The sequence below is a fragment of the Rhinolophus sinicus genome, linkage group LG04 (assembly GCF_036562045.2).
Source record: "Rhinolophus sinicus isolate RSC01 linkage group LG04, ASM3656204v1, whole genome shotgun sequence".
NCBI lineage: Eukaryota > Metazoa > Chordata > Mammalia > Chiroptera > Rhinolophidae > Rhinolophus > Rhinolophus sinicus.
In genome coordinates this window covers 57,241,457-57,515,000 of record NC_133754.1, presented here as the reverse complement: position 1 = coordinate 57,515,000, position 273,544 = coordinate 57,241,457, and the positions used below count along the sequence as shown (strand labels likewise).

Here is a 273,544-nt window from a genome sequence, read left to right as displayed (position 1 = left end):
AAAAAAGGATGAAGTAAAACAGGTCTACCGGGAAGAAGGTATTTTTTAAAAATTGTTTCTGGAATTTCACTTTTTTAATTAAATTTAAAAATCTGTTCTTTTGCTTATTTTTCTCTCTGTTGAGTAAACTTTGATACACAAGAATAAAGGTTTCTTCAACTTACAGAAAATTTTTGATGAGGTCAACTGACTTAATCACAAAAAGTTAAGAAGAGCTGAAAACAGTAAAATTTACTTAGGTCGTTAATTACCTTAACTCTGACAAACTAATTTTCATACCAATAATGTATACATACACATTAATGACCTTAATGACCAATTGCTTCATTTGTTAATTATAAAACCTCTCTCTCTCTCTCTCTCTCTCCTTCCCCCCTCACCCCAGCACTGTGCTTAACAGCATTTGGAAAACTCCCTGCTAAAAAGAAGTTTGATGGAGGTTTAAAATAAGGTTAAAACAATTAATGGTTAAGGGATGCTGTAAATTTTCTATAACTTTCTACTACCCATGTTATTCTGCTTTCCTAGATAACTGAAAACAGAATACAGATGAACTAAAAACAGTTCATCCTTCATTTCCATCTAGATATAGTGGAAAACAAAACATTAAACAAGAATATAAAAATAGTAAAGAACAACAACTCTGAAAAATAACCTATGTCAGAAAAGCAATCATACCAAATGTCTATTTATGAAGATATAATTCTTACTTTTACACTGAAAAAATAAGGTCATAAGATATTTAGTCCAAAAAAATTATGCAAAAGGAGACACATAGAGGCTGAGAGTAATCAAGATGAATGTAACGTCAAAGATTGTGACGGCAGCCCATCATTATGAAGTAATTCATCAGCATTCTGCACCTTTAGTAATTATTCAGTGAAAGTCAATTTCTAGGGGTGACATCCTAATGAATTATTCCTACTTCTCCTACTATATCTATTTCTCTGTTCACATAGAAGAATGCTCTGATCATAAGTAGGTCTCAGCTACTGCAGTAGAGGAAAATATTATACACCAAAGCAGATGGATTAAGAAAATGTAAGAAACATCAAAGAAATATGCTAAAGTCTTGTCACTCATATTTTCAGAACTATCTTCTTTCAGCTGCTGAAAAAATCTAAATAGTATTAGGGTCGCTTCTTGAAATTTGCCTTTTCTTCAGTATTTTACCATTCTTCCATGAATATCTTAATCAGTCACTGGGCCATAGTCCATTCACAGGCATCCGACATTATTATTTACTTCTAGAACAGTTGCTGCTCCACAAACTTTAGGAGACGTCTTGAAGAAACAAACCTGGTTCTTTGGTTTCTATTGAGGACATGCTGAGACTAGAATTCTCTCTCATACTCAAAGATGACATGGAAGCCAAATTGTGCTGTTTCCAAGGTAGGATGCCTTGAAAAAAGAAAGTTAAAAATCAACCAGCTTTACAAACACAATACTCTAAAAAACCAGTGCAAATTTTCTTACATTTCTCTCTTACATTTAGGATAAGATTGAAAAATAAGTAATTCAAATAAAAAAATTTAATCTTTCACTTCAGTTTCAAATACACTGCATTTTCTCCAAAATTTAAGAGGGCCTCGCAGGGTATACAAAAGTACTGCAAATAATTGACAGTTCCTGAAATTAATAAGAAACGTCAGTTAAAACTGTAAAGAAATTCTGGTGACTGACTTTTTTTTATCTTTACCATAGCCAGGATAGAAGAGGGGCCGTGAGAAAACACTATTTCTCTGCATTCATATCTTACTTGGCAATGCTATGAACAAGCATGGTTTACATTCAGTTGTAAAATGAGCTACTAGACTGATGACCTGGAAATTTTCTCCCAGCCATAAAATTCTGAAATTACATGACATCTGGTGATAAAATCTTGGTACCACTGAACCAAATGTAGGCAAGTCATCTGACTTTGCGTCAATTTTCTCATCTGTAAATACAGGGTTTGTTCTTCTTACAGGGGAAGGTGGTTTAAAATACAGATGTCCAGGCCATGCTCCTGAGGCTAGGCTAAGACATGTTACTTTTATAATAAAGTGTCATTCTGATGCACACTCCTCCTTAGAGAACCACCACACCAGATTAGGTTAGGATCCAGCTCTACCACGCCAAAATTGGTAAAATGGGGCAGTAGAGATTTCATTCATCAACCAGTTGATAGGCTTAAAATAAATGAATCAGTGTATCACTTTCCTTCCCTAAAACCCTCTACTCTGGAAAGAGCCTGAAATTAAGGCTAACGTGTCAATTGGCTAAAAACTTCAAAATAGATTTTAACTTAAAATTTCCCAATTATTTCCTCAGATTTTAAATTGGACACAATGGTAGGACAATATTCATAGTTTTAACTTGCTTCTCTACAAGACATCTCAAAATAAATGATGTTAAAATACAGCAGCATGTCATTTTTTCACTGACTCAAATTATAAAGTTACCCCCAAGACAAACGACACAACCTCCTAAGCAGCAGAAATCATCTGTAATACAGAATACTATACCTGCAGAGCGTGTGTCCTCCCTGGCTGCTAACCAGGTTTGTGACCCATGCTTCATTCAAGGGCACTTCCTCCTCTGAATCCTGAGCAGTGGGTGTGGTGAGGGATTACTCCCCAATAGGTGGAGTCAATTAGATTCAGTGACTCTGTTGAGCCCCAACACCCCCAAAATAATACTGTCAGCTCCCGACAAAGGGATGCAAAACTGGCTTTCAGAAAATATCATTTTCCTTCATCTTGCTGGATTTTGTTTGTAGGCTCTCTCATTGAATTCCACACGGCTTCAAAATGACTTCACTCCACATTTGTTACCAAATCAATAGCACAATTTTACGGTGTAGTCCATTAAAGAAATATTACTTGGTTTGAAGAGGCCTCCTGGCCCCAATGTGTTCTCTATTGCCCAAGATAAGCTGAAAAAGTGGATTAAGATTTTACATGAGAACAAAGCAAATGGACAGACGTGCACAGGAAACCTTCAATAACACTCACATTCCGGTAAATTACTACCACTAGGAGTTTAAGTCTAGTAAGTGTTTTAAAGAGAAAAGTAGTAAGATATCAAGGGCCATTCAGTATTATTTTATTTCACATTAGTTTTCTGATACTAAATTAGTGTCTCAAACAGTCATTGCCCTATGTCCTGGTGAATCACTGTCCTAGAATTAAATACCTTCGAAGAGTTACATACAATCCTCACTCAGCTTTGAGATCAGAAATTCAGTTTCTCTCCCCTTGCCTTTAGTCATTTCAAAATACAGTATCCCCTTAACCATTTCATTATCAACTTTTATCTGGAAAATCGAGCATTGTTTTTGCAGCTCAGAATCATTGCAATATTTTATGCTACTCTGCAATTTTAAAAAAGAGCACCTTTTACAGCTGAGAAAGTATTGTGAACTTTTCGATCTCCTGTCTTCGATTAAGTAAAACTCCTTGGAGAAAGAAACCACACTGACTCAAGATTCAGACTGCCTGTGTCTCCCTACTTATTACTTGCCGTGTGATTTTGGGCAAGTAACTTAATTACCTTGCTGTACCTTAGTTTTCTCATTTGAAATACAGGATTATAATTGCACCTGCTTCAAAAGATTGTCATGAGCATCAAATAAATTAACATGTAAAGGCACCTGTGACAGTATCTGGCACACTTTAAGCACAACATATAATCGTATGTTGACTATAATATTACTTTGTTTTACTTAGCTCCAAATTCTCATACTGTTTCACGTGTGTACACAATGTTTGCCAGACTACAATACTACCTACCTGAGGACTCAGACCACATTTTGAATATCTCTGATGTTTTCCCCATGGTATCTAATATTCACTCAATACATAAACATTAACCTACTCAGTATATATTACACTGGATGAACAAGGAAATTCTCAAACAGTATTATATAAATATATATTCCCTGCCCCCAGTAGCCTGTATTTTGGGTGGGACGACACACAAAACATAGGGAACAATATACAGCTGTAAAAGATTAAATGCCAAAGTATGTGGTATAAACAGCTAACATTCAAAGGGCTCATCGTGGGCTGCAGACTGTGGAAAGCATTAGGCTGTAGTGGTCCTGCCCCTAAAGTTAAGTGGAAAGAAGCGAGACAATTCCAATGTATTTTTGTTAATTTCACAAATATTCACCAAGCACCTTCCTTACACCAGACTCTCTTCTAGATTCTGAGTATATGGTAATGAGCGACACAGAAAAAGTCCTGGCACTCTGGACATTTTAAAGGGCACTCCATGTGAGAGCGAAGTTTTGAAGTAAGGAATGAGAAGGACTTGTCTTCCAATCTGATGAAGCCCGACATCACTTAAATGCCATACAACAAGCAGGAGCCAGTGTTGGCCTTATGGGTCACCCCCGCTTTCTAAAATTCAACAACTTTCCACGTACTGTACTGTATTCTAAATGTCCCATTGTTTCTAAAGCACATTAATGGGATATTTTCCATATTTCTGGATACAAATAACATATAAGAGATTTACAAACACATACAATGTTATTGGAAGTTTTCATAATAGAAGCTGCAATGGCCCAGTTCATAAATTTTATCCAAATGAAACCTATTAATGCTTTCTGTATACCCATGTGCTTTTTCTCCCTCCCCCTACCCCCCAGCCCCTTCTTTACTTCAACTATTGGCTGCCTACAAAAAGTATGTATCTACTAGGAGAGTGCTTGAAGTGCAGGTGGTGGTAAGGATCAGTCACAAGGTGCAAGTATTAACTCCAAAAGGAAACAAGTGCATCTTTTTCTTCTTACATCCTCCCACTGATGACAATTCTCCACTCATCCCCTCCCCAAAGAGAATGCCCTTAGGTAAAGGAACCCTCTTATAAATACTGATCGGCAAAGCATTCTCAATCTTTTCCTCTCCAACGATGGACCACTAGAATCAGAAGATAGGTTAAGTCCAATATGCTCTAATAACAAATAAGACACATTTCCAAGTAGTTCCCTCATCCTCTCCAGTCCTTTCAAATACTTTTACTCTCCTAAGATGCAAACTTAGATCCCACCATCATTCTCATCATGATTATGCCTATATAATTTAAATTTTATCCGTAGAAACAAAGTCAAAATAAACTTCTTGATTATGGAAGTCAAAACTACTGCATTAAATCCAATCAAAAACAACTTCCTAATGCACAAAGTACTAGACTGGACATTAAATGTTTAAGATATTTACAGGCAAACTGAAAACAGGTAGAACGCCTACAATGTAGATAATCTAACATTCTTGACATTCACATACCCATCAATATTAGATTCATCAATGAATAGCCAACTGACTATTTATTTCCTTGGTTTGGTATTGGAAAATTACACTTCCCTGATTCATTGTCTTTTGTTAACCCTTAATTAGGAATGTCACTTAAAAACTAAATGTGGAAAGAGGGAGCCTTTCAGAAAGGGCTATAAAGGCTTTCCCAAAATTTACCTTTTTCCAAAGTCCAGGCACAGGCGGCTTATTGGGTGAAAACGATATGTAATGGGAACTTAAATAAATAAGAGACACAGGGTTTTGGAAACTATTGAATACCGAAATAAAGGAACTAATTGCAGTTCTATGCAACTTTAAAGCCATTTTCCATCGTGAAAAACACATTAATTTACTTTACAAGTCATTTTATATTGCCAACACCCTTATTTTACAAAAACGGAAACAGAAGTAGTAATGTAATTCCACATTTGGACACATTCAAATCAAACTCATGTATTCAAATATTTTTGAGTAACCTATGCTTATGCAAAAAGTTATCCTGGAATATTAAATGAGATAAAGCATGTAGACCATTTGGCACAAGCCTGGCAAACACCCAGTACTCAACATTGCCCATTAATATTGCTCCTAATTTTCCAACCTTATAGTCAAAGTAAATGACTACAAAATTATATATATATTATGTATATATAATATATAAGCTAATAAGTATTAATACTATAAATAAAGCCAGTATATTACTGTACCAAGTAATTCTCTTTATCTAGACAAAGGTGAATTTAATTGTAATAGAATGATCCACAAAGAGAAAACTTGCTAAGGGGTAGTGTTAAATATTAGCTCTTATCTCTGCTTATCAATTAAGAATACCACCTCTACATAGTCTAGCATGAATTATAATTAGCAGTCAGCTGATCCTGGAGAACTAGCTCAAAAGGAATAGTTAAGACCTCAAGCACGTGTACAGATGGCCGTTTATTTGCAAGGCTGCACCAACCACTCAAATCGTATTACTTCAATACAGATGCATACTGAAATCCTACATAAATTCATTACTTGTCTCAAGCTAGAAAACACATGGCTCAAGTCCCTACACCAATTTTTTTGAAATACCAAAAAATCCCTTCAACTGACAATATTACAGCATCCAGGACACATCCAGTTTTTAAAAACCTTCAGTAGTCTCAGCCAACGCATCCTTTATTGTGATAGGGGAAAATGGAAAGACAGTTTGGAGCGCATATGCCTTCTTCAGTAAATATTAAAGTAACTATTAAAAGTAACCCTCGCCCTCATTGCGAAAAAGAATCTTCGTGTTTCCCAGCTTAAGCTCGATTGGTGGGACAATGCACATTCCCCCTCCCAAGCTGAGTCACGCCTGGGGCGCACGAAGCGGGGCGGGAAGAGGCACGGAACTCCGGGTAATGACCTGTCCCCGCTACTTCCCGCCAGGTTTTAGCACACAACTAGATCCACGTGGACTTCTCGGCGGGGGCGACGAGACCTACCGCTACTAGAAGCCCCCGCCAGCCCTAACCCGCCCCGCCTTCCCGCGGGGGCGCAGGGACCGGCGCCAGGGGATCGCGGAGGGCGGCGCGCGCGGCCCGGGCGGGGGGCGGAGCGCGGCGGTGACGCCCCACGGGGGAGGGGAAGGGAGCCCGGCTCCACTCACGCGCCCGGGGGCGGCACCGGGGCCGTCGCTGCGTCTCTGCCGTTCAAAAAGTGAAAGGGGGGTGAAAGGGGGAAGGGAAAGACCTGGCTCCTTGTCTCATCCGGAAACCGACGGGCCGGCAGGAAATGACGAAGGGAGAGGTCGTCCAGGTCCGTGCGGTAACCGGTTCCCGCGAGTCCGGCCCCGACTCCGGGGGGAAAGGGCCCCGAGCGGAGCAGCCTGGTCGCCCGCCGCCTCCGGAGCGAGCAGCGTGAGTGGACCCGCGTCCCAGCGCCTCTCGGGCCCCGATCTCGCGTCACCCGGCCCCGCCCTCCGCCCTCCGCCCTCGCCCCGCCCCGGCCCGGACTCTCGGGGAGGGGAGAGGACGCGAGGGGGGTCGCCGCCCGCCCCACGTCCCCAGCCCGGGCCCTGGAGGCTCCTTCTGCCTTCCTCGCCCTTGCGCGGAGCTTCTCAGGCTCGTAGGGAATAATGGGGCTCTGAGGTCCACAAACGCAGACAAAAAGTGGAAGCAGCTGCATCTGCCGCGCGAACATAGGGCGGGCGCGACGGTCCCCAACCGGGGTGGTTGGGGTCTAGCAGGAGTGTTTTAAGATGGAATCACAGGCCGCCTACGAGCGGCGAAACGCGTAAGATCTCCCGGCCCCTCTGCAGGCTGCCCCTGCCTGCGGCCACTTCCTGAAAAAGGATTACGTTCCATACCCGCTCGACTGCATTTCTTTCCGGGAGGAGCAGGTCTTACAAGATTGGGGTCAGGGCCGGAAGAGTTAAGGTTTGGGAGTCAAATGCATGTGACAGACCTCCCCCTCCACTCCCTAGATTGTGACTTTGGACAAGTTAAACTGTATAACCACCACCACCACCATCTCAGTTTCTTCTGTAAAATGGAGCGTTAGTGCCTCACAGCAGCGTGATTGTCAAGTTTAAGTGAATAAGTGGACTGCCCAGCACTTTTAAGCCCTCAAACGTTAATTGCCTGCCTCCTATTGGTTCCTTCCTCCTCGAGGCCTGTTAGCTTCTACCCTGCTGCGACAGGGACCCAACCGTTAGTACTTCAGAGGACTGAGAAAGAAAATCACATTTATGCAGTGGATTGTGTTATAAGGAACTTGAAACTAAGCGATTCTGATCTGAATTTGTATAAAAATAACAGCTCTAAGAGACAACAGTGATAACATGACACAGACAAGTGATACTCAATTTTAGAACCACCGAGACATGGTATCAGGAACCCCCCAATCAGGAAACTAATTTTAAAACTTATGATGTAGTCACTTGATTCCTAGAAAAGTTCTAGTTCTCAACCTAAAAGTTTATCAAACTAAAACCAAACCTTAGTTGTCATATTTTGGCAACTTTATCTCCGGATACTAATATTTACCTGGAACTTCATTCAGCTCGTCCCACTATCTCCTTACTTGAAGTTGTTCAAGCATTACTGTGCAGGAAAAATATGTGAAAAAAAGTTCAGTTTTCTCAAATGACAAATTTGAGAAATCGATGAATCACGATCCAAACACGTGGCTAACTACATCAGTAGTTAATGAAACATTAACTTGCCAGGAATGAACCATTGTAATGCCCCTGGGCATTTTGCTTTAGACTCAAGAGGAAGGCTGTGGTGTTATGTAGTGACACTGAATAGGTGTATGTGTGTACACGTGATTAGACTGTGGCATGCTGGAAGGGGACGGTCATAGTTCAGACCACATGTGGGCCATGGGTCTGCGCTGTGATTTTTGGATAAGACCATTCCTTATTCCTGGCAGTCTTCCAAAGTCATGCCACTGGTCATGATGGAGGAGTGGGCAGGAAAGGCCTACCCTCAGTGCAAATCTTTCACAATGACACCACTACAAATAACTCCAGTGCATATCCCTGGAACTGGAACAGTAGTGTCATTGCATACCAATGATGTTGTATAATGTATGTTATATAATTCACGTTAAAATTTTACCATCTGGGTCAGCAGTAATTTGAAATTCTCTTTGTTTAAAGGCTGGCATATTTGTAGCAGAGGAAGACAAGCTCTGTAGGATTACACCATTTATTGAGAAGTACAGGAACAGAATTTTGTGAAAAATTGAAGCCAGAAATTAACTTAGCTCACATCCACGTAGGTGTTAGAAAACAGGCAGGAAACACTTTCGTAATTTGTCAGTTAAGTGGCACCTGCAAAATGTTCTAGTGGCCATTGCTGTATGTTTCCTGTTTCTTCCCTAATTTGTTAATAACTCCCAATCCTGAAAGCTACCACCCTTGTTCCATAATTATCCAGGGCCTTCAGCAACATCTCAAATCAGACATCTAAAGTCTTCTCTTTTTGCCAAACACAGTCGTTGGCACCAAGAAAAGTCTAGTTTTTGTAAATCATAAAGACAATTATTAGTCTCTGATCTTCCAAAAGTTTCCATTTCTAAAGTAGGCTGATTATTTACTATAAATCTTGTTATAGTCAGGAAACTCGAGTTCAGTTTTAAGGGATAAGAATTGAAACTTTGAATATGCCAAATTCCCCTGTGCCTCTTACTCTCTTGAAAAGAAAAAAAAAATGACAGCCAGACTTTAATATATAAGAATGGGGTATGGCCTCATATTTAAATAATGTTTAGATCTTGTATCTATAAAGTTTTATAATTTAAAGTAAGTTCTATTTTTATTATTCTCTGGCTAATTTTTACAAGACCAATCTTTATATTCATCAGATACCAATAGATGTTTTCAGAGAAACTATTCTTACCATCAGTTTCTAGACTGTAAGTTAAATGGCCATTCATGATATTCACTTTATTATAAATGAGTTCAGTATGTCCCCAAATGGTCTGACAAAAACTTCAGATATCAGAAAGGGGCAAATATGCCATATGACTTAGGAGCAGGCCTTGGGAAATTTCATTTTATGCAGAGGCAAACTATAAGAAAGAAAACAGGTTTCACCCTTAATACACACTTGGTAACTTACTGAGGCAAATTGACATTAAAGGATATTTTGGAGGCTCATACGACAGATTGCAAGATATTTTAATGGAAGAATTTCTGCAATGCCGTCATTGTAGAATGCCTAAAAAAATTGCAAAATAATTTCTTGGACATTTCAGATACTCTTTTTCTTAGTATTAGAAAATCATTGTCTTCTTCTTAGAAACTATAGTACAGTTATCACCTATCATTTGTTCAGTTTTTCTTTTTTTTAATGGAATGTCTGAAATAACACTTCTGGATTTCTTTCACATATTAGGTCATTTTATTTAGGCTTACCTTTTATGTCCAACACAGGGGAGGAACTTTCTCTCTAAGGAAAAATTCAGTTACCTTCCCAAACAAATCAGAAACCGTTACTCTTTTACTTGCTATTTGATACACTTGCTATGACCACTCTTTAACTTTCTGTGGGAATGTCAAAAGAATGCATTTCCTTGAATGAAGTCACAGCTGTGTAAATAGCAAAAATTAACTTTTTATCCCATAGTTTCTTTCAACCACATTTGGCCAGCTGGCCAAAACTAGATAAAGCTCCCAACGTTTTCCCGTTGCAGAGGGAGGAGGCATATGGGAGAGCATTGTTTTGACTATCACATCTTTTCTAGGCTGCTGTCATGAGTGCAACAGTATTTCTCAGCCAGTTGTTTGAGTCTGTTTCAAGTATTCATGCTTTAAACTGGATAATAGTTACAGTTTAGAAAATGTGCAATGACAATTCAACCTGGATCTTTTTAGTAATGTGATTTTTTAACCCTGAATTTTAACCTTTATGTAGAAGCCTTAATGTTTCAAAGTTGAAAATAAGGGGAAATAAGTTATATACCTAGACCAGGGGTTGGCCAACTTTTTCTTAAAGGACCGGATTATAAATATTTTGGGCTTTGAGGGCTGTGAGGCAAAAGTAAAAAAGATATTATATTGGTATTCATAACCATTTAAAATGCATCCATTTAGAAATGTACAACCCTTCTTGGCTCCTAGACAGACTGGAGTTGGCCAACCCTTCTCCAGACAGTCGTACTGTCATCACTCGCTAAGAGAAACCCTGGGGACAGACGGGTGGCTCAGTTGGTTAGAGCGTGAGCTCTGGATAACAGGGTTGTGGGTTCGATTCCCACATGGGCCAGCGGGCTGCACCCTCCGCAACTAGAATGAAGACAACTTAGAATGAAGACAACGAGCTGCCACTGAGCTCCCTGGTGGCTGGATGGCTCAGTTGGTTGGAGTGCATGCAACCACAAGGTTGCCGGTTCGACTCCTGCAAGGGGTGGTGGGCTGCGCCCCCTGCAACTAAGATTGAACAACGGCAACTGGACCTGGAGCTGAGCTGCCCCCTCCACAACTACACAACTAAGATTGAAAGGACAACAACTTGACTTGGAGCTGATAGGTCCTGGGAAAAGCATACTGTTCCCCAATAAAGTCCTGGAAATACCAAAAAAAAAAAAAAGAAAGAAAGAAACCCTGCTCTCTCTTCTTTCTTACAGCCCCATGCCTGGGGGTTACGGCGTGATGGGTGACGATGACTCTATCGATTACAGCGTCCACGAGGCCTGGAACGAAGCCACCAACGTCTACTTGGTAGTAATCCTTGTTAGCTTCGGCCTCTTCGTGTATGCCAAGAGGTAAATGCTTGAGTATCTCAGGGTACATAAGAACCTGGGTATTTAAAAGCTTTGCAGGTTTGTTTGTTTTATCTGAATTAAATGCACAAAAATAATTTCACCAGCATTTTTTGTTCCTGCTATGAAAGCACTGTTTACTTGTGTCTATCCTCAAGCATAGACACCAAGGTTTGGCTTTGAAAACCCCTTTGCCTTAAGAGAAAGAGATTTGAGTGCAGCTCTTGGCACCCAGACCAGCTGCTCTGCACTCACATTCTGTCATTTCTAATACCGTGTTTCCCCGAAAATAAGACCTAGCCGGATAATCATGCATCTTTTGGAGCAAAAATTATAGTAAACTAAGACCGGGTCTATAATATAATATAATATAGTATAGTATAGTATAGTATAGTATAGTATAATATAATATAATATAATATAATATAATTAATATATAATATAATATAATACCGGGTCTTATATTAATTTTTGCTCTGAAAGACGCAGTAGAGCTGATTGTCCGGCGAGGTTTTATTATTGGGAAACACGGTTCAATTCAGTTTTATCATCTGGCCTGTGTTCACGGTTACCCTCGGATGATCACATTTTTGGGGCCTCATCCCTAAAATGCAGAAACACTAACTCTCATGTGCTCGACAATTCTCTCTTCACACATTTTAAGCTTTCCCTTCTGTTTCTTGTGCATGACTATATCACAGTACTACTTGAACAATATTGATATTATCTGATTACTTGTTTATCTATTCCACAGAAACTTCAGCCCCTTGAGAACAAGAACCTTTAACCTGTGTGTTCTTAGTGTGCTAGATAGTGTAAATAAATATTTCCTACATTAATTCTAGATGTTGTAGCAAAATTTAACTGTTCTTTTCCACACTTGCTGGCTCCTTTAAGTACAGTTAAAAAAAAAAGGTGCTTTAAAGAGGAAAAGCAGTATTAGTTGGACTGACTGGCTTCTGCTTACAGCCACGTGCTTCATACTGTCCTCTACCAAAGTAAAAAAGGCATCAGATAATTGAAAATAATTAGTAATCCCCAAATAATTACTGTTTGGCCTGGGGAATAGTTTCGAGCCTATACTTTCTCTCAGACATGCAGTCTCACCCTTCCCTGCCTTCTGCCCCCTGGAGCAGCCGGCCCATTGGCCCTGGACTCTAGGAAATAGGTGAAAGAAGGCTTCACATATCATCACTGGTCCACTGTAGGAAACAGCTTTCCTCTAAAAATAGCCACCGCCTCCTTCCCAACCCAGTTTTAAAAGCAGAGGCACACTGTTGTTAATTTTAAATAGATGGCCGTGCTGTTGTATTTGAGAAATACATTTATTCATTATTTTCCAAAATTAAGGTCTGCTCACATTCTGTTTATTGTTGAACCCAGAAATTTAGCTTTCTTTGGATGACATGAGAGAGAGGTAAAAAGTCAGATGCTTGCTTGTTTATGCATTTTTCCATACAATATTTGGCTTTTTGGGGGGAGGGAGTAGAGACACAATGGAGGTACAATCACTTTGTTGCATTAAGAGCTACTTTTCTTCCTTATAGCTGTGTTGCTGTACTTGTACAGCTTCATACTATTTAGTGAAAGAAAGAATACTTGAGCCAAAGAAGCATCTCACAGAGACAAAATAAGGATGGATTCCTTGCCATTTAAGTCCTTTTAATGTAGTTTCTGATTACAACGGTCATGAGAATATTACAATCCCATAGATGTTAATACAAATCTCTCTCCTGCATTGGTTTTGTGTTTTAGGAATAAAAGGAAAATTATGAGGATATTCAGTGTGCCACCTACAGCAGAAACATTGTCAGAGCCCAACTTTTATGACACAATAAGCAAAATTCGTTTAAGACAGCAACTGGAAATGTATTCTATTTGTAAGTATATTCTGTGCTGACTTTTGTATATATATATATATATATATATATATATATATATATATATATAATCGATTTTTTTTTTTTTTTGCAGTTGAGTCCAGCTAGCAAAAGGTTATCAGAAATAGTTGGTAATGAAAACTTAGTGCCTTTTTCAGCTGCTCGACACAGTTTCAGCAAAGGCAGATTTGTATGAAGTTAATGCCTCAGGAGCCCGCACTTCTATGGAGCCCTTCCAAGACCCATAGAAGAGCCCTAGCAATGGGTTCATGTAATCATAACTTTTGCAAATTTTGCAAAAATTAGCTATTTTAATCATCAGTTAAGATTGCTATGTTCTCTTACTCTAATTTGCCCTCCTTTGCACTTCTCGTGTGGAATGGCATTGAAGGGGCCAAGAGCATTTTGAGGACCCGTCTAAGGAGAAATTGAGTTAGAGTTACTTTTAGTTGGGGTTTGAATTTTGTATTTGTGGAGTTTACAGTCACTTCTATTACAAATAAACCATGCCAAAGCAGTATAGGAATGGCTTCCAGGAATATGGCATGTGACATCCATGTGCAAGGCCAGAGGTCATGTCTCAATATTAATGTATTCTGTAGTACTGAACACAATGAGTATGTAGGTAGTCGAAAGAAACAAAGTTTAAAATATATACAGCCACAAGGAATTGTACATCTAAGCCACAAGTGTTTATGCCACCATTTAAAAGAATGAGGTATGGACTCCGTGGTGTATCATTAAGAAAAGCAAGATATACCTTACTGTATTTTGCAGTGTATAATGCACTCCAGTATATAATGTGCACCTACTTTTTGGGCCAAACTTTCAATGAAAATAATCTTTCGTTTTTAATTTTTTAATTCAAAATTTTATTTGTTTACATTGCGGTACTTGTTTTTTGTATTATAAAGGAATTTTAGCACTTATTTCTTTTTTTTTTTTTTTAAAGATTTTTCTTTTTTTTTATTGGGGAAGGGGAACAGGACTTTATTGGGGAACAGTGTGTACTTCCAGGACTTTTTTTTTTTTTTTCCCAAGTTAAGTTGTTGTTCTTTCAATCTTAGTTGTGGAGGGTGCTGTTCAGCTTCAAGTTGTTGTCCTTTCAGTCTTAGTTGTGGAGGGCGCAGCTCAGCTCCAGGTCCAGTTGCCGTTGCTAGTTGCAGGGGGCATAGCCCACCATCCCTTGTGGGACTCGAGGAATTGAACTGGCAACCTTGTGGTTGAGAGCCCACTGGCCCATGTGGGAATCGAACCGGCAGCCTTCGGAGTTAGGAGCATGGAGCTCTAACCGCCTGAGCCACCGGGCCGGCCCAGCACTTATTTCTTAATATATTATGGTACAAGAAATTTTATGTAACAAATGACTGCAAAACACAAGAACAAAAGCAAGGTACAATAAATTTTATGTACTGGTAACAAATTTATTATGTTTATGCATCATAGAAAGCCAAGAACTCATCATTGTTGTAAGTTTGTTGTAAGTTCAACAAAACCAATTATCGTATTCCAGGGTATTATTTTGTGGATATCATTATCGATTTCTAGAGTTACACTTTTAACTCATAAGCATAAATAAAAGAAAAACATTTATATAGATATGGAATTAGGACTACCCATGTATAATGAGCATCTTAATATTTCCCTCACAAATCTGGGCAAAAAAGTGCACATTATACACAGCAAAATAAGGTAATAGCATATATACTAGGATGTCACTCTTTTGAAATCAAATTACCAAAACATCTATGTGTAATATAAATGTTCTATTTAATTGTGAAGCATAGAGGAAGGCTTGGAGAGACACACATCAAATTATTAACATGCGTTACCTTGATGGGGACAGGGTGGGATTTAAGCAAAAAAGACTGGACATTCTTAAAAGAAAGATTTCTACAGTAAACTTAAATATGAGAGGTAGAGAGAGAGTATGCACGTGCATGCATACAAAAAGAAGCAAGGAGTGAAATTTTAGGTGAAAAGTAGAAAAATATATATATACATATACATGTATACATATATACTTTACACAAGTAGAACCTCTAAAAAATTCTTCACTGTTTCCTCTTTTGTTCCTTCTGCTTTTTGTACCATATGCATATGTTACCAGTTCAAAGTAAGAAGTAAAACTAATATAGCATTATTCACCATAACCAAAAGGTGGAAACAATCCAAATGTCCTTGACAGATGAATGGATGCACAAAATGTGGTACATAAATACAGTAGAATATTACTCAGCTTTTAAGAGGAAGGAAGTTCTAACACTTGCTATAACACAGATGAACCTTGAAGACGTTATTCTTCATAATGCTTATAATGAAATGAAATAAGCCAGTCACAAAAGAACAAATATTGTATGGCTTCACTTATATGAGGCAAATTTACAGACAGTAAGTAGAACGGTGGTTGCCAGGAACTGGGGGAAGAGAAAATGGGGAGTTATTGTTTAATAGCTAGAGTTCAGTTTGGGATGATCAGAAGAGTTTTGTGAATGGACGGTGGTGATATTTGCACAACAACGTGAATGTAGTTCATGCTACTGAACTGTCTACTTAACAGTGGTTAAGATGGTGAACACAAAGTGGGATTTATAGATGATGTATTACAGAATTGTACCCCTGAAATATATGTAACTTTACTAACAATTGTCACCCCAATAAATTTTAATTAAAAAAATTGTTCAAATGGCAGATTTTATGTATATTTTCCTAACCAAAAAAAAATCCTTAAAATAAACTTCAGTATTAAAATATGGAGCCAGAGATTTGTGTGGGAAATTAGAGGTTACCTCCTAGCAGTGATGTGTTCAGCAGTATAGCATATACTATTATAAACCCAGTGTACAGTTTTTTCTTCTTTGATGGGAAAAGCATATGATAAAATTTATCAGAATTCCTGTGTTTGTAAGGTGTTCTAGTTTTCTATTGCTGCTGTAATAAATTACTACAAATTCAGACTTAAATAACACAAATGAAAAGGTGAAGGGATTAGAAAGTACAAATTGGCAGTCACAGGGATGTGAAATACAGGATGGGGAATATAATCAATAATGTATAGATTATGTTGGGTGCCAGATGGGCACTGGACTTATCGAGGGGATCACTTCATAGACTGTGTAGATGCCTGACCACTGCGCTGTCCACCTGAAGCTGAGTCTGTACATCTGTATAGTCACAGGATGTAAAATACCGCATAGGTAATACAGTTAGTGGTATTTTAACAGCTACATACGATATCAGGGGGGTAGTAGACTTTAGGCGGGTTATCACTTTGTGAGGGGTGTAAATGTCTAATCATTATGTTGTTTTGTACACCTGAAACTAGAATAAATAAATAAAATATATGATGAGAAGGAAAAAATCCACACATGTACTGTCTTACAGTTTTGTAGATTGGAAGTCCTACAACAGTCTGGGATAAAATCAAGGTGTCAGCAGGATTCCATTTCTTTGTGCTCTAGAGGAAATCTGTTGCTGGCATTTGCAGCTTCTAGAGGCTACCCACATTCCTTGCTTTGTGGCTCCATTCCTCCAACTTCAAAGCCAGCAGCATTGTATCTTTCTGATCATTCTCCCAGTTTTATATCTCCCTTTCTCACTGAACTCAGCCAGGAAAGGTTCTCTCATTTTTAAAGGCCCATGTGATTAGGTTGGGCCAGATTGTCGAGGGTCATCTCCCCCTCTCAGCGTCCTTACCTTACTCACACCTGCGAAGTCCCCTTTGCCCTGTAAGGTAACACGTTCACAGATTATGGGGACTATACAGGGATCTCTTTGGAAGCCATTACTTTTATAAACTGAGTATATGTGCGAGTTTGCACATTTAATGAATCCCCTCACATTGGATCATTCTCAGTGTTTGACATACCTAGTCGTGAAACGTCGGGCAGTTCAAGAGGAAATAGCAAACAAAATTATTTTTCTTGAAGAGGACTCCCAAAGCTGTATAAGCTTTAGGCCACAAAAAAATCTGGATTCACCCTGAGTAGCATAAACAAATAATATCCCTTTCTTGCCTAGGAAAAACTTAATGAACAGACTGAAAGTTTTAAAGCTAAGAAGTGAGTGACACTCATGAAGATTTTAGCCCTATACTTGCCCTAGTTTCAGGTTAAGATCATTCTTCAATAAACATTTCTCAGAAGTACAAAGAGAATATAAAATTACATATCTGTCTTTTCTTCTAGTTTATATTGATGACAATATTCAATAATAGGTCTCTGAGGCTTATAAGTTAAAATATAGTCAAATTCCTTGTGATGTGGACAAAAGCATTTTTTTAATATGGAAATGGGGGACAAGAAAGCAGGAAATTACAAAGCAGTATTATAATTTAATTTAATAGCTTAATTTAAAGTTAATTATAAATAAAATAATATAAAGTTAATTATAATTTAAAGCTCTGGATAATCCTGATATACAAATAATAATAGACATATAAAAATGGCCATCAGCAGTGTTGTGAAATGAGAGGATCACAAAGTACACTAAGTTTCCTCATGAAAAAAGAATGTTTAATTTTAAGCTAATTCTTTACTGGGAATCATGACTTGACTGATTTAATGTTAGCTAGTAATTATTTTGGTATTTTATTAATTTTATCTTTTTTTCCTTGTTTTTTGTTTTGTTTGTTTTTAATAGCAAGGAAATATGAGTATCAGCAGCCACAAAACCAAGCCGACAGTGTACAGCTCTCGTTGGAATGAAATCTCAGAAAATGAGCAACATGAGTAATTGTTAAACAGTATGGTAGCAAGTTCCTAATTCTACTAAATCATGAACAGCATTTTTTTAAACTTCTGTCTCCATAAAATCATTTTACTTGTGACTTTTCCCCTATTATTTGTGTTTTATATTGCTTTTTAAAATTGTATCTCCAAGTCATTTGTTACACAAATAAAAATTGGCCCAAAGGCCTGAAAACAGTCTGCATATACCGAGGAAGATATTACAGAATATAACCAAAGATGATGATTTTACATTGTGAAGACCTTTGATTTCTTCAGGATATAATCAGTCAGGAATGAAAACCCATCTTGGGTGTGAGAATCCAGAGCTTATGCCACTTTGATTTAAATATTTTTGCAAAATTAAAAAATGAAAATCCAGTCAATTGGAATAATTTCCTCTCAGATTGTATTCTGTGATGGATAATGGACTAATTTGAGTTCTTACTGCTGTTGTTACCACCCTTTAATTGAATTAACTATTTGCTTTTTCAGAACTTGCACAGTAGACTGTCTTTTCTGCATTTTGAAGCATACCCATCTGCTACTTGTGGAAGCTTTCTGTGACTGGAATTTTTCCCCCTTTAATTGTATTTGTACGAATTTGTTTGCTTTTTATTTTTTTTAATCCCATAGTTTCATTTCTACCACAGGAGTCTTCTGTAGGCCATACTGGGGCCATTCTGCTGAATAAATGGACGCCTCTATTTTGGAATTGGCAACTTGGTTTACGGTCTTTGGACTATCAGTGTTTAATGTAACTGTCTGGTTTCTTGCGCTTTTTTAGCATAAGCTTCCCTGAAGACTCATATCTTGTACCATTTCATACTGTACATTGAAATGTTTTTACCTAACTTTTAATATTTATTTAGATAAAAGCTGGTTGGAGGTGGTGGCAGTGAAGTTTAACTGTCCATGTAAATGGCCAAGAGTTAGTTTTTGAATCAAAGCTATTCTTAATTTTAAGAGTTAGAGTTAATATTTCAGCATTACTTTTTTTCCCCTTTATAATTGTGAAATAAAAGAATATAAATTTAAATGAAAAGGTTTAGACCAAATAAAATCATTCAGGGAAACTGCATTTACTTTTAAAACATAACTATGTCACACTCAAAAATGTATATATTGTATAAGGTGAATTGTTGACCAAGTGGAATAATTCTTTCTTAACTCACAAATGAGTGAATGCACCACCTATACATAGAATGAAAAACCACGTATAGCTAAAAAGATTGTAAACAGTTATAATTACAGGCCGGTGGTAGCAGAGCAGCAAGGAGACAATCTTCTTAAACTTTGCTTTGCTCTTAGGAGAACCACTGTATATTTCCATGAGCAGATAATGTAATCAAGACCAGGAACAGTTTACTTGCTGTCACTGACTTGTGGCACAATCTGGACAAATTACAAAAACTGGCTATCTCAGATGACTTGTAAAAATGGTGTACATAAATAAATATAACTGACTGTGATTATTTTTATTTGCATCCACTAGATAGAGGCAGTCATAGCTAAAATCCGGTAGATCACTTGGTGAGCATCAAATCTTGCCAAATAAGGGAGGATGAATTCCTCATTTTTCTCTAAAGCTACCTGATGGGAATCACTCACCCCCACTGGCAGGAACAACAGAAAGTCTGCCTTTGAAGTTGCTTCTCTGCTTCAACAGCTGAACTGGAAAAGGGGTGGAAGCCTGCACACTTCAAAGCAGCCCCAGCTGATTGTTCTGTTTCTGCCCCCCAAATCCACCAAGGATTCAACGAAATTATTTTCTTTGGAAGAAAAATGGAATGACTAATAAACTGGTAACTAACACTTATGTTCTCCTTTTCGTTGTTCTCTTTTTCAATGCATAAGCGGCTCAGCAATAAGCACCAGTCAGCCTTTATTGATACACAGCTTGAGTGTGTTAAATAATTGATGTTTAGCTGATGCACGAAGGGAAGAAGTTGGACTCAAGGGCACAGATGTTTGCCATCAACCTCACACTGTTTCAGGTGGAGTTATTTATATGATTCATCAGAAACTGAAATGCAGAGCTTATGGTAAAATTGGTGTAATAACCAGTCAGAAATACTTTAAGTATTGAGTAGCAATAACAAAATAGTGGTAATAAAAATAATTTCAGATATGAAGATAACAAATGTGTCTTAGGAAATAAAGAGAAGGAACCAAGTCATTCAAGAAATAGTTATGAAATATAAACTCTGTGGGTACAGAGCCAGGAGTGCAGTTTCCAGGCTCTCGGCCTCACGTGGAAAGGTGCTGGCTCCTTTCCAGTAATGGCCATCAACTGTGATTGGATGGCCATCAGCTGTGGCTAGTTGGCCGTCAGCTGTACCAGTGAGCCATTGGCCACTAATAAAACTGCTGTGGCTACGCTAGCAGCGGATGGTGGCTGGCAAGCGGGGATTGCAGTTAGCAAGGGTTTGGTTGGTTGGTTGGCAGAGAAGTGGACGGCGGATTGCAGATCGTGTGGATCCTACTTCGTGTGTCTTGCCAGGCCGCCAGCGAGACTATAGTGGTATGACTCCCCTATCTATGGCTCCGTTGTTCCTTTTTGGCCTCGCCATGTCCTGTGTTCTTGGGAACAGGAGCTGAGACCCTGCATGACACGGCGCAGCAAGCAGGGTATGGTGTCAGCCGAAACTCCAAAAGGTAATGGAGCAGTTTTTATGTATGAACACTCAGTCTCAGGAAGATCAGGAGGAGCAGCTGCCTGAGAGCTGGACCCCCGTGGAGGGGTGGGAGGACGTGGACGGTTCTCCAACCAGCATAGGCCGGAGAAAGCAAAGGTCATTGTGGCCCTGTGGGCTGGGAAGGGCTTGCTGACGCAGCCTCAATGCAGGACTTGTAGTCCCGGGAGGAAACACTTGCTGAGTCCTCTGTGGGACATGCGGGTGAAGTCAAGGTCATCCCTCACCCCAGGTTGGGGAGGACTTGGAGCCCTTGCCCTGCGGAGAGGGCACACGTTGTAGAGCCGGCGCACGGCCCTGGCGAATGACTGGACTATGGGGAATTGCCTTCCATCCCTGATTTGATGGACCACTTGACTGCTTGGGAACTTACCACCATGTAGTGGAACTGGCAGATGTTTGCTTCCTGGGTCTCACCCCGCCGCCACCAGCAAGACTGGTGCAGGAAGACCCTTTGTTGGGGTGCAGGCGGATGTTTACTTTCTGTGTCTCCACCAGCCACCATCGAGAATATGTAAGCACCTTGGCTGTAAGCCATTATTGTTCCAGCACGGTACCCTGAGAAACCCTGGCTGTGCCCAGAAAGTCTGGTGGTACCCTGAGAAACCCTGGCTGTGCCCAGAAAGTCTGGCTGTGCCCAGAGAGAGTGGCAGTGCCCTGAGAAACCCTGGCTGTGCCCAGAAAGACTGGTGATACCCTGAGAACCCTGGCTGTGCCCAGGAAATCTGGCTGTTGCCCAAAAAGATTGGCTGTGCCCAGAAAGACTGGTGGTACCCTGAGAAACCCTGGCTGTGCTCAGGAAGTCTGGCTGTGCCCAGAAAAACGGGTGGTACCCTGAGAAACCCTGGCTGTGCTCAGGAACTCCAGCTGTGCCCAGAAGGACTGGCGATGCCCTGGGAGCCCTGGCTGTGTCCAGGGAGACTGGTGGTACCTTAAGAAGCCCAGGAAGTCTGGCTGTGCCCAGAAGGACTGGTTGTGCCCTGAGAAACCCTGGCTGTGCCCAGAAAGACTGGCAGTGCCCAGAGAGCTTGGCTGTGTCCAGATAATTGCATTCACCTCCAGGCTACTCGCACAGGGCCCCTCGCGGAAGACGCTTGTCGCGTAGATTGTGAGGCGAGACCCTGGAGGGTGGAGTGTGGGGACAGCCAGGAGAGCAGTTTCCAGACTCTCGGTCTCATGTGGAAAGGTGCTGGCTCCTTTCCAGTAAATGGCCATCAACTGTGATAGGATGGCCATCAGCTGTAACTAGTGAGCCACTGGTCACTAATATAACTGCTGTGGCTACGCTAGCAGCGTTGGTGGCTGGCAAGTGCGGACTGCAGTTAGCAAGGGGTGGGTGGGTTGGTTGGTTGGTTGGTTGGTTGGTTGGTTGGTTGGTTGGCTGGTTGGCAGAGAAGCGGATGGCAGATTGCACCTCATGTGGATCCTGTGTCTCCAACCCAGCCACCAGCGAGAATATAGTGGTATGACTCCCCCATCTATGGCTCCATGGGTGTTCCTTTTTGGCCTCACCATATCCTGCATTCTTGTGTGGGGAGTGGGAGCTGAGACCCTGCATGACACTCTGCTAGCCATTTGTAATCTATAGGATATTTGATTCTTATAACAATTAGAATGAGAATAGGTGTTGGAAAACTAAATGGAAATAATGGCACTTATTTGCATGCCTCTCACTTGTATGCAAAATAGTAAGGATTGTAGAATAGAGACTGGAGCTTAGTCTTAATCTGTTTCCCACTTCATTCCCTAATAAATCAGAGCCAAACTTACACAAAACCATAAAGCAAGAAAGAATTCCCACCTTTTTTTAATCCCTCTTCAGTCTCCTATACGTCTGTTTGGGAGAGACAGGTCTTGAATGAGGATTTAAAAGTAAGGATGAGGAACTATGCTGAGAACTAAGGGTTTTTTGGGGGGTTTTTTTGTTTTTAATTTGTAGATTATAACCACAGTATAAAAGAACATTTGTAAGTAAGAGTCACAGCTTTATAATGGCTAGTGTTGGGGAATCTGCATACCCCTTTGAAAGATAATCTTTTTTTAGATACTGTTTTCCAATAAAGCATGTGTTTTCATGTGGAAACACTGAACAATAATGAATGTCAACTATAATTATATATATGTATATGTATACATGTATATACACACACATATGTGTGTGTGTGTGTGTATATATATATATATATATATATATATATATATTTACAAGAAGTGGAGTACAGAACTAAGGTTTTAAATCCTACGAACTCCTGTAGCACATATGTTTCTCCTCTCTTTGACCTCAACCCAAAATAAATGAGTAGTATTTAGCACTGCATTCTATACTGATATGTTTTCTTTATTTAGATATAGTAAAAAACTAAAGCCGTTTATATCGATTAGTAATATTCCCCATTCTAGGTAGGAAGATGGGATAAGCCCAAGGGGAGACTGTTCACTGTCCAGGTTTACTGGTAGAAGCTCAGCCCCAAATTTCATACTGAAAGAGCACCGTATTGTTCACTTATTTTTGATGTTTCTAGTTCCAGAGTTTCTTGAAAGAGGTATTCCAGCCCAGGGATTTTTATTAAATATTTTGACAAATTTCAAGCTAGCTGAAGAAAGTTGGGGATTTTTTTACTGCAACCAACTGTTGCTGTTGTTATACTTAACTGCAAATGCTTTTGACCTCAACAATACGAATTTTTTGGAAAAAAAAATACATTACATAAATGTATTTATGACAGAAAAAGTAAATGTTTATTGTATTCATTCTGTTGGCGAGGGAGGGGAAAGGAAGGATTGCAGATGTCTGAATAACTTTTTATTCTGAGGTTTAAAATCCAGGCCCATTCAAGTTGACTGAAGTCTAATATAATTCTTATATCTGAAATGCTTTCTAGCACCTAGTATTGGCATAGTAACTAGCCCAAAATAAATCCTTGGTAAATACTTGTTGAATTAATTAATTGTAATAATTTACCGAATCAATGTTTTTTTACTGTTTTTAAAAAGTACTTGTAGGTTCCACTTCTGGTAATGGAAGAGTAACGTATCAGACTAACTCTCTTATAGACGATGATGAGTTCAGAACAAAACATAAAAAGCTATTTGAAAGTAATCAAGCAGACACACCAGAAGGGAGGATGACCCTTGAAAGAGGGAACTCATTGCTTCTCGGCCTTTTGGCTAAGATCAAGTGAAAGAGGGAACTGCTCTGCTTGAGATTTGTGTTTATATGGTTCTTTGAAGGTATTTCCCAGTCTACCAGTTAAGAGTAGCTAGAACTCAAGCAGAAAGCTACAGTGAAATTGGCTTGAGGAGCAGGACAGAGTTCAGGGCTCTGGAAAGACTAGAAAGTGAGGAAGAACATCACAGAAAGAAGTGAACCAGAGGAGGGGGAACCCCAAAATCTGCATATAAATTCTGTGAAGTCCTAGGCTGATCTCTGAACTGCAGAGACTCTTAGGAATCTGGCAGAAAGAAAAGAAAAGAAAAAAAAATAGCTAAAAGGCTGAAAGGGCTAAACAGAGTTTTCAGCTGCTGCCCACCATAGGGGATACAGTTTGAGTCCTGCCAAATTAATTGCCTGCTAGAACAAAAACCAACACTTTCAGAGAAAGATGACAGAATCTAGAATCTCTACGACATATCATCCACATTGTCCAAAATATAATCAGAAATTACAGGAATGAGGAAAACAGGAAAATGGGATTCACAGTCCAGAGAAGAAATGAGGCAATGTGGTCCACAGTCAAGAGAAAAGAAAAAAAAAAATGATATAAACTGACTCCCAGACAACCCAGGTGTTGAATGAGCAGACAAGGACTTTCAAGTATTACAAACATGTTTAGATAAATGAAACACTTTCCGGTAAATGATAAATGTTTTATCAGCAGCAGATCTGTGCAAGGAACATTAAAGGAAATTCTTTGGGCCAAAGAGAAGTGATAGCAGATGGAAACTCACATCTAAGCCAACTCTAGGCATAATGAATGATCAGATGGGGAGAGATAATGATAGAACAAGTAGGGGCTTTTACCAAGTGGGCATAAAGTGTGTATAGGAGTTCCGTGTACTATTATAACTTTTCTATAAACTTGAAATTATGTTTTTAAAGTTACAGAAAAAATATTTGCAAATCAGTTTCTTAGTAAACACGATTCTATTTTTTTGTGTCATACCAATAATTGGCAAAACTAAAAAACAGGCTGGGTGCCCGAAGGTGTCTTAGATAACACTATGCTTCTTTCTTCTGTACTTCATCCCACAGTATCCAATATCATTCTGTTCTCTATCAAAATCTACTTCCAAGAAAGAATTTAAAACACACTTCCACAAAGTATAAATGACTGGTAACAGTTAAAATGTTACTGTACACAGAGTGTTTATTCTGCATTTTAACAGAGGGAGCCTTCAATTGGAAAGATATTAAGTTTTCAGACAAGACAGAGCAGTGGTAATCTGTAGGGATCACAGAGCCTTATGGCCTCTGAAATTATATCACGTAAGCAATGAACTAAAGTTCACCTAATCATTAGGCTGCCACTTCCAACTCTACCTTCTTCCATCATCTGAGTTTAAACGTTAGCAGTCAGAATGTCACCTCTGCCCCACAAAAATTATTAAATGCACTGCAACTCCTAAAAATAAGAGTGATTCTATAATTTTGTATCTGCTTAAAACTGGGTACAGCCAGCTCTGCCTTTATTGTCTCTGTCAGGTAGGAAGATATTAATAGATGATAAGAGATAATAATGGTTACCACTTTATAAATGAGTAAAAGTGAACAGTGTGAATGATACATCCAGTCCTGAATTTTTGCAATGTTGAGAAATATGAATATTAGATGGGAAGAAATGTCTCCAGGGGCAAACAGAGAGAGGTACAAAGGCGGTAATGTATTACATACATTATATAAAAAGGCAATTTCTGAAAAACACATAGTAAATAACATACTCTATTTACTAATGTTTTTTGAACATAGGACTGGTATTTTAAAAACACACACATAATAACTTGATTGATTTCTTTTTCTCTGGTGTCAAGTTTTTCCTTTATTTACTGTACTACCTTGCAAATACTAGTAGGTGTTTAACAAATATTTACTTCATTAAATCAGGTTAAATCCAGTGCTGTGCTATCCCAGAAAGCAGTGAGACCTATGGAATAAAGCTGTTTTAATAGTTTCGGGGTTTGTTTTTCCAGTGCAACAAGGAGCAACTTGTGGAGTCTATATTCTTGCAGCTCTAGCTGGCAGTCCAGTATACTGAAAGTGGTTACCACATGATATTTATTTTTTTTGTGGCTTAAAACAACAAGCATTCATTATCTCACAGTTGAAGAATTCAAGAGCAGTGTAGGTGGGTGGCTCAGGGTCTCTCATAAGATTGCAGTGAGGGTGTCATTTGTCAGCTGGGGCTATATTTCAGCTGGAGGAGCTGCTTCCAAGATGGCTCCCTCACACTGGCTGTTGGCTGGAGACCTCAGTTCCTTGCCTTGCGGACTGTGTCATATTAATACCCTCCAGAAAGCAAAAAAAAAAAAAAAAAAAGGATGGATTTTTTTTTTTCCCAAAAAAAATATTCCAGGGCACAGTATACTCTATATTTTTAAGGTATTACAATTAAATATAGATTTAATTATAATTATTCTTCAAAAAAATTTTAACAATTAAATTTCAATTCATCATATCAATAAAAGTAGTTGCAAGAAAAAAAATCTGAAAAAGCAAACAATCCAAAAATGTTAACTTTTCTTTATGTTGTTATATGCTTGCCTTTCCAAATTCATTTTGCTATACCAGTATTTTAACTGTTTGAAATTTATTAAACTCATTACACCTGATGATTGCCGGCAAATGCAAAGCTACTTGAATTCCAAAGGGAAGAAATCTGGCCTGGGACTGTGACGGGGTTGCAGGTAATCTACAAATTTGCGAGTTGGTATTCAACCCATCTTGAGTGCACCAATTCTATTTTTAAAAAGAGTTGTCATGTTGCAGGTGATTGTTTTCACAAATTAATGTCTCCATTGTTATATTCAGGTTTAGCAAATTACTACAGCATCACATTATGAATTTATTTAACTCGCTATCTTCCATTATTTATAATTCTTAAGCGAAATCTAACGTATCATTACTACTGTCTTATATATCAGCAAAACATCAATTAATAAAATGTTGATTGGCAACCAACTTCAACTGAGGAAATATGTCAACTGTCCAGAGCATGGGAGGGGATGCTGGCCTGGCTAATTGCTGACAAACTATATGTGCTCCCACTTTGGGCTGTCAAGGCTTTTATCAGCAAATCTTTTGGGGAAAGGAGTTGTTCCCTTTCTTCCCTGAGACTTTGGATCATCAGAATTAGCTTTCTCTTTTCATCTTCAATACCCGTGATGTCCTCTGCAGAGAACTGGAGACTGAGTTTTAGAAATGCCAGTTTCAAGGACAGATTTTTTACAAGTTACAAATGAATAAAAGTGGTTGGAAGCTTAATTACTTAAACTTTGCTTATTTAGTTGCATTCTAACCTTACTTAAGGTTCTGGGTGTTTTTGGCTATTTCTTAGATGCCTTACTTAATGGCCTGTGGCCCATTGCCATGGTGAAATAGAATTAATAGCAATTCTTACTTATTCTAACTTAATACTTGTAAAATATACCCTTTCTTTGTTTATTAAAAAAAAAAAAAAAGGACCCTGACAAATCTAGTATGCTTCAAAGGGATTATAAAATTTTTAGAAATGCTAGTCCTTAATTGTAGCTATGGAGAAATTTGAACTGAGTGTATTAACCAACATATGACAAATGTAGACACTTACTGTTCTGCTAGCTGATAACTTTGAAGCTTGAAGCAGTTTTTCAAGCAGTTTGGGAGTAACTTTAGCTTGAAACAATCCTGGAGAGAAGTCACTTCACGGTCCAAATAATCTTTTTTTCTGAACTCTAATGTAACTTGTCATTTTTGGCCAAACAATGTGTCGTTCATCTTTCTCCTAAGAAGTTAAAATAAAATTTGAATTTGATTCAGTTTGTATAAAGTCATTTAATACAATCAAAGATAACTCTACATTTCTGTATGTTTTGGGACAATTTTGAAAGCACCAGTGTAGATAGAAAATGAACTAGTTAACAGTTTAGTTAATAGAATACAGACTTTGAAACCTGAGTTCCAGCCTGTTTCAATCTGTGCGTATCTATTTGAATTTGAGCATATCATTAATCGTACTAGGCCTCAATTTGTTCTTCTGTTAAATGGGAATAAGACTGCCTTTACCCCAGGGATGGTCAGATTCTAAAAGATATACCACCTGAAGGCAACGTAATGCTCCTTGGTGATGTTGTTGTTCAATATTCTTTCACTGTGAAACCAATTTACAAATTTAAGAGCTCTAACGAGCAAAATCAGACATGGATGGAGTCCTAAGACCTCCACATCACCAGCGTATGTATTCTTTAGCTTTCTCTGCAGTCCCAAGAAAAGCAGTGAGCTAATAAAAACTTATAAAGTACATGAATCAAGTCATCTAAACAAAATTGCTATCTATGAACGCATAGCTAGGTATCACTCTGACTACATTTCTAAAAACCTTCAGTCTTCTGTGTCATCCTTCAAGTAATGATTATATCTTCATTTTTCAGATGGAAATATGGGCACAGGGAAATTAGAGAAGAGGCTCAATGTTAAAAACCAGAATCGTGCTATCTCTTGAGATTCTTTCCACTCTTATGTTCCTGTGGCTTCTCATAATAGACAGAACAGTTTGGAGGTTCAAGCTGTTTTCAGTAGAAAATAACACAGACATTATTGCTGGGAAATAATGTAGTATGCCTAATTTATCAGCCTTTTTCAAGTCCCATTGAGATAAAGAAAAATCAAGCAAATGTAAATTTTCCTTATAGTATTTTTAAAGTATCACTGCCAAACATTCAAATGTAGAGGATTCTTTTTTTTTATGTATTCATTTGATTACTCCATAGTTTATAAATCACATGTCTGTTTTGTACACTTTGTACCAGACAAGTCTGGACACGCAAAGACTGTAGCGAGTTCACAAAAGCCACTTAACATATTTGGTTGTCATTTAAGTTATGACTTTGAAATCAAAAGAAGACAAGGCCTTTTACAGTGGTAGGCAGGTATATATAAATTACCACACAAGTTAAATTCAGAATAACTGCAGTTCATATTGAAAGTTATTCTTTTATTGCCACTTTGCCATAATTTTTAAAATGTCCACAGTAATTAGTAAGTATGACACAAAGGTTTCAGTACCTCTTCTCCTGTGTATCCTTTTTGTAAGTCATGTCAAATGTAGCCACCAGAGCTCTCCATTGACAATTGGATGAAGTCTAGCTTTTCCTCCAAAGCACTTCTCCTGACACATTGTAAATCAGACAAAGAAAACCAGGGACAGCCTTAGGAGCACACATAGGACTTGGGGTTTGTTCTTTTCCTTCATCTAGTATCTCTTTTTGCTATAGTTTCAGTTCAGTGACTCAAGAATATCCAAGATAAAAAGAAAAAAATAGACTTCTGCTGTTCAAATGCCATCAGTGGCCCAGTGAACGCGGAAGTAAATAGGTATGTTCTGTCGGCATGTGCCGGAGGGGCAAGCAGTGTGAGCTGTGACCAGAGAAAGATCTGGTTTACACCCCACCTCTTTTTCATACCAGCAGCGCTCTGTGCCCTCGTCTCTAAAATGGAGATGATAACGCCCACCTCAAAGAACTATTTTCAGGGTTAAATGAAATTTCCCATGTTAACTGCTCAACATGGTGTCCAACAGACTATGTACTCCATAAGAGCTGTTTTTGTTGTATGCTCTCTTTGAGCCAATCTATATAATTTATGCTAAAAATAAAGTGAAGCATCACTAAGATGACTCAAGAAAAAAAGGCCTCAGTTCTCAGGAGTGAAATATATATATTATATAATTTTAAAAATAATTTTAAAAATGATATAATTTAAAAATTTGTATATTATATAATTTAAAAAATAAAAGAATTTTAAAAATAATGTTACTCTCAAGAACATACAAAAAGAAAGAACACACAGTAACAGAACTGCATAAATTATGACAAACTTGTTTTAATGAAGAAATAAGAACCACTTAGAATTATCATAGCAGGATATACTGAAAAGGGATGTTGGGAACATCTGCTTGATTTCAATTCTAGCTTTGTCCCTTGAGAAAATTTCTTTATCTTTGACCTTTTGCTTCCTCCTTGGTTAAATTAACACTTTGCAAGGGTACAGTGAGGGCCATATATTAAAACCATATATATGTCTGTCTGTCTACTTTATATTTATCATCTACCTACAGAGAGCACACAATGAACTATATAAAGTAGTGATTATTCCAATATTATAATAATTGTTTTTTTGCAAGTGGGATTTAAAAATTATTTTAAGTGCTAAAAAAGTCAGATATATGTAAATGTTCTCTTTGAAATGATTTGTACTATTGCTTAACCGTTTTGTCATTTATAAAATAAAAAATTAACCTCAGGAGGGTTGTGATTGTGATGGGGCACGTGCAGGGGCTTCTGTGGTGGGTGGCAAAGTCCTAGTTTTTGACCTGGGTGGTAATTACAAGCGTGCATCTGCCTTAAAAATAATCATTAAGCTACATATTTGTTTTGTGTGGGTGTACTATTTAAAAATATTGAATAAAAATTTACTCAACCCAGTTACTGGATGAGCTACTACAAAGGTGAAATCATAGAGGACTAATTTAGTGAGATTTTATTATATTTTTTTAACACATGCAATAGAATTGACAAACAAATAAATGAATAATCTTGATTTCTACCTTTTTATTGGGTCCTCCCTCCAACACTCCAAATTGCTATCTGAGTTCTCCATGTGAAAAATTTTGGATGCCAGCAACTGTAAATATAAAGTAGAATTAATGTCATCTTAAATGATAGCAGAGTTGACATGGCAAATATCATCTTAGGTGATAACAGAGTTTACGTGGCAATGTACATAACCAACTTTGTTAATTCAAAAAGATAACTCAAACTGTAATGAAGCCTCATGATCTCAGTCACAGTAAGCATGGTAGTGCCCACTTAAAAAATAAAACATGTAGACAGTTAAAAAGAGATCAATGGATGACATAGTGAACACGGGTCCACTTTCGTGTGACTATTAAAAGAATAAAAAGATGCCTTAGCTCTAATGAATATTCATTGAACAAGTTACTATTATCACTAGTTAAAAGATGTAAAAATTACAATTATTCTGTTACTATGGAGAAAATATATAAATAGATATCTTTGGGATACGTTGCTTATAAATAAGAGAAACCTACTAGCTTTCTCTAGATAACCGGATATAGAGGTACCTTATGACATCCAGAGCTCTGAGAGAAATAAGAAGCAGAAAACCTGTCAAGAACCAAGGAGAACCCAGGCTCTCTCCCCTTGCCCCCGTGGGCTCTTGCCTGCTTCTTTCTGCAGACCACCTCTCACTCCTTGATGATCAGCATACAGGCCCCTGAATGGCCGTCCTATGCTTCCGAATCTGTTGGGGCCAGCATCTGATGCTAAGGGACTCAGTCTGTCTGAGTCCCAATTCCGAGTAACTGTGGGTAGAAGAGGCCATAGGAACAGAAGGTTCTCTGCCTAATGCATTGTAAGGGTAAGAGGAAATGACTTTCTAGAATTCAACACAGACAAGGACATGCCATTAAAATGGGTCATTGATTCAGTCATTCCACCAACATTGAACTAGCATGAGTCAGACTGTGCTGGGGATTCAAGGATGAATAATGTCCAGTCCCTGCCCTTAAGGACACAAAGCTTCAGAAAATACGACAGAACATCTAAAGAAATTCTTTAAAGAAGATAAAATAAAAGAACTATAAATAAAGCCTGTAGGGATCCTAAAGAAGATGATGACTGATTTCACAGAGGAGATTACACTCGTAGTAGAACAATCGTGAAGCACTAGTATTAAAACTCAAAAAATATGTTAATATACTTACATGAAAATTGGGAATTTCTCTTCAATGAGGGACGCTATAGATGAAGTCTTCATAAGTCCAAGAGAATATTCTTGCAATATCTAAAACTGACAAGGATCTAATGCAAATCAGTAAGAAAAAAATGATGGGTGCTCCAATAGAAGATGGCCAAACATTAAGAACAAACAATTACTAGAGGAGAAAACCAAAAATAATGAAGCATCATTCACCCATAATCATTTTATACCAGTTAGACCAGCAAAATCAGCAAGTTGGATAACACCAAGTGTGGACAAGAGCAGTGGGGCCATAGGCCCTGGGATGGGAGTATTAACTGGTGTGTCCATCCTGGAAAGCACTCTAGCCGTGCTTATCAAAGTGCAAGAGGAGGGGACAAACTGGAGAGACCAGCTTGGAAGGGTTTTCTGTGTCGGGAGTTTGGTTTTGATTCTAAAGACAATAGAGAACCAAGAGAAGATTCTAACCAGGCGAATGACATCGCCAGAACAAAATTGATGGCAGCATGGAGTTTAAAACAGTGAGGGGAATATGGCAGCTTAGAAAATGAGTTCAGGGGCATGTATATATAAAGTGACATACAGCGAGTAAAGCAGAATGCAAAATGGTATGCAGAGACAAGCTACTACTATATAAGAATGGCAGAGTACATTTCAGAAAGATCAGAAGTGAATCTGGAATTAAGCATATAATATTTAACGTTCACAGCTTTCTTTTTCCCATGCAGCAGCTTGTTTATGATTTTTTATTGTACAAAATATTGTTTAGAATTCTGGAGTCTAAATATTAAAAGCATTACTTTAAAATATATATACGTAGAGATTTAAGAATTGAGTCATTATCCTTTGATCCTCACTGGAAGGTGAAGTCTTGGCAGCTTTTGGTGGTTTCAAAGTTTATTTTTATACTATTATGAAAATTTAGCGCATAGTTATACATAAATTACTCTTTAAAGAATGTAACTACACTGAGTTTATGGATGATTTTTCAAAATATGTTTTCTATTTTCTAGGGTTTGTACAATGAAGCTGTACCCCCATAATTTACCATTTTTCCCAACTAAATTTTGATTTTTAATTTAGGTGAATTTAGGGTTTGTTTTAAGTAGAGGTATAATGGAATTTTAAACCTTTAAGCTGAACCTACTTTCTCTTGTGAAATTAATTTGTTGGTCCAGCTGGTAGATGATGTCACTGCTGCCTCACCCAATGAACAAAGCTGCTATCCATCACCCTGAGGGGTATGGGGAAGTCAGGCCTGGGGCCACAGAGTCCAAGAAGTGATGGAACCTACAGAGAACCTGCAGTCTTGACGGCATCTGATGAAACTCACCAGTCCAATGAAGTAGACAGTCAATAAGTGCTTGTTGGCTTCTCTTTTGTATGTGCAGAGTTAATCACCTCTACTTTTAGAAACTTCATTTTGGCTTCTGTAACCTGAATAGTAATTAGCATCCTTTTCTCTTTCTTGTACATCTACCCTTTTTAGGGCGATGCCAATACTAAGAATACACAAAGTCCTTCTTACTTGCTTCTAGTTTCCTAACTTTGCTTTCTCCCTCTGCCTCTCTCCCTGTTTTGTTTAGTTGGGTTTTTTTTCCCTCAGCCCTAGTCTGTTGTGTTTCCTTTTGTACCCCGTGTCCTAGGCTTAATGGCTTGTTTTCTCATTTATCCTCGAGAAGTCTGCATTAAGACCAACACACAATTTAGACAAACAGACTCTCTGGGAAGAATGTCTGTGTGTTCTCCAATAGGGCTTCACAGAGATTTAGTTGGGATGTATTCAGCCATGATGTATTCTAAAGCTGAAAAAGCAATGTAAACATTGTGTTGCTCGCTAGAATGTTAAAAAAGAGAGAGAGAGAAAGAAAAAAAAGACTTAGGATGCAAGCTAGCTCTTTATTTCTTTATTTTATTGGCAATGTCATCCAACTACTAGAAATGGTTAAGCGGTTATGTCAGAGATAATGATATGTGCCATGGTCTGTCAGGCTTAATTTCCTTACTCGTCTTAAACACCTTCAAAGAACGGTTCCATACTTTCGGGCCGCTATGATATCATTTACTATGTTAAAGTAATAAATGAAGAATAAATAATTACCACAGCTGTACTCTACCTAATGCAATAGGTGAGCTCCTAAAAAGTAGTATGTAAATAAAATTATGAATAGAAAGAATAGAATTTTAAATTAATAAGCTCTGTGAATAAATTCTATTGTTAATTGCTTAAAACTTAAGAAGTCTTCTTGCAAATAGGTGGCAGTATTATAAAGTGGGAATATAGTGGAATTTGGAGTTATAAGAGCTAGGTTTCAATTCTGATTCTGTAAAGTATGAGGTGCATTACATCAAACCTCTCTGAGCCACAATTTTCATCTGTAAAATAGGTATTATTTCACAATGTTATTGCACGTTGCAAATTATAAAGGACTATACAGGTGTGAGTTGCAGAGTCTTTTAGTATACAGGTTCTTGTGTGATTCTCCTGCAGCTTGTGGTTGAGACAGAGCTGATTTTATTGTATTTTTCTATATAGATGGGGAAACAAAGCATCAGAAAAATCTAGTGATTGATCTGAGGTAACATCACAAAAGGTGGCAGAGGCAAAACTAAAATTCAAATTTTCTGACTCCTAAATTGGTAGATCTTCTACTATACCACACTACCTCAGACTTTGAGAGTGGGAAAGGGGAGGAGGAGGGAAAGAGGAGGTGAATACGTATACATTAATATGCTCTTCTCCACTACAGTGCAAAGTGGAAAGGTATGAGAAACAGTCTTAGTTGAAATTCTAAATCTACCTCTTATACGCTCTATGAGCTTGGGTATAATACTTAACCTCATTGAGTCTCCATATATAAAATAAAGATAATAATATCTAACGTAAGCGTGGCTAGGATTAAATAAAATGATGTGTATATTACACATGGTATGTAAAAAACATTCATTAAAGAAAATATCAGTATCAAATTCAGGCCTACGTGTGAAAGAAAAGAAACCAAATACATATAAGACGGCTTGGGGAAAGTCAATAGTTTGCCTGCCCTGATCCCTTAAGAGGCCTTTTTGAGGACCAGGAACAGAGAAATATTTTCATTTTCTATAAAATTCCTCCACTCCAGTCATTCTGACCATCAAAATTTCCTGCAAAAAATCCTTTCCATTTCTTTTGAGAAGCAACAATGAAATTATTTCTTGATTACTAAAGGAAATGGAAGATTTTCAGTCTCTGATGGTAGACTAGGTACATAAATTTATAAATTCTGCATTAAAAGGCTAATAAATAATATTTTTAAAACTCCAACAATAAAGAGAATAGGGATGGGCTGTCATCAACAAACAAGGGAGTTCAACAAATTTCTATAAAACAAAAAGTGTGTGGAAGGGGCCCGACCGATGAGGTGGACCCTAAGAAGCCCAGATTGTTGAGTGGGACTGTACTGCAGGCATTGAATGAGGTGAGGCTGAGCACAGGGGGATTTGCTAAAGATCTGTATGTAACTAGTACATTGTTTTGTACACCTGAAACTAATGGGGGAAAAAATCAATCCTGCCCCGTAATTCTTCCCCACTTCTCCATGCAGGGTATCTTGTAGCCAGGAGTTTAACCCTCAAGTAAAGAAAAACTCTATTTTCTAAAGAAATCAAAAGTACTCTCCAGGGAACAGTAAAGTAGTCAGCATGGTTTGGGGGATCCAAATGGGGATCCAAGTGCAACCTCCTCTTTTCAGCACTCTGCATAATGACAGCCTCCTCCTATTTTAAAATAACGGTTAACTGACAAGGGTTGGGATGGAAAAAGCTGAGCCACAAACATAACACAAAATGGGGACTGGAGGAAACAGTGTCAGGGAGCTAAATCCTTAACTGTCAAAGCAGGAAGTGAATAGATAACATTTAAAGTTGATTAATGAATAGTGGTACTAGGGGTAAGCTACTAGACTAGGATGCAAACATGACAAAACTGAAGCTGTCCTACCTCAGCACATCACAAAAAGGCAGGGCTCTTTGGAAAAGACAATCCTGCTGGGAAAAAGAGAAGGCAGCAGGAAAAGAGGAAGAGCAAATATGAGATGGACTGACTCCATAAAGGAAGCCACAGGCATGAGTCTCCAGGAGCTGAGCTGGGCTGGTGAGGACAGGACGTGGTGGACATCATTCATTCACTGGGTCACCAGGAGTCAGAGCTGACTGAACAGCACATAACACACACACTAGAATCAATGAAAATAGAACTTGGCTAGAAGTGGTAACTATGTGGGAGGAGAGGAAATAGAAAGGAGTAGGACAGGGGACTGTTTGCTGCATTATAATTCTTTTACAATTTGTTTTTTCTAATCTGATAAAAATTCTCATATTTTTTTTCAGTTTAAAGTCTAGTAAGCGTTGCACATTATGTTAACGCTTCCCACATGCTTCCATTTTGACATGTTGAGCACTTAGTTAAGTACTATTTTATTCCCATTTTACAGATAGGACACTGAAGTTTAGAGATGTTAAATCATTTTATGCTGCACAGCTCATAAAAGCAGAACCAAAATTCTAGCCCAGATCAAAGGAGCTCTTATTCGTGGTGTGATATCATCATTCAGATGATTTTCAGCCCCATTCTCCCATGCTCAGAGGAAGGGTGCAAATTTACGTAAATTTCTTAAGTGTTTGGTAGAATTTGCTGGTGAGATCATTTGAGCCTGAAGTTTTATGAGGAAATTTTTATTTTATTTTATACAAATTCAATTGATTCAATAGATATAGGGCTATTTCAGATCATGTGTGTGTTTTTTCTTGAGTGAGTTTTTGTTGTAAAAAGTTAATAGATAATGTTTAAAATGAAAAATATTCCAAAAATTGAAATATGTTGTATAATATTTAGAAATACAAGAAATAGAAATACGTGAAGAAATAAGTAAAAGAGTTGAACATGGATGCTTGTAAAAAGATTAGGAATTAGTGTCTTATAATAAGAGAAAGAGACACAGGCCCTTTCTCTGTGAAGTGTGGACATAACCAGGAAGAGAGCCATCACCAAAAACCCAGCCACGCTGGCTCTGGCACCCTGATCTCAGACTTTCAGCCTTCAGAACCTTGAGAAATCAATGTTTGTTGTTGAAGCCAACCAATCTATGGCAATTTGTTAGAGCAGTCAAAACTGACTGAGACAGTGTAACACTTTTCTTCTTTTCTAATATAAGCTTTTCGGGAGGTGAATTTCCCTTAAGCTGCGTTAGGTGCATCCTATAAATTTTGGTATGCTGAGCTCTTATTTTTATTCAGTTCAAAACATTTTCTAATTACCTTTTAGACTTCCTCTTTGACCCCCACACAGGTTACATATGTTTGGTTTAACATTTTGAGATTTTTTTGAGGTATCTTCCTATTATTGACTTTTGTTTTGGTCAAGGAATACATTTAATATGATTTCAATTTTTTTAAATTTGTTAAAGTTTGTCTTACGGTACACAATATAGCATATATTATATGTGCTGCCGAAGCGAGCACAATATAGCATACATTAATGAGATAATAACTTTCCTTGTTGTTTAAGAAAGAATAGGTTACTACGTGCAGGCAAAAGCATCCCAGCTGATGTACCATTTTACTCTTAACTTTGATTTAAAGCAAAAAACAAGGTAATGGAAGTAATTCTGAACAAATTATAGCACATTTGATTCATTGGTTCTCCCTGCTGTGAAATAGTCCACAGTGTACATCTACCACATTTTTCTTATCCATTCCCTCTATGATGGATCCCTAGGTTACCTCCAAATCCCCACTATAACAACTAATCCTGCAACCAACATCCTCGTACATGTCTCCTTGAGGACCAGTGTGAGAATTGCACTTCTGGAAGAGAATACGTACCTGAATGGCTCTCTAGAAGCCACACGATTCACAATCCCATTGCAGTAGCACATTTCCATTGGCTCTCAGCATCATCACCTTCCTACTTTCTGCCAATCTAGCAAGTATAAAGGGATATATTCTTGTTGTTTAGTCTCATTTTTGTCAACTCTACCGAGATTGAGCATATTTTCATATGCTTATTAGCCTTTGGGGCTTCCTTTTCTTGAATTGCCTGTTTTGTTATTGTTGCTGTTATTTGGGTTTGCCCTACGCCTTTGTTTCAATTGAAGTTTCTATCTTTTTTTTTCTACTTCTTTCCCCGTAAACTCTAGATATTAAATGGTGTTTGGTTGAAGATACTGCAAATATCCTCTTTCAATCTGCTTTTGCTGTTATTTTTTCCTGTGGTCTCTCATTTTCCATGTGGGTAGAAAATTCAAATTGCCTGCAGCCAGGGCTGGGGCTACTCAACTGCCCAGTGTTCACATGAGTAGAAACTCTAATGCCACAGACTCTCACCAGCAGAGTACAAGGTGGCAGAGATGCCTGGCCCCTGCCACAGTTGATGCCCTGCCCCAATCTGTGACAACTACTGTACAACTCCTGTGAATACTCCCTCACTCCCAACCACTGTACAAGCAAAGGTAACTTGGACACCCAGTGAGGTAGTGAGGGAGAAGAACCCCTCACTGGCGTGTGTGTGGGCGTGGGGTGGGGAAGAGGCAGACAGCTAAGCCCACAAGAGAGTTTTGAGTTGGTACAGTAGGCACAAACACTGTACTAGGTTTTCAAATACAAAAGACTTTAGTGAAGGTAGAAATTGGTACAGGAAGTAGGTTTATAAGTAAAAGGTCCTCAGGAAAAATGTGAAGTTGGGGGCTACTGCGAATTCCTGCCCCACCTCTGCCCCCTCCTCTGCCCTCTCTCCCAGAAAAGAAAGCTGGTAATCCACTATAAGTCAGCAATGAAGGCCCTTAGGCCTCAGACCGTAGGCCCCCTGGAGTTAAAGCTTAAATCAGGCTCGGAGCCTTGAGTAAAAAGTATCAGCATAGTGACAGATTCCAGACCAGGTTGCTTGCTGGAAACAACAATAAAAAACAAAGCCAAATATTTGAAAATGCTGAGATCCATTCTAAAAATCATGTCGAATTACAATAACTAAATTCTATACTTTGCTCCCTCCTCTATTGCTAAGATTTAAGCCCTAAGATTTGGAGTCTGATGTTTGCAATTGGGGTACATGGTAGGAACCCAAACTACTAGGAACCCCCAAATCCTAGGCCTTGCTGGGCCTCACCATACACCGCTGCTGGGCAAAGGTGGCCAGGCCTCCCTTTTGAAACCTCTTTGGATGATAGGATTGAAATGCAGCACAAGTGGATGTTTCTGCAAACAAAATACCCCTTCTGCAACCTCCCAGTCTATTTTTTCTATCCATAACCCAAGACTAAGAAATTTTAGTGAGAAGCAGAGCTTAGCCTACTCTTTCCATCAAAAACACTAGAAAAGAGGGTGTGGTCTAACTCCAACTGTTTAGCTAACTGGTAAAACTATTCATAGAGCTGCCTGACCCAGCATGACAAGATGACGTCCTCTGCATGGGGTTTGGCAGATAAAATGACCAAAAATAACACTGGCAGGCAGCCTGCCTTAAAGACTCCATGACGTTTTGTCACAAAGAGTCTGTTAAGTGGGGCCTATGGTTAACTTAACACCTGGTAACCAAGTGTACCTATCTGAAAATGAGAACCACACAAGAAGAAGCAGAGCCAAGGGAGAGATCAATTGTTTAAGATATCACATGAATACCCAAATTTAGCCATGATGGGAGCAACTTTGGTCTAATTTGGTATTTTCATTTCTTGCATAAGACAGTTTGAGTTGGGTTTCTACTGTGGGCAACCAAAATGTTCTGACTAAGTGTTATAAGGAGGAAAGAAAGGAGAGTAAAGTTTTCACTAGTTATATTTACTACCTGGAAAACTCCAGGAAATCAGCTGAAAACTTATTCAAACAAATAAGAGAAAAGATTATTTCTTTTTTCAGTAAGTGGTGTTGGGACGTTAGGTCCCTACCTCACACCAAAATAAATTTCAGAAAGATAATAGATTTAATTAAATTGTAAAAGAAATAGAAGAAAATATAGACAATTTTTTATCTGATTTGGGAGTAAGAAAAGCCTTTCTTAGCATTCAAGCAAAAGCAGAAAACAAGCGAACAAAGAAGACAGACTTGTAAAAATTAACTTTTGTGTTTTCATAATAGTAAATAACAATAAAGCACAGAATAAAAAATCCACTAAGATAAGAAATTTGGGAGGATGATTGGGTTTGGGGTTTCCAGGGCCATTTTTGGAAGTGGGGAAGATGATTGATTTAATTTTGGACATGTTGGTACTTGTGGGAACAGGTCTCTCTGTCCAAATGAACTAGAAACAGACATACATGTATAAAACTGAAGCGGTGACCACAGAGTAAAGACATATGTCTGTGACAATTCAGCATATAGATGCTGGTGAAATCTGTTAGAGTACATGGGATTACCCAGGAATGAGTGGTCCCCAGAACTTTGCAAAACACTGATATTTAAGGAACATAGAAGAAGAAAACCCAGAATACTTAGTTCTTTCAAGGAAGGAGATATTCCAAGTCAGATATATCTTGTGGCCTAGCACTGTACCAGGTATGTATTGGATATTCAATACATACCCTTTTGATTGTTGCTATTTGTTTCTTAAATTTAATTAATTTAAAATATTAATAGGTCAATTCATATGATTCAGGGTTCAAAAGGTGGTAAAGGATATTTTCTTTCAGGGTTCAATAGGTGCTAAAGGATATTTTCTTGGTACACTGTCCCCCTATTTTCCCTCCCTGGAATCAATAACTATCAACACTTTCTTGTGTATCCTTTCACAAAAATTTTATGCATATAGAAGCAAATAAGAATATATTTTCTTTATTTAAACCCTTTGGTTTCAACTCCCTTTTTTAATCAACACGATATTTTATTTTATTTTATTTTTATTATTATTATTATTTAATTTTTTATTAGTTTCTGGTGCACAAAACAATGTAATAGTTAGACATTTATCATTTATATCCATCACATAATGACAATCCCCCTCCCCCCCATCCGCTACCCCTCTGACATCGTACACAGCCATTACATTTCCACTGTCTCTATTCCTAATGTCTCTATTCCTAATGCTGTAGTCTGCTTCTTGTAAATATATATATATATATATATATAATTGTAGTTGACATTCATTATTGTTCAGCTTCAGCTTCAGGTGTACAGAATCGACACAATATTTTAAAGATTGTGTCATACTAGTAAATAAAGAGCTTTTTAATACTTTTTATGACTATAGTATTTCAATTTATAGATTGCCAGAATTTGTTTAACGATACTCTTTGTGATAGCAACAATTTTAACTAACAATGATGGAATAGAAAACTTTAATTGCATGTCATTTAATGGTGTTGTTTTTGAAACATGTCAACTTGTTTAGGCTGAACCATGGGCCTTCCCTTCCCTGTATATTTCTTGCTAGAGTGGAACGCAGGAGACATTTTTGTCACATGAGACTGGAGGGCAGAGGTGAAGATGCTGCCATATTGTTTTTACCTTAGAAGGTCAAGATGGGATCATCAGGTGCTTTTGTATCTCATAAGAGTTGTTGCTAGCTGCTGGCTCACTTCCTTAGAGTGGAGCAGTGGGCCATACCCACTCTAAGTTTAGAAAAAAATTCTGCTGTTTTCTCATCCACTTTTACATGTTACTTTTTTATGTTTAAATAAGTACACCCTTTGCAATTTGTCCATGTGTTTACTCAGAAGTTCAAAGACCATTTATTGAATACTCTGTTTTTCCCCCATTGATTTTAATGTCATTTTCATCATATTATACATTCCTATATATATTTGGGTCTGTTTCTGGACTTTCTCATCCTTTTTATTGATTTATGTGTAACACATTATTTTATTTATTGTAATTTATAATATTTAAAAATATCTGATTGGTCCAATCCTTAATTACTCTTCTTTTTCAGAATTTTACTGGCTAATCTTACTTGTTTGTTTTTTATACAAAGTTTAGACTCAACTTCTCTAATTTAAAAATCCACTTAAAATTTTTAGTGGAATTACATTCAATTTATAGATCAACTTAGAGAGACTTGGTATCTTTATGATACTGAGTCTTTCTAGCACATATATGTTCCACTTAGTCAGTTAGTTTGTCTTTTGCTTCCAAAACTAAATTAAAAAAATTTTTTGTAGAAACTACACATTTATTAATAAATTTATTCCTAGATATTTTATCTTTTTGTGAGACAATTGAACTGTGTTTTTTCTTCCATTCTATTTTCAAATTGGCTATAAATTATATATTTTTTCCCTATTGTGCTCTTAACTGGTACACACATGAACTGTTTCAAGCTGATTATTGTTACTCTATTTTTCCCCCTTGGTAAGTTTCCTATGCAGTCTTAAAAACTGTAAATTAAATACTGCACCTCTCTTGCAAATTTCTCTCTTAGCCACTCAGTTCCAAAATTCCTTAGCAAGGTCACAGATGCTGTCCCTCTCTGCTGGTATTTTAGTTAACTCAAGGTTTTTGTTTATGCTTTTTTTCTGTGGGCCAAATAGTGGAGATATTTTTGGTTAAAACTAGAGTTTGATCTCATCAAGTCTACAAACTGAGCGCTCAGGATGCTAGCCAGCAGTGCTGTTATCTGTTCTGAGGACCCCACTGGTGCGAATAATTGTGCAAGTCTGTAGAAATTGCTAACGCTGTATTTTCATACCCTCTTGTGAACTGATACAACTGTGCAGTGCTGAGAGTATAAATATCACTGTGATTTCATCACATGAATTAATTAGAAATTGTTTGAACAGCAAGGGATTTGAGATCACACATCTAAAGTTTTCATTGTACAGATGAAGGGCATGGTGAAGAAACTGTGGTTAAAAAGTGATGAGCTAAAACTGAGGACTTCAGACGCCAGGGCTGGTGTTCTCTCTTCTAACTTAAACTGTCCCCTCTCCTTTAACTTAAAATGTCTCAACATTTCAAAGGAGCTTTCTACAACAGTCATTGTTTTCCATTGTAAGCACCAGAGTGAAAAAATACCTGGTCAACAACAAAATGCACTCACGGGTAAGTCAGGCCAAGTGGCTGTGTTTGACTTCTGTTTGTCTATATCTGGACCTTTTTGCAAATCTAGCAGTTCTCAAAATGTGGTTTGGGGTCCCCTGTGAGATCACAAGACCCTTTCAGGAAGTTTGCAAATTCAAACCTATTTTTATAATAATAGTTAAGCATTATTTGCCTTTTGTACTTTCATTTGCTCAGAAATGTTTTTTAGAATTTTCCAAGAAAGTAGGTTTAGGATACAAATTTGTGCATATTCAGAGATTACCTATGTACCCAGTCCTTTTACTGAGCTCTTACTTCCTTCAGATATTCTTGCTATAATCTCTTTAATCTCATTATTGTCCAATAAATTGTATTTTAAAATCCTGAAGTTTGCCTCAAACCTACTGTGTTTCCCCCAAAATAATACTTAGCTGGACAATCAGCTCTAATGCATCTTTTGGAGCAAAAAATTAATATAAGACCTGGTATTATATTATATTATATTATATTATATTATATTATATTATATTATATTATATTATAGACCCGGTCTTATATTATAGTAAAATAAGACTGGGTCTTATATTAATTTTTGCTCCAAAAGACGCATTAGAGCTGATTGTCTGGCTAGGTCTTATTTTCGGGGAAACACGGTATGTGGAAACACAAAAAGTAAGCACATTTTGTTGTCTTGAATTACAATCATTATTTTTAAATTTTTAAAAACTTTTCCAAAATTGCTCTGAAAATAAATTTTATTAATTAAAAAATTGAAAGTATTATAGTACCAATTAATTTGTGGTATCACTTGGAGACCGATCACTCAGTGTTTATAGCAAAAGGAATTAAATATTTAAATGTAGGTGTGATGAGCTCTTAAAAAGCTAAAAATTATTTGTTACAGTTTTTAATAGTAGAAATGAAAAACCCTCTAAAACACCTGTCAGAGTAAGTTATTTTATTACGTTGGCTGGAGAAGTGCACACAGTAGTTGAAAGAGTTTCAAAACCTTTACAGTTGACATTGCTGAAAGCCTGCTGGATGAAAAGTCAGTAAAGGAAATCATGGTAGTGCCACATTTCAATGACACAGTAACTTGTTGCATTAAATATTTGGCTGCAAATATGATAACTGAGTAATATCTCATCTGCAGAAATTATACTTTTGCTTTTCTAGTGGGACAAATCTATTGATGTGGCTGGGCTTGCTGTTTTGCATGTACAAGTATTCATTCATTATCAGCCCCAACTAACAATCATTCAAAATTTTTGATGAGAACACTTGGCAACAAACACAATAAACCTGTTGCTTGACAAGAAACACAAGGTGTGAATATCCATTTTGAATCTCATGGTTTATCCTGGAACATGTCCGTTGACACTTGCACTGGTGATACAAAAGCCCAGGTGAGTGAAACAGCTGGCGCCTTAGCATGAATCAAGGCAGTAGCGTTAAATTGTACAAACAGCCCTTGCATTTTTCACTGCACAGTTAAAACAACAACCACTCAGTTTCATTTAGGAACGTCCTTGATGAAGCTGTAAAAGTTCTTTTTAATACTTCTGCATGACAAAATGGGAAGCACTTGTGCTACATACTGAAGTAAGATCATTGTCTCAAAGAAAACCACCTGTGCAACTGTTACAGTTGTGAGCTGAAAAAGCTGCTTTTGTCATGGAACATCATTTTTATTTGAAAGAACAGCAAAGAGACAAATTATGATTATTCAGACTTGGGTATTTGTCAGACACTGTGTTGAAAATGAACAGAGTGAACTTTTTGTTTCAAGGTAAATAATTGACAGTTTTTCTTACCAATGATAAAATTAAAATTTTGGGGGGAATTAGAATACTGTAAAACCTGAATTCACCACCATGAGTTCCATGGCTTCCCAATACTTTCCTTATAGGATAGGTAGTGATATTAATGAATCCTTTCATATTGCATAAAGCATTTCAACATTTAGAAGATCTGTATAACTCAGCAAACCAATATTTTCCAAATGAAAAAATGTGTGATGTTATTGAAACATCCAGGAATAAAATATCTATTCGAAGTGTCAAATAGACTAGTGGATTTTAATGTAACAAAGCATGAAAAGTTCATTATTATGGTTTCTGATCCTACATTGCAACTAACCATTAAATACTACTGTCAAGTTTTGGTGTAGTATCAAAGAATATCCACCATTATCTGAAAAAGCTATTAAAATACTCATTCGTTTCCAAAATATCTATCTGTGTGAGGCTGGATCTTCTTCAACTAAAATAATACGTACTAAAATAATCTATCTGCAGAAGCAGATATGAAAGCTCTCTTTTATTAACTCAGACATTAAAAAGATTCGTAAAAATGTAAAACAAGTCTACTCTTCTATCTAAATTTTCTTTCGTTTTGGAAAATACAGTTTGGGAAATGTCACTTGTGTTACCATGTAATGGGTCTATTATTGTTATTCTTTTTGGGGAGGTGGGCAAGAGCTATGTCTTACTAATTTTTGTATATCCCCAGCACCTGCCATTATGTCTGATCCATAACAAGCCTTTAATAAATGAATGAATGAATGAATGACTCCCAACACGAAGACAAATATAAGTGCATAAGGTGACATACTTTGGGAAGGGGTGGGTTACATAAACGGCATAAACATAACACTAGATTTCCATTTGATGGGAATTGGATCTTTACCCCAAGAAGAGAAGCATTCCAGTTCATCATCTGACAGTGGTCCCTCACAACCCACATACCCATGAGAAGCCACTTCTGAGAAAGAACTTAGCGGAGGAGCCGCAAGGTCTTCGTCGCTGCTCCAAATGGCAGAGGGTGATATACTAACACGAACGATTCTGAACAATTTTGGGGAAAAAAATATACCCTGAGGCTGGAGATCCTGAAGATGGGGACAGCAAAAATCTTTCCGGCTATGCACATTAGCCCTTGAAGAGACATCAGCCCCACTGCACAGCCCCTTCCTCATCTACACCCCAAAGTGAGGCCTAGACCCCGCTGCCCTGCCCTCTCTTTCTTCACACCCTCCAATATTTTCTCTCCTGGAACCCCTTCACAATTGTGACATTCTAACCATCAGGACTTCGGGGGCGTTATAGGTCTCCTCAGCCCTGATCCCCGCCACCACTCTGTTGACCCCTTCCCCCCTCCTCCAGCCTGCTCTTACTGTCCAGATAATGTTCCAAATACCTATTGTTATTCTTAAATGAATGAATACATACCAAACATTTCAGAACCGTTGTGCTAATCTAGTTCCCTGTACACCACTTATCACATACCTGCCAAACCAATAAAATCAAGTCATGAATATTTGAGTCTCTTGAATTGCCTAAGCTTTCCTCACTTATGCACTCTAGTTCTCATTCCAGCTCCACGTCTGGCCAGTTCCGAACTTTTGGCTTCATCTTCTGCAGCCCACTCTGAACTTACCTGTGGCAGACATTCCCCACCTTCTTTGATGCTAATAGAATCCCAGTTGTGTTTTCCTCCCCTCTGAATGGCCTTGACCTTCAGAGCAGTTTAGGGCCCCCTCTAGTCCCAAGGAGAAAGCTAGTTTTGTCTAATCCAGTCACGGTGATCTCATTCCCTTTGCCTAGCTGTGAGACCACACTTAAATGAATTCCTGACCCATAAGATGCAAGAAGTCTGTTGAGGAGTCTTAGGAATGTTTTCCTTGATCTTAAAATGCGGCATAAGACAGGGTTAATTACCTCTTTCTGCATGGATATTATTGTTGGCGTAGGAATCCTGGAACTAGTGCAGCCATTTAGGGCCCATGAGAAGAACCAGTCTAGTATAAGCCAATGTGTGGAGGACGGCAGAACATAGAGGCTACTTGGCCCTTGATGACGTTGTTATTCTATAAAACTAGTCCTGCCATGGCCCAATCTCTAGATTCTTATTAGATAGCCAGTATATTTCTTAGGGCTTAAGCCATTTTAAGTGAGGTTTTACCTTTACTTTTAGCTGAAAATATCTAAACCCCTCTGGATATTCATACACATTATTTTTCCTTGCCCCTGCCCCACTCCATCTGGTTCTCCATTCTCTGGTTTCCTTGGGTGAGAAGACAGTGTAGCACAGTAAAAAGCGTAAGTTTTCAACTCAGATTGCCCAGGCCCAAAGCTGGACTCAGTCACATGCCAGCTGGTGAAACAAAGGTGAATTATTGAATCTGTTGGGCCTTGGTTTCCTCATTTGTGAAAGGTGGCTAATAAGGGGCTAAATTTCATAAGGGTATAGTGAGGATTATAAGAGCTAATGCCTTTAAAGCCTTTGGAATGGTTTCCACCTTGTCCACAATCCAGAAAAGGAGGATTCAGACAAGGTGAACTTGCAGTGAATGGTCTCTGGTCACAAACTTTATTTAAACCAAATATTAGGTCAGACCATCTGAAGTTACCAATGACCCAACATTTCTGACTTGCGAAAACGGCATTTTCACTTGGTTCAATCTACTACCCCTGGAAGTTGTACATGAGAGCTGTGAAAGAAAGCTTTCTTTTCTCTCAGAAAAGTAGAGCAGCTCCACAAAGCACGAGACATTGGAGATTAAACAGGGGCCTCCAGGGAGTTAACTTCTGCACAGACTTACACTGAGGCAGCAAGATCCTAAAATCAAAATAAGCAAATGAGATTATGTGTATATGATTTGAAAGGGCTAAAATGCTGCACAAATATTATAAAAATTATTGTTTGTCACACAAGCAGTCTTCGGTGCCTCATCCACAAAAAAGATGCATCTCAATAGCATATATTTGACATTTCAGTTTTCCACTTGAAAATACCAAAATGGTAAAGGAATTAATTGGCAGTGCCATTGACATTGTGAATTTTATTCATCTCATGTCCTGGGTGGGTCACATGGACTGGAATCAAATGTTTCCCTAAGAGTCTGATGACTCCAGTGTCTTTTTCACTAAACTGGTTTTGTTTTAGAGGATAATTCCATAGTAAGAAATGTGGGCTTTTGACACCCTCCCCATTGGATACTAACATACCAGCCACCAGCTAACATGAACTTAATTTTTTCACAACGCCAAGAATTTGGCAAATGCTGGGTTGAACCGCTCACCACCACGCTCGGTGAAGGCCGAGTGTGGGACATCCCCGGTGACCGCTCTGCCCCATTTCATAAGCTGAAGTGTCACAAATGGGAGATACACAAGGTGGCCCAGGAAAAGAATGTGATGGCCTCACATTCACTCACAGTCCATTTCCCCTAAGGACAAGGACAGGCGCCATCAGGTTTCCAGGGGCAATGCCCCCTCCACCCCACCCCCCCATTTGAGCTTACAAGGGAGAGAGCCAGCTCCCAGGGGTGGCCGCTCCTCCAGTGAGCCAACCGGGAGGTGATGAGGGGTTAAGGAGGAGCGGTGTGTGGGCCAGAATGGGGAACAGGGGTTGGAGAAGACGTGTGAACACTGAAAGGGTCACTCTCTGTGCAGAGGGTCATTTTCTGTTTGGAGTCCGCGTCTGTGCCCTGGAATTCTGATGTGGACCTATTCATGCCCATGGAAACCACTCTGCAGAGTCCTGGCTTCAGGCCCCAATGCGAACTACACTTGTACCAGGAATGGAGCCAGCTCAGGAGCTCCCTGGTGGTCCAGAGTACCAACCCAAATCTCCCTTTTGTTTCCCAAATGGTTTTTATCCTAAGTTCTGGGAAGCTAACATAAGCAATATTAAATGAGAAACGCTCATGAGGTCTATAGGGACCCCACACTTGGACTCAAAGCCTGGCCTTCAGGATTGGCACCCTAAGCCCCATGTCAAGGCCCGTTGGCTCCTTCTGAATGAAGCACCCGAGCTGAGCAGCCTGCATTGAGACTGTGCAAAGCTTGGCTTTCTTGGTGGCTGGCTATTGAGGACCTCTGTGCTCACCTTTCTTTGTCCCCCCGCTTGACGTCTCCTCCTCCCATTGATAGCAGTGACCTCTTGCAAGGGAAAGGAACAGGACTGGGGATAGAAAAAAATGGCTGCAGCTTTATTTGCAATCTTCTGTGTCTTCTATAAAATTAAAGGTGTCTGCAAGGATTTTATGACAAATTAATATGATGTTTTGGAGGTGATTTTTTTGTATTTTTCTGAATCTTTAAACTTAATACAGTATTTCAAGTGTAAACTGATGGAATTAGTAGCATAGCTTTTCTCTCCTTTTATGTATTTCTCACATTTTTTCTGTGAGCATACTTTTCTTTCCTGATCACAAAAATAGCTTTTTGGAAGCGTGAATTGAGCAATTGTTTATAAAAGGCGCTGTGAGAGAGGTGCTATGTAGAGAGTTATTTGGACATGGGCTCTGTGCTTTATAAAGAGATGACATTGGAGGGCACAAATTGTATGTACAGAGTTATTTGGGGAGCAGGATAAAAACATGTAACATTATAGCACAAAATGAGAGTATAATGTGATAAACTCCTGACCAGGTCAAAGGTAAGTACATAAGCAGCATGAGGGGAGGGCACAATTTTCAGCTTGATTTCAATCAGAAAGGTAGTCCATCTTTCAAGAGGAGGTTACAATAGCCCCTCCTGTGCTGCAGACCCACGAGGGAGGAAGCAGAGCGATGGTACCGACCTGAGAAAGACAGGCAGTAAGGAGGCACTCAGTATACAGCAGCAGCCCATGGACAGTGCAAGAAGCCGCGAATCAGATCAAAGCAGAGCCAGAGCTCTGCGCTTACTGACTACGTCTCCATTATTCACCCAGTGAGGAGCCTGGAGGGTTGTAGGAAACTTCAGGGTATAGTCTCTTTTCTATGAGACTATCTGAGTTGTGTACAGGAAAAGCCATGTCAGTCATTAGATCTCAGAATTGAAGTTCACTCTTAGCAAATACTTTTCTTACTTTACGATCGTCTCAAGTTAAAAAATCTGGCCAGGTGCTGCTGAAGGTTTTGACTTCCCCTGTCAAAATTCAGCTTCTACAAATGAATAACGCCAGATAATTTGTCCTGCCTTCCTGATTTACAGAATGTTACTTTGATCCATTTTGTATCTTCCAATTGTGGTACATGTAACAAAAGCACCTGGCATACTTTAATTGCACCAGTCCACACATGTAAATTGTATGCCAGGCAGTGGGTTAGACACTAGGGTGCCATAACAGCTAAAACAGATGCAGCCCCTGCCATTTCGGAGGCATTTCCTAAAAGGACGTTGATGATATTCTTGGTTTGCACCAAGAACTCAGAGGAACCTTGACATTGTTGAGAACAAATTCTTTTCTCCATTACAAATTAATTCTAGGTGAAACCAACTCATGTATGTTGTGATGGTTAATTTTATGTGTCAGCTTGGCTAGGTGATGATGCCAAATATTTAGTCAAACATTATTCTGAATGTTTCTGTGGTGTTTTTTGAGTGAGAATAACGTTTAAATCAGTGAGCTTTGAGTAAAGCAGATTACTCTCCATAATGTGGGTGGGCCTTGTCTAATCACTCGAAGGCCTTAATGGCACAAAAACACCTGCCCTGAGCAAGAAGGACTTCTGCCAGCAGATGGCTTTCAGACTTGAACTATAACACTGTTTCTCCCCAGGTTTTCAGTCTGCTGAACCATCCTGCAAATTTTATACTTGTGTGAGCCTATTCCTTAAAATAAGTCTCTCTCTCTCTCTCTCTCTCTCTCTCTCTCTCTCTCTCTCACACACACACACAGACACACATATGTGTGTGTGTATATATATATATATATATACATATATAGTAATATAGACATAGATATAGATATATATTCTGTTGGTTCTGTTTCTCTGGGGAAACTCTGACTAATACGCATGTACACTCGTAAAACCTCACACAGCCACACTAAAGACAGTGAGATGTCAAGGAGAGTGGGGATGGTAGAGGCTCCACAGCTACCAATAATTACCATTGTCAATGAAAATATATGGGTTTTGGTTGCTAACGCTAAAAGGATTCTTAGAAATAATCTAGATCTGTAGTACTCAAACTTCTGTTTTCCAAACATAATCGTATGCAGAATTGCACTATACCAAAATGGGGTAAAGAACACTCATTTTAACTGCCTCATTCCCCTTCTCACTCCTCTTCCCAAGGTGCCCCTGGAGGCATGTCTCATGAACTTGAATGTTCTGGCTCACTGTTTATGAACAGGATTAATGTATATGCTCCCCAGTAACGTATTCTTGCATGCCCCCAGTTTTATTTTTATTGTAGTGCTTGCTACTCAGTACTCAAGTCTGTACCAATATTATTATCAATATAAATTCCTTATTCTCACAACTCTTGAACACCTGTAATAAAATAGTTACAAATTCAGTAAAAACATTACTACCAAAAACAATAAAATTTAACTTAATAACATTAATTTAATTTGCCAAATGATGTTGTTTTGCTCAAACTAAATGGCTATTGGTAATATAAATATGGTAACGACATCTATGGAGAAAATTTTTGTGCGTTTGACATGCCCACTTCTTTCTTTGTTAAAACTACTGGACAAGCTTCATTTCTATGGGGCCCTAGCATATCATTTGGCCTTCACTCGATGTGAATATGGCTGAGACCCTTTAGTTCTTTTCTGGGTATTTCTTGGAAATAAAATCATGATGTCTGATGCCAAAAGGAAGATAAACGCAAACAGACCCCAGGCTCTGGCAATGGGCTGCGGTCCTTGGTTAAAAGGGAACAGCTGTAGAATTCACACAAAAGCTTTTATGAGTTTTCATTAACATGAAAAACTAACAAAAGACAAAAGGCTAATAATTAGTGAGTCTAAATGAAGGGTATGTGGATGTTCTTATCTTATTCTTGTGACTCTTTTGTAGGTTTGACATTTTTAAAATTAAAATGGGAAAAAAAGAAATCCTCACAGAGAACTCGAAGCTCCCAAGAATATGTCTAACTCCCCCAGTGTGAGAAATCCTGATGTACTTCAATCTTTTATTTTATGGATTGGAAAGTGAGGTTGTGAGAGCAGAAATGACTTGTGGGGCTATTACTGGGCTAATTAGTGGAGAATCAAGATTAGAAACTCAATCTCCCTGCCCAGACCCTTCACCAGTCTATGAATTGTAAGGCTTAAAACCTTATGATTCTCCCAAGACTGTACTCTGCTGTAAGAAATTGGTGGGGATTTCACAACAGACTTGTGTTTTGAGAGCATTACTAAGCTGACCTTTCACAAAGATACCAATTTGTATACCCCAAACACATCACAGGCTTAATAGAGCCCAGCTTGCATGAGGAAGGAGCCGAGACTTCACTCTGCTATGAAGCATTTCATTCTTAACAGGGAAAACATATTTTTGTTCTTGTACTCCAGTGACTACTAAATTCTCCTCTAGTCAGTAACACCGAAGGCTGGGTAGGGCCAGGGGACATGACCCGGGGCCACGCTCATGCCTCCACCCATCTGAAGGCACCTTCTAGACTCTAAATTCTGCCTCAAGCCCTGTCCTTTAATTTTTCATCAATAAAGAAAAAGAAATAATATAAAGCTTAGGGAAGGAAGAAAAATTAGTATACATAAAAGCACTTTAAAAATAAGGGTATAAAATAAAATGCAAAATGTTTCAGGAAATGCTCATCATTTAAACCATCATTTTCCCCCCAGGGACAGGAATCTGATTCCAGGATTAAATAGCTGAGTGACTGAAAGATGTGATCACTGCCAAAAGGATTGAAATGTCTAAAAAGTTAAGAAGACTTTGTAAAGGGTTTGAGCAAGTAGTATTGTCTCTAGCATACTAAGAGGGAGGGTCAAGTTCATGGGAAAAAGTCAAAGGGAAAAGTCAAGTCATGTTTAATGGGAAATACAGACACTATAGGTACTCATCAGAAGAAATACACGCAGAGAGGGCTATTCAAAGAAAACCTTATTCCCCCTACTGCAAATAGACAGAACTGCAAATATATGGCTAAAGTAAACTATCTTTTGGTTTTCAATCAACAGTCAACAATTTCTGTAAGCTATAATTTAGTTCTTAAGAGTCTACACTTACGATTAAGTTGTGGATGAACCCATTTGACCACAAACCTTAGAAGTTGCACAATGTTTTCCACAAATGTTAGGTTCACAGTTCATTAGAAGAATCCTGGATCCTGGGCCAGGGTGCCAGCTAGCACTGTGGTGCCTTTGGGAGAGTCTGGTGGTGGGAAATCAAAGTCTGTAAACTGGGCAATTGGAACACAAAAGTTTATAAACCACATGGGCATTTCCACTCATCGTTCTTATTTCACCGCCTTTTGGAGCACAAAGGAAACCAGCCTAGGCTGGAGCAACCAGGGGCTGAAAGTCTTGGAATGACTTTCAGTGGAATGGCTGGACTGGCCAAGAAGGTTTCTGGAGAGAGGGGTTTCTTTTATATCCCTAAAAGTGTTGCCCCACTGTACTCATTCCTTTTACGCATACTCCCCCGATGATGTCACCAAACTCTGTGGTTGCGTCCACCATCCATCTGCTCCTAATGCACATTTTCCAGTTTGGATCTCCAACCCAAATTTCCAACCCTGTACACACACATATTGAATAGGTCCCCTTGGCTCCTGTTCCAAACAGAGTGCAGCAACTTCCCAGCCCCACGCCTTCTCTTCCTTCTGTGGTGGCTGTCTCGTTGGAAGGCACTGCTGAGCACCTGAGAGTCATCCTTGACTCCTCCTGACACCATCATAAACATTCCTTGACTCTCTCCTCTTCTCCATCCATGACTAGCTGTTTCATCCCCTCTTCCCACACTGCTGTACTATCCCAACTTGGTGTCCCTGCCTTGAATTTATTCTCGTTGACTTAATCTTTCAGTGGTTCCCATTGCCCACTGGAAGAAATTAAGTCCTTCAGGACAGCAGTGAAGGCCTTTTTGTCTGATTTCTATTTTTCCTCCACTCAACTCACATTCTACCAACATCAGAATATTGGCTTTCTACACACTCACTGCACCAAGGCCACAGGCTTCTTTCATTATTTCCCCTGTACCTGAAATGTCCATGTCCAGCCTCACTTCCTTACTTTGTCTGGCTAACTACTAACTCAGCCTCTTAGACGTAGTTCGGGGGCTGCTTTTCCTGGAAATGGTCCTTGCCTTCCCGTGTGGGGTAGGGAGTGGCCCCTCTGCACAACCTTAGCACCCACAGTACGCCTCTGTCACTTTGTGGGTGGTCGCGATCTCTTTGTCTCACTTATGCACTCATCTGCGAGCTCCGTCATGGGCAGAGACTTTATATCCTCAGCATTCAACAAAAGCACCTCAAAAATATTTGTTGGGTAAGTAAATAAATGATCTAAGTTTACTTTTCTGCATCTCAAGGAATGATTTCCAAGACAAATATCCACAGTATGATACACCCATCCACAACAAGGGGCCTGCTGGACACCCCTTGAGGGAAGGTGAGCTTGAAGCTCTGCTACCCGCAGCCGGTAAACAACAGCCCTGGGAGGGCCGCATGGCTGACGCCATGGGCCAAAGATCTGAGTGACAGAGTGATGAAGGTCTTGAAGGACTCCAGAAATGGGAATGTAATTGTGGTTTGCTGGTCCTATGAACTGAGCTCCCTTCTGGGCCTTGACCTCTAAAGGAGAGCCTTGACTTAGATCAATTCTAAATTCCCTTCCGATTTCAAGCAATACGGTCAGCGAAAACAAAGTGGCTTTGCCCAGGGACTAAAACATGATGAGTGATGAGAAGGGGACAGACCGCTATGCTGTGGACACTGTCCTGTGGCGCCCTAATGTGGTGTCCCATTCCCTAGAGCAGTGGGAGACACTTGGCAATACGAGAGACATTTTGTTTGTTATGACTGAGGCACGGGGAAGAAGGGGTGCTACTACCACGTAGTGGGCAGAAGCCAGAAGAGGCCCACAAATCCTATAGTGCACAGGAGAGCCTCTCACAGCAAAGAATTATCTGGCCCCAAATGTCAGTGCTGCAGTGAAGAAACCCTGCCTACAGCTTTAGCCATTCACCTTTCTGTCAAAACTTACCAATAGCCCAGGTACAGTGGTTCCATACAAAAGAGATAGGCAAACATATGTCTAGGAAAAGTCACCATCACTGAATCACCAAAGAAAGTTTGAAGGTGTGTGTGTGTGTGTGTGTGTGTGTGTGTGTGTGTGTGTGTGTGTGTGTTTAAGGTACAAAGTTAAGGCTTCACCTAGGCAAATTTGTCCAGACTGCCACATTCCAATGTCTTAACTAAGTTAGGCGGAGGTAGACAAGGTTGATTCTGGACAGAATTGTGCTGTAGTCAAATGTATAGTATCCCAGTGAACTGTCCATTGTCATACTGGTTCCTGCCCTTTGATGTAGTGGGGAATGTGACACTTTACTGGTCACTTTCCCTTCATCTTGGAAACATTTCCATGAAGCCTTCTCAAGATACTGGGAAGCCCTCTTTGATCAATTTCATTTAATTCCATAGTTCTTGTTGTTTCTACTATATAGTCTAGTGCGTAGTTACATGCGGTTTGGTGTTTATCCATCAAAAGTACCTGTAACTATAGCCATATCCCTAACTGGATTGCAAGTCTTTCCGGGGGTTTCTGTGGCCACTCACCACACCACTGAGTCTGTAGCAGAAATTTATTAAAAATTTTTTTTATTGATTTCTACCTTCTAAGGATATAATCAGCTAATTATGATAAAGGAAATCTTGCAAATGAAGAGATTCTGGCTCTATCAAGTTTACTCGTAATGATTTCTTTTCTTTGAACATTCCCCTTCCCTTTGCAACCCTACCATATTTTAGCAGGAGTTACAGACTGGGTAAGAGGAGGTGGCATTGCAAAGAGGGGAAGATGTTTGGGCCACCAAACGTGGGAAGGCTCCTTTCCTTCATGCCTGGCTAACGTGGGAAGTTGACAGAGGGACACTTTCCTAGACCCCTCTCACAGTCCCATGGAAGTGGCTGGAGCTTTGCTCTTTTTGCCTCCTTTCCAAACTTCTAGTTGAAATAGAAGCCAAAATGCGTGTGGACATGGAGAAGTAGTGACAGAACCAACTGATAGGAAAAGGATTTGTGGTGTCTTCTCCTGAGCCCTCTCTCCTTCTTCTCTTTCCAAGCAGATGTTCAAGTTATTACTCAAGTCTGCTAGGTTAAGACTCAGAACTGTAACAACTGGAGATTTTCTTGGTTATAACATATAATGCTCCTACATTTGTGATGATGCAATACCTGTTACTGTCATATACTCTTGCATTAGCAGAATATACAAAATTTTCAGGACCACTACCCACTTTCCAAGTCTGTGAACACAGAATGGGAAATACTTTTAGAAACCACCTGGTTAGAGGTTTAGGTCTACACTAGTCAAAATTTGGACATTAAAATGACTATTTTCTGTAATTGCTTGTATTAGGTAGTCACTTTGGAATACTGGCTCATCAAAGCAAGGTTGAGGAGGTAGCAATTAATGTCAGATCCCTGCCTTCAAATCTTCATTAAATCACATGTGCTAATTAAGATGCTTATACATAATTCTAAGTCTTGATGAAATGAATCCTTGACTAAGAGTCAGGAGACTTGGAACCTGATCTCTGCTTTGCCACTGACCTTTACTAAGTCACAGTAGCTCTCGAGTCCCTTTTTCTGAAATGTGGTTACTCGCACCTGCTCTCCCTCCCTCCCAGGTTTGCTGTGAGGATGAGCAAAGCTCCCTCCCTCCCCACCCCATGTTCAAAAGACCTCTTCAAACCATCTGTCTCTTTTCATCTTGTAAATGGAGCGCCTCACCTTAGTGTGTTCTGCATGGTTGTCACAAGAACAGCTGGAGGGAAGTGCCCAGGTGGGCTCAGCTGGAAGAGAAAGAAGGCCAAAAGCCAGGCTGCACCCCTTCACTCCCCTCTGGACTGACTGCCTTCCATTCGCAGTCTTCCCCTTCTAGTCATGGGTCCCCCAGACTCTCCTAGTTAGTTCATCACAGATGCTGACTGTTAGCAGCCAATGCCCTGTGTTGAGGGGGAGTAATGCCCCTCCTGAGTATCTCCCGCACAGCATCTGCACCTTCCCAGGTGGCTCAGTGCTTCCATTTCACACTGGGCAGCCAGGCCAGCAAACATGGGCTTCCAGGCGCCCGTAGAGGTGGAGTGTTGTCCCAACCCCAGGCTCTCCCACGGCATTGCCCGCCAGCCTGGCTGGGATCCTGCATTGTGCTGAAGAGCAAGGAACTAAGCATTGGTGGGAAATATTGTGCAATTCTGAGGGATTATGGTAATGTGTATTCACCCTTCGTTTAATCATAAGTAGAGACAGTTAAACACTAGATTATAGACATCAGAAGTGGTTGATTGTTTACTAAAACCCAAGAGGGCAGACAGTCCAACGTGATCCAAGAGTACATATTCATTAAGGGAGGAAAAGGAAATGCTTTTAAACGTCCCCACTGCATATAATTTACTCTGATGAATACCCGCAGAGTATGTGTTTCATGTTGAATACAAGTTAATTTTCCCTCTGGCTCTTTCCCATGAACTTGCCACTAGGCCATAACTACTTAATCTCAGTAGCCCTGGAGTTCTAGAAAACCCTCACTAAATTACAGTAATACTTCCCTCTCACCTTATCCCTATCCCTTACCTCATTCTGTCAGAACCTACCTTTGGCTCCTCCACCTTTTATTATGCCTGCCTGGGGTCCCACTCAGGAGACACCGTCAGAGTCACTCCTCTGTGCTGTTACCTCCTCAACAACCTCCTTCCATGAGTCCTCAGTCTGACCTCCAGAGAACCCATTCTTATTTCCACATTATATACATAACCAGCCATAAACCCAGATGTGTTTGCTTAAATGCGTTCACATACAATTTTGGGGGATTACCATCAAACCTGGTCTTCAGCCTTTCCTATTTCATGGGATCCCTCTGATTTACGTCTTCAAGAGGAATCATCACACTTCAACTGGGGATTCCAAGTTTCATTAACAGATCCATGATGTCTGCTCTGAAAGAGTATAGAACTGCTCCTTTTAGGAACAGAAATTAAAATTTGGGGTGTTGAACTGAATGTTAAAATATAATAATGTGGGGGCCGGCCTGGTGGCTCAGGCGGTTAGAGCTCCGTGCTCCTGACTCCGAAGGCTGCCGGTTCGATTCCCACATGGGCCAGTGGGCTCTCAACCACAAGGTTGCCGGTTCAATTCCTCGAGAACTGCAAGGGATGGTGGGCTCTGCCCCCTGCAACTAAGATTGAACACGGCACCTTGAGCTGAGCTCCCGGATGGCTCAGTTGGTTGGAGTGCGTCCTCTCAACCACAAGGTTGCCGGTTCAACTCTCTCAATCTCAACCACAAGGTTGCTGGTTCAACTCTCGCAAGGGATGGTGGGCTGTGCCCCCTGCAACTAGCAACAGCAACTGGACCTGGAGCTGAATGGCACCCTCCACAACTAAGATTGAAAGAACAACTTGACTGGGAAAAAAATCCTGGAAGTACATACTGTTCCCCAATAAAGTCCTGTTCCCTTTCCCCAGTAAAAATCTTAAATATAATCAGGTATTTATGACATTGATGCAGGAAAGACCATCAAACCTGGTCTTCAGCCATATATATATATGACATTGATGCAGGAAAGCTTGTTACCTGATTATACAATTGAGTGGGTCCCTGCTCTATAAAAGGCCACCTCTTCACCTACCACACGTGCTCTGGATCCTTCTTGCCTTCTCAAAACCTTCACTCTTGCAGCTTCCTCTCTCTACTTTACCACATCATTTCCTCTCCCTCTATTGGATTACACATAAACAAACAAGCATGCTCTAGTATCTCTCATCATTAAAAAAGCAAAACTGTGCCTTGACTTCAGGTCCCCCTCTAGCTGTTGCTCCCTATTTCTTCTTGGTGCTTGGTCTTTAGTTCCTGTCTCAGATCCTTCACTTCCCATTCTCTCCTCAACCTGCTCCAGTTGGACATTGGAAAATGGTTGTCCAGCTGGGTAGCCATGTGCCCAGTTAAAGTGTGAGGTGGTGAATTCTGTTACTAGAAAGAATGGGAGGACACATGCTGGGGAACAGTTAGCCGTACTATGCTTCTCCAGAATACTACAGGGAACTCAGAAGGCTTTAACGTGATTTAGGGTAAACTTGCCTTTTTTTAAAAAAACTGAAAATAACGTTTTTGTCCTTATTCTTAAATGAAAGGCTATATTCTTTATCTAGGTTGACAGTTATTTTTTTCATACTTGAAAAATAATATTCCTCTATCTCATATTGCAAATAAGAAGTTGGTTGACTATAATTGCTATCCCTTCATACATAAACTGTGTTTTTCTCCTTGGCTGCTTTTAATATCTCCTTCTTGTCTTTGTTGATCTGCAGTTCTTTTTAAGATTTTTATTAAAATACAGCTAAAATATAACATTATATTAGTTTCAGGTGTTCATCATAGTTATTCAACATTTATGTACGTAGAGAAATGATCACCATGATAAGTCCAGCGACCATCTGACACTGTACCACATTATCACAATATTATTGACTATATTCCCTATGCTGTACATTAAACCCATGACTTATTTGTTTTATATCTGGAAATTTGAATTTTGTATTCCCCTTTACCTTCCTCCCCACCCCCTCTTTTAAATTTTTCAATTACATTTAATATTATTTTATATTCATTTCAGGTATACAGCACAGTGGTTAGATATTTATATAATTTAAGAAGTGATCCCCCTGAGGCTAGTCTAGTACCCACTCGGCACTATACATAATTATTACCATATTATTGACTATATTCCCTATGCTTTACTTTACATCCCCATGACTACTGTGTAACAACAAATTTGTACTTCTTAATCCCTTCCCTTTTTTCACCAACCCCCAATCACCTACCCATCTGGCAACCATCAAAATGTTCTCTGTATCTATGAGTTTGTTTCTGTTCTGTGTGTTTGTTTTGTTCTTTAGATTCCACATATAAGTGAAATCACATTGCATCTGTTTTTCTCTGTCTCACACACTCCACTCAGCACACAGAATGGACCCTCCAGGTCCATTTATGCCACCACAGATGGCAAGAACTCATTCCCTTTCATGGCCAAGCAATGTTCCGTTGTGTATATGTACACCTCCTCTTTATCCTTTCATCCATCGATGATACCAAGGCTGCCTCCACATCTTGGCCATTTTAAACAATGCTTCAGTGAACATATGGATGCACATATCCCCTCAAAGTAGTGTTTTGAGTTTCTTTGGATAAATACCCAGAAGTGGGATTACTGGGTCCTTCTTTGTCTCTTATGTAGTCTTTGTTTTAAAGTCTATTTTCTCTGGTGTAAGTATTGCTACCCCAGCTTCTTTTGTTTGTTTGTTTTTCATTTCCATTTTCATGAAATATCTTTTTCCATCCTTTTACTTTCAGTCTGTGTGTGTCTTTCAATCTGAAGAGAATCTCTTGTAAGTGTCTGGTTTTCTTATCCATTCAGCCACCCTATTTTTTTTGATTGGAGCATTTAATCCATTTACATTTAAAGTAATTGTTGATAGATATGTAGTTATTACTATTGCATTATTCATGTTTTTATCTTTTTTTTTTTTTTCCCATCTGAAAGAAGTCCCTCTGAGATTCCTTGTAATACTGGTTTGGTGGTGATGAACTCCTTCAGTTTGTTTCTTGTCTGGGAAGCTCTTTATCTTTCCTTTAATTCTAAATGATAGCTTTGCAGGGTAGAGTAAAATTCGTTGTAGGTCCTTGCTTCTCATCGCTGTGAATATTTTGTGCCAATCCTTCTGGCATGCAAAGTTTCTGTTGAGAAATCAGTTGACAATGTTATGGGAACTCCTTTGTGGGTAAGTAACTGCTTTTCTCTTGCTGCTTTTAAAATATTTTCTTCGTCTTTAAACTTTGATATTTTAATTATAAGGTATCTTGGTGTGGGCCTCTTTGGGTTCATCTTGTTTGGGACTCTCTGCACTTCCTGGGCTTGTATATCTATTTCCTTCACCAGGTTAGGGAAGTTTTCCATCACTGTTTCATCAAATAAGTTTCGATTCCTTCTGGTACCTCTAGGATGTGAATGTTGGTAGGCTTGATGTTGTCCCAGAGGCCCCTTAAACTACCCTCATTTTTTTGGATTCTTTTTTCTTTCTGCTGTTCTGTTTGAGTGGTTTCTGTTACCTCCTAAATCGCTGATTTGATCTTCTGCTTCATCTAATCTACTGTTGACTCCCTCTAATGTATTCATTTCAGTTATTGTATTTGTTATTTCTGACTGGTCCTTTTTTATGTTTTCTAGGTGATCTGAAGTTTCATGACACTGTGGCTTGGGGTTGATTTCTTGTTATTTAGCTTGTGATTCATTTAATTCCTAAATCTGAAGACTTGTGGGGTTATTGTTGTTTTTTATCAACTCTGGAAAATTCCTTGCTTTCTAATATTTGACAATCTTTTTTTCTTTTTATGGAATTCCAGTTCACTGTGCTTTAAACCTTTTCCTTCTGTCCTTCATCATGTTTCTATCTCTCTCTTCCATTTTTCATTTCCTTGTTTCTCTGTGCTACATTCTGGGTAAGATCTTTAGGTATTTTTATGTTCATAAGTCTTCCTGTCTCTCTTATGTTTACAACAAAATTAAGTATTCTATTAAAGCACAGTAAAGTCTTATTTAAAATTTTACACACACACAAACACACACATCCTTGAGCAGATTTCAGCATTAAACAGTTGCTCACATCAAGATTCTGATATTTACTTGTTAATAAATTAATCCTAAAAGATATACCAAAATGATTGTTGTGCTGTTAGGAAAATATCATATCCTGTCTCAGCAGAAAATTGTGGGAATGGCTTCTGAAAACTTTCAATCTAAGTAGGTTTACAAAAGGAAACTTCATTTAGAAGTCCAAGCCTTCCTTCCTCATTTTGCTGTAATCTATAGGCATTGAGTAGGATTTATATTAGTGAGTGGAAACTCCAAAGTTAAGACTTATTCTGTCTTTCCTACTTGACATTAGACTTGAACATTCCTTCTCTTCCACATGACATACAGGGCTGTTCCAGTGCTCCAGCTCCTAGAGGAAACAGATTCAGTAGGATACTTATTTATGGCCTGAACATACACAAGAACAGAAAACGGAATTTTCCAAGCCCAGGAAAAGATTGTCTCTTCCAATTCTTTCAGCTATGTCTAATCTGTCTTTTAACATATTTATCGAGTTTTAATTTCCATTGTTATTCTTATCATTTTATTTTTAGAAGTACTATTTTTTTTTCCAAATATATCTAGTCTTTTTGGTAGTATCTTATTTCTTTCTTTTGTTTTTGAGTCCTTCTTTTGTTTCTTTAAACCTTATAAAAATGCTCATTGTAGAGTCTAGAGAGGGTGATTCCACTATCTGATATCCTTGGGGGGATCTAACTCTGTTATTGTTCTTTCTGCTGACTCTTGGTCATGGTAGCTTGTTTACTCTTGTTTTTTGTAAGCGGGGTTGTTGGCTCATGTCCTACTGATTGAGCTGTATTTGTGGAACTTTGGGAAACTGATTAAGGGTGCAAACCTCCATAAAGATTATACCTTTAACTCTATCAGGCGCCCTCAACCTAAAACTTCTCCGTTCTTGGATTTTTGGAAAGTCCGGGTAATTTAAATTCATTCCCCAAATCCATGTGAGGAAAGACCATGATTATATACTTTCAGGAGATTTTTTTTCTCTGCCTCTAAAGTCAAGGTCAAAGCAGATAAGTTTCTTTCTTGTGTCTTTGCTGGTGTGCAGAACTTTTTCAGGTCCACTTTGCTGAGAGCGGCACATATATGTGGGGGCCTTATTTCCAACTTCCCAACTTGTATGCAGCCAAAACTGTCTCTTTACTCCATGAGGCCATTAAAACCCACAGTTCTCGGAAACTGAGATTGGTAAACTCCTTCAGGGTGGTCTATGTATAGAAGCTGCCAGAACCTGCTTACCACTGTGGTTTCCTAGCCTCTCTTCATTTTCACGCCTGAGAATTTCCCCTGCTTTCTTGAAAGATCAGTCACTTGCAGCGTTATTCGTAATAGCCAAGATATGGAAACAACCTAAATGTCAATTGATAGATGAATGGATAAAAAGAATGTGATATATATACTATTCGGTCATAAAAAAGAAGGAAATCCTGCTATTTGTGACAATATGGGTGGACACTGAAGGCATTACACTAAGTGAAATGCCAGGTAGAGAAAGACAAATACTGTATAATCTCACTTACATGTGGAATCTAAAGAAAACAAAACAAACTCATATAAAAAGAGATCAGATTTGTGATTACCACCAGAGGTAGGGGGTGGGGGAGGGGAAACTAGATGAAGGTACAAACTTCTAGTTATAAGACTTGTAGTTATAAAAAGTACAAACTTCTAATTATAAGACAAGTACTTGGGTAACTGTTAGAGTTATATCTGTATTAGAGTAGGGTATATTTGAAAGTTGCTAGAAGAGTAAATTTTAAAAGTTCTCATCACAAGGAAGAAACATTTTTTTCTCCTTTTTTTGGTAACTATATGAGGAACTAGATGTTAACTAAACGTATCATGGTAATCTAATTCATAATATATATAAGTCAAATCATTATGCTGTCCACATTAAACGTATATAGTATTGTATGTCAATTATATCTGAATAAAATCAAAAGAAAAAATCTGCAAAAAATGTTTTTAAAAAGAAAGTGCAATCACATATTTAAAAGAACAGTTTTCAAAGTTATTGTAGCCAATATTTTCAGTTGTTTGATTTAGCATAGTTTTTGCAGGATATTTACCCCACCATAATACTGGAAAAGGAAGTTTCCTTCCATATTCAAAATCACTTTTCCCTCAGGAAAAAAAATATATATTTGGTTGAAAACAAAAAAATTACCATAACAAACACACACAAATGCCTAGAAGTCAAAGTACCTAGATATATGACTGTTGTTTACATCTTGGCTTGAGCTACAAACCCAGACACGGTGATAGAGGAATGGCTAAATTAGGCTACCCTCTATTTAGGCAACTTCAACTTACACAATTTCATTTAAAAAAATTATGCATCCTTGCCTTTCTAACATGAGTTCCTTTCTAGCATTAGGATAATCATGTGAGCCAAATGCAAGGCTAGTTAAGAAATATACAGGATCACAGAAGAAAAATGATATTGCTAAGTAAGAGAATGAGTTGCGTTGGATGTCTCAGAAATCGCTGGTGAGTTTAGTGTCACTAATATGTAGGAAATGGGCACCTAACCCACTATTATGTGGGAAATGGATGCTAACCAGATCAGACCCACTCTTACTCAAATTTAATTGTTGCCTGGAAGAATGATTTGCATGGCAGCACTTGCAATTGCTGGTGTATGATTGTCCCATTACAAATAAGGACCTTGTGGTTGCCTGGGCACAGAGAGCCACCTTGGTAAGCATACCTCTCAATTTCCATAGTACACATTTACTTAAACAGCTAGTTCCCAAAACCTGATCCATTGACCTTGCAAAACAGAAACTGCTGCAAGTGTAGAAGCAGCAGTGGGGTTCTTTAGACCAGTTCTAAATTACCTAATGGAAAACTTCTTTACCTTGGTGAAAGCATATGCTTAGATGCTGTAGCAAGGACTTGGAGGAATATTTTCAAGACTCATGGTTCACTGGATTTGCTCCCTTGAGTGCTAAGTGGTTCAGTGTGTGTGTGTGTGTGTGTGTGTGTGTGTGTGATTTTCATACCACCTTTCCTCTGTCGGCATCGGCAATAGTCTTGGGAGGCCGCAGAAAGTAATAGTTGTGCTTTGATGTCACACAGTCTGAGTAAAAATCCCAGGGCTGACATCACCTATGTGAACTTAGAAAATTACTTAACCTCAGCTCTCTCGAATGGAAAACGTGGATAATAATAGTGCATATCTCACATGAGGACTGAATAAGATAAGAAAAAACCTCTTATACATTCCTTGGCACATGTTACGCACTAGAGAAATGTAAGCTCCTCATTTTATGCATGCTGGTGTGATTAAGGGTAGAACAGCTGTGGAAAAAGTGAGCAAGAGAGGAGCCCCAGGCTCTGGTTTCACTTGACCTAGCACTCTGTGTTGTTGTTTCTGCCTCCTAATTAATTCCTCATCCATAGCACAGGAGGTGGAGCTGTCTGCCTCCTGCTTAAATCCTGATCCTACCATTTACTAGTTAAGTGCTCTTAGAGAAACTTATTGCTTAGAGTGAGTCATAAAGTAACACATCTCTTAGCTTGACCCCTGAAAGTTTATTTTGCACTCATGCAAGGTTGGCTGTGGGTCCAAGAAAGGAGTCTTCTCTACAGTCACTAAGCAGTACAGGCTGTTCACATCTCACACCTCCCAACATGAAGTCCCCACAATGGTCCTGGCAGAGGAAGAGCACATCTAGAGAGCCCACCCCCCTCTTCTGTGTGTCTAGACAGTACTTCTTCTGGCAACCCACAGGCCGGAATTAGTCTCATAACCTTTCCTATTGCCAGGACACTGGAATGGAAATGTAGGGTCATTAGACTTAATGAGCATTACTGTTTCTGCCACAGCATGTCTCAGCCTCTCTATGCCTCATTTTCTTTACCTACAAAATGGAAAGACTACCTCCCAGGGATGTTGTGAGAATTAATAGTATGTATAGAAGACTGATAGTACCTTGTCGGGTCCAGACAAGAAACAGGTGGCACACTGACAATAATTATTGTTCCTAAAAGACAATGGGTGATGGGACTAGGTACAGAGATGTGGGCAGAGTTAAGGGAACCATTAAAAGATGGTGTCTGAGGTCCGGTTCCTTAGAAGCAGGTCAAGCCCACTCTAAAGCAGAGGGCAAGGGTATTGCAGCCCCCTGAACACAGAGGAGGGCATATCTGAGAGGGGAGTGTGGGGTGGCAAATAGAGAATAACCAGCACAGTACGTAATAAACATTCATTAAATCTTCAACCAACATCACCATTCAGTGGTGTTTGTAGAGAATTGGTGACTTACCACCACCCAACAATGAACTGACTTCATTCTCTTGTCTTTCTCTCTCCCTTCACTGAAGCATCTAGGAGAAAGCGTTGTGACCACAGACCCCCTGGTTGTAGCACAAATCCAGATGAATGCAGATCTGTGACAGAATTCACAGTCGCCGCACACATGTGTCCCTTGGATGATACTTGGGTCCATGATACTTCTTGGTATGGAACCCTAGGAATTCAGTCCATATAGTTCAGGGCCTCATAGCCTCTCTCCTGGACTCTTGTAATAGCCTCTGAGCTGGCTTTCCCGCTCCATGCTGATTCCATTCTAATAGTATTACTCCTGTTTTAAGAAACCTTCACCACTCCCTCTTTCACAGAGAACTAAGTCCAAACTTCTCAGTCTGTTACCCAGAGTTACTGTTCTTTCTCACCTTCTACGACACCCTCCACTTAAGGACCACGCCAGCCACACCTAAATATTCACAATTTCTTACATTTCTCTTCCTTGGATCTTGGCTCCAGATGGAGTGCCCCTCCCACACCCAGGGTCATTTGCTGAAGTTCTATCCTTCCTCTAAGGGCCAAGTCAATACCAACCTGTGTCAAACTCCCTCTCTTGATCCTCTTAGCAGGAAGAAGTTCTTTTTTTATCTTCCATGTTCTTATATGACTGTTGTCTGCCTGATGCTTGTAATGTATGTATGTGTTTGTCTCCTTTACTAGATTACAAGCATTACTGAAACCATCTTCATTCCTGTATCCTCATGATGCTTGGCACGGCATTTTGCCTGCAGTAGATACCCAGTAAGTGCTGGTGGAATTGGAGTAAATCCATTTTGAATCTTTTTCAAAAGTATCTCCCATAAGAGATAGATACAGAGAAGTCTCCATTGGCAGCCCTTAATTTACATCTCTCTTTTTTTAGAAAAATTAAAAAATCCAAAACCTCAAATGTCTACCCACAGAAGGATATGGAGCCATAGAAGACACAACTTGGGGTGTGGGGCTTGGTTTATGAGGCAGATGGACCCCGAGAGAATTGTTAAAAGAACACAAAGGAGGCTGTGCTGCCTTAGTTTGCACTAGAGTCAGGGTACTGGGAGCTGACCCCCTCCTTTTGCCTTCTGCCTTACACAGCAAAGGCAACAGTCTTGTTCTGTGTTGGCTTGTGACCTTCCGTGTCAAAATCAGCATGGCACAGAGACAGAAGGGCTGGCTTTCCCTAGGGTGCCTGTCAAGATGGACGCATAGATTCTCTTCAGGAAGTTTGCATACACAGGACTCCCAGCAGGAATGCGTGTGCTGCCAGGATCTCTGCTTACCTCCTGCAAGCCTTCTAGCCAATGCTATATTTGCAAAACTGTCTTCATCTTTATGATTGAATTGCCAAGGAGGCTTTGCTTCCCTCCAATACAGTCTAGAAAATGTTTGCATCCTCCTTTACCGAGATGGTTAAAGCCTCAGCCTCCCGCTGCTCTGCTCTCTCAAGTGCTCTGGGAAGTTGCTGGTCATTTCCCGTTCCCCTGACCTGCCCCCTGCTGCTGGCCCAGAACATTGGAAGACCCAGCCTCCCTGTCTCTCCCTTCTTTAAGCAGCAGCTTGGAACGAATACCCTGTGTTTGTATAGTATGTTCCAACCGAGACTTCCAAAGCCCTTTGCAAACATCAGCTCATCATTACTACACCTCTCCCTTTTCTCACCAGGTCATAGCAAGAAAACTGGTGAAAGGTCACAATATATTATGGGATGGGAAAAATCTCATTTGGAATATAAAATAGGAGTTAAAAGATGGGAAAAGTCAGGAAGCCGAAACTCCTGCATAAAATTTAGTCTGGTTCTAAATCAAAATTTTCTATTCTTTGACGTTCCAACAACTTGGCTGTTTTCTTGGTGACATTTCAGGATGGTGCAACTGTTTTATAACACTATTTTGGGGGACAGCTGTCTCACTGTGTTTTGCTAGCCTGATGATATTGAAAACATGAGGAGTTTTTGTAGAACAGATCCATGTACTTATGAAGCCTGTTATAATTCTGACTCAGCTGGTAGGAACTAAGCACCTACCACTTTTATATACTTTGACTTATTCATCTTCCTAATAAATTCTCCATTTTACAAATGAAAAACTGAGGTCTCAAAGATGAGCCAGATCCCTGAGTCCGTACCTCTTTCCCCTGGACCATAGGTCCAGGTTCTGCTAAATTTGGGACCTGTGAAAGGCTTTGCAGATTGTATAAGTTCCCATCTGCCTCTCCACCTCAGTTCCTTGTTTTGGGCCTGGGAACAGTAAAGTGGATTTTGCAGCTTCTAGCTGCTTTGCCTTACTCCTCTGCCTTGGTCTTTGAGTGTCTCTCAACATGAAGTCCAGACTTTCATTCTCTACCCTCAGCCTTTACTGCGTCTGGGCTCATCCTGTCTTAGAACTTAGAAATTCACCTGGCTCTTAGCTCAAGCTCCATCTGTCCTGTCCAGTACAGCCAGATAAAGCCTATTAAGGGTAAGCTCAGATCACCACACAAACCTGCTCAAAACAGGGGCCTGACACCCTCCTATAACCTACCAAAATAAGGAAATTTCACCTTCGGCACCCATAACATAACCGTGGTCTACCCAAAGGTTAATTCCCACTGCACCTCACTACATAGCCTGTGCTCACATTCTAGCCAGGCTTTGTGCTAACACAAGAGATGCTCCAAACCTTGCCGGTTGTTCACTAGGATCCACTTGCACTATTTCCTCTCTCTGGCCTGTTGTTCCCAAACCCTATTTCCACCATCGAAATCCTAGTTTTTCTTCAAAGGCTATTTCGAATGCCACTTCCTTCAAGAAGCCTCCTCTGAGGGCCCATTCCCACATGCGTCCTTTGAATCCCAAAACACTATATTGTCTTACAAATTCATTTTCCGTTATCCTGTAGCATAATTCTTATTGTCTAATCCAAATGCTACTTGTATTGTAAATTTCCGAAACCAAGTCTGTGTGTCCTTTCTTTTTGATTCTTCCACAGCGTGTTGTTTGGTACTCGACACATAATGGACGCTAAATAAATGATTACATGGATGAGTATTTGCACTACTAGATACTCAATAAATAGCTGTCAAAACTGATTTGCCAATGATCCCCAACTCTACCTCTCTTTTGAAGCTCCAGGTTTGTATTCCAGATGCCTTCAAGAATGTATATGGTAACGTCTTACCTTTACCTAGAACATAGCAGGTCAAAAACTTAACTAATGGTTCCCCCCACCATACCCCTCAGCCCAGCTTCACCACTTTTGTCTTTTTGCTTTACAAATCTTCCCAGCTAGTTCTTTTGTAAGAGTGACTTCATATGGGCTGGATGAGCATCAGAAACAACCAGGTAGCCAAGTTCCCAGCACCTAATATCCATGGATTAATTCGCATCACAAAATTATAAGATGTCAGAGCTGGAAGCGACTTTGGTCCAACCCCTTCATTATAGATGAAGAAACCAAACCCCCACGAGGATTTGCAAGCACCAGAGGTATAACTATCACCAGATCCCAGTCTTCTCACTCTTGGCCTAGGTCTCTGTCCTTGTTAGATATGACATGACCTTCTTAAGCTCTTTGGTTTTTACAGGTACTTCAGGTGATTATTTGTCAAGTGACTGCTTGTTTCAGCATCGTTTTTTCCCTGACTCGCACAGAATGACATTTGACAATACAGGCTTGTAGACGCTGTGGCACAGAGCGTGGACAAAGCTGGTGCCTTTCCCAGAGCCATCTGCTAGAGTGTAATGCTTATTAACTCTGCCCCAGTGTCTGATAAGCCTGTTTCTCTAGAAACTTCCTAGCAGTTAGCTGTTAGGAACTTTCCATTTCTAACCCAGCAGTAAACTCAAATTCTCCTCATTTTATCTGGTATCTCTGATACTAGGGTATACAAAGCTAAAGATAACTCAGGATACTTTAGGGCTTTGAATAACCAAAACAGAGTTATTCCAAGCATGATTAGAAATGACCAAAAGTCCATGGAATACAGTTTGAACCAGACAATATGCACTTGAGCTAAATCATCTAAACTCACAGACAGCCTCAGAGTGACACTAATTAGAAATTACTCATGTACATCTGGTCTGCTGAGCTAAATAGAGCCAGAGAGCTCTTCCAGCTGGCTCTTCTCTCTCCCAGGCAGGGAGATGGGAGAGAAATACCACTTTTGTGCACTATTTATGCACTTTACATATGTGCTCTCATTGAATTTGATCTTCTCAATAATGCTGTGTGGTAATATCCTCATTTCACAAATAATAGAAGTGACACATTAAAAATTGTAGTCATTTCCCAGGCTGACGTAACTAGAAGCAGAGCCAGCCTTAAAGTCCAGCTCTGCTTCTGGCTCCAAAGACTGAGCTTTTTCTATTTCACCAATGGGTTCCTTCCTTCCTTCCTTCCTTCCTTCCTTCCTTCCTTCCTTCCTTCCTTCCTTCCTTCCTCCCTTCCTTCCCTTTTCCTCCCCTCCTTCCTTACTTCCTTTCTTTTTTCTTCTTTTTAGAAGCCAAATGCTTTTTTAACTGAAATGATACACAAACCCAAACATATAAAACACGTAAAAGTAAAGCTGCCTTGCTTTATTCATAATTGACAAAAACTGGAAACATCCTAAATGACCATCAACAGGCAAATAAATAAGCCAACTGTGGTACATCCATACAATAGACTATAACTCAGCAATAAAATGAAGTACTGATACACACAGATCGTGGATGAATCTCAAAATACTTAGGCTGAGTGAAAGAAGCCAGACAGAAAAGAATATATACTGTATGATATGTATATACTCGCATAGAAATTGAGAAAAAGCAAAACCAGTCTGTGGTAACAGAAAGCGAATCAGTGGTTGCTCGATGCAGGGGCCCATGTTTAACGGAAGTGGCTGAGAGAAGCTTGGTGCACTTTGGGGCTGATGAAAATGGTTCTGTACGTTGACGTGGTGGTGATATACATATTTGTCAAAACTCATTGAACTTTACACTTCAAATGGGTACAATTTTATTGCGTGTAAATTATACTCCAATAAGATGAGCTTGTTTGTTTTGAGTTTTTAACACATAGCTGCTCTAATTCAGGAGGAGATGCTCAATCCCTCTTAGGCTCCTTAGCGACCCCCAGAGGGATCCGGTTATGCTCAGTGGAAACGTAAGTCTTCAGAAAGCCATGTGACTACCTTAAGCTGCCTCACGCAGCCACAAACATTGCTCAGGCAGTAGAAGCTTTGTAAAGGGCATAAGATCTGTTCATTCTCCAGTAACACTTCAGCCTTCTTACCCAGGGCTGCACAGCTCCAACTAAATCACTGACCAGCTCTATCATCGGCAAGAAGAGGCTTCTGGTCCAGTTTTATTCGCTATACAGAGAAAAGAATGATAATGCAGAATTCCGAGTTAGTAAATGAAATAGGAATTTCATGAATGTGTATGTGTCGTGTGTGTGTGTGTGTGTGTGTGTGTGTGTGTAGGGGTATAAATTTGCTTTGCACAACTTGGACACAGGAAATGTTATGTTTTATTTTCCTAAATCAAATTACATCCGGCTCTCAGTCTGCACTGATCAGAGGAATGAGATGGCAGTGTCAGTTTTTATTGCCTCAGGGCCATGCAGGAATCTGGAGTGTTTATCAGTCCAGGGGATTTAAAGAACTAGCTCTATCCTTGAGTCCACTCTAGTCCCAGCTAGGTGTCCAGTGCACAACCTCTAGTGGTCCATTTCAAAGGTTAGTGGCTTTGATCCTGGGGGGTGGGGGGGGGCAGAGGAACTTTGCATTAGGCCCCCCACATGGACACACCTAGAATTCTGCCTCCCCAGGCCACCTTGAAATCAGGAATGTTGGGTGAGGAGGGCTTGGTCACTGCCACCTCTAGTAGCCCTGACATCCCTCCCTTCCCCTTCACCCTCCTCCAGCCAGGCTGCTTTGATCTCCACCTGTCCTTGGAGGCTTCTCCAGGGCAATCTATCCTAATGCCCCTAATGGGTCTGAAACATAAAAGCTGTCAATAGTGGGGTGGGGTGGGATGTGGAGCAGAAAGGTGGGGGGAGAGGACAGCCCACCCCTGTCTTTCCTTCCTCTGAAGGGAGAAGATAAAGGTTTTTTGCTCTTCCTTGGTGCATCTACAGCAGAAAAAGAAAGCTGAGATGGGAATTAGTTTCTTTATTATAACTCAACTAATTGTGTGTGAGAGTTTGTGTTTGTTCACGATCCATGAAGTAAAGAACCAGGTGGGTCTCATTCACCTTTGTATCCCCTGTACTCAGCTTGAGACAGTACAGGTGATCGATACATATTGGATATTCATGAGTGAATGAATGAATAGGAAATGGCCCAAAGGACACATACCACACAAGAACTGGTTACCTTTGGGAAGTAGAAGTCAGTGGAGGACTATCAATATTATTTATACCCCTGCATTGTTTGTACTGCATAAAATTGTGTTTAGTGATTACATAATGTTTACAGTTTGTATTGAAAAAAACTGTTTAGACTGTAAGTAACAAACCCATGTAAAACTTACTACAATCTTGCAGTAAGAGGGAAGCTGTCTGGAAGCCTTGATTCACATTTGGTAGAGTTATATTATTGGATAATGTAGGGGCAGAAAAATTTTCCTCCTACTCTTCTAGGTTCTTTGGCTGGTCAAATAAGTAAATTGACATAGGACAGATTAACAGGAAAAAAACAAATTAATTTCATATGGACAAGAGCCCCAAAGCTATGAGACTGAAGGATGAATTGGGCAATTGAGGCTTATACATGCCATCCTGAGCTAAGGAATGGGATAAGGGCCTGGGGCTTCAAACAGGAGAGGGTGATTCAAAGGAGGATAGAAGAGCAGATGTTTGGTAATTAGAAGTTCTCCTGCCATACAGATAGGTCTTTTAGATTAAAAGTTATCTCTGGTAATAGCTCTCTTTTGGAGCCAGGCCCCCTATCTAAATTCTTTTAGGTAGTTTAAAGAAGAGATAAAAGTTTTTTCTGAGTCTGTTGGGTCTTGCTTGTCTTTAGCTCAAAATAATCCACATGCGAAACGTGGGCGTATTTAAGGGTGGCATATTCTGCTCCCTTTCAATGAGAAAATGTTAAGATAATCAACATTAAGCCAGATTCAGAAAGGTCAGTGTTTTGTTAAACATCACTAGATATGCCACTGACAGCCGCGTGGGTGACTGGTTTCCCATGACACAACTTAATCTTTCTAAATATAATGAGAAAATTACTTAAATATTTTATCAGGAATAAATTATATTTCCAGGAGGTATTAATTAATATCACTTTGCTTTATACCTTTTCCAGATCAGGTAGAGAATAGTTGTTCTTTTACCTTTCTGAGGTCTTAGCCACCCTACGGAGTTCAGAAGAGAAAGAATATGCAAACTAAAATTCATACAACTCAAAGGAGCCTCCTGGAAGCTATGGGTCCTTCGAATGGCATTGTCATAACAGCATTTTGTTTCCTCTTAACTCATTAGACTACTGTTAGAGGAAGATCTTTGGTTTCTCTGAAAACCCTCAGAGAAAAACTGTGCTGGAGAACCAGGGACACAGATGCCGCTAATCAACATAGACCAGCAGGGAGCAGCAGCCCTCCGCCCTGGTGCTCACTGGAGTTATCCGAGGAATTTGCTCAATGTACCAAGACTCTAACTGAAATTGATGACATCTGAATCTCTGGGGGGGTCCAAGCATTCTATATTTTTTTAAATATTGGCTCTTAAACTCTAGCATGCATCATCTACAGGGCTTTTCAAAACACAGACTGCTGGGCCACTCCCAATGTTTATGAATCTTAGGTCTGGGGCGGGGCCTGAGAACCGGCATTTCTAACAAGTTCCCAGGTGGTGATGATCTAGAATGTTCTAACCCTCATACAATTCTAGTAGATTCTAATACTGGTGTAGAGCAGTAGTTCTCTACTTGGGCTCGCACACCGGAATCACCGGGGCACTTGTTAAACTATACACCTTACCTTATTGCTAAAATCGAAAATGGAACATAACGGTTGTTTACATCATGAGCAATCTTTACTGGAATTGAAGTGGGCTGGTCCAAGAACAAAACAGAAAAGCTTACCCATTGTTGCTTGTGACTGACCATTGCACACAGGATGTTTATTGAAAGACAAAGAAAGGGGCAGGTAGGGGAAGAGAGTGTGGGCTGAGGACAGAATCAGCAGGGTGTCTGGAGCTGGTGGACATATTGTGGAGCGCACTGTCTCTGACAGCCTGGAGGGAAGTTTCTGTAAGTTCACTGAGTCACGTGAGCTTCTTGGTTGCTGTTCCCCGTCACTTTGAGAGCCGTAGTTATGGCAGAATAAGCAGGGCCAGAACCAGGGCAGGCAAGTGAGGCACTTAACTTATGCTCAAAACTGAACCAAAGAATTCAGTGATTTATACAAACGATTATTTTCAAAAATTTTCATTTTAAATTTTAAATAATTATAGACTCAGGAATTTGCAGCAACAGTAGTCCCCCCCATGTTGACATCTTCTATAGCTATAGTACAATATCAAAACCAAAAAAAAACTGACATCAGAACGTGACTGCTAACTAGACTAGAGATGGCCATTTTTTAACCTGTATTCATGTGCATATAGCTGTATAGTTTATGTGTATAGTTGAATGCAACTTAAGATGAGTAATATTTTAATGCAATAACTCTAAAGCTCAAAATTAATGCCAAAAATCCACGATGAGCAAAATATCAAAAATTTAAATAAAGACAGGATCAGGAAAAGCTCTGCTGATCAAATTGGAGCCTAAGGCAAAAGGAAAAATTAGTAACGTTTTGTTAATTGTGGATATTTTCTATTTTTCTATTAATTTTGACAGAGCCAGGAGTGCAGTTTCCAGGCTCTCGGCTTCACGTGGAAAGGTGCTGGCTCGAGTAGTAGATGGCCATCAGCTGTGGCTAGTTGGCCGTCAGCTGTAACCAGTGAGCCATTGGCCACCAATATAACTGCTGTGGCTGAGCTAGCAGCAAATGGTGGCTGGCAAGTGCGGACTGCAGTTAGCAAGGGGTTGGTTGGTTGGTTGTTGGTTGGCAGAGAAGCAGCCAGCGGATTGCGAATCGTGTGGCTCCTGCTTCCTGTGTCTCCAACCCAGCTGCCAGCGAGACTATATAGTGGTATGACTCCCCTATCTATGGCTCTGTTGGGGTTCCTTTTTGGCCTCACCATATCCTGCGTTCTTGTGTGGGGAACGGGAGCAGAGACCCTGCGTGACACATGATGCTGTGAGCAGAGTACTGTGCCGGCCAAGGCTCTCCAAAGGGCGGTGGAGCAGTTTGTGCATATGAACACCCAGTCTCAGAAAGACCAGGAAGAGAAGCTGCCTGAGAGCTGGACCCCCATGGAGGAGTGGGAGGACGTGGATGGTTCTCCAACCAGCATAGGCCGGAGAAAGCAAAGGTCGTTGCGGCCCTGTGGGCTGGGAAGTGCTTGCTGACGCAGCCTGGATGCAGGACTTGTAGTCCCAGGAGGAAACACTTGCTGAGTCTTCTGTGGGAGATGCGGGTGAGGTCAAGGTCGTCCCTCACCCCAGGTTGGGGAGGACTTGGAGCCCTTGCCCTGCGGAGAGGGCACACGTTGTAGAGCCGGTGCACGGCCCTGGCGAATGACTGGACTATGGGGAATTGCCTTCCATCCCTGATTTGATGGACCACTTGACTGCTTGGGAACTTACCACCATGTAGTGGAACTGGCAGAGGTTTGCTTCCTGGGTCTCACCCCGCCGCCACCAGCAAGACTGGTGCAGGAAGACCCCTTGTTGGGGTGCAGGCGGATGTTTACTTTGTGTCTCCACCAGCTGCCATCGAGAATATGTAAGCACCTTGGCTGTAAGCCATTATTGTTCCAGCACGGTACCCTGAGAACCCCTGGCTGTGCCCAGAAAGACTGGCGGTACCCTGAGAAACCCTGGCTGTGCCCAGAAAGACTGGCGGTGCCCTGAGAAACCCTGGCTGTGCCCAGAAAGACTGGCGGTACCCTGAGAACCCCTGGCTGTGCCCAGAAAGACTGGCGGTACCCTGAGAAACCCTGGCTGTGCCCAGAAAGACTGGCGGTACCCTGAGAAACCCTGGCTGTGCCCAGAAAGACTGGCGGTACCCTGAGAACCCCTGGCTGTGCCCAGAAAGACTGGCGGTACCCTGAGAAACCCTGGCTGTGCCCAGAAAGACTGGCGGTACCCTGAGAACCCCTGGCTGTGCCCAGAAAGACTGGCGGTACCCTGAGAACCCCTGGCTGTGCCCAGAAAGACTGGCGGTACCCTGAGAACCCCTGGCTGTGCCCAGAAAGACTGGCGGTACCCTGAGAACCCCTGGCTGTGCCCAGAAAGACTGGCGGTACCGTGAGAAACCCTGGCTGTGCCCAGAAAGACTGGTGGTACCCTGAGAAACCCTGGCTGTGCCCAGAAAGACTGGCGGTACCCTGAGAAACCTGGGCTGTGCCCAGGAAGTCTGGCTGTACTCAGAAAGAGTGGCGGTGCCCTGAGAGCCCTGGCTGTGTCCAGGATATTGCATTCACCTCCAGGTTCCTCGCACAGGGCTCCTTGCGGAAGATGCTTGTCGCGTAGATTGTGAGGCGAGTCCCTGGAGGTGTGAAGTGTGGGGACAGAGCCCCAAAAGCAGTTTCCAGGCTCTCGGCCTCACATAGACAGGTGCTGGCTCAGGTAGTAAATGGCCATCAACTATGATTGGATGGCCATCAGCTGTGGCTAGTTGGCCGTCAGCTGTAACCGGTGAGCCATTGGCCACTAATATAACTGCTGTGGCTACGCTAGCAGCGGATGGTGGCTGGCAAGTGCGGACTGCAGTTAGCAAGGGGTTGGTTGGTTGGTTGTTGGTTGGCAGAGAAGCAGCCAGCGGATTGCGAATCGTGTGGCTCCTGCTTCCTGTGTCTCCAACCCAGCCGCCAGCGAGACTATATATAGTGGTATGACTCCCCTATTCATGGCTCTGTTGGGGTTCCTTTTTGGCCTCGCCATATCCTGCGTTCTGGTGCGGGGAGCGGGAGCAGAGACACTCCATGACAATGCCTCACTCCTCACGCTGCCCCAGCCCGTGGCATCAGGGCTCCGTGGCAGTTAGGGATCTTTGTGGGACCTGCTGAACACAGGAGAGGAGGAAAGGAATCTCTTCCTGCCCCTCTTGTCTGCCGCCATCTGCTCTGTTTTGGGGCCAAGCGGGGTGGTGCTGGCACTGTGATTCAGCCTTAATTATATGCTGCAAGACATAGGGCTTCCTTCTTGAGGCCAGATGGATCACAGCAGTGTCGCTGTCCCTCCTTCTACCCTCCTGGCCTCTTCTGAGAGGAGTGTACCTCTGCACCCAGCTAAGCCAACATTGGCCAACTAAGGCAGCCCAACATATTTACTTTTCCCCCCTTCCTTCTCTTCCCTGATAGTAATTGAAATCACACGCCGTCCGCTAGAAGCAGATTGACTACTTATTTTAGCATGGGGGTGGGAGTGAAAGGTGGAATCCTAACTTTGGAGGCTGAAGCATTTGATTAATCTGTTAGGCTGAACATTGTCGTTTCTGAGAAGTTATAGTGATTGCAGAGCTGTCTTTTATCTCAGAGTGAGCAGAGAAGTCAGGGGTCTGCCCAATTTTCCATCCAAGATCAAGGACAATTACATTCAGTAAATACATTTAAAAGGACAGTGGGAGAGAAAACAAGTTTGTTTGAGCACATCCCATGTGTCAGCAATTAACAAAAGGTTCTAATGTAACGGCATTAAGAGCTAAATGCCAAAACAAGTATAAGTATGATGGAAGTAACTCTTACTCAACATAAGGCATTTTCTGAGCACTTGCTGTGTGCAAAGCAGTGTCCTGGGACTACAGATGTTTATATCAGGTATTTTTTGACCCCTGGGGCTGGCAACCTACAGAAGGAAGACCACGTGGGGAGGAAAAATTTTCCCTTCCTTTCTACAGTAGGTTCTTTAACTGGTCTGATAATTAAATTGACATAAGACAAAAGAATAGGAGAAAAACAAATGTAATCGCATGTGTATGGGAGCCCTATAAAAATATGAGATACAAGAGGCAGCCAGGTAATTGAGGCATATATACCATCCTGAGCTAAGGAAAGGGGCGTGGGTCTGGGGATACAAACGGGAGGAAGGCCTTTCACAGGGAGGCAGAGGAGATGTTTGTAAATCAAAGGTTGCCCTGTTATACAAATAAGTTTCTTAGTTAAAAAGATACATCTGGTAATAGCTCTCTTCCTGGTACAGGCCACCTTTCCAATGTAAATTTAGATCCTTGAAGGGAAGGTAAAGAGCTTTCCTGAATCTCCTGGACTTTGATTGCCTTTAGTTAAAAATAATCTTTATGCCAAGGAGACACATTTTGGGGCAGCACAATCTGTTCCACTTCAACCAACACAAACATGAATAATTCTAACCCTAGGCTGACCAGGGCAGTGCACACCTCTTGCTAAGGAAAGCGTTGGCAGCAAGTGTGTGCTCTGACAAGGGGTGGAAAGCAGCCAGGGAAAGAGATAGCTCATGCTTCGTTCAGCTATTTATTGTCTGTCCTGCTATTTGCAAGTATGCCATACTTGTGTTGATTTTATCACTTGGTGTTGTTTCACAAATAGAAGGCTAAGTTCTTATTCTGACCAACAGGCCTTTGTAAGCTCATGCACAAGAAGAGATTTAAAACTCCTGGAGACTCAGTAATTCTGACAATATCATTGTTAGTTGTCCCCGATATTTTGGGGACACAATTGATTTTTAAATCCAAATAACAATGGAAAGTGAGGAGAGGAATCAGAAGGGAAAGAATAGTAACTGATGGAGTTACTGTCTTCCTACAAGAGTTTAGCTAAGTCTTTTGACCAACATCTATCTAGTAGAGGCAAGAAAGAGGGCTGGCAATCCTCAGTTGTCTTGTCCTTACCAGCGCCCAGGTCACTCTCTCTCCAGGACGCTCCCCCACTTCTGAAGGGCATTCATTATATGCTTATACCATGTGTAACTAGTACAAGAGGATATGGGCACGATACCCCCAGAATTCTGAATGAAATGAAAAATGTAAATGCAATCAGTAGTCATAAGGATGTAAAGCACAGCATGGGCAATATAGTCAATAATATTATAATAACTATGTATAGTGTCAGATGGGTGTTAGATCAATCAGGGTGATCACTTCGTAAGTTACATAAATGTCTAATCACCATGTTATACACTCAAAACTAATATAACATTGTATGTCAACTGTAATTGAAAAAATTAAATGCAACCGGTAAAAGATCCCATCTGAGAAACTCCAGAGACAGTCTGTTCTAGAAATGCGTGACTGGAGATTTAATAAAAGCACATATTGTATAAAGAAAGAGTTAGCAGGAGGGAAGGGTCAGCCTGAAGTTTACAAAAAGGGGGGTGAGGCCCAGCTCTGAGCAGGAAGAAGTGCCATAATCAACCAACAGGAGCAGTGTGGTGGCTTTGATGGGTAGAACCACATAATAAAGCTGACTAGTTGGGCTTCCAGGACAGGAACCGCAGGCCATTCACACTATACAGATTTACCTTGTCCTGTGTATTAGTTTCCCATGAATACTATAACAAATGATCACAAACTGGGTGGCTTAAAACAACAGAAATTTATTTCCTCACAGTTCTGAAGACTAGAAGTCAGAGAAATCAAAGCATCAGCAAGGCTGTGCTTCCAATGAATCCTTCCTTGCTCTTCTAGTTTCTGGTGGTTTGGGGTGTTCTTGGCTTGTCGCTGCATCACCCCCATCTCTGCCTCCATCCTTGTATGACCTTCTTTGTGTCTGTTTCTCTCCTGTTTCTCTGCATGACCTCTCCTCTTCTTATAAAGATTCAAATATTGAATTTAGGTAGGCCCCACCCTAATCTAGTATGACCTCATTTTAACTTAATTACATCTGCAAAGACTTTATTGCCAAATAAGGCCACATTCTGAAGTTCTGGGCAGAGGTGAACTTTGGAGGGACATTATTTACCCCGATTCCACATTCACTGAGCAATGTTCTGATTTTGTTCTGTTGAGCTGACCACATTGACCTATCGCTTGGTAGTTAAGATTCTTGAAGTATCATTCTGGATTTATACAATAGATGTGTTTTACTAAATGTCTGCAGTCACGCCTTCCCAGACCAGACTCTGGAGTTCCTCAGATGGGGATTTTCTCCCGTTGCACTCATTATTTCCTTGGCAGCATTAATAAGAGCTTCATGCAGACAAATATGCCACGTTAGTTCGATTTGCTGATGTACGTCCTCACACTGAGCACAGTGCCTGGTATACAGTAGTTCAATTACTTTGTTGAATAAATAGTAATAACTGACATTGTAGGGGAGCAGCGCTACATTTCTCGATCCTTTCTACTGCCCCCATCAATTATCCCATTTTCTTCCATCTTCAGTTTCTTGCTCCCTTCACTCCATAAACATGCTCAAGTCTTCCCATCCTAAAAGTTCTTTCCTTGATCCTGCTATTCTCCCCAGATGTCATTCCTTCTTTCCTTTTCCTGACAAGAAGAATGTCTGTTGTTGCTGTGAGCAGGAGGCAATTCCCGTCTGGTGTGAGACGTTCTCTGTGTGGTAGGAGGAGTGATTGGGAAGATGGAGCCCAGAGGGCACCCCTGGAGGGCAAGAACACATTTAACACTGTTTTCTGACTCGACTCAAATTTGGCTTTGACCCTGACCCCTGTTTATCATACTCTTCAGTAGGTAGAGAGTATCCTAGCAACTAACATTTACTACCCACACACTCCTTTATTATTTATTTATTTTCCCCACTCACTCCTTTAGTATGGATTCTGCTCACACCAGTCTGTCACTGGTGTCACTATTAGTCTCATAGACAACAACACAGGTCTGTTGGAACCTGGAACCATTATGCTGTACTGCTTCTCCAATTCATGGTTTGGTAGGGAAGAGACACAACGTCAGTTGGGAGTTCATCTCATTGCAAGTAATAGAGTATTCAACTTAACAGTGTCTTCAATACAATAACATTTACTGTTTACTTAACAGAGGTAGGCTATTTGGGGTTTGTTTAGCAGTTTAATAATGTCATCAAGGACCCAGGTACTTTCAAACCACCGTCAGTATGACATTTTGTCCTCATGTTTGTTGATTACTAGTCACAAGATGGCTGCAATTGCGCCAAATATCATGGCCTCAACACTGCATTCAAAAGCAGGAAGCAGCAAGAAAGGAAGCAGGCAGAAAAGGACTGTCTTTTAGCAGGGAGACAAGCATCTTCACACAAATTCCCCAATAGTGTCATGAGCCAGAGCTAAGATATGACTACTGGTCTCAGCTTTATTTTTTCCTCTGGCTTCCTAAACATAGGCATTTCTCTTATTTCTTCAGGCACACTTAAATTTATAATTTATATGATTATAAATTTTATAATCAACTTTACCTCCAGGAGATCAAGATCCCTGTCGATCTAGTCAGTTCCAACATCCCATATCTAGATGCCTCTTGAAGGCAGGCAACTGGGGAGCGGGGATGTGTGGAAACTGAGCATTTGCTCAAGGGATCAAATCATTCAAAAGAGACTGAGATGCCACTGTTTGGCAAGCTTAAAGTTCAGGTGTACTTTCCTGTTACCCAGAGAGTGAGAGCTCATTTGAAAATCCAGATTGGTTATGGAGAAATAAAAAAGATACATTTTCTTTGTATATTAGCTTCGGAGCGTGAGTAAATTTGTGATGCTGCTCCTTTTTCTCTTGATTTTCTTATTTCTCTCAATAGCATAACCATTCTCCTTCTCATCCAGATGGGAAATCTCAGGGTTATCTTCACACATTCTCCTTTAAGCTCCTCCCCCAATCAGCCATTAAGGCTTGTAGGTTCCATCTTCACAACATCTTCATATTTTCTAGGGTAACAAATCAGCAGGACCTCAAAGCTCTAACCATGTGGTCCCACTGGCACCCAGATATAATTTTCAAAAGAAACACATTCTTTCCAGAGCCAACTCCATGTGTATATATGCACACACACACATACTCTTTTAACCAATTAACCGTCAGGGGTAAAATATACCAAAATCCCATCATGATCTCTGTTCACTATGTAGCATAAATATTGATGCTGTTTGTTGTACAATTGTAGAACAAAACAATATGCCTTCTACAGACTTGGGCCAGTCATAGTTAAAAATCCATTTTCTGTGGGCTGCAGATAGAGCTCTCTTTAATAAATATCTGTACACATATTCAGAGTTTAAAAATTAGTGTGTTCTTTCTGGGACCATTTTTAGAATCTAAAAATACTATCAGATTCTACTCCTGGATGTATAGCCAGGGTAATCAGCACACATGTCCACCAAAAGACACGTACGAGTATGTTCATAGCAGCTTTAGTTGTAATAACTCCATCACAACCCAAATGTCCACCAGGGAGACAACGGATAAATAAATTGGAGTGCGTTCATCCGGTGAAATCCTACACAGCAATAAAGAGATCAGACTACAGCTAAATGCATCAATATGGAAGACTCACAGATGTAAGCATGGGCCAGAGGAGGAGACAAAAAAAAAAGAGTACATACTACCTAGTTCCATTTTTATGAAGTTCAAGACAGTTCAGGACACCACGTGTGATGATGAAATCAGAATAATAGTTATGGGAGGGGGCATAGTCTGGGAACCTTCTGGAGGGTTGGAGATATTCTATATCTTCCTCTGGGTGGTGTTTATCTGATTGTACAGCTATGCAAACATTCATTGAGTTATATATTTAAGACTTATACGCTTTATGTACACGTATGCTATACTTAGTAACAAAAAATCTCATAGACTCTCCCTTCTCCAAACCCCAAATATAGCAAACTCCTCTGTAATCCCCTGATTCCCAAATTTCTGGCACAGGAAGAGTCCTGTTCTCACACACCACCAGGAGTCCTAGGCCTTCAAGTATTCTATGCAATGGTGCCCCCTAGAGCACAAAACAGAGCTATATTTTACATTCCAGTTAAAATGGAATTTCTCAGCTTGTTGTTTCCCATCTACCCCCATCACCATGCGAGTGAGGGAAATCTGGCTCAGTTTATGGATCAGGAACATGACAGAGTGAGACTGGAACTCCCGCACGGGAAAACAGAAGCTCTCATGGCAAGCACACAGCTGCTTCACAGACACTGTCATCCTATGAATGACTTTATCCTTCCCGCCCTCAGCACTGTGCCTGAAATCAGAATCAATGAACAAATGAATGGATGGATGGATAAAACCTTACATCCTCAGTCACACAGTTTAATTATCATTCCTAAGTGCATGTTTTCTTTGTGGGAAGTCCTCAGGGCTCATGATTAGAACAAGCCTCTCTTATCTCCTCCCCCTCCAATTCTTTTGTATCTTTGATGAAATATAATTATATCTAAGTGGTATTTTTCTCAGTGTTCTTCCTTGTTGAAATACATCTTGTTCTCATGATTTGTGTCCCATGGTGAAATTTTCCAGTGGTAAGAACTTGCGTATAATCTCCCATGTTCTTCTCACGGCAATTGGAACATTAACAATTAGAGTCAAGTTAGTTTAAAAATACACAAAATATGTGGATATTGGGATTTCTCACCAAAGCTTAATGTAAAACTCAAACTGTCAAGCTTTTCCCTCTGAGAAAAACGAACTTCTCTTTGAGAGCCAGCTGTGCCCAGGCCCTGCCACCGAGGGAAGTGGAGTGGGATAACTAGGATTTTTTTTCCCCGACTGGTGGAGGCTCAGCCTAGGACTGCAGAAGAGAATTGTTTGGTCCAAGGCTGCTGCTGTATCTCTAGAGTTTGTTAGGAATGTTTTTGAAAACATACTTCTATCCCCACATAAATGTTTCTGACGTCCTTCGGCGACAGGCTAAGGAAGGAAGATCAATCTTTGCCACTTCCTAGAACATTCTTTCCACTGTACCTTACCCCTATCCTAACCCTCCAGAGAACTGGACTCCTGCTGTATGTTGGATTAGAACCAGCACTTAACCTCAGCACACTGACATTTTGGGCAGGATAATTCTTTGTTGTGGGGTTTTCTTGTGCACTGCAGGGTGTTCAGTAGCGTCCTGGCCTCTACCCATTGGATGCCAGTTGCACCTCTCTTCCCAGAGTGACAGCCAAAACGTCTCCAGACATTGCCAAATGTCCCGTGGGAGACAAAATGGTCCCCAGTTGAGAAGTACTGGATTAAACTGATCAGATATGAGGGCCAACACTAAAATCCAGGAACCCGACTACCATTCATTTCTGCCCCATACAATTTCCAATACCATTTTACTGATAAGCAACTGGGAGGAGAGCAGTAAAACATCAGCTCTATGGCTCCATGATAGCCCCTGGGGTGGGGAGGGGTGGGGGGGTAGAGGCTAGCAGATACAAGAAAAGAGAGTAACAAAATTCAACGTTGATGACAATATTTTCGTGTCCATAGAGGATCGCTGAGTTGGTGAGATCAAAGAGCATGTTTAGCAAAACTTTCTGAATTTAATCTAAAAGCTTTAACGTCTCCTTTGTGGTCACTCTGATGTAGAATGAAGGGAACCTGGAAGCTCCTTAATTAGACGTTTTCTGTGATTCAGTTTTTGGATGTCAAAGACTACCCAGTGTTTCTGCAATGCCTGCAGAGCCCAAGAGCCCCAGTGGGGTGTGGTAGCAGCGAGCAGGTGCGGCCAGGCTAGGAGATGACCCCTAACCCTGTATGGGCTGCACACTTCCTGGGCCCATGATGCTCTCACTGCTGGTTCATGTCCGCGAGTCTGAGCTTGCCAGAATGACTGTGGTGACCTGACTTTGTCTGACACTACACTAGGATGATGGAAGTGGGGGCAGTTAGAAGGGATAGGTTTTCAGATTCAGTATGTCTTGAAGACAGAAAAAATATGAAGGTGGTGGATTGGATCCAGGGTGGAGAAGAATTAACAGGTAGAGTTTGAATAGATACTTGTTGAATGAATGATTGTCTTTTAAAATTGTTGTGCTCTGAGTTTTTCTTCATTTCACTAGAGTCAGAAAGGAAAAAAACAAAAAAACGAAATCCAAACCCAGCATGCTTTCTCAAAGCATCAGGTTGGAGAACAGGAAACAGGCCAAGGTGGTTGATATATAATCTTTAGAGATCTGTGCAAGGCAGGTTTTACCCAAATGTGTACTTAATAGTAATATGGCACTTACGTACCAGGTGAATGATGAGTCATAAATGTGCTTACTGACAGGCCTGGTGAAGTCACACACAAAACTCACACACATAAACACAGAGTTCTGAGCGTAGCTCCCTTCTTTTTTTCCTCCCCCTCCCCCTCCCTCTCCCCTTCCTCTTTTTTCTCCCTCCCCCTCTCTTTTTCCTTCTTTGTTGTACTGATGTCAGAGTGGGGTGATGTGGAATGTGGCCCAAGACTGAGGAGTATCTGAGTCAGAGGGCTTCAGTTTTAAATTTGGGACAGTGCCGGACAAATTGGGATGGTTGGTCACCCTGGTTATAACAGACTCAGAATTTTCAAACCCAAAAGGAGCATAGAATTCACCTAGTCTGTGGTTCACATTCCGGTGACACGTTAGAATTACCTGGAGAGCTTAAAAAATATATGTGATCCCTGAGCCTTAGAGGAGACCAATTCAAATCAGTAGTTTTTAAAATTTCGCTCCCCAAGGTAGCAGTGAGAACAACTGATCTCATCCAACTCTTTACCTGAGGAATTTGATGCCAAAGAAAGTAGTTTTGTCTAAGGTCATATAATTAATTAGGGGCAAAACTCAGGGTTCCTGACTCGTAGGCCAGTGTTCTTTCTATACATCACAGCCCTTTTGTAGATCATAATTACTGATTAGTTACCTGCGGTCAACTGCCTGCCGGGTACTGTTAGGGCAACTGATCCACATACCACCTGTCTGGCCCTCAATGAAACAGACCCTTGAGCGTCTGGCCATGTGCACTCATGGTTGAAACTCAGTACTCCCTTTTCTTGCTCCCTTTCAACTTTCCTCCCTACCACCTAGTATGTTCCTAAGTCCTCCCAGCTCCTGAGAAATTCAGATTCAGCGCCTGTCCCTTGCCCAGGGATCCCCATTGTCCCTGTTTACAGATTTGGCCTTAACTGCTTTGACTCCAGCACTCTCCCAGGTGAGTGGACACCTGGGATCACTCACCTGGATCCAGGAGCTCACCTCAGCAGCAGCCTGTTGGGCCAGCACCCCCACCAGGAGGGCTAAGACGAAGCTCCTTTTATTACAGAGATTGTTCTACAAAATAATTGTTCTACAATTTTGTAGAACAAGTGAGATTTGCAGCAACTTGTAATATAAGCCCCCTCCTTGTTTTCTATGCCAGGGTAAGCCTGGCTGTCTCACCACTTGCTATAAAGCACTAAATAAGCACCACTACTGAAGATGTAGTGTCTAGAATGAAGTAACACCTCGGAGAGTTTAGGGTTGAAAAGCCAAACCTCAGGCCTGGCAAATCTGACCAGGAGTGGCCCAATGGTTACCCTGACCAGGAAAACGTACTGAAAAATGATGGTGGTGATGATGAAAATAGTGAAGGAAGTTTGTGTCATTCAAATGGAATGAAGTAAAGCCTTAGAAAACCAACAGAAAAAGAACAAGTAAAGAAGGAAATGAAAAGAGTTGAAATAAATTTCTAGGTCCAAGGTGAAGCCATTCCTGCCTGGGCCATATCAGCAACCTGAAACATAAATAACGTTTGTGTCCCTGTAATACTTCACTCAACCAAAAATGCAGTATATTCAGCCAGCGAATCCACAAACACCAAGCCACTTTGGGTCTTGTCACCCCAAACAAGGGCGACTCTGTGGCCCCAGCCAATCAGATATTTTCTGTTTGTCTCTTCCTTATTCTTTATCCTATAAAAGCTTCCTGCCTCTGCCCTGTGCCCCACATTTTGTAGTTCTTGGAAAAGAAAAAGTCCACTTCATGAAGTGTTAAAGTTTGTTTGTACCACCTAAATTGTCTTCTTTAATCATTTTTTAACAGAAGAGCAGTGAGAAAAACCCTCTCAACCAGGGGCCTCCATGCTGGACTCCACACCCCTCTCCCTTCCAATACCAGAGATGGTTGCCAAAGGACACGCGGTTCTAGGGCCTCCTATGGCTTTGGGTCCTTGTGGTCAAGGGCACCATCACGGCCCCTCCTCCTTGTTTGCAGTGGCTTAATGTGGTTCGCTCCACTGCCATCCAGTGTTTTCCCCTGGTCCTTGTGGTTGCTTAACTTGGAAGAGGATACTGGTCAGTGGTCTGTAAACTTGACCACCCTTCAAAACCACGTGGGCCCGGTTCCAGACCCACAGAACCAGGATTCCTGGGGAAGCCATCCAGGAATTCGTGTTGCTCAAAAGCGCCCCACGATGACAGGGAAGCACAGGTAGTTTGGGGAAATGCTGTTGTGTGGTAAGTTTAGAGATGGCTTCTGTCTATTCAAACCCGCCTTCCTGCAATAAACGCCAGGGTCCCAATGGTGGGTGCTTCCACCTCTGTGACGTGTCTGATTCCAACGCTGTCATGGGCATCGATTTACTTACCTTAAGTTCTCCAAGCTGTGAGTTTGGAGCCACTGCCAGTTTGTACTTCCTTCCCTGAGAACTGTGTGCGAATGGGTGGGGCTGTTAGACCAACAACCCACTGCCTTTTATTGCTTAGTTATGGATTTAGGCAGGTTGTTTGCATTTTGAATTTAAAAATTAAGGAACGAATATCTATAGCATACATCCTTTAAAAGGAGCAGGTTGGCATAAGTCTGCAGTGTCATCTCCTATCCACCAGGGGGCTCCCAAGTCCCATACTTAATCTTCAGCATCACTTAGTCCTTGCTCCTGGCCCTAGCCCTCCGCCAATGCCAAACCTGGGGAAATAAATTGCCAAGGACTCCCAGGAGCCCTTGACTTTCCTGGTTTGATCTCAGGAAAGAATCTGACACTTATTTACAAGCCATGATTTTCATCTCTACGGATAGTAAGAAATGTTGCTGTCTGGAGGATGTCATACGTGTGAGCAGTACAGCGGAAGAAAAAGGGTTGAGAGACTTTGGATGAAAGTGCTACCCCTCTCAGGGCCTTTGGATTTAATACATTTTAAACCAAAATAAAGAATTAACTTATTAAAATTCATTTAAATTAACTTATAAAAATAAGTTTTAAACGAAATTAAGAATTATTTTTAGAGTGAAATGTTAGCCATCAAAGGATAGGAGCTTATTTTGGAGGGCAGTGAGAATTTGAAGTTCAGGCACTGAAATTCCAGACCTTCTAACTCATATGAACACCAGCACTCATCACTAATTCGTCCCACTAAGCATCCCCACTGGTGGTAAGAAGAAGATCTGAGTATCTGAAATTCTAGTAATGCTGGCTAGACATAGAGACCAACAAGCTGCAGCGAAAATGACTGAGGTGAAATATAAGGAAGGACCCAGAGAACAGAGAATAAATCCTTGTGGGTGACTGAGGCGAGATAGAGTTGACGAGCCTTCAGAAGGCAGGGTGTGTGTCCTCTCCACTATCATTTCTGTAGAAAATGAAACACTCTGGTTAACGGGGTAACTTATTAAGTGGTATGGTACATGATTCTGCCACCATCTAGCTGTGTGACACCAGACAGAGTGGGTGTCAGATACCAGACTCCACCTCCTGGGGTTCAGTTTCCTCACTTGTAAAATGGTGCTCGAGGGGTTAACTGTCACAGGTAAACTTTTCACAGCAAAAGGACAGTTCCCTAAGACTTAGTTTTTTCTAATCTAAACTCCTTGCTCTTTAATCGTTTCTCAAAAGACTCCTTTCTAGATCCTGGGTCTCTCGACTCCCCCTGGATGGACATATTTAACTTTCTTAAAACATGTTGCCCTAAACAAAGACGGTGTTCCAGATGGCTCTGGCAGCAGAGCTGCTGCCCTGGACGCCATTCTTACACTCTTAATGCTGTGTAATTGTTTTCTTTGTGATAAAGGCAATTAAGTGAATACTCCCAATATAATGTAGTTTTTCTAATTTTGTAAGATTTTTTTTTCTTTTTAGAAATAATAAAATCATACATAAGACAACCCCTTTTCCTGTTTGTTTGATGTCTGCTTTCACCAAAAGTCTAAACTGAAGAGAATTTGTGGTTTCTAGAGTGGGATGGAGACAAGCTGGGTGGATTTGGGGGGACAAAGGGAGCTGTAAAGAGAGACAGGCAAGAGATTCCCAGAGGCTGGCTAGTTCCCTCAACAGCAAGGATTACTCTCCTGAAGTCCTGAAGTGGCACATTCTACAGAGGTGGCCTCTTTAGGGGGCAGCTGCCCCCCCCTTGAGGCGGCTCAGAGAGCTGGGGATGCTATCACCCAGACCCTGAGTCCTGGCAGAGTCCTGAGGTTTCAACCAGGCAAAGGGTAGCAGAACTGCCACTTCCAAGGGACCATGTGGGGTGGCCACTGACTCACGCACTGTGATCAAAATGGACTGGAGGCTATAAGGTCTGCCCTATATTTTGGAATCACAAAAGCCTTCTCAATTCTTTTGCTACCCTAGGCAAGAGGATGGAGCGACTGTAATGACTGAGACTAGATTTCCTGCCAATTTAGTGGAATGGCAAGTTTTATTTTAATTGATTTATTGAAAATAAAGAAAGGTGACACTCTGGCATGCCTGAGTTAATGGCTAATTTATTCCTGAGACAGTTGTGAATTCACAGCAGGCCTGGAACACAATTCGGATGGATAGGAAATCAATGTCTGATCATTTCCTTCCTCCTTTCATTCAAGCAACATTTAAAGCATTTGTATGTGATAGCTAGTGGCGACACAGTAGGTGAGATACGGGGATGAGAGAACACAGCCCCATCCTCAGGAGCCCACAGTCTAGGATGGGAGACAGGCAGGTAAGCAGCCAGGTGGTAGGAGGGGTTCTCTGAGACAGGTGGGGCATGAGCAGGGGACAGAATCCTGCCTCTTAGGCCAGAACTCTTTTCATTACATGTTGGTACCTTACTGAGTACCACCTGGTGTTTGAAAGTTGCTAACGCTACACAGTGGGGGCTTAATGAGATATGCTCAAGAAATTTTAAAATTGGATTAAATCTGTTTCACTCAAGTTGAGTTCATCTGCTCCCAGGAGTTCACTGCTCCAACACTCAATCTCCATCCAGGTAACTGCTCCCACTGGGCCCTCTCCTCTAGCTAGCCCGAACTTTCACATACTCATTCATTAGCTTTGCATTTATGAGGAGCCCTCTGGGTACAGGCAGCACTCAACTGGATGAGACTCTGATCAACTGTGAAGAGGGTGAATCTAGTTAAGGGTGGCATTAATAGTCTCCAAGTCCCATAAGGGAAACAAGACTAAACTCTCCCCATACTTTCTCCTGTAAGAAGGATAAGGTGGAACTACAGGGGATGCTCTGACTCTAAGACACTCGAGAACCATTAGACAAGGGAGCTAAAAGGCATATTCATTATTCCTTTTTTAAATTGAGATATAATTGACATAAAATATTATATTAATGTTCAAACACACACACACACACACACACACACACACACACACACACACACACACACACAAGACAACAGGCCCAATATGGAACCACTTATGCTAAGCCCCATGCCACCAAGCAGAGATTTAACTTAATTACAGTTTCAGCTCTCCCAGAAATGGAATCTTAAACCACTCAATCAGAAATCCCCTAATCAGCACTTGTTAAATAAGCTGCCTTATAGACCTCTGCCATCCCCTAAAGGAAAGTGACCTTGCCACAACCAAATCATTTGTGCTAGGACAACTTCCTGTTCTAGCTCCCTTCTGCTTATAAAAGTATTTCATTTTATAAAGCTCCTTTCTATCTGCTAGATTGGATGCGGCCTGATTTATGAATCATTGAATAAAGCCAATAAGATCTTTAAAATTTACTCAGTTGAATTTTGTTTTTTAACATTAGTATCAGGTGTAAAACATGATCAATCGATATTTGTATATATTGCAAAATGATCACCACAATAAGTACAGTTAACATCCATCACCATACATAGTTACAAACTTTTTTTCTTGTGATGAGAACTTTTAAGATCTATTTTTCAGCAACTTTCATTAACAATATAGTTTTACTAACTATAGTCCCCATCCTGTACATTACATCCACAGGAATTATTTTATGACTGGAAGTTTGGACCTTTTGACCCGCTTGTATTCATGTTCTTAAGCTCCAAGTCTAAAATGAAGAGATAATAGAGGAATAATATGTATAAGAAAATTTTCACTAACTCCTATGATGGAAATTATAAAATGCAGTTTTTCTCTTTACACAAGTCTCCAACCTGTATTTCTGCAAGAAAAATACTGCGAAACATTTAGAAGTTGTCTAGCTTCATCCTTGCTGCGTTGCCCTGCATCTCTTTGCAAGACAGTAAATTAATAAGTCAGGAGTTAGGACCCAGAGATATTTTTTAGGCTTACACGATCTGACAGCTGACTGGAAATCAGTGAAGTGTACTTTAAGAAACACCACACTGATCCGAGATGGTCTGAGACCATTTTATCCCACTTCGGGTGTCTACTTTCCCCTTAGGTTCCACTTTGGACTTTGAACCACTGTATTTTCTTTCCAAAACCTCTTTTCCGATGGAAATACTCTGTTATTAAAAAGGGAGAAATAATCTTTCTAAAACTGACAACATGACACTTGCAGCCTTTATCCTGATGCTCATCGTCCTTGGTGTCAGTCCCTCAGGTAAGCTCAAGTTAAACTAAATTAAAACTTTATAAATGTAGAATTATTTAAGCAAGGAAGGTGAAACTGTGATGTCGATAATGTTAGAATTACAAAATGTAACGTATAGGTATCTCTAGGATGACCTTTAAAATGTGGCTTTGATAAATAATTTTATAAAATCTAAAGAAATCATCTTCATAAATTCCATAATGTTATGCTTTTGTCACTTATTGTGTTATTCCTTTTGAATCATTATGAGTTTGGTAGGAAGATAGAAAAACAGGAAAAATGTTACTAAATGCACTGACTGTTATTCAGAGAATTGTTAAAGTATTTGGCACAGAAATTTATTAGATCGACATTTTAAAATCCTATCTACTAATAATCATTATATCTATGTACAGATGCTTTTGTTCAATATATCCTGTAGACTTTATAAATACTTTAATACATTTGTGTATGTAGATATATTTAGTATGTTGGTACATCACAGTTAAACAAAAATATATGTCAAATGTCTATGAACATGTGAGTTTTCTGTGACTATTATCCACCTGAAAATAGAGGAATTCTTAAAAAAAGAGGGCAAATAAAAGGAGAGAGGTGGAGGGAGAGGGAGAAGAGAAAAGGAAAGAGGAAGAAAGCAAAACTTTAGGGGAGAGTGAACATTTTCCCCTGCCAGTTTTCTGGGTTTTGAAATCATTGCACTTTTCTTGTAACAAGAACAGAAAACTTTCCCTACTGCACCAGAAACTAGTTAGAGCCAGGAGCCAGAGATGGTGAGAAAACTGTCATTCCATTAGCGATTTGTATTTATTTGTTACTAGCATTTTTGCCACATTTGATTATTGCAAATTTCAGGTGGAGAACCACAGGCAGTGAGATAGATTTGCCCAAGTCCTGAAATAAATCCTAGGTTTAAAAACCACAGCGCCATGAGGCACGCACACCTGGACACTATCACGTCTTCAAAAATGTAGCCTTTCCTCATACCAGAGACTCGAAAACAGTAATTTCTCGGTGTAGAAAGCATCAAACCCACTTTCAAATAGCACTAAATTTGGTGTCTGCAAAGTCTTAAATGCAATTTGCCAATCACAAAAATAATACTCAACTTCTGTGTTTTAGCATACAATTAGTGTACATGTATCTAATGTATTTCTGCCTTAACACTAGAGTGTTCTGTTATTTACTGTGAAAAAGATTGATTCCTATCACTCTTTCTCCTGGGAAATCATCTCACCAGTTAGCAAGGCACAAACCCTCCTGGTTCACCTTTGCATCCCCCTCTGCATAGAAAAATTGGAATTTGGGGAGAAGCTGGTCCTCGTTCTCCATTGTGTAGGCTGCAAGAGTTTGGGGAGTGTATACTGAGCTATATACATTTGTCAGAGATCTGTAATAAATCTATGTCATAACCTGTGGTAACTCTCATATTTATAAATATTTCTAGATCCACTGGAGTCTATTTCTATTTGTTAGATCTAAATCACCTTTCCTTAAGTTCTTTCACTTTATGACTCATTATAAAGAAAATAATTTTCTTTTGTCACATAAAACTACCTTTTTCAAACAAGGGGCAACCCCTCATTTATATATTTCTGGCTTTGGTGAAAAGGATAATTGTGTGTGGCCATGTGACATCTCTTGTATTGCTAATTCACACTCTGCGTGTGTCTGCTCCCAGAAATAGGGGCTGTATCTTATTTATCTTCCCATCACTATTACCACATGATAACATCTGCTTACTTATTCAATAAATATTTATTGAGGAGCTCCTGTATCCAAGGAAGGGTTTCCGCAGGTGGGATGCAAGAGGGGATAAAACAAAGGCATTCTAATAACCTCTCGCACTAGCAAGAATCCAATAAATATTCATTATTTTACTCTACAGGCTAGCTCTGTGTGCATGACATTTTTAGACAAGGTGGTGATAATGGAAGGTAAAATCAAAACATACCCAAAAGTGTCAAAACAAAAAATATGCCTCTCCCAACTATACTGAGGTTTAAAATTCTTTAGTTATTTCTTTACTCTCTTAGCTAAGGATAAGCAGTGATGTTGTCTTCAATAAAACCATAAATAATCACGGCAGTTTCATCTATTAAGTCTTATCAGTTATTTATACCTCAGTGTGAGTGACTTTGTCAAAATGTTGGTGAAGGTGGCTGTGGACATGAGGGTGAGAAAGTAGCAGAGGGTCTCAGAGACTGAAGGAAGGAAAGAAAGCATGATGAAGAAGAATAAAGAGACCCAGAAGTTCAAGTCGTAGATCCAAAGAAAAACTTATTTGTCTCAACCTGGTACTGAGCACCTCATGGAAATCTCTTATGATTCCACTTACTGGGGTTCAGGGTCCCTGACCTCCTCACAGGGACGGGGTCCCGTACAGACCCTTGATAGCTTTAGTTACCTTCACCTTGATGTCTTCTCTGTTGCCATAAATGGCAGCCAGAAGTAAAGAACTATTCCCCAATCAATGGTGCATCTTAAACTTTGGCTCTGTTTTGTATCTTTGAAACAGCAAATATTTGATATTAATAGATTACATTTTGTGGCCATGTCATGGACGTAAACATCCTCGAAGCATAAGACATTGGAGTTGTAGGGGCCTTGCCAATCACTCCCTATTCTTATCAGAAGAGGATAAATGCTTTGCTTCGGATCCCACTGCTTAGAATCAGGACCAGAATTCATGTCCCTGAATCTGAGTGGGTGGCTCTCAATGTTAAATAAATATTTGTTGGATTCCCATTCTAATGAATGACAAGTTTGACAACAGACTCAGCATCCTGAGCAAGAACAGTGTGTCCCCTCCTGGGTGCACTTTCTGAGCCTGAGTTCCACACGGAGGAAATAACTAGAATCAGGCAGAGCGCTCTCCATCTCTGTCTGTCTGTCCAAATCTCTTGCACGTGCTCTCTCTCTCTGGTTCTCCCTCTTCTTGCCCTCTGCCTGTGGAATTGCTTGGCTAGTCCCAAGTATTTTGACAAAGAAAAATGAGACAAAGATTAAGCAGGGGCAGAACTGGGGTTTAGGGGAGAAGCAAAATTCCTTTTTTACCAAAAGAAATGGCGAAAAGCTTTAATGGCGGCACACATCCTCTGAAGACATGTGTTAAACTAAGTTTGTGTGTTGGGGGTGGGGGTTGTGTGCAAAGCAGGACACAAAGCAAGGAAATATGGGAAGACCATGGGCAAGTCTGAAGCGGGATTGCTCCCACTGTAAAACATTGGGCGTCCACCTCCAAGGAGAGTGACCACAGAGCAGTCCCCAATCAAAAGCCCCTGAATCCCGTCCCCGGCAAAGCATTCTGCCAGGTGCCAACTGTAGCAGAGTAGGATTACAGAACACTGTCACCAGTGTTGAATGTCTCCTTAAAACCTAACAAATATTATCTGTGACCTGGTTTTTCATTCTTCCCTGCAATAGATTGCTTTAAACAATGCTAAAAACAACACAACAATAAAAATAGCAATAACAACGAACATATGTTCATAGAAGCGAATTGTTGAACTTTGTAAGGAGGCCGTAATGGAGAGAACAGTATTTTTTTTCCTCCTCAATCCTCAGTGAGTCTCATGGGCTAGTGGAAAAACTGTTGACTTGGGAGTCAGAAGACCACACGGGCCGCTTACTAACTGGGTGACCCTGGGCAAGTCACTTCCCATCTTGGGACCCCAGAGTCTTGACCCTCTGACACTGACAGCATGGCTTAGATGATCTTCGAGGTCCTTTCCAGCTCTATTACCTTCACTTCTTTATCATTTTACTTTTCCTTCCCTTTAAATTTATGTTGAAATTATTTATGAATACAAATACTCTCCCATCTCTCCCCTTCAGGAAGCTGACTTTGAGAAATCCAAACACCCACAGCGGGAGTCAGGGTGGGGTGGGGGTGTCACTTATCTTCCAAGTGCAGTTTCTTGACTTGCCAATGAATTGCTGAAATGTTACTTAGAATATTGGTCTTGTCTAATTAATTTAAAATGTAAATCCATTTGCAAAAATTTGGTTTATACACAGCTTTTCAGGAACCCATTTATTCCTTAAGACAGAGACCCCCTGTCCTGGAAATCCTGAGCGCATCTATGATTCTACATCCTCTAAAGCTGTGAGCTGGGTTCACCCTTCTTCCATCCCCTGTGCACCGAAAGTAATGTTAAGGCCTTTTGCACATTTTTTCATTAATTTGTTCATTCATTGTCATCAAATATTTATTGAGGTCCTGGCTCAACGAATCAATGGTGGAGACACTTGCCCTTCCTCACAATGTTCTATTTTACAAAAAGGACAAACCAGAAACACTTTCCGGCCTGTGCGCTACGTCTTCTCCAGTAACGCCAATGACTTCAGCTTCTATTTTGGGAAGGTTCAGGAAGCTTGAAGATATTAGGCAGAAAAATTAAACCTTTGGTTTTTTTTTTGTAAGGTCAAGACAGATTTATAGTAGTCAGCTTTGGCTGCCATAACAAAGTACTATGTACTCCAGACTGGGTAGCTTAACAGAAATTTATTTTTTCACAGTTCTAGAGGCTAGAAATTTATGATCAAAGTGCCAGGAAATCCAGTTTCCGGTGAGAACTCTCTTCTGGGCTTGTAAATAGCTGCCTTTTGGCTGTGTCCTCACAAGGCAATTCCTCAGTGCTGGTGTGGAGAAAGATCCCTGTCTTTCTTCCTCTTCTTGTGAAGACACTAATCCTATCAGATTAGAGCCTCACCCTGATGACCTCACTTAGCCTGAATGACCTCCTTATAGGCCCTATCTCCAAATACAGTCACATTGGGGCTTCAACATGCGAATCTGAAGGGACACAAACATTCCATACAGATTTAGGCTGTTTCTTTCTTGATTCAGCCTCTCACCCCCTGACAGTGACAACATGGATCGATACATACACAGGCCCTAAAAGAGCAGGTCTGCTCATTTTCCTTTGAATACTGGTAAAGAGCATGAACCAACTCTCCTCATAAAGGCTATGGCTTTGGGTGATAAATGCTGGAAATGCCAAGGTCCTAATATTAGAAGCTCCCTCCCACCATGCAACTCCATCTCCCTTCAAAATGACAGTAAAATTTTCCTGCCAGGGGAGGAAGTTCAAAGGTACAATCTCTGTTCTTCTTAGGATCCCTCTCATATGTCCAAAATTATAATGGCTCAGGGCTGTCTGGGCTAAGAAGACTATGTGTCTGTGTGTGTGTTGGTTCCGACATGATTCAGTGTTCTCAGCCTCCCTACAGTGTCTCCACCTGTTGGAGAGTTTGGGCCAGAGCTGAATTGCTTGAGAGAAGACAGAAGCAGAGAGGCCACAGCTGTCCTCTTGAGATGGTGTCTTAAGTAATTTGTGTTCACTGGGCTGAATGGGGGACACAGGACTCTCAGGGAAGGCAGTACACTGACACTCTCAGCGGTTGGGACTGCGCTCAGATGCACATGACAGTGGCTCCAGTGGCTTAGCCACACAGGGAGACTGTTTGCCTCACATACCAGATATTTGGAGGCAGTCAGTCTAGAGCTGGTGTGGCCATCTGTAATGCTCTCAGGGTACCAGGCTCAGTCTGTCTTTGTATTCTGCCATCTTTTGGATGTAGCTTTCAACAGACTTGTTTGTATACTCGGGTGGCCAATCTCTAGACAGCTTGTCCTAATTCTAGGCAAGAAGAAGAAAGGGCAAAAAGTAACAGATAAAAAGTGAAAGGTGCATGTCAGATTGAGTCCAGACTCGTCAACAATACTTCCTGTAAACCTCACTCACTGGCTTCTGTTTACATCTTAATTGTCATAGGCCATTCCTACCTGTAAGGGAGCTTGAGAGGGGAACATTTTAAGTTGGCACCATGCAATCCTGAAAGGTAACAACTTTAGCATCTGTTACCAAGGAAGAAAGGGCAAATGGCTGTTGGGCAGAGAACTAGCAGTGTCTGCCACAAACAATATTCTCCTCCTCAGAGGAGGAGGTCTGTCACCTGCACAGGGGAAGGCAGGAGGAGGACAGCTGTGGCCTCCCTGCTTCTTCTCTCTTCTCTCAAGCAATTCATCTCTGGCCCAAACTCTCCAAATACCACTGAGCAAACACAAGCCAAGCAGCTAACTGCATTGTTACTTGAATGTTTGTTAGCTCAGCAGCCACTGTGTCCCAGGCTCTGCCCTAAGCTAGCGAGACAGCTGTAAAGAAGGCTTCCTGGAACTGGCATTTTCTAGGGGGGCAGACAGACAATAAACAAATAAGCATATAATATGATCAAGCGCTCTGATGCAAGATGAAGGACCATAAAGGGATAGAGTATGGAAAGAGATTTTTAGATTGTGTAGCCTGAAATGACCCCTTCAAGATAGAGCAAAGTAAAGGAATGCGCGTGGGGTAAGAGCCGTCCCAGAGTGAAGCACACTGGCCTGCTCTGAAAAAAGCAGACGGGCCGGAGCCTCTGGAGAAGTGGGGAAGGGCAGAGTGGATGCGGGTAGGGGCCCCAGGGGGCCTGGGAGATCATGGTAAGAACTTGGGATGTTTTTTCTAAGTTTAATGGGAAGCCGTTTGGAGGGTTGGGGTAGGGAATTGACAATCTTCTGCTTTTAAGAGATGGCTCTAAACTGCTGGGTGGAAAATGAACTATGAAAGGGGCAAAAGTGGAAGAAATTCGGAAGTAGCACATGAATCCAAGAGACAGATGATGGAGTTTGTGGTAGAGTGGTACCAGTGGAGACAGTGGGTAACAATCAGAGTTGCAATGTATTTTGAAGGAAGTTAAAACCAGATGTGGGGTAGAGGAATTCTTGAAGTTCAGCCTGAGGAAGTGAACACCTCTTTCCCCAGGAGTCTTCAGGGAATTTCAATTCCCTCGCTTCCCCTCTTTTTCCAGTAAGGTTTCAGTTGCTTTTACAGAGCGCTGCCCTGGCAACCATCCAGCTGACCAGCTCCTTAATGCAGCTGTGCTTACTAAGAGTAATTGAAGCATCAAAGTTTGAGAACGGTTAGTTTTTTAAATAAATAAGCATAAATGTAAGGTTACGTCTCTCTGTATCACTCATTTGCATTTTAATATGCTTTGTAAAGCAGAAGAGAAAGGAGTGGGGGCAGATAGAGCACACAGCCTGTCTTATTCACAGCTCTGTTCACCCCAGGAGCATTAAGAGTGCATTTCGAATTGCTACTTCCTTATTGAATTGAAGGTCTCATGCACAAACAGGGACTGTGTGCTGTTATGCCTTTCTTCCTACTAAGAATCTCTGGGTTTTGATCCAGTAAACTTGGGTGGTGTCTTGCATGTAATCATTGCTCATTGTGTTTCTATCAGGGGGGGAAAATAAAGGTGTGTTTTTTTTATGGTAAAGCATACAGTACAGAATGAGTTGCTGTATGATATTAGTGGGGTGCTGAATATACAAAGAGAGGGGCTATATTTGAAATACAACAACAAAGAGCTTGGGAAAATCCCACAAGAGCAACGTTCTAGGTAAAGTATAGTCTACTCTCAGCTTTGTGTTGTGGACATGGAGAATGGTTAAAGGGAACCCCTGTACCCTGAAAACTGCCTTTGCTGAATTAGGCTGTTTAGGAATATATGAAGCTTTGGGCCATAGGATGTGAAAGCAGCCATTATGCCTCTTCCGTTAATTTAGGTTCCCTCATGATTCTTACAGCCGCTGCAGAATTCAGTTCAATAGCTGAAAATGAAGATGCCCTCCTCCGACATTTATTCCAAGGTTATCAGAAATGGGTTCGCCCTGTATTAAATTCTAATGACACCATAAAAGTATACTTTGGATTGAAAATATCTCAGCTTGTAGATGTGGTGAGTAATCCTTGGCTCTATGCTAAAAAGAACATGCATTCCGGAACCTGTCTGAGTCTAAGTTTTGTTTACTTTCCCCATGTCTTCCATTTCAATTTTTAAAATAACACTGTGAGAGAAAATCGGCCCCAAGAAGCCAGTGAAATGAGCTGAGGAAAGAATGAGAGGTGTCACGAAGTACATTTTCATTGCAACACTATTAGTGTAGGACTGTTTTGCTGGAGGGTGGATGTGGTTGCTAGAATGGGCATTGTCCCTGGTGAGTTTGCTGTACCCAAGGTCAACACCCAGGGTGAGGACTGGGAGCTGGAGAGAAGGGAGAACTGAGCTCAGGGCTGATCTTGTGTCATCTCAGATGTGGGAGGGCTGGCAGGGTATCTGCAGGAAAGAGGGCAGATAGATGATGACAGCACCAGAGTGAGTGCCTGGGTGACCCCATCGTCCCCCTGGATCCCCGTAGGTCCCCATACCTTTTCCTGACCTCACCTGTACTTTAACATTCTCTGCTCATTTTCTTTCTGGGCCCGCGCTTCTGCCATGATTGCGTTCCTGAAAAATCAGTGAACTGTAACAACCCAGATTCTTCAAAATCATCCTGCTGTGGTCCCCAAAGTCCCAGAATAATCTTCCCACGTTGCCCAAGTCTTCCACCCCACCACACATGCACACACACTCACCCACCTCAGCTGACTCAATGCCCAGGATTTCTTCTAGAAAATCATGCAGAGTCCATCTCCAATCTAGCTAATATTTCATTCATTCTTTGCACCCTGAAAGTGCTTCCTGGTTTATGTAGTATTATATAAATATCATCACAATGAATTGTTACTTGCTTCTAATTATTCTTTTTCATTTTAAGCAAAATATACATATTTTCGGATTCCATGCCACTTAACTGTTCTTAAGTTGAGAATCCTTTACACTTTGAACATCTCAAAAGTAAGACTCAGAAAGGTCCTTCTGACAAAAAAAAAAAAAAAAGTCCAAAACATGACTTCTCTTAAATTGAATTCATATCTTTTTAACTGTCGTTTTCTTAGGATGAAAAGAACCAGCTGATGACAACAAATGTGTGGCTCAAACAGGTAAATGTCAATCCAAGTGTTGTATCTCTCGACCTAATTATTTCCTTTCATTTCTAGCTAGAAAAGCTCCCATTTGAAAAAAAAATATTTTTTTTTTTTTTACTTTGAGCATATTGGCTTCCTTAGGGAGATATTTGGGAATGATTGGGTCTATTATTTTTGCTTTCTTTTACAAGAGTCGGAGAGCAGGTCTTGGAAGCCCAAAGGCGTGCCTTGTTCTGCATTGTTGCTCTGGACTGGCCACGGGACAGGTGTGTCTCCAAAAGTGAGACCTGGGTACTGGTCCTGGGCCTACTTGGAGAAAAGGGGGGAAAGGCTCCAGAGTGCAACTTTCCCACATTTACGGTACTGCAACTGGATGATAAAATCAGCAATGTTGAATTCTCCCTCACCCCACTGGTCCTCCGTGGGAAGAATCTACCCCTGATGTTCCTTGTTGCTCCCTAGAAAGAGAAAATAGGGGATGATAAAAGGCCATCCACCATCAATTTCAGAACAAAGTGAAGCCCTAAACAAAATAATGAATATACGTTTTCCTGATATTACTAAAACTACATTTCGAATGGTCTTCAGCTTGGTGCTCAGATAATTACTTTTAGTTTGGCTGTAGCCTTTTTCCTAAAACAGAAGGATCTATTCCGAGGTGCTCAGTCTAGAGTTGTCAGGAAATCGTTACCTTTCAAAGCCCAGTTCTGTGTATACTATGTGGAAGGAGAAAATGCTGATACTTGCTTGATAGGAGGCAAAAAGTTGGTTTAATTGCTTATGTTTTGTTTTTGTTAGCAATTACTTCTTGTTTAATTAATGTCCAGATACTCCCTAATCTTTCATAGATTTAAAATCTTCCTGGTGGGGCTATCTTAAATATGTCACTTAATTTCAACATACAAACATAATACTTTTCAATGGTTTATATTGAAATGTTAGTTATCGATCCTGGTTTCATAGACATTGTTTAATTCTTTCTGCTAATGGTTTGTAAGGATCAATGGATAAAAAAAACTGTGAGGAGATTCCACAGGCTTCATTTAGCATCACCAAATTTCTCCCATCCAAAAACTTTGATCAGAGTTAGAGAATTATTATAATATTTACCACTTTCAATTCTTCTGATTCTTTAATTGGTAGGGATGTTAGCAAATTATGAAATAGATCTGTATATTACTTTATTGCATATAAGAAATGTCCAGGAGAAAATAAGCTGGGAATGTAGATATAAAAATACAATTGAAATAAACGTATTTTTCTACTATTCCTATCTCATTGCACAGTGACTTATTCCACTTTTACACTTTAGAGGCTGTGGAATTTGGAGGTATTTTGAGTTAATAAAAATCAAATCATATTCAAGTCCTGTATTTGAGCATGTAGGGGAGAGAAGAAAAACTTTTAAAGTGTAAAGAGACTGAGGAAGTCAAGAAGAAAAAAAAAAAAACTTTCACTGCTTCACATATACCTCCTCCAATTGCTCCTTGAGATTAAATTCTTATTAATCTCTTGCATAAAACAGTGGTCCACGGACCCTTGGCCTATAATATTGAGATAGTAGGTGCTTTTCACTTCCTTGAGATTTTGAAAATAAGAAATCAATTCAGCCAAAGAGAACAAGGTTAGACATGAAAGGAAGAAGCCACAGATGGGCTCCTCGGGCCTTAACTAAAGCTTTGGAAATGACTTCCAGCAAAGTTATGCCACCAGAATCATAGTGGCCTAGTGAGTGCCTCTAGGTCAAGATAAAATCAAAACCTAAAAATCTCCAACACCCAAAACAAAGCAAGAGAAATCTGTAGGAGTAGGGCAGTTTGACACCTAGAAAAGCCAGCCTGCTGTCTCAGGTTCCCATTTCATAGAAATGATAAGAATAATAGACTTTAGTTGCATTTAATCTGCAAATGGTTGTCTTATCTCGTTTACATTTCTCAATCACTCTGGATGAGCAAAGCAAGTATCATTACCCCCATTTACAGAGACAGAAGAGTCTACTAACCCATCTGGCTGGAATCTGGGTTTCCCTTCTCTGCCACATCCAGCTTCTGCACTGAACATCAAAACTTGTTTCTAAATCACAGGAGGAGCCAAAGTGGGGAAACAGCTGCACATTTTATAGAACCGCAGAAAATATTATAGAATATTATAGAATATTATAGAACAGAGAAGCTGTTCTATAATACTCACACAGGTTGGATTTGGCATGGGAATGTCACAATAGGTATTAGTCACTAAGTGCTATGTTATGGTGCAAACAATATGGGAGCAGAAAAGAAGAATGAATTCTATGCCATGGGTGGCAGACCAGGAAGCTGACTGGAACAAAAGGGATTTTATCTCTGCCATGTTACTTTTATACTTTTTGTTTTCTTTAGCTTTTTAAAAAATAAGAGGGTAAAAGAAAGATGAAGGATAAAAGAAAATGCATAACAAAGACACAATAAAATTGACATTTAAAAAGAAGCTATCATTGGTGTTTTACACAGATCTGTTTTAGAGCAGCTAATAATAATAATAATAATAATAATAATAATAATAGCTAAGAGTTACTGAGCACTTACTAAGTGTTTAGACACTATGCTGAGTGTTTCATGGGAATGGACTCATTTAATTCTCACAGCCACCTTATAAGATTATAAGGTACCTTATAGATTAAGCCACCTTATAGATTATAAGGTAAATTCTATTATTATTCCCACTTTGAAGATGATAAAACTGAGGACTGGAGAATTGAAGTGACTTGTCTAAGGTTATACACTGGTAAGGGAAGTCTGGATTATATGAAGAAATCTTTCCCTTCCTCACTCTGAAGGGAGCTGGTGGACGATGTCCAGTTCTCTCAGCACTATGCCTGTATAGCCTAGTTCCTAACCCTGGTCTTCTAAGGTTTTGATTTCTCAACTTTTGGGACATCTCATGGAGTTGCTCTAGAAAGACATTTAGGAGAGAATGAAGTGAGGGTTCACTCCGGTTTCCATCCATTCCACAGGGCTATTGAGAGCCTACCTAGTAAGTGCCTGCTGGATCCTGGATATACAAAGATTGAAACACAGCCCTGCCTTCAAAAAGAGGACATGATATTAACTGTGTAAAAAATAACTATGTAATATGATAAACACCATAAAGAAAGTATATGTAAGTTATTGTGTTGGTATAAAAATGAAAATAAGAAAGGGAGAAAAATCAGAGAAAGCTTCCGAGGTGAAGAGATATTGGGTCTTACAGGATCAGTAGAAGTTGTGCAAGCCAAAAAGGTGAAGTTATGAGCCATCTATATAGTATTCTCAATAACATGACTTCCCCCAGCATTCACGGCAGAACAAACCTATTAGAAACTCCAATCACCCTGTATAACTCAGCCAAAATAAGACAAAAATGATCACATCCTCCTCTTTCCTCATTTCCTTCCTAGACACTGAAAAACACTCCTTAATTTATATCTGCAGAGAGAAGAAAATTATCCCTAATTAGAACAGAAGCATGTCCCATGGTAGCGTACAAAACTGAGATGCTTGGATTTTTTTACCCAATTCTTCTGTCTTGTATATGTCCATAGTTCTCCTTGGTATAATTCAACACTTCTCTCCATCCTCTCAACCAAAAGACATTATCGAGCCCAAGTTTAGTGACAGCGTGAGAACATCCTCCATGTGGAGCTATTTTTATTTTATTGATTTTACTTTGCAAACTCATTTGTCTTCCTCCTTTGTGCTCCCAGAGAGTAATCAAAACCCTATAAATCATAAATAGATTATTAACATTGACTCACTAAAACTGCATCAGAAGGTACTTAATACCCTAGCTACTCAGATTGTTTCATCATATTCAACGCTAGGAAAACTGCATCACAAACACCTGAAAGGTCATAGGAAATGAAACCAATCTTTCATTATGACCCAAGGGTTGGACCCTTTGCCTAGATATTATCATGTGAATAATCACTATGATGACAGATGTCAAACTTCCTCACTCAACAACCATTTACTGAGCACCTACTGTGCGCCAGGCACTGTGTAAGGTGTTGGGCTAGGTACTGTTGGGTGTAAACACCAAGAAGACAACAAGATTCTGAGTGAGCCAGCTTCACTGTGGTTGGGAGCAGTTTACTCTCCTTTCCCCATGACAATTCGAGGAAAATAAAGCTGCCTGAATGCCAAGGCCAACATCTTAAACTGGTGTTCCTCCAACAGCTGATTCCTATTTTAGATCAACAAAAAGTTCAGCAAACATAATGAAAAATGGGGAGAAATAAACAAACCTGCTATGGAAGAGACAGCCACACTGTAAAGGTCTGGATGATCGCCCCAAAGCCTAATTGTCTTGTACAACCTGCCATGGAATTTACAAGTCCGTGAAATTATCTCAGACCTTTACTCACCATCTTATTTTCCTACTTTTTCTACAGGCTCACTCTGACCTTAGCAAAGGAGGCCATTTTGGTCTTCTGATTCAAATGGACCCTGAATAAGAATCAAGCAGAGTGAGTTAGGAGTCAAAAGGCCTGCTACATAAACTTGGGCAGGTCATTTTACCTCTCCTACCCTCAATCTCTTCATCTATAAAACAGAAGCAATCTCTAGCTCACAGCGTCGTTGGGAGGTTAAATGAGGTCATGTGTGTGAATGTGACCTATACATTATCTGGCATGTAGCCGGGACACAAAAAATATCATTTCCTGGTGCCACCTTTGTAGGCTTTCTTACCCTTAATGATAAATCCTATCTCTTGGCACTGACAACTCATGGATATAATGGGAATATGAGACATATGTGTCATGTTGCTATCTTTAAGATTAAAATGACTCAACATTAATTTGGTTTTAAGATTTTTTTCACTTGACCTTAACATAACTGAAATTCCCAGAGATGTCCCAGAGGCTGCAAATCAAAGCAAGAGCAAGGAACATTCGTTCCTTACTAGCTATTGGTCTTAGAATTAAAGTAAGAATAATTTGAAAATTTTATAGTGAAAAAAGAAAAAGTCTTATGATTAGGTTTAAGTGAAATTTGGTTCTGAATTGTGGTAATAGCTAGACATTTATGAGTGGTATTTCAGGTAATCTATGTACGAAAAGACAATTTTAAGGGAATATATATGACATGGATTTGAAATTGCACTTTTCAGAATTAAGAAACCTAGACTCGGAGTGTCTTTCCATTTTTTTTCTTTGTCTTGGATTAACTTTGATATTTGGCCCTGTCATATCCTGTGCTCTGCTGTTTCCTGCAATCACATAGCTCTTCACCTGGGAACTGCTGCAAAAGTGGAGCTGATATTTGTAAAAGGCTTTGAGAGTCTTGGCTAGAACATGCTAGACGAGCACAGGATATTATTTCTAATCTCTTTAAGAAGGGAGAGGCAGGAGATTAATCTCCAGATGCCCCCAGGGTTTCAGAAAGAACCAGGAAATGCCCAGAAAGCCTCATAGCTCCTTAGAGAACAAGATAGAGGACTTGGGCTCGGAATCCTCATCCTGCCTCTGCTGATGCTAATACAGGTTGTCATCCTGGGGTGTGGGGTCATGGTGGACACACATCCTGGTAGAAATTCTATGTACCCCTCTGGATGGGCATGTCAGGGACAAAGTCTCTGATTCCTCAGGTCTGGCTACAGAAGGACACCAAGGTTGGGAGGAGTGACTCTCAACCCCACAAAGGACTGCAACTAGCCAAGGACAATCCAGGTGTGGGACTCAGGACTTCAGTGCTCCCTCTGTTCTGGGTTCACCAAAGTAAGCGGCATTAACCAAAAGTCCCACCTAGCCCCTTTTCCTTTACTGGCAGGAGCACAACCTGAACCCACTATAGATCCCTTTATATCTTCCTCAAGGATTCAAATGCATCCCTTGTTCATCCAGTCACTCATTTCTGCCTTCCCACATGCTGTCCATCTACAGCAGACCTCCCTGCCCAACACCCCCTTTCCTCACTGCTCCTTTTTACTTTCCATGTCTCAGCCTAAACATCATCTCCTCAGAACTACCTTTCCTGTCCATAACTCGGTTCTGTATCATTAGACCCAAACCTCCCCCATGTCACAGCAAGGACCACAGGTGTGGTTATTATTTGCCTGTCAGTTTACTTGTTTATTGTCTGAGGTAGCACCAGGTGAGGAGCACAGGGTGGCAGTGTTTGGTCAGTGTGTTTGGTGGGAGCACAAGGCTGGCATATTTGTGAAATGCATTGAATCCCCCCCAGACTGTGAGCCCCATAATATGCCACTACTAGCTCTGTGTTATCTCTGGCCATAGCTGTTTATCCTGCTGTTGGAGGGCCAGTAAGCAAGGCCAATCCTTCTGACTGAAAATCCTTTGCCCTGGGGGTTGGCCCAGTTCCCTTGGAACCTCTGGTGAAACCGGTCTTTGTTTGCTGGGATTTGCACCAAGCCTCACGAATTTGAGCTGTCCACCTTCTTCCTCTGCAGTGAGAACTGGGCATAGGTAAAGATTGGCTGTGCCTGGAGAAGAGCGAAAACTGGATCCAAGAAGCAGGAGATTTCATTTGCAGCAATTTTCATGTTCCAAATGGAGGAACTATGAGATTGAACTCAGTAGCTGTGCTCACTGACTTGTTTTTTCAAGATGGAGCTAGAGTGTGAGAGCACAGCTCCAGTCCATCTGCCCGAGTTTCTGTCTGTCCCTGGGGCTCATGGCCTGTGTGCCTGCAGCATGCTGCCTGCTTCAGATCTACTCAATTCTCCCCAGATCAGCTGAGAACTGCTTAGTTCCAAGTGATAGAAAACCCAACCCAAACTGGCATAAGCAAAAATAGAACGTCTCGACTTGCACAATCTGAAAAGTCCACAGACAAGGCTGGCTTTACATGCAGCTTGATCCAGGGGCTCAAGTAAGATTCTCAGGGCCTGGTGTTCCCTCTGGCTGTCTCTAGGCTCTTCATTCTCTGGGTGACTCCATTCTCATCCAGGTTTCTCTAGGGTAGCACAGTGGCTACATCGGCTCCAGCCTCAAAGTGCTCCCTGTGTTCAAATTCAGCAGGAGACAGAATGGCTGGCCTCTTTCCCAGTGGTCCCGAAAGTCTCCTGGTATTTCATCGACTCCAATCTGGTCCCTGAAGATCACAGTGAGTAGGTCTGAGGTGCAGGCCCACTCTGGGAGCAGAGGAAGAGTCAGATTTTCCCACAGCTGGAGGGTGACAGTGGAGTGATTTTGTCAAACATTTATATGGAAAAGCAAAAGAACAAGAATAGCTAAAAGAATTTTGAAAAAGGAGAATACAGTTGGAGGACTCATATTATGTGATTTCAAAACTCAATAGAAAGTGATGGTAACCTGAGTTCCTTCAACATTTCTGACCGTATGGTGTTGGGGAAAGAAGAGACAGAGAAGAATGACACAGAACAGAGAGCCCATAAATAGACCCATGCACATATATAGTTAATTGATTTTTGACAAATGTCCAAAGTAATTCAATGGAGCATGTTTAATCCTTTCAACAAAAGGTGCTAGAACAATTGGACATCTATATGCCAAAAACAAAAAAAAGAAAAAATAACTTCAACGTGTATTCACATCATAATAAAAAATGAACACAAAATGGATCTTAAATCTAACTATAAAACCTAAAACTATAAAATTTATAGAAGAAAACAGAGGAGAAAATCTTTGTGACTTTGAATTAGGCAAGATTTCTTAGATATGACACAATCCATAAAAGATAAAATTGGTAAAATGAGTTCATCAAAATTTAGAACTTCTGTATTATGAAAGACACTGTTAAGAGAACTAAGAAACCACAGACTGTGGGGAAATATTTGCAAATCAAATATTTAACAAGGGGCTTTTCTCCAGAATACATAAAGAACTCCAAAAATTCAGCAATAAGAAAACAAACAACACTATTTAAAAATATGCAAAGAGGGGCGGCCAGTTAGCTCAGTTGGTTAGAGCGCGGTGCTCTTAACAGCAAGGTTGCCGGTTTGATCCCCACATGGGCCACTGTGAGCTGCGCCCTCTACAACTAGATTGAAACAACTACTTGACTTGGAGCTGATGGGTCCCAGAAAAACACACTTAAAATAAATTTAAAAAATAAATAAATAAATAAATAAATAAAAATAAAAATATGCAAAGATTTAACAGCCACTTCAAATAAGGTATATGGATGGCAGATGAGCACATGAAAAGATGCTCAACATCATTAGTCAGTAAGAAAATGCATATTAAAAACCATAGTGAAGTACCACCTTACAACTATTAAATATAGTTAAAATAAAAAATGTGACAATACCAAACACAGGAGAAGATGCTGAACAACTGGAGCACTCATACATTGTTATTGGGAATGTAAAATGCCACAGCCACTCTGGAACATAGTTTGGCAGTTTCATATAAAGTTAAACATACACTTGGTATACGATCCAGCCATCCCACTCCTAGGTAATTTCCCAAAAGGAAAAAAAAAATGTTTTTCACCCAAAACACTGTACACAATGTTCATAGAGACTTTATTTATAACCATTAAAAACTGGAGAGAATCTAAACATTTTACCTGGCAAAATAAACTATGGTGTATTCATACCATGAAATATTACTACTAATAAAAATGAACAAACTACTAATATGACAATAGAAGAATCAAAAATCCACATGGTAAGTAAAAGAAATCAGAATCAAAGGCTTTCTGCTGTATGATCCCATTTATATGACATACTAGAAAATGCAAAATTATAGGAATAGAAAATAGATCAGTGGTGCCAGTGATTGTGGATATGGGAGAGGTTGATTAAAAATGGGAAATTTGTTGGGCAACAGAGCTGTTATGGTATCTTGATGATATCTGTTCGCACATAGAACTGTACACAAAAAAAAGTGCATTTCATTGTAAGTAAATTTTAAAACATAAATGAAGTGAAAGTAAAACAAACAAAAAATGCTACTTTGAGTTCCCTTCTACATTTCTGACATTCAGACCTGCCACTGATAGTAAAATTCTCCTTAGCAGGAGACAAATTATTCATAGAAAGGAAATTATATTTGCTTTTCAAAATGGGCAAAAGAAGAGGGGGGGAAAAAGAGATGGAACCTTATGATTACCAAGTAAACATGGTAAATACTTTATTAGTTTGGACTCTTAAACTCTCAGTCTTCATATGCATGGTTTTTGATAAATAGCCATGCAATTTTTTTCATCCTTTAGATTGTCGCTTTTTAAAGAACTGTATCTTTTAAAAGTTGTTTTTCAAGGATTGAGCCTCACAGATATTGTCTAAAATAGATAATGTCTCATCTAGAGTGTATAATTCCATCATTTTTCAGGCATCATGCATATTTCAATATTTTACCATCTAGTGAAGTCACCCATCTGCTGACTCCTGATTTTTTAATGACAAAGTTAGCGTCGCTGGGCTGCAGAAAACCTCATGCTGGGCATACCCGTCTAATTTTCTGAAATGTTATTTAATATTATCCTACATCATTATTCAACTGTCCACATGAGGGACAGTAAAATTGCAGAATTTAATTATCAGATCAGATTTCATGAGATTCTGGATCCAAAATCTTTTTAAGAAAGTCCACTTCTACTGTAATTCATACATCATCCAACTTAACTTTCATAATCCAATCAATTAATGGTCAGGTTGTTAATATGGATCCATCAGCCCTGTAAAATATGTAAAATGATTTCTTTCTATTGTGAGGGAAAATATGTAAGCATTTGGAATATTAGAAATATAATCTTAAACCATAATTGGGTGCTCACAAAATAAGTTCAGATTAGAACTTAAGAAGAAATCTTGGAAAATATTGTTTTCACTGAATAAAATTATAATGTCATCAAGAGTAGTCAGCAAACACTGGATGTTTCGTATTAACATACTGGGTAGATGTTTGTCCAAGACTCGAGTAGTATTCAAAATCGTTTGTACCATTTATCATTATCATGAGATTAAAATATCACTAGACTTGTAATAGCTATATATGATATCAGAGGGTTAGTAGACTTAGGAAGGGGTTATCACTTTGTGAGGGGTGTAAATGTCTAATTATTATGTTGTTTTGTACACCTAATACTAATATAAAAAAATAAAATTTAATTTTAAAGAAAAAGAAAATTCAAGAGGAACCATGGCAGGAAGTGTTAGTGGCCTAACCAATATCTATTCTCTCCTTCTGCAAATGGGGCATTTAAAAATTGCATTTAAAAATATATGTTTTTTGTCTCCATTGGGAATAGGTATGGTCAAGTGACTAAGTTCTGACCAATGAGGTGTAAACAAAAGTTTTGTATTGGACTTTTGATAAAGTTCCCAAAAAAAGTGCAGACATCTGCTACAGGTCTTTTTTGCCTTTTTATCATTTCCCCTCCACTTATTTCTTTCTAAGACTAGGGCCTCATGGCTGGAGCTCAAACAGCTCTACAGCTGTCTGCCACTGCAGTGGCACCTTGAAAGTGGAAGCCAGGTACTTAGGAAGGTAAAGTGAAGAGGTAAAGGAGCCTGAATCCTTTATGCCTCTATAGTTCCCACATTAATCCTGAACTACCTATCTCCGGATTTCTTTGACATGAGAAAATAAACTAATTCTTTTAGGCCACTTCAGTGAAGTCTTTACTAGCAGTGGAACCCAATCCCTAACTGATACAGGAAATGAAAGATATTAGTAGTGAATGCAGGGCAGTCGGATGGCTCAGCTGGTTAGAGCACCAGCTCTGAACAATAAATAGGGTTACCGGTTCGATCCCCACATGGGCCAGTGAGCTGCGCCCTCCACAACTAGATTGAAGGACAACTTGGAGCTGATAGGCCCTGGAGAAACACACTGTTCCCCAATATTCCCCAATAAAAAAAATAAAAATAAAAATAATGAATGCATGCCACACATGTCAACTAAAACCTGTTGAGTAGCGTGCCCAACACTGAAGATAGACAGGAAAGGTTTTTAATATGACTACATATATATATCACTAGACCAAGTCTCCTAGAATAAACTGAGTTAGAGATTTTGGTTTTTTTTTTGGTTTCTGAAGAGAAAATATGCTAAAAAAATGGATCATGAATTAGTGGTATTTGTTGCTGAGCCTCTTCTTTGTGTAATAGACGTGGCAAGTTTAGAAATCCCAGGCAGGACAGGTGTGTGGGTATGGACAAGCTCAGAGAACAGGCTGGTTCCAGCTATAGCTCTCGAACTGCCACAGATAGGGTCATAAGATCAAAGTGGATGAATTTCCCTTTTTAAATAAATCACTGCATTTAGAGGATTGACATAAACTTGAAGATTCCCAAGTCTAATACATTGATTGTTCAGAATAAAATTACAGTATACTAATTTTATGCAGGAATGGACAGATCACAAATTACGCTGGAATCCTGATGAATATGGTGGAATTCATTCAATTAAAGTTCCATCAGAATCTCTCTGGCTTCCTGACATAGTTCTCTTTGAAAAGTAAGTATCACAGAAGAAAAAAACACTGGGCAGATTAGGACTAGAAATAGAAAAGCCTGGTTTGGGCAAAATAATTAAGAAAAATGTACAACTTTAAGTAACAAGAGAATTATTTCTTTTTAAAATATTGTTTGACACAGGAGTAGGAAAGTAACAGAATACAAATAGTACACTGGTGGACAAACAAACAAACAAACAAACCTAATAAAGTGTTCAACTAACCATTAAAGTGAAACTACTTTTACTACAGTGCTGATGGACGTTTCGAAGGCTCCCTCATGACCAAAGTCATAGTGAAATCTAACGGAACCGTCATTTGGACCCCTCCTGCCAGTTATAAAAGTTCATGCACCATGGACGTCACATTTTTCCCATTTGACCGGCAGAACTGCTCCATGAAATTCGGGTCCTGGACGTACGATGGGACCATGGTTGACCTCGTTTTGATAAATGAAAATGTCGACAGAAAAGACTTCTTTGATAATGGAGAATGGGAAATACTAAATGCAAAAGGGATGAAGGGAAACAGAAGAGATGGTTTATACTCATATCCATTCATCACTTATTCCTTCGTCCTGCGTCGCCTGCCTCTGTTCTACACCCTCTTCCTGATAATCCCCTGCCTGGGCCTCTCTTTTCTAACGGTTCTCGTGTTCTATTTACCGTCTGACGAAGGAGAAAAACTTTCCTTATCAACATCTGTTTTGGTTTCCCTGACAGTTTTTCTTTTAGTAATTGAGGAAATAATTCCATCTTCTTCAAAGGTCATTCCTCTCATTGGAGAGTACCTATTGTTCATTATGATTTTCGTTACCCTGTCGATTATTGTTACCGTCTTTGTCATTAATGTGCACCATAGATCTTCTTCAACTTACCATCCCATGGCCCCTTGGGTTAAGAGGCTATTTCTGCAAAAACTTCCTAAATTACTTTGCATGAAGGACCACGTGGATCGTTACTCTTTCCCAGATGAAGAGGAGAGTAAACCAGTAATGAAAAGCAAAGTCCTAGAAAAAAAGAAACAAAAACACATTACTGATGGAGAAAAAGTCCTGGTGGCCTTCTTTGAAAAGGCCGCTGATTCCATCAGATACATCTCAAGACATGTGAAGAAAGAGCATTTTATTAGCCAGGTGAGCAAACTAATATTCGTAATAATGCTGCCATTGAAGTGTCCAAGAAAGAATATTTTCACATCTATTTACAACAAAATGCTGTCATTGTTTAAAATATGACATTATTAGCTACCTGTTTTGCATCTATAGAATTTAAAACAAGCCCTGACATAAATTAGGAATTTTGTATGGATTTTTAGGAAGAAGTTCACAAAAACAGAATGAGGAAAAGTTAAGCACTATTCCTTATGGTTAAATTTAATTCTACTTAAAATAATTCAATTCTACATTTTAAGTTGGCCATTGTAGTCTCTGGTAATTTCTCACTCGTTTTTTACAGGATGATGGATATTTCTATCCATAGTGTTTAGAAATAAAGGAACAGAAAGAATTAAAAATTTAAGTTAATATAAAAATATAGTGTTACAACAAATATTTTGAGAGAAAAGGGAGTAGTTATTTAGCTTACAGATTAAAAAAAAAAAAAAAGTGTGACAAAGGTGTGAATTTCAGACTCAAAACAGTCCTAGACTCAAATTCTACCTATATTCTATATGACTCAAGATATGACCCAAAATCCCCAGATAGTAGAAATAGGACACTTATTTTCCCTTGAAAGATGAGAACTGGTCTGTTCTTCAGACTTTCCTGACCTCGCTGCTTGTTCTTGCTCTGACCTTGCCCTTAGAGACTTGTTGCCCATTCCCCCCAACTTCCCTTTCTCCAAAGGGACTTGGTCTCCTCTCTCCCTTATGAATTCCTGTCATTTCCTGGTCAGTTCTCCTTGGCAGTGTCCATCATTCTGGAGCTATAGCAGCCATGCCCAGATGAGGAGTAGAAGAAAAGAAGACTTGTGACATTAGGCCATGAAAATTCTTAATTTATAAATTTGCAATTCATTTCTTATGTAATATCAGGAAGCATCACACCAAGAGATACTGGCTTTTTATTTGTGTAAAACTCAGGCTTTTCCCATTTTAAACAGTAATGTTTATAAATGCATAAATGATTCTGTTGTTTCAATCGTATGTCTTCAATGTTGATAGAGTGCTCACAGGCTGTTTTCTTTGGGCACTGTTAATAAAACTAAGGGAACGAATCTGAGCCTATATTGCAGGAGATGTGTTAGGTGTGTTTTGAAAACCAATGCACTGTAAATCTGAATATTACTCTTTTTAAATTCCTTGAAATGAATACAGAACAGTTGTCCAGTACCTTAAACAGAAATCATCTCTTTCTCTTTTGCAGGTAGTACAAGACTGGAAATTTGTAGCTCAGGTTCTCGACCGCATCTTCCTGTGGCTTTTTCTGATAGTGTCAGTTACAGGCTCGGTTCTGATTTTTACCCCTGCTTTGAAGATGTGGCTACACAGTTACCATTAGGAACAAGTCTCCAGAGCAATGTAAAATACATACCATGGTACCAAATGACACTTTAGAACTGACACCCTGCTAGCATGTACATACAGCATGTGTTTATTGGAAGGGCCTGTCATCCTCATAGAAACTGAACCTTGGTAAAGGAGGGTTTGCCCATAGTAAATTCGTAGTTGCCATTAGAGTGAGTTGGGTTTAACTAAAGCAGAACCTCCACACGCCCCTGCCTTGGCTTCCGCAGACATTCAGGGAGCAGTCATATGTCCAGGCCTGAGGTCACAAGCCAGGATGCACAAAGACTGTTGCTGATTGGTGGACTAATGCCCCCAGGAAGCTGGACTATGGAGGCCCACCAAGAATTCAAGGAAGTCTCATGTGTAGCCATTCATGTGGGCAGGACCTGGGTCTCCTGTATCTACTGATGTCCTTGATGGTTTTGTCTGAGTTGCACACTGGGGCTATGCGTTGTGCTCCTCTTGCAGCGTGGATGAACAAATCTCAACAACCGTTTAGGAATTTCACTGGTATGAAAGCACCTAGCACAGCATAATTGTTATTATGAAGACTCCAAGATGCCACTGGTCAACTAAAGTTCCCCTCAAACATGGCATTCATTAGAAATGGTCTCACTTGAAGGTGGTAAACCTCTAAGTCAAGTGTTATTCATCACATTGCAAAGGTTTTCAGATGGTGAAACTAGAACCTACTGTGAGTTGCAAGCTTCTTTAAGGTCATAGCAAAATAACTTATAGTAGAAACAATGTCATCTGCTACTAGAAGTGCAGTCATTAATACCCATTATCTTTTCCTTGAAGTACCTGTACTGAACAGTCTCTTTATAAATGGTTTTTTTAAGCCAAATTTCCAGTGCTGTTTTGAATTTCTTCTGAAATAGCAATAGGATTCGGAAGAGAAAAAAAGAACACATCAGCCAGCCATTTTATACTAGAAATCTTTTTAAAATCCCAGTCCCTATTCATGGTAACTAGAACACTGAAGAGCAAAGCTGGCACATACCATGAGAAGAGTGTGAATCTGTTTTAAGGACTCCGAATAATTTTGACTTTGAAGACTGGTGGATGCTGGACGCCGATGGGAACTGAAAAGATGATTCTGTTAGGAATAGAATTGCTCTTTATTGGCAACAAAGGAGCGGGGGCCTGTCTTGAAGTTAATGATGCCCACATTGCTAGACTTGGCAGGAGGACCATGTCCACTCTAGTGGGGCTCTTCACACCTGGCTGTTTATAGTCTCCTGGACATTTATCATATTCTCTGACAGCTTTTCCTGCTTCCAGTCAGGTATCCCATCCTGTTCTTACCAACTAGCCCTTCTCCTTTTCATACCCAGTTTCCTCTTCTGTTGTGCCCTTGATCACTCCTTCCTGAAGTTGTTCCTTTAATTACCCTCCCTGTCTTGTATGGCTCTCTTTCATAGGCCTACAAAGTTCCCAGATCTGCTCTATTCTTAGAACAAAAAGAACCACAGTGAATGAAAGTAATAGAATTTTTTCAAATAGCCTGGACTGCTTTTTTAGACAGATTCATGCCATTCAAATCACCCTAAATAGCAATTCTAAATTCCAAAACAGAAATCACGTTTATATATTTTAAATGTTTAGGTAATATTTAATATGGTCGATGTATTTGCTTTTAATAGATACCAAATTTTGTACCACAGTACTGTATTTTTGGTGTGTTATGTACACACATTATAAAATATTGGGGATCCTTGTATGATCCACATATCCATTACTTTTCTGCACATTTCACTGGATTTTTAAAAGGGAGACAATATGGAAAGTGGGAACCAGGGCACTGGGACTCTTTCATTCTAGACCAGCCATTACCTAGGTGTGAGCTGTGGGGCCTTAGGCGAGTCCTTTGTCCTTTCTGGTCAGTAATAAGAGGTTATGACTCTTGACCTTTGAAGCTCTCTCTTGCTCTAAAATTCTATACTTTGGAGATTTCTACTGGAGCTTTCACAATTTTTAAACCACACAACTTTTAATTATAACTTTGCTCCTTTGGGAAAATGTAATCTGCTTTATCACTACTTTAGGCAGGATTTGCAGGAATACATTGTGATGCAATCAAGGAGTCAATGCCATAAATCCCTGATGGGATTGTGAAATCAAAGGGCAAATCACTGTCCTTTTTATTGCTAACATTATTGACTTTTACTCATGACTTAACTTGATCTAACTCTTTAGTTTGCTAGGTAAATGACAATACTAATCTTAGAAAAATGCATTTCAATTAGAATTCACTTTTAAATTTTGGGAAATGAAGCACTTTCCACAGCACGCCTCTTTCTGATCGGGCACAAATACAGCAAAGGTCAAACATTTATATGTGTACGTGAAGCTTAAGCCTCCTTGCAACTAAGTTGGGAGACGATAACAGTTTCAAATATGGAAAGGGATAAATATTTATATACCACAATAATCCTAACGAAATAACTATAAAAGATAACTCCAAAGCAAATAAATTTTAATTTCAAATGTATAGCAAGAAAAATCTTCTATGGGCAAAACAACAAGTGGATGTTGCAAGACACGTACAACTCTCCATCACATGTGTGAGCATGTGGGACACACATGCATGAATAAACACACAGGAACAGGCACACACATGCATGGACACACACACAGGAACAGGTACATACACACAGGCACACATACATGTGCAAGCACACAGAGAGCTGTCCTAAATTCTTCTTACCCTTCAAATCTCTGCTTACACCCCACCTCCTCATGAAGCCTTCACAGAACACACAGCCCCCACTGAGCTCCCTGTTTCTGAAAGCCGGTGGTGTTTTCAGTCTCTGCTATAGAGTTTAGAATGTAATTGCTCTCTATTATTTTACCAAGTGAATTTTATTTCCTTAGCTATATCATAGCATATCCTTCATTATACACCCAACAGAATCTAATAGCGCTGTGTACATGGTCAAGGTTTAATTAATATTTGCTGATTAATTAAACCAGGACCAGAAAGTTTGAATTGGGCTATTTGTCTAAAACGAAGACAAATTTGTACTCTTGCTCAGCCCCTCTTAACCAGCTGTGTGTGTGTGTGTGTGTGTGTGTGTGTGTGTGTTTTCAGTATGTACCTTAAAGAAACATTTTCTTACATTAACATTTTTCTAAAATATTATTATTGTACTTAGAAAAATTAATAATTCCATATTCAAGTTTTCCTATCTCAAGTATAGCCTAAATTTATTGTCTAAAATAGGATTCAGCCCATAGTGTTATGCCACTTAAATCTATTTTAATTTCTTTCTTGTCACTGTTTGTTGAAAAGACTAAATCACTTTTCCCCAAGAATGTCTCATGTATTGGATTTATCTGGTTGCTTGCTTCTGGTGTCATTAAACTTGTTCCTCTGTCTCTTATATTTCCTATAAATTGGAAGTTACAACCATAACTGTGGTTCAGTATCTTTCACAAAGTACATCATAGATGATGATGCATAGTTTGTATTATACTTTACAAGGAGACATATACTTTCTGCCTATCTCATAATTAGTGTTAAGACTAACTCCTAGGTTAAGATGATGACAGCTTTATCTCTTCACCTATCCAGTGGTAAATTTAGTGGTATAACCTGTGGCCATAACACACAGCAGTTATAAAGACTCCTACCTATGACCTTGGCTCCTTTAAAGATGGTCTGTAATCAGCTACATTAGAACACTGTAATTTCCAAAGAGTAATATTTTTGCGCTGGAATGGACTTTTTGGTTGTGTCATAATTCTTTCTTGGAAGCCCCTACTATTATGTATTAAAGTGAATTTGTTTAATTAACAGCCATAGTAACTACCCTTTATGTTTAACCTGATACAGATTCTTTCTGTGTATTAAGACTTGCTGTTCAGTATGTCAATAAAATAATAGTGAAAATAATAGTAGTATGATTTCTTTGGTTCATGGACATTCTTAGGTTTGGAAAAACTAGCCACGGGTAGTAATATATCCACAGATGTACACTGTTAAACTTCTAGGCAGAGTAGCCACTGTCAGGACAGGGCAGCCTGGCCTGTTGTAGAATTAGACATGGCCTCTGAATGCTCAGGGATGCTCCCAGCTTTGGGTAACAAGAGGAGCTCCAACTAGGCCAGAAGAATACAGTATCCAAAGGGAAATTATAGAAAGAAGATTATAAATTGTGAAGACTAACCCAGGCAGCCTTCTAAACAGCCCTATGAAGAAGGCATTATCATCATCCCTGTTTATAGATGAAGGTCCTCTTCCTCTGTAAAATTCTACCCTCAAGGAAAAAAGAGTGAGGAAGGTTCAGGCTTCCTGTTTCTCCAGCAGGATAGATGTTCCTGCCACCAAGAAGTACCCAGTGAGGGTGTGTGGCTGTTCCTCAACAAGCCTGCTAAGCATGTGCTATGCTCCAAACTAATACCCTCAAGAGGGCTCCAGTTTTTCATAGGGAGCCTTATGGGTATTTTCATAGGGAAAAGTCTTCATGGTCTGTCCCATACAACGCAGGATGCTTAGCATATCTACCCCTCGGCCATATGTGACAATAGCATCCCCAGTCATTGTGGCAACAAAAATGCTCTGTTAGACATTTCCAAATACCAACTAGAAATAGCATGTGTATGTGTGTTTGTGTGTGTACGCACATGCATGGCTGTGTGTAAACGGGGAGCAAGCTCCAATTGAGAATGGCTAGTACTGCTGAAGGGTTTAGATGACAGTTCCAAAGTCAAAGTGGGGGATGGGCAACAGGCTATGCTCAGATGTTGTACCCCTGTTCTTACTGTCCTTTCCCCTCACTACACATAAGAAGCACCTCCTTGGGGAGAGGGTGCAAAAAAAAAAAAAAAAAAAAAAAGAAGCTCTCCCTTATAACAAGAGACAAAGAAGGACTGACTGAGTAATCCCACTTCTGGGTTTTTACCCTGAGAAACCCAAAACACTACTTTGAGGGGACATGTGCATCCATAAGTTCATTGCAACGTTGTTTACAATATCTAAGATATAGAAGCAACCTGGGTGTCCATCAATGGGTGACTGGATAAAGAAGAGGTGGCACATATATACAATTAATTATTACTCAGCTATAAAAAGGAACGAAATCTTGCCATCTATGACAACATAGATAGATCTAGAGGGTATTGTGCTGAGTGGAGTAAGTCAGATATAGATAAATGCTACATGATTTCATTTACATGTGGAAACTACAGAACAAAATAAATGAACAAACAAAACAGGAACAAACAACACAAAACCAACTCGTAGATACAGAGAACATTTTGATGGTTGCCAAATGGGAGGGGAGGTTGGAGAGATGGTTGAAAAAGGGGAACCAAGTAAGAAGTACAAATTGGTTAAGAAGTTACAAAATAGTCGTGGAGATGTAAAGTACAGCATAAAGAATATAGTTAATGATATTGTAATCACTATGTATGGTGTCAGATAGGTACCAGATTTCTCGAGGTGATCACTTGGTAAGTTATATAAATGTCTTATCTCTATTTTGTACACCTGAAGCCAATATAATTGTATGTCAACTGTAAGTGAAAAATAAAAATAGAATAAAAAGAGAACTTAGCTATCTCAAGGGGGGAAATGGGAAACCATCCTATCAGCATTGAGCAATATTAATATAAAAAGTTAAGTACATTGAAAAAAAAAACTACAGGCACACTCTGGGCCTTGCGGGAGGTTAGGGTTGAGTGGGGCATCCCAAGTATGTGCTCTCTAGGCCTTCAGATGGTGCTGTAAGGGTAGAATTCAGTAACTCAATAACGTAATTAGACTTAGCTAGTTTGCAATTTGACTCACCGCATAGGTCAGTTATCTAGCCACTTGTAGTTAGATTGTTAGTTTGCAGTTTCATCCACCCTGAGATTCAGCTATTTCCTCTTTGTTTCTCCCCTCACTGATTAACTGAAGAACTCAGTTTATTCCCTTTCTCAAGGCTACCCATACCTCGTTAATCTATTTAATGAACAGAATCCTAACCTGGAAAGGGCAATTTCTTAATCCTCTGGTGGTGGTGGCCAGTGCAAGTCCAGAGTCCAGGGATAACATTATCTTAAAACAGACCAGACCCCAGGATGGATGTCAGACCTCGGACCTGCCTGACCCACTCCCCCTTTCTTTTTTTCTTCTTGTGTGCTTATAAAACCATCTGCCTGGTCTAGGAACTGCGGATGTTTGGACAGGAGTCCACCATCCTTCCAGCATTCTGGCATTCTGAATAAATCTGCTTTTCTTTCCACCAACCATGTCTTTCACTTTTTAATGTTTTCAAGTGGCGGGCACCCAGACCTTAGCACGGTATGAGTGCCTCCATGGTTCTCGGAGTTACATCTTCCTCTCCCAGCTCTTGCATCTCCCTCCACGTGACTTTGCCCTCATCTTATATGTCCTCACCCAACAGAAGGAATCAAGCCCCAGTTTATTTAGTCAGAGGCTACAGACTAGTGACCCTGTACACAGGTTCTGTTGAGCTAACACAGAGACTTTTTTTTGTTTCTTAATTTAGTTGCCACATTGCAAAACTAGGAGATTTTATATAAAAAGCTGAAATTGCAGTTTATCTTGAAAAACTGGAAGATCAAGCCCCCAAATCCACATTCCAGTGCTATGAAAATGGATTGGAGCTCAGTGGGAGCAAATTAGCCTTTCCATGAGCACAACGCTCCAATCTGCCTCCTATAAACTGAAATGACCCACCAGCCCGTGGAGCAGTCTCTTTGCACTTCAGCATCTGCTAATGTCAAATATTTTTATTCTCTACGCATTTTGTGCTGTCAGCCAAAACAAGTGCAAATTGATGGGGCAGTTAGAGAGAAGAAAGCCTTGGATGTTTCCACTTTGACCCATGACTTATAGTCCCAAACATGTGTGCTATTCAACTCAGCAATGACTGATCTTATTCTGAAGACTCATATATAGTCCCCATGCGCTATTAGTATTCCCTGCCTTCATTAAAATAAATGTTAACATTACAAGAAGCCCTGGCCTTTCTAAAATAAGAGAGCATTTGCTGCTTCATCTCTCTAAACTGGTTTACATTTCAAAGCTCTCTTTCTCCTTCTGACTACTGACAGTGAAAGATGCTTTGTTTCCCTAGCCTTATAAGGTGGGCATGGGGTCAGGAGGAGAGAAGATGGGCCATCCCAGTTGATTTACTGTCTTTTTCTTTTCCCATCTCATGAGATTGAATTATACAGGGGTCAGGGAAATAGTTCAAGAGTCAAGAGATGTGGGTTCTAGAGTTGAATTTGTCAGCTACACGATCATAAGCAAGCCACTCTACCACTTGAGATAAAATAAAATAAAAATTAAGCTAAATAATCTGAGTTCCATTCTACCTCTAAAAGTCATAGAATCTATAGTTCTGTTCAGATACACAAAGACGCCCCCATGCACACACACACATACATAGAGATATTGATAATTAAATCATAAACAGAATTTCAAGTCAATTCTAAAACTTAAACATCTCAATTAACAAAGAGATTTTTAATTCTTTACTCCCTTCAAGACCCTTTACACATTTTCATTCTTTGCCTCCCTTTGCTCTTCTGAACAAATGCTGTAATTCCTCTTTTATTCGAATGCTTTTCATTTCTTTTAAATGTATGTTGTTAAATTGTTTACTTGTGAGTACAACATCCTCTCTGCCCTGAGGGTCACTGAGCAACTTCTGGAAAGCTGGGCTGGGAAGTCTGACACATGTTCACATATAAAAGAATCTCTTAAGAAGCCAGGATCCGGGTTTCCCTGCCCCTGGCTGGAAGCACTTTCCTCCTATCTTCCTACTTTGCAGTTCTTAAAAGTCTTCTTTTTATATCTAATAAGGGATTAACTCAAGAAAATATATAGAACTACTACAATTCAACAACAAAATCAAACAACCTGATTTTAAAAAGGGCAAAGGAGTTGAATACACCTTTTCCCAAAGATATACAAATGGTCAATAAGCACAGGAAAAGATGCTCACCATCACTAATCACTAAGGAAATGCAAATGAAAACCACAAGATAGTACTTTACACACATTAAGATAGCTACTGTCAAAAACCAGAAAATAACAAGTGTTGGCGGGGATGTGGAGAAAATGGAGTCCTAGTGACTGTGGGTAAAATGTAAAACAGAACAGTCACTGTGGAAAACAGTATGGTGGTTCTTCAAAAAATTAAAAATAGAATTGCCACAAAACCCAGCAATTCTGCCTCTGGATATATGAAGGTCAGACAATGAAGTTTGCAATCTTTCCACCGTGTAAGCGTATATACTCAAAAGAATTGAGGATGGCCAGCTGTCTCAGGTGGTTAGAGCAGAAGCTCTCAACACGGTTGCTGGTTGGATTCCCGCATGGGATGGTGGGCTGAGTCCCCTGCAACTAAAGATTGAAAATGGCAACTGGACTTGGAGCTGAGCTGCGCCCTCCACAGCTAGATTGAGGAACAATGACTTGGAGCTGATGGCCCCTGAAAAAACACACTGTTCCCCAATATTCTTTAAAAAAAAAAATAAATAAATAAATAAAAAGGAAGAATTCTGGGGATGAATGGTGGTGATGGTTACACAACAATGTGAATTTATTTAATGCCACTGAACTGAACACTTAAAAATGGTTACGATAATAAATTTTATGCTATGTGTATTTTAGCACAATTAAAACACTTTAAAAAATAAAATTAAATATCTATTTGGTGTGATAGTAAAAAAAAAAAAAACCTATCAAGTATAACAACCAACTCTCACTCAAGATAGAAAGATAAAATATAGATACTTCAAACACAAATACGACAGGGAGTAAAAATACTTTAAAACAAAGTAATTCAAATTCAAAACCTTTGCCTGGCGTGCCACAAAGTGCCTGATGCTCCAGTATGAGACAGACAACGAAGAATTAACATGTGGTAATTGAGAGTGTGGTGTATCAACACATCAGAAATAATGCAATCTTAAAAATTATACTTCAACACTGTGAAACCTTGTGGAGAAATGTTGCTAATATGGTGCTTTGAGAAAACAGCAAAATACGAAATTAAAAGGTAAAACTGAAGTGTGAAATTACATGTGTCTGTAGACAAGGACCAGAAGGGAAAAGGCAAAAATGAAATGAATTCCTTTCTTAGGGCAGATGTTTTTTTCTACTTCAAAATACACCTTTTAAATTGCTATAATATTTATACAATACATAAGATAATAGAGTGGAATAAAACAGAATTCCTAAGGTGCTCCCTCTCAGAAAAGGAATTGCTCTAAACGGTACAAGATCAGTTTCTTAGAGAAGAAATAAGTTTATTTTCAGTCTCAGCTACAAAGAGCAAATGGAAACCGCTGACAAGAAAAGACAACAGGTTGCTTCAGTTTGCCTGGCCACACCACACCATGTTCTCCCATTTTGATTGCTCTAGTCACATTCCCCACATGATATCTGGTCCTGGAGATCTTTGTATTTATGACTTTTCCTGAAGAGCTGCAAGTGCTTGGGGACAGAACCTATTTCTGTTACCTGTGCAATGCCTAGCACAGTGCCCGGTTACCCCTCAGGTTTCTTGCCCGATGAGTGCTAACTGCAAACAGCCTGCTGAGATTGGCTCTGACCGTCTGCTATTAACGTTTCGCCAATTAAAGTAACAAATAATGCTGGTGTGTGAGCTACATCACAGAGACATGCACAGGAAAGCAAAGCCTACAGGAGTTCACAAGCACTGCAAATGTCAGCAAGGTCCATGTTTCAGAGTTTCATGTCTGGCATGTGTCATGGTACTGATCAGCAGCATAAACAGGAGGGACAACAGAACCCCTTTTTAGTGTGGCTTGATGTTGATTACATGGTTTGCTGTATTATGGCTCATCACGTCCCTGGAGGCTGAACATGTCCAGACAAGACAAGCCTGTGCGTGCTGCCAGTTCTGGGCTCCAGTGTTAGCACACATCTCAAAGTACTTTTGTGCTACAAAGGAGGCATTCAGGCTCCTCGTGTGCAATAACGTCCTTTTTTTCCATCAGGTCATCAGCTTCCGTAGATGAGAGACTTAGATGGGAAGCTTTATGTCCCTTTCCTTGCTGTAGGAAACAGAACAAATACAGTGTCTGTAAATTTCAGAAGATAAAATCCTTAAGATTTTCCTGTGTTTCCAAGTAGTGGCTGTAAAAAGAGCCCTGCAGTTCCAAACACACAGACGGTTATAAATATCCAAAGAAATACTCTGTCCACCACCATAGCTGCATACTTCCAGTCGTCTTCAACCTGAAAAGCAAACAAAGGTCAAAGCAATTGTTAAAAAAATCAGCACCATAGGAAATATAGTCTATTTCATAAATACGCTTCTTCCTTTTCAAATATTTTCCGGGTGACTTTTAAAGCAAATGTTGGTATTATTCTGGTTAACCTGTGTCTCCTGTATAGTACACAGTAGAGCTTTTGTTTTGTCTAAAGAGGGTGGATGCACAGGCCCTCTTAGTGCCTCCTGCAGCTGGCTGCAGAGTATGCGGATCTCAACAAGTCAGGATTCTGTGGGTCACAAAGCATCTTTCCTAATGGCAAGAAATGCTCCCAAGAAATAGCTGGTCAAAAAAAAAAATAAAAAAAATGCAACTCTTGTCATTGGCACCACTGTATACCTGACCCCTTGGCAAGTCTGGGAAATAGGTTTGAGGTATGTGTGGTACGATGGAGGATGTCCTTATCAGGCACAGGAAGCCCGCTAGACCTCAAGGTCATACTGTTTATGGAGAAATCATTGCACTTCTCACGTCCTTCCAGGTCCTAGCCTCCAACCTTCTGCCCAAGTCTCCCTGGTTGTGTCGTGAGAGCCCTACCTGGTGGTGATTAAGTGAACAGCAACTCTCCCCTAGATTTTATGGTGTCACCATGGAGGTGAGTTCTGGGCTCACTTGTCCCTTGATGCCTCCCCCATGCCCTGCTTGTGTGACATGCAGTCACGGTATCTTCCCCTGCACCAACAAGGCAGACTTTAGGTTTCGCAATATCCTTTCACTAGGACACATGGATGCTGGCAGTTGCAGTATGAGGTCAAACCAGACACCTGGCATGAATTTTCAGATGCCCTCAGCTAGTCATCTTATGGCATGGAAAACTGGCATGATTTTCTTGACTCGCTCTTTGGAGGATAGGGGCGGTCATGTTGCTTTAGTTAGACTCTGGGCAGCAGGAACAGAATATGTTGATGCTAAATTTATCCCTGAGGCTCAATCAGCACCTAAGTCCCTCTCCAGTAGTATAAGTGGGATTGGAGCTGCGGAGGACTCACTCCTGCTTTCCTCCACTGCTCTCAGACTGCAAACTGCTCTGCGGTCATTTCTCCTTCCCCTCTGGGGGCAGCTTTTCCCTCTCCACCCTTTTGTCTGCCATTGTTTCTTGTGCAGGAGCTCTTGGTTTCATTTACCAAGGTCACCCTGAATGTTTATTTTGACCAGATTTCACTTAACATTTCTGGAGGTGGAGATTTGCTTTGGGGATACATGTTACCCCACCCGACCCCAGGACAGTCTACCCACAACTGCATAGTAACGGAACTGGATCTTAGCCTAACACTGCCTGTCTTATAAACAGAACTTACACTGAAAATATGACCATGTCTATAAAGTGCCTCTAGGTCTGCTGCAGGTGGACAGGCTAGAGAAGACATACATTTACCTCCTTTGTTTCATTTTGGTTCTTCATGTTTTCTGCTATGAATTGAACACTACTAATCACATCTTCAACTTCAGGCGAATGCTCTGAATTTTCTGTCATCCACTGTAAAGGCTGATGACTTAATCTTCTCTTTCTGGTGGCAAGGTGACATGATTTATGACAGCGGCAGCATTCTTGAAGAAGTTTGGGCTCTTTGCGATTGCCAAACATGACTTTGGCAGGACAACGGGAAATGCCTTTGGGGTTTTTATCATAACTTGTCTTTCTCATCTTGTCCAGAGGCCTTCTCATCATCAGAATCTGGGGTAACAGGTGGAGGAAAACCATCTTCACCCACTTGGGCATGGTGTGTGTTGTTGGGGTGCGATAGTGTATGTTCAACACAAACACAGTCACCGCGATGGACAGGGTGACAAAGATCATGGTGAACAGTAGGTACTCACCCACTAGTGGGATCACGAGAGACGTGGACGGGATGGTTTCTGTGATTACCAGCAAAAACACAGTCAGAGAAAGCAGAACTGAAATGCAAAGCGTCACTTTTTCACCGCAGTCAGAAGGAAGGTAAAAGACCAACACGGTTAGAAATGAAATAAAGAGACAGGGAATGATCAGATTAATGGTGTAAAACATCGGCAGTCTTCTAATATAAAAAGAATAGGTGATATCTGTGTATATCTCTTCACAACAGTTGTATTTTATGTCATGCTTGTAGCCAGAAGCATCAACAATTTCCCATTCACTGTTTTCCCAAAAATCGTTCATATCCACTTTAGATCCAATGATTAGAAGATCAATTTCAGCTTTGTCATACGTCCAGGAACCAAATTTCAGGGAACAATTTTGATGATCAAAAGGGAAAAAAGTGATATCCATAGGACAAGAACTCTTAAAAATAGCGGGTGGAGTCCAGGTTATCATGCCATCATATTTAAGAAGAGCTTTTGTTTTGCCTTCGACTTGGAAGTCGCCAACAGCACTGCAAGGTAAATCAGACACCATTAGTAATGGACCCCTGCTATGGGTCAGCATGCACCAAAGGCAACTTTGGAAAGACACTGCTTCTGTCAGACACCCATACTTGTTGTAGAGAACAATGTCGGGCTTCCAGATCTTATCCGCAGGAACACGAAGAGTCTCAATGCCATCATATTCCATTGGGTCCCAGCGCAATTTATAATCATTCCAGATCTAAAGGAAATAGAAGTCAATTTAAAAAAATTTTCTTCCAATGTTAATTCTATGTTTGTTCATCAGTTTTTTGTGTGTTTTTTTTTTAATTAAGTTCTTATTTGAAGAGTACATTAGTTTTTATCAAAAGTTGGGAGAGTAAACCCATGGAGAATAGGGGGCTAGGTAGCTGAGCTGATTTTGGAAAACATAAATTACCTAATGGATATTCGATAATTATCTGTTGTTTATTAATTAGCTGGCCAAGGTTATAGGCTCAAATTCCATGTTCCATGGACAATAGTCATATTGGAGTAGCAGCTCAGTTCTAATATTTAAAAAGATAGTTCAAGTGTACGATGATGAGCTTGTTACAAAATCTGCGTAAAAGATTAAGACAAGAAGAAAGAACAAGATGGTATAACATAAAAGAAGCTGGTGAAAATCTAACCCACATGTTGTCGTGCTTAACTACTGACTTCTCTAGGCCTAGTGCAGCAGCATCAAAGAATAGGCAAGCATCTGACTCTGGAGTTCAAAGTACAGATAAAAATAGAAGACTTGAGAGCAGAAACCAGAAAGGACAGAATCTCTATATCCCAGAGAACTTTGTCCCTAGGTTTCTGCACCTGCAAAGCTTGCATCAAGCCAGCTGTTACCAGAGCTGAGCTTTAGGCTTTAGAAGTAGGTAATAGTCTATGCTGTATCATAAGTTGCAGATGGAAGAGGGAATGCTAGTAGATTTTATCCATTAGGCATTGTTCGGCTGATACACAAGTAACATAGATCGAAGAGAAGGACATGTGATATAGACACATACGTGACGTAGCCACAAATTGGTTTCCATGATCTGGTTTACTTCATCCTGTGAAGAAGAAGCAACACTTTTAGCCTCAAATGTACTTGCTAATAGAGGTGGATCCCAGAACAAGAATTACAACTAAAAAGAGCCAAATCTGAGTTATTCATGCTATTAGAGGAAAACAAAAAGACTGAAGAGGCAGCTTATAAATAAGCAACCAGAGGGCGGCCAGTTAGCTCAGTGGTTAGAGCACAGTGCTCATAACACCAAGGTCGCAGGTTCGATTCCCACATGGGCCAGTGAACTGCGCCCTCCACAACTAGATTGAAAACAACGACTTGACATGGAGCTGATGGGCCCTAAAAAAAACACACTGTTCCCCAATATACCCCAATAAAAATAATTAAGAAAAAAAAGCAACCAGAAATACAATATTTCCATATCTGGTCTCAATGCTGATCACTTTCAAAGGAAATGTGACTTAAAGACTATTTCAAATCTGATTTAAGTCTCATCACTTCTGTGAAGACTTTCTGAACACCACGGCTCATAAAGTTTTCTGATTCTGTGAAAGGAAAGAAGGGAGAGAAGAGAAAACGAGAGGGAGGAAAGGAGGGAAAATACTGTAGATGGTGGTAGGTATCTGACTCTCATATGAGGGTTACCTTGTGACCTGCAAATTTTAGCAGAGACCATGTCAGTAAGTCTATGGCTGTCAATCAAAAATCAACTAGCTCTGCAATCCAGAAAGTTCTCAAAAGTAACTGTCATAAGCATGTCTCAAAGACAACTTCTCTCTACAGTACACTGTGTTCAGAGAACTAAAGTCAGGTGGCAATATTGTCCTGACAATATCGCTGTCTTCCCACTTATACTTTCACAGGCTGATAAGCTCCGTGTGGTGTGAACACCCTCACAGGTGTCAGCCAACTTTATGAATCAGGATGTGGTCTGGCAAGTTCTGTTTTCCATCCAACTCCAGACCACATCAATGTCCATGGGCACTGTCATCAGACAGCCCAGCCAGAGGAGGCCAGAGACCCACAATACCATTCCACATTTCTGGGACCATTACCCTGTATCTCTTTCTTGGGAAAATAAGTTAGATGACACCCCACCTGCATTAAAGGATTTGAGTTACAAGCTTTAATAGATTAACTTTCTAGAGCAACAGAAACTGAGATCAGAAAGGTCAGGTGGGCTGCATTTTACAAGAACTTCAAGTTTGTCATTTCAGATATGCCAGGCCATCAAAAACACTGGCTTTGTTCCAGATCCCTGTAGGGGGAACAGTGGACATACTTCTATACTAAAAAGTCATCCACACAGAAAACTTTATGGCAAAGGTCATTCTGTATGGCAGCAAACACACTTCCACATAGAAGTCTCTGGTCTCTAAGGCCATCCGCAGACCTCACCATGGCTCAGTGACAACAATGAATATGTCCCCACATGAGAACAGATAGCCTTCAATACATCAATAAGAAAGGCTATATAGTAGACTGAACTCTTTCTCCTGAAAAAAAAAAAAATTACTAAAGACAAAGAGGGACATTACATAAAGACAGAAGCATTGGTCCAGCAGGAAGACATAATGATCCTAACTGTACACACATCAAACAACAGCCTCAAAATACATGAAACAAAAACTGATAGAGCTGAAAGAAGAAACAGACAAATCCCAATTATAGTTGGAGGCTTCAATACCCTCCTTAGCATCCAATAGAACTACTTAGACAGAAAATCAGCAAAAATATAGAAGATCTGAAAGCATAATCAACCGATAAGATCTAACAGATATATATAAAACACTCTACTCAAAACACCAACAGGCACATTTTTTTCCTTGTCATGTGCCATCAAACAAACCTCAACAAATAATTGAAATCATGCAGTGTGTTTTCCGATCATAATGGAATCAAACTAGAAATCAATAACAAAACTAGAAATCAATAACAAACTAGAAATCAATAACAAAAAGACAACATGAAAATCTCTAAACACATGAAACTTAAACAACTCCATGGGTTGTTTAAATTTAATAGTCAAAGAGGACATCTCAAAGGAAATTCAAAAAATACATAGAACTGAATGAAAATGAAAACACAACATATCAAAATATGAGGGATATAGCTAAAAACAGTGCAAAAAAGAAAATTTATAGCATAAAATGTTTACATCAGAAATGAGGAAAGTTCTCAAATCAATAATTCAAGTTTCTACTTCAAGAAATTAAAAAAGAAGCACAAAATAAACCCAAAGCAAGCATAAGGAACGAAAAATAAAGGGTACAAATCAATAAAATTGGACAGGAAAACAATAGAGAAAATCAACGAAACGAAAAGCTGATTCTTTGAGGGGAAAAAAAACCCAACAAAATCGATAAACCTCTGGCAAGATTGATTGACAAAAATAAAAAGAGAGAAGACACAAATCACAGTTCCACCAATTTGTGATTGTATGATCTTGGGAAAAGTCCCTTAACTGAGCTTCTGGCTCCTCAGCTATAAAATGCAGCTGATAGTCACAAGTGTAGACACAGGGTCTAGTACGTCACAAGTGCATAATGGAGTTAGCTCCCTTTGCCTTCTCCCTACAACTTCCCCTTCACCTCTTTGTTTCATAAACTGGTTCTGAAATCTCTTCCAAAACAAACAACAACAGCAACAACAACAACAAAAACAAAAAAAAACCTGCCTTGATGTGAATAATTACAACATCGGTGGGAAAACTGTCTCCCTCCCAGTGGGACAGCTTCGAAGGGCCAGCAGCTATGTATATTTTGGCTTGTTCATATTTTCTTAATTTCTCGTATTTACCATGTACAATAAGTGGGACAATGTTTGGGAACTGCTCTGAGCCCCTCAGAGTCAGGGCTCCTTGAGGTGAACACATGGTGAACTTGAGGCACTTACCACGTTGGCCAGCTGTGTGATGGCCACTTCAAAATGCACCGTGACGGGATCGGAAACATTTTCCACAGGCCTGATGAATTGGTTATAATGAGAAAACAGTTTGTGAAAGAGTCTCTCCTCAGACGCACAGCCTGTACAGTCTGCGTGGCCAAACAGAAGGACGAATTAGAGAAGCAGAGAGAGTGCTGGCAGGTGAGAGGTTCTGGAAGCTTCCATGACCGAGTAAGGGCAGTGAGGCGTCCAAGATAAAAATAGTAATGCCTACATCTCAGGACTAGTGTGATGTCAACTAAAATAATGTTGGTAAGAGCACTTTTAAAAGTCTAAGGCACCACAAAGGTAAAGGAATAGACATGAGCTTCAATTTTCGTTTATGTCACTCAACGTAACACACAATCTCACGGTTCCAGTAATTAAGGAAGAGTCCTGCCCTTTCTTGTCATAATACTGATTCAACTGCCCTGTTTCTACAACTCGTAAGGTGTTTACTGGGGAAACTTCACCAAGCAATCTGAAATAACTAGTAATATCATTAAGGTCTTAACAAGCCATACTCCTTTTAAAAATCACCTTTAAAATTCAATTATTTTGAGGTAAAAAAGAAAAACAAAAGAAATTCAATTATATTGGAGAATAGTGAGAGCACAAAGTTTTTAAGGAAATTTACTTAAAATATTTTTTAAAGAATTCAAACTCATTTCTTAAAAAATAGCATTTTTAGTCATTAAATGTTGGACAACAGTTTAATGTATATCTCTTTGTATTTTTCAAAGAATGCATTAAGTGTAGGTTACTTGCCTTCATTTGACATAATTCATTAATACCCTCCACCCCCCACCCCCATGCTTTCCCTTCTAGAATTCAAATTTGACACCAGAAATACTATTCTACAAATTCCACAAAGAGATTTATATCCTGAAAGAAAAAAATTAAAGGGATTGAATAACTCACTAGGCAAAAATGAACAAAAGGACAGGTGTTATATTACAAAATAAAGAGTTGTTCGACAAATGCATTTAGCAACACTGAGATTTCAACAGGAAAGAACAATTTTAAATGTAAAGCAGCATTCTTGCCATCATAATGAATAATGATAGAAATATTTCTACTTAAAATAGACAATTAAAAAATCCTCCCAATTACCCATTTCCCCCCCTTTGAGACTTTTCTCCCCCTTTGAAATGTTTTAGATAAACCCTCCCTGAGTCTCAAAGAGCAAGTCCCCTGCAAAGACGACAGCACGTACAGATGTGCTTTTGTTCAGGCAGAGCTGCGTTGTCGGTTTCTAAGTCTTAACTTTTAACATGAATGATCTTACTCTTAGGACACATTTCAGCATGGTCATAATGACGTTTCCCAAAACAACGATGATTACCTACAAAATGGAAGGGTTCATAGACTGAGAAATGGTATCAGCTAGCTAATAAATTACAGTTCTGAAAAAATATTAAATACAAATACAAACAAATAAGTTGAATACTTCCATAGCAGAGATGGATAGAAAACTGCATCATTACTATTATTACCATATTTTATTGGGAAAATAAAATAAAATGTGGTTTACAATGTTTCACTGTCCTCTCCACCCTAACCTCCAAATCCCATCTTACATGTTAAACCTAACCAATAAAAAATAGATTAACAGTTGTAGTAATTCCTATGCACACACCGTACATATTTAACCATAGACTATTTCTTTTCTCTGCTCAATCAAGCACAACTAGAAAAAAGAGGTAAACACATGTAACTAAAAAGCGAATGTGAGATAAAGCAGAAATAAAACCTACCTTTAAAGAAAGGTATGAATATACACAAGCAGAGACACACATCAAAGTGAAGGCATCCCTGACCCTTGCTGGTCAGCATGATTAAAACAATTTGATTTCTTTTTCTAATCAAAGGATTATGGAAAACAAAGAGCTATCAGACAGCCACTCGCATCAGACCTTTAAATCATCAGAGTCCCACTGCAATCCATGCGTGTCTTCTGTGAAATAAAAACATTCACAAACATAACATGGTTCTTCCCAATATCAGTCTGAGGCCAACAAAAAGGGCAAATAAAAAGGGCTCAATCTGATGTCAGATGAGTCATCACATTTCCTGTCATCCTAGATCTCTTTCCAAGCAAAAACGGTGAAGAAAAGCAGGGAGGGAAAGCTAGGCAGACAGGGCTGAGGGAGGACAAAAACATTGCCCTGGCTTAGTAGAGCTTTCTGTAGCGCAGTCTCAACCATAATCCCTAGGGGAATAAACACACATTTGCTGAGCTCCAACTGTAGGTAAAGCGTAAATCGGGTCCCAAATAGTGTATTCTGATTCACTGTGTTCTCTAGTTAACCAAGGCTTGACTTTGTTATTACAAAACTTTCTAAAATATGAATCCCCATTTTTGTCTTAATAACTGTAGTTTAGAGAAAGCAGACACAATTTGGTTTTGTCTGACCCCTGGGCTTCTAGTGCTTTGTCTTTCTGAGTTCAGTGATCATCATCCAGGACTTGAGATTAGATGTCGGAGAACGAGAGGAATGATACCGAGCACAGGATGCCACCTGGACAGTTCTATGTTTATTTAAACACCCTGGTCATCCATCATATAACTATAGATAGTTGACTGTTATCCAGCCATGAGAAAGAAGGAAATCTTGCTATTTGCAATAACATGGATGAAACTGGAGGATGTTATGCTAAGTGAAAGAAGCCAGAAAGAGAAAGAAAATATTGTATGGTATGACTTATAAGTGGAATCTAAAAAAGTTGAACTCATAGAAGCAGAGTGGTTGCTTGAAGCTGGGAGTGGGAGTAATGGGGAGATGTTGGTCAAAGGGTATGAACTTTCAGTTATAAGATAAGTAAGTTCTAGGGATCTAATGTACCGCATGGTGATTATTGCATACTTGAAATTTACTAAGAGAATAGCCTATAAGTGTTCTCACCATGCACACGCACACACACACAAATGGTAACTAAGTGAGGTGATAGATATGTTAATTAGCTTGCTTGTGGCAATCACAATGTATACATATATTGAACCATCACATTGTATACCTTAAATATATTTTTATTTGTCAATTATACTTCAATAAAGCCAGGGGAAAACAAGAGAAGTTAGATCCAAAGATGATCCCTCAGGCCCTTCCCATCCAAACCTTTTAAGACCACGTCACAAATATAGCACATTTTGCAATTGTACAGAGTTCAAACTAATGACTTTCTTCAAAATTCTATTAGCCTCATATCTATTGAGGGAATGAAAGAAGAACTAACATTTATTTAGCACTAAGCTTAAACCAGGCACTGGACTGGGTGCTTCAGATATGTCATCTTAAGATGTTACTCCTGGTCTCCCCTTAGCAGATGGACTTTTATCCTTGGCTGAAGTGTCCTGTGAAGTTTGGAGAGAACCTGAGGTGATAAACAGAAAGTCTGGACAACATTTTACTATGATGGATAAAGTGCCATCTCACACTCCAAAATGAGGCAGTGCCCATGAGTTTTTAAGGTAAAACCCAAATCACGTTGGCTGCTTTACAAGGCACCAACAACACTCTCAACCATTTCTATTGCTCAGACTTGAATGGATTTGTTCTTCATACTTTCGCATAGATACACACTGCCATCTTTCAAGAAACCTGTTGTCTCATGTCTTTTGTTTTACCCAATATTCTTTCTCTATGGCATCACCTGTCAGCTTTAAGGACCATTCTAGAGGAGGCCATCCTCTGGAATGTGCCCCAGTCAGCCCTGGTTTTCTTCCAGGAACAGGCTGAATCTTTTCTGGGGTGTCAAGCTGCAGAGCAGGACAGCGGACGTTGTTAGTGAAGGTCACGAGAAGCCTCATCACGGGCAAATAACGCAGCGGAAACAATATGGACTTAGGAGTCAGACAGACCTGGGTGTGGATTCTGGCCCTGATACTCACTTGGAAGACATTGGGCAAGTTACTTAAGCTCCCTCAGTCCTGCCCTCATCAGAAAAATGTGATTAAATTCAATAACATAAATCATTAATCTCTCCCTACCCAATTTTTCAAGTAATTTTCACTCACTTTCTAACCACTACAAATAGGTAACACAATTAAGTAACTCTCGGGCCTGAACTTGTAGGAAGGATATATTTTAAATGCTTGTAAAGAAAATACATTCTCCCATTCAAAGAAACTATTTAAACTATCCCTCATCATCAGAAAAATGCTTGAGTTTTATAATTGAATTGTGGATTTATATCCTGCTTCAAACCCATTTTGAAAATTGCAGAGATAGACATTAAAACAAATATACAGAGAAAAATAAGCACACTTCCAAAAATTCAAGAAACAAAAGAATTAAGACACTTTGTTTTCTCCTGATGTTTCTGGATACTGTTTCATGTTCATATTCTAGTAATTAGTTTTTGCTTAGCCGTATTGTTGAACCAGCTGAAATTTAGAGTGTTGCTCATAGTTTATGGAGGTAGAAAAATTGAAAGGAGATGAGAGGTTAATTAGCATTAGAAGAGCTTTGGTTTTTCCCTATACTCCTTTACCCCCATTCCTTTCACTCCCTCATTCGTCTTAGCCAGTCACAAAAGGAAAAAGGAAGATGCTATGGATCTTAACTTTTTATCAAGGCCATAAATCTGATGAAAACTATAGATCTTATGCCTCTCCCCCACACCCATATGCACATCAAGCAAAACTTGACCTACAATTCCTGGGTGTTTTCAGACCCATGGAGGGCAACCCTGGGTAGAAAGTAACCATACCTGGTTTTAGAATTGTCCCGTTATCTGTCCCCAGTTACTCCACATCATCCCTTTTTAAATTAACAAATTTTAAAGACCTAATGTGTCAGGAAATTAATAGGCTTCAGAGAATAAATGTTGGATTTCTCTTTTGTTTTTATCCATAGAAGTTTTTCTAAGAAAAAAAAAGTGATACTGTTTAATATGAAACTTTTATCATTAACATTATTTCAAGCTTCCCCTCCCCCAGTTGCTCAATTAAATCCATTGCCTCATTCTGCTTTAAAAATAAGGGAGACTATTTGGTATGGTTATACAAAATTGTTTTTCTTTGAAGTTTGAGGGTTTTTTGGCATAGAAACTGCATGAATAAACATTTTGTTGACCTTTCTCCAACTGTCAGTTCTCTTTAAACTCAAGCAAGAAGACTCTTCAGTTGTCCCTAAAGAAATGTAAAGGAAATAACCCTTTAAACATGCATTATTTATAAATCTGCAGCAAAAACATCATCAATAATTTAACGATCCCATATGCTTGGGTTTTTTTTGTTGTTGTTGTTGTTGTTTTAATGTTAAACTCTCACATGTTCAATATCCCTAGTCAGTAGTATTGCACATCCATTTACACAGGAAAAATAAAACACCAATAGGGTAAGTACTCAAATTAAATGCTAATTTTAGACCACAAAGAAACATTTAATCAATAGCTCATAGGAGAGGCTAAAATAAACCCTACAAGCCCACTTTTTGTCCACCTAAATTTTTTGTTTTTAAAGATTTTATTGGGGAATGGGAACAGGGCTTTATTGGGGAACAGTGTGTACTTCCAGGACTTTCTTCCAAGTCAGGTTGTTGTCCTTTCAATCTAAGTTGTGGAGGGCGAAGCTCAGCTCCAGGTCCAGTTACCAGTTGCTAGTTGCAGGGGGCGCAGCCCACCATCCCTTGGGGGAGTCGAACTGACAACCTTATGGTTGGGAGGACGCACTCCAACCAACTGAGCCATCTGGGAGCTCAGTGGCAGCTCAGCTCAAGGTGCCGTGTTCAATCTTAATTGCAGGAGGTGCTTCCCACCATCCCTTGCGGGAGTCGAGGAATCGAACTGGCAACCTTATGGTTGAGAGGACGCGCTCCAACCAACTGAGCCATCTGGGAGCTCAGTGGCAGCTCAGCTTAAGGTGCCGTGTTCAATCTTAGTTGCAGGAGGCAGAGCCGACATCCCTTGCAGGACTCGAGGATCTGAACCGGCAACCTTGTGGTTGCAAGCCCACTGGCCCATGTGGGAATCGAACAGGCAGCCTTTGGAGTTAGCAGCACTGAGCTCCAACCACCTGAGCCACTGGGCTGGCCCCTGTCCACCTAAATTTTAAGACAAAGGGAAAGCCTTAGAATCTAGGGGGCAGTAAAACAATGAAAGAAAGTCAAAAGTGTGTTGAAATGTTATGACACTGAATAGTAATTATAGCTATTTTTCAGCACTTCCTATGTGTCAATAACCACGATAAGCCCTTTACGTTCTCTTTTTTAATTGTCACAGCAACCCTATGAAGTGAGACTCTATTCTTTAAGTGAGGAAGGACATTGACACTCAGGCACGTTAAGTAACTTGCTTAAAGATCTATATACATCATAGATATTAAATGGTTGAGTTAAAATTCCAATCTAGGTCTGTCTGAATCTAAAGTTAATGCTTTAACTTTAAAGCTATACTCGTGTTCTTTTAGATCCATGGACACTTTGTAAGTTCACTATATTTTTAGAGGGCTATTATTGAAATGGGACCGTGGTTAGCACTAACTTCACTAACATTCACCATGGATCCCTCACATGGACTGAGGAAGCCGAGACTAATTTGTAAAGGGAGTTGAAATGGTGGACCTAATGCCAGACAGAAGTGAAAGCCCACGAGATCGTCCCACTTAAGGACAGGCTGGTATCAGGCAAGCTCCCAACACTGGGAGAGTGAGATTACAGCCACATCTTTGAGAATTCTGTAACTTCCCTCCAGCCTTTGCACTCCACTACCTGGGCAGCAATTATCTCTGGGTCCATCAATGTAGAAGAGAATGTGTTTAAATCATAAATCCCTTAAAAGGAAGAATCAATTCAAGGTTACCATTGTCCTAGGACCCAGCAGTTATTGTAATAAAATTTATTCCATGACAGTAGACCCAGCTGTATGATTGTAAAAGAAAACAACAATATCAGTCTGTATTAGCTTTCTAGGGCTGCCGTAACAAAGTAGCACAAACTTAGTGGTTTACAACAACAGCAACTCATTCTTTCACTGTTCTAGAGGCCAGAAACCCCAAATCAAGGTGTCAGCAGGCCATATTCCTTCTGAAGGCTTTAGGGGAGAATCTTTCCTTGCCTTTTCTGGCTTCTGGTGCCTCCAGGAGTTCCTTGGCTTGTGACAGCATCACTCCAATCTCTGCCTCTGTCAATCACTCCTTGGCCTTCTCTCTGCCTGGGCCTTCTCCTCTTTTGTCTCTTCTAAGGAAGCTGGTCATTCAATGTAGGTCCTACTGGGTAGTCCAGGATGAACTCAAGATCCTTAACTTAATTACATCTGCAGAGACCCTTTTCCAAAAAAGGGTCTCACTGTGGCATCTCACAGGGTTGCGATGAGGATTTAATTAGAACATGTGTGTAATAGCAGCTACTGAAGTATTCCAGGGACAACGCACACTGATATTCTCCCAGAGAGCAGCGTTTCAGTACGTACAACGGACTTTGGGGACCAGTGAAAAGACCCAGAAAGTGACTGCTTTCACATAAAATAATACAGATTTCTTGTTCTTTCTAAGAAGAAAATCTGAAAAATCACTTATATGGTGATCTCTGATCAGTGTTCTCAGATTTTAGTGTGCGTCTGAATCAAGTGTAGTCTTAAACAATCAGATTCCAGGCCCCATCCTCAGAAATTCTGATTCAGTAAGTCTGGGGGACCCGGAAAACTGCATTTTAAAGAAATTCCCAAGGTGATTCTGATACATGTAGTCAGTACAACGCATCCGAGGAGCTCTTCCAGAATGCTAAATAAAGATCTCCACACAGTCCAGGTCCAGTGTGTTTCTGTAATATTACAGATGTAGACATTTCTGGGACATACATGTCCCTACCCATTGTATGTCACAAGATAAAAAATGTTAGCGGGATTATGAAAGTTGCTAGACTGGCACTGTGTTTCCTGTGAAAAAGCTAACTCAGGATTGGTAGTTACAAAGTCCTACTGTGTTCTGGGCACGATGGTCGATGCGGAAAAATAGTTGTAGAAAACACACATTTACTTTTTTCAAGCACCCATGGAACGGTTGCAAAAATTGACCTCTTGTAAGGACTCAAAAAATCTGAACAAATAACAAAAAATCTATACCATACAGAACATCCTCTGTCCACAAAACAAGGAAAGTTGAAAATCAGTTCAAAGATAACACCCCAAACTTACCTTTCTTGCCAGTCTTAAACATTATCTCAGCCTTACATTTTTTAAGAGGTGGTGAAGTACTAATGGATAGAACACATATGGCTCAGGTTTCACCAGTCCAAATATAACTGAGATCAAATGAATCATAAGGTCATGATCGCACCAACTGTAACCTCCTCCGGTCATGCAGAATGCAGCCCCCCCAAAACTGCCCTGTTATTCACGTTGCTGTCAAGGCCGCTTTGGGAGTCTGATGGCTCCAGGCTTTCCTGCTCCTTTCCTGCTACTTTCCATGGCTGTATTTCCAATGCCAAAGCCACCCTCAGGTCAGAGTTAGCAGGAGAGGGATGAGGAATGGGGCAGAGAGGAGGATCTGAGCAGGAGGGTGTGGAAAATTCCCCTCATACCTCTTCACCCCCTATGTGCTGAAGCCAGGCTGTTTGTGCCCAAAGCTTTATCCAGACTTTCACAAGCCTGTGCAAAGACAAAACATTTAGACTGAATGTAAATAAGTCAGAAGGTGGTGGAATAGTATCTTCAAAGAGCTTAGAGAAAACTATAGTCAACCTGGAATTGTGAACCCTGTAACACTATCTTTCAAAATCAGGGTGAAATGAAGACATTTTCCACAAAGAGATAACAAAACCTAGGAGGTAACTAAGAGGCACTTACTCTAGTAACTTCTAAAGGATGTTCTTAAGAAAGAAGGAAAGTGATCACAAAAAATGAGAGATGAAAAAAGAAATAGTGAACAAAGAAAATCATAAACATGTGGGTTGAGGTAAACAACTGTTATTTATCTTGATTTCTGAGTTTTCTTGGTACCCCCTTAGATTCTGTCCCCGAGGCAAGTGCCTCAGTCAATTTACCTCCCCCTGGGGAAAAGTCTTATCTTTTAATGTGAAGAGTTATACTTTATTTCCACATTTTCACCGTGGTATCCTCCTCCTATCCCCATCCTTAGCTGGGCCAGAGTTCTTTTGGTTCAATATTTTAAGGAAATGAAACTTTAGTCTCTTGCTCATAGAAGCAAAGGAGGTGTGGGGTCGAGTATTTGCTATACTGACATTCCAAAATGTTCCTGCTTTTATCCTCACATGCACCCCTCATTTCATTAGTATTCAATGCCTTTGATTCCTGCCATTTATGGTGTTCTGCGTGCCAATTGATTTAGGGCTTTCTCCACTGCTGGCTTAGGTTTCAGCTTTCTTGGGTTTCATTAAGTCAGTTATCACTCATTTATCTCTCTTCTGTCTTCCAAAATGTTGTCTTTTTTCCCCATCGTTTTTGCCCTTATGATTATACTGTTGTTAATCCTTTTCCTAGCATTTTAATGGAGTTTCAGTTAGATGAGTGGCATTTTTCCAATCTACCGTATTTAACTAGAAGTCTATCTCCTGTGACTCTCTCTTGGGAGAGAGAACTTTCCCAGAGGCCACCCTCCCCCCCAGCAGAGTTCCCCCTTCATCTCAACTGTCAGAGCTAAGTCACACTTCCCATCCTGAGCCAGTCACAGGCGAGGAGGGTGGAACTGCCACGCTGGGTCAGAGCCCAGTCATGGGTGGAATGGTGTGTAAGATCAACCACAGCATTCACCCTCAGGAACCTTAATTAGGGCATGGAAATTCCAACTCCAAACCACCTACCCAAACCAGAAGATCACCTCCTAAAGGCAGCGGTCATATATGATAACTCTATATACCTTCAGTGGTGCATGTAGATGTTTATTCAACAGAGATAATAATCTATTACATACACACAATGTGTAGAGGTCATATTTATGCATAAAGCAGTGAGATGGTAAAGGCACGATGATAACGAAGGGTATCTACTCAGACAAGACCTGGAATCAATGGGAAGAGGGAAGCTTTGGAGCCTGTGGTTATGCTGCCTGGATCCTGCTGGGCTAACCAGTGAGCCTTTCTTTCTGTGTAAAGAAGCGTTTTAAAGGTCAAGGAGCTAAAAGACAGGCTTATGATAGCTCTCGAGCTAAACACTACATAAAATTACTTCAAGGCCTCTAGTCTTAAGGTCATATTTGTATAACTGTGGATGGAAAAAGGAACCACATATTAAACCTGATACACTCAGGGGAGGTCTGCACGGTGGGCCTTACAACTCAAGAGACGGAATGCAACCACATAGGATGGTCTGAACATAAAAATTCCTAACTAAAAGCAGGTCATGGCAGGTAGTCACTTCCTAGGCCTGTAGCTTCCTTGACAAAGGTCAATCTTTACCTTAAGTGAGCCCGTCTATTGTCTTTTTGTATCTAAGATAACATACCCTTGGAATGTCAGAGTAATCCCCCTTTCCTGGACCCTTAAGGGCACACCGACTGCACCAGAGCACAACACCACAGAACCCCTCATTATGACCTTGTTCCCCAAATAGAATACCACCTTTATGTGCTATAAATGTTAATTATTAACTATCACAGGATAGTTAATATAAAAGAAGTATGTGTCTCTTCTTTACTTTTTGTTCAATCCCAGAGATTTCCCCACTTTCCTTTCTCCTGCCCCCTCAAATCTACCATCAATGGATTTCATGTAACCCTCCTTACGTCTCTTCCTTTGATTCTAATGTACAAAATAAGCTGCAAAACTACCATTCTCTGGAGCATTTTCTCAATCCATTGAGATTTTGGTTCCTGGCAATTGTTGTCAGTTTGGCTCAAATAAACTCACAAAAATTCTCTACAGGTTTGGACATTTCTTACACCGACATAACAATAGCCAAAGTAGACTGGACAGAAAAGTTTGAGCTATTTTGTTTCCTGTGGCTTGTGTATACATTTGGGACACTCATTTGGAAACTCCAACTCTATTCTGCAAGGCATTAAGAGAGCTTCTAACAAATTTAATCAAGTGATGTTTTGGTCTGAAATGAAAATGTGCCATAATCAAAAGGTTTGGGTTTAATACAAAATTTTAAGAGAAAGTCAATTTATTAAAAGAGAATAAAAGTTTGTCATGTTTGTTGCCTAAAAAAATAAACCATCAAAACCATGAAAGGATGTGTTTTCTCATTGTCCTGAATTCTCTGCTACAAAAACCTTGGAGTTTAGGAAACAATATATGAGATTAAAGAGCTTCCACTTTTTTCTCTCTTTTTAAATGTCTCATTAAGAGCTGTTTACGTACATTTTTAAAGACATGTTTAGCACAGATTTGGATGCATAACTGAAAAAGAGCATGGGGGTCTCTGAGAACAGTATTTATCTAAAACTGTTAGTCGAGCTTGTTGCTAATTCAGAAACCCAGAAAGTCACTGGCCACTTCCAACGCTGCTGAGCCATAAATTTTTGGAAAAATGAAGATCCATAAAAACTATATGCTGTGACAAGAAGAAAATTCTGAGATGTTCTAAATTAAACAACAGTGACCCAAAATGAGAGAGACATACTGCTGGTCTGTTAAGGGCTGCTAACCAGTGAACAAAAGATTTCTCACATCCCTGTTTTGCCTGTTGGAATTTCAGATTAATTTCCAGGTGGCTATTTCCGCAAATTATCTTAGCCAGGCACCATCTAACTCCAGGATCCCCCACTTATTTATATGTGGGTCTTTGGGACTGCTGCCGCAGCTAATTCACGGGAGTGGACATTCCTTTATGCAGACTCTGCTCACTGAGAACCAGCACCCTTCACCTTACCCCCCACCGCTTCGCCTGTAATTCTTGTAAATTCTAACTACCTCCTTCTTACCCTTTTCCCCTATGTGATGCAGAAAAACGTTTGCAAAACTCTGGGATGAAGGACATGCTGTCTTTTCTACCGAGCCATGCTGCTGGTAGTTTAGACCTCACACACCTTTAAAACCAACCAAGTAACCATCCAAGGGTGAAAGGGCTCTGGTTGTTGATCTGCAGAGATGCTGGCAGCTCGGTTCTGCTCCTGCCTCTTGGGTCATTTGGGTCATGGGAATGTTATTGCCAGAATTTCTGATTTTTCAAGAGACACGTAAAATTTCAATTTTATGTACTCTTTTTTTATTTTTAATTTTGACACGTTAAAGAACATTTTAAATAGCTTGTGACCCCACAAACATTTCTGCTGGCCAGATTCAGATCAGGACCCTTATTTTCTAACTCTGTTCTAGGGGAAAAACAGAATATCTATTAGGTGGAGGATTGCTGTGTTACTTAGGAAAAAACGCAGAGGGATGTTTTTGCTGAGCTAGTCGACATTGCTTAGTTGCTCTGCAAAACAAAGTAAGATAAATGTTTAATGTTCATGGAATTTGAGGGCCAAAAAAAAGGCAAAAGAAAGTTCTTAGGAATGAGTATGAAAGTAGATTTCAGCAATATGGTTGGTGGTCTGCACCTAAGGAGAAGGAGATGGTGAGAAACTCAGAGATGAGGTGGCTGCAGCTTTACTGTGTGTGTGTGTGTGTGTGTGTGTGTGTGTGTGTGTGTGTGCGCGCGCGCGCGCAGCATGCTGCAATAACCCTCTGTTACCATAAACCTTCAGTGCAAGCCCATTTCACAGAAGCATGGCAGTAATGACACTAGGAGAATAAAAGCCGGAAAGTTACATAAGTTTTGAAAGAAAGACCAGTGTTATTATTAGGAACGATGAATATCAGAATGCAAATGGGTATAAAACAGGAAAAGAATGGTGTTAGCTAACTTATTTTAATTTAAAGAGTGTTGTGTGACCACAGGGACTTGAAAAGAGGCATTATTGTTTTGTGAGTAAGGGAAGAAAAACCTCTTTTCTTCTTTCAGACATTGCAGCTGCCAAGCTTTTCCTGCCACCTACTGACTGTTGGTTGTAATTTTTAAAAATTTTCTGAATAAGACAAAGTATAAAGAACAACACCACAAAAAATGTGCCCACTTAAGAAATAAAATATTATCAATAAAGTTTGAAATCTCTCATATATCCCTCCTCTTCAGAAGTCTCCATTATCTTGAATTATATGTACATCATTTTAACACATTTTAAAATAATTTTTCTTCATATGTATGTACCTCGAAACAATGCTGGTATTATTTTGCATGTTTTTAAAGTTCATATAAATATCATTCCATATGGGATCTTCTGTATGAAATCTTCTGCAGGTTTATAAACCCACATTATGTTTATAAGATTCATCCATGTTGACTAGTGAAGTCCTTTTCACTATATTAAACAGTATAGAATTCTGTTTAATGGCTATGTCGTAATTTATTTGCCCATACTCCTTTTAATGGGTATTTATTTAACTAGCACCCCATTTTTCACTGATACAAGCATCACTTCTCTGAACATTCTAGAATATGTCCCCATGTATAAATGTTGAGTTTCTTAATTAGATAGCAATTATGTAATTGCTTTGTCATAATGCTCACACATCCTGCCTTTCTTGTCATTGCCAAATTATTCCTCAAAATGTTTGTATCAATCTATGCTCTGACCAGCAATGTATCACGATCTTTCACATCCTTATCTCCACTTGACATTGTCAGATTTCTGATTTTTTGCAGTTCTGATGGGTGTGCAGTGATATCTCTTTGTGGTTTTAGTTGCATGTCCTTGATGGAGTTTTTACAGGATATATGAATCAACGTGGGGAGAACCTTTGCTATTGAGTCTTTATGGAAACAAATGTGTTTAGGTAATTTTGAATACAGGTTTATAATCTCCTGCATAAAGATCTTGCATTCTTTTATTAGATACATTGTTAGGTATTCTATATTTTTATTGCAAATGTATTGTTTTAAAATGACATTTCCTAACTGATTTTTTGGTGCTAAGGTATATTAATGCAATTGATTTTTTATATTGATTTTGTGTCCAATAACATTGTTAAATTATTTCATTAGCCCCTAAGACTTTATTTGTAGATTCATTGGATTTTCTATGAAGACAACCATATTCTCTATGAATTTTGATGATTTTTCTTTCTTTTAAAATTCTTATTCCTCTTACCTGTTTTTCTGATCTTATTACATTGTCCTGTGATGTAGTATAGTGTTGAATAGAAATAGTGAAAACCAGCTCCTTTGTAATACAACCCTTAATCTTATTGGGAAGTAGTACTTTGTAGTCTGTTTTTTAAGAGTTTGAGTTCTTAAAAAATCATGAATGTGTGTTAAAATTTATCTTTCTAGCCCTGCATATATTGATAATTCTATTTGGTTTAATCTCTTTTATTCTGTTAATCTAGTAAATTACATTAACAGAATTTTCCAGACTTAAACCATCCTTTCATCAGGGGAAATAAACTTAACTTGAGTTCATCTCAGAATGAATGAGCTCAAGACTGTTACTTTCTTTTCTTACACTGTTTTGTCTGGTTATAGCACATTGGACACATAAAATAAATTGGAGCGTATTCTCTCATGATTCTCTGCCATGAAAACTAAAATAGTAGAACTATTTGTTCCTAAATTTTGAGGAGTCGGTGAGAACATTTAAAAAATTCTTCATTTTACTTTACAAATGTGTAGTCTACGAAATTATGTTAGGGGAACCTACAGAAAGAAGAAAGAGAAAGGGCCTACTTGTATGCCCATGAAAAAATAAGACATTGTTGAGCCAATCTGAGTTGTCCAAAGATTCACACTGATTACATGAATTGGTTTCTTACAGAAAATTGCTTCTGAACTAGCAGTTTCTGAGAGAAGGATATTTTTTAAAAGGCTATTACATTTAATATAATAGAAGTTCTGTTTCTCTATTTTTTGGGAATTCTGGGAGCACTAGAAAGTGCTCAGTTAGTCTCTGTAAATCAATCAGAACAGATCTCCTACTTTAAGAGACTGTCATCTAATTTACGAATACCTTCCAAGGGTAAGAAAATGCTTCATATATATAAAGAAGTGAAAGCTTTTCTCAATTACAGCCACACAAACACCCAAAAAGCTTACAGCTTCAATTTTACAGCATCAGTCATTGGTCAAAAGTAAAGAAATAAAACAAAAACTCATCAGTCCAGATGACAAGATATCTTCCTAATTAATTTGGACTCACAAATAGACAAATAAAAAGCTACTCTGTTATTTCTCACTCAACAGAGATAGATCCCCATCGTCTCAAGAGATCACAAAATATTGCTGCCACCTGTAGGGAGTAACTTGTTGGCCACATACAAACCACAGTCATCTATACATAGGGCGTTCTCTTGCCACTCATAGAGACTGACTTAGTGGTCCATTATACACCAGTCCCTGGGCCCAGTTATGGAAAAGGACAGAGACCAAACCATGAAAGGACTAACATATGACCAAGAACCAGAAACAAAATAAAAACATGGATGCAAAAGAAAAATAAAAGAATCAGAGTCAATGAAAGTAAAGTCCTGTTTCCACTTGGGATTCAGTCTCAGAGTCAAGAAAAGATATGTTAAAGAACTCATGAAAGGCATGTCTTGGGCAACGCAGTTTAACTGGCTCTGACAGGTGAGTTCATGTGGACATCCTGGTGTGGCCTCCAAAACTGCCAAGCATTTTTTTTCATTAAGAGCATGACCTGTCACACAAATATGAAGTGAGTGTATGTCAAAGACATACTCAACTTCTTCATGAGGGAAGCAGCAGGATGATAACGCTGGTTCAGAGTATTTGAAAGACTGACGATGTGTAGGAACTGAAGCAAGATGCGGACTACTGTGGCTCGATTCGATACAAAACAGCTTAATGTCCGACAGGGTAATAAAACTACAACTTTTGGGATTATGTCTTCTGTTGGACAACAATCTCATGCATCCCTACAAGGAAAAAATCTGCAGGTTAGCATGTGACTTCAGAGTGTTAGTCCTAAGCAATAGTAAATAGTGAATCAAACAAAGGTACAATTTGTTAGAGAACTGAATAGTCTTTGGTGGGCCTGTTAGATGATGCTCTGCTATAACACTGAAGGGACTTGCAGTATCCTTTGGCTTATTCCTATGTTTTGGATACTAGTTCTTAACCACTGAACGCCTACTATGTGCTGAGCACTCTACTTAGTCACCTTAGTGACTAAGGTGAACGACTTGACCCTAGCTTTCCCATATCTTACAGTCTAGCAGAGAGAGAGAGCCAGTCACGGAAACAACTAAGTTCAGTACTGTATTCAGTACTACAAGTACTCGTCTCCACAGAGTACAGGAGAGACACAAAGATGTGCGTAGTCAGGTGCTACTAGGAGACCGAAAAGGCCAAAGGCATCTACCAGGTGCTGGGAGGAGAGGTCATCCTAGGCAAGGAGAAAAATCAATCAAAGGCAAGAAGGTATAAAAAGCCAGTCATTTTACTTGTCACAACCACTGCTTATGGCCTTTAATTGCATACTGTGTGGGCAGAGTCCCAGAGAGCAGTTTCCAGGCTCTCGGCCTCACGTGCAAAGGTGCTGGCTCGGTTATTAAATGGCCATCAGCCCTAATCAGATGGCCATCTGCTGTGACTAGTTGGCCATCAGCTGTTACTGGTTAGCCATTAGCTACCAATATAACTGCCGTGGTTATGCTAGGGGGTTGGTTGGTTGGTTGGCAGAGAAGTGGACGGCAGATTGCGCTAGCCAGTGTGGTTACCAAGCGGATCACATTGCGGATCATGTGGCTCCTGCTTCCTGTGTCTCACCCAGCCACCAGCGAGAATATAGTGGTATGAACCACCCTATCTATGGCTCCGTTGGTGCTCCTTTTTGGCCTCACCGTGTCCTGTATTCTTGTGCGGGGAGGGGGAGCTAAGACCCTGCCTGACACATACTGTCCTGAATTGTCACTTAGCTGCTTTGTGTAATAGCAACATTTCAGCAGTATTATATGTTTGGAGTGGGTAAATGTTGGAAAGAGATTTTCTTATACTTTCCTGAAAAATGTGAGAGGCAGTGGGCAGTTGCTAGGATTTGTAAAAATCAAGAGAATTGACATTTGTAACCTGGGTTCCAATCCCAGCACCATCATTTCCCAGCTGTGAGACCTTGAGTGAGTTAATACTATGATTCCTTTGTGCACAAGGGGCCCAAATCCTCCTATTACTAGCACCATGAAGTACACATGAAGAAGTGTTTCTTTGGAAGCTCACAGGCAGAAAGGCAACCTGTGGGTCAAAGATCTGTGCTTTTGCCAACCTGTGGGTCAGTGTGCCGGGTGGAGCAGACATGGCTGGGCACAAGCGCCCAGTTGAAGGACTTCATTCCCATAACACTCTAGCTAAGTAGGGGGAAGGGGAAGTCCAGAGGGAACATTTAGGTGAAGCCATAATTATGGGAACATCCAGAGGCAGCAATGGTCTTTTAAGAATGAGGGACCTCCAGACCCAACTTCTGGTTTCAGCCGTCAGACCTGTGCTCTAAACTTACAACTGCAGGATTTTAATTAATGAAGGTGACTGAGTGCCAACATGGAGAGACCTATGCCATTGAAAAAAGAATTTATTACCTACATTTCCCATGAGCAGGGGACAAACCACATCATGCAGGGCCAAAGGGGAAAAACCAGTTTTGGTCAGGCAGCAGTAGATAGGAGCGAGGGGAACGCAGAGGCCAGAGCCTTTATTGGGGTTTCCAAGGGAAAGGCAAGACAGGGCAGAGTATATAGTAGTTTAGGTTTGGCTGGTATGAATAATTCTGGTGGCTTAGGGCTATAGGGGTTGTCTCCAGTTGTCCCATTCCTGGCCTGGGCTGATTTAGGGCAGGGGACATACTGACTTGGAGTGTGCGAGTTAGAGGCTGTGGATCTGCCAGTCTGCACATGGAAGGTGTTCCAGGCAAGCTGTCCACCACCCCCAGAAATTAGCTAGTCCTGGGAATGGCAGGCTCTCCCTGGGTGTGAAAGGTCCCTGAGAGATGTCAAAACATCGTAAGATACAGAAAATAAAAACCATAACGAATAAAACCTGCTGGGTCAGCTGCTTGCTAAGATATTGACGCACCTTCCGTGCCACCTGGACTTGTCTCGCCTCACCTCATCTAGGATGTTGGGGCATTAATCTTAAACTTGTATCACAAGGTCATAGTGAGACTTAAGTATAGTAGCAGACACTTCGTAAGTGGCAGCTGTGTAACGTGTGTCACCAGCTTGAGCTTCAATAATCCCACATCAAATTTTTTTTTTTTTTTTTAGGGCACATCTCACAGTGGCCCATGTAGGTATCAAACCAGCAACCTTGGTGTTATCAGGACAACACTCTAACCAACTGAGCTAACCGGCCACCCCCCAACATCAATTTTTATTGTAGTAAAACACACATACCATAAAATTTGCCATCTTAACCATTTGTAAGCGAACAGTTCAGTGGTATTAAATATATATTCACCTTGTTGTGCAACCATCACCATCATTCATTCTCATATCTCTGTTCATCTTATAAATCTGAGACTCTATACCTATTAACAATAACACCCCATGCTCCGCTGCCCCCCAACCCCTGTCAATCACCATTATATTTTCTGTCTTTATTATTTTGACTACTTTAAAGTACCTCATATAAGTGGAAGCATACAGTATTTGTCCTTTTGTGTCTGGCTTATTTCACTTAGCATTACGGCTTCAAAGTTCATCCATGTTGTAGCATGTGTCAGAATTTCCGTCCTTTCTAATCTACATTTCTTCTTATCAATTCAAGTTACCATCTGGTGTTATTTCCTTACTTCAGCAGAGCTTTCTTCCCACCCACTTGTTATTGTCAATAGATTACCTTTCTCTCTTATAGACTTAACAAGACAATTATACACATTGTTTTATGCAATTGCTTTTTTAATCAGTTAAGAGAAAAAAATACAGTTATACTGTCTTTTGTAATTACCTACACAAATACCTTTACTGGGAATCTTTGCTTTTTTTATTTTAATTACTGCAGGGTGTCACTTGCTTTCAGCCTCCTCTAGTACTTATTTTAAGGTGAGTTGGCTAGCAATTCACCTCAAAATAAGTACTGAGATTCCCTCCGTTTTTATCTGAGAATATTTTTACTTCACCTTTATTTTTGTAGAACTATTTCCCCATTTAATTCTGTCAGTTTTGCTTCATGTATTTTAATGGTCTGTTATTGGGTGCATAAATGTTTATAATTGTTATATTTGATGTTATAGTTAACCTTTTATTAATATAAAATGTTCTTGTCTCTTGTAAACTTTTTTGATTTAAAGCCTATTTTGTCTGATATTAGTATAGCCAATGCTCTCTTTTGGTTACTATTTGCATGGAATGTCTTTTTCCATCCTTTCACTTTTAATCTATTTGTGTCTTTGGATCTAAAGTGAGCCTCTTAGAGACAGCATATAGTTAGACCACGGGTTTTTTTCCCCAAATCTATTCTCCTAATCTGTGTTTTGATTGGAGAGTTATTCCATTTACATATGAAGTAATTACTGGTAAAGAGGGACTTCTGTCATTTAGCTATTTAATTTCAATGTTTTATAGCACTTTTGTCAATTTCCTGTACTGTTGTCTTCTCTTGAGTTTCGCTGACTTTTTTTATAGTGAAATATTTTCATTCCCTTCTCATTTTCTTTTGTGTATATTCTATAACTATTTTCTTTGTGGTTACCATGGGGATTAAATTTTATATCCTAAAGTTATAACAATCTAATTTGTCTTCATACTGCTTCAAGTTAGTGTTTCTTTTTATTTCTACCTTCAGGATTCCTTTTACCATTTCTTACGGGGCAGGTCTAGTCATAACAAATTCCCTCAGCTTTTGTCATAATTGTCATATTATGTCAATGTCATAATTTCTCTCTCACTTGTGAAAGGGCAGTTTTGCAAGATACTGGATTCCAATTTTTTTTCTTTTAGCATTTTAAATACATCAGCCCACTGCCTTTTGGCCTCCAAAGTATCACAGGAGAAAACTTCTCTGATTTCATTCCTTAAAAGGTGCTGACTTAGGCATGCAGTCACCTAGGGTGACAGAGGTTTCAACAGGTCTTTCTGTCACTATTTCCCAGATTTCTCTTTTAAACCTTCTCTGCCTTTATTGGTATTGATGGAGGAATATTTTTCCTGTGAGTCCCCAAGTGAGGTAGATGATGTCAGATCTGCTGGCAGTTTCTGGATGTAGGCCCGATCGCGTCTCGTGAGACCAAAGAATGGAAACACGGACCCAGGAGAGGCAAAGAGTGTTAAAAAGAGGATGGTTTATTAAAAGCAAAGAGTCAGAGCTCCTGAGCAGGAGGGGTCCCGAATGGGGGTGCCCAAGTGACTGAGGCAAAAGCTCTTACTTTTATACCTTCCCTTGCCTGCTTGGGGAAGGGGAGCTGTTTGAAGGGAACTGTTTGAAGAAGGGAACTGGTGCCTTCTAATGAAAATCGTCTACCAGGTTTGTTCTGCTTGCCCATCCTAAATGAATCAGCAAAGTAACCCACTTACCTATCAGATCTGCTCCACTTGTCAGGCCAAAAGGAATTTTATGATTAACCTCAGGGCCTTGTTACATTTTGTCCTGGAGCAAAGGAGTGATTTCAAAACCTGGAGTTTTAGGACATGGCTGTTTATTCCACCAGGGACCTCCCTGTCTACCTAGGGACATGCTAAGTATCCTGTCTCAGTATCACATTCAGATGTTAGCTCTAATTGCCACTTGTTTGCTGTTTTTGATGATGCTCTGGGGCATCAATTGCTCTGCAGTCTGATCCAATTAGATTTGGGCCCTTTTGGAGAAGAAGTTTTTGAGGTTTGTTATGACTCCAGAAGGACTCTTCTCATCTCACTTGCCCTGTCTCTGGTAAATTAGCTAGCCTACAGTTAATTTAGCTTGTTGCTCTAGTAGAACTATCAGCCTCCTCTTAATTGCTTACGACTAAATTCTCCATTGTTCTTGAGTACCCTTAGGTTTGAACTGCCCCATATTCTTCCATCTAAACTCAGTTCCTCTGGGAAGAGCTTCAGAGCTCTTGGTTTTATGGGCTGCCTCTCCCCTGGGGATATTCTGAGTCACTGCTCTGGAGTTGGGAGTGAGGACCACTGTCTGCTTCTCTAGGATTGACAGGCCAGCTTTATGAGTAGAGCTCAGTTTGCATGGAAGCCTCTTATCTTTTCGGGTTGGCTTGCCTGGCATGGAAAGTTTACTCTATAAGCAAGCTAAGGAGAGAGGTGATCAGGGGCCCAGTATTCTTGACCAACGGCACCTGGGGCAGAGCCTCTATTCTGAGTGAAGAAAGGGGGTCCTGATCTCCTGGCTGCACTTGCCTGAAGTTTAGCATTTGCAACACAAGGCTAGAGGGGCCTGAGAAACACTGACAGCCTGCCCCTACTGGGAGATATCATAGTCCTGGATTGGGAATTGGGAAGAGAGAGAGCATTGTCTTCTTGGCCATTATCACTCAGAGTGGACTTTCTGTAGCACTGAGCTGTGTGCATGTGTGTGGGGAAGATGTGTTGGGAGAGGATAGGTGTGGCATAAATGTCACATTTATTAATGTTCTCACAGATTTAGATTTTCCTGAATGTCTCATTTGCTGTATGCCTTTAGGACAATATGCAGAGACTTTAAATGGTTAAATTTTTTCACCAGTTATGGTAGTTATGGTGGGGAGCAGGTGGGAGCTCCTCATGTAGCCATTCCAGAAGTCATTTACTTATTATTTATGAGTTTATATATACATATATTTTTTTATTGGGGAATATTAGGGAACAGTGTGTTTCTCCAGGGCCCATCAGCTCCACATCACTGTCCTTCAATCTAGTTGTGGAGGGTGCAGCTCAGCTCCAAGTCCAGTCGCCATTCTCAATCTTTAGTTGCAGGGGGCGCAGCCCACCATCCCATGGGGAATTGAACCGGCAACCTTGTTGAGAGCTCGCGCTCTAACCAACTGAGCCTGGATCCAGTCACCCCTCTGGCAGCTCACTGTCTTCAATCTAGTTGTGGAGGACACAACTCACTGGCCCATGTGGGAATTGAACCAGCAACCCTGTTGTTCAGAGCTCGTGCTCTAACCAACTGAACCATCCGGTCTCCCCTTGTCTATTTATTTTTAATACTGGAGTCTGTCTCACTAAAAATACTTTAAAACAATTAAAGTTTATTCATATTCCTTAGGATATTTAAAAAATGAAAATTTCATAATCTCAAAACCCGAAATACTGTGAATTTAGAAAATAAAAATTCTCAAGATTTTTAGTTTAAAAAATATTTATCATTCAGAAAAAAAAAATCTCAGAATAAAACCACATCCAAGGTAAAAAAGATATCAAGACATGGAATTGCAAGAGATTATTACTTTGAGCAAACTTTTGTTATTTTACGTACAATAATTACAATTGCTTTTTTGCTTGTCTGTTCATCACTGTTTGCGCTGATATTTGTCTTTCACATCAAGGATTGTATTTTAATACACAACTATATTAAACTATAATGCCCAGAAACATTAGTTACTATCAGACAAAAGCAATATGCTTCGCTCATTGATCATCCAATTCACTTTCCAGTATTAGAAAGAATAAGAACCAAGCAGGCAAATTTGTTCATTTTTTTTTTCCTTTAAATGCTATTCATGGCTAGCTTTTAAAAATTCTGGAACACAAATGGAGTTTTCTTTTTATAGATCATATGGTTTTCTAAATATATTATCTCACTACTGACTTTATAAAAGCCATAGAGGTTAGGTACGTGTGTGAATAATTTTTTTGATAACTAATGATCAGAGAATATTAACTTAAGCCAAAAAACCTATCAAGTGAAACTTTCATTTGTCTTCACCATTAGTATTATAATTCCAAGAAAGGGACTACACAAATTATAGTTAAAAGAAAACAATCTCCTCATGTACTTGGATTTCCAAGTAAAAAAGTTTGCTAATAATTTTAAACACTTTTCCTTTACTGCAGTAACAGAAATATTTTTAGCATACATCATATCAGGTATACACTAAAATTAGTAAATATTCAAATTATTTTACAAAAATTTAAAACTTCTTTGATTTGGAATTTGACAATTCAAACTATGCAGCAGTTCAAAGTGAAGTTTATATTTGCATTATAAACAAGTATAAAAAGAGTGGCAACTAATTCTATTCTAATCCAGAAACCCACTTTAAAGAATCTAAGCAGAATAGTTGTTTAAATGTAAATGGCAAACAGAACAGATGACCACTTGTCAGGGATATTTTACAAGGGAATTTCTTCAGGGTTTGGAGGTTGAGCTAGTGTTCAATGATTTCTAAGTCCCTTCTAATTCTAAAATTCTATGATCCTGAAATTTTCCAGCAGTTCTCTTAAGAAACATTTATTTCTTCTCACCATTATTGCCAGATTATGTCACACATAGGTGGATGTTTTAGTATGTTACTATATGTGCTGAAAATAAATGCCATCTTTTAGAATATACTGCATCTTCTCCCTATTTGTTTCAGATTCGGATCTTGTCCCTGTTTCAGCCTGAGTTTCACTATGCTTGAACAGGACCTATTTCAGCCGAAATGTTCTCCTTTTCTTGGCAGCGTGATAAACTATACAATATACAAAGTAAATTTTAAAAACATTCAACATGTTACATGTCAAAATCAGAAATAAGCACCTGTACCTCACACTCCCTATGTTCAACTATGATAAATTATTTAAATGCTAACAGTTGATCTACATGTTGCTTGCTCAGTTCTCTACAAATAGGAATTTATGTCTATTATGAAATCAGCTTCAGGTTAAATCATAATGCAAAGATGTTAAGTAATTATGATTACACTTTTACAATTTAATGTTGGATTCTTGGTTCTGGAGACACATACAGATTTTCTTTTTATGTAGATGACAATTTAGATAAAAAACATATTATTTTGACAAAATATTTACTCACATATTCTCCAGGAATTGCTAGAGATTAAATGTAAAAACTACTTGGAGACTTTGTAACTTCCAAAAACAGTGATGAAATCCATGAATAACTAGAAAAAGTCTTCTGATGCATTAGAGTTACCTCTAAATGTTATCAGACTACATAACTTCAAGTAATCTTCTAATCATAATTTTCAATTTTTGAAATACTGATTCATCAAAAAATCACATCTCCATGAGTCAAAGTACTCTTCACTGGCAGCCAGGCAGTGAATTACATGGAAAACCAGGCCTACAAAAGACACCTTTGAACATCGCTGTCTCACATCTTTAATACTGCCTTAAAAGGTCTCTTACTCTTCAACTATCTCAGTATACTTTGAAATATAATAATAGTTGGAACAGTTATTCTAAATTTAAGTTGGTAAGTCCTATGGCAGTATTTGTTTACTCGGAACATATTTCATTTTAAATATATGTAAAACTTATCACAAAGTCAGAATGTAATTCACAGTTTGAACAGAAACCTCAGTGTTTAAAACTCAGCATTCAGGAAAATAAACACTACATATTAGGTTGCTTTTGAATACAAATTATTCATTTAAGTAAATGAGATATAATTTCTAATTTATATTAGAAGAATAATTTTTTATGTGAAGCCTTGACCAAAATCATTATTAAGTGAAGTTCAAGATTACCACATTATGGTATAATGCCAGATGTGTGGGGGGCCCACTTTTTAAAAATGCATTCTTTATAAAGTTATTTAACCATATTAATTAGGTATGGAATGACTCTTCATTTTCTGCTCTGAAGACAACCAATCTTTTTTTAAGTATTGACTTGCCAACTTATCTTTGACAAGTGATTAAGAAAGATAAATGAATCTGACTTTACAAATAAGAATGTGTGAATATGATTATACATATTCTGAGAAGTTGTGTTCCATAATCTAACTCATACTTCTAATTCAAAATATAACTAAACTCTCCAATAAGCTGCATTAATTTTAAAATTTAAACGTAAATCATCCTTACTGTACTGTTCATTATCTTTCCTTTTTATTTTTACATTATTTCTGTAAATACTCAAATTAAAAAAAAACAACCCAATCTTGAAACCAACTTACTCTGGAACTCTGAGGTTGATTTATAACTTTTAAAATATTTTGCTAAAATGTAAAATCCCTGAAGTTACAAACAAAAACTTAACAATTTTACAGTATATAACTAATTTATTTTTTTAAAAAAATATTCTGAATTGTTTTTATACAAGTAATTAAGTGTTTCATTTTTTCAAATGAAACTCCTTTATAGGCTACAAGAAGGTATGTGGTATTGCCCCATTAAAAACCAAGACAAATTTCTTTTTTATGCTGGTACTTCAACTATTTCGAAGTAGTCATTTGGTAGAATCACATAACCTCTCTCTGATATGTCGTCTTTCTCTTTCTGGAAGTGTACAACCTCCTTTAATTTTTCAAGCTGCCGTTCTTGTCTCCTGCATCGTTGCTGTGCAGTCTTGAGCTTCTTTCTGAGTTTTTCCACTTGTTGTTCTAGCTGATGAATCCTTTTTCTCTGGTGCATTGTATCCTCCACAGTGTAGTTGTGATCACAGAAAACTGAGAGATTATCAGGGGTTTGAAGAGGAGGCATTAGTAATCCAATAGCAGCATCAACCTGGGAAATGGGAGGTGTCAGAGGAGGTGGGGGAAGCTGTTCTTGGGGCTCCAGAAGATCGTCCTTCTACAACAATGCAGAGTATGTTTGAGTTTAGTAAACAGAAATAACAGTTTAAAATTCATCTGTGGAATTTAAGAATATTAAACTTTAAAAAATGAATATTTGGTAAAGAAACATTCCAAAATGAGAAAATAGTTTAAGTTTTAATTATACTTTTCTACTTGAAGTAGAAAGGGATGCAAGAAAGACAGAATGATTAACAAAATTTATTTAAATACTAAGCATTTAAAACTGAGAAGAAAAATACTTTGAAACTAAACTGTCTTGGTCTTAAAGTAAATTACAAAGTTCACTTGAGTTTCTTAATGTGAGGATATTTAACTTTAATAAATTGTATTTTGTGTTTTTTAAAAGTGTATCACTGTTAACAGTCATTATTTACAAGTGATGGGTTCCTGGTAACACTTATTTTCTTAACACTCCTCTGAATTTCCCAAATTTTCCACAATGAACACATTAATTTTATAAACAGAAACCAACCCAATATTTTTAAACACTTATTACCTTGTCATGTGGTTCAGTACAAAGAAATATCGTGGGTACAGCATTCTCTTTCAGTAACTTGTTGTTGCACTCCCTCTTAAAGCAGTCTGGAGTAAAGTGTTCCGAACAAATACTGCTATATTTGGTGGGTTTAAAGTTTTTTCTTCTGACAGCTGCCTCCCATTTTTTACAAAGGCTAGGTCGAGTAAGAGGAAACCTAAGAAGATGAAACAATTCAGTTCTCTGACTTTATTAAAAAAAAAAAAAAAGAAAAAAGGTACATCCAAACTTTCCTGCTTAGGAAAGATCTTACACTGGTGTTAACACAGTAAGGAGTATTTGATTAAAACATTACTTCTGCGCTTTTTTTTTTTTGACAGTTTTTAATAGTGTCTTATTCACCTAAGTTCATTAAAACTACTTGTTTTAAAGATCCTATAAATAAAGTGACCACCCACTAATGTGGGTTATAAATCACCCCTCCCAGCATGGTATTTTTTTATTGTTTGATTGATTCATTCATTTATTTATTTTAGGGCGAAGCTCACAGTGGCTCATGTGGGCATTGAATCGGCAACACTGGTGTTACTGGCACCACAATCCAACCAACTGGACTAACTGGCCACTCCACTGTTTTTTTTTTAAAAAGCAGAATTTTTTATAGAAATCTTTTTGATCACATAGTAGTTTTTAAAATGTCAGATATAATGATGTATACAATCTAAACAAGACAGGCTGATTAAGAATTTACATAATGTAAAAATACATATTAAAAGTTAGCCATGCAGTGGGAAAAGTAGGTGATGAAAGGTTGGGGGTGAAGGGCGCATACACAGTATACTGTTTATCCCCCTTCATTATAGTAAAAAAACTTTCAATAACAAATGTAGGTATCGTGTTTCCCCAAAAACAAGACCTAACCAGAAAATAAGCCCTTGCATGATTTTTCAAGATGACATCCCGGGATCATAAGCCCTAATGTGTCTTTTGGAGCACAACTTAATATAAGACCTGGTCTTATTTTCAGGGAAACATGGTATTCCACACACTTCTAAATACACATGGGTAAATCGTGTAGTTCTTTTATCTATCTCATTTATTATTGTTTAAATTTTTACATTGAAGACACTAAAAGTTTCAAATAAAATACATACTATAGGTGAATTTGTATTTTTTTACCAGTAATTTTCTGCGTACTGCAAAACAAAATTGCCTGTCATATTATCTAAATACTGAGCATAAGAAGCTTCTAGTTCTCTTAGAATCAGTCTGACAAAAAGAAATAATCAAATTATATACTTAAATCATTAAAGAATTTAAAAACTTATTTTGATTTACCTCTTTATCTACTGGAATATGTCCAGTAGGCCAGATAAAGGGAGGTAGGAAGAGTTTAAATTTACTGTGATTTTATTTTTCCAGGTCAAGGATTTAATAAGCTGGGGGGACTGGAAAGAAGCCAAAGAAGGATGTTTCCAATTTATGTTCCAGTTTTTCCCATGTAAGGTATGCTAGAACCTTACTCTGTTATTATCATGAGGATCTAACCAATCTTTACGAAAGTCCCTTTTCTTTGCCTAGCATAGCTCTTCCCAGTGCCACCATGTAGAAACTGGGGAAAGAAGTACTCCTAGAAGATTCTGGCTAGAAACGGCCTCTACCAGTGCAAAGTATGGTAGCAACCACTGGTAAAATTCAGCATATAGGGCCTCCTGACTCAAGGATTACAAGTGCTCAGATTGTTACTGAGGTTTTGTCAAAATCTTTCCCATCTACTCCTCAAAAACTGTTCTTTTAGCTAAGAGATGAAATGTAGAAGGTTAGCCCTTCTTTTGACTGAATTGTTTAACAGCCAGCAGAAACTCAGTAATTCTGATGAGTGAATGTCATCATTTAGTTTGCAGTGTCAATGAAGGGTTTTCCATATTTTTAGATTCCCTTTGAAACATCATGAGAAACAGGGAGGCAGGGAGCTGAACGCGTGTGATTGTGTTACAACCTCCTGACCTACTCCTACACTTTCAAAATACTGGAAAGGTCAATTCATCAGCTTTCAGAAATTCCACTAATTCAAGTGGTAATATTAGGATATAATGAACTGAATCCTAGAAGTGGTAAATGATCTAGTACCTTCTCAGAAGGGAGGAAAACATCAACACTCAAGATCTATGCTCTAGGCACTCTTATTTCTGTATGTTCCCTCTCGTATCATATCAAACATGTAAAAATGCATCCACATCTGCTTTTAAACATAAATGACTTCCACCAAATAAAAACCTGAATATTTAAAATTGTGCTATTGTAATTATTTAGCTATGAATAATTCATGTAATTCACCACTGGTTCTAATTTCTTAGCGGCCATCATTTACAGCAGAGAATACTTTATTATGTTTATTATGTAAACATAATAAAACTTGTAAATACTGTAGAATTTGGTTGAATGAAAATGCCATCGTGTCACATTTAGCAGGTATTTATCATTAAGTCATTTCCATTTTGCGGTTTTCTTTTCAAGAAAACATTTTCCCTCTAGGACTCTAATTGCCAGCACCTTCACCATAAAACAGTCCTGAAAGCTGTGGGGCAGGTTCTATTCTAAGGGCTTCCTCTATGCACCCATAATAGCTCATATTGACCTTTATTATAGCACTTGATCATGGTCCGTATTATTATTGTCCATGGTATCATCACAGTGTGCTAAAAACATATACTATTCATCGTAGCAGTACTAGAAACGGTCTCTAAAATGTAAGAGGTCCTTAATGGTTGATTCCTAGAAACTGGGTCAAAAACATCCTCCCTGAAATCCTGGCCAAAAATTAATCCATGACGATGCTGGCCTAACATCCACAGCAAGGATGAAAAGAATGACTTATTTTTAAAGGTCTCCGTTTCTATTTCAAATTTATTTCTAAAGAGTTATTACCACCTGGCTTCTCTATGACCTGGTAGTGAAATCCAGATGCCTCCCGGCCTGGCACCCTCACAACCCGCAGGAACTCTCTTGGAATTGCTCGCGGGCCCGAAACTTGCCAACCCCAGGCAGCGAGCAAACCTCGCACCGGAGTGGATCCTCAAACTCTAGAAACGATCACCGCGACGACGCGCGCCGAATTCGCGCAGCCCGGGGCTACCCGGCGCGGGCTCAGCGCACAAGCGGGCACGCCCACCGCTTCCCCGCCTGGAATAGCGCCAGAGGAACGCCCGGCCGCGCCCCGCCCCTGCCTCCGCCCCTCTCGTTAGGTCTCGCGCGGACACGCGCCTGGCTCCGCCCCCGAACCTAAACGGGCGCGCGCCCCCAGCCCCAGCTGGGGCCAGTCCCGCGAGGCGCGAAGGGTACTTACTTGTGGAAAGAAACGGGCTTATCCTTATCGTATCGGTTCTTGCAGCCGTAGGCGGAGCAGGACTGCACCATCCTTCCGGTCCTCCGTCGCTTCACTTCTGCCGCCGCAGCTGGCAGGTGAAGCTGCTATCAATGTCGCTGCGGCCGGCTTTGACACCCTTACTTCTTCTGTAGCTTTGGCCAACAGTTAGGTGAAGATAGCTTCACTCGGAAGTGACTAATGTGCCCGTTTTGTTATTTCTAGTAGCAAGAGGACCACAGCCATCTCCCCACTCCCATCTTCAAGATGGCGAAGGCAGCTTCAACCTCACTTCTCGCGAGGAGTTCGTCCTATCGTCTCTGATTAGCCCTGAGGTCAGAGGTAACGTTCCCTGAGAAGCAGACCATTGGCTGAGACCCGGCGTGTTGCCCGGCGGGCTCAGCGTTGCGGAAGGGGCGGGAGAAGAAAGCTTCCGGAAGGAAGAAAGAAACAGCCCCGGAGTAGAGGCGAGGGAAGCGGAACATGAACCTGGGCCAGGCTTCGCGGCCATCCTTTTCTTGAGTTAATTTCTCTGGGGGTTTAGCGTGGAGAACAATACGGTCTGTTGGGTCTGCTGGCCTAAAGGAGGACAGGTGTAAAGCTGAGGTCGTTGCGCCCATTTTTTTAAAAGGGCAGCCACTGATTGTATATGATTTGTAAAAATGTTGATGGAAACAACACAAAGGTCCATTATTGAATGAATAAATTGTATCGTCATACAGTACTATACAGCAATCAAAGAAGCTATGACTAACACAATATGGGTGGATCTTACATGAATAAGTCAAACAAAATATACGATCCTTTTTTTAGGTAAAACTAAAGTGAGGTTACTTTGGGGGAGAGAGGCAATGAAGGGGGCTTATGGGATGATGGTAATGTGTCTTGACTGAAGTGATGGTTAAACTAATTATCACTTTATAATAATTATCTGACCCTTAATTTATTTGTAAAACGGTGTTTTTTCTGCTTTAGTAGAACAGATTATTAAGCACATGAGCCGCACAAAATATGCAGAACTGCCTTTTATTAGACAATGAGTGATGTTCTCTTCATTTGCCCGTTTAAGTGAAAGACAATAGGGATAAACTGAAGAAGGTTAATTGGAAGTTTGATGTTTTTCAAAGTCTTGAAAGGCCAAGAGATAATTATTTACTAATATAACACTTTTTAAGGAAAATGATGTCTCCCTTGATATTACAAAAGTAAGTTTTGTTACAATTATTCTAGAAAGGTAAACTTTGTCTTGTTTAATAAACTGAGTTAAAGTAAGACATTGTTTTGACATTGGAGAGGGCTAAAGATGTTTTGAACACACTAATATCTAAGTTTAGGTTTTAATTTCTACCCAACTATGCTTTCTTTTTCTATAAACAATTTTTATTTAAAAAGATACTCTAGCATTCATTCTCTATAGGTCTCATTATCTTCATCTGTGGAGTAAGGCTGTAGGATGAAATGAGGAATTCTTAATTTTGAATCCATGAATGGTCAGATCTTGAATCCCCTGAAAAGAAACTGAAATTATACATACTTGTATATATGCATTTTTCTGGGGAGCTATCCATAATTTTCACCTGATTTTCAGAGAAAATACAAAAACTAGCCAATTTGTAAGGACCCTTACAACATTAATATTCTAGGATTAGTGAAACACGATTTTCATGTAGCTAGAAATTACAGGTTTTCTCTAGCACTGATTAGAAGGGTGAATGTTTTGATCTGAATATCAGGTATTTTTAAATAGTTTTTAATTTTGTGTTTTAAAACATTAAAATCTAAACTGTTAGGTATCAAGTGAGTTTAAAACATTGTTAGCCCTTAACCCTCTTGCATCACATGCTACTTTCCCATCAAAAGGCCTACAGCCAAATAGCACTACTCTTAAAAAGAAAGTAAGTATTCAAACGTGCTCAGTGTTTTCTGACAATGTTTACTCCTCTCATGCACCAATCTGGGACATGGGATGAGTCAGAGGATGCAACTGGATAAAGATGACAGTGACAGATAACACCTCAAATTTGCTTGCAGTCTTGGACTCAGTGCTTAAATATTGATGCCATAAAAATGGGCTGGTTCTGATAGAACAACAAAATTTCAATGATTGTCTTTATCTCTGTGATTGTCAACAGCCCTTAAAGCCTACTGGCATGGTCCTGGGAGACAAGTCTTAGGGCCTTCAAACTTTGAGTGAGTGCCCTTTCCTATTCTGACTCAGTCCCAGGTTTATGGATTGCTGTTTGGCAAAATAGAAGAGCCTGAAGTACATTTAGTTTCAAAGAGAAGGGAGAGAGGCAAACATAAGGAAACAGACTCAGAAAAGGTACATTTCCTTTATCAAATACACACAAAAGGAATAGGTGTGGGGAATCAGGGTGCAGGCCTAATCTCTTAATTCCAATTCCACCCTTGTCCAGCATTAATAGAGATTGCCCAGATCAAATTTTCCTCAAAAGCATTTCTACTTTTTAAATTTAAAAATACCTAAGCAAAATTAATTCAAAATGTGACAAAATACTGCATGTCCATTAATGAAAAAGAAAGCCATTGCAACCATTATATTGAATACTATTTCAGGAGTTCAGAATTTGAAAGCAAACAATGTTAAAGAAACAGGAAGATAACAAGTACTTTTTAATTTTAGCTATATTGCTTTTATTCAAAAGAATAACTGCTTGACAAACTCTTAAATCACAAAGTTTGAACCAAACTGTCAATCTTCTGCAACAACTCTGTGAGGTAGGTATCTGCACAGCCACAGGGACCAACAGTCCTTTCTTCCCTTGTTGCTTTCAAAGCTGAGAATTGTAGTGGCTGAAACCACTCTCCTAGTGGGCAGTTAGAACAATTGTTTCCTCCTCTTGTTCCCCACAGACCTGCCCAAGTTACCATCTGTTCCTGGGGTTGGACCATCTGTTTTTGTGAAGGTTACAATATTGTTTACAAAAATCTAAATTGTTGCTTTGATTTATATCATCTCACTTTGAATCATAGAAATATTATTATGTTTAAAACACTGATTGACTCTACTTGCTTTAAGTACTCAGATACTGTCTACATTTATTAGCAGGGATCAATAAAGATGACATAGTAAGCAGGTCTAAAATTCTGAGATGTCAGCATGTTCCGTTTTCAGGTTGGTAAGACCTCAGATCATACAGTGTTGCTGTATGTTACAAAAGTTGGTACAATACAACTCTACCAGGCAAGTCTTAAAAGGAATTCCAAATATTACAATAAATCATTGTAACTAGAAATGTGACACTTGAAGCAGAACACATGCACAGAAAATGAAATCCTTTCAAAAATGACATGGCTACATAGCCCCACATAAAATTTATAATTGGTAAGAAATGCATTTCTAGTCTGGGATAACAAACTCCTACTATTAGCTTTTCAAGTTGGTAACTGCAGCTGAAATGTTTTTCTATGAAGTATGCTACCTTATTAGATGTTTGATTTGGAAGTAGAAAATTAGGGTTTATGAAGTCTTGATATGTCATCTTTCTAGACCTTTCCTCGTAGGAGCGCCCAAGCTATCCTACTCCAGTGTGTTCCAAAAGACTTCCAAAGGACCCCAGTTTTTCCTGCTTTCCCCTCTTTGTAATAACCTTCACATCTATCTGAACCCATGCAGGAGTCCTACTAAGAGTCTAATACCAGTTCTGTCACTTATTTGTGCATGGCTTCAGACAAAAACCTTAACATCTATAACAGGGATTTCTTCTATGAAAAAGAAGACAGGGCCGACCAGATGGCTCAGGTGGTGGGAGCGCCATGCTTGTAACTCCGAGGTCGCATGTTCAGTTCCCACATGGGCCAGTGAGCTGCGCCCTCTACAGCTAAGATTGTGAACAACAACTCTCCCTGGAGCTGGGTTGCCACGAGCAGCCGGAGGTCAGCGTGAGTGGCTGGTAGCGGTTGAGAGCCGCCATGAGCTGCTGTGAGTGGTAGACCAATGACTGGCAACCGAAGACTGGCGACTGACTGCCTGGGAGGGGAGCGCAAAGCTCATAATACCAGCATGGGTCAGGGAGCTGTGTCCTACACAACTAGACTGAGAAACAGCTTGAACAGGAGTTGGGGCGCGGGAGGCGGAAGAAAGGGAAAATACTTTGCCTTCACATAACTGTCTTAAGAATAAAATGAAAAGTATGCAAGAAATTGCTTTAATTATAATGTGCTATATTTAAGTATTGTTCTCTATGACAAGCAACAGCTTTGTCCTAGGCCCAAATTAGAAAATACTATTGATATTTTATTCAGCAACTCATTAGTTGATGGCTAAACTGATTAATTTGAGACTGTGACAGATGTTATTTTTTCTCCCTATCTATACATAGTGAGGCTCATTAATAGATGAATGGACAGTATGATTATCAGTGATTGCAGGTGACAGAGCTAACACCCCTGGGCATCAATGACAACCCTGCTGTCCAGTTTGCTAATGAGCAGTGCCAGCTGAGAGAGTTAGGATTCATAAAACTTGTGGTTTTGATTCTTCTCAAACAGAAAACTGCAGAAGATTATAAGTTACTTTGATATACTATTCCTATAAAAGGACCAAACTCTTGTTTAAATGTCATAACTAAGAACATAAGTATGCTGGCTGGAGATAAATGTCTTACATCTTGTTAATTCTATTGATTAAGACGTGTTCTGAAAACCAGAATATGAAATCAAATTATAAAGTTCAAGTTTCTTTAACTTTCAGCTGATAACAAAAAGAATTATACCAGAATGGAAAAGCAGAACTGCTCCAAATGCACAAAAGCTAGCTAGTACTAAAAGAAACATTTTTTCCCAATATTGTACAATATTTTATTGTAACAAAAATATTTAGCAATATATAGGTACTCACTGAGAAGGATAAATTTGATAACGTGTACATTTAACAATATTTTACCATACATCCAATTAATCTGAGTAATTTGGAGGAAAAGAAAAAGATATAAATCCCTTTTTATATAATTCCGTATTTTTTCCAGAGACTTTATAGACAACACAATGAAGATGCAGTTGTAAATTATTATAATTCTAACCTTAATATATAGAACCTGCAACATGTAAAAATTCCAGTCATGTATTGCTAGGTATTTGCCAAATGCTAATCAAATGTTTGTCATACAGTAGTTTTAAGTTTGTAAGATAAGATTCAAATGCTTTATACTGCCATGGGTCATTTTGTTTGAATTTACACAGTAGCTCAAATACTTTAGTAAACTTTTTTTCACCTGTTTAGTCTCTGTGTTATCACTTCTCGATACATAATAGAGATGTAGATAAGCAACAAAAAGATGACAAAGAAATCATCTAAAAAGCCTAGAATTCCAAACAAGGCTTCAGGTACAAAATCTAGAGGTGATATAAGATAGAAAAAAGCTCCCATTAAACAAAGTATTATCCTGATACGGAACATCCAGAAAAGGCCCCCGACTGAAAACATTTCCCTGAATGCATGTCTCAGTAAAGTGGGTAGATCCATAATTCTTTCCATAATCTGGTAGGGGGAAGAAAAAATATTATGACTTGGCATCTAATGTGTCAGACTTCAAAATAATACAATTTTCTTACAACGTGTGCAAACTCAGTTAACATGAATTAAGAAGTTTCACATACTGATTGAACACCGTATTTTCTAGCTATGCATTTTATTTTAAAATAGTTCTTTGATTACTAACTTGTTATAAAATAGGCCTTATTGAAGATAATTGTAAAGCAACTAAAATATCAACAAACTTAAAATATAAGATATAATAAAATAAAACTCAAGTTATCTCTAATTTGCACTAGTAAAAATAAATGAATAACCTAGTGTATAGGATTGGAGTCTGAGGCTTGAGCTCAAGTCTCAGCTTTCAAGTCAGATCTGGGTTTGAGTTCAAAGTCAATCACTTATTAGGCAAGTGACCTTTGGGGAAAGTTGTTTAACCTTCTAGAGATAAGTAAGTCAACAACTAATGGAGTATTTATGTGTCATGAGGACTTTCAAGAACTAGAAGAGCTATTGTATATAAAAGACATTTATAAATTGCCAGATAATATTTAAGACATATATTAAAGACACATGAACTTTGATGGCTTTGACAGTCTAAGAATAGTAATGAAATTGATCCCTTCTTAGGATGTTTATTTATTCTGTTTAACTTAAGAATTACTAATTACTAATTATCACAAAGATTTTTGGAATGCCAGGCCCTACCTTTCTGAAAAGGATTAAGTTTCTGAATGTTTACAGAACCACACATCAATATTTAGATTTTAACATAAATGAGCATAATTTTCACAGCTGAAATTTAACAAATTACATAAATTTTTAAAAACGAAAGGACAGAAATTGGAACCCTCATACACTGTTGGTGGGAACGTAGAGCCCCTTTGGAAATGGTTTGGCAGTTTATAAAAATGTTAAACAGAGTTACCATAATATCCAGCAAATCTACAATGAAGCATATACCCAAAAAGAATGAAAATGTGTCTACACAAAAATTGGTACACAAACGTTATGACAGCATTATTCAAAACAGTCAAAAAGTGGGAGCAATTCAAATATCCATCAACTGATGAATGGATAAATAAAATGATACATTATTTGGCCATAAAAGGCAATGAACTCCTAGCATAGGGAATATAGTTGATAATACTGTAATAACTATGTAGAGTGTCAGGTGGGTACTAGATTTGTTGGGGTGATCACTTTGTAAGTTATATAAATGTCTAATCACTATCTTGTACACCTGAAACAAATATAATATTGTATGTCAACTATAATCGAAAGATAAAAAAACAAAAAACAATGAAGTACTGAGATGTGTTACAACATGGATGAACCTTGAAAACATGCTAAGTGAAATAAGCCAGAAACAAAAGATCATATATTGTATGATCCCATACAAATAAAATGATGAAATACCCAGAATAGCCAAATCTATAGAGACAGAACATAAACTAGTGGCTGCCAAGGACTGGGGCGAATGGGAAGGGACTGCTAAAGCTTTTGGGAAGAAGAGAATATTCTAAAATTATGGTGATAATTCGATTATATTTAGTCTGCAAATATACTATAAATCATTGAATTGTATACTTTAAACAGGTGCCACCTACGGCATGTAAATTACATCTAAATAAAGCTGTTAAAAAAAAAAGATAATACCAATATCTGTTTGTATGACCTTGAGTTTATTCTCTGACTACAAATTTCTCATTTGTTCTGTGTAGTTGTTAGTTGACTACATGATCTATAAGGTTCCTGTGTAGTAATGACCTACCATGACTACTTAACACAACTCCTTTTATCTCATTTCTCAGGGCTGGTAGATGTAAGAGAAACTGAGCAGAGGAAGCACATCACTTCCTGTGGTCATTCCACTGCCCACAGTTCAGCTATTTTTAATAATCTGTATAAATATCATAAATTCAACTCTAAGTATGTAATTCTATTTGTTTAACAAGTGCCAAGTTGTGAGGGAGATGGAGACAAAAATGGGAAGAATTGAGAAAGTGGTGAGAAAACAGTTTTAAAAACTCCACCAAATAAAGAAAATCTTGTAGCTTCTTTTGGAAAACTGGTCACAAAAGCACAAACATGGTCTTTTTAGGATCATTTCCAATGCTAACTTTCTATTCGCTATAGAAGAAACTAACATTTAAAGCATAACAGCTAAATTGCCTTCACAAGGTCTATGATAAATATTCTAATGACCAGCCAGTATGTCTTTTGAATACTTTTCTGTCCTTTATCAGGGCTATTTTCTTCACTTCTCATATGCAATAATTAGATAAGAAATATGAAATGGGCTATTAAGAAATGTTTGTATATTAATCACAATCTTACTCCAACTTTGAATGAGGTAGAGTATCAAAGTAAGAGCTAAATGTCTTTATTGTAATTTCATCACATACCACTCATTAAATATATTGAGCAATGGTATGCTTCACACTTAAAAATATAATGGATATCTTACAATTATTTGTTTTAAGTTCAGTGGTAGTTCTTAAATTTGAAATATCAGTTATAAGTTTCTCATAAAATAAACCCTATTTTAGAATATGTTGTAAGAGTTGATAATTTTACATTTCTCTCCAATTTTTCCTATTGCTTTTTTGCTGGTATCTCTTTCATAAAAGATTTTTATGATTTTTTTTTAAGATAGAATAACTGTAATCCTTGGCAAAACTGTAACTCAGTGAATGACAACAATGATGAAAGTAAAGACTTAACACACATAAACAATGAGATTTTTCATAGTGAAAGAATATTTGTTGGTAAATCTCACTTTGCAAAAGAGAAGTATCATTATACTCTAACTTTGCACCTGCTATAACACTACTTACAGATCTGGGCTGCCCTGAGAATCTCCGGTTATAATCATTAATGTCTTGATGCAATGGGGCAACATCCTGAGACTGGTCATTTTCACCAAATACTGGTAGCAGTAAAGTTACCTGCATATTACAGAAAAAAATTGTTACACCTTTCTGCAGCATTAATTGTTTTCATTTTGTTATTCAATAAAATGAGAAAAGCTTCTGAATTTATATTTCACTCATTTCCTTTAGTGAAGGCAACACAAGCAAGGAAGGAAGCTATTATTGCCTTACAATAAAATCCAATGCAAAATGTAATTTGAACTCCTATAAAAAAAACAGGCACCTTATCCAAACACTGGTTCTAATATTTTCCAGTCCACACTAGGAATAAAGTCAGTAGTTCTCTGTTTGGGCTAACAGATATTTGAAGATATAAAAATGATGAGAAAACATTCAGGAGCAAAGTGACATAAAATATCTACCTATCACTTTGAGAAAGAAAAATAAGGGATTTCTTTTTTAATTAAAATCATGATTCCGTATCCTCATCGGTATTTAAAATATCTTTGCATGTTACCAACCATAATACAGAGATTAACTTATTGCAGGGACCAGCTCTCAATCACCTATCCCTACTAGTAATTCTTGATACTGTTATATAAGATAATGTATTTAACCCCCTTTCCTCCATGGTAGAGGTAAGGATACACAAATGTCTTAGGATCACACTCGGGTAATCTGAAGAAGATAGTACCTTGAAAAACCCTTATAGAAGTGGTCACTGTACAATGGGATAAAAATGGAAAGGAGTAGTGACAGATTTAAGTTTAAATCATCTAGCTGTTGCTTTTATCCTTCCTCAGTTCAGCTATAAAACCAGGGCTTCCCACAGCTCAGATGCTCTCCAAACAGCTAAATAAGGGAGTGATTCGCAGTAGTAGATGGTAGGAATAGCAGGTACAGTTATCTCTTCACAAATTTGTTAACAAAAACGCATCCTTTTAATATTCACTGAGCACCTAGTGTTTGCAAGGCTCTTTGCTAAGTGCTTGATACATAAAGAAATGAAGACAAGGCCTTGCCCGTTAGTGATCACAATCCCCAAGGTAGAGGGGGTGGCAGACTTGTTCAACAGCCTCTTCTAAGGCACCCTGATAGGTGTTCTAATGATGCTTGAGGATAAGGACTTCTTCTCCCTGGGGTGTCTAGAAAGCTTGAAACTTAAGCTAGCCCTGACACACAGGCAGGACCACTGGTGTGTTAGTGCATGCATTCAGGCAGAGAAGTAAGTGCTCAGTGTGCTCTAGTAGGAGGCAGCAGCCGAGGCATTATTTCCAGTGAAACAGGAGGTGCAGCAAGTATCTGCCACCTGTCTTGCTTCCAGGATGAATTACTCTGCAGTTAGGAAACCAAAAGCTATTACATGAAAACAAGTTTATCTCCACCTTTCTAGCCTCTAGGCAATTTATGTGTGGTCCAAAGGATACCACCTGCTAATTTATATACACCCTATGAAAAGCCATGGGTGATGGAACTAATTCTTTAATGCAAGACCTAGGGCCTGGTCTTAGTGTTGCTGACAGACAGCTAAAAATGATTGAGACGTGGTACTGGCAAATAAGTTTCAGTGTTGACTACCTTGTGTCACATATAAAATCAGCCAAAGACGCAGTACAAAAAAATTAGATTTTCCTCCTGACCATGCAATAAAGAGTCAAATGTGAAAGTGGCAGAATTTAGGAATGTAGAAGAAGAGAAAGCCCTGAATCTTCCTCTCTATACCAAAAAAGAAGGCAGTGTTGGGGGGAAGTGGACAACCAGAACAAAGGCTGTAAGATGTGTATATATGTGTGTATGTGTATATACAGAGGGTGCCAAAAAATGGACACACATTTTAAGAAAGGAAAAAACTATGTTAAAATTATGCTGATGGTAACCACTTTGAGCACCTCTTGTAATTGCGGAAGTCAAACGTGACATGTATTCATCTTTTGTTTTCGGTATATACTCAGTATTACAATTTTAATACAGTTTTTTTCCTTTCTTAAAATGTGTATACATTTTTTTGGCAATACATACCATGTGATTTTATTTATATGAAATCCCAAAATCAAGCAGAACTAACCAATAATCTTAGAGGTGCATGCTAAGGTAATAAAACTATAAAGAAAATCAAGGAAGTACTTATCATAAAAGTGAAATAGCAGTTACTTCTAGGAGAGGAAGGAGGGTTGGAGATTTGGGAGGGGTCCTAAGGAGGATTCTGGGGCTGTTGGCCAGTTTCTGTTTTTTTATCTGAGTGGTGATGACTCAAGTGTTGCTTTGTGATAATTCAATGAGCTCTGCTTCTGTGTTTTGTGTGCTTTTCTGTATATATGTTAGATTTTACAAAGAACTTTTGGGAAATTGTTGCCTCTTGTATCATTTTGTTTTAATTTTTGGTCTCTGTGGTTTTATGCCTTTACTATTGTTTTAGTGGAGTTGCAAGAGGGAGCAAAATTAAATACACGCATTCAATTTAACATCTTTATTTGGAAACTATACTTTTTAGGACTTTATTTTACACACTGGAAGACTTCCTAAGGAGATGCTATCTTTTCACATGTTCATAATTCATTATCAGAAAGGCATATCTTTTTACTTTAAATGGAAAATGAAATAACTATAAAGGAAATTATGAAAAACTATACACACCTGAAAGAATGTCCTATTTTGCTACACTTTCTAATTAAAAAACTATGGACTTCAGTTTCTCAGATTTTTTAGTGTATTGCTTCTTCCAGTTTGTCAAAGAAATTGAGACACTCTGGCAACCTCATCTGGGTTGATATTTCAGTCTTCAATATATGTTTATAAAAATTTATTGCCTCCCTACTGAGGTAGCTTCTACACTAACTATAGTGGTCAAATCTCTTCTGGAAAATTCAATGTGGTTATGTTTCCGAAAGAGAGATTTCAAAAAATTATTATTCCTCATTTAAAGCTATCTGGACCCTTACTGGAGAGGGGCAGATTAAAAATAAGTTAAAAAGAAAAAACAATTTTTTTCAAAAGAAGTATATGTAGGGGATATTTACTTAAGCCTGATTAGCTAGTTTAGTTATTCCTTTGCAGGTATTACAACAAAGACTTACTAGGATTTGGGAGAGGAATCATTTACCGTTTGTTTTCCACTACAACTCAAGTATTTCAAAGGCAATTCCCTTTTTCTTTGAGGTGTCTTAAAGACATTTAAAAAATAGTGGAGTAATATCATAGAAGCTTCGGGTAAAGGAAGTTTGGCTAAAAATATCAACATAATTCAAAAGTCAGATACAGAAACTATAAAAATTTACAAAATGAACTAGCTTAAATGATGCTTTCTGGATACAAACATTACCGTTTGTCTACAGATTGGACAACTGATCGCCCCAAGCCATGAACCATATCTCCAGTATGCAATAATGCAGGTACCTAATGAGAAAAAGATATTAATACTGGTGTTTTAAAGTCCACCAGTGTTATATGTCCTGAGAAATTTTAAAATATTTTAACAGTATCACCTTATTTTAAAATATTTTTTACTTCATCCAACACAGTCTTCAGATAAATTCAAACCTAGTAATTCCCAGTCATTGAAAAACATTTCTATTTAAACTACCAGTTAAGATACAGACATTTTTATTCAATCAAAAGCAAGCATGCATTCATTGCTTCAATGCTACGAGGCTTATTAGAAAAGATTGCATTTCCTATATAAAATAAATAAAACAATAATTAAACATCATTATAAATATGACACCAAGTCACAGCCTAAATTTTCTGTTCCAAATTTGATATGTGTGTTACAAAAACACAACTTTTATTTTTTATGAGTTTAGAAAGTCAAGTTACTTAAGTATCAATAATAGTAATTAAGTAGTATGAAAAAGAAACCAAAGGATACAAAGATTACATGCTCTCTGCCCTAATAAAGTTTATAATCCAGTTCAATAATTAAATCAACTTTTATACTTTTTGGGTTTGATTTTTCTGCTTGAAGGTGTTCGTGAGTAGCAAAACAGCTAAACACAGCCTAAAGGAAGACCTCAGAAAGTGACAGGTGGGGTAAGTACAGAAGCACTAAATTTTAGACCAGTAACAAATGAAGAAGAAATATTTTTAAATACTATCTGATGTTTAAGGGGACAATACATTTTCTCCTCTGCAGGACACCTGTTTCTCAGATCATCCAGGTCCCGATGTGAATCTGAACTAAGCAATTCTTATCTCTTTCCCATCTCCAGGATTTTTTCTGTATTCTCACTCTTTTCTTAGCAACCTGGCTTACCCTTCTGTGTTCCTTAATCTGATTCTTCCAGATCAAATAATTGTCCACAATTCAGAACAAGAAATGATAATCAAAGTGAGGAGATCAAAGTGACATACTTAAATCAGTCAGAAGGTAGTTAAATCTTGAACTGTCGTATTAAATACAAAAGGAGTACAGAGACAGAGAACTCTCTGGGATTTGTTAGAAAAACTTGTAGAGAAAGAATTTGAACTGAACTTTGTAGGATAGCAAAGATTTAGATAGGCAGAAATCAGGAGGGAAGATGTTCCAGGTTTTATTAATAGCAAGAGCAAATGGAGGAGTCAGAAATAAATGGTATATGAGGAGACTGTTAAGCAAAACAATGGGCTCAGCAAAGGCTGTCCAAATTGGCTATTACAGTGATTGTGGGAAAAACTGGTTCAACAATTAAAAGATGAATCTAAAAGCTATACAGTCTTTATCTGATATTTTATTCCTACTCTCAGCATGCTGTGTTAATTAGATACTATTAAGTACTTTCAGCAATCTAATTTCATATAGAAATTATATGAAAGCAAAACTTACAAATATTACTACCTTCTATAATGATACCTTAAATTTATCTACTGCCTTTTAACCCAGAAGTTCAATTTGTTTTGACATATATTAATTTATTTAATCCCACATCTCTTTTCCACAAATTGGGGTATTGGTGTTCTTGTTTTGCAAATTATATAATGGCCACTTGCCTGCACTGCAAAACTATGGTCCAGCAAACCAAATACTTCAATTCATACACATCTGCTATGATAGAGTTGATATTTTCCCTTTTCCTCAACTTTCCCCCTCTTTACAAAGAGAGATCCACCTAACTAGAGGAGAGATGACTCAATTACTATTCTAGAACACAATCTCTCTAAATCTATTTATTTGTAAAATGGGAATAAGACTCCATAAGACTGCTAGAGAATTAAAATAATGAAGGCTACAAATGCAAGTAAAGTGAAGTCTGTTGCTGCATTATTCTTAACTCACTGTAAAGGAACAGAACTAGTTCCATATACAGGAACCAAGCTAAAGTGGTCTTGATATACATGGTATCAATATACTGAAACTATTATTCAAAGAAACACATTTCTATTTATTGAAAAGTTGAATAACTAGTTGTTTTAACTTTTGAACCTATAGACAGTAAATAAAAGTGTCTAATAAGTAGAGCAGGATATCAGAAGCAATCTACCCTATTACCTCAGACTCAAAGGTAAAACCAAGAACACAATACAGCCATCTTTCAATTGACTGGGTTATCCACTCAGTGAATTACTTAAGCCTGGGTTGGCAAATAGAGTTCATCGTGCCTGCCAAACCTCACTGATTCCTAACACTTTCCTGGAGTACTGTGTTAGAGACCATATCAAGACTCAGAAAAAGAGCATCCAATTGATTAGGAATATCTACCAGAAGTTTGAGAGGAGAGGAAAGTGTCTTTTTTCTCTGATAGCCATTCAATTCACTCTATCTGATTTTTCATTATTTTGCTGCTCATTAGCATTTCCAACAGATAATTAAAGATAGAAACAGAAATCAGTGTTTTATAATTTCTTAGCTACTTAGGCAAAAATATTAGGAAAGAAGTTGAAATTAATGAATGAAAAAATAATGGTGTTGGTCAGTACTTACTAAATGAGCACAAGGTATAGGAAACGCTGCATTGAATGGTATAGGTTTAAAATACCATTGTACGTCATCCCGAAAAGTATAAACACTCACACTATATACCTAAGAATTCTATATAATCAATCTTAGACAAAAGTTGAAAAGGGGAGAAAGCAATTTATAGGGTCATTGTATGCTACATTTTAAATTGATCTTTATATGGAAATTGGGTGCATTCTGGGAGTAATTAGAACCCTATTTGAATATAGCTGTTCAAACAGAAAGAAATATTACCAATGAAAAAACAGGTCTAATGATTGGACAAATCTTAAATAGAGAGTAGCTGTATTAGCCAGCAATCACAGAGTAGAATTGAGCATAGGGTTTGCAGTTAGACCTCGGTTTAAAACCTGGCTGTGTCCCTTAGCAGCTGGGTTACCCTTTCTAAGTTTCTCAACATATCTGAGCCTTGGTTTTGTGGGGTTAGATGAGATGAAGTATGTTAAATGTCATGTAATAACTGACTCTCCTCAATCTCGTATGACCATAATAAGCAATGATTATATGATATCTCATTTTCTCTATTAAATCTTTCTGGAAAGTCAGGAAAAATGCCCAGGGGTAGAAAGCATCCCTTACTGATACTAAGTAAATGTGAAATCAACGTTCCTTTCTTGTCCGACTACATGCTCTAGGTTTTCATTCTGCATCACCAACTCTCTTGAGGTCCCGAAGAAAGAGAGGCTAAGAAATTCAGCACTAACTCAGAGTTAAAAAGAGTTAGTCAAACTAAGAGAAGGTCTTGGGTGGCAGGGTCCATGAGAGAAGAAACTTCCTGTGTTGGGAGAGATGAATAATAAATGAAACTACTAAAAAGTGATAAACAATGAGATATTTAGTGAATCCCACAGGGTTTTGATAGACTTGAGTTACTATTCAAAGAAACACATTTCTGTTTATTGAGAAGTTGAATAACTAGTTTTTTAAATCTTTGAACCCACAGACACTAAATAAAAGTGGCTGATGAGTAGAGCAGGATATCAGGAGCAATCTACGTACACACGAAATACAAAAATGTAACAGAGAAAACTAGGAATCCGGCCTGTGTACACATATGGGTCTTGGTCTAAATAGTCACTTTTACCAAGCACAGCATTGTTTGCTTACCACAGAAGAGATGACCACAGTTTGTTTCAACAGGGAAGGAGGCCTGATGTAAACAGATCGGACAGTACATGTCAGTGTAGAACTGCTGTCGAGCAGCTGCAGGTGCATCCTGAGGAGAAAATATGTCTACATATTTATACATGACACACACGGGCTTTTCAAAATTACTTTCATGTGAAATTATACTTAGGAATACAGTCAATAGAGTGTAATCCTCATCAAATTTTAGATATGTAATAGTTCAAGGTCTTTTAAGTTTGATACAGTTATGAGGCTATATTGTTGCTTAATTTAAAAACAGCATCGTCTCTACCTTCCTTCCTGAACACAATTTAAAGATAAAAATTTAGATTAATTCAGGAGTTTCTCTTTATTCTATTAGAATGAGCAAGTTATTTTGAGTAACACAAGGTTGAACTAATGCATAAGCTGAATAAGAAATGTCAAATATTAGTTACTCATTTTTAACATCTTTTTCATTTATGCCTTCCTGACAAGTGTTGCACGTATACTGTATCTCACAAGAGACCAGAATTAAACTTTCAGAGAAGAATATTTGGTTATTTTGGAAGTAGAAGAATGAAAGACCACTGGTAACTTGAACTTAATCCTTCACACAGTCAGATTAGTACATTTTAATGTTTCTCAGTTACATCACTATCGCAATTGTAATAGGAATGTTGAATAGAATCATCAGCACAAGAAGCATCCAGGTATCAAAGAACCCAACTGGAATGTGAGTGCTATGAGGCCGAGGACTTCATCTGCAAGACTCATTGTAGTAGTACCCCAGGAACTAGAAAATTATCTAGTACTAGTATGTAATGTATACCTTTTAAAATACTTACCCAAACCTGTTTTTATAGCACCTAGCATATACCTTACAAACAAAGTAGCTGGGATTAAAAACATTAAATGACCAAAATAAAAAGTACCGAATTTGTTAAATATGAGCTATTTACTCTTACTTGTAAACTAAATCAAAGATTCTGGTCATTCAAAATTAATAAACCATAACTAAAATCCCATCTACTAAAACAGTCCTAAAATACTATAATATTCTATAAGTCAAACATCTATGTTCTATATCCTATAAGTCAAATTAGAATATTCTGTAAGTCTAACATCTAACCTTGATGTTAGAGCCTATTTTGTCATTTTTAATGGTGCAAAAAAGAAAAACATACAGCACTTAATGTTCCCCTCTCAGCCCTTTCTCTTCAATTTTCTTCTTTGGAAATTAATTGACAAAAACCCAATTACCAGTGCTGTCCAACAGAACTTTATGCAATAGTGGACATTTTCTTTATCTGTCCTGTCCAATATGGTTGCTACTTGTTATGTGTGGCTACTGAGTACTTGAAATGTGGCTAGTGTGCCTGAAGTCCTGAATTTTTAATTTCAGTTAATTTAAAATTAAATAGCCACGTGTGGCTAGTGGCTACCCTATAACACAGCACAGTATAGGCTAAGCCACTAGCTGAATTCTAACTAGAGCTATATGCCATTTCTGAGGAAGATGTGAGGAAGATGAATGGGACAGTGATACAAAAAAAAAACCTGGGAGTCCCCCTCAATCTGGGACTCCTGTATATCTAGATCTATTCATGTAATCCTACTGTGAATTCAAGCAAATCTTAGTGATCAGATATGTTAAATGGGGATAGTAATAGTTGCTTATGTATGTTTGAAGATTAAATAATATAATAGTTGTATGTGAAATCATTTTGTAAATTATTAAACACTGTCCCAGCATGAATTATTGATAACAATATCTCTGGAAGAAAATACTACTAATATGCTTAAACTATTTCTGAATCAATGAATTTAAGTTCTGTGAAGCACGAATTCTTGTCTAGTTAGTTAACAATTGAAATCCCAATGCCTAGAACACTGTCTGACATAAGGTGGATTTTTCAATAACTATTTGGTGAATGAATAAATTATAAAACGCTCTTTGGAATTAAAGTTTGATTGGTGGGTAGGAAATCAATTTTTAATTTTTGTTTTTTGATGTTAGCTATCTTGGCATGATGGTGTACAATATTCTACTTAATCCAGTCTTCATAAAATATATTACATTTCTGGTTCTTAGAGAGTCCATCTGGCTAAAAGCAAAGAAGAGGCAGAGGAGAAGTTTTCTTTTCCACCATTAATAGTCATTTCTTTGTAGGTCTTAGGGGAATATATGTTAGAAAGAATAGTTTTTCTACTATATTTCATTAAATGCAATTAGACAGTGATTATTTCATCACAAGGAAATAATAGGAAAACTTCTGTCTTTCAAAGCAAATTAAAAAACAACAAGACAACAACATATGGAAACATATGAGTAGATTAAGACTCATTATTTGCCTAATCTGAAAATATACAATTGATAGAATAATTTATGGTAATTTAAAGCAGGAAGAAGCCCATGTTTCCAAAAAGTCATTTACTAATATTTCATCCCAATTTCACATGCAAGGAGAGTTATAACATCTACTCCTTACATAAATGTACATATTTACATAAACAGTACCTGTTCTGTTTGAAGTTGTTCCCGAAGCACCCTTACTAGTTCTTGGTTTTCTGGGTGAATGTTTTGATGTGCATTTCTGTTGAACAAAATACAGTAAACTTTGAATATAATATATTGTCAGATTGTGAATCAGTTTTCTTTATGGGTCTAATTTTCGACCTAGTACTACTGGTAACTTAATAGATGTAAATGATGGCATACAGCTCTACTCCAATTCCAGGACTGAACACTCCAGGCTATTCTGAGATCACTGATTATCAGCTCATTTCATTTTTAACTGGCAAATGATGAAATCCAGAGTCCTAGTACCTTGGCGATTTAATTGCAGACGTACGAACAATAAAATAACAATTAACATATTTAATTCTTTTGTAAAATTCCTTCAAAATAAGCAGCTATATAATTCTATATATTATTATGCATTTGAACACTTTTCCATATCTAATTAGGTCCTTATCCCAACTTTTCACCTATGAGGGAAGGGGCATAGAGAAAAACAAAAACTAAAATTATATAGTGTAGAAAAGCCAAAAGCTAATATACCACTAATATCTTAACATTAACAATTAAAATGGAGAATCAAAAGCAAGAAGTTAGTAACCGATATAATAGAATGGGATAAGATATGTTGAGTATTGAAAATTAGAAGTGGTGGTTAGGTTGGTAGGTTGAGGGTGAAGATTTACATCTGAATCATGGCTTAATTTCATTTGGCTGCAGAAGTGTTTTCTAAAGTGAAATCTCTTCAATAGCAATATTTTAAGTACATACAATCCAAGTGTTACTCTACAGAGGAGACTTTACTCTCTGGGTAAGCCAATATCCAATAGCAATAAGAATTCTAAATCAATATACTAATGGGATAGGGAAAATTAAACAAACCCATCCTATGATTATTCAATTTTTAGTAAAAAATTCAAATTTTAGAAAAGAAAGCTGACAAAATATAACCATTAGTTCAGAGAGGACATAAACACAATTTAAAGTCAAATATCTAATCAACTGCTGTTGTGGAAAACTGCTTGGTATGGGGGAAAACCCTCCGCACCTTTGGTGACCAGGAGAGAAGTATTCTGTGTAAAAATAAAGGAGACACACAGGAGACAAATACAGTAGGGAAGAGCCAGGTTTCCCTACTCCAGAAGAAAAAATCTGCAGGTTCTTCCTTTACACCCTGGTTCTGTCCATGAAGCTACACAGAAGAAACCGAATTTTTCTTCAACAAAACAAGCCCTCATCATATTTAAAGACAGCTTTTATATCCTACAGTCTTCTTCCCTAAGCTAGGTAGATATCCCCAGTTACTTCAAGAATTTTTGTTTCCATAGCTTTACCCATTCTGATAACCTACCCTGAATGTTTTCCAATTTAAAATTCTTGACCCAAACTGAATATATTCAGAAATGTGACCTTTACCTGGTTACTTTGATTAATGCAGCCTAATACTATTTTTTTCTTCTTCTTTTTAGCATCTACAATATACAATTGCCTTACTAGGTAGTAACTTTTAGTTTGGGTTTCATATCATTCCAGTTTGTGGGGAAAAAACTTTTCTTGTGCAAGTAATAAGTATCCATAGTAAATAAATAAATTAGAAAAACAAGTAAGGGAAAATAAAAGTATTTAAAAATAGGGGCAGCCAGATGGCTCAGTTGGTTAGAGCGTGAGCTCTGAACAATGGGGTTGCTGGTTTGATTCCCACATGGGCCAGTGACCTGAGCCCTCTACAGCTAGACTGAAGACAATCTAGTTGAGCTTCCAGAGGGGCATCCCGGGTGGCTTGTTGGTTAGATTCCCGCATGGGATGGTGAGCTGCGCCCCCTGCAACTAAAGATTTAAAACAGCAACTGGACTTGGAACTGTCCACAACTATATTGAAGGACAATGACTTGGAGCTGATGGGCCCTGGAGAAACACACTGTTCCCCATATTCCCCAATAAACTAAAATAACATAAAAGTATTTAAAAAATAAAATTAAACTTATAAAAATATTTTTAAATAAAATGGGCTGCTTGACTTGTGGTTTTATGATGTGTCTTTCACTTAAAAATTCTCACTCAACAATTTACCATTCTTAACAGGTAAAAAACAAATACTTTATTTGTATTTGCCTGGTCATGGCCCATTTTTAAAAAAAGATTTATTGAGATATAATTCAACACCACAATTTTAAAACATTTTTATCACCTAAAAAAAAACACCCTATACCCTTCAGCTATCACCCCTTATGCCCCCATCTCCCACTCTAGTCCTAAGCAACCACTTACCTACTTTCTATCTCTATAGATTTTTCTATTATGGACACTCATATGAACAGACGTGTCTGTGCCCTTTTGTGTCTGGCTTATTTCACTTGACATAATGTTTCTAAGTTTCATCTGTGATGTAGCATGTATCATTATGTCATTCTTTTATATACTTGAATAACATTCATTGTATGGACATATGGCATTTTGTTTATCCATTCATCTGTTGGATATCTGTTGTTTCCACCTTTTGAATATTATGAATGATGCTGCTATGAACACTCCTGTACAAGTTTTTTGTGTGAAAATATGTTTCCATTTCTCATGGGTATATATACCTAGGAGTGAAACTGCTAGGTCATATGGTTACTCTACGTTTAATCAATTGAGGAACTGACAGTTTTCCAAAGTGGTTGCACCATTTTTACATTCCCACCAGCAGTGTATGAGGGTTCTAATTTCTGTACATCCTTAACAACAATTGTTATTATCTGAATTTTTGATTCTAGCCATCTTAGTGGTGTGAAGTTGTGATTCACTGTGGTTTTGATCTGCATTTCCCTGATGACTAATAAAGTTAAGCATCTGTTCCCATGTTTATTGCCCATTTGAATATCTTCTTTGGGGGAATGTCTATTCAGATCCTTCATCCATCTATTAATTGGGTTATTTGTCTTTTTGAGTTTTGAGTTCTTTATATATTCAGATACAAGAGCCTTATCAGATATATGACTTGAACTATTCTCTCCCATTCTGCAGGTTGTCTTTTCACTTTCTTGATGATATTCTTTGAAGCATAATAGTTGTTAATTTTGATTTTTATCTATTTTTGAAATTAATCCATTTTTTTCTTTTGTTGTTAATGCTTTTGGTGTCATATCTAAGAATCCTGTTGATTTATTCCTATGTTTTCTTAAAAGAGTTTTATAGTTTTACCTCTTACACTTAGATCTTTGATCCATTTTGAGTTAATTTTTGCATATAATGTGGTATGAGTCCAAATTCATTCTTTTGCATGTGGCTATCAAGTTGTCCCAACACCATTTGTTGAAATCTTTCCCTATTGATCGGTCTTGGCACCATAGGTCAAAGATCAGTTGACCATAGATACATGGAATGACCCATTTTTGAATCTTATTTTTGTTGTACCAATACATTAGCTTTCCTTCTCAACTGACAATTTAATAAGCATGCTTCTTTGTCTTCAACGAAGTTGCTAATAGAAATGAGTAGAACAGGCTCAAAGGCAAAGCCCTGCAATAATTCAGTGTCCTCCTTTTTTTGTTTACATTAAAACATTAGTCAGTACTCCTGGGAACAACCTGTCAACCAGTTATGAACTCATTTAAATCTGCTATCATCTAGCTATGTCCACAAATGTATCACCAGGTACAATATTAAATACCCTACTGAAATCAAGATAATGTTATCCTAGTAAGAAACTAACCATGCAGAGGTAAAGAGTAAATTAATTACCATTTTTCCTAAGTGTTCACATTCTGTTTAATAATCCTTTCTGTAATTTTTACAAGAAACTCACTAATCTGCAATTTTTGGAATTAATCTCTATTTTATACTTTTTTTCTATTTTTGTTTTCAATTTTATATTTTGCACTTATTGTATCACTTACAAGTTCATGGATTCAATTATGAAAATCACACTGTTAAACTGTGATACTCCCATAGAAAATATAAACATTTTATTCAAAATATGGATAATAAATTTAATCTAATAAGACTGTTGATATCAGAAAAAAAATGTATGGTAGCATTTAGGGCCTAGTGGAAAATGAAATGCCTTAGTAATCACTGAGATCTATTACTTGCTTTTCATATTAAATACAGGTTGGGGGGATATGTGCCAAAAAATGTATACACATGACTTGTATTCATGTTTTGTTATCAGTATATATTAAGTATTACAATTTTAATACAGTTTTTTCCTTTCTTAAAATGTGTATACATTTTTTTGGCACCCTCTGTATTAAACATTACTAGAAGTAGTCAGAAAGTCAGTGGCCCCTAGAAATATGTATTATTTCAATTCTTTTGTGCTTTAGTCTCACCTGAAAAGTGCATATACCAGGGAAGCAATCAAAGCGAAACTGACCACGACTGCCACAAGTACTTGGTCACTTACGCCTTCTATGAATGAATCGTCATCCAGTTTCAGACTTTTAACTTCACCCAGATATTTGGCCATTCCAGGTCTAATAGATAAAGAAACAAGATGAAAGTTACAAATGACACAGTGAAAACAAAATATACTAATAAAAATAATATAAATTTAACTTATATTTAATTTTTGTAATAGTCACTTAAAGTGTGGATTACCCCATTCATGAGTTCTTTAAAATTTGCCACACATTATTTTGGAGAGGACAGAACTCTATGTCTATTAATGAAAACAATTACTATAATGTGTCATCCATTTATATATTTTTTAAAAAAATTAAAAAAAAACAAACCCTTTCATCCTCAAGCTCAGCTCCCTTAAGAAAAAAGGACATTTCTCATGTCCAATTGCTCTTTTCTTAGTCCTAATACTGAATAAATTCTCCATGTAGATCAGATCCCTCTTTTCCCTCATAGCACTGAATGTGCATCATGGAATTTATCATGTATAAACAGGGAAGGAAATATATTTTATTCCTCTGTAAATATTCCTTTAATATCTAGTCTAGTACCCTGTACATGGTAGGACCTAATAAATATACGTTTAAATAAGAGTGGCTTACTTTATTTATAGCATTAGTACTTTGGAAAGTAAAAAAACAATGAGGCTATAGGACATTTATATCTATACTGAGACTATTTGAATTAATGAAAATTCTGGTGCTTGAAAAACTATTAGCCTCACCTGGAACTAAGCTCAGCTTATGGTTCAGAATTCTTTGGACTGTCTGGAATATGGAATCACTCTCAGGCTGCATTTCCTTATGAAGAGAAAAGGAAGGATATGAAACTCTCCTTCCCATACACTAGAGAAAATTGCTAATACCAGTTTCTACAGGTATGAGGGGAGATAGCCCAACCACAATGGAGTCCAAATATCACAGGTAATTCATATTTTTTTCAGATGACAAAAATAGTAAAGTTCAAAGTCTTATAAGACACTTAAAGGATATAAAGCAAATAAATATTCAATTAAATGTATACGACTATTCATAATTAAAATAAAATTCTGTATTAATGTAACTTACTGCACTGAAAAGAGTTTTATTCAATATCATTAATCAGGTGAGTCTGTTAAGAGGAAAGTGAAAAGAATCTAAACTGGCTGCTTGTAAGAAAATTACCTCTCATTGAAGAAACCTAAACAAACAGATCAAAGGCGGCTTTCATTTGCTTTACCCATAGTAATGGCCTGATATATGAGGAACTTTCTAATGACAGGTTTCAAATAGCCATGATGAAGGCTCACACCAGGAAACTCAGAGAAAGAACCTCAACTACAGTATTTTTGTTCAAAAAAAACAATCAAATGAACTGCCAACTGAAACTGAAGAAAGAGCATCAAATAATCTAAGGGTGGGTCATGTAGTCAATTTAGATTTTTATTTTATCAGGTTTCCTTTTTTTAGATTAGAGATGCTATGGCTGTGTCAAAAGTCCTAAGGGCAGTGAGAACTACTTGGATTTGCTCAAAGATGACCAAAATGTTATCCTGTGTCAAGATGCCCACCTTCCAATTACTGAATCTAGTTACTTCAGAGTTGTGAGAATTTTCTCCTATGTTACATATTTAGGGAGTTTACCCTAAGCTATCTCTAACCAAAGCTCTAAGTATGTATGGGAAGAGAGGATAACATTGGGAACACTGCCATGCAGGACACCAGCATGTTTACTTGAATGTGATGAACAGCTGTAGATGAGGAGCCTCCAACTAACTGGAGTAAGGAGACAGCTAAGTTCCACTCACCTCTCTTTGGTCTTTTCCAAAGTTTTCAGGAAACGCATGCGCATGCGCATGGGTGGGCACACACGGGCACACACATACACACACACACACACAGAGCAACAGCGAGAGCGAGCAAGCGAGAGAGCGAGCAAGCAAGCGAGAGAGCGAGCGAGCAAGCGAGAGAGAGATAAGGGAAATATAGGAAATTCCATAACTTCAAAGGAGAAACTCAATGTCTTTGTACCCAAGATCATGTAGAAACGTGATGGCCACATGGCTTCTGCAGACAATTACTAACACCCAAGAAGCTTTTAAAATAACTTCCTTCATGGAGGGTAATGGGAGCTACAAAAAGGAAACCTTAAGAACACTGGAATATCATGCACAGATGCTTTGAGATGAGCAGTCAAGCTTGAAAAAGAAGGTTTAGGTTGACTGTGTCAAAGCCTTGAAAACCTGAGCAGCTGGAGCACAGGTGCTCAATACACTATAGTCTTTCCAGAAAAGGCTAGCAGATTGTTTTCCTCCACATCCATTGACAAGTTGCAGTGGAGTACAGCTCACTTACCGATTTTACATGCCTAACAAGGGTAGTGGTCAATTCAAGTGCAAGGGATTCTACAGAAACAATCCAGGATGAAATGTAGGAACTCTGCTTTGACAAAGATCCACAGACATCAAAGGACACAAAGGCAGGTGAGATACCTATTTATCATTTCTAAAGGTTTCTCTGCCCTTGGAGTAGAGAACAATGTTTAAGAGTAAGACCACTGAGGAGACTTTAGATAAGTTTTACATTCACAAAAATAATCATATGAACTGTTAGCTGGTACTCTGTAAAACATCATTAAAAACTCAGCACCATCTTGATAGTTCTGAATGCTCAATGACAAAACCTACTCTTAATGAGAAAAGGCGGGGCTTCAGGAACTGCAAAGTAAAGAAGTGTTTTGGAAGTTAAATTTGCTGCATCTCAAATAAAAGGGTGGCATTATCTGGTCAAGTTATGCATACCCTCAACAATTCTCCTAGGACTCCAAGATCCATATCCTAAAAAAAAAAATCTTAAACACTTGCACTAGCATCTAAGAATGTTCACAGCACTGTTCTCAGTATCCCGAACTGGAACAACAAAATGCCCATCAACAGTGGAATGGATACACTGTTACAGTCATACAATGGAATACTAGACAGCAAGGAAAATTACCTACAGACACAAATTTACTATTAAAGCCACAAAATAATACAATTGGATCCCACTCGTAAAAGTTCAAAAACAGAGTAAAACTATGCTGTTTAGGCATGCATACCTAGGTGGTAAAGCTATAAGGAAAAGCAAGAAAGTGTTAGTCTGGGGAGGGAATTGTGTTCAGAAAAGAACACAAGGTGTGGGTGGAACTCCTGAGGTACCAGCAATGTTCTGTTTTATCTTGGTGTTTTATTATTATTCTTTAAACAGATATGTTGCATGCACTTTTCTGCATGTTACATCTAATAAAAATTTATCGGTAAACCTGCAGAGATTTATCTCGCGGTCTTCCGCTCCACCTAGGCACTAAGGAAGAAGGCCAACTCTTAGCAGGCACTGGGAGAAACAGGCCCCAGGAACGGTCGGGTCCTCACGGAGTGGCGCACTGGTGCACACCCTGTCCCTACTTTAACTAAAGTTGTCAGGGGGTCGAGGCTCCATGCGTCCGAAGAAGGATCGGCGGCTCTCCTCACCGCTGGCTAAGTCCACCTAGAACCACCGAGACGCCCGCCACTTCGGCCCTTCCACCGTCTCCGGGAGATTCCGGATGGGACCGGGCGACTCTGGGGCTTAGCTCCCGGCTTCCTGAAGGAAGGCGGTGCCCTGGAGTCCCAGGCAGAGACGCCCCCGCCCTGAAGAGCCCCGGCAGCCACGAGGCGACCCCGGGCAGTGCTACCCAAGCCGAGCCCTGCCGGCAGCTCTGTGGGCCCAGAGCCGGGTGGGCGTGGCCGGCCGCAGCCCTGCGGCCCGGATGGGTGGGAAGGGGGCGCGTACCTCTCCACCGCAGAGGATACCTCGCCAATTCCCGGAGACTGAGAATAGAGATTATTTCCGGGGGCTGCCCCCGCCACCCCTACTGGGCAACCACTAGCTGTCTCCTTTCTACTTTGGAGTCCCGGCACAGGCGCACGCGCACTGCCGCGCTTCCGTGAGGACGCGCGCGGAGGACCCGTCGCCAGAGCCCGGCGCGCGCGCGCCGAGACACGCAGGGGCTGGCGTCCGGGCGCGCGCAGCGGGGAGGCGGGCCGGCCGGAGCGCGACTGCGCGCAGTGGCCCGTCGGCCGCCGCTCTGGTCAGGGCTGGGGGCGGGGACGCGGGGCTGCGGGCGTGGCCGGGGGCGCGCGCGCGAGGCGCGCGTCCCGAGTGAAAGGAGAAGGAGGGGCGCAGGGGGTGACGGTGCGGGAGCCGCTGCCAGCGCAGAACGAGAGCCGGGGGCCTGGGCCCGAGGACGAGGTGGGCCAGAGGCCAGATCGGCTGCTCGGACCCTTCGACGCGGCCCCAGCCCGAGCGGCAGCGGTTTTTGGCGAGGTGGGGAGGCGCTGCCAAGCCCCAGCAGGGGAAGATGTTCCACGTAGAGTCGGCGGAACGGGTGGAACTGTGCGAGAGCCTTCTCACTTGGGTATGTGATGACGGGCGGGTCGGGGGAAGACCCCCTCCCCCAGGCCGCCTTTCCGGGATCCCCCCATGCTGGTTGCGGGGGGCGAGCGCTGAGGGCAGCGGTGCCGTCACATCCGGGCCCTGGGGCGGGCGGAGCCGGGGGACGCCGGTGCGGGCCGCGTCTACACCCGCGGCCGGGCGGGGGTCGGCGGGGAGTGGCCGCGCGCGGGAGGTTCGGCCCAAGGTCCGAGGGAGACTTGCCGGGCTTAGGTGTTGGCCAGGTGGAGGCTAATGATGGGGTGCAGGCGGCACTATAATTAGGGTTGTTATTTACAGCTGATGAGGCGCTGGCGCTTCACTCTCACGCTCCCAGGGACACCGAAGCGTTGCTTCTCTCGGCGCCCGGGGCAGCCGATAGAGGCACTCGGGGACCCCTGGTTACCACGCTCCTCGCCTTTGTTGTAACGTTCAGGAGGATGGAGCGCAGCCTCTGTAGGGGTGAGCCGGCCCACTGGAAAAGAAGTGCTTTTAAGGGAGGGGGCGAAAAATACGAAAAGGCACCCAGATACAGTATTTAAAATGCGAGATGCACTTTAGTGTCTGGAAAGCAAGCGGTATGGTTGTTAAAGGTAGTAAAGATAAAAACAAATCTAGAAGGTATTTGGGAATCAGTAATGGAACTCGACATTTCAGGGGCAACGTTGTGGGATTCTAAATTTAAATTAGTAAACGCTTATTAAAATTCTCACGTATTAAAGTAAATATGTGTTCGATTCTCATGCCAGCAATCGTGCCTTTGGCAGCCTCTTGAAGAGCTGGACCTAAAATCCATGCTTGTGTGTTTCTCAAACTGTGGTGTCAGTTCCTGGTGTGTGTGTGTGTGTGTGTGTGTGTGTAGAGGTAGGTCTTCAGAGCCACGGGATAAACCTTAGTGCTTCTTTCGGGAGCGTTGTTTGTATTCATTGCTAAAAATGTTAAATATTATTTCTGGACCAAAACACTAGCATTTTTATGGAGGTGACTACGCATTTGTAATATTGTAGAGGTAAAATACAAATGTCAAAGTTCATGGAACACACAAGTTCAGGTCCCTGGAGTGTAGACGTCACTCTCCTGTGTGGGGGCATTGGATGGTGGTAAAGCTAAGAGAAGCATTGCCGTAGGTGGGTTGTAACAAATGGAATGAAATAGTCTGAGGTTTTCATAATTTGGCTAATGTCACTAATTAAATTATGCCTTCTGAAACAGTATACGTACAATGGTAGAGCTTGATAATATTCATTAACTTTTGCATTAGGCCATTCTTGGGATTTCAGATTGTTTGCAATAATTTTAACATACAGTTTACTACTGGAATGGGTTCCAACTTCAGGAGGGGAGATGAGTTTCACTGCTGTTTTTTAGAGGAGAGAAAAAACTGATAAGCTTCACAATGTGGCCAAGGTTTGACTAGGGAGAAAGAGATAAAGGAAAGAATTACCACATTCTTTGATACTGTGGAAGGAATAGGTTTGGCAGAGGTTGTAAACAGAAAATTGAGGATCTTAAGATGTGCTTTTTTGAGTCTGTACAAAGTAGTGCCTCAATGCTAGAAAAAGAGGCAGGAGGGTAAAGATGAGGAAGCTAATTGAATAGGAAGTAGGGCTACATTGTTTCAAGTCGAGAAAGACCAGTCATGGGAACAAAGGGATATATTTGGAAGCCGTCTGCAAAATGATAGTAGTGCAGTTGAGTGAGAAATGCTAATAAAAATATTGAGCAAGAGTCACAGAGGGAAGTTTGAACAGAAACATACACTATGACAGCATCTATTTAGAATCTGGTAAAATGTCAAAACGGATAATCCAGGTTATCAGCTCTAGAGAGAAGTCAAGGAATATGGTATTGTGTTAAAGGCTTTTTGAAATGTCACTGGAAGGCTCAGCGAAGAAAATTTCTGGAGAAGATAACAGATTATCAGGAACAAAACTAGAGAGGAGGGTCCACACAAGGATGTACAATTCTAAGATTTGGAAACATTTTAAAATGCTGTACATTGAAATATTTCAAAATAAAGTTGAGTTTAAATGCTGGGTTTGTTCTTTTAGTTGTCATTATAAAAAGCAATAAATGTTTATGTGGAAAATGAGTGAGGTAGCTGAAAATGTACATTCAGTCTCGTAGCTCTCCTCATAGCTGGAGGCCAGTTTAATGCTGAACACAATTCCAAAACCAAATGGAAGGGGAAAATGTATAGAATACACTCCAAAGAAAAAACACCCATTTAGAATAATTTCTCTATTTTACATAAATTTCTAGCCAAATTGGTTGTGTGGTTCCTTTGCACACAACAGGTTAGAGGGTAACTGCAGCACTCAGCAAAATACAGACAGCTCTCCGTAACAGAAGACGCAAGAACTCAAAGTTCAGTCTGGGTGATTTCAGCCTCTGAGCTGACAGCCTTAGATACTTCAAGAGCCTCCATGTTCAGTTATTGCAGATCATAATTATGATCCTGAATCTCAAAAGTTTTCACTAAATAGCATTTAGTTTGAGGTAAGAGGTATATAGTACATTTTAGAAATTCTTCCACTACAAATGGTAAAAATAATAAAAGCTCAGATACTTAAAGGGATAACTGTTAGTCACCTCTACAGAATTCATTTCTGTAGACCATCTCGTCCCAAATGCTGGATAAATTGCTGTTGTTTCACAGAGCTTACCGTCCCAAGAACCAAATGTTCCAAATTTTTGTTCAAAGAGGAATGCTCATGAAAAGACAAAGTATCATCCTACCGATGGAAAACATCTTAAGCTAAAATTCCAAATCAAAGTGTCCGCAGCAAGCAAGTTCAGCAGGACGTGCTTGAAAATTTCCATTCTACCTCCTCTCCCCACTGTTTGAACCAAAATATATTCTTACCTGTTAGAAAAATCTGCCCTGCCTATTATACCTGTCAAGTCTAGTTTCTTGAACTGTACATAAAAATAGAAAGATTGTTCTTCCCTAGGTTTTAGAGACCAAAAACCAGAAAGAATCTGAAATGCTACCAGTTAATGACAAGAAGCTAAGTGAAAAAAGAATTATCGCATAGGCTCAGTACATTTCTTCTGGGAAACCCTGAAACATTAGCATATCCTTATAATTTTCATATTATTTATTTTGCAGCCTATAAAATGCACAGTAGTGTGTAGAATTAGAGAGGGTATAATTTTTATGATGGTATCCTCCCCATTTCATTCTCTCTGCTCTGCCTAACTCCATTCTACCAACAATTTTTGTCCTCTAGTGGAGGAATAAAGAAAAGCAATCAGATGTACAAAAGTTAAAGCACATATTTTTTTAAAGCTTTAATTGTCTTTTTCTTTTTAAATTAAGGGTCAGTATAACATGGTAGTTAAGAGTTCTGAAATCAGACCACTTGGGTTCAAATCCTGATTTTTGTTTCATAGTAACTGTGGGTGACTTTGGACAAGTAACTTCACTTCTGTGTTTTGATTGCATAATTTAACACGAAGAAGTGGCTCTTATGCTTAGTATTGATCAGCATTGTTGGAGGGCTTGTTGAGACACTGAATGCTAGGCCCCTTGTTCAGAGCTTATAATTCAGTAGATCTGAACTAGGGCCTGAGATTCCGCATTTCTAACGAGTGTCCAGGTGATGATGCTGTTGTCAGTGGCTTGGGGACCACACTTGGAGAACCCCCACACTGCAGCAGGGTTTGCTAACCTCAGCATTATTGACATTTTGTGCTGGATGATTCTTTGTTGTGGGCCCTGCCTCGTGCATCGTAGGACGTTTAATAGTAGCATCCCTGACCTCTACTTACTAAGCTGCCAGTAGACCCACCTACTTGTAACAACCAAAAATGTCTGATAGGGAGCAAAATTGCCCCTGGTTGAGAACCACTGCTCTACAGATACTAATTCCATGTGATCTCATGCTTTACTCTTCTCATGCTTTTGCAGAGGACGGTGATGTGGAGGTTTGGAGGTATTAATAGCTTGTTGAAATTAAAAGAGAGGTTATGACCCTTTAGGTTAAGTTTCATGCCTTAATGCAGTTAGGTGTCATTATCTTTAAATTTTATTGTGCCGCTATCCTGAAATATCCTGTGGATACATAACCCAACCAATGAAAGTGTTTGTGAAGACAGATGGTCACCTGAGCATTAGTCCCAATATTTTTCCATTGTCACTACCTGGCTTGACCTCATCTACGTATGTTAATACATAAACCTACTAAAATAGGTATGTATCCCTACCCCTTTTCCACCATTCCTTTCTTCATGCTGCAGCGGTATGATCTTTATATAATGCAGATCTCATGGCCTCACTGTCCTGCTTACTCCTCCCTGGTCTTCGTCCTAACATGGCTTCTGACGGTTGCACAGTAATACTTCTGTTTAACCCAATCTTTCACCATTTGACTCTTTTCCCTGTTCCATCTCTTCCTCCAATTCTCACTGCCCACCCAAGCCATACCAAGCTGCTTCTCATTCCTGGCTTTGCATCCCACTCTCACTTCTAAGCTTTGTGCTTGCTGTTTATATTTCCTATGATACTTTCATTTTACTAACCTATAAACTGTGAGATCATGGCCTGCATCTGTCATTCCCCAGTGATTTCTTTCTTTCTAAGTCCTGGTTGCACTGCTGGGTATAATCATTGCTGGCCCAACTGTATTATCTTACTCACAGAAATAATTCCTACTATTTCTCAGCCACATCATGTTGACCAGTACAAGGATAGTTCTAATTCAGAAGGCATTGAAAATAAAAATGAATTGAGTGTCTAACCTAACCATCTAACCTAACCATGGTGTAGCTTCTACATCTGTATAGATATTTTGGCTCTGAGTAAGAGAAATCTCAACGTGGCCAGGCTTAAACAAGAGATTTATCTCACGTAACAGGAAGCTTCAAGGTTTTCTAATTCAGTGGTTCAATTTTGGCTTAAGGACTTAGTTTTTCTATCGCTCTTTTCTGCATTCCACTGCATTTGGCCTCATCCTAAGATGGATTCCCTTGGGTCATAAGATGACTGCTAGTGGCAATTGAGGCAACAACATATTTATTCACATCAAGAGGAGATTGGCTCTTGTTTCCCAGAAGTTCAAGTAAGCACCCCCTTGCATGTCTTTGGTCTAAATTGTCTTTACCCTGTGCATCCCTGAGTCTGCCACTGGTAGAGGGGATGAAGGTACCGTGACTTTCTTAGCTTGATCATCTGTGAAGAGAATGGATGCTGGGAAGTCACCCATTGTCCTCCATGATTTCTCTTTTGCCAAAAGGAAAAAAATTACAATAATAACCTGCGGGAAATTTCCCATAGGGGAAAAGATTTCCAACTCTTCTGCTTTTTAAAGTTTATTACAACTCCCAAGATGAGGTACTGACGAACAGAAGCCTAAGAAATCTAACTGTATAGTTAATAAACATAGAATCTTTTTTTCTGCTTCAGATCCAGACATTTAATGTAGACGCACCATGCCAGACCGTGGAAGATTTAACGAATGGGGTTGTGATGGCCCAGGTTCTTCAAAAAATGTAAGAATAAATTGCTTTATCTTTTTGTATGTTTCTATACATGGTTATTTACTACGCTGAAAACATGGAGAAAAAATAAAGTGCTTACAGGAAACGTGTGTTGCATGTAAAATACGTACTGTCAGCTCCATGTGCTTGTTCAGGTGCAGATGAGCTGGGCTGCAAGTTTAATTAGGGTTGTAATCGTTATAATCCTCCCGTGGTTTTAACAGAATTGTTTGTCCTTGTGTTTTTCAGCATAAGTTTGGCAGAAATATTCATGTTAGTGACCAGATTTTGCCATTGTAGAATCTAGGAGGATTATTCCTGGTAATAATGCTAGAATATAACAGTGAGGCCTTTCCTGACCACCCATATAAAATAAGCACCCATATAAAATAAGCGCCAATCATTCCTCTGTGCTCTGTATCCCTTTTAACCGTTTGTGTTCTTCTCCAAAGTATGTTAACACCATCTGATATATTGTATATTTACTTGTATATTTGTTGTCTGCCGCCAACCCCCACCCCCCCCACACACGCAATGTCAGCTCCACATAGAGGAGGCAGGGTACTTGTTTTGTTCATTGTTGTGTCCTAGCACTTAGGGCAATGCCCAGTGTTTGAAAAATGGCTTTTTTTTGTAGATCACCTGGTTTTCATGGTTCAGTCTGAATCATGGGTGCACATATTTACTGAATGATTAAGGGAATTAAATATTTGTTTGGGAGATATAAAACATACCTAATTCTTTCCTTCTAAGTACTTTGAACATATAATAGTATGGCTGTCTTCACCTTTTTTTTCTTTTTTCCGCCTCCCTCCCTGCCCTCCGGTTCAAGCCATTGTTTTTCTCAGTCTAGTTGTGTAGGACACAGCTCCCTGACCAATGCTGGTATCGTGAGACTTGTGCTCCCTCCGGCTTCAGTCGGCCGCTCACAGCAGCTCGTGGCAGCTCTCTCCGGCTTGCGGCCCTCTCACGCTGGCTCCCGGCCACTCACGCTGGCCACCGGCCGCTCCAGGCAGCACACGGTAGTCCACAGCAGCCTGCGGCAGCCCACGGCAGCTCACACCGAGTTCCGGCTGCTCACGGCAGCCCACGGCAGCCCAGTTCCAGGGAGAGCCGTTGTTCATAATCTTAGCTGTAGAGGGTGCAGCTCACTGGCCCATGTGGGAATCGAACCGGAGACCTTGGTGTTAGGAGCACGGTGCTCCATCCACCTGAGCCACCAGGCCAGCCCTGTCTTCAACTTTTGACTTAGGAATTTTTCAGGTAAAGGATTAGCTTCTGACACGATTTGGGGGATACTTTTGTCTTTTAAAGCCCTGAGCACTTGTCAACCTGTTGATGCTAAAAGAGTTACATATAGTTGGCTAGCTGGGATTTCTTGCAGTTCTGTTGAAAATCGATATTATCATTAAATGAATTCTTGCTGTTGCTCACCTTGAAGTGAGCTGTATACAGTTGCCTATCTGAGAACTAGCTCATATGCCTATATTTCAGAGAATCTGTGTGCCTTTAGAATTGGGGACCCATGCTGAACAGTATAGCTTGTTACCGCTTTCTTCTGTAACTTACATGGCACATCTCTCCAAATACACACACACACACACACACACACACACACACTGTGTTTCCCCGAAAATAAGACCGGGTCTTATATTAAGTTTTGCTCCAAAAGATGCATCAGGGCTTATGTTCAGGGAATGTCATTCTGAAAAATCATGCTAGGGCTTATTTTCCAGTTAGGTCTTATTTTCAGGGAAACACGGTATATGCACACAGACTTTTTGACGGAGCTCAAAAAGGTTCATTTGAAACCTGACCAGAGTGATCTTGTGATTTTCATGGTCACGTCTGAGTGGTGCCTTAATAGTTTTTAGCCTTTGAATGGTCTAAAGAGTTTCACTGAAGTTCTTCATAAAAATTGTTTGTGGGCACGTGGGCCTAGCTAAGAGAGCTCTCCAGGTATGTGTCAGGAAATGAATTTTTTGCTTAAGTTAGTTTGGGTAGGATTTCTCTCACTTTCAGAAACCAGAAGAAAGAATGTATTATTTTTACCAAAATCAAGATCATACATTATGTTCTGCGGAATGGTTATTTTAATTTACCAAACTCTTATGGGCATATTTCTCATCAGTACTTAGATTTTTACCTTCCCCCCCCCAAATAACTTCTTTTCTTCCTTTTTTTGAGGTGTATAACACATACAGACAAGCATGTGAAGAAAAGTGATGAATTTATGTGTGTTTGTATGTATGTGTATGTTGTATGTGTGTATGTGTGTATACACACATCCATGTAACACTTCCCAGATTGAAATATATAACATTTCCAGCCCTGAGATGGTTCCTTTTATGCCCCTCCCTAGTCAATACCCCTTGCTCTAAAGATGATTCTCACTTCTACAACATTAATGTGTTTTTCCTGTTCTTCAACATCTTATAAATAGAATCATACAGTACGTACTCTTTTGTGGCTGATGTCTTTCACTCAACATAATGTCTCTGAGATTCACTCATATTGTCGTATATCATCTATTTTAAATAATTTTATAATATATACAACTTCAGGGAAGTTCAATTCCTCTTTTGTATTTGATATTTTGTGAATGGCTACTTTGTTTCTAGTACTGGTGATTCAAGGATAAGCCACAACCCACAGGGTAATTGCCTTCAGGTTTTAACCTGGGGAAAAACAAAATTTAAATAACCACAAAACAAACTTGCTACTGTAACAAGTTCTGCAGCATAGAAGTACACAATATTATGAAAGTTTGTAAGTGGCATTTTTAACTTAGTCAAGGAAGTCATGAACATTTTACCTGAGTAAATACAGATTAAATCTGAAAGATGATTGGTAACAGATTTCTCAGGAGAGGGAAGAGCATATGCAGAGCCCATTATAGGCTGTTGGAATATGGTGAACACTACCATAGAAAGAAAGAGGGTTTGAGTGGCTAAAGCGGAGACGGGGAGCATGGTACAAAATGATTGAAAGGTAGATGGAGCCAGACCATGTAGGGCTTTGTGTTGTCATTCCAAGTGCTATGGAAAACAATTGAAGGGTTTTCAGAGGGGAAGAGAGGGAGTTAACATGGTCAAATTTACGTTTTGAAAATATTCTGGCTGCAGGTATAAAATGAACTGGAAAAGAACCTAATGACGAGGGATGATCAATTGGAAAGAAATTTGTAGTAACTGAGAAGGGAAATGATGATACGTTGGGCTCGGAGGTGGCAAAGGAGATGAAACTTAAGTGGATGGACTCAAAATGGCATAGAAAATCAAATTTGGAGGATTGATATAGGGTAGTTAGAAAAAGGGAGGTATCGAAATTGACTTTTAAGTTTCTAAAGCAAATACACTTAGAAGAGGGTGCAAATCACCAATGTGGGGACACTGAAAGATGATCTGCTGTGGAGGAGTGCTGGGTGTGTTATGCGTTGGGTTAGGGAGACATTGAATGTGAGTGGTATTGAGACATAAGAGAAAATGCCAAGTTAGCAGTTGACCACACAGGTCGAGAGTTCAGGAGAGGAGTCTAAACTGGAAATATCAGTTTGGGTATTTAATTGAAGCCCTAAGTGTGGATTAAGTCACTTAAGGAAGAGTATAGGATAAGATGAAAAAGATGCCTGAGCCTTGAAGGAAGGACTTTGCCATTTGTTGGTTAAGACATCACCTAGCAGAAGGACTGGAGAGGTATGAGGAAAGCCAGTAGAGTATGGGTGCCGGAAGAGAGTTTTACTGGAAATAGCAAGTCTTTTCATTTTGTCTGAGTTGACAAGTGAAAAAAAACTGTGTCTTTTTGTAGTTTTAGTAGACATTTTATCAAATGTGAACGGATCTAAGTAAGCTTATTGTTAGTATAATTTATTTTTCTCTCTAGGCTTTTAAGTTATTTTATGTTCATCTGCTTTCCACCTTTCCAAATTTTGTTGCTGTTGTTTCTTTCTGTTCATGTTCTCCCACCTTTTTTTTTTAAATTAATAGACTGTTTTTTAGAGCAGTGTTAGTTTCACAGCAAAATTGGGTAGAAAAGAATTTCAGTATGGAGTGATGAAAAAGTTCTGGAGGTGAATAGTGGTGATGGCTTCACAACAATGTGAATGAATGTACTTAATGCCACTGAATTGTACACTTAGAAATGGTTTAAATGATGAATTTTGTTATATATATGTTATTACAATAAAAAGTTTTAAAAAGTAGAGCAAAAAGTATACAGTTCCCATATATTCCCTGCTGATAGCGTTCTCCACTATCAGCATCCCACACCAGAGTGATACATTTGTTACGATTGATGAACCTATATTAAAACATTATTATTACCCAAAGCCCCAAATTTAGAGTTTACTCTGTTTGACATTTCATGGGTTCTGACAAATATATAATGACGTGTATCACCATTATAATATTATACAGAATAGTTTTACTACCCTAAAAATCCCCTTTGCTCTACCTGGTCATCCCTCCCTCCCTCCAACTCCTGGCAATCACTGATCCTTTTACTGTTTGCAAAGCTTTGCCTTTTCCAGAATGTTATATAGTTGGAATCATACAGCATATGTAGCCCTTTTCAAATTGGCTTTGTTAAACATTTTAACTTCCCCATCTGAAAGTCTTTTTATTTTTATTTTTTTACTTTTTTAAGATTTTATTGGGGAATATTGGGGAACAGTGTGTTTCTCCAGGTCCCATCAGCTCCAAGTTGTTGTCCTTCAATCTAGTTGTGGAGGATGCAACTCACTGGCCCATGTGGGAATTGAACCAACAACCCTGTTGTTCAGAACTCGCGCGCTCTAACCAACTGAGCCATCCGGCCACCCTGAAAGTCCTTTTAAAAGAAAGCGTTTATTAGATCATTGCTAGCAAAAAAAAAGGAGACTGGTCTTGGGGCATCATGGAGTCTAAACCACCAGCAGCATGGCTAGGTAGAAAGGACAAGCCCCTTGTCCCAGAGTTTTGTAAACATTTTTATACATCAAGTAGAGAAGAGAAAGAGGTAAGCCATTCAGAAAGAATCTACGTTAGCTATAGACAAAGGGGATGAGAGGTGAAGCAGACTTTTTCTGGGATAGGTGTACAGCTCATGTGTAAACAAGAAGTGGAGGCTCCTGGGGTTCTGGGATTCTGGGTTCCACCCTGGCTATTCTCTCTTTTTAGAAATAGCTACCTGGAAGTTAATTTAATAATTCCATCCTACCCTAGGGAGTGTGAGCCGTCTATTGTTGGTTTTGCACTGCAGTTGTCAACCGATTAACCCCTTTTTGTCTCTTCCTTCCACTCTCCAGCCTTCCTTAATTTAGGACACCCCGGAATTTTCTCCTTGTCAGCATCTGTCACTTAGCAATATTGCGTTTAAGATTCTTCCATGTCTTTTTGTGGCTTGATAGCTCATTTCTTTTTAGTGCTTCCCACCCTCCTTTTATCCCCCACAGCTTTGTTGGGATGAAATTGACATATAGTAAATTGCACATTTTTAAAGTATAGAATTTGATAAATTTTTACCTGTGTAGATGCCCATGAGATTTATCACCACAGTCAAGGTAATGAGCATATCAGTTACTTCAAAAAGTTTCCCTAATCCCTCCTTTCTGCCACCCCTTTCCCATCTCCAGGCAACTGATTTGCTTTCTGTCACTACAGATTAATTTGTATTTTCTAGAAATTTATATAAATGGACTCACACAGTATGTTTTCTTTTTTGAGGGAAAGGGTGTGGCTTCTTTCATGCAGCACAATTATTCTGATACTCGTTCATGTTGTTGCCCCTATAGTTTATACATATTCCATTGTATGGCTTTTGCACAGCCTATTCATCTGTTCATCTACTGATGAACATCTGGGTTATTTTAGTTTTGAACTATTACAAATAAAGCTGCTATGAACATCAGTGTACAAATCTTTGTGTGGACGTAATGCCTTCATTTCCCTTGAGTGTAACTAACTCTTCATTAAATGTTTAATGGCAGGGAACCAAAATACTTTTTTAGATAATTAAAAGATCATTAGAAAATAGACCTAAGAAACAACATATCTATAAAAATACAAAGGTTTGCTAATAAAAATGTCATATTAAGAAATGGAATCAAAAACAGTGTTTGGACCTCACCTTAATTTGAGGGAAGTTAATAAGAATACTGCAGTGTTTAAATAATTTTCAGCAGTGAAAATAAAATTTAATTTTTTGGTTTCTATGAAGGCAACTGACTATATTTCTGAAATTATATTAAGGATTAAATGAATGGGCTTTTCCTTTAGCTTAAGCTATGACTGGTACATAAGTTACAGCCAAATGTGACGTTACTGGAAAAAAATCTAAGGAAATGGTTTTGTAAGTTTTGTGGGTTGTTTTTTTTTTTTTAAGCAGTTGTCAGGACATAGTAAGCTATCTTTAGCCTCTTACTCATGAAGAACACTCCCAGTAAGATTATCAGTTTGTTATTTACATATCTATGCAGAACTACAATCTATTGAGATTTTGGAGAAAATTACTTTTACATCGTTTGATCCTAGTCTGAGAGCATCAATTAAGGGCTACCTAGAAAACATTGCTGAAATTGTAACTATTTATCAAAGCATAGTTATGACTAGATACCTGCATAGTGAGTCAAAGTTTATTACTAGGAAAAGTCACACCGAATATAAGAAGGCTGTAGACTACTATTCTTGCTATGTTCTGCCCAAGTAGTAGATTGCAATCTTCCTAAATTAATGTGCTGTCACTTTCCAAACTATTTCAGTCCACAGATATTTATGGAGAATCTGTGATGTGTCAAACATGAGGTATTGGGCAGTACAGCAGTGCATGAGAACAGAGAGACATAGGTATTCAATCGATGGTCGTGAGCAAATCATTTCTTAGAGCATCGTTTTCAAAACCTTTAAATGAGGATCATGTTGGGCTAAAGTTTTTTTTTCTTTTCTAGTGTTTGGGAGGTTTTCATAAGAAAAGTAACCATAAATATATTCAGGTTCTATCCTTATTTCAGTTTGTCCACACCAATGTTATCTTATCTTAGTATTTAACCATTTTGCAAACAGAAACGGTATCCAGCTTTGTCTAATGCCTAGTATTATATCTAAGAAAATAGGTTTTCAGTTTATGTTATTTAAACAAATTGAAATTTTAGGATTAATATTTGTGACCTTTGAAGTACTAAATAATGGAGATCATTGAAATATTAACTGAAAAGTTTATACTAACTTTCATAATATATTTCTTCTGTCTATTTAAAATTGTCATTGATTTTGACTGTTTTTAGATATTAGTGTGGTATCTACAAGTCATGTTAATTCCAAGTTAGTGTATTTATCCATAATTTGTTTTTAAAATACATTAACTGTTACTATTTTTCACCTTTTAGTTTGTTTTTTGATAAAATATAAATGTTTCTTAATGAGCTGATAACAGTCTAGTTGATTTTAGAGAAATTTATAATTGCGTCTGGTCTTATGTACTATTTAGTGGCTAATATGTGGCAAGTACATTTTTATGTTGCAGTTAGTGATGATACGGGATGGGTTTCAGTGTTCTTTATTTTTGTTTTTTGCTTGATAGCTACCTGATCTTAATATGTTAGCTTTTCTTATTTGTAGAGATCCTGCATATTTTGATGAAAATTGGCTAAACAGAATCAAAACTGAAGTGGGAGATAATTGGAGGTTAAAGGTACTTTCTTTTTATTTTTCCATCTGTAAATAAAAATATGTGTGTATATGTATACTCACATATACTTGTGTGTATATGATACGTGTTGATTTTTGGTCAGATGTATCTAGTGAGCTTTAGAAATGTAAGTAGTCTTTAGTGAAATAACCTGGAATTAAAGATTGTAGGTATCCTGAAATTGCTCACCAAGATATAACGTAAATTAGTAAAGCACAGTGACTGAGGGCATGGACTCTAACGCCAGAGTGCCTGTGTCATATCACAACTCTGCCATTTACTGTCTGTGGGAAAGTCTCTTAGCCATTCTGTGCCTCGATTTCCCCTTTGTGAAACAAGGATTGTAATAGGAGCCACCATAAATGAATTAATGTATGTGTGTAACGTACTTAGGATAGTGCAATAGCAATAGTTGCTAGTGTTGTTATTAATAATGAGAAACTATTTGGAAATAAACTACCATTTTAAGTGAATACATTGATTTTTAAAACATTCTAATTTAAAATGTTAAAATATAAATAAATGAATATACTAGAATAAAGGAAATAAAGTATATTGTCCATGTCTTCAAATTTTTCTAGAAGTATAAACATATTAGTTTATGAGATATTTTTAAATAAAGTTTTCGGTTTATTTTCTTTTTTGAAAATACATCTTTGATTAATCATTGGATCGCACTGCTATGATTCAGCTTCTTTTATTTGGTAGCCACTTCTACTGTCTTCTGTCCTAGGACATTTTCAATTGCTAACATTTGCTAGGTACAGCTAGGTCGATGATCAACAGAATCATAGTATATACACATTTAACTTAACACAAATGCAACCATATGATTTGGGTCAAAAAGAAAGGAAAAAAATGGTTTAATAGTAAGTAGTACAGGTGCTTCTACCTGTCATTTCATCCAGGTAACATATAGCCAGTGACCTGTTCTCTTGAGTGAGTGTGGGAAGACATCTATAGGGTGGTCCCTCATCCTGCATGTTTCTAGGATTCTTCTTCTAGCACAAGTATATTACAATGCTGAGGGTTATACTAACATTTTGAGATATAATAGGTTTTTTGTTTTTGTTTTTTTAACTTTATGGGCTCCTAGGTAAATATTTACTTTAGTGCTCAACTGAAGAAACAGCAGTCTTTTCTGCCAGTGGAGGAATTTGGAGACATACTTTATAGATTATTTTAAGAGATTTCCAAGGGTAATTTTGACTATAATTTTTGCTTAATCTTTTAACCTTAGGAATTAACCTCTATGTAAGACGCAACTCCACTTTTCTGGGGAAAATAGCACTGAACTCAAGTCTTCATTTAGGGTGGTACATATTTTTCTTTACCTGCAGAAAAACTGCATAATTTAATCTTACTGTTAAATCTTATCCAGTTACCCTCCAATGTTTGTCAGTGGTCGTAACATTTTTTTTTTATTTGTTTATTTATTTTTATTGGGGAAGGGGAACAGGACTTTATTGGGGAACAGTGTGTACTTCAGGACTTTTTTTCCAAGTCAAATTGTTGTCCTTTCAATCTTAGTTGTGGAGGGTTCTGTTCAGCTTCAAGTTGTTGTCCTTTCAGTCTTAGTTGTGGAGGGCGCAGCTCAGCTCCAGGTCCAGTTGCCGTTTTCTAGTTGCAGCGGGCACAGCCCACCATCCCTTGCGGGAGCCGAACCGGCATCCTTGTGGTTGAGAGGACATGCTCCAACCAACTGAGCCATCCAGGAGCTCAGCGGCAGCTCAGCTCAAGGTTCCGTGTTCAATTTTTTAGTTGCAGGGGGCGCTGCCCACCATCCCTTGCGGGAGTCGAGGAATTGAACTGGCAACCTTGTGGTTGAGAGCCCGCGCTCCAACCAACAACTGAGCCATCCAGGAGGCAGCTCAGCTCAAGGTGCCGAGTTCAATCTTAGTTGCAGGGGTCAGAGCCCACCATCCCTTTTGGGACTCGAGGAATTGAACTGGCAACCTTGTGGTTGAGAGCCCACTGGCCCATGTGGGAATCGAACCGGCAGCCTTCGGAGTTAGGAGCACGGAGCTCTAACCGCCTGAGCCACCGGGCTGGCCCCGGTCATAACATTTAAAATTTAACATAATTGGGAACTTAATTTGTTATATAAATATCTTAGATCCCTAAATTAAGCCATTGAAAGTACTTTTTTGATGAAGGTAATTCAAATATGCTGTTGCATTTATTTTTTATATTTAGTTTATGATTAACTATAATAAAATGATTAGTTGATTTAGAAATGTTTTATGTTAAACTATATTTTCATCTGTGTTTGCCTTTTACCCAGTTGTTTTCTCTCTTTAAACAGATAAGCAATTTAAAGAAAATTTTAAAAGGAATCCTGGATTATAATCATGAGGTAAGGACTTTTTTGTCATTCTGCTTGGAAGTATTACTATAGGAGAGTTTAATTTTATAATGTTTTACAGTTGTTCCAAGTAAAGGAAAAATTACCTCAAAATTAATAATCAGTTTGTATTCCATTGTATAGTTTCTAGGATATTGGTTTAAACAACCATCTTTAGATGGTTACTAGATAAATATCTGTTTCACTGTAAATGGATAGTTTATAGATAAATACTAATTTATATAAAATTTTACTTTCTGTTATCTATTAGTTCTCTCTTACTTTACTTGTGAAGTTAGTTTAGAGTCTATGCATTATTATAATCAACTCCCTTGCCTACTTCCATTTTATTTCTTAGCAGACCCCACCCCACCCCATCCCTTAATTAACTCAGTTTATCCTCTTGAGTGTGCATGAGAACAATGAAGACATCACTGGGGAAAAGAGATCAGGCAGTGAAACTAGTTGTACTTTAAATTTCACGATCATAGGTACCAAATCGACACAACACCGCCTAGGAACCTATGTTATTTCCTTACTAGTTGTTTCTCCACAAGTTTACCTGCATTTATACTTCCATCTATACTTATATCCTCTATCTTCACCATCTCAGTAAGTGACCCTACCATCCACCCTACTTACTTATTGCTCAAGCCCCAAACCTACAGATCATCCTGTGGTCCTTTCTTTTAATATCATGAGCAAGACGTAATAGTTAAACCTCCAAAATATAACTTGCTCCATGTCTACCGCCACCCACGTATACCAAGCCATCATTAGTTCTTGCTTGGATTACTAGAGTAGTCTAGTTGATGACCCTTTTTCATTCTTGCCACTCTCTACTCTGTTCCCCACTCTAAAGCCAGGATGATTTTTAAAAGTATAAATTTGATTATGTCACTCTCTCCTCAAAGTCTCCCATGGTTTCCTATCGCATTGAGAATCAAATCCTCACTTCTTATCGTGAGATACCAGGTAAGGCATGGCCCCTCTAACCTCTTACACGTTGTGCCCTAACCCATAGCACTATAGCCACATTCATTCTGCTTCTGTACTTTTAGGATCTTCATTTTTCACTGTAGGGTTATTAGACAGAGACATACCCATTGTCTGCATACAAGTCATTTCATTTGGGGCCACTCAGCTTCCCCATAAAAGAATCTTCCATTCTCCTTCCTGATACACGTATCTTGCTGTCAGCATTTTGGAGTCAAATGGAGTGAAGGTGGCTAGGAACAATCTTACTGTTGGGGGCATGACCCTGTGTTTAATTAATCTCTGCTCTTTCTGGTGACCCCTTGTTCAGAACCTCTCTGGCTCTACTTCTTCAGAGAGTACACATCCAGTCTTTCTGGGATGGTGAAGGGATCAATAGTACCTAGTTTCTTTGCTCAGTGTACAGAAATAGAAATTGGGAGTGAGATTGACATGGCCGCCCTTTCCTTAACAGTGAATTTCTGTTGCTGACACTTTTATCAGTTAGATACTTTATTTGGTCATATAAATATAAACACAATGCTAATTGTTTTATCTCTGTTCAGATTTTAGGACAGCAAATTAATGATTTTGTCCTTCCTGATGTGAACCTTATCGGGGAGCATTCTGATGCTGCAGAGCTGGGAAGGATGCTTCAGCTCATTTTAGGCTGTGCTGTGAACTGTGAACAGAAGCAAGGTAATTTATTTGACGTTAGTGTATGCATTTAAAATAGTAAGAAAAGTAATATATATAAAATGTTTAGTAACGTATAAACGTGTATTTTGTTTATAAATAAATATTTAGTAATATGTAATATGTATAAAAGTAACATATGTTGTATATTTTATTTCTAAATCGCCAGTACAAACAATAACATCTTTTTAAGGCCACCCTCAAAGAATGCCGTTTTTCTCTCGTTTTGCTACTAATTTGTTGTCAAGCTTTAAAAGTTTTGCAAGTTAGAATAAATTTGATTGTGATGACATTCTTTCCCTTTTTGCAAGACTACGTAATTCTTTGAGTAGATTATTTTTAACTACATTGTGATAAAATTTATTAATTGGACAAAGTCCAGCTAAATTAATTAATAATTAGTACCAGTAATGATTATGTAATACACTGGGTCAAATCAGCTCTGGGAACTTAAAATTGGATGTTTTAGATTATAAGTACAAAGGATTTATTTTACAAATATTTACTGAACTCATGCATTATGCTCGGGTTAGGAACACAGTGTCAGACTAAACAGGCATGGTATCTGCCCTCATGGAACTTGTAGTTGAGTGGAGGGGGATGGCAATAAATAATGCCACACAGAACTATATCATCTGAGTAGTGGTGAGTGCTGTGAAGGGAAAGTGTGATGGGGGACAGTCTCGGGTTAGGGAAGTTATTTACACAAAGATATGGAGAGTAATAGGTTAAGAGTAATCTGAATAGTGGAAGCGGAATGTCAGAAAGACCTAGGTTACCTTTGAAGGATTAAAAAACTTAATTGGAGAATAGCGAGGAGGATAAAGGGAGATGAAACAGGAGAAAGGTAGATAGCGACTATTCTAAATGTTGACAACAAAGTATTTTACCGCTATTTACATGACCCTTGAAGAAGATGGCTTTTTCTCCCTATTCCGCTTCCCACCACTCTGGTTCAAGCCGTTGTTTCTCAGTCTGGTTGTGTAGGACACAGCTCCCTGGCCCATGCTGGTAGTATGAGCCTTGCGCTTCCCCCGCAGCTGAGGCTGTTCGTCGCTGGTCGTCCGTTGGCAGCTCACGGTAGCACATGGCAGCCCATGGCTGTTCATGCTGGCTGAGGGCCACTCACGCTGGCTGCCGCCCACTCACGTTGGCCACTGGCGCTCCTGGCAGCACATGGTAGCCCACAGCAGCCTGTGACAGCCCATGGCAGCTCACACCAAGTTTCAGCTGCTCACGGCAGCCCAGATCCAGGGAGAGCTGTTGTTCACAATCTTAGCTATAGAAGGCGCTGCTCACTGGCCCATGTGGGAATCGAACCTGCAACCTCAGTGTTAGGAGCGTGGTGCTCCAACCACCTGAGCCACCGGGCCGGCCCAGAAGATGGATTTTGTTTTAAGTCCCAAATTATTTTTCTTTTTTCTCCTATCCTACCTTTGGTAATGCAAAACAGATTTTTATCTTGCTGTCAGTACTTTTTTGGTGTTCTAGATATAAGTTTAATAACAATCAACATTGTTTTTCTTAAAGCTATGACTAGTTTTATTGATCTCTGATTCAGGAATTTTTTCTGACAATATATTTATTTCTCTGTATCCCCATTCCTTTTAGACTTTAACACGCCATACTCTTACAGTAAATTTTAGCTTGTTTATTCAGTTTAACTCAAGAATTAAAATAGAGAATTTTCTACATTTGTGATTTTTTTTGTGTGTGTGTGTATTACTGAAGTGTCTAACAAGTTTGTTGTCAAAGATTTTAAGATTGGTATTAATAAGAAGATTCAAGACACATTAAATCTCTAACTAGATGCTTTGATTTTAAAAGATGGCTGAAAAAGTATTTAATGTAGTTCATTGAATTCAGATAATAGCTTCTTATGTATTTATTCTGTTAGGAGATTCATCACCTCTTGGGAGTATCCTTAGTACATAAGGGTCCTTGGAAGTGTATAGCTACCATGTTTCCCCAAAAATAAGACCGAGTCTTATATTAATTTTTGCTCCAAAAGACACATTAGGGTGTATTTTCAGGGGATGTCTTATTTTTTCATGTACAATAATCACTTATTCAAATACAGTCATGTCATCATCTTCTGGAACATTGTCATAACATACTAAATACGTCCGTCTGCTGACGATCTTAATTGGAGCTTATTTTTGGGGTAGGTCTTATTTTCGAGGATACATGGTATTAAGATTTGGCTAATCATATTTATTAGAGGGTAGGAGTAGGAAACGACAAGGATGTTACCTACATTCATATTCCTATGGAGAAGAAGACAATCACAATATTCATAGAACATCTTATACAGACCAAGTGTTCTATATAAAACCTAGATTCAGTTTTTCCCCTGAAATTATATGTAAATGATGAAAACTTTAAAACAGGATTTTAACATCTCATTTAGCCATAGGGCATTCTCTGCTCTCAGGAACACAGTTGAGAGCTAAGAATTAAATGAATTGCTGAATTGTTAAGAATTACCTGTCACCGCACATTTATGATATGTAAGGCTTGCTAAAGTGGCGCTGCTATTTACTTACTACCTGACCAACATTGGACAAGATACTCAGCCTGTTTCCTCATCTACAAAATGAGGGTGCAAAATAGTTATGAGGAGTAAATGAAATTGTCTGTGTTCCTTACTTATAATGTTTACTGAATGTCTCTCTTCTGCCTGGTACTCTACTAGGCACTACCAGAACAAAAATGCTTTTTACAGATTAGGAAATGAAGACTCATAAATATTACATGAATCGCTCAAGATTTCTTGCTTGTGAAAGGCTAGGCAAGGATGAAAATGCTTCTCTCTTCCACATTTAAATTTAATACTCTTTATATGAAACTGCTGTAAATTTTCAACCTAAAAGCTGTTTTCATGATACACTCTTTGACAAAGCATACCTTATTCTCTAGCATTGCCTCATAGTAGATCTGCACTTAACAATCATATGTACTTGTATTTGGACTTTTAAAATTTGTAAATTATTTTTTAAAAAGTGGTACATTAATGTAGTTCTCATCATCATTTTATCATTTGGCATTTTACGGTGTTCGCGGGGAAGGGCCTTGACGTGGCAACACCGCTTCTTAACTAACGCTTCCCCTCTCACACCTTACTAATAACTTCCTAACCTCCTTATTCCCACTGTGATTTTCTTCACTTCCAGTAGGCTGTCATTAAGTTTTCCTTCCCCATTATCAGTGCCACTGCTTCTTCTCTTCCATGTTCACAGTCTTTATTTTGAGGGCTATTTAGTCATTCTAGCCATGCCATTTATTCCACAGCCTTGGAATTCTGTGTTTGGTACCTTTGAACAGAAAATCTACAAGCACTTCCTTGCATTCCAACACTGATAGGGTGTTCCTCATTAACAAGCAAAACAAAAAATTGAGCTTAGACTAAAGGTCTTGGTATTTTGTTTGTTTAGTTTTTAACTAAATAGTGGTTATGACTTATTCCTACTATTGACCTAAGAACAATGCCTTTGACTTAAGTGTGTTGTGTATATTTATATGTTTAACCACACATTTGATTGGGTATAAAGTATCCTTACGACAATATTTCAAAAAATGTTTTTTGATGAACTAAAAACCTTGGCATTCACAGCAAGAATGTCAATGTCATAATTTAATGTGCTGTCAAAATACTTTTTTTTTTTTTTTTAAACAAGTTATCTCTCAAGCAAAGGATTACAGTTTGACCTTCCAAAGACATGAGTCTCTTGCCAAAAGGTCACTAACAATTTCACAGTAGACTCTTTCATATAATACTTAGAGTTCTGAGACCAGTTCTTGGTGTTTATTTTTTGGATGTATGGCAGGTTGAGGCTAAAACTTCCTAGTTATTTTATCCTTTTAAATGTTTCTTATAAAACATTTATCATATTTGTTGGAATCCAGCTGGCTTATTATTTTATGCTTAATGCCACTTTCGTCATCCATTGTTGGGTTTGAAAATAATGAAAACTACTTCCACGGCTTTTTAGAAGGCAAGAAGTCTTTTTTTCAACTTTGTCAATACTGACAGCGACAGCTGAGAGATTTTTATTTTTGGCAGGGGTGAAGATAAGATTGATGAAGTTGGTGCTTGAGCTTATTAGAGATGTGGGTCATCATATTAAAGCCCAGGGTTATCCGATATTTATTTAATTATGGTATTAGTTTCTAAGTTTTTCTTTCTTATAGTGGAAAATATTAAGGTTGGGATTATACACAATTCATTGCGTTTATGTCACATAAGAATAAAGCATAGACTTTAAAGTTTTTTAACATATAGCAAAGAATAATGTGAAAGTAAACTGATTTTTAGATTTTAAGAATGGTGATACTCGTATGGAGCCTTTCCACCTTGGCTGTAGGCTTTACCATTTCATTGTTTTACATTCCTGAAAGTGTGCTTTCCGGTGACCTTTAGCTGTAGCGTCAACTTTATAAGGGGTGGTTTGAGGTGAGTGTGGTTGACATATTAAGGAAAGATAAATACTGTGATTTTCAGCCTTTACCTATGGCACATATGTTTAATTATATATGAATAATGCCTAGGAAGAATCAAAACACTGGAAACTAGTCATAAGAATTCATGAAGTGTGTTAGCCTTTACTCCCTTGGCTATCTTTAACTTGAACAGTGACATTCCAGATTGTTCTTGTTTTCAGAGTACATCCAAGCCATTATGATGATGGAAGAATCTGTTCAACATGTTGTCATGACAGCCATTCAAGAGGTACGTACGTTGGAGCTTTGTGCTTACAGTTTGTGAGAAATTAAAGGAGCAAACATGAGTTTAAATAATAGAAGTAGAAATTTTAAAAAGAAATTCTCATTGTGTGAGAATTTTTTCTTTATACTTGTGATACAGCTTGTCTCTTTTTTATTAAAGAAAATCATATTCATTTAAATCTTAAACATTTATCTTACAGGTATAGATATTCAGTAACTAGTCCCAATTTTTAAAAAAATGCCCTAATGAACTAGGAATAGTGGACTAATTCCTAAAGCCTTTATAAATAATTTCCGTCTTAAACCAGCAGTCTGCCTCATGCTTAACTATTGGTTTCTTGTTTGGCAGAAAATGGGTCTTTAACTCCAACCATACCCAAAGCAATTTGTAGATGTCTAGATGAATATTTTTATTGAAACTATGGGGGAAGAAAAATATCTTTTTCCTCTACCCTTCCAAGTTCTCTGCTGGGGCCTCTGTAACAAAAGACATTAATAAGAGAAAACATAAAAATTTATTTAATACAAGTTTTACATGACACAAGAGCCTTCATAAGGAAATGAAGACCAAAGAAGTATTTAAACTTGAGTGTTTTAATGCTAAGTGTGATAAAGAGTGGAGAATCATGGAAAACTGTGATAAGGCAAAAAAGGGCTTGAGCTAAGTGTAGTAAACTGGGGGAAACAGCAAGTGCTGTTCATTCAGATTCCTTTCAGCATCTCTCTGTCTTCCAAGGTAAGGCTGCTCCTTTTCTCTTGAGTATAGGAAAGGCACCTCTCATGTGAGGATCTTATGACCTGCTTCGGGGGAAGTTCAGAAAATCTTGCCTGCGCCTGCTGTTTCTCAGATTCCTTCAGCTTGAAATATTTTATGTGCCAAGGTGCCATGTTTTGGGGTAGCATGTCCTGAATTCCAGCAAATGTAAAACGTAAAACTATAAAAGTAAAAATAAAATACAGATTAATAACTGGTTGATCTAAGGATATGAGAATGTTTTTAATCATAAAAGCAGTGGAAGAATCCCTTAAGGGAACTAGAAAACGGTATAGAAAAAAATATAGCAGACAAAAAGAAATGCTAAATGCAAATTAAGATAAAGCTTTTTTTTTTTTTTAATCTGACCAACTGACTAAATTCAGAAATTTCTACACCCTCAGGTTTGATGATTCATTAGAATGATTAAAAACTCAGGATGATGACAGTTTTATTATAGCTAAAGAACACAAATCAGAACTATCCCCCTCTACAATGCATAGAGTGAGGTCTGGGAGGGTCCTTAATGCAATCTTTCTGTTATCCCTTCCCCATGCAATCAAGACACGTCACCCTCTGAGCACATTAATGTGTGGCAATATGCCAAGTACCTTCAAACAAGGCAGTTCTCCAGAGTTGCCTTGTCCAGAGTTTTTATTGGGGTTTCGTTATGTAGATATGATTGATTGAATTATTGGCCCTGGGGTTGCACTCAGTTTCCAGCCCTCTTTTCTCCCAGGTCTGGCTAATACCAAATGGCTCAAAGCCCCAACCCTGTAACACGAGGTTGGTTTTTCTGACATGGCCAGCCCCCAACTGGAGCCATTTCCTCAGCTTAAACTATCTAGGGGCCCATCATGAATAACAAAGACATTCTTTATCAGTGAGGAAATTCCAGAGATTTAGAGGCTACCTCCCAGAAACTGGGGACAAAGGCCAGCCAAATACTTGATTACGCAGGCCCTTTCAAAATCGCAGAGCTTTTAAAAGATGATCAGTTTGGCAGTCAGCACTGATGGTCGGAGGGTAAACTGGTGCATCTTGAAAAAGTGTTGTACTCCTTTATATCATGTCAGATACAAGGTCATGAGTGTTTAAAAAAGGTATCTTATGACAACGGCAAAGCATTTAAAATGTCAAGTGAACAAGGCAATGTATAAAATTGTATGTACAATTAGATTTTAAGAATTGTCCATGAAAAAACATTCAGTCTAAGAGAAAGCTTATAAGACTGACGACAATTGCCAGGAAGCAAAATCTCAACGGATTGAGAAAATGCCCCGCAAAATGGCAGTTTGCAGCTTATTTTATACTTAGAATCAAAGGAGGAAGGTTACATGAAATCCATTGGTGATAGACTAAGCGAGTGGGAGAAAGCAAAGGGGCGGGGGGAATCTCTGGGATTGGATAAAAGTAAATTGGAGAGACAGGTACTTCTTTTACATGGGTGGGTACACGATAGTTAATAGTTCACTTTTTACAGCACATAGAGATGATAATCTGGACAAGAATAACAATGAGGGATTCTGTAGTTTTCTGCTCTGGTCCAGAAAAAGGGATTACTGACGTTCCAAGGGCACTGTTATCTTAGATGCAAAAAGACAATATGCAGGCTCATTTAAGGTAAAGATTGACCTTTGCCAAGGAAGCTACAGGCTAGATGTGACTTCTTATTATGGCCCACCTTAGGAATTTTTATGTTCATGCCATCGTGTATGGTTATTTTCAGTCTCCTGATCTTGTCAGGTTTATCCTGTGGCCCTTTTTCTGTCCACAGAGTAGGTTATGTATTTATTATGTGCATATGCCTTTTATTCATAGCAAATATTTGTTGAGCACTAAAGTGCACCAGGAGCTGTGGTAGGCATTATAGGTACAACCATGAAAAAAATAGACATGATCTCTTGCCTCAGAAAGTGTAAGTCATGGCAGAAATGGCTAAACAAGCAATTCAGATACATTCAAAGCATTCAGAATGAAAAGTGTCATGATGAGAAAAATATAAGTACCTCAACAGAGTATCTAACTCAGGTTGGGGATATTAGGGAAGGCTTCTCAGAGAAAGCTGCATCTAGACTGAGCACTCAAGGACGAGATGAGGTAAGGAAGGGGCAAAAATTGTTCTAAATCCAGGAGGCAAGAGAAAGCAAGATCTGCATGGCATGTTGGAGGTAATGAAAGAAGAATGCCTATAGCAAACATTGTGAGGTAGAAAGTGCTCAGAGACGAAACAAGAGACATGAGGTCATTAGGATATTGAGCAGTTTTGTTCAAGTGTGAAGTTTTGGAAATCAATTAATAGATTTTTAAAGAGAAAATACATTGAAGTCTGTGTCAGAGAAAATATGTGCAATGAGAAGAATGGATTGGAGGTAAAACTAGCAAAAGAGAGCAGTTAACATTAGTAATTATCCAGTGAAGAAGGATGGAAGCTCGAAGTACGTTACAGCAGTCAGTGGCAGATTGAAAATTATCAGAACTTGAATCAGTCAGTTTGGTGAGTGATTGGATTTATGAGGAGGACGGAGGGTAGCTGGGTAAAATTATGGGATTAAAGAAGAGCTTTTGTTAGATGGTAAACTTTTTTTTAAAAGCACATTGTATTGATGTCTTTATTTTTTTATTGTGGTAAAATACACATAACATAAAATTTGCCGTTAGTGACATTTTAGTACGTTGATAATATTGTGTAAACATTACCACTATTTGGTTCCAGAACTTTTTCATCACCACAGAAGGAAACCCTGTACTCATTAAACAGGCAGTCCTCGTTTCCTCCTCCTCCAGCCCCCGGCAACCAGTAATCTGCTGTCTGTCTCTGTGGATTTCCCTATTCTGGATATTTCATTTGACTGGAGTCATATGCTATGTGCCCTTTTGTGTATGGCTTTTTCATTTAGCATAATGTTTTCAAGGTTATGTTGTAGCATGTATCAATACTTCATTCCTTTTTATGGCAGAATAATATTCCATTGTATGGATATACCACATTTTAAAAACATATTCATTCAGTGGATGGACATTTGGGTTTTTCCCACCTTTTGGCTATTGTGAATAATGCTGCTTTGAACATGAGTGTACGGGTTTTTTATTAGTTTTGTTTTTAAACACCGGTTCTTAATTCATTTGAATATATACCCAGAAATTGAATTGCTGGGTCATATAGTAATTCTGTATTTAACTTTTTGAGGAAGTGCCAGTCTGTTTTCCACAGGTCCTGAACCATTTGAAGTTCCCACCAGCAACACACTAGGATTCTAATTTCTCCATCTTCTTGTTAACCCTTGTTATTGTTTATCTTTCTGATAATAGCAATCCTAGTGGTTGTGAAGTGGTATTTCACTGTGGCTTGTTTGCATTTCCCCAAAGGATAATGATGTTGAACATATTTTCATGTGTTTGTTATCTTCCTTGGAGAAATGTGAATGGGAGACAAGTAAATGACAGTATTTTAACTATTTAAATGCTGATAGGAAGAAGCCACAAGGAAGAGAAAGATAGAAATTGAGATGTAAGAGAGAGGATGACAAATGGATCAGGGTCTATGAGAAGCTGGGAAAAGACTGGGTGGAGAGCTCTAGTGGAGGGATTGCCTTGGTTGGGAAGAATAACACTTGTATTATAACAAGATTGAAGAAGGAAAGGATGGGCATAAATGTTGCCAGTTTTGCAGATTAAGATATGGGCAATTCTTATCTGGAGGCAAGGTTTTCTGATGAAGAGTGTTGGGGAGTTGGTGAGGTTTGAGAAACAGGAAAAGTTTAGAATAATCTCTAAAGGGAATAAAGAGACTGCTTACTGGGGAAGCATAACTACTTTTTGGGCAACTTTGAAGTTCCAGTTGAGATTGGACACTATGTATCAATAGTGTTTTATGATTTAAAAAAAATGTTTTACTCTGTCAGTACTTAGCAGTCAGTGTATGGCCAGTAGTTGGATTGATCTTGGATTGAGGTTTTGCCAGAAGAAGGAATCGAGGTAAGAGAAGAATTGATTATATTGATGAAAGTCATCAAAGTAATAGACCATGGAATCTAGGTTGGAAAAAGAAGGTAATTGATTAAACAAGTGATGAACCCCAGAAGCTAAAGTAGGAAGGGTGAGGTTCCTAAAAATATGATGATGTTAGCAGAGGGAAGGGGATTTAGGCAGCAAAACAATAATGTTCACTAGAGTCTAAGCAAAGAAAGGAATGAAGTGAATGTAAGAATGATAGACTCTGACTGAAACATGGAGAAAGAAAGGAATGGGGAGTGGAAACCTCCATGCAGTTGAGGAACAAATACACTGCCCTGTTTTCCCCAAAATAAGACCGGGTCTTACATTAAGGTTTGCTCCAAAAGACGCATTGGGGTTTTTATGTTCAGGGGATGTAATCCTGAAAAATGACGCTAGGGCTTATTTTCTGGTTAGGTCTTATTTTCGGGGAAACACGGTAGATATAGTATTGAATGAGAGAACTAGAATAAGAGAAGGTCTTATTCAGAGAGTGGGATAGCTGGGTTTTTATTCACGGGTGATAAGGTCTAAACTGTTAACAATGGGAAAAGGAAAAAGACTGGAAGAAAACACTTCCACTCTCTTCTGCTACCTACCTCTGAATTAGATACTTCTCTGAATAGTCTGCCCCTGCCCTTATCACACTTTAATGTCTTTCTTACTTGAACTGTGCTAGGCCTCTGGTTGGCATAGGTAGCTTCTTGAATCAAATATTTCAAAATTATAAAGATGATTGCTTCTGCATGGTAGAACAATTTTTTTTTCCTCTTTGTTTTTTCTGAATTTTATCTTCCCTACAATGGGTATTGTTTTTTGAGCTGGAAGAAAAGTCTTAAAATCTTTTTATTAATATTCTCACAATAAGAGCATAAATAAAATTGAAGCCAGTATTTTGTACTCTTCCTGAGATTTTTTTCACCCTTTTTCAACTCTCCTCATTACATTAATATAAAACAGTGAGTCTCAAATTTCAGAATGCCACAGAATCACCTGGAGGACTTACTAAACAGGTTGGTGGGCCCTAACCCCAGGGTTTCTGACTCAGTAAATCTGGGTGAGCACCCAAGAATTGACAAGCTCTAAGGCAATGCTGATGCTGTTAGGTTGGGTGCCTTACTTGGAGAACCGCTGATATAGAGAAAAAGGTACAACTGAGCATAACATTTCATTCTCTAGAGAGTGGGATGAAGGTGGCAATTACAAGATCTCTGAATACCGTGTTTCCCCGAAAATAAGACCTAGCCGGACAATCAGGGCTAATGCATCTTTTGGAGCAAAAATTAACGTAAGACCCCTTGGTCTTACGTTAATTTTTGCTCCAAAAGATGCATTACAGCTGATTGTCTGGCTAGGTCTTATTTTCGGGGAAACATGGTAGTACAGCCCCACATTTCTAACTGTCCCCCTCTTTTTGTCCTTTAGACAGAACATAGAAGGAAACAACAGAAATTTGGGACCATTTGAATCTGCACCTGACATTTATCACAGTTAGAATTTTATCCCCTTCTACCCGAAACGCTCACACACCCTTTGAATCTTCTCTCTTTGCATCTTTGCAATACAAGGGCGAGAGCTGTTACGGCATAGATTTGTGAGTGCCTGTGTTATTATTAAACATTAACCAGTGAATTTTAGCTAATATTGATGTTGCCCACATTTATTTTTTAGAATTACTTGGCGTTGCCATTTTTTATGGAAAAGTCAATATTTTTAAATATTTAGCCACATTTTTAACTTAAAAGACTTGTCTTTTGGTGATAAGAGTATTAATAATACTTGATTCTTGTGATTGGGCAGGCCTACAATGAAAATGAGCATCAGACTTAGACCTCTAATTTTAAGTCATTATCCTGGAGTGAAAAAAGTTCCTGAGTGAAAAGCTTTAATGTATAAGAAAATGTTCGTTTTACATTTGTATTTTAATTTTAACTTTTATAATTCTGTAGTGGCTGGGTGTTCATGTTAATTGTGTAAATATATAGAATGTCTTTTTGCCTCTTAATTATAATCATTTAAATCTTAATTTCAGCTAATGAGTAAAGAATCTCCCGTCTCTGCTGGAAATGATGCCTATGTTGACCTTGATCGCCAGGTATCTAATTTTACGTTGTTTTGATCCATGCAAAGTTTAAAAAGGATAAACTTTAGATATTAATTACAAGAATGTTTCGGTTGAAATTGCTTATGAAATATGTTGGTATAATTCTAAAATTTAAGAACGTACGCCACTTTAGTCATGGTGTTACACATTTGTAATTAAATTTGTAATTAGTATTGTTGCATAACCCACTTTAAAATAAATTAACGTGTTTAACTTATTGTAATTTGTGTTTTCTGTCATTTTCTTTTCCATTTGTGAAATCTTTCTGCATGTCACATTTAACACAATGGATGCATTCTTGGAAAATGGCATGCATTTTCCATTGGCATAAATCATTTTATGATTTACTTACGATACAAAAGATATTTTGCTTTTTGTCTCACATTATTCTTCAATTGAGGATGTCTTCTCGACCCTTCACTGTTGTGAATACATGAACAACCTGTCAGTAGATACTTAAATGCACTAAGGAACTGCTACTCTATTTTTAAAAGAACTCTTCAATGTATTCTTAATGGTTTTACTGGAAAAGTTATTTTGTAATTTTAATTATTGCTTTTGATAAAATACTGTTAGTTACATTGTCATTTTCTGTGTTCCAGCGATTTTGGGACGTCTGTTCCAAAGTATGAACAAAAATCTTTCAGGTCTTTGTCTTCTTGCATTTTTCCCACACGGTTTCTAAGTGTTTGTACATGCTATAATTTTAACCTAAGTTGTAATTTGTCTTTTCCTTACTTTGTGTTGTTTGGTTTTAAAGTTGTTACCCTGAATGCATTTTTTTGGTATCTGTATTACACAGAGGTTTGGTCACATGAAGTGAAAAACCAATATAATTTTATTTTAATCCATTTTTCTTTTTAAAAATTAAGTGATTAATCAATTGATTAATTGTAATTATTTTATTCATACTTACAGTTTATGTAATAGTGGAACACAACTTGGGAATGTTTGGTTTGTGTTTAGAATCAGAATAATAAAAATATTTTATTTTAAAACTGATAAATTAACAAAGGTTTAATATGACCAGAAACTTGTAGTGAAATATACTACTGTATATTTTAGCAATTGAAACCTTATCCTCTAGCACATACATACTATACTAAGGTAAAATTTCTCATTTATTACACAATCAACATTACCAAGAACCAAGTATCCCAGATAGACGGTGTGTAAGAAAACTTGATAGGAGAAAAGAACCAAATTCAAAGTACAGAAAAGACAAGATTTAGGACTAACAGATATTTAAAACTAGAAGTGCCTTCTTTTGACTCTTGCAGAAGGGTTTATGATTTCTCCCTGTCCCTCAGAAAGAAAAAGGGGGAAAATTTTTAATTCTATGTTGTACAAATGTAATTATTAATTGTTGCTACTTCATATTGAAATGTTTATTGTATCTCTTTGTTTTTAACAAGTTGAAGAAAACTACAGAGGAACTAAATGAAGCTTTGTCAGCAAAGGAAGAAATTGCTCAAAGATGCCATGAATTGGATATGCAGGTAAGAAGTCTGTTCTGTGACCACCGGTTTGAATTGCACCACTGCAAATACCAAACGTACTATGTACTGCCATACAGTACAGTTTAACTACAATGCAACCCTAATTTCAAAAAAAAGTAAAACAGTTCATAATATTTTATACTGGAAGCATTTTACTTTAAAAGGCACAGTTGATCATTGCTTTGGATGCATTGCTTGACGAAGTATGATCAGCACACTTGTTGGGTTATGTAGTAAGTGATAGTTACTCATAATGTAAGTGCTAGTAATTGCTTTTCAAATTTTAGAATTTAACTACACAAATGCTAAGAGTTATAAAATTAAATAGAGTTGATTAAATTTACAAGCAGAATATAAATAATATCTTTGATAATATAAATTTAAGTTATACACTGGTATTGGCAATACAGCTTGCCATCTGTTTTTGTAAATAAAGTTTTATTGTAGCACAGCCACACTCATTCATTGATAGGTAGTCTGTGACTGTTTTCATGCTACAATGACAGAGTTGAGTACTTGCCACAGAGACCTTTGGCCTCAAAGCCTAAAATATTCACTGTTTGATTATTTACAAAAATGTGTATCAATCCCTGGCATAGACAGTTTCCAAAGTGAGTGGCAGGGTTGCAGAGGTTATGAGAAGAGAAAGGATAGCCCTGTAACACACTTAGCTTTGCTGAAAACAGTACTAGTACAATAATAATAATGTGATCTCTAATGTAATAATGTAAACTTTGTTGATTTTCAACATTTAGAATCATCCTATAGAGAAATGTTATTATAAAAATAAGGTACAGATGGTAGAAGTTGAGGCTTAGAATAGGACAGGGGTGACGATGAAGAGTAGGCCCACTAATGTTCTTGTCTTACCAAGAAGGGAGTCAAGACCCACTTGTGTGGGGCAACGGTCATTACATGGCTGGTTCCTTGTCATCCAGTCTCGGTTCAGAATTACTTGATTTATTTATCATAAAGTATTCATTAGATGTGCCAACTACTAAATTAGACTTCCTTGAAAAGTTCTTCCATGGTTAGCCAATCTAAGGTAATCTCCAGTCTCTCATGTTACTCTTATTTTAACCCTCTACATTGCACTTTTCACTCTAGTTTTTGCATGTACTTATTAATTTACTTTCTTACTATGTTTCTGTTGATATATTTAATATGATTTGTTTTGAATATGTAACTTATATACGAGTAAGAACTTCCTCTGCTTTATTCATCATAGTATGCCTTGCACATAGAAAATAGCAGCAGTGCCTAGCATGTAGTGGGCATACAATGAATATTTGAGTGAGTGAATGGCGGGTGATTGAGTGCAAAGAGTCAATGAGTAGTTATTTTAAATTTCAGAGGTGAAGGAAGTAAGAATAGTGATATAACTATATTTGTGGAAAGAAGGGATGGCACAAGTTGTTATAATTTAACATATCAGAAAGAATCACTAGATAACGTCTAAGGTTGATAAATCAAGAAATAGTGGTACATAACATATTAAGAGATGTAAAGTAACAACGAAAAACAGTAAAATTAGGAACAGTTAAAACTAGTTGTCTCTTGGAAGTGGAAAAACTCAACAGGAAACTGTAGCTTTTCATTATAAGCCCTTTTGCTTTGAGTTTTTTCTGAAACCATGTTTATGTGTTATTTTTAGTCTCCCTTTTCTGTGTTTGGGAAAAGAATTTCTGCCAAATAATATTGAATTAAAATATTTTAGCAACATTTGCTAGTCTGTTAAGTCTAGTGCTAAATTTTGTATTGCACATTTAGCCTTCATATAAATTGACTATATATCAGATTATAAAGCAATTCTCAATAAAATTTCAAAGAATTTGTGTCTTTAGATCATGCTCTGTGACCAAAGTGCAATTAAAGTCAGAAATTAGTAGCAAAGAAATGAATTTAAAAATTTTTAAGTTTTCAAGCCTTAAGTACTTACTTTAAAAAGAAGAATGAAAAAGCAGAAATAAATGAAGTAGACCAGTGGCATAGAATAGAGCTACAGCTTGATTCTGAGAAAAGACTCATGCATTTATGGAAATCTGACAAATTACAGAGCTGGCATTTGAGATTCATTCATTAGGTAGGTACTGAGCACCTACTACTGTGTTCCCCAAAAAGTAAGACTGAGCCAGACAATCACCTCTAATGCACAATCAGCTCTGATGCTGTTTTGGAGTAAAAATTAATATAAGACCCGGTTTTGTTTTACTATAAGACTGGGTATAATATAATATAATATAATATAATATATTATAATATAATACCGGGTCTTATATTAATTTTTGCTCCAAAAGACATTAGAGCTGATTGTCCATCTAGGTCTTCTTTTTGGGGAGACACGGTATGTACCATCCGTCCACTGTTCTAGTTGCTATAGATATAGTGAAGATGGGGGTGGGGGGAAAACAAATAGATAAAATATCCCTGCCCTGAAGGTGCTTACATTCTGGTAAAGAAGACAGACAATAAAATAAAAATATAGTCTGTTATGTGGTGATAAGTATTCTAGAGATAAATAAAGCAGAGAAGGTAGAATAGGGAGTCCAGGGTAGGAAGAATTAGTAGTTTTAAATTGGATCATCTGTACAGGTGCACCAGAGAAGGTGACATGTTAGTAAAATCCTAAAGAGGTTAAAAGAGCAAGCCTCCCAGATTTCCGGAAAAGAGCATTACAGGCTGATCACAAGGCCCTGACGTGGGAGTGTGGCTGGTGTATTCAAGGAACAGCAGGAAGATGAGGATGGCAGGAGTATGAGGGAGTGGGAAGGAGGAAATCAGTCTGGGGAGGCCTTATAAGCCTTTGTAAAGACTTTGACTTTGAGTAAATGGGAAGCCATTGGAGGATTTTAAACTAGTCATGTGACCCATCTGAGTTTTGTTTTAATGGATTATTATGGCTGCTGTGTAGAGAATAGACTAAAGGACAGAGAGGGCCAAACCAAGGAAACTACGAGGTCATTGAAGTAATCCAGGCAAAACATTGTGTTGGTTTAGGTCCTCAGAATTTAGGGCTAGTGAGAAGTGGTCAGAATATGATAGAAGTAGAGCCAATGATATCTGCAGGCAGATTGGATGTGGATCTGATGAGAAAATGTTAAGGCTTATGAGCAACTGGAAGGATAGAATTAGCATTTACTGAAATGGGAAAGTCTGTGGAAGGACTAAGGGTTGGGAATAATTAAGCGTTCCACTTGGACAGTTTAAATTTGAGATGCCTATTAGACATCCAAGTGGAAATGATGTCCAGTTCCAGGTTCCAGGCTAGAAATAGAAATGTGCGAGGTGTCGGTGAATAGATGGTGTTTACAGCTATGAAACTGGATGCCATCACTGTATGGAGAAGAGAAAAGCTGTGAGATACTCTAGTGGCAGAGAAATTAAGAGGAATTGACTAAGGAGAAAGTGAGTTGGTGCAGAAACCAGGAGAGTAAGGTGTCCTGTAAACCACGTGAAGAAAACGCTTCAAAGAGGAGGATGTGATCAGTTGTGTCAGATGTTCTGGGGAGCTCGCAGTAGCAGGAGGTCAGCAGTGATCCTAATGAGCAGTTTTGGGGGAATGTAGGCCCGATAGCCCAGCCAGAGCAAGTGCAAAAGGAAGTGTGTGTGGGGGGGAAGGAGAATCAGAAATGGCAAGCGACTTTTGTTTTTACAGCTTTATTGAGGTATAACCAACATATAGCAAACTACTCATATTTAAGGTGTACAGTTTTGATGCATGTCGACATATATACAATGAATGTGCGAAATCACCAGAGTCAATATAATGAACCTATCACCCTCAAAAGTTTCCTCATGACTTTGTGTATTTCCCCTCAAATCCCCAACTCTGATTCTGTCCCTGTAAATTAGATTGTATCTTCTAGAATTGGATATAAGAGGAATCATATGGTGTATATGGTTGTTATTTTTTTGTCTGACTTATTATTTTGAGATTCATTTATGTTGGTCAGTATCATAGTTCATTCTTTTTTATTTCTGAATATTCTGTTGTATGGATAGATTACAATTTATTATTTATTCATTCACCTGTTGATGAACATTTGTGTTGTTTCTAGTGTTTATTACAATGAAACTATTTAAACATTCTTTGTAAGTCTTTGTATGGACATAGGCTTTTATTCCTCTTGAGTAAATAAATACTTAGGAGTACGTTGCATCCTGCGCAACACGGGCAGTGAGAGAACGAGAAGGGGCGGCGAAGGGTTAAGAAAGAAACAGAAAACAAGAAAGTTTTGAAACAGGGGCCAAGGGTCTCACAGCCTCAAAGGACTGAGAGCCCCGAATCGGGCCACCTTGTGGCTTTTATTGATTCACATAAAAGGAAGTAGCATTGTTTTTTCTAGGGTCTATGAGTCTCATACAGCATACCAGAAAACTGGTTCAAACCAATCACGCTTGCCTGCCGAAAGTCCCATGATGTATTAGTAATTGTTGTTTGTACTTCCCCAGGGGACAAAACCTTTATGCTGAAACTTGCTGAGATGGAGAACTGATGTTATCACATCTAGAATCACTTCCCAAGCAGGTTGTGGGAAGGAATACAGCCACAGAGGCAGATGCTCTCTTTAGACTGGGGAAGGGTGGGGGGTTTATGCCCACCTCTCCTGGTGGTCCCCTCGTGACTGTGCCTGACTTAGGTCGTTCCTCTCTTGGGGAATCTTACCTGTCATTGACTAGCCAGCCATCCTTTGGGGCCAAACAAGGAGACATAAGGTGTAAGCACAAAGGTGAAGCAAAGTCCCTGAGAGGATTAGTCTCACAGACTCTCTTTAGGGGTAGGCACGAGGGGACAGACAGGCAGGCAGCTGTGTGACAACAGGAGTAGAATGGCTAGGTTATGTGGTAGTTTCATGTTTAGTTTTTTAGGAAATTGCAAAACTGTTCCAGAGTGGTTATAACATTTTATATTCTCCCCAGACATGTGTGAGGCTTCCATTTGTACACTTGGTACAGCCTGTCTTTTTAATTTTAGGCATTCTAGTGGGAAACTATTGATACAACATTGTGGGTTTAATTTGCATTTCCTAATGACTAATCCTGAGTATCCTTTTGTTCTTAGTTACCACATATATCTCCTTTGTTGAACTGTCTTTTCAGATATCAAATAATTATTCTTGCTTACTCTTATTACTCTGTGCAATATTTCAAAATAATGGAGATGTTTTAAGTGGAGGTTGATTGTACTTCTTTAAAAATAGTCTTTAATTTATAATGGTAATTCACAGGTGATTATGCTAATACCAGTGTAATTGGAAGAAATGACTGCTGCCTTCCTGTATTTTAACAGGTTGCAGCATTGCAAGAAGAGAAAAGTAGTCTGTTGGCAGAGAATCAGGTATTAATGGAAAGACTTAATCAATCTGATTCTATAGAGGATCCTAACAGTCCAGCAGGAAGAAGGCATCTGCAGCTCCAAACTCAATTAGAACAGCTCCAAGAAGAGACATTCAGGTAAAAGACCACTCACTAAAATCTGATTTTTAAAAATTTGGTAGCTATCTTTTAAAGTTAAGAATATAGTGTTAGGACTTCTGGGTAACTGCAGACTAAGGAGGCTGTGTAATAAACAACTTCCTCAAAATGTTCCCACATGACATAAAATAACTTCACATCTAGGAAAAGTTCTGTTGGCAAAGGATCATCAGAGCTACATCTTCAATATTATTTGAAGACAGAATGCACCAACTGAAATATAACTGTGAGTGAAAGAAAGAAACGAACACCAGCCCCGCATCCCACACACCTGTCCCATCCCCGTTCTGCCAGGTGCTTTGAGGCAAGTAAAGGCAGACTGAGGAGAAAATTAGAGGACGACAGAACTACACTAGTGAGGGGGTTTGTGGGTGAGTTGGAGCAATCATCAGAAAGGTGAAATTCACTCAAAATCTGAAATCACTTTTAAAACAAAAAAGGAGATTAAACCACAAACTCCAGGGAACGGATTTCAAAGAAAGTGCATCTTCTTAAAGGGTTCAATGCCCTAAAAAGATATTCGCACAGAATTTAAAGAGATTGGTGCGCTTTTCAGGCGCTCAGTTTAAAGACAAAATAAAAAAGCCAGGTGCATGATTTCTAGAGACAGACTTATTTAAAGTGCAAGCTGATTTAATGGGATGGTCTTTTAAACACATCTTCTGGGAGAGGAAAAGACCAAAAGAGAGAAAAAAGGAACCTTTGACAAATGGATGGTGAAAGGGAATAGATAGAAGAAAAGGAAAAACTTGGTGTCCTGCTAGACAAAACAGAACCACAAAATTGAAGGGCTTGGCGGTATGATAAAAATATTTTGTTGTGATTAATAAAAAACGTTATAACCTGTTTCTTATTTAGTCACAGATTTCCAGTGTTAAAATAGTAAGAAATTAAATCAATTAGATTTTTACTTTATCAACTAACTTAGTATGGAAACATATCATTTATTATTTCTCAGTGAAATGTTTCTGGATGTTTTTTTTCTTTTTGCCTTAACAGGAAAAAGTTTAAAAACTTTATAGTCTTCTCAGAAACTTTAGAAACAATCCATTCCCTGTGGTCTGCATCAGAAGTTCCAGGTGTGGTCTGAGGATCTCTGAAGGTTCACTGAGATCCTCTCTGAGAGTCTTCAGGGCCCTCTCATTTCCATCTACATATCTGTGGAAGGCTGGATTTCCTTCATATACTTTAGCCTAAAAACCATAACAACAAATGAATATGGAAACAGATCTGACAACCCAGCTGTCTTTTATTAAACCAGATTGTTTGACTCACAACAATGGAAAACCTTGCCACTCTTCTTACTTTTTTTGTTTAGAAAAATATTTATTTTTCATCAACAGTATATTGTCTGTATTAACATAAAGGGTTTATTAAATATTGATAGATAAAACCTATATGAACAAAGGTTCTTTTGAATCTCAGTAATTTTAACAGTAAAGGGATCCTGAGACCAAAGTTTGAGAACCATTCTTCTTGACTTGATTGGAGAACTGCATCTTGACTTTCTAACACAGAATTGGTATAATCAAATCTAAGTATGACTTTACCCTTTTGTTTCTAAATTGTGGCTAGTTGTTTTTTTTTTTTTTTAATTGACATACAATATTATATTAGTTTCAGGTGTACAACATAGTGATTCAACATTTATATCCCTTGCAAAGTGATCACCACAGTAAGTCTAGTAACCATCTGTCACTGTACATAGTTACTACAGCATTATTGACTCTAATCCCTGTGCTATACATCACATCCCTGTAATTTATTGTATAACTGGAAGTTTGTACTTAATCCCTTTCCCCTTTTCACCCATCATCCCCCACCCCGCAACCATTAGTTTGTTCTCTCAATGAGTTTCTTCCTATTTCAATGTTTGTTTTGTTTTTTAAGATTCCACAAATAAGTGAAATCATACAGTATTTGTCTTTCTCTGTTCAACTTACTTCGTTTAACATAATACTCTATAGGACTATTCATGTCACAAATAGCAAGATTACATTCCTTTTTATGGCTAAGTAATAGTCTATTGTATATATGTACCACATCTTTATCCAGTCACCTATTGATAGACACTTAGTTTGCTTCCATATCTTCGTTATTATAAACAAGGCTGCTGTGAACACGGGGTGCATATATCTTTTCAAATTATTGTTTTCATTTTCTTTCGATAAATATGTAGAAGTGGAATTTCTGGGTCATATGGTAGTTCTATTTTTAATTTTTTGAGGAACCTCCATACTGTTTTCCATAGTGGCTGCACCAATTTGCAATTCCATCAACAGTGTATAAGGGCTCTCTTTTCTCATTCTCACCAACACTTATTCTATATTGTTTTTATAATAGCCATTCTGAACGTGTGAGGTGATATCTCACTATGGTTTTGATTTGCATTTCCCTGATAATTAGTGATGTTGAGCATCTTTTCATGTGTCTGTTGGCCATCCATATGTCTGGAGAATGCCTGTGCAGGTCCTCTACCCATTTTTTAATTGATTGTTTTTTGATGTTGAGTTGTATGAGTTCTTTGTATCTTTTGGATATTAATCCCGTATCGGATATATTATTTGCAAATATCTCTTCCCATTTAGTAGGTTGCTTTTCATCTTGGCGATAGTTGCCTTCGCTATGCAAAAGCTTTTTAGTTTATAAGTCCTGTTTGTTTATTTTTGCTTTTGTTGCCTTTGCCCAAGGAGACCTATCCAAAAAGTATTGCTGAGACCTATCAAAGAGTTTACTACATGTTTTCTTCTAGGAGTTTTATGCTTTCAGGCTTTACATTTAAGTCTTGAATCCATTTTGAGTTTATGTTTGTATATAGTGTGAGAAAGTGGTCTAAGTTTCATTTTTTTGCGTGTAACTGTTTTCTCAACAACATTTATTAAAAAGACTGTCTTTTCCGCATTGTATATTCTTGCTTTGTTTGTCGTAGGTTAATTGACCATGTAAGTGTAGGTTTATTTCTGGGCTCTGTTCTGTTCCATTGATATATGTGTCTGTTTGTGTGCCGGTATCATGCTGTCTTGATTACTGTAGCTTTGTAGTATAGTATGAAATCAGGGACTGTTGATACCTCCAACTTTGTTTTTGTGTTGTTGTTTTCGAGATTCCTTTGGCTATTCAGTCTTTTATGATTCTATATTAAATTTTAGCATTATTTGTTCTACTTCTGTGAAAAATGCCATTGGTATTTTGTTAGGGATTGCATTGAATCTGTAGATTGCTGTGGGTAGTATGGACATTTAACGATACTCATTTTTTTGATTCATGAACACTGTTTACCTTTCCATTTATTCGTGTCTTCTTCATTTTCTTTCATCAATGCCTTGTAGTTTTTACAATACAGGTCTTTTACAACATTGGTTAAATTTATTGTTGTTGTTTTTTTTTTTGATGCAGTTGTAAATGAAGTTTTCTTGATTTCTCTTTCTGATATTTTGTTATTGGTGCATAGAAATGCAACAGATTTATGAATATTAATATTGTATCCTGAAACTTTACTGAATTCATTTATTACTTTGAATAGTTTTTTGGTGGCATCTTTAGGGTTTTCTATATATATAGTATACCATCTGTGAATAGTGACAATTTTTTTACTTATTTTTTTCTAAATTGGATACCTTTAGTTCTTTTTCTTACCTGATTGCTGTGACTCGGACTGTCAGTGTTGTGTTGTGTAAGAGGGTGAGAGCGAACATCCTTGTCTTATCCTTGAGCTTAGAGAAAAAGCTTTCAGCTCCTCCCTGTTGAGTATGATGTTAGCTGTTGGTTTATCATATGTGGCCTTTATTAGGTTGAGGTATGTTCCTTCTATACCCACTTTTTTTGGTGTTTATTATAAATGGATGTTGAATTTTATCAAATGTTTTTCTGCATCTCTTCATATCATATGATTTTTATCCTTCATTTTGTTTATATGGTGTATCACATTGATTGATTTGTGAATGTTGAACCATCCTAGCGTCCCTGTAATAAATCCCACTAAATCATGGTCTGTGATTTTTTTTTAATTAAAGTTTAGTGGGGTGATTGTTGTTAGTAAAGTTATACAGATTTCAGGTGTACAATTCTGTAATACATCTAGATCTCACATTGTGTGTTCACCACCCAGAGTCCTCTTTCCATCACCATATATTAGACCCCGTTTACCCTCTTCTAGAGCCCCTGTCCCCCCTTACCCTCTGGTAACCCCTAAACTATTATCTATGTCTATGAGTTTTTGTTCCTTCATTTGTTTGTCTTGTTCTTTTGTTTTCAGTTTTATATCCCACATATCAATGAAATCATATGGTTCTCTACTTTTCCTGTCTCACTTATTTCACTTAGCATTATAATCTCAAGATCCATCCATGTTGTCACAAATGGTATTATTTCATCTTTTCTTACCGCCGAATTGTGTATATATACCACAACTTCTTTATCCATTCATCTACTGAAGGACATTTTGGTTGTTTCCATGTGTTGGCCACTGTAAATAAAGCTGCAGTGAGTATTGGAGCACACATGTCTTTATGGATAAATGTTTTCAGATTTTTTGAGTAGATACCCAGGAGAGGGATTGCTGGGTCATATGGTAATTCTATTCTTAATTTTTTGAGGAACCTCCACACTGCCTTCCATAGTGGCTGCACCAATCTGCATTCCCACCAACAGTGTATGAAGGTTCCTTTTTCTCCACAGCCTCTCCAACACTTGTTACTATTTGTCTTGTTGATGATAGCCATTCTAACTGGGGTGAGGTGGTATCTCATTGTGGTTTTTATTTGCATTTCTCTGATGATTAGTGATGTTGAGCATTTTTTCATATGTCTATTTGCCATTTGTATCTTCTCTTTGGAGAAATGTCTCTTCAGGTCCTCCGCCCATTTTTCAATTGGATTGTTTTTTTTGTTGTTGAGTTGTATGAGTTCATTGTATATTCTGGATATTAGCCCCTTATCAAAGGTGCTGTTTGCAAAAATCTTCTCCCATTCAATTCAGTTGGTTGCCTCTTTATTTTGTCGATGGTTTCTTTTGCTGCACAGAAGCTTTTAAGTTTGATACAGTCCCATTCATTTATTTAACTTTTACTTCCCTTGCCTTTGGAGTCAAATTCATAAAATGCTCTTTGAACCCAAGGTCCATAAGTTTAGTACCTGTTTTCTTCTGTGCAGTTTATTGTTTCAGGTCTTATGGTTAGATCTTTGATCCATTTTGAATTAATTTTGTTACTTGGTGACAGAAAGCAGTCCAGTTTCATTCTTTTGCACGTGTACATGGTGACAGAAAGCAGTCCAGTTTCATTCTTTTGCACGTGGCTTTCCAATTCTGCCAGCACCATTTATTGAAGAGGCTGTCTTTTCTCCATTGTATGTTTTTTGCTTGTTTGTCAAAAATTGTCCATATTTATGTGGTTTTATTTCTGTGTTCTCTATTCCATTGGTCTGTGTGTCTGTTTTTCTGCCAATACCATGCTGTTTTGATTATTGTAGACCTGTAGTACAAGCTCAAGTCAGGGAGTGTGATACCTCTAGCAGTGTTCTTTTTTCGTAGGATTGCTTTGGCTATTTGGGGTGTTTGTGGTGTATGATCTTTTTGATGCATTGTTGAGGATTTTTGCATCTATGTTCATCAGGGATATTGGCCTGTAATTTTCTTTCTTTCTTTCTTCCTTTCTTTCTTTCTTTCTTTCTTTCTTTCTTTCTTTCTTTCTTTCTTTCTTTCTTTCTTTCTTTCTTTCTTTCTTTCTTTCTTTCTTTTTTTGGTAGTATCTGATTTTGGTATCAGTGTAATGTTGGCCTCATAGAATGAGTTAAGGAGCTTTCCCTCCTTTTTAATTTTTTGGAATAGTTTTAGAAGTTTAGCTATTGATTCTTTGAATGCTTGCTAGAATTCACCTGTGAAGCTGTCTGGTCCTATACTTTTGTTTGCTGGGAGCTTTTTGATTATTGATTCAGTTTCATTTCTAGTAATTAATCTGTTCAGATTTTATACTTTTTCCTGATTTAGTCTTAGAAAATTACATGTTTCTAGGAATTTATCCATTCTCCTATGTTGTCAGATTTTTGGCATATAATTGTTCGTGGTATTCTGTTACAATCCTTTGTATTCCTGTGGGTTGATTGTCAATTTTTTTTCCTGATTTTATTTATTTTGGCACTCTCTTTATTGATGAGTCAGGCAGGTTTATCTGTTTTGTTTATCTTTTCAAAGAACCAGCTCTTAGTTTCTATAGCTCTTTTTAGTGTCTTTCATTTATTTCTGCTCTGATCTTTATTATTTCCTTCCTTCTACTCACTTTGGGCTTAGTTTGTTCTTTTTCTAGTTTCTTTAGATGTAAGGTTAGATTGTTTATTTGAGATTTTTTTTGTTTCTTGAGGTAGGCCTGTGTCACAATGAATTTTTCTCTTAGAAATGCTTTTCTGTGTCCCAAAGAGTTTGGATTGTTGTGTTTCCATTTTTCATTTGTCTTAAGATATTTTTTTATTTCCTCCTTAATTTGTTCATTAATCTATTGCATGTTTAGTAGCACGTTGTTGAGCTGCCACGTGTTTGTATTTCTTTTTGTAATTAATTTCTAGTTTCATGTCATTGTAATCAGAGAAGATACTTGATATGATTTCAGTCTTGTTAAATTTACTGAGTCTTGTTTTATGACCTAACATGTGATCTATCCTGGAAAATGTTCCATATGCACTTGAAAAAAATGTGTGTTTCTGCTGTTGTAGGGTGGACTGTTCAATAAATATATATTAATCTTTGTGATCTAATGTGTCATTTCAGTCCCGTTTTTGAGGCCAGTTTCCTTGTTGAATTTCTGTATGGGTGATCTATTTATTGATGTAAGTGGGGTGTTAAAGTCCCCTACTATTATTGTAGTACTGTCAATTTCTCCCTTTATGTCCACTCATAATTATGTATTTAGGTGCTCCTTCATGGGGTGCATCAGTGTTTAAAAGTGTTATATCCTCTTGTTGGATTCATCCTTTTATCATTATGTACTGCCTTCCTTTGTCTTGTTACAGTCTTCATTTAAAAGTTTATTTCATCTGATATAAGTATTGCTACCTCAGCTTTCTTTTTATTTCTATTTGCATGAAGTAATCTTTTTCCATCCCTTCACTTTCAGTCTATGTGTGTTTTCTGATCTGAAGTGAGTCTCCTGTAGGCAGAATATCGGTGGGTCTTTGTTGTTGTTTTTTTAATCTCTTTAGCCACCCTGTGTGTTTTGATTGGAGCATTTGGTATACTTGAATTTAAAGTAATTATGGATATGTACGTACTTTTTGTCATTTTATTAATTATTCTCTGGTTGTAGTTCTCTGTTCTTTCTTTGCTCTTTTTTCTTATACATTGATGACTTTCTTTGTTTTAGTGATTTGTTTGGGTTCCTTTTTCTTTTTGTGTATCTGTTATAGGTTTTTGGTTTTTGGTTACCGTAAGATTCATATATAACAAGCTATGCTTATAGTAGTCTATTTTAAGGTGATGGTCCCTTAAGTTTGAATGCATTCTAAAAGCACTACATTTTTTACTCACCCCCACAAACAGTTATGTTTTTGACAAACACAATATTTTGTATCTTGTGTTTCTTAATTTATTACTATATTTACACGTCCTCTTGCTAGTTTTCTTTTAAGCTTCATACTAGCTTGGTAATTGGTTGATCCACTACATTTAAATTTGCCTTTATTAGTGAGATTTTTCCTTTCCTATATGTTCTTATTTTTAGTTTTGGTCTTTTCTTTTCCACTTAAAGAAGTCCCTTTAACATTTCTTGTAATTCCGGTTTAGTGGTGATGAACTCCTTTAGCTTTTGCTTGTTTGGGAAACTGTCTCTTCTTCGATTGTGAATAACTTTGTTGCATGGAGTACTTTTGGCTGTACGTTTTTCTCATTTATCACATTGAATACATTATGCCAGTCCCTTCTGTCCCGCAAAGTTTCTGTTGAAGTATCAGTTCATAGTCTCTTGGGGGATCCCTTGTATATAACTAGCTGCTTTTCTCTTGCTGCTTTTAAGATTCTCTTTATCTTGAACTTTTAGCATTTTAATCATAATATGTCTTGGTATGGGCCTCTGTGGATTCATCTTGTTTGGGATTCTGCTTCCTAGACTTGGATGGCTATTTACTTCACCAAGTTGGGGACGTTTTCAGCCATTATTTCTTTAAATAGGTTTTCTGTCTCTCTCTGGGACCCCTGTGATTCGAATGTTGGTGTGCTTGATGCTGTCCCAGAGATCCTTTAAACTATCTTCATTTTTTTTCATTTTGCTGTTTTGACTGGGCGATTTCAACCTTGGCTTTCAGCTCCCTGACTGGTTCTTCTGCATCATCTAATCTGCTGTTGGTTCCCTCTAGTGTGTTTTTCATTGCAGTTATGATATTCAATTCTGATTGTTCTTTTTTATATTTCCTCTCTCTTTGTTGCAGTTCTCACTGAGTTCGTTTTTCTTCTCCCAAGTTCAGTGAACACCCTTGTAATCAAACTCTTTATCTTATAGATTGCTTGTCTCTGTTTCATTTAGTTCTTTTTCTGGGTTTTATCGTGTTCTTTCATTAGAACATTTCTGTGTCTCCTCATTTTGCCTGTCTCTCTTTGTTTTGATGGATTAGCAAAATAGCAAGCTTTCCTGGTCTTGAAGGAGTGGCCTTGTATAGGAGCTTCCCTTTCGTGGACTGTGTGTGCTGGATGCCTTTGGCAGGTGAGCTGGAGCTGAAGTGGGCATAGGCTGTAGGGAGACCGCACCAGGGCTACCTAGGCAGGTTGGCTGGAGCTGGAGCAGGCTGAGGTCATGGGCAGTCATGGGGTAAAGCTGCACTGGGGCCACCTTGGCAGGCTCTGCAGAGCTGTAGTTGTGGTAGGTACAGGCCGTGGGAAGGTCCAAGGGTGAGCCACACTGAGGCTTCCTTGGCAGAGCAGTTGGAGCTACAGTTGGAAGGGGCTCAGAACAAGAGATATCCTGAGGGCAAGCTGCACCAGGGCTTACAGCAGTGGCTGAAGTGGCGTGATCTGCAGGATGTCCTGGGTGTTCACCGCACCAGGGTGGCAGTTGTAGCCAGAATGGGTTCCAGCCATGGCGTGCCCCAGGGGTAAGCCACTGTAGGGACGCTTTGACAACCAGCTGGAAGCTGGAGCTGGAGCAGGCTGTTGGGACACCCAAGGGTAAGCCATGTGTGGCCCAGGACTGTAGTTGGAGTGTGCACAGGGCTGAGGGGAGCTCTAAGGACAAACCAAGCCAGCACCCAAAGCTGTGGCTGGAGAAGGGACAGTCATGGAGAGCCCTGGAGGCAAGCCGAGGAGCTGGTGTGGGCCTGGGATCTGGTGCTCATGCTGCTAGACGGCCTGCTGGCTAGACGGCCTGAATCGTGCTCCTTCCTGGGAAAGCAGTGTGGAAGGGGAGCACAGGTAGCACTCCTTCGTCCATCCAGCAACGAAAGAGAGTTCCCGCAGCTTCCCTTCCATTTGGCAGATGTTCTGGGGTTGGTAAATGGATTTTCTTCCCTTAGAGTCTAGGTGCACTTTAAACGACCATTGTTTCCTGTGCCCCAGGGCGGGGCAGTCGGCAATCCCTCCCTCCTGCAGGTTGGTGTGTTGGGGGGTGTTCCCATGGTATCCTGTCTGCATCTCTCCTACCTGTTTCTGTGTGGTCTCTCTCATCTGTTGTGCAGAAGGTGTTCAGTTGACCCCCAGTTCTTCTTTAGGGGTAATTGCTTTGTCTGTAGGTGTAAAATCAGTGTGTTTATGGGAAGGGGTATGTTCAGTTTCTTCCTGTGCTGCCATTTTGGACAGAAGTCTCTAGTTTTTAAAGTATGGTTTTGGGGAAGTGGTATTTCTAATTGTCTTACATTTTAATTATAAATGAAATATTTCCACAATACATATTACAGTATTATATTTTGAAGTACTTGAACAATTAAAATGTTTTATCAGTACTATAAATTTATATATCGTAGTAATTTTTATTATTCTTTATAGTCAGTTATAATATGAGGATGACCATTAATCTATTTGACTTTTTTCTAGACATTTGAAAAATCCTGGCTTTGCCACTTTTTAGCTGTGTAGACTTGGGCATGCCTCCATTTCCTCCACTATAATATGGTCCAGTAGTATTAGCTACCTTCTGGAATTTTAAATGAGTATTAAATGAATTAAATATTAAATGAGTTAATATATGTAAAATACTGAGACTATTACCTGGCATATAGATGCCATATAAGATTTAGCTGTCACTGCTTTTCTAGAAAATGAAATAAGAAAAATAAATGAGGTGAAAATACTAGAAAGAAAAGAGTTTGTAAATATGTTTGTCTACATAGAACATATAAGAGAATCAACTGAAAAGTTCTTAGAACCAATAAACACTTAACAAGGAGAATGTAACTAAGACTTTGCATAGATCATGAGCTTTTCTACCAATCACTAGTATCATCAGGAAGAATTTCCATTTATAAGTATATAAGTACCTAAAAAAATTAAAAGTACAGTAGTCCTCCTTATCTGCAGTTTCACTTTCTGTGGTGGTTTCAGTTACCCGCAGTCAGCTGTGGTCCAAAAATATTAAATGGAAAATTCCAGAAATAAGCAGTTCATAACTTTTTAATTGCACTCTGAGCAGTGTGACGAAATCTCATGCTGTCCCCCCTGGGACATGAATCATCTTTTTGTCCAGTGTAGCTGTCCTGTGTATGCCACCCACCCATTAGTCACTCAGTAGCCGTCTAAGTTACCAAGTCAACTGTTGCAGTGTCACAGTGTTTGTGTTCAGGTAACCCATATTTCACTTTAAAGCCCCAAACTGTAGCAGTTGTGATGTTAGAAATTCGGACATGCCAAAGAAAAGCTGTAAAGTGCTTCCTTTAAGTGAAAAGTTAGGTATATATAGGAAAAAAACATAGTATATATAGGGTTTGGTACTATCCACGGTTTCAGGCATCCACTGAAGGTCTTGGAACATATGCCCCATGGATAACTGGGGACTATTGTAATATTAGGGACTTAAATGAAGAAAACTTCTAAGTTATCCATTAAAAATATTTTAAAATTGTAGAGAGATAACATATTTTTACATGTTTTTCATGGAGTTTTATAAGAATGCCATTTTCTCTTAAATTATCATATAATTTGAGCTTGATTCCAATTCTAATTTTATGTTCATCTAGAAGCATTAATGAGCAAGAGATTCCCATAATATTTTGAGAACAAAGTATAATGAGGGAGTACTTTGCCATATCCAGTGTTGAAATACATTATAAGCCTATGCTAATTAAAATAACTGTACTGGTGCAGCAAATTATAGACAAACCAGTGACACAAATTAAGATCCAGACACCCATCCTAGTGTATATAAAAATGATAAAGATGGCATTTTTCTAATTAATAGAGAAAGGTTAAATCATTTGTTAAATGGTTTGGGGATAGTTGGTAGATATTTTGGCAGGCAAAGTTAGATTCCTACTTTATATCATATACCAAAATGAATTCCAGGGAAATTGAGAACTTTAATGTGAAAAATGAAACCCCATAAATACTAACAGAAATATAGGATTAAAAAAAAAACCACCTTTCTAATCATATACGAAAAGTGAAAACTATATAGTGTAAGGTTTGTCAGTTGAGTTAAATAAAAACAAAGAATCTCTGTACATTAAATATTTATATAATAATATTAAAGGTAAATAATCAATGATAAATTTCAGTAATAAAAGGTAAATAATCAATGAGAGACAAAGAATCTTATAAATCTAAAGGAAGGATTAATGTTAAGCAAAACGCTAATAAGTAAAAACAGTATTATACATATTTTGGGGAAAAAAGACCTAGGAATAGAAATCAGACTGGAGAATATACTCCAAAAACGTTAATACATGATTTTTATCTTTTTTGCTTTTCTGTATTTTGTAAATTTTCAACAAGGAATATGAGTTTCATAATTAATAACATTTTAAATAAATTATATCTGCTGTATTTTTACAAATATTGATGTCTAACTTTCTGAATAGAGGAATGGTATTATAATTAATTGTTATCTTTCCACAAGCCTTGGAACATTGGAATCAATTTTTAGGATAGTTAAAACTTAGAATTATAGTTCATTGTCACAAAAGTAGGAGACACATTCAAGAAGATTGCATTCTCATGCTTTTTATTTCCTATTACTGTTTTAAGGAGAATTATTAGACAGTAAAGAGCACTTTCTTGGTTTATTTTGTTTTGGTTACAGACTAGAAGCAGCCAAAGATGATTATCGAATACGCTGTGAAGAGTTAGAAAAGGAAATCTCTGAACTTCGGCAACAGAATGATGAACTAACCACTTTGGCAGATGACGCTCAGTCTCTAAAAGATGAAATAGATGTTCTTAGGTAAACAATCTTCCCGTCTCTCTAGAATCTCAGACCTGTCATCACCCAGAACAGTTCTACCACCAATATTACGAACTCCAGGATCGCTGAGCATAGCAGGGTGTTTAAGAGCCAGACCACCTGGGTTTAGATCTCAGTGCTGCCATTTATTTAACCTGTATGTAACCATTTTCTCATCTGTAAAATGGAAATAATATACCTACCGCAGATTTATATGTGGAATTAAGTGAGTTTATATTTGTAAACACTTGGAAAAGTTATCTGGCAAATAAGTACTATATAAATATCATAGAAATTAATCTCTGACCATCACTTCATACTTGTATTGCTCTGGAGTTTTTCTCATTACTATTCCTTTTCTTTGATTTTGAGTCCTCCAGTCAACTTGGTCTTTCTTTTTCTCAGATACTGTCACACACCACAAGGCTTCATTTGCTTACCAGACCTTTTTATCTTCATCTCAACTGTTCTCTCTAGGCACCTCACTCCCTGCCACCTCATTTTTCCACCTTTCCACTTCTTGTGCAATCTGTTCTCTGTTGGATCATTTCAACCATCTATATTTTACACTTTGCTCTTTGAATACTGAGAACGAATAGAGAATATCACATTGATACAGTTCTGTCCTACTGCAAATTAATGATCTTTTCACTGGGTTCTTATCACTGGTCCACCATTCTACTGTTCATCAGTAGATAGCTCTGTCTCCCATTTCTGTCATAGCTGTTACATATTTTCATAACTCTTCTCACTTGCATGCCCATCCCACCCCACCTCGCCCATGCTTTAATCTCAGTAGATGGCATTGTCTCCTGCTGCATAGAGGAAAGAGGCCATGAACTGTGGAATTCTCCACGTCCTATGTTTCCTGCACCTCCTAACTTCTCTGCACCACTAATCTTTTCTTTTTTGCTTCTAAAATGTAAAAGCAAATTCTTCCTCCTGTCCAGTGCTAATTTCTTCTTCAATGCTCTGGGTCACAACGCTTCTTGCTTACACAGGGACTGTGTTACCACAGTTATCATTTCTTTTTGCATTTGAATCTTCCTCCTTAGTATATATTTATGTTTACTTGTAGGTCTCTCTTATCTTAGAAAAAGAGAGAAACTTACTACTCTCTACTTCTCTCCAAAACAAATTTAGATTATACAGGGTAAAACTTATGTTCTCTCCTTAACCCCTAAAATGTGCCGCTACCTGCCCTCGCTGCTCCACTGAAACAGCTGTTCCTATGGGCACTTAAAGCATTCTAACTGCCAAATCATTTGGACATTGTGCAATGTATTTATTTGGCTTTTGTACTGCGTGGGACTCTGCTGGTACTACTCTCCCCCCAGCTTTCCTTAAATTATGTAACATTCTTCATGACAATTTTTGCTGTAATTTCATCATATTTTTTAACCTGAGTGAAAAATTAACCTGGAATCACTTTTGGTCTATAATTTCATTAGAATGTGTTATTTCCTGACAACCCTCTTGGTTTAACACTAAAGCAGCCTTATAACTGTGGATGTGTTTGATTTCTGATTTCCCATCTCATTCTAGACATTCTTCTGATAAAGTGTCTAAACTAGAAGGCCAAGTGGAATCATATAAAAAGAAGCTAGAAGATCTTGGTGATTTGAGGCGGCAGGTTAAACTCTTAGAAGAGAAGAACACTATGTATATGCAGAACACTGTCAGTCTAGAGGAAGAGTTAAGAAAAGCCAATGCAGCTCGAAGTCAACTTGAGACATATAAGAGACAGGTAAAAGAATGGTAACAAAGTCTCCTAATAATATTTTCAAGCAGGTTCTCCATTATAACATGATGGCTTATCCAAAATCTAACAACTTTTGTTTTCATGGTATTCTGAATTTTACCTATGAACCTTAGTTCTTATCCTGAGCTTATTGTTCTCTATAGCAGATCCCCTTATTGCTTTTTATTTTTTAATTTATTATGTAATACTTAAGAAATACACAAAAAGAAAAAGAAAAAATAATAAGTATCCACACTTAAAAAATAAAACATATTCTTCCCCTCATTATAGTAGCCACTATGCTGTTTTGTGGTTTTCATTCCTATGCATCTCTTTATTCTTTTGCTGCATATATATATATATATATATATATATATATATATATATAAAATTTACAATATTTTGGCATGTTTTAAAGCTATATAAATTAAAAAATGAAAGGATTCTACTGCAGTATACTTTTGGTCAGTAGTATATTTGTGAGATTGGTTTATGTTGATAGGCATAGCTTTATTCCATTCATTTGTGCTGTTTTATAGTATCCATTCTGTTGAATGACTGTCCTACAATCTGTCAGTTTTCCTGTTGAAGGACATACAAAATGTTTCAACTTTTTTTTACATTATAAGAAATGCCTCTGTGAATAGTATTGAACATTACTTCTTTTATACATGTGTAAAAGTTTTACATTATATGGAGTTTCTTCCTTAGATTATGTTCGTTTGATTAGATATTGTCCAGTTGTCCTCCAAAGTGACCATATTACCAATAAGAAGTTTGCATAAATTCCTATTGCTCCATATCATCACCAACACATAGTACTTGAAATTTTGCCAATTGGATATGAAATGGTGTTTCCTTATGATTATACTTTGCATTACCCTAATTATAAATATATTTACTGATCACATGTCTTTTGTTAATTGCCTATTTTAATTTTTATTCATTTAAAAATTGGATTATTTATTTTTCTTACTGATTTCTGAAAGTTCTTTATATGTTCTTGATATTAATCTTTTGTCACTTATACATGTTACATTTATTTCCGATCTGTCTGTGACCTGCCCTTTTACTTTTCTTGAGATTGGTAATTTTAATGTAATGAACTTTAAATATCTTTTTCTTTATGATTTGTGCTCATTATGTCTTGTTTAAGAAATCGTTTCCTACATAAGGATGTAATACTGATCTTTGATTTCTTAACAAAGATTTAAAGTTCACTTTGTACATGTAGGCCTTTAAGCCACATGGAATTGATTTTTGTGTAGGGAGCAAGGACAACAAGTCAACCTAGCAACATTTATTTAACAGTATCTTCCACAATGGCCTGCAATTCAACCTTATCATATACCTGAAGTTTCCATGTTATGCGTTGGTTTGTTTTGGGGCACTATCTTCTGTTTCATTGGTTATTTGTCTATCCTTACACCAATACCGTACTGTCTTACTATCTATAGATTTTTAGTAGTGCAGATACCCACACCTGTTCTTTTTCAAAATTGTCTATTCTTAGACCTTTCCTTTCCCTTTATACCCAAAACCTTTGGGAATTGGAATTACATTGAATCTGTTGATTGATTCGAGGATAATTGAAATCTTTATGACAATAATGTTCCTTTTGGTGACTATAATATCTTTTTATTTATTTAGGTCTTAAATGTCTTTCAGTTAAGTTTTTAAATTTCCTTCTAAATATCATGCACATATTTTGTTATATTCACTCTTGGTACTTTATGTATTTGGGTTTTGTAAATGTAATTAGCAAAAGAAAGGATACCATTTTCAGTTTATTGCTCATTTATATGAATGAAATAGGTATTTATACATTGATTTTACAACTTTGCCAAATTCTCATATTACTTTTAATAATGTCTCTTGGCAGAAGTGATGTAGTGTACAAATAAAAGCATTTTGTTCTTTCTTTCTACTCTATACAGTTTTTCTTCTTAATCAGCATGTCTGACCTTTAATACCACTTTGGATAGAAGCAATAATAGTACACAACCATTTTTTTGTTCTTGATTTTATACAGAATGCTTTAAATGTTTTACCAGTATAAGGATTGCTACAGATTATTTTTTTTGTAGCCACCTTTTACTAGGATTAAGAATTTCTGTTATACAGGATATTTCTAATTTTCTCTGGGTATCCATCTTAAAAGGATGTTGAATTTAATCAACTACATTTCCTGCACCTATTACCGTATTTCCCCAAAAATAAGACCTAGCTGGACCATCAGCTCTAATGCGTCTTTTGGAGCAAAAATTAATATAAGACCCGGTCATATATTATATAAGAACCGGTATTACATTATATCATATTATATTATATTATATTATATTATATTATATTATATTATATTATATTATATTATATTATATTATATTTATTATATTATATTATTTTATATTATGTTATATTATATTTTATATTAAAGAACCAGTAATATGTTATGTTAATGCTATATTAGATAAGACCGGGTCTTATATTATTTTTTTTTTAAGACTTATTTTTAAATTGGGGAAGGGGAAAAAGGCTTAATTGGGGAACGGTGTGTATTTCCAGGATTTTTTCAAAGTCAGGTTGTTGTCCTTTCAATCGTAGTTGTGGAGAGTGCAGTTCAGCTCCAGGTCCAGGTGCCGTTGTTAGTTGCAGGGGGCACAGCCCACCATCCCTTGTGGGAGTCAAACCGACAACCTTGTGGTTGAGAGGACGTGCTCCAACCAGCTGAGCCATCTGGGAGCTCAGCGGCAGCTCAGCTCAAGGTGCCATGTTTAGTCTTAGTTGCAGGGAGCAGACCCCTCCATCCCTTGCAGGAGTTGAGGAGTCGAACTGGCAACCTTGTGATTGAGAGCCTGTGCTCCCACCAGCTGAGCCATCCGGGAGGCAGCTCAGCTCAAGGTGCTGTGTTCAATCTTAGTTGCAGGGGGCACTGCCCACCATCCCTTGCTGGACTCGAGGAGTTGAACCGGCAACCTTGTGGTTGAGAGCCCACTGGCCCATGTGGATATCGAACAAGCAGCCTTCGGCGTTAGGAGCATGGAGCTCCAATTGCCTGAGCCACCGGGCAGCCCCTTATATTATATTAAAATAAGACTGGGTCTTATATTAATTTTTGCTCCAAAAGATTCATTAGAGCTGATTGTCCAGTTAGGTCTTATTTTCGGGGAAACACGATAGGAGACTTCTATGCTGCTTTGCCTTTCTATTAATGTGATGAATTATATTAGTGGATTTTCTATGCTTAAACCGTCCTTACATTCCAGAATTAAACTTAGTTTGGTCATAGTGAATTTACTTATTATTTATACATTGTTACATTTGCTTTGTTCACTTTACTTAGAATGTTTTGCATCTATGATTCACCTGAAGTTTTCTATTTCATACTTTCCTTATCTGATTGGAGCATCAGAATTATACTAGCTTAACAAAATGAGTTGGAAAAGTTTTAGTAGAACAGCTCTGTATACCATGAATAGCTTGCAGGTTTTTCTCTGTTTGTTTTTTTGTTTGTTTGTTTTTTGTGGAAATATTTTTTCCCAACATTGTATTATGACATACAGCAAAGTTGAAAGAATTAGTGAACTTGAATAAGAGCTGAGAAATTACTCAAATAAATGCAGATGAAAGAAATTATAAATGAGATTAAAAAGTATTACATTAAAATGAGAAATGATTTAATTAGAATCCAGAGGAGAGAACAAATTGTAGGAACACATTATTTGAAGGAAAGGATGGCCGAACATTTTTCAGAACTAGTAAAGAATATCAGATTTAGTGTTAATTAATTACATGCAATGTAAATACAAAGAAATCTACACCTAGAAATAGTGTAGTGAAATTTCTTAATACACTAATTCTCTGTTTCTGATCTGGGGCTTAATATACTTTATTTTTGAATGATAATATTTTCTTTCTACAAGTTCTCTTTGGGTGCATTTTCAAACCTACTTGATCATTTTTGATGGTTTCTTATTCCTTTCATAATTTAGATTTCCACTTTATTTATCTTTAAGTATTATACCGGTATTTTATATCTGATAATTCCAATCTGAAATCATTGGAAGTCTTGTTCTACTCTTTTGTTGTTATTGTTGTTTATGTTTTTCTGTTGATTGTTGTTCATAATGGCTTATTTATTTTGCCCTTTGCTCTTTCATTTGGCTCATCTTTATCTTTGGAAATACAAGGGGGCCTGAGTTGAGGTGGTAGTCTTCCAGACAGTGTGTGTTTTGCTTATGCCAGATTTTCCACAGCATTACCAACCATGAGTATTTTAAATTAATTGGTTGGCTTAGGATTTGCCACACAAGGCATGTGGTAAAATTTTAAACGCAAATCCATGTATTAGCAGGTCATAGTTACAAAACACTTTTTTAAACCCAGAGTACTCACTTTAAGACAGGCAAGTTTCTTTATTCATTTTTCCAGTTGGTGGATTGTTTTTCTGAACCCACCTTTTACTGACTCATTACCATTTAGAGCCTAAGATGATTTAATAACCATCTGCCTCCTGTTAAATTCAAAGTTCTGGGTTCCTGGTTTGGGAAATTAGCCCTTTATGGCTTCCACACATACTTTCTCTTTCAGTTTTAGCCTGTGAGGATTTCACTTTCTTGTACACTTACCTATCTATGCATTTGGATTTTTTCCCCTGTAGCATTTATTTTGTTTTATGCTAAAAGGATATTAGACTACCCAGATATCCGTGTTACAGTAAATACAAATCCCAAATATTCCTTCGTAATTTTGAACATTTTCACTCTGGGTGATCTGGTTTTAAAACTGATAGTGGCAGATTTTTGTTCCTAGTTCTCTCCATTAAGTTAAGTTGCTGTATAATATACATTTTTTAAAAAATATTTGTGGGGAAGGGAGTTTTCATAGCTCTGTAGAAGGAAATAGTGATAATTTCTAATGTTTCAAATTATAAAAATTAATGGTACCTTTCTGTATCAGGTAGTAGAATTGCAAAATAGATTATCTGAAGAATCGAAGAAAGCAGATAAATTAGATTTTGAATATAAGCGGCTAAAAGAAAAAGTTGACAGTCTTCAAAAAGAAAAGGATGTGAGTATAAGGCACTTTGGTTGTGAGCACTGCTAAAATTAAGACAATGATATTTAATTCACATTTTGACTACATTAATTCCTATTTCTAAATTTAAAAATTAGAATTCTGTTTATTTTTAAATTTAAGATTTACGTTTGTGCTTCAGAAATAGATCTAAAATAAAAGATTAAAAGAATGTTGTTTTTCCTTCCATTCTAATTTCTTTTATATATGAGGTGTGATCGAAAAATATGGTGAATGTTTAAATAAAAATTATTACAGTAAAAGACACATTGCCATTAACCCCCCTCAAAATACTCCCCCTCATTTTGAACACACTGATCCCATTGTTCTTGCCACTTTCTGAAGCAGTTCTGGAAGTCCTCTTTCGTGAGTGTCTTTAGTTGTGCTGTCCTGGTTGCCTTGATGTCCTGAATCGATTCAAAATATTTTCCTTTCGTGGTCATTTTGCCTTTGAGGAAGAGCCAGAAGTTGCACGATGCCAGATCCGGTGAATAAAGTGGATGAAGACACACCGGAATGTTTTTATTTGACAGAAATTGCCGTACCAGAAACGATGTGTAACATGGAGCGTTGTCATGATGGAGGATGAAGTAAAGGCACTCACGGAAGAGGACTTCCAGAACTGCTTCAGAAAGTGGCAAGAATGATGGCATAAGTGTGTTCGAAGTGAAGGGGAATATTTTGAGGGGGATTAATGGCAATGTGTCTTTGCTGTAATAATTTTTTAAAATTTAAACATTCACCATAATTTTCAATCACACTTTGTGTATTTACTTTTCTACCACTGTTGCTTCTTTTACATTGTTCTGCTCATGACTTTCTGTAAATTTATGTAGCTTTTCTGTTTTCTGTATGATTATTATACATTACACAATTCTTTTTGCTCTTCAGCATATTTTGAATCTCTGAAAAATATTTTCTTTGTCATGATTTTGAATATTTAAATTCTTTGTTGTTTGATTTTTTTAAATGTTTAATGAAAAGAATTTTATTTATATAATAAGGTACTTATTGTTAAGGATGGAATATACAGTTTTTTATGTTTAACCGTGGATAGCATATTGCCTTGCATATAGTAGGTACTCAGTATTGTTAAATGGGAAAAATTATTGTAATCTTTTCCTTTCTATGATCTCCTATAGAAGATCAAAACATGTTCATGTTCCCTGCTGTTTATCATTTTATTAGATAAGGCACAGATCACTATGAATAAACTCATAAAGCTTGCAGCTAACGTTCCCTGTTTTTAATGTCCCTCCAGAGGTTAAGAACAGAAAGGGATTCTCTGAAGGAGACCATTGAAGAGCTTCGTTGTGTGCAGGCTCAAGAAGGGCAGCTCACAACTCAAGGTAAATCATTTCAGTAGCCTAAGCAAGATTATTTATTTCTAATAGTATTGGTGAAAATATTAGATTCATTTTAAGATGATTGCACCAATAGATGAAATTGAAAAATGAGTGAAGAGGCCATGAAATTGATATAAATTTTAAACTGTTAACCAGATTTTATGGCAAATAGTCTATAGTTAATGGGATTTTACTTTATATTATAATTATATTTAAATATTTGTTTTTGTTAAGTAAAAGTATAAACATTTGTTAAATCATCTCTGTTAATAATAAACCTTGAAATTTTTATTCTGGAAAGTTTCTTGTAACTTTTTAAAAAGTATATCAAACTTTCTAAATCAGTGATTTCTTTTTTCAACTGAGATGTGAGGTAGGTATCAATCTACTAAGGGACTTTCATCCAAAGTAGATAGTGCTCTTCTCTCAGGAAAAGATATCCCTTGTTCATCTAAGACTTAATATTGTTACTATGACAATACTACAGAAAGCAGTCCACATATTCAGTGCGATCCTTATTAAAATACCACAGCATTTTTGCAGAAATAGAGAACCCATCCTGAAATTCATATGGAGTCTCAAGGAACCCCAAATAGCCAAAACAATCTTAAAAAAAAGAAAAAATTAGGAGGACTAACATTTCCTGATATCAAAACTTGAATATAAAGTTAGTAATCAAAACAGTGTGCTGTTAGCATAAGGACAAGTTCATAGACTAATGGAATAGAAAAGAGTGTCCCAAAATTTTCATAGATGTGGTCAGTTGATTTTTCAACAAGAGTGTCAACACCATTTAGTTAGTGGGGGAAAAGAAAATCTTTTCAACAAATTGTGCTGGGAAAACTGGTTATCCACATCCAAAACCATGAAGTTGAACCCTTATACCATATACAAAATGAACTCAAAATGGGTCAAAGATCTAAATGTGAGGGATAAAACTATAAAACTTTTAGCAGAAAGCATAAAGGAAAATCATCATGACATTGGAATTGCCAGTGATTCCTTGGAATTGATGCCAAAAGCACAGGCAACAAAAGAAAAATTAGATAAATTGGACTTCATCAAAATTTAAAAACTTTTATGCATCAAAGGACACTATCAACAGACTGAGAAGTCAGCCTACAAAATGGAAGAAGATATTTGTAAATCATGATATCAGGTGATTGATATCCAGAATATATAAAGAACTTCCATAGCTCAACAACAGAAAATAACTACATGGGGTGGCCAGTTAGCTTAGTTGGTTAGAGCGTAGTGCTAATTAACACTAAGGTTGCCTGTTCAATCCCCGCATGGGCCACTGTGAGCTGCGCCCTCATTATAAAACAAAACAAAATAAAATAAAAAACCCAACTACACAAATGGGCATAAGAGAATAGACATTTCTCCAAAGATATACAAATGGCCAATAAGCATAAGATGCTCAACATCAGTAGTCATTAGAGAAATGCAAATCAAAACCACAATGAGATACCATTTTGCACCCATTAGGATGGCTTTAACCAAAAAAGAAAAACAAATGAAAATAACAATCGTTGGCGAGGATGTGGAGAAATTGGAACCCTCATGCCTTGCTGATGGAAATGTAAAATGGGGCAGCCACCGTGGAAGAATTTGGTGGTTCTTCAAAAAGTTAAACGTAAAGTTACCGTACGATCCAGCAATTCCATTCCTAAGTATATGCCCAAAAGAAATCAAAGCAAGAACTCAAACAGATACTGGTATACTAATGTTCATAGTCGCATTATCTGCAATGGCCAAAAGATAGAAACAACTCAAATGTCCATCTACAGATGATTGGATAAAGAAAATGTGGTATATACATAACATGGAATATTATTCATCCATAAAAATGAAAGAATTTATGAGAAATGCTGCATGGATGAATTTGCAAAACATGTTAAGTGAAGTAAGCCATACACAAAAGGACAACTGGTATGATTCCACTTATATGAGGTATCCAGAATGGGCATCTTCATTGAGACAGACAGAAAGTAAACGTTTATGAGGGGCTAAGGGAGAAAGGATTAGGGAATTAGTGCTTAATGGTTACAGAATTTATGTTTTGGGTGATGAGTTTTAGAAATAGATAGTGGTGATGGTTCCACAATATAGTGAATGTATTTACTACCACTCAGTTGTACACTGAAAACTTGTGATATAATATAATAGGCAACTGTGACACGGTCTTTTACTTGACTAAGACAAAGATTGTAAGTGTTAATATTGGTGCTCAAAATAGGATCTTATATAGAAACTAAAGGAAATTGTTGTGCTCTCTCTTAACCTTGCATTCATGTTTATATGTTTCTAGGGTTAATGCCTCTGGGAAGTCAGGAATCTTCAGATAGTCTGGCAGCAGAGATTGTTACACCTGAAATCAGGTAAGGAGATCATGAAGTTCACAGTCACACTGCACTTTATTCCTGGAGAAAATGTAGTGCACTACAATATAAAGAAGGTCATATCCATATTCCTTATTACTAACACTTTCAACATGAACTCAGTAGTAAGTGTCCATGATTTCAGTGTGTTAAAAGCTGTTTTTCAACTGGCCCAAGAGACTGGATCTCACTTCAGTAGGAAGAACAAACTGATATATCTGTGCTTGGGTGTCCTTAGCAAACATTTAGCAGTAAAACCACTTGGCACAAAGACAAAGGTTATATTTAGCCATCAACCTGCAAGGTAGTCACTAAAATTTATTTAATAATTACGTAGAGTGGTCTGGGAAAGATATAATGCAGTAGACAGGAGGAGGAAATATTTTCCCATCTCTACTACTCTTCTTTCAGTAGTACCTTACATTTTTATTTAGTCATAGCATTTTAAAAATTCCATTTATTTCAGTATATACCTGTTTTTATGTAATAAAATGAAAAATAGGCGACAAGGCTCTAGGTGTCCAGCAGAAGGAGAATAATTAATCTGAATATTGCTTTTACCCTTTTGGGGACTATTTGCCCTCTTTTTAAATTGACACTAGCCTTGATTTTTTATAACATCCTTGGGGGTAATAAGTAAATAATGGTTGTGTAAGAGTTTTATAAACTGAAAGTTATAATAGGCATTCAAGTACTTGTTGAATAAAAGAAGACCATATTAACTGATTGTTGTAGGCATTTATTTAAGACAAACAAAAGGAGTATAATGTAGCACCAACTCTGGAAACATCTAGTATATCTTTAACTTTTTGGCCATCTTATATGGTACTTTATATTAGACGAATGAAGTTTTTTGAATGAATAAACACTTATTATTTATGATTATTCATTATTAAATGGTTATGCCCAAAACACAATTTTAAGGAAGCTTATAGGTAATGCAGTTGGATTCTTAAACTGAGGAAAAGAACAATGATTAAAAAAATTCAACAAATAAAGTGGTTTTTTTGAGTATGACTCAGTACAAATTAAAATATACTGTGTGTCCAGAAGAGATATCAAGATAACGAAATGGTAAAAGGGATGAAAATTTGCAATATGTTATAGACAATTGGCTAATAGTCTTAATACATAATGAAATTTGCCTATCAAATTTGTAAAAACCTATTGTGTTTTAATTTTCACTGATATTAAGGATGTGGAGAATTGGAAACCCCATAAACGAGGAGTAAAAGAGTAAAGTGTTACAACTTTTAAAAAATTAACATTTTAATAATTGAGATAAAATTGACATATTAATTGTATTAGTTTTAGATATACAACATAATGGTGTGGTATATGTATATATTGTGATATAATTACCACGATAAGTTTAGTTAAGATCCATCACTACACATAATTACAAATATTTTTTCTTGTGGTCGTACAACTTTTTGAGCAGTTTGGTAGAATATATATATTGTCTAAGTGTGCCTATCTTCTGACCTCAAAATTACTTTTCTGGAAATTAATCCTAAGGAAATAACCAAGGATATACACAAAAGTTTATTTATAAAGCATATCATTATTAACATGTTAAACTCAAAATTGGTAACAATCTAAATGTCCAGAAATTAGGTATTGATTAAATAATAATTCATGTATTTTAACATTTTTTAAAATATTAAAATCTGATATTTAATGATATGAAAATATTGTGAAAATTTAATTGTAAAAAGATATCAGTGTAACATGTACTATGTGATCCATTTTATAAAGTTTTTGCACCGTAGGGTATGGAGAGTTTCTAGTTTCTTCTCATTTATCCTCCCCCCCCCCCCACAATGAGTATGTTTTACTTTGTAATTGGAAAATATGTTAGTCTTTATTGTCCATATACAAAATATATCAAGTTCTATCTTTAATTGCTTGAGTTGGGCCACAAATTTGACTTTCATTTTTTGAACAACAGAAGTACAAGTACTTTATTAGAGTCGTGATGTTTACAAAAAAAGGGCAGACTGTTTTGTTTGTGTTAATTTGTTTTTTCTTTTTTTACAAGAAGCAAAGATTTTCATAGTATCTTGTATAAGTATCTTAATAGGGCCCTCTAAAAATGACCCTACGTAAAGTAAAGAATGAACTATGTTTTCAATAAGTAGATCTTCAATTATATCTTCAGATGAATTAGTATTATATCACCCTAGTAAATGTAGTGGCAAGTTTTGTGTGGCTGTTGCTTTTAACATCCCTCAATGTAAGCTTTTGGTATAACACAAGGAGCCCATAACAATGCAGTCCAATAACTTGGTTCTGATAATCTGGCTTATTACAAAAATATCATTTTACATATCTGTAGGAATGGGTGAACTGCGTATCTTGAAGGCATTCTTCATTGACTGTTATATCTTGCCATCAAGTGATTAGTCATTTAAGAGCATAACATTAGAGATTGTTTTTTGATGAGAGCTAAACAACAAATATCTAAATGCATTCATAGCTTAAATATTTCAATCAGAAAGGAAATAGAATTTTGAAATCTCTTTCATGAGAAATCATGATATTGGGAGAATTTATCTTCAGATTATCCATTCTAAAAAGAAAGTACTTAAGACCTGAAATGTAATGTCTTAGCCAGTTACAACAGGAGCTACATTCTTTGCAAGTACTTTGTTTTTCAATTCTGTTCCATGTATTAAATCTGCAACTGTGCATAGCTGGATTTTGATAACTATATGGTATTAATATACCAGATAATCAGTTTTTCTTTTGCTCATTTAGGGAGAAACTTATTCGTCTTCAGCATGAGAATAAGATGTTAAAACTTAACCAAGAGGGTTCAGACAATGAAAAAATTGCCTTATTGCAGAGCCTTCTAGATGATGCAAATCTACGCAAGAATGAACTGGAGACAGAGAATAGGTAGGAATGTATACAGGCAGCTGCATTTAACCACAGCTTTTCTCTATTTGACTTGATTTTGATTCCCTTAAAGGTGTGAATTGTATTTTGAAAAGTGATAATGTATTATTCCATTTCCTTTAAGAGTACTTTAATCTATTTCTCTATTTATGGACAGACTTGCCAAAGAGTATTGTGCCTCTTTATAATAAATAATATCCTCTACTTTATTTATTCAAACAAAATGATTCCAAAGCCCTACCATTTTCCCTTTCTAATCACTATTTAAAACAAGAGGATTGAAAAAAAATAACCATAATTCAGTCTTTAACAACAATTTCAATGCAAGTCATTTTTCAGGTTAATAAAGTTTACCCTGTTTTTATGAGCTACTGTTTCAAAGGATCATGTGGCATGAGGAAAGCAGTAAGAGCCATCATAATTGAATTAACAGAACTTTAAAAAACAAAAACAAAAGCCTGTTATTTCTTGAGACCCTAAAATGAAATCATTCACCCTATGAACAATTATTTTGAGGTTTAGAATCTGCAAATTTAACAAGAAAATCACTTTTCTGCTTATAATTTTTCAGCATTTTACATTGTGTAGTCATTCAAAGCTACTTTAAAAGCAGTAGCATACTCTGGCAAGAATTACTTTTGTTATGACAATCTTTTGGTTTATTTTTCCTCTTGGGAAGTGTTTCTGAGATACCAAACATACGGTGTCTTTTCTTTTTCTTAGTGCTGTGATATTCTGTCATTTTTAAGGGATTTCATATTTTTATTGATAGTTTCATAATTTTCATGATGTTACAGATTCCTTGTTTATTATGCCTGATTGATTTGGCATTTCCCAGGTTTGAGTTGATCTTGTGAGTCAAAATTGTTACGACAGTTTTATGTACCCCACTGTTCTTCCTATAGCTCTAATTTTTAAAGCTACTGGGGTAGAATCAGCAAACAATATAAATACCAGGGCAATTATTAGAACATAATTAAGCATAAACCTAAGGAGAAACATTTTATATCAATTCTTAAGAACATAGAGAATGAATATTTTTTAAAATCCTTAGAAAAAGTGGAAAATGAGAAGGGGGAGGAAGGCGAATTGTAGAACACAGCTGGCAATCGTGCCATCCCTGTGGGGAGAGCATCTTGTATTCATCTCCTTCATCTTGTGCCTCGGGGCTGTATTTTAGTCACCTTAGCCAGGGAAGCCTTCTCCCTAATTTTTTTTAGTGAATCAGCACCCACAACTTCTTTTATAATGCTTTGCATTTTTTCTCACAGGCTTTACAGCTATTGGTCTTTTCTCATCAGGAACAGAATAGCTAGTTGTCATTCGTGCAATACCCCTGTATGTAGATGACTCATTACCGACCAAGTCCCTATATTATTTACAGCTGTTTACAATTTAGTATCGTGTTTGTGTCTTAAATTACAAAGCTGATGATAACTTACCTTTAGATTATAACCATCTATGACCTATAACAATAATAATAATAGCAGCTAACATTTATTAAGCTCTTGTTTTTTCCAAACATTGTGCTAAGTATGTAGTCTTAATTTATTAAAGTTTTACAGATGAGGGAATTTGGGCTCAGACCTGAGCTACCTGACTACAAAGCCTCTGCCTAACCCATGCCCTCTTTCTTGCCTTTTTATCTTCTGCCACATTTGTAAAACATTTATTTTTTTTCTGTCTTCTCACAGGATGGGTGTTCTTCTCTTAAGTGAATTACTCTAAGTTTGTTCTTACTGAGTTTTATAAGTATTTACATTATTTTGTCTCAAACGTAATCTCTTAGTAGTTTACAGCACTAGACTAGAACCAGGAAACCTCAGTTTTAGTCCCACTGAGTCTTTTAATGATATGATCTTAAATACATCTTTTAATGATATGATCTTAAATACAATTTGCTCACCATCCATATATCATCTATTAAAAGGAAGGGTTTGTAGTAAACCTCCAAAGTCCTTTCCAGTTGGTTTTTTCCAGTAAGCATTTTTAAATCTGTAATACCTACTGACCCTCAAACAATAGTAGGAGATGCGTACAGGGTTGAGAGTAGAACCATATCAGAATTGCTCAGGGAGATTTCTCAAAGCATGCATGATCTTTTTGCCTTACCTCTCAGAGTATATTGTGATCTCAAGCTTATCCTCTCCCTACACCCCCTTGACTATTATGTGTAATTACATTTGATTCATGTGTTAACTAACTGAACTGAAGGAGGGGAAAGAAGGTGGAGGCATTTATAGAGCACCTGTTATGTGCAGACACTGTGCTAGACACACTATATATTATCTCACTTAATCTTCTAAACAATGCCATGAGGTGGGCATTATAATTCTATTCTATTTTGTAGATGAACTTTTTTCATATATATTTACATATATTTGTATAGCTTCGCGTGTGTGTACACACGTTAGCCTCATACTTTAACAGTTATATTGCTATGTTTGCTTGTCCATTCGCCATTACTGGGCTTTTAGGTTGCTTTCAAATCTTTCCAAGGAACATCTTGGTATGGACTTCTTATGTTTTGTCACATTTACAGTGGTCTCCACCTAGTAGGCTTACAATACCTATTGACTAAATAATTTCAAAAATGGCTAAGATGGATTGTTGAAATAGTCTCATAGTTTGATATATATTTCCATATTGTTTTCTGAAAAGATTAAACAAAGTTACAGTGTCACTAGTAATGTATTTATGTACCTCTCTTTCCATACTGAATATGGATTTTTCAGAGAATTCTTTCACTATTGAAAAACCACTCAGGGGTGGCCGGTTAGCTTAGTTGGTTAGAGCATGGTGCTGGCAGCACCAAGGTTGCCAGTTCAATCCCCGCATGGGCCACTGTGAGCTGCGCCCTCCTTTTAAAAAAAAAAAGAAAGAAAGAAAAAAGGAAAAACCACTCAGATTTTCTATTCCTGAAATGAAAAAAATCAGTTATTACAGATTTGATTGTATTTTTACTGTGATTCTCAATTATAGGTTTATGATCAGAATTTCTTATAACTTGTTGAGTAAAAAAAATGTCTTATTGAACTTTCTGGCTGTTTGGATTCTAAATACTCATTGCGCTGTTTTGTCCTTAATTTGAGGCAGCCTGGCTTTTACTACCACCATTTCACTGAAGTAATATTTCTTACTGAAGTAACCAGTCATCTGTTAAATGGCCAGTGCAGTGTGAGCATTCAGGACTTTATCTTTCCTCATCTCTCTGCTATATTCTTTGTTGTTGACTGTTTTCCCCTTCCTCAAACTTTTTTTTTAAAATTTCAGTAACCCCTCTCTCATGTTTCTTTTGATTCTCTGATTATTCTCCAGGGTGAGATTTCTCTTTCAACCCTGTGGTTGGTGGTTTGCCATAGACCATTTTTGTTCCTCTTCTACTCTTCTTCACGTTCTTCCTACTCAATATCCTAAGTGTGATGTTTTATTCCTTGTGTTCTTTTGCCTTTCCAATACATTTCCTCCTCTGTTCTTTTCTATTTGAGACATATTTGGTAATTATTGTAATAGCCTCTTCCCAGTCTTCATGCCTGCTCTGAACTTTTTAATAACGTCTTCCACCAATGTGATCTTTCTAAAATACCATCTGATCATGTTTCTCCCTTGCAATCCTCAACATGACTCAAGACCTAGGAACCAAACTGGTCTACTGAAGGTTGCATCATAATGACCTCTAGAGAATTTATGAAGGTCGAGCTCCAGAACGAGCATTGTTAAAGGCTGGCTGGATTATTCCAGATTCAGCCAAATTTTAGGCCAGATTATAGGTTACATTCCAAATACTTTATGCATTTTGAATGCTCTTTTTACCCATAACCATGTAAATATTTTATTTATTGTTCTAGATTCAGTTTAAGTCAAGCCTATCCTTCACACAATTAGATACAGTTCTTGCTTCTTTGAGCAGTCATCTTTCCTTTTGTATACATCTGTGTACTGTGTTGAAGTACTTATCTCGTATTTTATTTGTTTACATTTTGCCTCCTCGCTGAATTCCTTGAGTGCAGAGATCTTTAACACTAGTGCTAACACTAGGGCCTGACACATAGTTTGAATAAACATGTTGAAGTGAATTTTAGATAAATAGATATGCATAAATACATCAGTTTGACAAAATGTGGGCACAAAACACTACATTGGAAATAATCATAGAAATTTCAAGCAATATGAAAAATAGTAAGCTACTACTACTATAACATTAGGCTTTGTTTTGCTAATTTACTGCTTCTGTAACCAATATGACAACCTAAGGAAAAAGGCATAAATTAAGTCAGAATTTGGAAAATTAATGTACATTTGTTTTCTAGGTTGGTGAATCAAAGACTTCTGGAAGTACAGTCACAAGTCGAAGAATTGCAAAAATCTTTGCAAGATCAAGGATCAAAAGCAGAAGATGTAAGTTTTAATATGGACCAACCATGGTCCAACAGTTTCATATTTTTATTTGATGGTCTTTATCAAAATCATTTATAATTATATTGGTTATAGAAAATAAACAGTGTTTTATTTTTACTAACATTCCTTATTAAAAAGGCCAGACAGTACTTTGTTGTCTCTTTCAGATTTACTGTGCTGGGAATTAGAAGTTTATTTGTCGCTATCAGCTAAGGAATTAACTGAGGTTTTTATCTTTTATATGTGCTCAATTGAGTATGCAAATATAGGGTTTTGTCCTGTGGGCAAAAAAAAAATGCTGGTAGAAACTTAACATGTTCAAATAAAAATCTTTCATGTAAAATTGATATTTAAGAAAATAATGTCATCCCTAGAATCCCATCCTCTCTGAATCCCTCTTGCTACCCCTAACATACACTCAAATATAAATTCACTGACCTTTTTTTATATTTCTTTAACACTGTGTATCTATCATAGCCCTGCCTGCTGGCCTGGCACTCTCAAATCCAGAATATAGTAAAATATGTTGAGTCAGGAACTAGGTCTTCCTTCATCTCCTCATGCTCACCATCCATCACAGTGCTTACGTAACACCTAGTACATTAGCCAAATTTAGTGACCAATCTTTGCTTCTGCCAGGTGGTTGTTTTTTTTTTCCTGTTGCCGGTGTAATTTGCTATAATATAAATTGACCTTTGAGAAACCTATTTGGTTGTTTCCACTCATAGAGTCATTTTGGGGATCTATGTCAAAACTATAGATATATCCAGTATTATCTAGCTTTACTAATATGAGAGGATATAAAAAACAAGAGGCATGAAAGGTAGTTAAAATAGTATATTACTTAAAACCTGAAAGTAGTCGACAAAAAGTGACCTAAATTTAGGTCTCATCAGTGACATAAATTTATGAGTTTCTTAAACATCAGCGAGCTAATTTTATGAGTTTTTTAAGCATACATCTAGCTAATATTGGCAGCATGCTCTTCTTTCTAAGATCAGTGGTTTTAATTTATCTTTTAATTAAAGTGCTGGTAGTTCTTCTTAGATTCCCAGATTGGTTCCTAGTTCCTAAAATTGTCACTGACATTTAAACAACCTTACTCCCTTATTGAAGTGGAACTAGTTTGAAATGTCATGGTTTATTTTTTAAAGAAGCTTTTACCCAAAATGCTAAGAGGTGAAGCAAAACCACCATTAGTGTATGAAAATATTAGTAAGCCTAGCTAAGAGTATCTTACAGATGAACCAATGTGGGTAGCATTTCTTAGTTCAGTGAAATCTATAGGTCCCTTAAATTGAGGAGACTTTGAGGAGACTGTTGATTTGTTGTGGCTGAGAGGGCAAGGGTGTTTGGTAGATAGGAAGTAAAAGCGCTGAAACACCAGTATCAGCTCAGCCTTAGTGCTGCAGCAATAACCAGTGTACTAGATTCTTTTATATTAAAACACACATAAAGGAATTTATTCTGTGAATAGTAATTTTGCATAGCCTGGTTAGGTATCACTGTGGTGATCAAATCTAATTAAATGTGCTGTGTGCCATTTCCTTAAGTGAACATATTTCAGAAGTGAAATGCTAGCCCTATAAAGTACTATTTACATTAATTAGACTGTCCAGATGCCAGTGAGATTTCTTGCTCTAAATTCTTGGAAATTGTCAGAGCTCTTTTCTACATATAGAGAAGCTTCAGTTAGAAACTTTGCTTATTCTGATGATATGCTTCAGAATGGTTTAGAGAAATAGTGTAGTACAGAATATGTGGTTCTGTCCCCCCAGCAGATTTTTGATGTTTTTGTCTTCTCTCTTTCACTAAACTACAGTGTTGCATCTCAGGAATATGTAATGTAGAAGACAACCTGTCAAAGGGAATTGGTCCCCTCTGAAAAATAACATAATTTCTGTCTATTTCTGTTACAAAAGCACACCCCATTCATGTGACCTTTAGTCAGAGTAGGATGGTTTGCACATTTTTATTATTCTTATGTCATTTATTTTTAGCATGGAAGCAGAAAAGCATTGTTATATCCAGTCATATGGATAATTTGAGCTAGCCACAGTGTATAAAAAACTCCAGAGAACAAGACAGGATGAGGAGACCATAGAAGAAAGAAAAATGTACATTTTTGAAAAAAAATTGCATATCTTTTACTTCTGTTCATGAATTACTAAATCGTTCCTTCTATTGGCTGCTGTGTTTGCTTCATACTAATATGTCCTCTCTGTCTCTTGGCATGGTTTCTGCTCAAGGCTATTGTAAGTATGGCTTCCTATTCATTTCTATATATTGAGCAGTTTTTTAATTTATATATTGTCTGCCATCACGGTTGATGATATTAATATTTGAATTATGGGAATTTTGTGCAAAATGAGTACTTGCTTTAGAGGTTTATGCACTTTATGGTTAAGATACTTAAAGGGTATCTGCTACTGGAAAGCTACTGAATGTCTCCCCAGCGTCACCTTCCTTAACTATAAGATGGGCTAATACCGTGTTTCCCAAAAAATAAGACCTAGCCGGACCAATCAGCTCTAATGCGTCTTTTGGAGCAAAAATTAACAAAAGACACTATAATATAATAAAAAGGGTCTATAACATAATAAAATATAGTGTAGTATAATATAATATAATACTAGGTCTTATATTAATTTTTGCTCCAAAAGACGCATTAGATTTTAAGTCGAAGAACTTTAATCATTACTCAATAATGATTACTGAGTCTTATTTTCAGGGAAACATGGTGTTACTCAGAGTTGTGAGGTTAACATGAAACAATGTCTATGGCATGCTTTAGTGCAGTGCCTGGCATATTAACCACTCATCAAATCATTATTTTATTATATATTATCTCAGAGTTATAATTAATTTTGTAGAGCCTAAGCAAAACATAAGAGCAAAATCAAAGTTAAGGTATTTAGAAAATATTTTCATTTCACCCTCTGTACTAAAGAATAAATAGCAATGATTGGAAGTTAATAGAGTTATTATCTTTTTTTAATATTTGGGGGAAGCAGTGATAGAGGACATTGTGGTCCACGATCTAGCTATTATATTGAGCTAACATATTGAGCAAATAAATGAATTTGAAATATTCTAGAGATGTGTTAGAATGTGTTTGAATAAACAGTTACAGTGATCATTATTGAGTAATAATTAAAGTTCTTCGACTTAAAATCGTAGAACTTAGTGTGAGGAGTTTTTTCCCTTTCTCACTGCTGTTGATTGATTGAACAATTTGTTTTATAAGGCTATATTACTTGGGTTTGACTGAATTAATTTTATAACCATTTATCTCAAAATGAAATGTTTCATAGAATTCATAATTATATGTATGTTAAATTTAAATATGAAACCTAGTGGTCCTATATAGAATGCCACTATTATTTTTTTGTTTTTAAGATTTTATTGGGGAAGGGGCACAGGACTTTACTGGGGAACAGTATGTACTTCCAGGACTTTTTTTCCAAGTCAAGTTGTTGTCCTGTCAGTCTTAGTTGTGGAGGGCACAGGTCAGTTCCATGTCCAGTTGCGTTGCTAGTTGCAGGGGGCGCAGCCCACCATCCCTTGTGGGAGTTGAACTGGCAGCCTTGTGGTTGAGAGGACGAGCTCATACCGACTGAGCCATCCGGGAGCTCAGTGGCAGCTCAGCTCAAGGTGCCGTGTTCAATCTTAGTTGCAGGGGGCGGAGCCCACCATCCCTTGTGGGACTTGAGGAATTGAACTGGCAACCTTGTGGTTGAGAGCCCACTGGCCCATGTGGGAATTGAACTGGCAGCCTTCGGAGTTAGGAGCATGGAGCTCTAACCGCCTGAGCCACCAGGCCGGCCTGCCACTATTCTTTATGCTTATTTTTAGGTCAGTTCTGATCTCTGGCTTTTCAGGAGATCAGCGCTGCATTCTCCAGCATATTAAGTTCCGTTGCATATACTATCCTTCACATTCCCATACTTATCACATAAATTATTCGCAACCTGAACATAGTTGTAAATCACTGATTAAGTCAGTAAGTATTTATAGAAATTGATCCCAGACTTTATTATGATGCAAGGAAAACAATATGAAAAGTGTCTTAGGGAAAGTCTATAATTAGTAGAGTTCTACCTGCCTATCATGTTCAAGAATACTAGATCTATACATAAGTGGCTTTTTTTATTCTGACTATAAATAGAGAATTTAGAGATGCAGTTTCTGGGTATTTTATACTGATTGCTATCACCCCTAGGCTGCTCTCTTGCTTATCAAAGAGAAATAAACTTGGGTGCAGTGTCTTGAGCTCTTTGACCAGAGAGATTACGGAGGGCTCACTCAGAGTTAGTTACTACTATGCTCTTAATGTTTATTAAATACTTAATTTATCAGTAAAAAAGTCAAGTAAAACATGATTTTTTTTTCCATTTTCAGTCAGTTCTTCTAAAGAAGAAGCTTGAAGAACATCTGTAAGTATAAAAGCTTTGAGGTTCGTTCTTACGTAGTGAAGCATAAATGTTTTCTCTTAGGTGATTACAGAGTGTCTAGGCAATGGCGTGGGTGTCCCTTGAAGGTACAGAACATTATAAGACATATTAATGGTGTCTAAAGGGTTGTCTCCACCCAAGGTTCTCAAATCAGAACAAAGACTGCTTTAGAACTGTTTGCAAATGAGATTCCAGAGTTTTATATCTTCATGATAGTACTTAATAGTTAGGAGTTTGAGGCACTCTAGATCTGGAGTCAAAATCCTTTTTTTGTAAAGGCCCAGATAGTAATTACTTTAGGCTTTGCAGGCATGGTGTGTGTCACAACCACTTAGCTCTGTAGTTGTAGCTTGAAGGCAGCCTTAAATAATACGTAAACTAATGTTGTGACTGTGTTCCAATAAAACTTTATATACAAAAATAAGCAGCATGCTGAATTTGGCCCACAGAGTTTAGTGTGTCAGCTTTGGAGTATGGCAAGCTTAATCTTCTTTTTTAAGTAAAATTTTGCCAGAGGGTAAGGGGGGTGGGGGGTGGGGGGTGGGAGATGAGGGGAAGGGGGATCAAATATATGGTGATGGAAGGAGAACTGACTCTGGGTGATGAACACACAATGGGATTTATAGATGATGTAATACAGAATTGTACACCTGAAATCTATGTAATTTTACTAACAATTGTCACCCCAATAAATTTAATTTAAAAAAAAAAAATTTAAAGTATTATAAAGTTTACCTGTCACAGATTTTCAAACATTTCCTTGAATTGCAGACATATCTGAACATGGCTTTTAATCTGGATGATGAAATAAATTTTAAAATATTACATTTGTTTTCTCATGAAGAAGAAATCATCCATCTATCTTTGGCTGAGATTGACATTGTTAGGAACGTTTCATGCTTTTACTAGAATTCAGTAACAAATTTAATCATTTCAATGTAACAAAACTCTCCTTCACACATTGAGTGTAGGGTGGCCATGAATTGCTAGCCTGTTGGGATGTTATAATGTTACACTATGGTAAACCAGATATCCTCAATACCACAGAAACTAGTTTGACTTGTTATACTAAGATTGGAAAGAAATGCTATAGTCTTGACAGTTTACCTCATGCTAATTTTTTTCTTTTTTTAAATGTGGGGAAAGTGAGATACTCCTAGCAACTGACACTTGCTGGCAAGTCTAACAATGGGCAGTTTTTTAATGTACTAAAACAGAAAATGTTACCTCCCAACCATTGTGAGTTTACCTAGAGTCAGAATTTAGTACTGAATTCTACCCTTTTTTACCTCCCATTCCTTTATTGCAAAAAATAGAATACCTGTTGTTTCGTAAAACTACAGCCTGACCATTTTTCTGTGTTCAGTCATTTACATGGTAAAAATCATCAAAAAGAATTTTTTAATGAAGATGAGGCCTATATTCATTTTCTGTGGTTGCTATAACAAATTACCATAAACTGGGTGGCTAAAAACAATAAAATTTTATTCTCTAACAGTTGTTGAGGCCAGAAGTCTGAAATCAAGGTGTTAGCAGGATTGGTTCCTTTGGAAAGTTCTAAAGGAGAACTTGTTCCGTGCCCCTCTCTTATCTTCTGGTAGCTGCCAGCAATCCTTGGTGTTCCTTGGCTTGTAGATGTTTTACTCCAATATCTATCTTCGTCTTCACACAGACTTCTTCTATCTGTGTTCTGTGTCTCCTCATGGCCTTCTTAGGATAAAGGCACTAGTCATTAGATTTAGGGCCCACCCTGATCCAGTGTAGCTTAACTAATTACATCTGCAGAGACCCTATTTTCAAATGTCATATTCATAGGTATCAGGGATTAGGACTTCACCATATCTTTTTGGGAGACACAGTTCAACCCACAATAGGGCCCATAAACGTCTCAAATGATGGTCATTCTCATGCAGACTTAAAACGACAGTGGAGACCATTTTACACACACCAGCTTGATAAAATTTAAGAATCAGACATACTAAGTATTGTCAAAGAAATTCACCAGTGTTAATTCTGATGCACTGCTGGTGGGAGTATATAGCAGTTTACTTGGTAAACTTGAACATGCACATATTCTGTGACCCATCAGTTCCACTCCCCTACATATACACCCTAGATTCCTAGAGATGCTGTTGTCCGTGTGTACCAGGAGACATGGAGAAGAAAATATCAAAGAACGTTGTTTGTCATCACAGAAAAGGAGAAACAATACAAATACTACCAATTGTAAAATGATAGAATGGAGTACATTTAAACAATAAAACATTATACAGCACTAAAAATGTGTAAACTAGGGCTAACAACAACATAGATGAATCTCAAGAACATGATGTTAAGTAAAAAATGAAGTCACAGAACAATACATACAGTATAAGTAACGTATGTATAAAGTAAAACTGTTATTTTAAGCAAAATGTTGTTTAGGAATACATACAAAGGCCCATCATAAAAATCATGCAAATGATTAAAATTCTGAATTTTGGTTACCTCTTGGAAGGGGATAGGGATACATGGTTCTGGGATAATTTATATTTTTTAATCTGTTTCTTCATTGGGCTTAGTTTTTCTTATTTATAGTGTATATATTTATTTTGTGTGTATATATGTATACATACAGATGTGTGTGTGCCTCACCCTCAAAAAATAAATTGTTGAAAAAGAAAAAGATTTATTAATGTATTATGCATTGAAAAGACCAGAAATAGAAAAAGTAAAGTGCTGTATTCGTGTTTTTCTGTATTTTCCAATTTTGGTAGCCTCTTTTCCCTCTCATAGAGTGCCACCCTAAATGCTACATAGGGAGAATTACAAATATCATATAAATACTAGGAAAAACGTCCTTTCTGTTCATTCACTGTTTTTAATATTTGTATTGGAATGTAGCTTAAATATAGTAAAGTACACAAATCCTCAGTCCCTAAGTCTACAGCTCAATGACTGTTTTCCTACATACATAGGTAACTCAGAATAAGGTATAGAATATTTCTAGCAACCCACCAGGATTCTTTGTTCTCCCTTCTAATTGATAGATTACATCCTCCAAGTAGCCACTGTGCTGATCTCAGTCACTTTTCATTAGTTTCGACACTGTGAAGTTCATATAAATGTGATCATTCAGTATTACCCTATTGAGTCGGACTTCGCATGTTCAGCATTCTGTAATATTTACCCATCTGGTCGCATGTATCATTAATTCATTTTTTATTGGTGTAGTGTTCTTTCTGTTTTTATTTTAAAACTTCACTTTTTTGCAATAAGATTTTGCATTGTAAAACCGCTGCAAAGTTTTAAATTTAATTTTTATAATATCCTTATTTCTAGGAAAAAAACAAAGATCATTAAGTTCTTTGTACTACTTGTGTAGATTTATCCAAAAGAAATGACTACTATTTAAACCTCTGATATTTTTGTCTCTATTTTTCACTTACTTTAAAAATATATTAAATTAATGTTGGATTAGTGTTTTCATCTTTGTTTCATAGCACTGTGTGCTATGCAAGTGTATTCCAAGAATTAAGATTTTTCATTTGATGTTTAAAAAAATATAAAACAGTAGTAGGTGACACAGTGTTATATATTTTGTTACAGAGAGAAGCTGCATGAAGCCAATAATGAATTGCAGAAGAAGAGAGCCATTATTGAAGATCTTGAACCAAGATTTAACAACAGCTGTGAGTTTTTCCTAATTAGCATGGTTTTCAATTGGGTAGCCATACATTACCCTAATGGTAATGAGTTTATATAAAAGTGTTTATTTTAGGAATAGGCTCTGTTACCTATTCTAGCAATTAAAAAATTTGTTTTATTTACAAAAAGTGTGTATTCTTCACAGTATTTCTTAAATTGCTATTTTAGTTGTGAGTTTTTCCTTAACTGTGAATGCTAATGAATATTTTATGAAGTTATTTTCTTAGTGTAGTTGAATGTAAGTCAGCCGTCAGCCAAACTTTTACTTCTGTTGATATTTACACATGTAGATAGTTTGACTTCATTAATTCTTTTGTGTGGAGGTGGGAGCAAGACAGAGACTTTTACTTTTTTTATTATGATAAAACATAGAACATAAAAATGACCAATTTTAGGTATACAGTTCATTGGCATTGTACATTCACATTGTTGTGCAACCACCATCCATTTCCAAAACTTTTTTATTATCCCAAACTGAAACCATACCCATTAAACATAACTCTCCATTTCTCCCTCCCCCTAGCTTCTGGTAACCACTATTCTACTTTGTCTCTGTGAATTTGACTATTTTAGGTAACTCATATAAGTAGAAACACAATATTTGTCCTTTCATGTCTGGCTTATTTGACTTAATATGATGTCTTTCATTTTCACTTAGTATATATAACATCTCCATGTTGTAGCATTTATCAGAATTAATGGTCAATAATATTTGTGTGTATATATCATGTTTTCTTTATTCATTCATCCATCAATGGATGCTTTTTAATTCAAGCACTTCCATACCAGAATTTTTGTTTATATGAAAAGCTTTCTGTAAAAAAATATATATATATATATGAATTTTTTTAAAGAAAATTATTTATAGGAATAGATCAAACAATCTCTCAAAACTATTAACTATTTAGTATTTTGTTAGTTGAAATATTTTTAAACTTGTTGCAATCTAAAATACGGTTTTTTTACTATCTCATCTGCAGCCTTAAAAATTGAAGAATTACAGGAAGCTTTACGGAAGAAAGAAGAGGAAATGAAGCAAATGGAAGAACGATATAAAAAATACTTAGAGAAAGCGAAAAGTGTAAGTATGCATTTGTGGGCATCTCACTCCACTTTCTGATCAAGTTTCAATGACTTCTCAAATCGCAGGTACAGTGACTTCTCATGCAGAGAGCGATCAAGAGAAGAACAGAAGTGCCAAGAGGAAAATGTACCTTTATGTAGGAAATAAGTGGCAGTCACCACCTTAACTAGTAATCAAAATTAACTACACTAATGATAGGACAACCAGCATCTAATGCCTCCTGATGGAGTATCATTGCCAGTAGTATTTAACCTGAATCTAAGCAATCTACTAGACCGAGGGTACTTTCAATTCCCAGGGAAATTGAGGTTATTGGAACAAGTTTCATAAGACTTTCGGGAAATCACATAAATGCAGAATTTGGGAGCAAAATCAATGTTATGAAAAACCAAAATAGGCATTGGAATGTGGGGGAGCACAAGGGCTGTTGTGATTTTTAAAAGCCCAGAAGGACCTAAGGACCAAATCAGTACATTCATCTATGGGTCCTGGATTGGGGTAGAAGGGGCAGTTAAAAAAGACATTTTGGAGACACCTGTGGAAATGTGATTAGGACCGAATCGTGATGATTTGTAAAATTACTAATTTTCTTACAGATAATAATGGTATTGTGATTATGTAGGAGAATGTCCTTAGTCTAAGGGGATGCATAGTGAAGTGTTTAAGGCTTGCATGTCATGAGGTCTACATATTGCTTTAAAATAGCCTCCCAAAAAAGCAAGTGTGTGTGTGTGTGTGTGTGTGAAGAGAGAGAAATCATATGTGGCAGTGCAGCAGTTAATGAATCTGGGTTAAAGGGAATGGATTTTTATTCTGCTCTTTCAAGTTTTTTATAGGTTTGGTCATTTTTGATAGTAAAAATATTGGGCCAAAAAGCAAAAAGACCTTTAACAGAAGATCTCTAGTTGGCCACCTAGAATTGCATCTCTTGCCCATGCCTACCAAGCCACTGGCAGAAAAGGAGATGGGCCACAATGATAAGCTTTTAAATGACCGGGACCTGCTTCCTAAGTATACATCGGGTCAGAGGGAAAGGGCCAGCTGAATCAAATCAGAAGAAAGTAAAAGGGTAGACAGCTGTCAGTAGTTTCTGCTGTAGTATCATTTGTTAATTTTAAGCCAGAATTGCTTCTTATAATTGATTCTTTTATATAATTGAAAGTTTTATATAATTAAAATTTGCAACTATTGAATATTATTTCATACATTCAAAATTTAAAGTATCTTTGTGCTAGCTTTTGATCTCATAAGGATTATCCTTCCTTTTTTTAATGAGTGCTTTCTTAGATGTTACATTCTTTGAGTTTGACACTTTTAAATTTTTTCTTTTATTACTTTTTGCAGGTTATTCGTACTTTAGATCCTAAACAGAATCAAGGAGCAGCACCAGAAATACAAGCTCTTAAAAATCAGCTCCAGGAACGGGACCGACTCTTCCATTCTTTAGAGGTAGTTTATTGTACTATACAATAAGATACTGGATTTTTTATTCTTTTTTCCTAGAAGTTTGCTATATGTAGTTGTATACATTAATTTAGACAGTTAATTGTGACTATTTTATTGATATTGAGTTGTTTTTCATCTTTGCATGTTTACATGTGCTTGTTTTTTAGAAAGAATATGAGAAAACGAAGAATCAACGAGAGATGGAGGAGAAGTATATTGTTAGTGCCTGGTACAATATGGTAAGAAAATAACACTTCAAGACGTATTATAAAGTTCAGTGAACATGTAAGCTTTATTATATGCCCCTTTACTGTAGAAGTAATTCTACCAAATGAATCTGAAAGTAATTGCTATCCTAACACACACTAACAAAACCTTAATGCTGACCTTAGGATTGAAAAGCAGATATGAGAACCACCCTAAGCAGGATTAGGATATTTTGAACACATCATTATCCCTAGAAAATAGGAAGATAATTGACAGTCTGATTTCTGTCTTTCAGAACCATTTTATTCTAGGGGACGGAGACTTTAATAATATCTAAATACAAATTCAGTAGCTTTTGTTTTGTGGGACTGTTTCAGTTCTTTGTAGGAGTGATACACTGAGTAGAGTTTGGAAAATGTTTATGGTTATTAGACCCTGAGTGACTACAGGTTTTGAAATTGGATTTTCCAACACACAAAAACCTTAAGTATATTTCAGGGGAAAATACATGCTCACCAACATTCCGGGCTTCGGTAAGATTCTCTGGATATATGAATAGCTGTGGATTTGAAAGAATGCTGTACTTTTTTCAATATTTTTTCCTGGACTTTTTGTCTTTTCTTCTCTATTCTTATTCCCAGTAAGACCATTTCTGCCTTTTCAAATGTTAGTTGCCTGAAACAGGAAATCCAACCAGATTTCCCTTCATCAACCCCCCTCTTGACCCTATAGTTGTGTTATTGACATGATGCCATTGTTTTTATTTTACAGTTATAACTGATACTGTGTCTCAAAGGATAGTGTCCCAGGCCTCCTATTAATGTGATCTGATTTTTTTCAAAAATTCATTGTTTCACGACGTGTCCACATTTATATTTGCCTTGGTTAAAACTACATATTTAAAATTTTATCACAATTTTTTTTAAAAGGAGAAAATCATTGGAGTTAGAATACTATTATTGTTAACAAATATAGGTTTCTTAGAAATTAAAATTTTTAAAATAGGATAAAAATTATATATTTAAGGAAGTTCTCTGGGAACTCGTCCTGACTCCACCTATTCTGTTTCCTCTTTGCCCTCCTTAAAGATTAGTAAAAGCCATCTTGGAGCTCTGCCCCTCTCAATCCTTATTATTAATTTCATATTCTTGATTTTCTTAGGGAACTATATCCTGTGATATAGTGTTAAAGAATAATCCTAATTTTTAGCCCTCCAGACAATGGAGGAATAACTCCATGTAGAGTCACACAAGTTATGTTCAGATAAGATAGCCAGTAATAGCTTCATACATATATTCAGGCAGTTCCGCGTCTTAGACAACTGAAATGTAAGTGAAGATGACGAGTGCTGGGAACAGGTATTAAGGATCTCAGAGAATGGCTTTGTGATGGACACTAAGGTCTTAAAAATGTATGAAGAATTTGAATAAGTTACTTGGAATGTGAAATTGAAAAAAATAGTATATTTTAAACAAAATATTAATATAGGTAGCCAAATTAATAAAGATGACCAATAGATATTTATCAGTTTTACTCAAATTTTTAAATGCTTTGACTTCAAATTGAGTGAAAAAACTTATGGATTTTCTCATTGGTAAAATGGAGGAATGTGGCATGTTTGGGTAGACTGCAATTCTATTAAAAATGCAAAGCCATGACCAGTGTGTTCCCTAGCAGCTAACTAGTGATAGGAAGATTTATGTTTCAGTCTTCTGTCTTCTGTGCCAGTTTGTCCAGTTCATTCTGGAAAATCTGTGTGTCTTTTCACATAGCTTGGCTTATCTGCCTGACTCTCCTCCTAGCTCCCAGTTGCTCATTTCTTCGTCTTTGCCTCCTTCCATTTCCTCCCATCAGTTGACTTGTATCCAGTCACTGGTGAGATTTAAACACCCACTCTCAATCCTTAATGTTTCTCTGGCTAGGGTTCTTCATTGGTTTATTAAATGAGTACCAAAATCATTTTTGTCCTGATCTCACAGGCTTTTTATTGTTGTTATTCCTCCATGTTCAGAGAGCACGCTCCCAGAGGTTACCTTCCTTCTGTTAAGATGCTCTGGCCCCAGCAATTCTGGCTTCTCTCCCTTCTAAGCTAGTAGGCCATCCTCCTTGTCTTCAAGAAAGACCCCCGGCTCTCTGTTGGGCCCTCTGTTTGGGACTGTCAGGAACTTTTCTTAATTTGTTTGAGAATACAAGTCTGCCTGGAATGAAGAAAAACAGCATGCTGGTATGTGTTATAACGTAATGTGCCTTCCTACCTTAAGGAACGGCAAGTGCATTTGTGGTTTTCCGTTCTCAATATGCCCTGTGATTTCCACAACACCTTGAATCAACTGCTACTGATCAATTGCACTTTTTTCTTGGACAATCACTTCCTTCATTTGATTTGAAAGGGAAGTATGAATGATTGAAAATAGTAATGTATTCCAAAAATCTGTATTATATATTGGTTATAAATTCAGAAAATTAAGCCTTAATTTTCCCAAAGGAAAATTTGTACCTAATTGTTCAAACTAATATTTCTCTGTAAGATTTTAATATATAATGAACAAAATTAGCATTCCTAATTATGTGCCTCATAATACAATGTAACAAATTCTGCATGATAAAATTTTCTTTTGGGAGAGTATGTTCCACTGTTTATTCATTGATGATGAAATTTTCTTTTGTAAGAGTTATGTTCCACTATATTTTCATTGATTGCCTTTCTTTTTTGTTATATAGGGAATGACTCTGCATAAAAAGGCGGCTGAAGATAGACTTGCTAGTACAGGTTCAGGGCAGTCCTTTCTGGCTAGACAAAGACAAGCAACCAGCACAAGAAGATCGTACCCAGGCCATGTTCAACCAACCTCAGCAAGGTAGACATGTCTTGCCACTAGAATAAAAAACATCCGAATTTCAAAACATACTTCTGTTACATATAACACCATTTCAGGAAATTCAGCCAGCTTATTCTTTGTCTCTGTTTTATGTTAATTAGTTGTTTCCTATTTGAGGACGTTCTCTCTCCTGTATCTGTTATGTTTTAGTTTCTTGGTCCTTTATTTTGTAGTCCTTTCAGTTCCTTTTAATGTGCCAAAAAATTTTAAATGCCCAATTAAAAGTGTTGTATAATAGTGTAGTACTTTTCTTTGTATGAAAATGTCCTTTTCCCAGTGGTGTAGGCTTTGTAATGGATTAGATTTTCTGCCAATAATTGATACACAATTTATATTCTTTATTGTGCCTCTGTGTTACCATGCTTTATAAGAATGTCTTTGTTTAAAGGGAATTAATCTTTCTATGATGTATTAATCTGTGTTTTCAATTGTTTTTCAAATGCACTTCAAATAACTTGCATACTTACTATATAAAATGAATGGTTCGCAAGGGCACTTTTTGCAAAAACATAAATACATTGGCAGAGGTGCTAATCAGATCTCATCCAAGCACCTGATAGAATTATTTAGAGGGAAAAAACGAGTTTTTTCATTGTTTTATAGGAAATTAAATTTGTTCGAAGATTTGAAAACTATTTTTAAAACATAAATACATAGAATTTTATTATTTCCTGCTATCTTATTGCTGGCAGAAGTGAATACATTGGTTAGGTTATTTGGGGGTAAATTACAGAAGGAAAAAAATTAGTGCATTAATTTTGTCTTTTTCTGGAATATCACAGTAACTGAGGATCAAGTTCTGGCAGTGTAGCTTACATGTATGGTTTCAGTTGCCCTCCACATCTAAAAGATTTATTTTTCATATGCTTACAAGTAACTTCCCTTTTGGGCAATTTCCTTGTTGACTTGCAGCTCATGTGTTTTACCTATTCATTAATATAAGCCCTTCTATACTTAACATCTTAATATCAGTCATTAAGATCAATAAGTGACTTCTTATATGTGATGTTATGACAGGTCTCCTTTACATTTTTTCTTAATTCTACGTATTAGTCCAAGAATTTGCTGCTGAACAGATTCTCTTGGGTATTTGGTTGCCGCAAAGTCCTTAGATTTATTGATAGATTGTAAACCATGTTAATTACATTGATGAATGGCTGCCAAGTCATAATGATTGTAAAGCACTTTGACTATATAAGGTGCTATATAAATGTAAAATATCACTTATTTGAAAATGGAATGCCTCTGTCTGACTTTACATGTTGACTTAAGTATTTGGTCCCCAATTATATTTAAGTTCTCCTCCAGCCTTTTTCTTGCACCATACCCCATTTTTTAAAGCAAAAAATTACTGATATTAGGTTGATTTTTGTTGTTGTTGTTTTTGTTTTTAGATACGTCACCTAATAAGAGGATTTTATTTCATGTACTTGCTATTTGAAAGTTCAGGTTTCATTTAGTTCTGTATCTTAAATACAAATTAGTAACTTGGAATCAAACTAAATTAAGAATTTTCAGAAACTATTCAGATGTTTGATTTTAAATCCTCACTTCCTTTTTTAATAAGAAGATCGAACTAAAAATTGTAGTGTTTTCATTTGTCCTCAGAAACTGTACTTGAAGAAAGTATTAGAATATACACAGAAATGACTCCATGCATTGTACTAATTTTCCTATTAATTACAGAAGTGTAAATGCAGTATGAATACTTCTGCCTGATAAGACTGTAAAGCAGGCAGAATTAATAATAATGGAGAGAACCACATGAGTAGAACACATTGTGAGGATTCAGGAAGCTAAGTAGACCTAATCAACATGGAAAGTTTTGACAATAAAGGGTCAAAAACTATTTAAGATGGTTCTAACCCCCACCTCCTCATTTCACAAATAACGTAAGGATTCAACTGTTTTAAAACAGGTCATGCACACTAACCTTGGTGAAATTAAAATTATTGGGAAATTATACCCGGAGAATAAGGTAGATGAACATAAAGGAGTCTGTGAACTACTCATTAAAATGATTATATCCTGTGAGATAAGAGGTTTTAATTTTAGTTCTCTATTTACTGTCCCTGTCTTGTTCTCCTACCCACCCACCTACTCAGATACAATCCTCTAAATGGGTTAGAAAGGTCCCAAACTGTTAGAAGGAAATTTTACTTCTTAGTTTTCTTCAGCATCTGTTGCATGCTGTTATTTTGGTGTTTACATTCATAACTTTCACTCCTTTTAGTATATTACTTTCATTGCATGGAAGAAATTGTATTTCTAAAAGTTCTGTGATGTTTAAAAAAAGCAGAAATAAAACTTAGCTGTGACAGTGACAACCAACCCTGTTTCCCTTGCTCCACCTTTGGGCAGGATTTATGAAATTTTTATTGACACAGTAATGATTAATAATTTCTTAGGAGGTTTGTGATGATGTATGGTCTATTGGAAAGTTAAAAGATGTTGGGTGCTTTATCAAAATGTAAGCTATGCTATACTATATTTTCACAAACTCCTTACATATAATAGCTTCCTGAAACCACAGTTCACTTGGACGGTGAAGCTAGTCCTGGCCTCAGTAGTGGAATAAGTACAACGTTATTGCATGAGGTCGGGGTGAGCCATCAGCCTATTGTTTGAATTCTTACAACAAAGAGCTTATTTTCTGTTTTCCTTCTAACTAGGGTAAGAAAATACAAAGTAAATAAATAAGGAATATTAAAGCATAACTTTTATGTTCTGCAGTATGTATTTAAGAAGTTCATAATGGGGAAAAAAATCCAACAAATATTGTAGTTTATCATATCTAAAGAGAGAATAAATAGTACAGACGTACTTAAAAGAACTTTAGAAAATTCAGTCATATCTTTTTATCATTTGTATAATTACTTAATAACAATTAAGAAAAAGAATCCCCTAAAAGACCCATGTTCCAAAATTGATCAAGATTAAATTATTTCTGTTAGATAACCTTAGCCTGGTAAAATTGGCTTAATGGGGTGATTAGATTATAATAGGGAAATATTGTCTGTGATTTTCTTGAAGTTTTATTGTTTTGTTTACATAATTAAAGATCAGTTGTACAAAATTAAGCTAAATGTTATCCAGTCAGAAACATCAGCCTATATATTTCATTCGTTTTCACAAAGACATGAAACCATGCTGTGCCAATGGATCAGCAATAAGTGATAAGGGAAAGATGAGTTAAGTTGAAGAAAGAACATTTTATTTATGAGCTACTTTACTCACATCTCCTTTTCAGTAACAGTTTTGTTCATTCTTACTAACTAATGATATGAAATACTTTTGAGTGTCTGTTACTCTCAGACAAGTATTCATCTTTTAAAGATAATACCATGTTAAAAATTTGAAAATGTTTTGCCCAGTATAAGAATTGTCCTGAAACAGAAATCTGAAATTTTAAAATTGTTTTAACTATCTGCATCTAATCTCCAATTGTCCAGATTTGACTCCAGGAATGTTACAGTTGTCCTCAGTTGGAACATGTGAGATTTATCTGAAAAAGTATCCACAACTCACAGCTAGTATAAACCTAGCTAACTCACAGACACATGGATCAGAACACTTGTGATCCTAAATTGAGAGGAAAGTGCCTGGCATTTTGTTTTTGCTAAGGGCAAAATAACAACCTTAAGACAAAATGCTTTTTGTTGTCTATTCATTAAACTATGGAAGGATATTTTGACTCTTTAGCCTTAGATTATGAAGGTACTCTTTCACTAGAAATGGATGTAGCATTGTACTTCTCAACAGTGAAACCTGTGTTTTATCCTAAAATAGGATGAAAGAGTATACTCAACAAAAGAAAAATGGGATATTAGAAACTTTGAAAATTATTTTACCATGTTTTTATTTTTCCCTTTTTTATAAGTTAAAAGGGTTTTCCATTCAATAATGATAATCTCTTTTCCTATAATCCCCACTGTCAAACTGGCAGCTTTTTTTGGTAGTTGTACAACCCCGTTTCATTACATTTCGAAAGTGGTTTCAGACCTTATTCGTTGTAACTATAATGATTTCAATATTTTATATCATGGAGTTTTTATATGAGGAAGGCTATTCTCAATGTATCTGTCATCCAATTTTTACTTACTATAAAGCATATTTAACTAATAATTGGTGTATGTTCCTTTTATTGAAAAATTTGAAAAGGTTTTATTGTCTAACTTCAGCACAATAATTTTATTGTCCTAAAGTTTTGCAGTAAATATTCATTTATCAAAAGCCTAAAAAACATGAAATAATTCGTTACTGACATAGCTAATTTCTGCCCTTCCCCGTTCCCTCAAATCACAGAAGCCTTTAATATTTAGCTTCCTTAAATCACTGATTATGTTCTTGGGAAGTGTGTACTGATCATTTAGTTTTTAAATAGCCTTTTATCAATCTAGTTACATGCATTATCTTTATGAAAACACAATATTTATATTTAGCATTATCTTGAAATATACTTGGATTCTTACCATTGCACTTACAACAATAGAAAAGGGACATTAGTTTATTTGAGACACTAGAAACCTGAACCTAATTATGGCAAGTATATGAGTTTTGGCAATTATGAAGGATCTGTAAGTGTTTTCTAACAATTATATATCAGCAATTATGTGATGTCTCTCCAGTATTTTTCTGTTTTCTAATATTTTCTAATAATATTCTGTAAGATAAGTTTGTATGCTGTATGTAAGTGAGCATAGAAATCTGACAAAGTAACAGAACTGCTGTTAAGGCAAATCCATTGCTAGAGAGTAGAATAGATTATCAGGATAAAAAATGGCCTAATCATAAACAAATCTCCAGACAGATGAAAGTACTGATACAGTTAAAACTTACACTGTCTTAATAAATGTTCCTAAAGTAACAGTTGACATAAAATCATCTGACTTTATTACATGATCATTCAAAAAGGGTAAGCAAAACTAGAATTTTCTCATTGTCCTTCCCATCAGTGGGCATGAACTAGGTGCACGATATTAACTGTTACGTTGTCATTGGAAGGAAAAGCATCTATTTTCATTTTAAAACTGTTAACCTATTACTTAACCTGAGGTAATGATTTAAGGCCATTAAGGATACTGTCATTTGATGAGATGAGAAGAAATCAGTGGTGGCTGAAAATCACTACCGACTTCTAACAGTTATCTAGATCTCCTTTATCTAGTTTATAAACCATAAGCTCAATTTTATGTTTCCTCTTAATTATACATAGTAGCCCCACAGAAAATTTTGTTGAAAATGAAAGCAAAAGTAGATATTTCAAAAAATATATTCAAGGAGAGCCCTTATATACCTGATACATTACCTCCAGGCTCTGAATTAGATATTTAGGGTCTGAAGCGAAATCATCAGAGACGGTATCCATAGCCTCAAAATTTTAGGCCCATGGGGGCTCTCAAATACCCTGGATCATATCTACTCAGAGCTTAAATGTCATGAGAAGAACAGTCTCAAAGTGAGAAAAAGAAAACTACCCAAGCATGCTCAGGCTTTAATAATGTGTGTGGGAGACTTCTGAGCAGATGTTATCATTTTAGAAATCTCTAAATTGACAAAGGAAAATAATTAGTTTAACAGTTACATTATGAAATTAATAAAATGGACTCATTTATTCTTGGTATGTTTGTCAACCTATGCGCAGTGAAAACTGTATATATACTTTGCATTGTGTGTTTATATGTCACTATTAGAGATGAGTATCTTAATATTATTTACTATTATTCCTAATCATTTATGTATTATTTATACTTCACTGCAAGATTCACAGCACTTTACTAATATTAGATAATTATTTTCCTTGTACCTTTCTGTGGCATGTTCTATTTAAATCTTTTCCACTGGGGTTCTTTTCCTTAATTTGGAACACGCACTAAGAAAAATATAAAAGATTGCCCAAATAAATGGGCTGTGTACTCTTCCTGAAATTTTTAAAGTTTGATGTGAAGTTCTAAGTCTGGAAATCTAATTGGAGCTGGGTTGGGGCTACTAGGGACGAATTACATTTTGTATTTCACATTAATAACATTCTTTATAAAAAGTTAATAATTCATGAAACTTAAGTTCTCCGAATGCAAACATCCTTGAAACTTTTTGTTTTCTGGAGTTGCAGTAGTAAAAAGTAAACAATCTTCTGGTGAATCAGAAGATGTTCTTACCTTTGATTTCCCTGTCTCCTAAAATACAAATCTACAAACTGTCCTTGACATTTCTAATTTCTTCATTATTGCATATACCCAAGGACAGGATAAAGACAGCCAAGTTCCAGGAGCTGTGACGTCAGAGAATCTGGAAAGTGGTGGGGGTGAGGTGATGGGAAAAGGTAGATACTAAAGATGGCAGAATACTACAAAAACATTCTTAGTTCTACATAACAAATATGCTTTAGAACTTGGCCATTTTCTTAAGTTCTAATATAGCAAAGTTTTTTGGCTTGTTCTATTGAGAAATGTTTTTAGGTATCAGGACTCTTCCATTTATAATGAATATATTAGTATTCAAATCATAGTCCAAAAGTACTGAAATATTTGTTCTTATATTGATTATTGCCAAAGAATAGAAAGATTTGCTCATAAGAACATTCTCTTAGAGTTTTGTTTTATTTTGTGTTTTCAGATGAAAGAAATGTTTTTATAGTGTGAACAGTTGCTGAAATATTTTCTTCTGCAGTACCCCTATTCTGGTGGTATGCTTTGCCTAAGCAGGTCACCTATAAGAGAGCAGCACTGAAATAGAGAAGTCTTGACCCTGACCTTTGAGAGAAGAGCTGCTTTTTGTACTCCCAAAGTAAAAAATTAAGCGCACTTCGCGCACGGAGACAAAATATGTTTTGAATATCTACTAAATAGTTGTTGAATAGATTGGTCTCCTAATTGTCTTTATCATCCATTGGCTTCTTGTTAATCTAGGTAAGAATAGATTTCTAGACCTACATTGTCTTAATTCATTAGCCACTAGTCACATGTGACAATTTAAATTTAATTAAAGTTAAATTAAAAACTTGGTTTCCCAGTCACCTAGACACACTTGAAGTGCTTCAGCAGCCACATGTGGATAGTGGTTATCATATTGGACAACACAGATATAGAACATTTTTATCA

General features: G+C 38.1%; 7 protein-coding genes and 1 long non-coding RNA gene across 20 annotated transcripts in view; 3 read left to right on the top strand and 5 right to left on the bottom strand.

Annotated features, from left to right (window-relative positions):
- The window catches only part of SLC20A2 (solute carrier family 20 member 2), a 92,062-nt gene extending 83,633 nt beyond the window's left edge, over positions 1 to 8,429 (bottom strand). Inside the window, exons 1-3 of one of the 5 annotated variants that reach the window (XM_074329593.1) lie at positions 8,294 to 8,429; positions 2,508 to 2,917; positions 1,300 to 1,401 (exon numbers count right to left, since the gene is read on the bottom strand). The gene's annotated coding sequence lies outside the window, so the exon portion shown is untranslated. Of the gene's footprint in view, positions 1 to 1,299; positions 1,402 to 2,507; positions 2,918 to 6,915; positions 7,139 to 8,293 lie in introns of those variants that run through there. The other 4 variants (XM_019742052.2, XM_074329594.1, XM_019742053.2 and 1 more) reach the window with 4 other exon arrangements.
- SMIM19 (small integral membrane protein 19) lies at positions 6,607 to 19,938 on the top strand. 2 transcript variants are annotated; one of them, XM_019742057.2, is made up of 4 exons: positions 6,607 to 6,664; positions 11,382 to 11,519; positions 13,272 to 13,396; positions 18,038 to 19,938. In XM_019742057.2, the coding sequence occupies exons 2-4, from the start codon at positions 11,386 to 11,388 to the stop codon at positions 18,100 to 18,102; spliced, it is 324 nt and encodes a 107-aa protein (XP_019597616.1). In that variant the 5' UTR covers positions 6,607 to 6,664; positions 11,382 to 11,385; the 3' UTR covers positions 18,103 to 19,938. The 2 variants fall into 2 exon arrangements, with proteins under 2 accessions (XP_019597616.1, XP_019597615.2); XM_019742056.2 differs by lacking the exon at positions 6,607 to 6,664 and adding an exon at positions 7,032 to 7,165.
- Positions 19,939 to 25,412: 5,474 nt separating this feature from the next.
- LOC141571030 (uncharacterized) lies at positions 25,413 to 30,696 on the bottom strand. 2 transcript variants are annotated; one of them, XR_012495501.1, is made up of 3 exons: positions 30,617 to 30,696; positions 27,623 to 27,796; positions 25,413 to 26,322 (listed from the first exon to the last, which is right to left on the bottom strand). It is a non-coding gene; the product is annotated as an uncharacterized LOC141571030 (long non-coding RNA). The 2 variants fall into 2 exon arrangements; XR_012495502.1 differs by lacking the exon at positions 30,617 to 30,696 and adding an exon at positions 29,077 to 29,643.
- A 60,384-nt stretch (positions 30,697 to 91,080) lies between these two features.
- Positions 91,081 to 116,622, top strand: CHRNB3 (cholinergic receptor nicotinic beta 3 subunit). The gene is made up of 6 exons (XM_019742021.2): positions 91,081 to 91,349; positions 98,971 to 99,122; positions 100,163 to 100,207; positions 111,490 to 111,599; positions 111,850 to 112,732; positions 113,963 to 116,622. The coding sequence occupies exons 1-6, from the start codon at positions 91,295 to 91,297 to the stop codon at positions 114,095 to 114,097; spliced, it is 1,380 nt and encodes a 459-aa protein (XP_019597580.2). The 5' UTR covers positions 91,081 to 91,294; the 3' UTR covers positions 114,098 to 116,622.
- A 6,731-nt stretch (positions 116,623 to 123,353) lies between these two features.
- Positions 123,354 to 132,824, bottom strand: CHRNA6 (cholinergic receptor nicotinic alpha 6 subunit). Of its 2 annotated transcripts, XM_019742027.2 has the most exons (6): positions 132,418 to 132,823; positions 130,631 to 130,770; positions 127,734 to 127,778; positions 126,825 to 126,934; positions 125,744 to 126,722; positions 123,354 to 124,333 (listed from the first exon to the last, which is right to left on the bottom strand). In XM_019742027.2, the coding sequence occupies exons 1-6, from the start codon at positions 132,494 to 132,496 to the stop codon at positions 124,202 to 124,204; spliced, it is 1,485 nt and encodes a 494-aa protein (XP_019597586.2). In that variant the 5' UTR covers positions 132,497 to 132,823; the 3' UTR covers positions 123,354 to 124,201. The 2 variants fall into 2 exon arrangements, with proteins under 2 accessions (XP_019597586.2, XP_019597587.2); XM_019742028.2 differs by lacking the exon at positions 127,734 to 127,778 and having other exon boundaries at positions 132,418 to 132,824.
- A 20,663-nt stretch (positions 132,825 to 153,487) lies between these two features.
- On the bottom strand, positions 153,488 to 160,337 carry THAP1 (THAP domain containing 1). Its single transcript, XM_019742070.2, has 3 exons — positions 160,030 to 160,337; positions 156,705 to 156,900; positions 153,488 to 156,203 (listed from the first exon to the last, which is right to left on the bottom strand). The coding sequence occupies exons 1-3, from the start codon at positions 160,098 to 160,100 to the stop codon at positions 155,829 to 155,831; spliced, it is 642 nt and encodes a 213-aa protein (XP_019597629.1). The 5' UTR covers positions 160,101 to 160,337; the 3' UTR covers positions 153,488 to 155,828.
- A 2,341-nt stretch (positions 160,338 to 162,678) lies between these two features.
- On the bottom strand, positions 162,679 to 186,334 carry RNF170 (ring finger protein 170). 5 transcript variants are annotated; one of them, XM_019742065.2, is made up of 8 exons: positions 186,146 to 186,281; positions 183,082 to 183,157; positions 182,288 to 182,431; positions 177,975 to 178,050; positions 175,454 to 175,562; positions 171,737 to 171,810; positions 168,382 to 168,492; positions 162,679 to 165,547 (listed from the first exon to the last, which is right to left on the bottom strand). In XM_019742065.2, exons 3-8 carry the CDS (start codon positions 182,422 to 182,424, stop codon positions 165,278 to 165,280), a joined length of 777 nt encoding a protein of 258 aa, XP_019597624.1. In that variant the 5' UTR covers positions 182,425 to 182,431; positions 183,082 to 183,157; positions 186,146 to 186,281; the 3' UTR covers positions 162,679 to 165,277. The 5 variants fall into 5 exon arrangements, with proteins under 5 accessions (XP_019597624.1, XP_019597625.1, XP_019597623.1 ...); XM_019742066.2 differs by lacking the exon at positions 186,146 to 186,281 and adding an exon at positions 185,845 to 185,977; XM_019742064.2 differs by lacking the exon at positions 183,082 to 183,157 and having other exon boundaries at positions 186,146 to 186,334.
- A 130-nt stretch (positions 186,335 to 186,464) lies between these two features.
- HOOK3 (hook microtubule tethering protein 3) lies at positions 186,465 to 273,194 on the top strand. Of its 2 annotated transcripts, XM_019742063.2 has the most exons (23): positions 186,476 to 186,770; positions 192,192 to 192,277; positions 199,858 to 199,930; positions 202,233 to 202,283; positions 203,813 to 203,945; positions 208,604 to 208,671; positions 215,450 to 215,512; positions 216,937 to 217,020; positions 222,311 to 222,474; positions 234,701 to 234,841; positions 236,387 to 236,588; positions 241,542 to 241,652; positions 242,920 to 243,007; positions 245,319 to 245,388; positions 248,149 to 248,289; positions 252,600 to 252,687; positions 257,089 to 257,123; positions 260,730 to 260,812; positions 261,809 to 261,909; positions 263,257 to 263,361; positions 263,526 to 263,597; positions 266,287 to 266,423; positions 273,060 to 273,194. In XM_019742063.2, exons 1-23 carry the CDS (start codon positions 186,714 to 186,716, stop codon positions 273,061 to 273,063), a joined length of 2,157 nt encoding a protein of 718 aa, XP_019597622.1. In that variant the 5' UTR covers positions 186,476 to 186,713; the 3' UTR covers positions 273,064 to 273,194. The 2 variants fall into 2 exon arrangements, with proteins under 2 accessions (XP_019597621.1, XP_019597622.1); XM_019742062.2 differs by lacking the exon at positions 273,060 to 273,194 and having other exon boundaries at positions 186,465 to 186,770; positions 266,287 to 270,569.
- The last annotated feature ends 350 nt before the right edge of the window (positions 273,195 to 273,544 follow it).

What these genes read in the sequence shown, in the direction of transcription:
- SMIM19 (XM_019742056.2), top strand. Translation starts at nt 7,041, where the DNA reads ATGACGAAGGGAGAGGTCGTCCAGGTCCGTGCGGTAACCGGTTCCCGC. An exon ending in CCGCCTCCGGAGCGAGCAGC is followed by an intron (nt 7,166 to 11,381) that starts GTGAGTGGACCC and finishes TCTTTCTTACAG; the next exon opens with CCCCATGCCTGGGGGTTACG. An exon ending in CTCTTCGTGTATGCCAAGAG is followed by an intron (nt 11,520 to 13,271) that starts GTAAATGCTTGA and finishes TTTGTGTTTTAG; the next exon opens with GAATAAAAGGAAAATTATGA.
- CHRNB3 (XM_019742021.2), top strand. Translation starts at nt 91,295, where the DNA reads ATGACACTTGCAGCCTTTATCCTGATGCTCATCGTCCTTGGTGTCAGT. An exon ending in CCTTGGTGTCAGTCCCTCAG is followed by an intron (nt 91,350 to 98,970) that starts GTAAGCTCAAGT and finishes TGATTCTTACAG; the next exon opens with CCGCTGCAGAATTCAGTTCA. An exon ending in AAGAGCATTTTATTAGCCAG is followed by an intron (nt 112,733 to 113,962) that starts GTGAGCAAACTA and finishes TCTCTTTTGCAG; the next exon opens with GTAGTACAAGACTGGAAATT.
- CHRNA6 (XM_019742027.2), bottom strand. Translation starts at nt 132,496, where the DNA reads ATGCTGACCAGCAAGGGTCAGGGATGCCTTCACTTTGATGTGTGTCTC. An exon ending in TCACACAGCTGGCCAACGTG is followed by an intron (nt 127,779 to 130,630) that starts GTAAGTGCCTCA and finishes TCTTCTTCACAG; the next exon opens with GATGAAGTAAACCAGATCAT. An exon ending in CCAATTTGTGGCTACGTCAC is followed by an intron (nt 126,935 to 127,733) that starts GTATGTGTCTAT and finishes TATTTCCTTTAG; the next exon opens with ATCTGGAATGATTATAAATT.
- THAP1 (XM_019742070.2), bottom strand. Translation starts at nt 160,100, where the DNA reads ATGGTGCAGTCCTGCTCCGCCTACGGCTGCAAGAACCGATACGATAAG. An exon ending in AAGCCCGTTTCTTTCCACAA is followed by an intron (nt 156,901 to 160,029) that starts GTAAGTACCCTT and finishes TCATCTTCTTAG; the next exon opens with GTTTCCTCTTACTCGACCTA. An exon ending in GTACTGAACCACATGACAAG is followed by an intron (nt 156,204 to 156,704) that starts GTAATAAGTGTT and finishes GCATTGTTGTAG; the next exon opens with AAGGACGATCTTCTGGAGCC.
- RNF170 (XM_019742064.2), bottom strand. Translation starts at nt 182,424, where the DNA reads ATGGCCAAATATCTGGGTGAAGTTAAAAGTCTGAAACTGGATGACGAT. An exon ending in AACAACTTCAAACAGAACAG is followed by an intron (nt 175,563 to 177,974) that starts GTACTGTTTATG and finishes TTTTCTCCTCAG; the next exon opens with GATGCACCTGCAGCTGCTCG. An exon ending in CTGTGGTCATCTCTTCTGTG is followed by an intron (nt 171,811 to 175,453) that starts GTAAGCAAACAA and finishes TTTTCTCATTAG; the next exon opens with GTACCTGCATTATTGCATAC.
- HOOK3 (XM_019742063.2), top strand. Translation starts at nt 186,714, where the DNA reads ATGTTCCACGTAGAGTCGGCGGAACGGGTGGAACTGTGCGAGAGCCTT. An exon ending in GCCATGAATTGGATATGCAG is followed by an intron (nt 217,021 to 222,310) that starts GTAAGAAGTCTG and finishes GTATTTTAACAG; the next exon opens with GTTGCAGCATTGCAAGAAGA. An exon ending in ACCAAGATTTAACAACAGCT is followed by an intron (nt 260,813 to 261,808) that starts GTGAGTTTTTCC and finishes TCTCATCTGCAG; the next exon opens with CCTTAAAAATTGAAGAATTA.